The sequence below is a fragment of the Pelmatolapia mariae genome, linkage group LG5 (assembly GCF_036321145.2).
Source record: "Pelmatolapia mariae isolate MD_Pm_ZW linkage group LG5, Pm_UMD_F_2, whole genome shotgun sequence".
Lineage (NCBI taxonomy): Eukaryota > Metazoa > Chordata > Actinopteri > Cichliformes > Cichlidae > Pelmatolapia > Pelmatolapia mariae.
The window spans coordinates 31,880,504-32,127,141 of record NC_086231.1 but is presented as its reverse complement, the minus strand read 5'-3'; the positions used below and the strand labels follow the sequence as shown (position 1 = coordinate 32,127,141).

Sequence of the window (246,638 nt, the reverse complement as noted above, 5' to 3'; positions counted from 1 at the left end):
GGTCCCCAGTGACCGCAAGACAATACATGCCGCCATGCCGCAAAAAAACTGCTAAGGAGCACAACAAAGAGACTAAGGTGTTAACCCAGCCTCCAAACTCCCCAGGTCCCAATCCAATCAAGCATCTACAGGATGCAGCATAACAAGGTTGATCCAACCTAGAGGAGCCAAACGCCCCCATCCCAGATAACAGATGACACCAACACAGATCCTGTTGATGGTCCAATGGGGAGGGGGGGGATGTTGTAATGCAACTTTTCTTTATAAACATGGCACTTTCTTAAGTTTTTCAGGCCTCTGTTCAGAAACAAATCTTCTGGCTACCCATTTATTTCGTTATTTTCAGGCACAGCATTGCACTTCTGCTCTCTTCCCCTCCTACCCTCTTCTTCCAAATGTTGTCCCTTAAACCCAATAAGAAATTATATCTTTAATATATAAATAACTTGTGGATTTAGATGTCCACTCAGTGGTTAAAATTGGGAGGGCTTGGGAGCGGGAAGGAACCTAAGTCTGCTTGGACCCTTTTTTAGCTATTTTTGGGCTTCCAGGTAATACTGGTCTAACTAACCCTACACACTTGAAGATATTAGCCTTTACATCACTTTTGGCTAGATGTTGTATTTTACTCCTTTGGAAATCTTCAAAGCCACCTTCAGTTTCTTTTTGGTTTTGAGATGTGAAGTCATTTCTTAAATTGCAAAAAATAGGCCTAGCGGCAAAGGCCAAATATGGAGGGTTTTATCGTATCTGGGGCTCTTTTGTAAACTATTGCAAGTCATTAAACATTTTACCAGCTGATTAACTTTATCTCTCCCCCTCTTTTTTTGTTTTGGTTTTGTTTTGCTTTGGTTAATTTGGGTTTCTTTTTTTTGTTTGTTTTTTAATTGTATTTAAGCATGTGTGTGGGTGTGTGTACTATTGTATTGTATTTAAAAAAACAAACAAATATGTGAGGGGAACAGATTGTATTATAAATGTAAATGACTAATGTATATTTCTCTCTCTCAATAAAAATATATATAAAAAAATAAATGCAATTATACTTTATAGTTGAAACATGAATTCTGTTAGCAAAATTCATTGTTTAAAAGAAATTGTCCAGTAACTCAAAATCCAGCATAAAACATGGACACAGGAGTTTTTGATTACTGTCACATCACCCATAAGTTTTGGATGCTGCACTTTGAAACCTCGGTGTTATCAAACATGCTTTTTGTTGGATTCAGAAGTAGCCATAGTTGGATGAAATGTATCTGCCAGTTAGCGATAAGGTAACAGACTAATCGAATGCTAGCATTTCATTCACCCCAACTTAGCCGCAAACCTCTTGGTTAGTCTGTTTCTCACAGCAAACAATGAAGTGGCTCACAAGGCACCAGCAGCACACTCAGAGTGAAGAGCTCCAGCAGCAAGGGTGAGGCCTAGCACATGCTGATCAGATCTAACAGCCTGTGTCAGGACATTTGCCAATCAAAGCAGCCATGCCCCATGCATTTGGGCACTACCCGTAACTCCGGTGCCCAGATAGATGAGCTATAAAAGAATTCACCCCACTGTTGTTATATGAAGTGGGAAACTTTCCACACATGTCAAAATGTGTAAACATGTATATTAATGCTGTATAGTTGTTTATTTTAACACGGTACTCTGTGGTGATTGGCTACCTTTTGTGAGCAGTCTGAAGTTTTACCCAGAGGATCATCAGTTTTGGCAATCTTGAATTGCTTGTTTGTTTTTTTGGCTTTAATATGATTAGATAAGTAAGTCAGTTTATTTTCTTTTAGACCATTGGTTTTAATATTTTAGCTACTTTTAACAAACTGCTTCAGACATCATTCTAAGTAATAAAGTGAGTTTGCGATACAGATATGTGATAAAAGCAAGGCAGACAATCCTAAACACTGTACACTATCTTAGATAGAGGTTACAAATAAAAAGTAAAGCATGACTTCATGTAATCAGGATTCTAATAGACGTGGATCCTAACTGAAATAACACAGTTGATGATGATAATTTAATTTCACATGCCAAAATTATCCAATAATTTTGTCTTTTGTCTTGAAAATGATTATTACATCACACTACTTTCTTAAATACACTAAACCACATTTTCCTACTCTCCAAAATGTTGAACTGATGTCTGTGGCTTTTGATTTAAAATCATCCCCTTTGCACAAAGCATGCATTTTATTTATTTATTTTTGTATTTCTTTTATTGTCTCGGAAATCTCTTTTTCTCCACATATGTTAACAAGAATATATTTTCTCTCCTGCTTTGTAAATGCAATGTAAAATTTTGAAATGTAGCAGAACAAAGCATCCAAACATGCCACACTTACATTTCATGAAAGTAACGGTACAGCAAATAGTAGTGACGCTTTGTTTTTACTTGAATATGCTTATTCATAAGACACAAACTCTCTAGATCACTGGATCCCTATTTTAAATATAACACGAGTGTCTGCTAAAGATGATGAGTGACTGTTATCATGGTCCATTAAGCACAAGCCAGAAACCCACATTCTGTTGCTCAAGAGCAAATGGAATTGACCTGAGCTCTTGCCACATCCCAATCAATTTATTGAAGTGCATAATATGGAAATGTATAGAGGAAAAGGAAAGAGGAAGAAGAGACAATAAAATAGACCCGTAAATGGCTGGATTGGCAAGGCTTGAACAAACAGCGCTGCCTCATTAGCCAGTGTTTGCAGAGGCCTTTGTTTACTAAACCAATATTAAGCTAGCCCATTTGGTTAGGTGTACTACTAATCATTTGCATATCACAGAATGTTCTCCTACTGTACCCTCACTTTGATCACAATGATGGAAACAGGAAAGCAGCCACTTTTGATTTGATGTGTTTTATAATGGAGAAGTGGGGACAGACATTTGAAGCAGCTCAGAAATAATACCTAAATATAACACCTGTAGTTTGCATTTCTGTCAGCATTTATTCATTGACAGTCATGATTCAAATAAAATAATATTAACAAGGATGATTTAAAGCAATCAAAACAACATTCATAGTCATTAGATGCTCGAACATCAGCACGGATTCAAGCTGTCTCTATATATCAAGAGGACTTTCAGAGCAGCAGGAAAAAAATATGAGTCTGCCCAAAAGTACTCAATAATATAGAAATTCCAGGTCAATAACTTCCAAATCAAAAATTCATGTCTCTCTAGCCAAGAGCTATACCACAAGACTGTCTGAGACTGTCTTTGTGTAGGAAAGAATGTTTTGTCAAACTCCAGCACAAGCTGAAACTTGTATTTTCATATAAAGATTTTGTGAGTGTATGCCTTTGCCCTTTATGTCCCAGTTAACCTTTACACGGCCAGGCTGTGGGTCTCAGTGCTAACAGTGATGATCTTAGTGGCCACACGGGGTTTATAAACAGTCTGACAGGCGTTTATAGCTCCATATTTCCTCTCTATGTAGACTATTAAATCCCAGCAGAGATCTTAGCTTTCTACAAGAGCACTCGCTGGTCAGCAGCGCGACTTTACGGCCAAATTAAATGTATAAAACTGTGAGCGATATTGCCAGATTTGGCCTGACTGAAAAACTGTTTGCGGTCGATCGTCAGCATAGGGTTATCGACACACATCCGAGTTTGAAAAAAGGTACACGCACATCTTCCTCCCAATGGTATTGTCTTCAGCTCAAGAATATAATTACACTGACTACATGACCAAACTCAAATGATATGTAACACAAACAAACACAAAAATCAATTTGAGAAAATGATATGGCCACATAGAAACTTGTGCACACCGTGTCACACATTGATACTAATTACAGGAATAAATACTGTTTTAAGTTGCACATTAGCTGTTTTTTGTTGTGATAAATCAAACTATCCTTCTCACAGCATCAGCAGTAATGCTAGTATTGTTACTGTACAATAATGTACTGTTATAGAGAGGCTAGTCATCTTCTATACCCTCCACTTAGCTGGTTGGGAAAGGTGCTTTTCTGATTGACTGGCAACTAAAACAGTACTGACTCTGATCTGACCCATCTATGAAATACAGTCTGCCTCAGTTAGTGTCGAAATCAGAATATTTCTGCCTGTAATTAACATTTACAGTGTAATTAACAATTTCATTGTCCTGTAGAGGCCATTTTTGGACCCTTATAAATGATCGAAAATGTGGCTACGAGGCTGCCTACTAGGTCCTCTAAATAGTCATGAGCGGTGATGGGAATAACGGCGTTAAAAATAACAGTGTTACTTTTTTTCAGTAACAAGTAATTTAACTAATTACTATTTCTATCGTTACAACGTAGTTACCGTTACTAACAAGAAAAGGCCGTGTTACAATTTTTCAACACACATACGACTGAAGCTGACTTAGTGACAATCGCACAAGCGCTGCTGATTGGCTGAGGAAGAATAAAGTAGTCGTGTGCCGTTTTGTGTGTCAAAGCAATGAGGCGACTGCTGAATGTCACTGGTGCTGCCAAAAAGCCACCAAAGGCAGACTGCAGTGTAAACACTGTCTCCAGGTGGAAAACAGGAGGAGTGATACACCTCCTGATGTCAGGCCTGCAGGTATCAGGCTTGTGATGTTCTCGTTTATCTTATGCTGAACAGAAATTATGTTTTGGTGTGGCACAAATAATTTGTGTGGCATCTTATTTGATTGTTCTGTAAATAGTTTAAGGTGGGGTAGTATAAAAAACCCCACCTTGGCTGTATTTTTAGGTAAAAAGCTGCATATAACTTGTTGTTTGCAAAACTTGTGCATAGGTTTTTAAAATTTGCAATTTCTATTTAAATTTCAAGTTAAGAAAATGATTTGTTAAACATGTTTGTGGTTGTTACAGTAAAAAAAATAAAACTTTTTTCTACTCAGATTTTATGTTTTTTGTCTGTTTTGAGATCAATTGTGTTAATACAGTATGTCAAAATGAAAAAATAACAGTAAATTCAGACATGTGAAGTTGTGCTGAAAAGAATTATACTAAACAAGGCAAGATTACTTACTCAGTTACTTTTTGAAGAAGCAACTAGTAACTATAGCTATTTACTTTTTCAAAGTAACTTGCCCAGCACTGCTCATAAGTTCCCTTTTTTCCAACATCTTGGTGATAACTTTCAGAGCTCTGCATTGTCAAATGCCTACTCAGATTACAGCCATATATAACATGCGGGTCGTTAAGGTACCCGAACCAAAACCTGTGCGTGGTTCTTTGTTCTAGATTAAAATGTGTGTTTGAGGTTGGTGAAGATAAAAATGATGTGAACCATCCTCAAACAACATATACCTGTGCACTCTCCATTGCCATCATCAAAACACAAAACAAGGAAACATATTTTGCAAGAATGCCGTCCTGTCACTTAAAGACACATCCATGTTCCACTGAGACGCTTTGTTTTCTTTCCTTGAACCTGTGATTCTATCTGTAGGTCACTTATCACTTATCATTGCCAGAGCTGGGAGTCTCTTCTGAGGGTGTGATGATGGATTCAGAAATGCATTTATCCAATCCCATAATGGTGGGCTACTAAAACATGCTTTGGCATTGTCAAGGCAACATGACATGTCGCAAAGTGCTTTCCCATTCTTATTTATACAATTTCAAGTCCCTGCAGCCTTTTTACACTCAGTCACTTACCAGACGAATCCGGTTCGGCTCATTTATTTATGTTGTGTTCTTTGGAACATGTGAAAAAAAGGGACAAATTTTGCTTAGGCGGTGATGGAAAATATAGTAAAATTGAATTTAGTCATGCAAGAATTTTTGTGTTATTAAACCACCGTCTGTTTATTACCTGCACTCTGCTGTTGTGTCAACAGTTTCGCACATCTCTGAAAGGACCAGTTCACCTACATCCCTTTTTAATATTTATTCACTTTGCTTTTCTCTGGTTCACACACTCTCTCTCTCTCACACACACACATACACACAGTCCCATCACTTGTTTTATTATTATCATTATTTTTTTTTTATCATGTTTTCTGTATCCCAATCATCCTGTATGCGGAACAGTGCACATTCAGGGCAGCACATACTGCATGTGTGCTGTGTCTTTCTTGTGGGTTGGCTGTATTTAGTTTATGTGGTGTTTTATAAATAATTTTTTAAAACCAAAGTTCTATTAGTATTTGTACAAAAAAAACAATATTTTCTGAAAGAGTAACTATATGCCAGTGTTGGCAGATGGCCGCCCCTCCCTGAGTCTGGTTCTGCTGGAGGTTTCTTCTTGTTAAAAGGGAGTTTTTCCTTCCCACTGTCACCAAAGTGCTCACTCATAAGGGGTCATATGATTGTTGGGTTTTTCTCTGTATGTATCATTGTAGGGTCTACCTTACAATGTAAAGCGCTTTGAGGCGACTGTTGTTGTTATTTGGTGCTATATAAACAAAACTGAATTGAATTGAATTGCATTGAATTATTCAAAAGTTGTGCACAAAAGCAGATTCTCAAATATTTCGTCCCAGAGGAGCTTTATGCTTGAGGATTGAGCTGAGCATTTGGGAAAATGAAAAACCTTTCAAAAAAGTTATTTTATTAGACAGCCTGCAATTATTAGACAATTCAAGTGAAAACCAAACATATGGAGTAAAGGGTTCAGTATATGTGAGCTGTGTTTTTTGCACGTGATATGCAGTTATCAGGGACACAGTCAGTAATTTTGGCAGAAGTCAAAAGCTTAACAATCATCACGCACCATGTAACTCAATTATCAAAGAACATTCAAAAGGACAAAAAAAACCCCAACTTCAACATGAATGATGCAATAAAAAAGCACATTCTGCACAAACGATAATAATTTCCTGGATTTCATGAAGGACAGAGCCATCAACAAACAGAAAATTAAACTTCACTGATGCTAAAATAAAAATACTAAAACACGCACAGGCTTTAAAACAGTTTGCAGAGAGAACAATTGCATACAATAAAAGCACTGCACAAATGAAGATGAAAAGATAATAAAAATGTGATAAAAACATGTTTGTCATTTACTCCAAACAGCAGCAACTTAACAACAAAGCATCAAGGATGCATCCTCAACCATTTGATGTCTAAATACAGACACCACCAGCGACTGAGTTTTAATAAACACGAGTAGATTGCAGACAAATGGTGGAGTGGAAATAACCAAATATGCACAGCGAGGAGATGAGTGAAAGATTGCAACGATCACTGAATAAGCTGCACGTTATTTGAGATAAAAATCAATTTCTGTTAGATTTCTGGCTTTGTGTACGCACTAAAGCAGCTGCTGTTTATGGAAAGCTGTTAAAGCCATAATTCAGCTCCTTCTCCCTGATGGCATTTTAACATTGCCGCATGTGATGTGCATGTCACAGTGATAGCAGTTATCATGTTTCTGTTTAGGGGATCGAAAAAAAAAAAAATGATGGCGCTTCCACACACATGTGGACAGATGTGCACCTTCCTGTACCCCTGTGACAAAAATGTCTCTTTTATTTTATGTGATTGTTGTGGTCTAAAATCTGCACATGAGCTATGGTTTCCTTTCTGTTTTTCCAGAAAGTAAAGAAGTGAAAACAAAAGGGTCCAGCCACATAGTTAAAACAAAAAATAGCTTAATGTGATGCATCTTTCTTTAGGATTTATTTCTTTAGCATTTATTATGCTCAGGAGATATGTATGAATTTAGGGTAACCCTCCCAACCTGCCGATTCATCAGAAACAATCAGTCAAAAGTGTATTCTTTTGTTATTTTCAGTTCTGAGGGTGAGAAGGTCAAGCAGCTTGCCTTCATAATTATTTAGACAAGTTTAAGGAAACCTTGCGGCATGCTCGAAACATTCAGAATACAAAACAATCACGTCTATCCCTGTGATTACAGTGTACTTGTCTTCTCATGGCTACTTCCAGCAGGATAGAGCACATTAGAGCAGCGTTGGGATGTGGTGGAATGGGAGATTTGCATCATGCATGTGCAGCAGTTGTGTGATGCTGTCATGTCAGTATGGACTGAAATCTCGGAGTGTTTCGAGATTTCAGCGTTTCCAGCACCTTTTTGAATCTGTGCAGGCAGAAAAAGGGAATGCAACTCGATACTATTAATCCTTAAACGTTCTGCAGGAGAAATCTGGTGATAAAAGTTATGATTACTTTAGCCAGGATAGCATGAAAATAGTCACACTTAAACATGTCCACACATTGTAGTGCAACTTAATTTCACTGCCAGATTTAACTTTCAGAAATAAATATTGCAATGTGCGGAAGCTCGGTGACTCTAGGTTACTATGGTAACTTCCTCTCTGAACTTAACTTGAAGGCAAATGGAAAGCTTTATAAAAATAAGTGATGAGGCACAGACTGTAAAGTAAATGTTTACCAGGATCTTTCGCTGAAATGTTTCTTGAATGTTGGTAACACAGTGCAAATGACCACAGAATTAAATCTAGACATGAATGTCTACTCCGTTTATTAGTCACCCCCCCCAAAGTTTTCAGTTTGGTTGCAGGGATAAAGTCTCCACAAACAGTAGTTTCTGCAGGTAAACTAGAGCAGGCCGATATACTGAAACGGCATTATAGAAGCTGAATCTCAACCATCAGCTTATTACAGGCCTTGCAGTGCTGAATGACTGTAGCTCAAGGAAGCTGTAACTTGAATTGTTCTATACATTGCTGCAATTAAAGCGATGACACTGTGATTAACATTAACCTTCATATGATTTAACATCTCCACCCTGCTGATCACCAAGGCCCTTACCTCCCTGCAGCCATTTGCTTCTGGTGGTATGTAGTGGGTTTTATCTTTCTTTTTAAATATAGAAAACTACAAGCAACCTAATTTGTTTTCAACCTGTTTATCTGCTTTTAATGCAAATATTTAATGATATAAAAATATGATTTAAGTTACTCTGAACATGGCATCTGTGCTAGATGGACTGGTCTGAATTTTTGAGAAACTGCTGGGATTTTCAGGCACAACCATCTCTGGGGTTTACAGAGAATGGCCTGAAAAAGAGAGAGTATCCAGTGACAGCAGTTCTTTGGGCAAAAGTGTTCTGCTGATGCCAGAGGTCAGAGGAGAATGGTCAGACTGCATTGATCTAATTGGAGGGAAACAGTATCCCCATAAACCTGTTACAAACACGTTAAGCAGAAGAGTATCTCTTACTGCACAACACGCTCAACCTTGAAGCAGATGGACTACAGCAGAAGACCACACTGGCTGCCACTGCTGCTGGTAAAGAACAGGAAAGACACAGGCGCACTAAAACTGGACAACTGAAGGCTGATAGTCACTCAGATTACAGGGCCAGAACATGCCATAAACAATATGAGAGGATGGATCCATCCTATGTTGCAGCAACGGGTCTGGCTGCTGCTGGTGATGGAATAGTGTAGGGGATAGTTTCTGATTATGTCCATCCCTTTATTATGATAATGTGCCCATCTACTGATGAGGTGCCATGTCACAAAGCTCAGACCAACTGATTTCTTGAACATTTGCTACACTCATCAAGCCTTCACAATTATTATACTTCAGCCCAATAAAGCCTCTTTGGGATGTGGTGAAATGGGAGATTTGCATCATGCATGTGCAGCCAACAGAATCTGCGAGGAATGTTTTCAACACCTTACTGAATCTATGACACGAAGAACTAACACAGCTCTAAATTCAAGTCCAACTTAGTACTGACAAGGTGCGTCTAACTAAGTGTGCGGTGAGTGTATATAATATGTTGATATTAAGTGGACCACAGTGAAGAAACAAAGTATGCTAAAATTGTGATTTGAAGTAAAGCTCAATTAAAAAACAAGCAAAAAATGTGGCGGGGGGCCTGGAGCCTATCCTGGAGCCTATTAAGGGCGACCTGTCCACGGTTACCAGTCTGTCACAGGGCTAACACATAGAGACAGACAATCATTCAACTATGGACAATTTAGAGTTACCAATTAACCTGACCCCACTAAGTGCACGTCTTTGGACTGTGGGAGGAAGCCGGAGTACCTGGGGAGAACCCACGTAAACACAGAAAGAAGTGGAATTGAACTTAGAACCTTCTCGCTGTGAGGCAACAGTGCTAACCACCTATTGATTTTTTCTGGTGACTTTCTTTTGGACATGTGATGATCACACAGATGGCACGCAAGCTAGTAAAAAAGCCTATGTTACAAACCAGTGACGAGTAAAGCTGGGCATACACTGTGCGATTTTTGGCCCATTTTGAGCCGATTTTTTCAGTCGTGCGACCGTTTTGGGGATCGGCCCGAGTTTTGCCTTAATTGTGTGTCGTGCATTGTGTAGTATACATGGGGTAATGAGAAGCGATTAACACCTCACGACCAGCTCCCGATCAGCAATCGTATGGTCGCAAGAAAATCAAACCTGTTTGAAATCCTGTCGGCCGTCGTGAGGGTGTCAACACAGCCTCTCACACTGTGCACGCGCAAACAGAAATGGAAGCGGAAAGATGGAGCAGCACAGCAGTGCAGCGAGTGATCTGGACACAAGCGATGAATGCCCAACTTGTAGAACTTTGGCAAGCTCATCCGAGCCTTTTCGATGTGGCCTCACAAAATTATCACAACTGTGAAAAGAGTTGGCTCTACATTGCTGCTCAATTGCAGCCGCCTGGTCAGTGTTTTTCATTAGCAATTTAGCAAAGTTGTTGTTGGTGGTGTGTGTGTGTGTCTGTGAGAGTGAAAGACAGAGAGGGAGAGCGAGAGACAGATTTTGTGTTATAAGCTTCATGTTATGGACCCACAGTGTGAGCACTCAGGTCGCATCAGAGCATCGGGACGTATAGCGTGAGACCCTGCATCGTGACCTACGAACTTCTCACCCCTGCGATTCAATCGTACAGTTTGAGCAGGAGCTGAATAATGCGACTGAGAAAAATGGCACAGTGTATGCACAACTTGTCCAAAGACCATTTCAGTCTGAGAATTATGCAGAAAAGACAAAATCCCTGTTTATGACTTTTTCCAGTCATTCCTTAGCCAGGCCTACCAGAAATAAAAAAAACAAGACATTCCACGGTGGTTATGGATAGATAAAGCAGGCAGTATGTTCCTGTACAAAGGTCAGTGTGTTTCAGCTGCCCAAAGCAAAAAAGACACAAGGTTACTTTTTATAAACTGGAGCAAGTTCTTTACTTTTTCAGTGTTTACTGATTGAGATATCAAGTAATATTATTTTGTAGGCTTGCTCAGGAAATTCAGTTAATGTTTACATCACACATGAGAATGGGACCTCAGTGGCTTTGACCTGATATGATTGCTGATGCCCTACGTGTAGTTCCTGCACCCCTGATCTCCACTGCTGTCACCTAAATACATTTCCCTCTCCCTAATGGTTCAGTCACACTGTTGTAAAGGTAGGGTATGTAGGGGTAGGGTAGGATGGCGACCTCTTCGTGACCGGAATCATCGGTGGTTGCTTAGTGAATGCAGAGTATTTTTTCACATTTGCTGACTCTGGGTTGACCATCCGGTCTTTTGTCATGCTCTTGGTCATTATTGCTTTCTGGAACAAAAATTGCACTGACCAAATTAATCATGATATCCTCTCTGAATGTGAAAATAGGGAAAATTATTGTCCACCTTGGAATTCAAACAAACTTAACATCCAGTTTTAACTTTTACCTACCATACTGTTTTCATGTTCATGTATGCTAATGTGTTAATATCTGCACAGTGAGGTATTTCAAATGATGTGAGCTCAGTTTTACCTTGGAATAAAGTACTGCTTTTTTTTTTTTACTTTTGAGAGTAGACTTTTTCTCCTAACCCAAAGAAAATATGTCAAAGCTTATACCAATGACAAATTCATGACAGACCAGAATTATTGTCAATATGTTTCTATGGTATTTAGTGTTTGTGATTTGCTGTGATTTTTGCCCAAGTTTACTTCCTCACACTCAGGCTTTGGCATGATGTTCCTGTATATTTACTCAGTAATACTTTAAAAATGCTGAAAGTGTGATATCAAACAAACTACAATCAGACAGAGGCTGCACTGATGTTAAGCTTACAGAGCCAAACAATGGGTTCAGTTGAACCCTGCGTGGTTTTTACTAGCTTTTTCATTTGCACTTCCCTCAAAGCATTGTAATACTAAAAGCAGTGAGTCAGTGCTGAGTAAATGCATATCTTAAGGTCAAGCTGTGACAGTGTTGGACAAGTTCCACTAATAGATGCTTTGAATGTGTGGAGATATTTGAAAACATGCAGAATATGCCTAAATTGAAAGGAGGAATAAACACACAGTCAACATTTTTTCCACTTCAATGAGCCAGTAAACAAGAAACCCCTCTTAGATTCCTCCTTGTAGGCTAAATTACCCGTGTATCTGTTGTAAAAAGATAGGCTGTTATCATATATTGAATATGTTGACAGGGAGTAGGATGGTCTGTAACCTGGATTCGATGGGATGGCATATATGCTAGCTAGATATAGCATGTGTGCAGTGCTGTTTTGTTGTTTGTCAGTGTCACCTTACTTTTTCAGTTTGTCTCTGCTCAAATACAACTCAGATGTGAAAATAAAATGATAATGATATCACAGACGCCTGAATCAATCATTTTACTTTAGCAAATAATTGCTACAATTTATTTTAAGTGTGTGCACTGAGACACAATTTCACACACTAGCTAGTGCAGCTAAATGCTGCAAAAATGTGTAAAATAGAAATTTTCTATTTTTGTGAAAATAGAAAGTATGTAACTTACCTTTGACAAACAATGCAAAGAGCCATCATTCTGAATGATTAAACGCTGTTTTGTCATGATTCTGAGTAGCAGAGATGCTAACTAATTAGATAAACACAACTAAAACTTAGCCTTGATTTCATATTAGTGTTCTGTAATTAGTCCAATGTTCTGTCTAAGGCTACGTTCACACTGCAGGCGCATCAAATCCGATTTTTTTGACCCTATGCGACCCATATCCGATCATGGTATGACATCCAGTGTAGATGTTAGTGAAACTGTTGGGAAGACAACATTGGAGAAACGTGAACATTTTATTTGTACTGTATAATCTGCAGATTCTGACAGAAATCTGCAACTATCCTTTGAAGCACCGCTCCTCTCTAAAACAGCAATAAGGATAATTGTTACATTATTATGTAAATAACAAAATAACTTAAAGCAAAAATTGGGAAACGTAAAGTCCGAAGTCTTTACATTAAGGGCCATCAGTCAAACAATATTGTTTGGTCTGGGTCTAAACTGAGCGCGTTGTGTGTGACGTCTTCTTTTGCGCATGCGGGCCGCTTTGAGGGTTCACACTAGAGCGCGTTTGCTGTCGCATTTTATTTGTAGTGTGAACAAGCAGACAAAAAAATCGGATTTGATCAAAAAATCAGAATTGAGCATTAAGACCTGCAGTGTGAACGTAGCCTAAGATCTCCCACTTGCATTCAGACACATAACATCTCAGACACACTTCTAAACTTGTTGAAGTCATTTTTGAAAAAGACTATGCAGTGGTGATAGGTTTCTCTAAATTACATAAGAGGACAAAAATGGTTGGATGGATGGACAATGTAGGGTCACTGGCTTAATCTGTGTTGTTTAAGTCTTTCAGGATTCACTGGGAAAAATCGTCATGAAACAAACATACCTTGAGATTGTCATGTTGAAAAATTAAGTTGCCATCATGGTGGGGTTGCAGGGAAGACGAGAATCTTAATGATTAATTACAAATAATTCCATTAATATTAACATAATCTACGACACCACAAGCTGAAATCCAACCCCAAGGCATGACAGAGCCTCCTCCATGTTTTACAGACGGCTGTAGACAGTAGCAAGGTTTAAAAAATCGATTTCACGATTCAAATGCATTTAAATTTGAATAAATTTGAAAAATTCACATTTTGTTCACCCGGCCTGTTGGGTGCTGAAAGCTGGCATCTCACAGATTTTGAAACTGCAGGTTTCGTCACTCTCTGATCAACATTCACCGAACCTACAGCCAGTGTTGCCAGCTGCTCAGTAAGGAAAATCGCTATTGGCTGTCCTAAAAGTTGCTGGAAGTCGCTAAATGACGTCATCCCCTAATTTGCATAATTGGTCATGCTAATGTAATTGTAACCTGCGTTGTTGGAGAGAGAAATAACATCGTGGAAGAGACATAAAGTGAGTAAAAAATGTCCTAAATGCATTTAGAATTTATTTAGAACTACAAATTAAATTTCTTTTAGCAATTATTGTTTTTTAATGTCACAATTCCAACCCTGTTCCTTTATCCGGGCTTGGACCGGCAAAAGTGACCCGAAATTGGTACTCTGGGGGAGTTACTTTGTGTGTGTGTGTTTATAAGTAGTTTTAAACCTTGTGATCCACAAAACAGCATAACAGTAAAAGAAGAACTGACTGCGTTACAGTCAGTGCAGGAGCAGCGGCTTCGCTCATGCGCGATTCATTTGCAGTTTGGACGCATAGGTGTGAACATCTCCTGCCCTGATAGCAGCGGGGGGAGGACTATCCTCCGCCTGTGAGCGCTTTGGCATGGTAAGGTGCCCACGGCAGCACCGCTGCTTGTTGAGAGTAAGAGCGATAAGCGTTTTCACGTCAAAAAGTCGTCAAAAAGAATTCTCCAATAACACCAGAAAAAGTCGCCAGATTTGTCGCTAGTCGCTTTTTAGAAAAAAAGTCGCTAAGGGGGTCTGAAAACTCGCTAAATATAGCGACAAAGTCGCTAAGTTGGCTGCACTGCCTGCAGCTAAAGAAGATCAAAACTGTGCTCTCTTACTTCCTGCACTTCCTGCACAGCTCAAACTCCGTGTACTTCAAGACCAGTTTCCCATCAAAAATCTCTATTTTCTGCATTATTCGCTTGCTTATTACACACCACTCTACTGTTGTTTATAGCGGTGTTGGCCTAATTTCTGCTGTTCAATAGACCAGACCAAGAGTCAATAGTCAAATAATTAGGAATTAAATATTTACAAGGTTTCAAGGGTTCTTTGACAGTACATAACCAAGATAAATGATCATAATTATAATATCTCTGACTGAGTCAAAATTGAATTGAATCAAATTCAATTGGGACCTTGTGAATCCATTGTAGAAATCAGTGACGATGCTGAGCCCTAGTAGCTAAGCTATGGTGGAGGTTGTTGTCCCTCTCTCCTTCCCCCCTTTCCTGTGTATCTTCACTATTCAGCTATCTAATAATGGCATAAAAATGCCCAAAAAGTGACTGTTAAAAAAAAAGAAGAAGAAGAAGAACCACTCCAAGAGTGCAAACCAAGGCAGCTTACGCCATAGGCAGTGTTTACTTTTAAAGGAATAGCACTGTATTTTCTAGATATTCATTTTGTTTTCTTTGTTCTTTTCAAATGTAGTTAAAGAAGTTAGTAAAGGTACCGTGACAGATGTTTACTTTGATTACGTGAACATCATCTAGGAATAATTAGTACTGACTTATAAATAAGCGATATATAGTGGTCTCTTGCTATAATGCGGCTCACCTTTCATGATCTCACTGTTTCACTGATTTTTTTGCATGTCTTTTTTTCCCTTTTTTTCCTGATTGGCTGTAGACCATTGTCAATCAATGTCGTGCCGTGTCTCCTGTGCAGTACAGAATGCGTCCACCTTGTCAAATTTACATAAATCTTCGATCGCTAGCAGTGTGACTCTGAAGTGCTGTACTGTATGTTTGTAAGTTTTCTCCCCAACAAACACAACAATGTCAACAAAACGTTTTGCACCATCAAAAAGACATCTGCGGTAGCACCCAAAAGGCAGAGGAAGATGCTAACCATCGCACAAAAAGTTGGACTTCTGGACATGCAAAAGGACGGTAGAAGTTACCATATTTTTCAGATTATAAGGCTCATTAAGTGAAAAAAAAACAGTCAGATAAGTCAAACTTTACTCAACTCATTCTTCCTGCTTCCTCTACTTCTGTACTATTGATTCATTAATGTTGAATTCTCTGGCAGCTGCTCTATTCCCATGTTCCGGACCTGAAAACAGGGTTTGATCTTTGGTTTCATTCTATAATACTGGACTTATTTTTCTACGAAGGTTTGAACTTTGAGAGTGTTTAAAAAGAGAGAAAAGTGTGAAAATGTTCATGCCTGTCTGAGAAAAGTGTATAAAATGTAGTGAGGGGTTTTACAGCCTTAAAACATCTATAATAATTGTAAAAAATAAAGCTGGCTACTTCGCAGATTTCACCTATCAGGGGTTATTTTTAGAACGTAACTCCCACGATAAACGTGGGACCACTGTATTTCTAACTAACTAGGCAGATGCAAACATATAACACATTTTGGGGTCAACTTCAAGGAAAGATGAGATGATAAAGATGAAGTAAGAAGTCAAATGTGATATGATATTTGAATGCATTAGTTTATGTATTTTCCTAAATAATGCCAGAAATAAACAGTTATAAATAGCTTCATGTAATATTATTATCACTTAATTTTTAAATCAATCTACCAAGGTCATGTATTATAATATTATATATATATATATATATATATATATATATATATATATATATATATATTTACAGTACTTTCTGTATCACGACAATATATACTACACTTGCAGGACTCATAGTTTTTAAGTTATAAGGCTTTTTGTCAATTTTCCATCAATAATTCATGAAGTTGACCTTGAAGACTTTGGTGGATGTAAGCCAAAATCTAATGGATTGTTAACATGACCACACTCTACATCCCTACAAGGGTTCAGTCAAAACTTTTCCAGTATCATGTTTACAAACAGAATGATGACATGAACAGATGCTAAACTTTTATTAGCATCTCCATCACCACCTTTGTAAATACAGCGGGATCAGTTTTGCATGTTTTAATGTCACGTTTAAAGCTTTACCAATACTCCATTACCAAAAGCATGCTTATCTATTAAATTCCAACTACAAACATTAATTTGATTTTCGCCTGAGCTTGCTAACTGAACAGAAACTGAACAGAAATTCAAACGTTTCAAGTTTGAAATGATTAATTTATCATAGGAGCAGAATTCTGTTAGAGTTTGGCATGTAGGCTACAAGATCATCACTCCCTACAAATATGCTACACATAAAATTAACACATCCGCGTGGAGCATCCAGAGGTAGATACACTGTCATGGAGCGGCTGAAACAGCAAGCAGTGATGCAGGGCAGCATTGGCGCTGACATGTCAGGGGGAGAAATGCGAGTTTTTGCTACTTAATGACGCTATCAAATTGGGTGGGTATGTTTGGTATATGATGTGAGAAGAGCGAGGCATGCTACATGTGTGTGACTCAGTATAACTCAAGCTGAAAGCCAGTGCCTAATCGGAGGCTGGAAGCGGCTACATTTTTGTCCAATTAGCACAAATGTATTTGCAGCACGAATAGATCAGTTGGTAGTCATAACAAAACTAATCCACTACTGTCTGCAAGCAACCTCCACATTCAGTCTGTTATAGAAGAAAGATTTGATTTGACTGGTGTGTAGGTTGCAAGAATAAGAATCCATAACAAAAGAGAAAACGAGGAATCACTCACATTACTCTACGTCTATAATATTTAATGTTTATAGTTTGAACTTGAAAAGATTTGTATTTGTTCGAGTGTATCCAGCGTATTAATTTACACTGGCCTGGTGCTGACACTGCTACACATCTGTAAAAAAACAAGATTATTTTCACAGTTGGAAGACAAGTGTGAATGTGAATGCATCGGCTCGGATCTCTGTGTTAAAGTCCCAGAGTGACAGCTATATAAGACACTGTGTGTCTGCTCATAGGAACATGATCTGACAATTCATTTGCAGTTCTTCATCACCCTCGCAGCATAACAGAGGGGTTGATTATTTAAGTTCTTCCTTTAGAAAAATATATTTCTCTCCATTTCCTTTGCAGGATAAGTGCAATAACACCCTCTTTGAGGCAGCCAGGCTATAGATCATGCTGCTCTGACCTGCCAGCAAGCCCAACAAATGTACAGTAAGAGACTCAGGAAATCACTGCTGCCCCCTCGCTCTTTTTTGTAGCTTGTTAAAAGATGAAATAACTTCATCCGTGTGCAGCTTCATATCTCAAGTCCATGCTTTAGAGCTTTTAATGCATTTACTCCCAGATGATACAGCTTTACATCATAAGTGTATTTTTAAAGTCAGTATAATCCTCTTGTTCAAAATCCAGAAGCAGCCACATATAATTGTGTTTTTGTATTCAGCGGGGGAGAAAAAACCCTCCATCAAGTTGTCATATTTTTAGAGAGCCTTCCCTCATTCTGTACATGCGGTATATGTGTAGAAAAGCCATTAACAGGTCAAAGCTGCACTGCGACACAGACTAGAAAGTCAACTGGATTGGAGATTGGCCTCAGGTGACAGGGCCAGGTACTTCCCAGCAGCAGGGGGTTGCAATCCATAATGGAGGACTTGTCAGGACTCAAAAGGGGATTCATAATGATATCTTTGACAACAGAATTCCAGACTGCCAATGAGCCCCTGCCTGACAGTGAGCTGAGCCAAATAAGAAGCCACAGAAGTGCACAAAGTGCCTCCCTGCAAGGAAATGATGTTTTCTCACATTTTTATGGACTCTCAAAACAGGGTCCACGTGATTATTTAAAGATAACGTTGAAAACAAGAGGAAAAACTGCAGCTTTTGAAACAGCTTTCTGGGCAGTTAGAAAAATTCTTTCATCTTTTAACTCATTCTTTTCTTTTCTGTTCTTTTTTTTTGCTCCAGAGATGTGTAATAACCCTGTGCTGCTTTCCTTGTGATAACACAGCCCAAGTTCATGGCTCTTTCCTGACATTATTATTACGCAGTGCCAAATTGGATGTGTCTCAGGAGGGAGAGATGACATTCAAATATCCCGTCCAGCTCTATTCATTATGGCCAGTGTAAGTTTTCCTCCAACTGGGAACCAGGTGAGCGACTCTTCTCTCAACTCTCACCTAATCACCTCCCCGGAGAGATCGGGTTTCTGCGGAGATGACGCTGTTGTGCGCATGACATTCAGATTTTTATTATTTTCAGTCATTAAGGTCAAATCCATTACAAAAAAAAAAGTGACTTTAATGTTCAGTAGAAGCTTTTGATTTGTAACAGGCAGGCAGTTTTGGACAATATCTTCAGGGTATTTTGATGTTTTTTTAATGCGCTTTCCATTATACTTTCAATGGAAATAGGAGCTGGCGACAGCTATTCAATAAATATCCACTTATGTTTTTTCAGGTGGTGTGATATTACCCTAAGGTGCCATAGCAGTTGTGCAAGTTATTGACTCTGTTTAACTGAAGTGCTTTCTTCCGCCGTTACGTCCCCTAAAACTATATTCTCAAACTTGCAAACATGGATGGAATTTCATTTTTCCTGAAAGACTACACTGCATACGTCGCTGTTTCGTGTCAATCAAATAAATGACCCAAAGTCGCCCACGCATTTTTAGGTTTTCAATTGCCTTGAAGTGTAATCCCAAAGTGGATGCACTTAGCTCGCATTTCTAAATTAGTGTGTCCCTTTTTTTTTTTTTTTAAACACAGAAAGGCTCGCTAAAAAAGCAAAGCAGAGGTGGCTGGAATGCACAAGATTCACCCATTTCCTACTGAAAAATTATTGGAGCATGTCCCTCTGGCTACAAGTATGTTAAGTGGGCTGAGACACTATGTACCAATCATTTGGTGGTAACAAAAGGAAAAAAAGGCGAAGAAAAATTTAAATGGAAGACTGTTTTGACCTCTGGTTTCCGAGGAGAACAAGTGGGATGTAGGTCTGAGAGTAATACTGAAGTGTCTTCAACAGAGAGAATGAACACCATTGCTATTGCCTGGCTGGATTTCTAAGCCTCCTTCCTCCTCTGCGTTCTGGAAGTGAGAAATGAAAGAGTTTTGCATGTCAGGTCAGTTTTGGATGTTGCTCTCAAATCCCTGATAATTAAATAAAATGTCACAGTACAGATTTGTATAAACACAGAGTGCTGGTATTAACAATCAAATCTTTAATGTGTTTTCATTTATATATGTTATATTAATTAATATCTTCAGAGAATAATATGTACGTGTTTGAAGTTGCTGCTCTTGAACTAATTATTTTTAGAAGTAATTATAAGTGTCCTGTATTAACCTAATAAGCAGCGGCTCGACTGAGAATTTATTTCACTTGTTCAGTTATTTTCATTTTAATTATCCTGATTTTTTTTTCAGTGATGCAAAAATTTTTATTTAATCATAGTCGACAAACTGGGGGATGCCTCTCAATGTAAAGCTTTTATTTCTGCTGTGGGTTTGGAATCTACGGTGCTTTGCCTCTAATAGCAATAGTACATAATGTCAACTTTTTTCCCCAGGGTATCAATGTACACATCCTGCAATGTTAACATCATCCGTTCATCAGTTCTTTATTTGATATCAATCACAGTAAAGGGGATTAATGTTCCTTCCAACTGCTCGGCAAACTTTCTTCTCTGCCTGTCCATCTATCACCATCCAGACGATGAAGATCTGAATGAATCAAACTGTGCTCATCAGAAACTTCGTCAGTTATTACCTTATAGCACAAAAGCTAACTTAACTTATCGGCTATATGCAGAGGAATGCATATAGCTGATAAGTTAGCCCCCTCAGGATTAATGCAAAAAAAATGTATTTCTGACTTTTTCTTCTTTTTGTTTCTTTGCTGTTTTGTTTACAGCTATTATTCACAGCTATACTTGAACATTCTTGGAAGATAAGACGGCAGTTTGCAACATGCAAACGTAGGCTCTTTTATTTTCCTCACTTTGGGATCTGTGTACTTTTACTTTACTGCATTCGAGAGATAAATATTCTACATTTTGCTCGGACACAAGCTCTGTACATTGTTTCTTTAAAGAGTGAAATCTGACGCACTTTACTTCACATAATATGATGTTATCATTCAAGATGTAAAAACCCAGGGGGATTTTCCATGGAAATTAGCCTGCTCCAGTGTACCATTCTCTCACACTGGGATATGTGCGAAACAGTATATATACCCTCCTAGGACCTGGCGTCCACATATGTGGACATCACATTTTGGGTTATTTAGACCAAAATACTCAATTTTTGCCTTACAAGGGCCTCATATCCACTTACAAGGACATTATACTGCTACTGTTCTATCAAAATTTTAAACGAATATCCTCATATGTGGCTCTTATTTTTCTTAAAAACAAAAATAAGGTAAAAAAAAAAATCTGGTAATTCTTTGTTTTTACATTCATCAGACCCCAATGTGTCCAAATATCCAAGAGAAATTAAAAATGCATGCTCTGGAAGAGTTCAGGTCTTAGGAGGATACAGAGTATAATACACTCTGTATCAATAATCCCATTTTCTTCTGTTTAAGGTCACGGGGAAGGTGGGTAAGGTGTGCAACATCTGTGGTTGGGGGTGTGGGATAGTGAGAGACAACCATTCACACATATGGCCAATTAAGAATCACCCATTAACCAAAGATGCATATCTCTGCACAGGGTGAGAACGCCACACAGATACAAGGGAACAAAGGCCTCAGCCGACCAGCAGATTTGTACCAAGGACCTTTTTTGTTGTGACATGGCCGTGTTAATCACTGCACTATTTTTGTGTATGCATATATAAGCTTGTACTACATTCTTATGATTCTATAGAAACATAAGAATGTAGTACAAGCTTTGAGAATTTCAAGACATTGTAGATTAAGACTGGAAAAACCATATACAACACTGATTTGGAGTGGTATAAGAGAAGCGTTACTTTGCAATAAATACTTTTAAAGTTGACAATAGTAATTTTTTCTTGATGTGAAATGTAATTATACTATTCCCAAAATCAATAAAGTGAATTAATAGACCAGGATCTAGTATCTGTTATGTATTACACCTACTCTACAATTTCCCCAACTGCAATCATATCTAAGCACCTAACGCTAAGCCGTCTCCGGAGAGGAACATTCCTCTGCAGGAGATTTTATTGCTTTGCAGGTGTCACAGCCTGGCAGAAGCACACGTGTTCGACATAAAAACGACCCTGGAAATTCTCGCCATAATTCTAAAAAATCTGTGGTTATAAGATGGTCCCCCAGCCACGCTCACCTGGTGACCTCGGGCGTTGTTGGTGATGAAAAGAAGCGGCCCAGTCTGTCATCTCCAAAATAAATCCCTGTGTTCAAATGTGCCCCAGCAGCAGACTCACGCCGCCTTTTAATAAAACACACGCGCACGTCCTCACAAACATTGCACACGGGGTCTCGAGGTGATAACAGGATTTTATAAGTATTGATTTACACGAGTAATTTGAGGCCATCCTACATACTGTGCATCAAAAGTCTCTGACATCGGTGCTATCTGTTTGAAATAAGGCGATCTATCACGGCACAGAAGAAAAAATGAAAGCTGAAAAGACTGGAGAAAACGCTGCAGCTGAGGATTCATTAAGCTTTGATTTTTTTATGCAATTTCCTCCTTTTTTTCAGTCACAGCAGCCACTACTCTCCTGGGAGCCTCTCCGCTGACGCTCTGTTTGTCATTTAAGCTAATGAAATTAATCTCAAAGTCATCATATCTTCTGCAGTTTGTTTACCTTCAAATGTACACAACCTTTTTCCTTCAGCACCCACTGCACCTTTGGCACAAACTACAGCAACATCACGTAATTCCACAGAGTTCCCTTTCAAAGGGACCAGCCTATTTCATATTTATACCTAGTGAAGAGCGAGGTGTACTTTGCTGCGCTTTTGAGCGAGAGATTTCCCTAGCCTCTCACAAAAATGCTGCCACTTTTTAAACATTCAAGTCATGGTTCGCTAAGGTGCCTGCTGTCAATTTTATTTATAAACCTCCCTGGCTTGTTCTTTCATTCAGGCAGAGGCTCTACCACACCCTCCATCCACCACTCGTCTATTGGCATGAGAGATGCAGACACCACCTACGAGGCGTTCTCAAAGGCAAAGGGTAAACACGGCTCACGACGGCACTTAATGCAATCACTGGGCAAAGAAACACATGCCTCAGCAACATAGAGCTTCGATGCTCTGCAAGGTGTTAAGGTGAATGAAAATGTCTCGCTACATCCTGTGATTTTAGAAGTGTGTAATTCTTCCCAGATCCACATTCCAGAGATTACCCCCCGCTCCCTCTGCCCAGTATTTGCCTCTCATACTGCACGAGGCAAGGCTGGGAGGGCGTGATGGCTCCCTGGCTGTACGTCAGACAATAGACTATGTAACTCACAAACCACGGTGATGGTTCCCTGTGCAGGAAGGCAAGATAGAGAGAAGCCCCCATAAAACAGATAGATGCCCTGGAGAATGCCAGAGGAACACTCAGAGTGTGGGATTTTAATGACATAATGAGGGCAGTTGCATGCATTTCCTATTAATTTGCTGTTTCACTTTATGCGAGAAGAATAACAGCAACCATGCGAGTGTGTGAGACTGAAGTAAAGATGTATTGCACAGAGGTGGTCGTCACAGAGGATCTTGTTAGGCTAATATGAATTGTACTTTTATGAACCCTGCTATTCTCAGTGGCGCTTTTTTTATACCTTTGCAACCAAAGTTGTTTTGCTGCTTCTTTCTGTGTCTAATAATAATGTTTCCACAGGCCTCGATGAAAAATGGACAGGCGGAGGATGGCCATCTCTCTCTCTTTTTTTGGTAAGCCTTTAAGATTTATGCTGCTTTAAGAACTTAGGATAAATCGGTCTACATCTTATACTATAACAACATGCATGATAACAGCAGCAGCAGAGTATAGTGGACTCTGCAGTTCTATAAAAAGCAAAGTGCACCCTTTGATTCAGTAGCTTGTAGAAGAACCTGTAGCAGCAATAATCTGAAGCAATAGTTTTCTATATGACTGTATCAGTCTCTCACATAGTCTTGGAGGGATTTTGCCCCACACTGCTTTACAATGTTGTTCCAGTTTATTGAGATTTTTTTTATACACACCTCTTTTGAGGTGCCAACACACTAGAAAGGCCTTTGACTGGCTCATTGCAATACCACGATTTTGCTGTTTTTCTTCAGATCTTTGTCCTGTTGCATGACGCAGTTTCTGCCCAGATTTAGCTCTCGGACAAATGGCCTCAGGTTTGACTGTAGTATACTTTGGTATACAGAGAAGTTCCTGGTTTATTCAGTCACTGCAAGGTCTCCAAGTCCTGTAGCTGCAAAATAAGCCCAGATCAACAGTCTTCCATCCAATATGTGTTGATATTGTGCTGATACACTTTGGCTTTCACTAAGTGTGATGCTGTGAATTATGGACAAACTTTTCTGTCTGTTCCAACGCTGACGTCTTTTAGTTTGTTTGGCATATCTGTTCAGTCTTCTTCGAACTGAACTTTCCTGAACTTTTTAACACTGAACTTGCTTACTGAGACCTGTAGAGTCTGACATGAAACTCTTGGGGTTTTCTTGCAGGTTCCCTGAGCATTACACAGTCTGATCTTGGGGTGAATTTTGTGGTATCATGTTAACACACAACTGAATCACTGAACACTCCAGACTTGCAAACTATCAAAACTTGTGTGCTTTTATAGCCACGTTTGCTGATGATCAGTTAATCAATCGCCCTTGATCAGAAGCACCAACCTTAGGCTGGGCATACACTGTACGATTTTTTCAGTCGCGTTATTCAGCTCCTGCTCAAACTGTACGATTGATTCGCAGGGGTTAGAAGTTCGTAGGTCACGATGCAGGGTCTCACACTATACGGCCCGATGCTCTGATGCGACCTGAGCGCTCACACTGTGCGTACATGCACAACACGTCGTGTTGTTGTTTCCGGAAGAAGAACCCGGAAGTCAACCGCCAATAAACAATATGAAGAAGAAGAAGAATCGGGAACTGGGGAGACTGTAATCTGAGAATTTGAAAATGCTCACCAAAGAGAAACGCGCTGCCTTAGCAATGTGTGCCACTCTGTGTGTAGAAAGATCTACACACTGCGTGTATGGACAAGGAAATGGCTGGGCAAACGTGGGCAGCACGGTCTGTCAATTCTACAACGAGAACTGGAGGTAAGCAGCAACAGCTAAATTGCACTACAGTACTTTATCTGCACGATGATGGGTAAATGTTTGAAGACATCTGACGCTTCTACTTTCATTAGGCAACATTTAATTTTAGCCTATTTGTATTTTATTTAATTGGATTACTGGCCATTAACTACAGTACTTTTTACATTTTACTTGAGTAGCATTCTAGTGAATGACTTGAACATCTACTAAAGTGATTTTTGGGACATCTTTCTGCTTTATACAACATTGGTTAAATATCAGTCCGACTCTTTAATTACCAATAACATTCAGCATCTATTATGTCGCTTTGTTATTGGTGTGTTCTTGACTTTGACTTTGTTCTGTGTAAACAGGTAGATGATATGAGGGGTTTTCGAGACCTTCTCAGAATGTCTGTGGAGGACTTTAACTATCTCCTGGAGAGGGTTAGTCCTGTTATCATCAAGAAGGATACACACCTCAGGAAGGCCATCAGCCCCAGGGAAAGGCTTTCAGTTACCCTACGATTTTTGGCAACAGGCAAGTGTGTGGACATGAAAATTCTGCAATGCTCCCTATAAACTCCCTTAAACTATAGAATGCTGGGCATGAGGCAAGGTGATCTATCTATATCACATTAAGAAATCAGTTCACCCATGCAAGTACATACATATTTTTGCTTTTCTACACCAGTTACACTGGTCCTATAAATGCAAGTCTATCTATTCACCTACACACTACGAATATGTTCATACTACATAAGCTACTACTACTGCATTCTATTCTACATCCGTCACCTAAAATCTGTCACTCTACGAAGCTCCATCCATGTCCATGTCCACTATCCACCTGACACTATTTAAGACACTTTGTTCTATTTGACAGGTGAAACCTTCAACTCATTAGGTTTCCAGTATAGGATTGGAAGCACCACACTGAGCAGGATTGTCATGGAAACATGCACAGCTCTTACCTGTGTACTGCATGAAGATTACTTGAAGGTAATTTTGACTGGAAATACATTACACATGCTCACACTATTGAAAGATTGACTTGCACATTGTCAAAAACGTCCCATCAGTTAATACTGCGAGTTTTCACCAAAAACAATTCTGAGTCACAGATGTAGTTCTTCAGTCTTTGTTACATGTGTATATAAAAAAGTAAAGTGAACTCCTAGTGTGACAGTGATTTTTAATGTATGGTTAAGAAGGGAAATCATTAATTCACCAGAGATTCTTTTGATGCTTCACTTTCTACTTGTCTTTCACAGACACCATCAACTGATTCTGAGTGGAAGGCCATTGCCAGAGACTTTGCAAACAAGTGGCAATTTCCACACTGCTTGGGGGCTATAGATGGTAAACACATCTTCATCCAACCCCCTCCCAAGAGTGGCAGCATGTATTTTAACTACAAGTCCAGGTTTTCCATCATCCTTATGGCTGTTGTTGATGCCAATTACAAGTTTGCGTATGCAAGTGCAGGGACACAAGGTAGGGTGTCTGATGTGGGAGTGTTTGCCCATTCAGACCTGAGAGAAGCAATGGACACAGGCACGCTGAACTTTCCCCCTGCTGATGCCCTGCCAGGCACTGATGCTATGATGCCACACATGCTAATTGGAGATGATGCTTATCCCCTCCGACCAGATCTCATGAAACCATATCCATTTCGAAACCTTAACACCAATCAGAGAATATACAACTACCGTCTGTCCAGAGCACGTCACGTTGTGGAGAACACTTTCAGAATTTTGGCGAATCGCTTCAGAGTTTTCAGAACAACAGTTTGCCTGGACCCAGACAAGGCTGTCACCGTTATCTTTGCGTGTCTTTGTCTGCACAACTATCTCCGGGACCACAGCTCTGACGCCTATGTACCACCTGGCTATGTGGATTCTGAGGATGCCAACCATCAGCTGGTCGAAGGTGCATGGAGAAGACAGGGAGAGCTTCAGTCCGTTACAATGGGCCTTGCACGGAACCCCTCAGTGGAAGCAAAGAAACAACGAGATGTCCTTTGCGAGTACTTTGTCTCACCTGCAGGGAGTGTTTCATGGCAATAAGACATGGTGTAGGTAGACCAAAGGGTTTTTGTTTGTTTATTTGTTTAAATTTCCTTGTTTACTTTCTAAAATTTACTAAAATAAAAAAATTCCCTTTGTAAGAATTAACAACAATAAATCTACCTCTGGGAAATTGCAAAAATGGTTTGCTTTATTACATAAATACAAAAATATCTAGCATCAAATTGTGCAAATAGACCTGATGAGGTTGGGTGGGATACCAAGGTGGCCTAACCTGCAAACCTGCACATTGAGAATGGTGGCTGCCCTGCTCTGCCTCCTGCGTATCTTAAATCATGTTCATTATGTTTCTCTTGAGCCGCAGCTGTAGAGCTCTGTCCTTTAGGTTTCTCAACTATGAGGCTACTTGTTGGCCAAACAGCTCCTCAGAATCTGCATTAGATGCGATAGTGTTTTCTGGACCTGCTGAAGCAGGGAAGGTTTGGCCATCTCAATGCTGTGCTCTGTTGATTTTGGTGTATGTTTTTGCACTCTAGGTCTTTTAACAAGCCGACCTGTGGACTCTGATATTGGTGGACTGTTTGAGGTGTTTTCCTCTTCCTGGCTCACTGAAACTGGGCTAGTGGTGTTTAAAGAAATAAGGACATCTGCTTCAATTCCCATAGTGGACTGATCCTCATCTCCCTCCTCTGTTGCGCCTATGTCCTCTGACTCTGTTCCAAGCTGTAGGAAACCGTACCAAAAGCAGACAAAGGGAAAGTGATTTACACAGAAATAAAGATCTAAACAGTATTAGTTACGTCAGATACTAATTTTACACTGTATACTTTGTGGCATTTATTTTACTAAAAACATTTCAACTGAGAATGACCTTTGACATCATTCCCCACAAATATCCCTTCATAAGGTGTGTGTATGTGTGTATGCTTTTAAACTGCTTGGTTATGAACTTACTCTCAGAGTGGACTCCGTCTGTCTATGGGCAACATGTGCCTTCAAGAAATCCAAATTTTTTAAGATCCAGGTCTGTTTGGGAGTTGGTGGTTTCTGGCCACTGCCACTGGGTTTCGGTTTGAGCAGTTTGCCATACTGCGTCCGAAGTGATGCAACCCGGGTTTTCACCTCATTCACTGAAAAATTAACATTACCATGTACTTTTTATTTAAATAGTTCATATTCAAAACTCTACTCATACTAAAGTTCAAACTGCAGTTTGAGAGAGTGTTTACTTGGAAATTAATTATAAAAATAAATATTTCTGAAAGTCGATTTATAGGGTTTTACATCTGAACTCTTCATTTCATGGTTTCATCAAAAACAAAATCTGTCTCTTTCTCTCCCTCTCTTTCACTCAGTCACAAACACCACTACCACCATCAACTTTGCTAAATTGCTAATGACAAAAAATTACCAGGCAGCTGCAATTGGGCAGCAATCTCCATCCAACTCCTGTCACGTTTGTTGCGGTCATGGTAATTTTGTGAAGCCACATCAAAAAGGCTCGGATGAGCTTGCCAAAGTTCAACCAGTTGGGCCACCATCGCTTGTGTCCAGACAATATGTTGCACTGCCATGCTACTCCGTCTTTTTCGCCGACATTTATGTGTTTGCGCATGCGCAGTGTGAGAAGCTGCGGTGACACCCTCATGACAGTCGTAAGGTTTGAAATCCTCACGACCAAGCGACTGATGATCGGGAGCTGGTCGTGAGGTGTTAATCACTTCTTCTTACACTATGTGGGGCGATCGTGGCTCAAAGAGTTGGCAGTTCGTCTTCTAATCAGAAGGTTGCCGGTTCCAGCCCCGGCTCGGACAGTCTCGGTCGTTCACGATGCAGGGTCTCACACTATACGGCCCAATGCTCTGATGCGACCTGAGCGCTCACACTGCTCACGCCTACTGGTGATGGCCAGAGGGGCCGATGGCGCGATATGGCAGCCTCGCTTCTGTCAGTCTGCCCCAGGGCAGCTGTGGCTACAACTGTAGCTTGCATTGAATGTGAGAGTGAATGAATAGTGGAACTGTACAGTGCTTTGAGGGCCCCGAAAAGCGCTATATAAATGCAATCCATTATTATTATGTATACTACACGATGAAGGTGAAACTCGGGCCGATCACCAAAACGGTCGCACGACTGAAAAATCGTCTCAAAATGGGCCACAAATCGCACAGTATGCCCAGCTTTACCCTCTGAATTCCTATATTAGGAGTAAGGGTGTACACAGTAGATTGTATAAATGAAGTATATTTTAATCTCATATTAACGTCAATACACCCAACCGTAACGTGATCCATTGTGTTTTGTCCGAATTAAAGTTGGTTGGTCTGTCATGACATTAATGTGGAAGCAAGCATGAGCCTCAGTTGCCCTAACTAGGTCACCAGCAAGACCGTACCAGAATAATAACAAAAGTAGAGCAAAGTGAGTTCAATTAGTACAAAGTTAGTTCCCTTTCTTTTCTCGTGCTTAACCTTCACACTGTTTGCTTCTGCATAGGATATATGCTGTGCAATAAATAAGACGTCACTGAACGAATACATTAAAAGTGAGTAGCTGATTAGATGGCTTACATCTTAAGAATGGTTGCTTTGATATATTGCAAGCTTAAGTATTGCTATTGAAGAAAAAGCTCTTGTGGAATTATAACTACTGCACTTTATCTCTCCTTGGCTCAAGATTGTGAAATTGCAACTATGTCAAACATATTAGTCGTAAGTGTTCCTGAGTCAGTGTCGGGAAACACTACATAACCCACCAGCCCAGACTCTAAACTATATTACTGCATTATTGTTGGTGGGAAGATATTAATTATGTAAGACATATCACTTTCAAAGTTCAAACAACATGGCTTTCTCTTGTTGGATCCATTCTGGACTAATTCAATCAGATTTCCAAGTAACTATTAGAGGTGTATTTTTTCTTTATGTAGTGCTCTATGTACAGTGTATATACCATATACAGTAATATGGTTATAATAGTTAAGGTTTAAGGTTATGGATTTAGGTAAATTAATTAAACAATATAGTTTCCAAGAAATGTGACTAAAAGCCTGTCCAGTATCAGTTAAAGCTGGGCTGAGTGACACCGTTCTGGCTTGACTGATTACATAAAATGTAAATTTAACAACTTTTCAGAATATTATTATGAAATCAGAATATTTGATCAGAATTAACTACAGCGTAGAAAATTTGCATAGACAGCACAAATTTTGGGTTCATCTGCCGCCACATGATAAATCTGAACATGTTTCTATTCCGAGAAACTGTTTTGCAAAGCAGTGAAACGCCTGTTTGACTATTTTGACCTATCCATCCATTCGCTTCCACTTACCCTTTTCAGGGTTGCGGGGGGCGCTGGAGCCTATCCCAGCTGTCATAGGGCGAGAGGCGGGGTACACCCTGGACGGGTCGCCAGTCTGTTGCAGGGCTTTATTTAATGTAACTAAAGTAAGGTTTCACGTTAGGATCCTATTATTGGATCATATTTATTGATTCATTAATGTGTATATCACTGCAATGTTGCAGGTGGGGATGGTTGCTTATTACATCAATGAAATACATTAGGGTTTCTGTCTTTATCTACGAGGGTGATCCCAAAAGTAAGGTCTCCAAATCTATGGTGACGTAGGGAAACTGTTCTTACGGCTGTTGGCCACATTTTTGTGATTGGTGCTTCCTCCACTCCCAAACAAGTATGTGCAGCTTCACTGGGATGCTCAATCTTGGCTTGGCAGCCCTATGAAAATTGAGCTCTTGTTGAACACTACCGCCAAGTGCGAAGCTTGCGCAGTTACTCGATTTTTGAACGCAAAAGGCATTAAACCGTTTTAAATGGAAATCAATTCAGTCAAAAACATTTGCAAGTGGAGAATTTTCAGCTTCGTACTGAAAATCATGATGAACAAAGGAGCAATTCTGCTCCGACGAAGAGGTGAAAGATGAGGTTCAACGCTTCCTGACGGACATGGCGGCGACGAGCTGGTATGACATGGGCACTCTAAAACTGCCACAGCATCTACAAAAATGCATCGATCGAAATGGCGATTATGTAAGAAAATAAATAATTCTTCAACCTTTAAAATGATGTAAATACTGTAGAAAATAAACGGTTGTTTGTATTTCTAAACATATAGGAGGCCTTACTTTTGGGATTGCTGTCATATAATGACATCATTTAATATTAGATTTAGATTCAAAAATATGCAAAGTAAGCAAAACCTTTGAAATAAATGACGCTGAATACAAAGTGTAATATCTTCATCATAAATTTTATCGGGTAGAAATGGAAAGTAGCATAACATAGTAATATTTAAATAACTTTAAGCATGGGGGTACCAGGCTTGTTATTCATATAGAAAGGACCTTTGGACCCTGATTGTTCAGTGGATTCAAATGGAGTTCCACTCCTGCACCTCCTCAAAGAAGACAAGGCAGGAGCCTAATCTGCTTCCAAAGGAAACGTTGGCCAATCATGTGTTTTGTCATACCAGGTGTATGGCATGTTCAGTCAGAAATCTGCTTTAAGGAGGTTTTGCTATGAGTTCCAGGTTGAGCAACAGGTTTTCATGAAATGGTGTAAAACACTGTGGGCAACGGGGTTTTCAGGGTCACACTTCAGGCGCAACCATGAATCAGCAGTAAACCCTGCTGTATGTAAAACAACTACCTTTGGTGCAATACTTGTGTAAAATAACAGAGTGGTTGACACACTGCCATTCATATTTCCAAATTCATTTTTTTCAGTTGCTCTTTACTTGAGGTATTTTTGTGCACCTTTTTCTTTGAAATAGGCTCAAATTATTTTATTAGATTCAAGTCAGGTGACACTTTTCCAGGTCATAGTTATTGTTCTTTCTTTTTTTTTCTTTTTTCTTTCTTTTTTTTTTTTTTTTAGAAAATATTAAATAATCTTCACCAGTGTGCTATGGAATGTAATCATAGAATATATGGTGCCATCTATAACTGTCATCTCCCCAACTCCTTTTGCAATCACACAGCCCTTTATGATCACACTCCCACCTGTGTGCTTCAGTGTGGGGTCTATGAATTCACTGTGGTCAAGCTGGACAGGCTCACATAACTCTGCTGGACCCCATCTGGACAGAACACATTTAACTTGGTCTTATCTGGCCAAAGAGTGTATCCTGATATTCATGTTCGTAAGAAAGTTTTATGTTACAGTTATGTATGCGTGAGGAAAATAAAGGTAAAAAATCCTTACTTTTTACTTTTATTTGTTTATTTATTTTATAGAGGCCTTTGCACTTGTTTGAGTGGTCACAGAAATTAAAGCACTTGTCACTAATCTGATTGGTTTTGTTTTTACAAGTAGAGCACTCACATTAGTGCAGCCTCCATGGCCCCGATTAATAGAACTTTATTCGTCCCATACTATTTCATAGTTTTACAGCCAAGTTTTATCCGTCAGAATCGTCTGGCTTTTCCACCATGCAGATGGACAACGGTCATATTGAAGAGTGTACTCAGTTAAATATCAGTTATCATAGATTTTCTAAACTCTGTCAGAAAGTAGAAACCGTGAATGCACCTCTAGATGATATAAGCAAAAAAACAAAACACAATATCAAACATGGATAACACTTATTTTTTTACATATTAAAAAAAATCAGTTGTTAGTACTGTTGGCACACACCAACACCAAAAAGGTCCTGGGTTCAGATCTACTGGAACCTGTTTGTGTGTCTTCCTCCCACAGTCCAAAGACATTGATGTTAGGTTCACTGCAGACTGTAAGTTGACCGTAGGTGTGGATGCAAGTATAAATGGCTGACTGACTCTGTGTGACATATTGGTGTCCCATCCTGGGTTAACTCCAGCTCGCACCCTATGACAGCTGAGATAAGTTCCAACCCAACCATGACCCTAAACTGGAAGAATAAAAAAGATGGAAATTGTTATTTATTGTCAGTTTCAGTCAATAAAATTTGCTTTTGGGACTTCAAACTTAACAGTTTATGGACTTTTAATATTTGTAACCTTGACTGACTATTGCAGTTGTTTTAATCTTACAGCCTTCGTTACACACGCACTAACACACACGAACCCAAATACACACATCACAGCCAAAAAAATTAAAAACCATAAACATGAAAACAACTATGAAAGAGACTAAAACAATCTGTGCTTAAGCTTCACAGAGTTAAAAGGTTAATACCTATACACATTCACAGTATGTATTTTGTATTTAGAGAACCTTATATTACATAAGTTCAACTTTACAACAATTGAGTATTCCAGCCTGTTAAAATAAAACTGCTGTATAAGCAGTTTTGAGAAAATAGACAATCAGGATATGATATAGGCAGATCCCATTGCAGCTTGAGTGTTCTTGTACTGAAGGGCCATCTATAAATTGTTTTGGCCTCAACTGCCAGACATGTTTTTGAGTCTCTGAAAATATACTGAAGTTAAGCATGGCAAGTCATTTGAAGAACATAAACCTTGACAGGGAAGTTGGTGCATTTTGTACATGATTAACGATCAAAATTGGATAAATGAATAAATAAACAAGCGTATAAATGCATTGAAATATCATGCAAATAGATATTAACTCAGCTTGGTAGGACATTTAACACACTCCAGGTGTCCCAACAGACAGAGATGGTTAAAGGTAAGGCTGATGTAGTTATTGTCCAATATTCTAAAGTTTGAAATGTTCCGAATATCACCAGAGTTAAGCTTCATCAGTTTCTGCTGCTGGATGTGCAGGAACACTGAAGCATCCTTCTGCAATGAGAACCTTTTCTATCAGAGTCTGTGCTCAAAAGTTACATTTGGGGTGATGTGAGTAAACTAGGGGATTTCAATCAGCAGGCAAGAGATGTTTCTCAGTGTTACAGCTTCAATTGTTGTGTGCTAACCAAGTCTGAACGGGACAGAGAGCTAATTAAAGAGAAGGCTTTAAAGTAAATATGCTGCCTTACACGTGTGAAAAATGTTGATGACAATATAAAAGAGTCTTATGATTAAGCGGCACTGCGGTGTAAAGTTTTGTGTAACAAGGTGGTGACATTCACCGACACATTCAGATTGCATTTACACTAAAGCATTAGCATTTCCAACATTTAATTTTTTAAGACAATGCTATTCACAGAGAAATACTGAACAGGAAAAGATAAAATTCCTACTTCTTTGCCTTTATTTGATTTGGAAATCAAATTTCTATCAAAGCCAAACTCAGTTAAGGAGTAAAACATACAAACAAAGTAGACAAATCAATAAGAATCTACAATCACGATAACTTCTCAATTCACTTTTATTTATATAGCACCAAATCACGACAACAGTTGCATCAAGACGCTTTATATTGTAAGGTAATCAATCAATGGGAAAATTGGTTTTTACAGGATTGATAGTGTCTTTAACAATCATTGCTAATACCATCATAATCTCAAGCTTTATTTACACTTTACACAACAAATCCGCATTTTCACAATTTTCATATTTATATTCTCGGAAGAATCAAAGACTTTACTTTCTGGATGTGGAAAGAATGGAAGTGAGAAAAATAAATTTAAAGTGAAAAAACCTCCTCATACATACAAAACATTGTGGCGTGTTGGGAGCAGCTAGTTATCTCCCATCATGCCTCGGGAACATGTGTTGCCAATTAAGATGATTAAACTGTGTATTTGCATTTGTTTTGGCTACGTAACTCTTATGACCTGTTAATACTGTTAATGTCCTGTTAATATTCTGGTGTAAATTCACTGATAGTTGTTGTTTAGAAAGAGACATTACACCACGAGTGAGTCCATGTGTGGAGTTATTGAGCCTTTGAAGCACAGTGCAGCATGATGGACTTTTTGCTAAAGGGCTCCCCCCTTCTACTTGGGGTGGAATAGCAGTTCAACCTCTGTGTGAGTTCTGTGTTGCAAGCTTGTGGTTCATCATCTCACTTTTGCTTTAACCAGCTTTGTTTACCATTGTTTCAGCTTCAGGTCAGGCACATAGCTATCATGGAGCTGTCACACACAACACAACGTAAATGTCTTCATCATGTTTCTTTAGGATAATATTGGTAACATTATTCTAAATAGCCACAGGCTCACTAAATTATCAGTGAAGTAAGACATTTTATGTACTAGTAAGACAAATGTTATAAGTAAAGCATTATAACTGCCATTTTCAAGGTACAGAAGAAGTTGGTGGTTGGAGTAATTTAAGTTGTATGAGTTGCTGCACTTCTGTCCCATTGACCTGTTTGTTCAAACTCAACTGGACAATGGAGGGTGCAGCCCTGTTATGCTCACCAATGACCAAAGCTGGTCGTACTGAAAGGCAAGCAAGCACCTGATCAGCGAAAGTAGAGCCCCAATACCAAAAAATGTTGGGAAACTGTTGATGGATGGATGGATGGAAACTGTATAGAATTTAAAAACAGAATCCAATAATATGCAAATATGACAAACCCATATTATATCCACCATAGAACATAGAGAACACTTGTTTAAACTGAGAAGAAAAATATAGCAACAAGAAATCTCAAAAAAATGTTGGGATAGGCTCTTGTTTACCACCCTGAGCATCTCCTCTATTTTTAACAACAGGCCATAAACATCTAAGGAACTGAGGAGAGCACCTGCTGGACTTTTGGGAGAGGAATGTCTCCCTGTTCTCACCTGATAGTGGATTCTAGCTGCTCAACAATGTCTGCTTTGTTGTATTTTTTAATCTCATGATGCTCCAAATGTTTTAACTGGTGAAATGTTGGTACTGGAGAAGTTCAGCACCTGGACTTTTCCCCACAATGCTGTTGTAGTAGATACAATATGTGGTTTAACACTGTCTTGTTGAAATATGCAAGGCCTTCCCTGAAAATGACAGTATCTGGATGGGAGCACATGTTGCTCTAAAACCTGTATATACCTTTCAGCATTGATACTGCCTTTTCTAGTTGTGCACGTTCTAGTTGTGGCACAGATGCACTCCCATATCATACTGTATTTCTGTGTTTAATGCTCATTTATTGCTGCTTCTTTGCATGATAGAACTTCATCCTGTGTTTGTGGATGGCACAGTGAGCTGTGCTCAGAGACACTGCTCCTGAGACCACGCAGTGATTTCCATGACAGAATCATGCCTGTTTTCATTGCAGTGCTGCCCGAGGGCAAGAAGATCACAGCTACCTAGTATATATAGTATATAACATAATCATGACTTGCCCCCTCCTACATCTCTCAGATCTCCTTCATGCTCTGTGCATGCTCTCCTGACTGCTCCTTGTTTCAGACTTGGTGCCACGGGTGTCACACTTTCAGCTGCTCTCTACCTCATCTCTGGATCTCATTACCAGTTCACCTCTGTCAACCAGACTCTAATACATGGTTTAAATCACAGCTCAAAACCCACCTGATTATATCAGACTGGTTTTATAAGCCTCATGTTTTCTATTTTTATCCTGTATTTTAAATTTTCTACCTGTTGTACTATTAATCCTGGTCTTGTTATTAATTTTGTGTTATACAGCAACCTTGTGTGTTTTGAAAGGCACCACTGTTATTATAACCAAGTCTAACAGAAATGTCACAGATCTGAAAGAGTTGACTAAAATTTCAGAGTAAACACACAGAACAGCATGAACAAAGCACACTTCATTGTTACTTTATCTGGTTTTGCTTTCACAAATCCACCATGTATATCGGTGGATAGTCGGTGGAGCACGGACTCTATTTCCTTGAATAAAATAGCCCCGACATGGATGTATTTGCTCAGTGGTGCTTCAATAGCATTTACTACCCTCGCAGATGGCTGCTCTCCTATAGCCTGAAGGAATACAGTCAAGTCTGAGCTGCTTCTAACTGTAAACCAGTGAGCTGGCTTCAGTTGTGTTAGTATTACAAATATCTTGGGGAGAGGAGCATATTTATTTCACCAACCCTGGCAAATATGAACAAGATAGGACTCAGAACGCTGAAATTTTAAGCTAAAAATGATAGCCTGTGGACGCTCTCCTCAGGTTAATAAGACACGAGGAGTTATTTCCAGCCTTTTTGCATCCCAGATCTTTGCCTTGCTATTTTCTGTGAAGTTGCCGAGCTCGGTCATGTAGAAATTCTCAGGCCTTCTCCCCGTGAGAGAGATGATGAGACTAATCCAGGACCATTCGATCAAATGAAACTTTTCAGTCAGGCTATTTTTCAATGTCACATTTCTTTATGTTTGATCCATGAGGTGGGCGTGTCCCACTGGCATCATCTATCATCATCAAGTCAAGCTACTGAGCAGCAGCACTCGGGAGACAGATGCCTCGGAGGAACATCTGTCAATCAGGAGCTCGTGGAAGCTGGGCTGCGTTTCCATCTTCAATCAACCAAACGAAACTCATGAATCTGATACAGTGGACTCTAAGGCTTGTCCTGATGCTTGTGCAGGCATGAGAGCATACTGGAGATGGGTGCATGCATGCTTGGAAAACAGTGCTCACTCACGGTTAGTCACTACTGTGCAATTACTTCTGTGTGTGAGAGGTCTATCTCTGACATTCCGGTTATCCAAATAAAGATTTTCACATGCCGGTTACAGATGTGATTCTGGTGTGAACCTTGTTAAAAACACAGCTCTGAGCCAATGTGGGAAAACAATTCTCCTAGAGGAGCAAAGAGTGTTAACATTAATTCTAGATACAGGCACCTGTGTGTGTGTGTGTCTGTGTATGTCTCCTGAAAAGAGTGGGGGAGTCTAAAAGGCAAAAAACAAACAAACAAACAAAAAAACATCTTGTGTATTCAAAAGACACATAGGATGGAGTGACAGCTCAAAGATGGCAGGCTTCCTCAGAGTGTTAGAGGAGCAGCAGTTTATTCTACCACCATTTTTTCTGAGCGCTTTTCAAGGCTAATCAATGGCAGCCTGATCTAAAAACAAAGAACTGTGAGTTAAGCAGTCTATTTAGCAGAAAATATCTAAACGTGTCTGGGCTGCTCACCTTGATGGTCCTAGATGAGTCCTTGAAATATCAATGCAACGAACAGCTGACAGAAGCGCTGACAGAAAGACCGTAGCAGGTAAATCAGTGACAGTCCCTTGAAGGAAGAAAGAACATCAGACGCGGCAGATTTTGGGACGTGTGTGGTCACAGAAGGTCGAGCACTCTTCAGACACAGATGATGACAACGTTAATTGGGGTCACTTCTGTGGGACAGCCTCCCTTATCAATGTAATTTTCTTAGGATGATTAGCCCACAGGATAAGCGAGAAACTGTTACAAACGAGCCAATTTTTCTCCAGAGACTGAGCGGTGAAGTGGGAAAACTGGGATCATTTCATCAAATCATATCTGTGTTTACACACAATATGTAGCAGCCCTCCTTTGCCAATAATAATAAGTACTGGATGCCAAGTTGCAAACACCATGTCATTAATCTGTTGTGAGCTACACTCAATTACTCCATTTTCTCCAAGGAGAGAGGAACAGACTGTGGCCTTAACTGTGGTTTCACAACGTCTATAATTAGAGAAACAATTATTCAATTCTGTAATAATCACGAATGCAACAATGCAACGCACAAATTGCACCTTCTCTTTGTGTCTTCCTCGCTGTTCCAATTCACCTTCAGGGGTCGTGCGGGGCTAATGAACGTAGCTCGGATGAGCTGCATGCTCCCCAATGATTACAAAAGATATTTCGCTTGTTTATGTTCACCATATGGTTGGTGCAACTTTTCATTGGGGACCTGGGAATGAGGTTACCTTCAACAGAGCTCCCAAATAGCCAGTCTAAACTTTCAGTAAGTCTTATTTAGGTGACTTTGTGGGCATTGTGAGCATGTCTGTTTTTGAATTAATGAAGTGTGTCTTTTAAACATTTTGTCTAAAAAAGCTGGGATACTGCAACATGCAAGTAAAACTCATTTACAGTAGCACAAAGAGATCATATCAAATATTAAATATTAAAACTGGAAAACATGGAAACCCATGCCACGAAGCTCCTGCTGTACAGTTTTTGTACTGATGTTAATGCCAGAAGAGGTTTGTCTGCAATTATTGAGTCAACTTCAACTCAGCATGTGCCTCAGCACTCGCTGACCCTCACTCTGTAACTGTAGGTGTTCTGCCACTTGGATGATTCCACTCTGCAATGATACAGCTGATTTATCTAGGAGAAAAGGAATTTTATAAAATAACTTGTTGTAACAATGACATCCTGTAACTGGACCTGGAATTCAGTGAACTCTTTAGAAGACCCGTTTTTTAAAAAACAAATATTCATAAAGGCAGACTGCATGGCTCTTTTTTATTTGGTTTGACTTTATACATCTTTTTCAATAAGACTGAAAACAGACAAATTCAAAGAGTAACTGGTGTAGACAAATACACTTTTGAATATATTGTAAATAAAGGTTTTGGAGCAATATATGTGGCCATGCAGACAGCTTCTTTTTCAGGGAAAGCCTTGCTCTTTTCAGCAAGAAAATGCCAAGTTCTTTTCTGCACATATGACAGCCACATGTTTCCACAGTAAAAGAGTCTGGCTGCTAATCTGGCTGACTGGCCAGACATTCAAAACATTGCTGAGCTTCTGAAATCCAACATCAGGCATAAATGAGAAAACATTTTTACTTGCAAAACTGCCGAAAGTGGTGCCCTCAGCTCGAAAACACTGTGTTTTTAAAAGAAAAGGTGATGCAACATAGTCGTAAACATGTGAAATGTGCTTCTGATTTGAATTACAAAAAAAGGGATGCTGTTTTTCCACAAAATTTCCAAGCTTCAATATGTTAATGTCGTGCAGTTAGTATTTTCAACTAAGTTTAACATTTAAATGTCTTTGTTTACATTTTCCACAGCCTCGCAGCAGTTTTTTGGAAAATGCTGCAAAATGGATGTAATGCCAGTAATTTGTGACAATGTACACTCAGTCTCCAGCGAAATGCAGCAAAGAGACATATTGTCTGTGGTCTCCTGCAAACACAGAGAGTGCTGAGTGTCCAGATGTCAGCACAGTTTTCAGACTGATCGCTTGAGACAAAGTCGGCAATGAAAATAAATCCCTCCACAAGCTCACATCAGAGCTGAAGAAGAACAGGAGAAACGAGACAGATACTGAGGACGTTAAGTTTCAGGAAAACTGCACAATTCCTCTTTAGGAAAAAAAAAGAAAAAGTTTCAGCTACTTTCGTTTGAACTGTTGACAAGTTTGCTAACCAGCATTTCAAAGTTCATTTCATGTCTATAATGTTAACAAATGGGAGTCTGGTGATAGAGCTAACAAGCTTAGTTGTCTCCGCAGCATCTATGCATCTTAATGATGTTGAAGAAGCTGGTTGTCTCAGTAATTGCATCTTTGAAGACAACTGCTTCACAGAAAGCGCCAATGCCAATCCTCAGATTGGTAATTAAAAGTGTGCAGTCGAAGCTGGGACGGGATGATTAAGGCAGTATAGCCTCTCCGCTGACAGATGAAGGAATGAAAGCTGTATTGATAGCAGTGCAGAAGAGGTATCAGTGTAGCCTTGTCACAGTCAGGGAAGAATATTTTATCCATCCCTGTGCAGCACATTCAAAACAAGCTGAACACACACACATCTAATATAATACAGCCTCTTAACCAATTCAGCAGCGGTCTAAATGTTAGCCACAATTTAAGAAACGTTCATGAACCAAATTACAAACACGACTGTCTGCCATGTTCTATGTAAATTACTTTTCACGCAGGTGGTTAATTTAGTTGCAGAGGTGTCATTATAGACCTGTTTTGTGACCCTGTACCGGACTCTGGGCCACAGCGACTGGAAGGAAACCAGAAAGAGGATGAATTAAATTTTAACATGAAAAACTTCAGGTTCAAGAGGATAGCAAATATTATATATATATAAAAAAAGATGCAATTACCCTTGTGCTGAAAGAACTCAGTGTTCAACACTTGCTTGTTATTTGAACTCTTTCAGCTGTCTGTGGAGGAGCTGAAGAAATACGGCAAACAAAGAAGAAGAAAGGAGTTGCATTTCTTTCCGCATTAGAAGTATATCAGTTTCTTTACAAATTGGTTGCTTGCTTTTTTGATCTGTAAAGAAAGCATTACAACTGCTGCTCAGTAGTGTTCCAGTATCTGATTTATATTTGTTGCTGTGGGAAACGGCAACAAATTACGGGCAAAACAGGGACACAGTCCTAAATTGCCTCAAGCTGAAGTTGTTTTTTTTTGCTATCATTATCAGGACAATGTAACTTTTGAAAGAAGGAACAACGCTTTCTTTCTTTGTGTATGAAAAGTTGAATTTATAAGCAGTAGAACAAACAGTTCAGTAAACTCAGGGGTTTTACTGCTGCAGCGTTACTCTGCCTGATACGACCAATATAGATAATGAGATTTAGATAATACTGCCTAAGTGACACTAAGCCAGTTCACAGATTTTGCAAAAGATTGGCTGTCAGGGGTAAAAACATTGTAGCTCTGTGGTAAAAGAGTGGTCAAACACCAAGGTTTGCTTTCCAGTTTAGAAGATCTTAGGGATCAGTCGCCATGCTTGAAAGCTACTTTTCATTCTTTATATTTTCAGGTTTTTTAGTTTTAAGTCTATATCTTACCTTTAAGTGTCACTTATACAATTAATACTTTGAATACAGTGTTGACTTTGACCTAGACTCATGTGCAAAAGTTGGTTGTGCTCATGAAAACTCCCTCGCTAATATAAGAAACAGGTGGCAGTAGAGGTTTGCTGAAGTGAGGCGAGAAGCTCGTTAGTTTAAGTTTAGTACATGTTGAGCAGCTGTTCCATAATATCTACATACAGCATGTAGGCTGCAATCTTATAAGGCAGCTGTTTGGGTTTTTTGTTGTTGTTTAACAAAAGTAAAGAATTCAGTAAGAAAATGTAATAAAATAATACAATTCAATAATAAAATGTGGCCGTGTGTGTGTGTGTGTGTGTGTGTGTGTGTTTGTGCGTGCGTGTACTCCACTCTCAAATTGCTGGTTTACTGTCTCTAATCTCTTGCTCTCTTTTGTCCTGTCTTCCTCCCATCACCTCTAACTGGTCTGTCGGAGGTTTCTTATATATAATACAGAGATATGTAAAGTGCCTTGGGGCAACTGTTGTTGTGAGTTGGTGCTATATAAATAAAACTGAATTGAATTGAACTGAATTGAATAACAGTGTACAGGCCCTGCATGTGGCTCAGTCTTTGTGATTTTCCACTGTGTTCAGGACTGGTGTGCTCGAAAAAGGTAAATATATATAAAACTTGTCATAAATATAAAAGTCTGAATCATTTAAAAGAACTTATGACCTCCAATATGAAAAAATATTTCAGGATATGTTTTTTTGGTTTAGCAACCAACCCAAAGCAAATCTGATAATTGACTATATTTGCTACTTCGTGCAAAGTCTGGCTTTCTTGAGTAGTACCCCTTTAGTTGCAGCAGCATTACGATAACAGCCAGGCGAATTGTTACTACTTATCAGAGGCTTGTTTCAAGTAAATCAACTTGAACCCATTGGCCACCTGTGCCTCTGATTTCCAACAGAACATTGCTTTCTAAGGAGCACTGTGATAGCAGGAAACCTGGCATCAGAACTAAGTGGAAGTGTCAGAAGTCAGATTGTTATTTTAAGCAAAATAGGGGTTTTCACAGAATCTAGACTGAAGGTTTTCAAAGTGGGTAGTGCATGGCACTCTAAAACTCTTTGTTTAAGCTTTATCAGTTGTATCCAAAACACAATCAGGCAGACCGAAAGTGAGGACAACATCGGAAGATTTGTTCACTGAGAGAAGAGAGGGATGGGGGAGCGGGAGAGAGCGAGAGAGCTTTATCACAAATACAAAATTGTCTAAATAAAGAACCAAAAGCTCTAATCAGCAAACATACGTGTCAGAGGAGGCTGTCTCAGAGGATCTGTGATGCTCTTTAAGCCTCAGGAAAACAAGTTAAAATCCTTTGCATAGATAAATACGTCCAATTATGTGCAGAGAACAGGACAGAGAGAATCAGATGACATCAAATGACTCCACCCTGACCAAGAAAATGTTGAAATCCCCTCTTAAGAGACACTGTCCGATTTACAAAAAGATTTATGCAGCAAATCTCAAACCTTAACCAGAAGAAGAACTTAAAGACCAAAGGAGATCAAGCAGTCGTGGCACAGTTACTATTATTATTACACACAGTATTTTAAAATTTGCATAACACAGGATACATCTCTCAATTTCTAATATTCACATTTTCCTATTATTGTGTATTAGCTTCTCATTAGCTGCTGAGGTTTACTCAGCAGACTAGCATATGGGTTCCCAGGTTGCCTTTGGAGAACACAATAATAATGGATTGCATTTATATAGCGCTTTTCTAGGCACCCAAAGTGCTTCACAATTCCACTATTCATTCACTCTCACATTCACACACTGGTGCAGGCAAGCCACAGTTGTAGCCACGGCTGCCCTGGGGCAGACTGACAGAAGTGAGGCTGCCATATCGTGCCATCGGCCCCTCGGGCCAACACCAGTAGGCGGTAGGGTAAAGTGTCTTGCCCAGGCACACAACGACCAGGACAGAGAGAGCTGGGGGAATGAACTGGCAACTTTCCGGTTACAGATGAGCTTCCCAACCCCCTGAACCACGGTCGTCCCACAATACTGCCAAAACCTGTGTAGACTTGCGACAAAATTAAGAAGGTTTTAGATTAAAAGGTAGGTCGACATGCAGAAATATAGTATCAGCATATTCCTCTCTGAAGTAGCTTTTTGGGGTTTTTTCAGTTGAATGATCAAAGTAAAAGTTTTGAATCCATAGATGGGGAGCTCAAAGTTACCTTAATCAGTGGTCACGAGATGAGAAATATACCCAGTTCAAGGCTATATCTGTTTAAATAATTAACACAAAATGAAACTTCTCTAGAACAGGCCCATTTGAAATCATTTCATGACAAATTTTGCCCATCTCCATATCTGTAAGACTCTCAGTGAGAGTAGGGGATGACAGCAGCATGGGGCTGAGGCGAATGCTGCAGTAAAGCTGAAAAGTTTCCAGCAGCTTTCAGTGGCAGACATTTTCAGACGTGGCTTCCTTCTCTCTGCCGGGAATACTGTCAATTAAAACCAATTTACCCAAGTGTCAAGTTTTGAGAATGACTTTTTGTAAATCATTTATACTCATCATTTCTGATAATCATGCTGTTACTGAGATTTTACACATGCATTAGCAAAACTAAAATATTTCAAAAGCTTGTCGAGTCCTGTTTCGAATGCCATGCATTGCGCTGCATCAGTACAGTGCAGTGTTATCTTGCCAAATATATCATCAGTCTCATATTTACACAGATCAAATGTGCTGTATGTTTGTGTTTATCACCCCCGAGACCACAGAAGACAGGGAAAGGTATTTACATATTTCAAAGACATACAGTAGGACTAGAATCAATTTGCATAACTATAGAGAGTATCCACACATCTACTGTGTTGTCAAAACTACAATAAAGAAGATAATAGGAAGAATTATCAATGATAAATATGAACCACTGTGCATTTAGAGGTCCTGTACAAGCGAGATGACGTGCAGGCAGCACATAATGAGAGACAAACTCACGTGTCACTGATCAATAATTTACAAAGGAATGATCAGCACGCTAGCATACACATCCCAGGGTATTTGAAAGATCAATGGCATACATGCAGTAATGCCCTGAAATGCTGCAGGTCTTTGGTAGTGTATAAGAGACAAGATCTCATTGTTCTGTAGTGAATGACAGAGCAAGCATAGCATTGTGCAAAACAAGTCCAACCTGCTGTTTTGATGGTGGATTTATGGGATGACGCCTACAGTAGGTAATCAATAATGAAAGGCTCACCAGCCTATAGAGACCACATCCTGTAGCTTTTGACTGCAGATTAGATGTAGACGCAAACACTGAGAGGTAAAGAATTATAATCGCATCAGTGTTGTTAGTAACATCATTTTTGCGGTGTAAAATGGGCCTCTTCAGTGTTTAGCTGTCAATTGCTCCTTATATCTGATTTTCTTTTTCTATTACATTTTTCTTTATATCTATTTCTGGCTCCAACCAATATCTGACACCAATATGAACTGACAGACACATTGAAAAGATCTGTGTGAAGAGTGACAGTAACAAAAGATGTCACATTTCTGCAGCTGGTTTTGAACACATTCTGGTTTTGGTCTCTGCCCTCCACTGCTGATGTGATTTGAGGTTTCTTCACAGATATCAGTCAATATATCCACTTTAATCCTCAGTGTTGCTGTCCTTCAGGATGGAGTAAATCCTTGCACAACCAAATATTAACAGAGTTAAAACACTGGCCTCAGTCTAAGACTTTGTGACACTTTATAATGCAGTCATGTGAAAAGGAAAGTGTTCTTAGGACAATACAGAGAAAACCTTTTTGATTGTCACTGCATACACACAGTGCTAAATAAATTTACAAGACCACCTGTCATTGTATAAATTGACGAATGCAATTCAGGAGTAAATAACTGTCATTTTGCATCCTAATGAAAAATTTATAATGATAACTTGTTTTTTAGATTTTAATTTGAAACAACAGTAATTTTATTTTAGCAAAAAAAAAAATATATATATATAACTTCAGTTAAAAAGCTTAATTAATGGGGATCATCCATTATGAGACCAATGCTGTTACTTTAGCACAGCTGTGGGATAAACCTTACATTCATTTGTTAAGCACAATACTCCATTTATACAGTATTGTATATAATTCTGTGCAATATAATACTGTATTGATTCATACATACTGCATACATACATTAGTGGCTGCCAACACCACTATTCTGTGTCAGTTTAATTAAGTTTTATTAAATTTTATTCATATAATCCAAATTACAACAACAGCTGCCTCAAGGTGCTTTATTTTGTAAGGTAACGACCCTACGATAATGTTGACACACTATGTCATTAACTTTTTGTTTAATCTCTCATCTAGTTGGTTTTGTTGTCCTGTAATTAGCTGTCTCCCTGTGCTCTTCTTTACTGTCTTGCTGTTCTCTCCACTCCCCAACTGGTCACAGCAGTTGGTTGCCCTTCTCTGAGCCTGTGTCTGGTGGAGGTGTCTTCCTTTTAATTGGGACTTCTCCCCCACCTTTGCCAAGTGCTCGCTCACATGAGGATGATGGATTGTCTGGGGCTTTCTAATAATACTGGTTATTTAACCTACAATATGAATCCCTTTGAGATCACCGTTGTTAAACTGTAAATAAAAATAATGAAATATAGTTTAAATGAAATGATACACCCAGCAACTATGGTTGAAAGACTGCCATTATTTTCCCCAGTCTTAAAACTGGTTGGATGGAAAGCTGATAAAGGTTTTCATTGACAATAGTGGTTCATTCAGATACGCAGCATGATATATATTAATCCCATTTGTGCAAAGAGGAAACCAAATGCATGACTTTTTTTTTTTGTTGCATACAGAGACAATTGATTGAGAACTTGTGTAGTTTTTACATGGTTGGAGCCACACAATGTACACTAACATGCTCTGATTGGCACAAGTTTTTTTATTTATTGAAGAAAAACAACATATTTATGTAACTGACTGACTCTTCGTTAACGCATAAATTGTTTGTTTCCTGGTACTTACTTTTTTTGGTGATCAAAGCCATAATTTCTCAGCTGTTCAGTGTCAACATTGTTTGGAAGACCTTTCTTTCATTTTCATTCCCTCCCCTCACCCTCACCCTTTCTCAGTTCTCATGCCTGTTCTCATTAGTACCTGTGGATCTACCTGTCTAGTGAAACTCTGTGGGGCACCCTAAATAGCACCCTTATGGTGACCATTTCTGAGTTTCTTATTCTTATGAAGTACATCTAATTTTAAATTTCTTTTTATTTTGTAATGTTTGATAAAGCAAACAAATAAAAATATTACACAACCTTTCCATCGCCACTAAGTCCAAGAAGGACATCCAACAGATAAGGAGTTAATATGGAGAAATACCATTCTGTCTGTTAAGATGTTTGGCAAGAAAGTCCAAAGCTTTGGTTAATATTAACATTTGTATCTATTTGGTGGTGGGAACCACTAAATAGATGTGTCGGGTAGACATGCAGATCATGTCTATACTGGGTCTGTTTGTCCATGACCAACTCTGGACATCTATACGACGTCCAAACTAGTTCCACAATTTGGACGTCCAATCATGACCGAACTTGGACGTCATTATTTTACATTTTCTTGTTTTCTTTAACTGGCTTATTTATTTTAGTTAATTGATTTAGTTAATTTATTTTAGTTAATTGACTAATTGAGTTATCCCCTAAGACTGAAGAGGTCACTTGGATGAGTGATGAAACGTTTCTCCCACAAAACGTTACGTCCAGATGAACAGATTCAACTTTTGGAGATTAATTGACTTATTTGTTTGTAACCAGGTCATGGTCATGTCATTTATTAAAATGTGTTGAAATGTTAAAAACATTGAAATCCATGTTAACATGTAAAACAATAATGGTTAAAGTGTTTAGAAAAAAATGTGAAATTCCTTAAAAAAGCATTTGCATTATATATGGTTCATTTTTACAAGTATCCTGTTTTATTGTGAAAAGCTTTGTAAGAGGAAGTGAATGGTGTTGTCATCAGTAGCCTGCTCTGAGAAGGTACAGGAGATGTCCACTGATCACTCTGCATTCTTGCACATAGGGTTGCCAACTCCCTGAAAAATAAATAAGGGACACCTCATGGCCAGGGCCGGGCAACCCAGTTGTCTTCACCCTTCCCAGTGTGGTGAATTTTGCAGCTCTTTTTTTTGTGTGTGAAATTATTTTTTTAACCATTTGACTTGAATTTGATTTAAGTAGATGCATATTCTTTGTGATATGACCATAAAGCGTTAATTCCATTAACATTTATAGACTACTTTTGATTCTCACTGTATTATGGGACAAAGTGCGTCCCTTATTAGCTCAATACGGGACGTGTACTTTTGTTTCTAAATATGGGACGATTCCGTTTTTTAAGGGACGGTTGGCAACCCTACTTGCACACTGTGAAGGCTGTAGCTCAGGAGGTAAAGCAGGTCAGCTGCTGATTGGAAGGTTGGTGGTTTGATCCCCCAGTTTGAATGCCAAACATCCTTGGGCAAGATACTAACCCCAACTTGCTCTCCGATGTATGAATGATAGTTAGAAAGCACTGAAAGTATAGATAAACAGTGCTTGTGTGTATGGATGAATGCGGTGTGTTGTATAGAGCGCTTTGAGTACTCCACAAGAGTAGAAAAGCGCTATATAAGAATCAGTCTATTACACATAACTGTTTCTGTACATGTAGAAGCATTATAAAGAAGATCTCTAAGTATGACTTTTAAAAGACATCCACATGACCACATTTGGACTATAAATAGCCCGTACACAGAGGTGCTACCGAAGACAACACTAAACGTTTAGCAGACGTTGAAAAAGATGTTGCCTGGAGTTACAAAACAACCAATTCAGTGGACCAAAAGTGGAGGTCCAAAAATGACTTATAAAAGTGACTCCAACGTCACTGTCATAGTCATGGGTCAGCCACCCAGTGTTTTGACTTATATTATTATTATTATTATTAATCTGTGGTTTGATCTTGGTTAATGTCTACTAGTGTTTTGGTTTCTGTTTTGTATTTCTAGTTCCTGTACTCCTCCTGTCACTCTTGCCCCTGTGCCGGGTGTATTTCCTGTTGTACTTTGATGGTCCAGGTCTTGTCTGTGTAACTGGTGTCAGCTGTGTCTCCCAGATGTTTCCTCTTTGCCCTGTTCACCTCTTCTTGTATTTAGTGTCTTAGTCTCCCCCTGCTCGGTGTACCCTCATTTTGCTGTGTGTCTCTCGTCGTGTCCCAGTTGGTTTTCCCTAGCATAAGTGTCTTAGTTTCTAGGTTCCTGTTCCCAGTTTCGGTTGTAGTTCTGCATTTGAGGTTTTGGTTCGTTTTTGTAAAGTTCATTGCTTTGAAGAGTTCTCCAGCAATAAAGCTGCACCCCGAGGTAACTCCCTGTTTCTGAGTGCTGCATTTTGGGTCTTTTATCTTGCCTGCCGCGCAGCACTAGACATGACAGTCACTTTATGCAGTGGGATGGTGGTTTGTTGGTGATCTGCTGCCTCACAGGTTTGAACCCACCAGCCAGCTGGAACCGTTCTGTGTGGACCATGCTTGCTTTCAGGGTTCAGGAACTCACTTCCTCACACAGTCCACAGACATGCATGGGTATGATTAACTAGCAATTCTAATTTGGCTGTAGGCCATTTAGCTTTTGGCCATTGTGAAAGACAAATGATTGTCTGTCTCAATGTGTTAGCCCTGCGATAGACTGTTTGTCATTAAGTTTTTTCAGCTCAGTATGCCCTGTGCCAAAAGCTTATCATTAGAAGTCGTATTGGCTGTGAGCCCGAAGTTAAAGAATGCTAGCTGGGTTAACTATCAAAGCAGGGATGCCACACTGTGTAATGGAACCAAGAGTCAAAAGTCTGCACTCAGACACAGACTCTCTTAAACAATAGAGTAAATTTATTTGTGAAAATTGCAACAATTGTCCAACAATTGTCCAACACAAAGTCTACAGTAGTGACAATCCCGCTCCCAAAGTGCTCACGATTGTCCTTGCTAGTTTCTCCACAGAAACACTCTCAGCAACACTTTGCTCACTGCTCCCATGGAAAGATTTCCGCATAGGTTAAGAACAAAGACAACGAGCATTGGAGCTTGGGTTACCCTGACTGTTAGTAGCTTAACGATGCAGCGAAGACTGAAGCTCAGCCACGCCCTTAAGTAGTGGCTTCAAGGAGGTATCAGGTAATGGTGTGTGATCATCAGGAGGTGCACAAAGTCCAAAAGGCAGGAACCTGGCCTGAATCCCTCTATTGCACAAAAACTGGCAAAAAGGTATACACCCACATGCACACACACTGGAATAGTGGAAAGGCAAAGTAGAGAGCGAGGAGAGGAGAGACAGACAGGGATTTTTTGCCAATCTCAGCTTCACTGTTTGGTTAGGTTTGGCCACCATGGAGGCTTGTTAGTTTTAGCCACTGAATATTCCCCTTCACAGCAGTTGCTTTTAAGTTGTTACCCAGTGACCTGAACAGGTCTGCATTAGCAGTGAGTTGGGAGTGAGTTGTTCTACTATTGCTATAACCTTTGGCCCTGACACTGCAGGTACTGCTGCTCTGGGAATGAAAAAACTTCTAGTGAAGGCTGTGACAACAAGCAGTACTTATTATGGTATCATGTTGTTTTTCTGTAACACAGTAATGTAACACATTTCAGTACTAAATTCCACCCTCACATTGTAGTTACAATTATGTTGTTACCTGCGTTACAGAGATTCTCCAATTATCTGTTTGATAGGAGGATGGCAAGCAAAGCAAAACATAAAAAATGTATTTTCCTTTCTATATACTTACAAAGCAATCAGCTGATTTCAGTTCATGTGCAGGGAGGAGGAGCATGCTGGTGCAGTCTACAGCTTTTGAGAAGTGAAGATATGAGCAGTGCTTTTGTCTTAATTGCACAAAGGGAGAAATATATAATGGTAAAGTGCAAGCGGCATCCTGGACAGAAACAACTGTTAATACAACATTAGGTTTTTAGAAATATCTGCACAGGTAGCATGCAAACACAAAGCTGTCCAAAAATGCAGAATAATGTTAATGCTGAGTGTATGCTCACTCCAACCCAGCAGCCAGAGCCTGAACATCAACAGCTAAAAAGGCAGTGGTGAGCAATCAGGTTTGTAGGACTGTAGCCTCCATTTCAACCTCCATTTCTACAATGTAATAGCAGGGGAGACTGCTTTGAAGGCTCTTTGGGTTGTTTTTCAACTTTCCTCTGTGTTTTTGACCTTGTGTTCAACCTTAAACACTTAAAGAAAGATCATATGCAGTTTCCTCAGCCGGATAGGGATTTGTGTCAGTGTGTGGGACTGTAACATAAAATTTATTTTGTTAACTTGTGAGACTGTGGTTGTGCATTTCAGGTCATGTTAAGTAACATAAAAAACAAACAAACAAACAAATAATAGTAATATATTACTAGTAATGACCCCAACACTGACAACAAATCAGTCCAATAGATTTTTAAAACAAGGCAGCCGTTCTCTCAAATCTGATAAAAAGGGAAATAGCTTGTGCAGATTTTAACTGATTTAGCTGCTGTTAATGGCTTAGTTATGAATACGCTGGACGTTTTTAGTTTGTATCATCAGAGTGGTTTAACTGTTATGGTGAGAACTATGTGTGTTATGAACCTGAATATTGTCATTCTTTGGAAGTAAATTAAAAAATGAAACTTTATAATTATGTTTATAGTACAAGCCCCATATGTACATAAACTATACACAAACCCTTACTCCAAAAAGATTAGCCTGAGCTTTAATCTTACCCTAAAAGCAGTCAAGCTTTGAATGTATTCTATGACATATCTCAACAACTATTATACATATTGTTTAAAGCTGCAAAAACGTTATTTTAATGCTCTTAAAATTGTGTTCTCTGTGAATAAAGATGCCAATATGCTAATAATGCCTGATCTTATAACCAAATTACCTGGGACTGTAGCTGAACGAAAACGTGTCATGACAGCATGGTCATAGTTAACACATTCATTTCAAAAGCTGTACCTGCACAGCGCAGTGCAGCAAAAGAGTCATCTCAGAAAATCCCCCCGTGTAATGCTCAGAAAAACTACAAAAAAAGTGTCAAAGTTCATGAAAGTGCAATAAAAAAATCAGTTCCAATTCAATTTGATTTCTTTATGTTTTGCTAAAAAGACCAAGAAGATGGTTTGTTGGGGACACTACAATCTTCTAAAAATGATCTACAAACACCATATGTAAAAAAAAATTTTTTTTTACACTATCCTTTCCTACCGTGCTGTTTCAGCAGGCCCTGGATAACTCAACAAAAATTATCTCTTCATTACAAATATGAAAAGAAACTGTTCTGAAAATGGTTCATCACCTTTTTAGGCCAATCATATTTTCCCTTGCAGCTGAAGAGATGATTCAGTTTAACCCTTCATTATTTAAGGTTTCAGAATCTATGACTAAAGTCAGATTAATAAATCACCCTCGTTAAGACTGGCAGCACAGCAACTGGCTTTTGTTGTGCTGCCAGTCTTTATAAGTGTATGACTGAGTCAATAGGGCAGTTTGCAGCCGAGTGTGAAGCAGCTGAGAGGAGAATCAGCACCTCCAAATATGAGACCATGGGCCAAAAAGGTGCAGTTCACATTCCAGATTAGGGACCAGTTGTTGACCAAAGTGAGTTTAAGTGTCTCATGGTCTTGTTCACGAGTGAGGGGAATGTGGATCAGGTGATTGATAGACAGACAACAGTCTTGTTGGCATGGTGTCTGAATCTCTCCAACTAGCCTGTTGTGCAGAGGGAGCTGAGCGTGAAAGCAAAGCTGCCAGTTTACTGGTCAATCTATGTTCCTACCATCACCTATGCCCATATGACCTTTGACCTCTTGGCATGGCATGCAGACTGCTTTTACAAACATTTGTGAAAGAATGGGTTTCTCTCAGGAGCTCAGTGAATTCCTGTGTGGTACTGTGATTGGATGTCACATGTGCACAGACCAGTTGTGAAATTTCATCTCTACTAAATATTCAATAGTCGGCTGTTAGTGGTATTATAAAAGTGAAAGCCACTAACTAGTAGACCACGTAAAATCACAGAGCTGGATCAGCGGATGCTGATGCACATAGTGCAGAGAGGATGCCAGCTTTCTGCAGAGTCAGTCGCTGCAGACCTCCAAACTTCTCCACCTGGCAATACGATGAATGGGTCTGGGTTTGGCGGTTGCCACGAGAACAGTTCTATAATGATAAGGATTTTTTTCGTCAGGAGTTGGGCTCAGCTGCTTAGTTCCAGTGCGAGGAAGTCTTGATGCTTCAACATACCAAGACATTTTGGACAATTTTATGTTCCCAACTTTGTGGAATCAGTTTCGGGATGGCTCCATCCTGTTCCAACACCACTGTGCACTAGTGGAGTAAGGTCCATAAAGGTATGAATGAGCGAGTTTGATATGGAAAAACTTGACTGGCCTACACAGAGCCCTGACCTCAATGGGATGAATTAGAGCGGAAACGGCAAATCAGGCCTTCTTGTCCAACATCAGTGACTGACTTCTGGAATAATCTTCAAAAAGTCCCATAAACACTTAAATGCAATCCTATACCTTGTAGAAAGCCTTTCTAGAAGATTTGAAGCTGTTATAGCTGCAAAGGCTGTGCCAGGATCATATTAATAACTATGAATTAAGAATGGGATGTCACTCAGGATCATATGCATGTGAAGGCAGACAAGCAAATATAGTCTATGTCCTACTGAGGGAAGGCCTCAGGGCAGACCTAGATGATGTTAGAGAGATTAACGCCTTGATCCCCTTCGGACAAGCTGAAGGAGGTTGTTGGGCAGAGGAAAGTCTGGGTGTATAAATGCAGAGAAACAAAAGAACCTGGGTGGACACATGAACAGCAACAGATTTGCAACGGCAGGTTTATTTATGACAGTCAGTTTCTGTTTTATCTCTAACAGATTATATGTAATAGCCAGCTCGACTAATTCATTCCCATCTCTGATAGCAGGCTGACTCCATCTTATTGCTGTTTTGTTGACATTTTAATGTCACTTTGAACACGGCAACTGACTGTGACTGGTTGCAGTCCTGTTTCCTGCAACCAATTTTGGACAAACTCTCAAACCACTCTTTTGCTTAATGTGACTGTACTATAATGCAAACTGAGTTATACTGCATCATTAACATCAAATTATTATTTTTTATTAACATAACATAACTAACAGCTTTAATATTTATTATTTTACTTTTAAAGCTCTTTTCTAAACCCATGGTAAAAGGTGCTTCACACAAGGTATTAACTTCATAAGTAACATTCGCCATGGCAGCATTACATCCACAGTGGGTTTGAGCTCTTACTGAAAGTTATGCAGTAGTTGCATATATAGAAAATGCCCTGCTATGAATGGCTGGGTTGCGTGTTACTTTTAATTATGGGACAGCATTATCTCCTTTCCTTTTCATAAACAATGGTCCAGTGTGTTGAAATTTAAAGAAAAAGAGAACGGGCCAAGATACATTTTGTTAACATTTACAATTGGTCCGGCTCTCATTATGTCTTCCACTTAGATAGTTTCAGGTAATTTTGCTCAGAAGGCAAAACAGCAACAAATGGTTAAATTAGAAATGATCATATATTCTTCAAAGTTCTGTTGGGGACATCAGCTTCCCTGCATACACTTCAACATTTTTGCAGTGTTCATTCTTAATAATTGAAACAGTGACTAAAATACATATCTGACAATTAAAATTAAATTACATTTTTGGGTACGGTAGCTAAAAATGATTAATTCACCGGTCCGATATTCTCTTCTTATTTGGAAGTAACACAGTTCCTGCATTTGATACTGGCACACAGGAGAGTGGGCTTCAATAAAGGTTTTGAGCAGAAGGTTAACAGCAGAGATCAGACCTTGCTATAATTTGTGACATAATATTCATCATAAGCCTGCTCTTTAACACCTGTAAATGTATTCCAATGGAAATCCTAAAACCATCGGAACACATTTACTCCCTGACAAATTAAGCCCCTGGTTATAAAAACACCCCCCGGGTCCATTGCTATAATAAATTATGGACAGAGGTACCAAAAATAACACTTCATAAGACTTTGTAACAGTGTAACAATCCCTGGAAATGTCTTCTTTCCATGGTGCTCTTAACAAAAGCCACAGCAAAATAACAATGTAACAGTGAAGTTCTGTGAAGAAACTTTGGCATTCAAAGACCCCCGATGAATAAAAGTGATGAGTGTGGTGTTTGTCAGCATTCAGCAGTGGTCTTCCACACAGAGCCTTTTCCCTGTGAACCTGGAAGAGAGCTCTACTGGCTGCCTGTCAGCTGTCCCATGGTGCTTGGAGAGGGCTCATGGTCTTTTTAATTCCCAGCCAATCTTCTGTCCATCACACCACTTTATCCCTACTTTAGAGCGCAGCTCAGGTCCACACACTGTCACTTTTCTGACATATCTCGCAGCCTACACCTCGACAATACCAGAAAATATTGTCAGCTCCTCCACACCCCCAACTCACTTTCAATATGAACAACAAATCATATTTTCAAACTGGATGTAGAAACAGAGCCTCCTACCTACTTTCCAACACCAATCCCCTCCGCATTTGACTTTTTTACTTGGCAGCATGTGTGTGTGATGAGATTGAAACCATCTGTATAATAAAATAAGTTCTCTGGGTTTAGCTCATGACAGATCACCCGGTGCTTATCAGTTGACCCAAGCAGTTTCTTCGGATTGTCCCGTAGGAGGCGTGAGATGTTGATAATAATGAGAGGTGGTGGATTCAAAGCAGCACAATGTGCACAGCCCAGCAAAGGTAAAGAAGCCACTCTTCGAACGCTGCCATTCTCAGGAGATTTCCATGAATAAAGGATTAACCACAAGCTGTGAGTCAAGCTCTGGTTCTTCCACTTGCTTTACATATTTAAGGCAGAATTTTGCACCAGCAGAACAGGCGGCTTAAAGTCAAAGGAGATTGTGCAGCAGTTTTGCAAAGTAGAAACAGTTTTGAAATAGTCTGTGGATGTAAGTTGCTGAAACTGTCAACGTGCATGGCTTATCATACCTTAATTTTTAATTATGTGTCAAAAAAGGTAGTTAAATGTGCACCCGCTCAGTTTATCTCATTTTTGTCTTACTCCTCAGTGCATTTGGAGCATAAATTTTAGTTTCCTCCTCTGAATTTCCAAATGAAAAGCTTCTCTTTTAGGCCTTGAAAATGCAGCCCCTGTCAGTAGACATATTTACACTAAATCAATGTCACAGCAGCACAGAGATTATGAGCCAAGATCAGAAAGCTTTGAGGAAAGTCATATCGGTGCTGATTTTATCTCCTGAGACTAATGATTAAGGGATAACCTGCAGAATCCATCATACATTTAATTGGTTCAACTGGTATCTGTATGGCTGATATCAGGTTTATGAGTGTAAACACACAACTTTAACTGAAAAGTCTGCCTCTCTGAGCACCAGTCAAAACTGAGACATGCAGTACTTTGAAATAACTGCTCTTTGTTTGGTAACATGCTGTTTTCTTTGATGGGCTGGTTTTAATAGAACAAAATAGCGACTGGAGAGGGTACTTTATATAGACAACAGTGTTCCAGCTCCTGTATCATAGTTACCTGTAGGGCATGTTTATTCTGGTTAGACGTTGTTTGGTTTTTCTTTGATTTAACCCTGAAATAACTGCCTCTGGGTAATTTTACAGTTGGCTGCATTTCTGCATGATACAACTGTTTAACCGCCTCATTAAATGATCACTGATCTGGCAACTGGACATCTGGATGGACGTCTGGCCTGGCTGAAAAATTGCTTGGTTGTCTTGCAGTTTGACCAGGTCAAAAATCTGATTTCCCACTTGGCCTCTTTCAGATCACTTTGTGCTTGTAAGTATTATTGGAGTAATATTGACATGCTGGCTTACGATAGATCTGGATGTCTCTGCAGAATAGACCCTATCGGCCATCTGCACATCTATTACGGTTTTTCCAGACAGTATTGTTACATTTTTCTCGAGATTTTTGATAACACATCACTGTCAGGTGGTAAAACCGATTATTCCACATAACGTTATTACAGTTTGTAAAGTGTAAAACTGTAGTTTAACAACTATTTGACCAGCCACACAATGCAATATACAGTTTCTAAACAGTGACAGCACTGTTACATGTTTATAACAATTTAACAACTGTTGTCAGACAGGCTGCTCAGGAGGACATTTATTATTGTGTAACAAGGTGTTCATTCAAAATTATTATACATAAATTATATGTCACTAAATCAGACAACACAGCACCATTATTCTTCTGTTATTCTTCTGTAAAAAAAAAGATTTTATAACTCAATAGCAAAGATCGCCACTAAGAAGATAAAGAACTGCAGCATATAGTAATGCAATACAAACTTGTCTTTTTAATTGGATATCTGTGATAACTGACTAATATGAGGTTTTATTAGCTTCAAGATGTACAGCAGACTGCATTGTCCAATAATAAGGACCAAGTGTTGTGTTGTTTCTCTTTGCTATTTTCTCTTTCTGCATTCTCTTTACCCAAATATTTCGAGGCAGATGGCTGCACTCTACCACCATGTACCAGTGTGAAGGGCTCTAATATAAGTTTTTGGTGATGCTTAAGCAAAATACATAAATAAATAAATAAATTAATTCCACCGATTCATTTTGTTGTCTGGGTCTGGATGACAAGTTTAACAGTCTAAGACATCCACACATCCCTCACCACTTCCTCCAGGTCTTCTTGGGGTGAGTGGTTCCCAAGACATGATCGTGCCTGGGTCTGCCCCGGGGTCAGTTAGACATGCCTGAAATAGCTCATCTAGGTGGTATCACGGTCAGGTATCCAAACTATCACGGATTACTCTTGTTGACGTGGAGGTACAGTGACTCTATTTCGAGCACCTGGAAAATGAGTGAGCACCTCAATCTATCCCTAAAGTTAACCTTAGAGATAAGAGATTTGATTTTTTTTTTTAAAGATTTTTATGGCGAAGGTTTTCACAGATTTCACAAATCTGTGAAAACCACAAATCTTTTGCTGTCTGTTGCAAATCTGTTGCAGTCTACATAAACAAAAATTCACATGAACTATTTACGTTCACAATCCAGTCTCATAGGTTTGAAAGGAAAAAAGAAAAAATTCTTTCACAAATAGTAAAGTAGTTACTGCAGCAACTACTTGTAACTGTAACTGTATTGACAATGTAACTGCAGAATGACATAGATGCTTTGGAACCTTGCTTTTATATAAAAATATAATCAGACTACCAGTTCAGTCGAGTAATTTTTGACTGCAAGATTGCAGCATGCTCGCCAACTCTCTGCACTTACAAGTCGGATAACAGTTATCTGCAAACCTTTGCCAATCTGACTGAGCCATTGTTTGCAGACAGGTTGCCTCTCATCAGGTGACCTGCAATTGCCTTGCAGAAGATGGCCACTGAAACTACCTCCAGTCCGTTGCAGAATGCAAAAAAAGTTGAATGCAATCATCAGTTTTTCCTACTCTCATCATTGGTGTTTTACTCTAGAGTGACTGAGCCATTAATGAACCAAAAGGAATCTGCAATAAAGAAGACAACAAGCAAAAAAACATCAAACTTCATATAATTTTTTTGTGCCTGTTTCATAAACCTTTCATCCCACTGTGCAGTGGAAAGAAAGTTCTAGTCATCTGATGGAGATATAGCATGAAAATGTCAAGTACAAAATTCAAGTCTTTATGAAGGCCTCCTCTCGAGAGTCTTTAGGTAATTTTTCCTTGGTCCCAGGGGAACACTCTAGCTACATCTCTTTACCTTTATTTCTCTGCAGCCCTACAACATAAGCAGCTTGCACTTAACTTACTTAATTGCTGTGATTCTCCACTGTACTCTCTGTAGTACAGCCAGAATCTCCTGAGACCAGTTTTGTAAAGAATAATAATAAAAAAAAGTCTCTTAGTAAGGTGCATGACTCAAACAAGAGAGAAAACACTTCAGATGATTAAAGGGTTTCAATGTGAAACTTTTATTGAGCCTTTTTGTCATCTCACAGAGATAATAATATATTAATACAATGGTATTACATTACTGAATGACGAAATCATAGATTCAGTTAAAGACAAAGTACGATCATAAATTTAAGAGCAGGGATTTTGTTTCTTAAATATCATTTTGGGACATCATAATGGGATATTCCAGCAACAATAGTGAGAATAAATAAAGGGAGTCTTGTGTAAGATGCACTTATTTTAAATTATATCCAGAAAAATTGTGAATACATAGAGAAAAAAAATGTGATGTTATATAGTGAATAATCCTAAATAAAAAGAATAGTGTTCACAAATAAACATGGGAGACGCACCATTTTACACTCTTACCTAAACTTTACAGCACACCATACACAAGCTAGCCATATATCATACATAATATAGGAGTTTATGAAAGACATTAAAACATGTGTAATAGTAAATAAAAGTGAAACTTAAAACATGACAAACAAACTCAATTTTCTACTATTTTCAGCTATTTAGTATCATCAAAATGGAAATATTTCTCCCAAGTATTCAATAGAATCTTTTTTTTTTTCAAATTATTATTTTTTATCTGTATTTAAAAAAGCTCTAGTCCAGATGTAATGCAATTATGTCAAATGTTCTTTTTTTCAGTGTTTATAATTTCAATTTGGGATGTATAACAGATGTTTATGTGACCGCTCTTCCTTTTTAATAAACTCCACATACAATCACATCAAGTGCAAAATACATTTCATGAAATGCATTTGACACAAATAAAACTTTACAAATCTAATAAATGACATTCTACATTGTATCTTCAATACGTCTGCCCTTTTACAAAATAATTACAATCAACGTGTTTTAGACCGGTTCACAATAAGTTTAAAGAGCATTAATTTAATAAGGCAAAGCAGATCTTACAACCTACACACCAGGTTAACTGGGTTTGCATCTTTTTTTCCACTACACAACCTCTTTAAGCAGCAAATCCAAGTATTTCTTTACATATATTTAAAAAGAATCATGTGCATTTTGTCGCTTAACATCAACACAGGAAACATTTATGGTCAGTTCAAGCTGAAACATGGACCGGGGAGGCAGCAGTATGACACATGTTTAACTGAAGAATCTGTACAGTTACAACCCCCCCAAAAACCAACACGATCAAAAGCAATGACCGGTACAGAGTGCAACAGGAATTATCTTCATCAGTCCAACTGTTGTACAGATGAGCAAATAACTGGCCTCTCTTTTCTGCTAAATACCCCCTTTTTGGGTCACATTAGCTATTATCTGGTGTAATGTAATTATGTCTGTGTGTGTGTCTAACAGTCAGGCAGAGCTTCTGCTTACAGAGCCGCGTTTCTCACAGTGGACACTTTGATTTGTTATAGTGGGAAAAAGCACAGCTGGTAATTATTAACAGTAACAATGACTCTGTTCCACTCAGGTGTGTGAGCAAACAATGCCGCTGAGGCGCTGTTGCACAATAGCAAGCCTAACTTGAACTAGAACACGGCCAGTGGATGAAATGCAGTTGTTATAAAAGTGAGCTGTTACATTTATCAAACGTGCCCAGGTGTAGTGATTAATTTCCCAAAGCAGGGGAATAAAAACAAAAAGAAAAAAACTGCTAGATTTTTATGACTTTTATTAGAGAATCCAAACTGGTAGATTTCAAGAATATATATATATACATGTATATATATATATATATATATATATATATATATATATATATATATATATATATTTTTTTTTTTTTTTTTTTTACATATGTGAAAACAGGTGCACAAAGCCTTTTGTGGCTCCAGAGCAAACTGTACTAAATCTTATAAACAGTTTCAAGTGAAGCTGGGTATCGAGCTAGAAAGAATTGAGTCTACTCGATCTCTGGAGCCTGCTTCTCGTCCGCGTGCGCCTAGCAACTCAAGGCTACGACAGCATAACCCACAAGAATCACTCAGAGAATGTTTGGTGTTCAAAGTGCATTGTGGGTAATGCACTCAGCAGCTGAGTGGGGGGAAAAAAAGGACGCTGGGCCTCATTCACTTATGTGTGTAGAAACATTTTTGCCCATCCCACAAAATAAATGCAAGTGCCAAATAACTGTCAGATTCAACATCAGTAAATCAGAATCTAAATCAAAAGATCTTGTTTGCTGTTTGCTGTGCACATGTTTACCTTGGGGTGGTTCACGCAGAAAGAGGAGACACCTGCACCATTAAAGCAAACAAGCAGGAGAAATTCTAACTGAAGAATCTGAAAGAATATATAACAATATAGAATAGTATATTAAAAAAAAGGTTAATATTGGTGTTAATTTTGATGCACTTTCTTTAAATTTCCTTACCACCAGGTATTTAAATGCATAGGCATTTTTATTTGGAGATTTACTGAAAATGCTGATTAGTGAATGAATGAAACACACATACCAATGACTTGTATCATTGTTGCTTGTTACTTTGACTTACTGATGTGGACACCGACACCGTGTACCTGTAGCTGACTTTTTGGATAAACCTATAGCACTACTATATTTGTGCATGCTTAAAAACAACACTTAACAAAGTAAATAAAGGAATGTGAAAGTCCGTTTTAAAGCTGCATGTTAAGAAGGTGACACTCGTGCCTTTTATCTGTTCTTAGAAGCTAGGGCAAAAAAAAAGTGGAAATGTAGAGTCGAATGGGGAAACTGGGACACGGACCTGCGCTGTTCAATTCTCAGTGCACGATAAGAAACTCATCTTCCCATGTTTATCAAATGCATGCATCCTGGAGGGTTGCAGTGGTCCTGAAAATTGCCAGATGAAAATGTTTTGTAATTGTGCTGTTGCCTGTGAGTAGCGGTCCGGCCACAGATTCTGTGGGGCATTTGACAACCTGTCAGAATGGTTTCATCATTCAGCTTTGGAAAATTTCTACTTCCTGCTGCTTATTCCATAAATCTGATGGAATAAGATAAAAGACAATCGTACACTGTTTTCATTATTTTGTTTAGAGCTGATTATAAAGGCATTAGAAGCTATAAAATGAACATAGAAAATATCACAAGGGAGGGAAAATGAATTGAAACTGGAAACACAAATCCTTTTGAGTTGAGACCTATAAAGAAAAGAACACAAAGTATAATGTTAGCAAAGAGATTCAAGACATAACTTCTGTGTCTTTTTTGAGTTTTGGAGTTTAGACATGGAAATATTACAGCACTGAATAGAGGAGAAGTCCTTACATTATGGTGTATGTTTAGCTTCTTAACACATTCGTTGTTTGGTTCACAGTGTTTCTAACGTGTCCTGATCACTCAAAGTGACGTTTTTTGTTTCCTAAAATTTCAGTACTTCTAACATGCAAAAAGCTGATGTTGTTTATCTCTCTTAATCTTTCGACTTAAAGATGTCAAACTGTGTCTGTTCTTTGAATGACTGAGGTTTAGTAACAATGAAAATAGACAGTTGTGTCTAGAACATTTCTGCAAAAATGATTACCGTATTTTCACGACCATAAGGCGCACTTTAAAGTCTTAGATTTTCTTCAAAAAGTGCAGTGCGCCCTGTGTGTTGTAATGAGGACGTAGTAGAGAACACCATGAGAACGCTAAAGGGTGAAGTGTGGGCGTTGACTGTAGCGGTATATACGATCGCACATACCTGTATAAAAGAACAGGTATGCGCGTTATGCAGAACATCGTTGTTTTAACAACCCTGAAAATGGCAAAGAGACACGCTTACGAAGCACAGTTTAAACTGAAGGCCATCAGCTACGCGGAGGAACATGGAAATCGAGCAGCCGCGAGAGAATTTAAGATTAACGAATCGATGGTTCGCAAGTGGAGGAAGCTGAAAAACGAGCTGCAGCAGGTCAAGAAAACACAGCTGAGTTTCCGCGGACATAAGGCGAGGTGGCCCGAGTTGGAGGAAAGACTCGAGCGGTGGATCATCGAGCAAAGAACGAGCGGGAGAAGCGTTTCGACGGTCACCATTCGGCTAAAAGCAGTTTCACTAGCTGAAGAAATGAAAATTGAACATTTCCAAGGAGGCCCGTCTTGGTGCTTTCGTTTTATGAAACGGTGCCATTTTTCCATCCGGACCAGGACTACGGTAGCGCAGCAACTTCCAGCGGATTATAAGGAAAAGCTGGCCATCTTCCGCTCCTACTGCAGCAAACACATCGGCGACAAAAACATCCAGCCCAGCCACATCACAAACATGGACGAGGTGCCGCTCACTTTCGACATCCCGGTGAGTCACACTGTGGAGAAGAAGAGGACCAGCACGGTAGCGATACGCACAACGGGGTATGAAAAGTCTTCTTTTACTGTTGCGCTAGTAAAGTGAAACTAAAACTAGTGAAACAAATGAACTGTGAGCTTGCTGTCATTCCGGGAGGCCTGACAAAGGAACTCCAACCGCTGGACATCGGTGTGAACCGCCCGTTCAAAGTAAGGCTGCGAGCGGCGTGGGAGCGATGGATGACCGATGGAGACCACAGTTTCACCAAGAGTGGAAGGCAGCGCCGGGCGAGTTACGCCACAATTTGTGAATGGATTGTAGATGCTTGAGCTAACATGTCTGCTGGCACTGTTGTTCGAGCTTTCGCAAAAGCCGGCATCATTTCCGAGGAGCCGCACGGCACGGAAAGTGACTCTGACAGTGAAGAAAGTGAAAGTGAACCTGGAATGTTTGATGGAGATTTAGTGCAGCTGTTCAATTCAGACACAGAGGATGAGGACTTCGATGGGTTTGATGATAAAAATGTGAGTACCAAACTCGGTTTTGCTCCTGCTTTATTTTTAAATACGCACGCTTGTGTGTTGTTGATGACGACGATTACCGGTAATAGAAATGTGAGTACCAAACTCAGGTTTACTCCCGCTTTATTTTTAAGCGGGAGTAAACCTGAGCATACGGTACTTGTATGCGCCCTATAACCCAGTGCGCCTTATGTGTGTGTTAAATACAGTAATGGCACACATAACTGCGACTGCACCTTTTAGTACAGTGCGTCTTATGGTCGTGAAAATACGGTAAGCTTATTATAAAAGCTCTGCTACGTTTACATGAAACTGCTGATCGATCACAGTCCACAGTCGCCAGCATCACTACGGGGGCAAATTTCACTGGTTGACTGGCCAGGTTGCACCGCTAGGTGTGTGTGGCTGCACTTAGCGCAGGTTTTCCTTTCACAGCCGAGAGGTTCGCTAGATAAGGATTTGGGGCAAAATAGTGCATTGGTTGTTTTTTTTTTTTTGCAGTTTGTACATCAGAAACTAATCAATAAATTATAGTTTCCATACATAGCCTTGAGAGGTATTTGCAGACAGTGAAGTTAAGATAAACTGAGAATACTGGAAAGTCTAATTGGTGCAAAAGTTTTGCAAAACATCAAAGCTGTTGTAAAGTGCATGCATATAGAAATCTACACCAATGTGAACACTGGCATCCTCAAAAGAGTATTCTTTCTCCTTTAAATGCAGGTGTACGGCTGGATCTTGTGCTGCTCAGGTGGCTCTCCTATGCTGTACCAAGTGTTTGTGGAGTGGCTGTTTGGTTTCTCCTACGTCTGAGCACTCCTCACTGCATATGCTGTGTTGTTCAACCAGTGTTTGGTGTTTTGTCCTTGGAATGAACCTGTTTTTGGCAAGTTCAGTTGCCTTCTTTTCAACCTCTCAAGAGGATAACTTAAGAGGATCTTTCTCAACCAAAAAAATAATTTGTTAACTGTTTTAAAGTAACGATAATCATTTGCTTTATTTTTGAGAGTGAGATGAAATATGTGTATCATTACCTTTAGAGGGACTGGTTGGATTTTTGATCTTTGTACGGTAAGGCTACCTGTTTTTATTTCTCGTATTCACTGGGCTGATCTAAGCTAAATAACGTTTGACTCCAGCTCTGTAGACGCTGCACAGATAACACTCTGATATTGTGTTTCTCCAGCTTCTCTGGGGAAAAAAATGAATGAAGCACCTCTTCACTTTAGAATTTAAATGGCTATAGCTTTCCTGGCACAGGCTATCTCGTAGCTTCCTTTGCACTTATGCACTGCTGTACCTCTTTTAAACTGTACTCTTCATTTAGATATTTTGCACTTACCGTATTAAATTCCATGAAACCTTATCCATATAATGTTAAATATGCCAATGGATGTTTTTTAGAGCTATATTTTAACCTTGAATTTTATTGTGAGTCGCTTTGTTTTTAGGAAAACGGACAAAGACAAAGTCTGCTTTAGTTGAGAAATTGTCATAACAGAATAGTTTTTTAATTAGGTTTCCAGCTGATGATTTACACAGAAAGAAGCAGAGACACGAGTGAGAGTGACTGACAACTGAAGATCAGAAGCTGCAGATACGACCGACAGATAAGATGTTTAATTTCAGATTTTCATTTTACCTACCTAGCTTACCTACTCTGATAACACATTTAGTTTTTTTTCCTTATCCCATCTCTTTAGATTTACACAGAAAACATTAGATTTTTATTTAAAGAACACCCATTTAGTTGAATCAGACATCTACAAATGTAAAAAGGTCAACATATATGTGTGTGTGTGTGTGTGTGTGTACACATTTGCTGAACTATATAATAAATAAAAGGTTAAATAAAGTCATAATTATTTCTGGCAAAGTCAGCTTGTTTACATTTCTCCTCATCTGTTTCCCAGGTAACGCCAATGCTTAGCCCAATGATCAGATGTTGAACTGATCTGACCCATCAGCTATACCTAAACAGCGACTGTGCTTTATGTTTTCATGATTCATCTGAAAAAGATGAAAACATGCTTCATATTTTCTCTTGTTGGCATTGATTGAGAGACAGCTGTGTTTTAAAAGATGGCTTTTATAGTTTACAGTTTGTCTTACATTTATGTTTCCACTCACTCTAAAGACAGAAATGTGAAACTGAAAGAGGATATGTTTGATCTACATGTCTTTGCTAATTGCAGGTAATATTCCAAATTGCAAAATTAGTTAGAACAAAACAGATTACATGATTATAATCACTACTAACACATTTATTTTGACCATTAAACAGATCTAAGCTTCAGCCTTTTAAACTCTTTATTTTGTCTGAAGCAGGAAATCAAAGCAGTACGTCAGCTTTACCTGATTACATTCTGGGGTCTTAATCGTGCCAGAGTCTACTAGTTCATATTTTCATTGAGACTACATAATACAGTGTGATTGTACATCAGCTCCAGCGCTCCAGAAACTGGCAGATAAAGTTGAATTGTTTAACAATGTGATCACACCACAGCTGCCAACAGTTTTTAGACTTAATGAGATGTTTAATATCACAAATAAAGTGCTGTTTACCCTATCAATGGAGATCTATCACACCATCAACTACTCATCATTGTCAGTATATTTGCCAAAATGTTGAGCTACGGTAAGTAGCTCTGAAAAAACAAAACAAAAAAAGCCCCAAGAGCTAAAAAGCCCAACGTTCTTGGGTGAGATATCTGTGTATATTTTGTGTCTCTTCCTCTTGGTTGCATGGCACAGTCTAATTACAATTTATATGTGTATTCTGAAAGCCTTGTTCAAGCTACAGTAAAGCTGATAAACAACATCGGTCACACAGGGGATTAGTTACACACGGTGCGCCCATCCCACTGCTTCTCTGCCTAATTCCAACTCCAATCATTTGCATGCTGTGGAGTGTATGGAACTTACTGGACATCTTTGGTATGCGGATGGGACCGCTGCTGGTGCCATCGCCCCCTTCGGTCAGAGCTTTGATCTCAATGAGGTAGTCCTCTCCAGAGGGGATTTGCAGTTCCAAACTGGTCTTATTGGTTTCCAGTACAGTGGTCCTGTCATGCCAGTTCTGGCGATACACAACCTGGAGGACAAAATGCAATTCTTTAGTCATAGCAGTGAGATATTAAACTTTTTTTACTCCTCAACAGAAAAATTTGTAACTTCATTCAACGTATCAAAGTAGTGTGTAAAAAAAACACATTGCAAATCCAAGAGTGGGGCACGATACTGTTGCTTCATCTTGGTTATACAATCCCATCTCTAGGAGGTAATGAATTCAAAATGCCACACGGCATGACAGGGATGATTTGGCTCGATGACTCAGGGATTTGAGAACAGCACCTCAGACATCATTTTTGCACATTTACTCGTGTAGCTTCACCATCATTAAAACGCAGCAGAAAGTTTTATTTAGTCCTCCGAAAGAAACACGCAGTGTAGAGAGCCAAACTGCAAATTTAGTTAAAAAAAGAAAAATATGCAAGAAATATTGACAGTATTGTCTTTGTGAAATCTTTACTCGAGTCGTGTCTGCAAAAGAGCCAGCTAAAGACTTATGTACTATGTATGTGCACCGGGTAAAATAAGTATTGAACAAGTCACCAGTTTTCTAAGTAAAAACATTTCTGAAGGTGCTACTGACATGACAAGCTCATTAGATGACGATGATAACCCATTCAATCCACACATGCAAACTCCTCTGTCTGAAATCATGCGAGGAGCATCTGGTCATGACTGCTATATGGTGAAATGATGTTCTTTCTACTTCCACATTAATACCCCGACAGTGCTCACTGCAACCTTCAGTAGCTTAGAAGTCTTCTGTAACCAATGCCCTCAATACGTTTTGCAACAATAAGGCTGCATAGGTCTGAGAGAGTTCATCATCATGAGGACGGTAAGCACAGGACCCACTGGATATCAGGCCCTCAACCCACTTTCATAAAGTCTCTGATTGTTTGGAGGTCATTGTGTAGGCCACCCTTGTAAAAGGAGGAGATACCAATGATAGTGATGGGTTAAGGACCTTCTATGGCCCTGCTCTAACTGCCTGTCTCCTTGAGACTGTGCCAAGAGAACTAGCAATAGCACATAATGATGTACCATCCTAGAGGTAGAGGAGTTGGACTGCCTGTGTGTGTGTCTTGTATGTATATATATATATAAATCACAAGCAGTGTGCTTTTCCACACAAAGTATGCAAAATGGATCAAATATGATTCATCGTTTTACTGCTTGGAAAAACGTAATTCCTTTTGTGGCATGACGCCTTTCATTTTATCACCTGGAACAGATCTTTTAATTTTGAAAGGCCAGACAGGGCCAATCCATAATGTAACACTGGAGTGCTGAGGTCTATCTTTCCGCTGCAATGAGAAAGCCATTTATTGGGATGACAGCTGCTGAGGCTCTATTTGTTTCCCCAGTTCTGGACTTTCTGCTGTTATTCTGACAAACTCACCTTGTATCCTGTCACCTCGGACTCATTCTCCATCGCTTTGACATGTTCCCAATTTAGAAAGATCTTAGAGTTGGTCAGGTTCCATTCAATACTCCCTGGAGGCTGACTTGGTGCTGCAAGACATGTAATTACACAGACAGAAGATTTACAAATGAATGCTTTAAACTCGTGTCAGTGATCGTATTCTCTAAGCTAGTCTGCACGTTGCCCTTTATGCATTTTACATCATATAGTCGTCAACCTTCAAGAGCACACCGGAGAAAAATGAAGGTCAAGAAAAATAGAAGGTGCATGATCTTTGACTATCCACAGGAAGTCAAACTATTTGATTAGAAATAAACACAGTGTAGGAAATCATTTGCAGTCTCATGTGCAGCCCTGTGTCCTATATAGATGGCAATCTGTATAAGGATATTTGTACAAGTCCTACTCAAGCAACAGCAAAAGTACTGATTATGCAGATTGGCTCTTTTCAGAATCTTATATGCAATGTAGCTGGATTATAATTAGTGATAATTACTGATTTATGAAGGCAGAAATGGTGCAGAGTGCAAAGTACAATTTCATTTGTTTCCTATGTTCGGTTTTGCATTGTGAGTTTTGAAATATTTCTCTTTCCTATCTATTATGTTAATAGTTACTATTGTTACTTAGATTTACAGTTATTTTATTTTATTGGGTTTATTTTGGTTTCATTTTATTTTATTTTTTTAATATTTTGCTCACCTCATTTAAACAATTTATATGTCATATATAGGGATGGGTATCGTTTAGGTTTTATCCGATACCGGTGCCAAATCGGTACTTTTGAAACGGTGCCGGTGCTTAAACGGTGCTCGAACCGGTGCTTAAAGAATGGAGAACACAAACTTCGTCCAAAAACCTCTTATGTTTTTATTTTTAGCAGTCTCTTTTTTTCTGCAAAATGATAAGAACCGTAACAACATATAAACATCATCTGTGCAAAGATTTATGTTTTTAAAGTGAAACAGTGAAAAATTACAGCGCTGTCAATACATGAATATCCAGACGTTGTACAAAAATGTCCAATTCTGGCACACAATTGGACACCATGCCAGTTGTTTTTTTTTAGGTATTTAAGAGCAGACATTAATTAATTTTATTAACATGCCTAAAAATGCTTTTTTAAAAAATACGTTTTTGAAGAATTAACCACACATTTACATGGTAATGGGCCTTTTTTGCCATGGAGCGCTTAATTGGCCTCTGGCCCTTTAAACTCTGAGGGGCTGTAACTTTGGTTTCTTTTGGTCAATTTGCATGATTGACACCTCTTTTTAATTGTTTGAGCCAATAGAGTCACAGTAACGATGCCACGTTCACGTTAATTCAACCAATCAGATGTTCCAAGGCCAAAACCCACGTGGGCCCAAATTTACTGCATGTGATGTCTGTCCAGTCACGTGTCTATAGGTGGGTCTAAAATGGAGGTTGTTGACGGAAAGCGGCTCTGATGCGGCTAGGTAGGCGTGGTAACTGCTGATAATCACATGGCTACCGGCTACCGGCGAAAATAACGGAGGAAATCTGGACGGTAAGCCAATTTCTGTCTTAGCGCATTTGCGCCGCTGTGTGTTTTTGTGGTCTTCTTTTGCGGCTCATTCAGTGAATTTTGGTCAGAGTATGGTGAAACTTGGTGTGTGGAATTGGTGATAGCTCTGGAAGATAACCAGCTTTTCTTTAGCCGGTTACATGAAGTCTGGAGAATTTCTGGTTCGCCTTGTTTGTTTAGCGGACTTGTGCGCATTTACATAACTGCTCGTTTAATCATGGCTTGTTTTCGTTGAGTTTGGTGGTTGTAGAAATGGTTTATATGACATTTTAGCTGAGATTCAGAGGTTTCTGTGGATACCACACATGTCTGGACTTATATTTCTCACCCCGTGTTATAACCGATTAAACGTGATCTCCTCGCGGTACCGGGGACGTGGGGCTTAAAGCACTTGTTGCAGGCTGCTGAGTTTGCATCTTTTGCTGTGAAGTACAGCCAGACTTTTGACCGCTTCGCCTTGGGCATTTTTAATCTGTAGCTCTGCTCTAAAAGAACGTACGTACCTGGGCCCGCCTACTATCCTTGTAAAGGTAAAATGATTGGCTAGAATCCAAAGTGTATGACATCTCAAGAAAAAAAAAGCACCGAAATAAAGCACCGAAATGTGCTCTGCTTTTCGGTCTGGTTACTACCGTTTATGTCAGAACCAGAACCGGTGCCATAATGGCACCGGATACCGGTACCCATTCCTAGTCATATATCATATTTGTTGTGTTTAATCCTAAACCTGTGGCTGCTGTATTTTGACTGTCACCTAAGCATAGTGAAATAAATCTAAGGACCCACAGTCACAAAAAAAAAAAAAAAAAAGTTGAAGTGGTGCGTTGCCTTCACACCTAAACAGAAAAACTGATGTAGTCAGGGGTTAAAGTGGGATTTGGCAGGTAGAGGAACTCTAAAATCAGTTGTAGTGGCTCAGCATGGGGAAAAGAAGAAGAAGAACTAGTTTCTATTGAGAGCTCCAGTAGATTTTCTTTGTATACCAGCTGTGATCAGCTGACCTGCTACTGCTGCTCTGAGGTTTACTGGTCTTTGTGGATTTACACAGCTGAATTGAACAGGATGTAGCCCAGTATTTCACAGCTATCTTGGCTGATTTCAGTTCTCTACACTGACAGTATACTGCATATAATGTTTTTATACTAGACAGTGGAAAGTTTGTGTAAAGGTGGAATACACTGCAGTAATATAGGCATTATCAGATTAAATTCTGATTCATCTCTGCTACACTTTATGCAACCTAACAGTGACCATGAACACCACAGCTTTATTATACATTCACCGCAGTACAGAAAGCTAACCTGTTTTCATGCAACCTCTAAACACAAAGTTTGTATTAACCTCATTGTTCTTCAAGACGTTTCACAACAAAATAAATAAAAAAAAACTTCACATCATACAGATCCAATATCTGATGTAATAAACAAGGACATTAAATGTAAGCTTTAAATCTGCAGTTTATCAAATGCCTCTGAGTAGTCCTCTGAGGTTGCATTTTTCAACCTCTCTTCTTCCTTTCTTTCCTCATCTCTCAGTAAAGTCACCGTACAGTCTTTTCCCTCCCTGTGAAATATAGCTGCTGTACCTTTAGCTAGCAGAAACTGTGCGGCAGACTGCACAGAACCAGTTTGTGTGTTTGCTGATATTTGTTGAGCTGATAGGAACGTTGCATTTGAAATTACCTGCCACATTAAAAAACATTGTTCCCCTCAGGATTATCTTTTGTATCATTGTTCTCTTTATTTAGGCTCAAATTGATTCGATGTTTGAAGGCGCACAGAGCTGGGAAATAAGAACCTTATTTAAATGCGTTAAAGCTAAAGTAACGAGGCTCTTTAGAAAATGTAAGCAGTAGAAAGTACAGATGTTTGTGTAAATATGTTCAAAGATAAAGTAAAAAGTTGTCAGTAACCTTACTTTGTTACTTCTCACCTCTGACCAAGGCTATTTTTAGCAAAGACTTAGCTTTTCACCTTTTCTGTCAGCACACACTTGTTTAATCAGTATGTCCTTCACACTATTCTTACCAACATGGTCTCATTCTGGGGCATCACATGATGCCATTCTGTCAGATGCCACCTGCGTCACCCTTGATATACGCCATGAGATAACAGCCTTACAAATCCCTGAAAAGTCAGTATAAGAAGATAGAAGAGATGCTGATAGTTAAGAGCCCAATGTGTCCAAACTGTTACATGTTTGAAGTTAAAACTGGTGTGACTGTAAAGGAGCTGAAAGATCCACTCTGAATGTGCTTTTAATAAAAGCAGTCATGGAGAAAATGTACAATTTCCCTGTGGTACAAAAGTGTATTATAAACTGTGAAGGATGCAATAGATTAAAGCTTCAGTTGTTCCATAATAAATGAAGTTTTTACGACTGATAAACATATTCCATGTTTGTCTATATTTAAGGGATAATAAGAAAGGATGGGCTTTTGAAATTAAGAGGCTCGAACCTGAAGATACTTTGAAGCTGAGCCTTTTATTGTCTTCAAAGAAATGTTTGAATAGAAACCTGCACCGAATAGGGACCTGCTCATCAGGTTATCCTTTAATGAACTACACTAACAGGAGGACTTGTGGACACATTGATATTGTATTATTGAAAGAATCGACCCAATCTTACAGCCTATAGTGATTTCTAGTTTACTAACAGCTCTCTTTTGTTTTCACACAGCTACCACACAGGAAACGAGTTTAGCAAAATTGTTAATTCTTTCATTTGGGTTTTTAGCTTAGTTTAATAGACAAAGGTACAAAACTTTTGACTTTATAATCAGAAAAAAAGTAACTTGTAAATTGGTGTTTGTGAAAAAGAAAATCAAAGAGTGTAAGAGAGGCAGCTGTGATGTAGGTGTATGTGTGAATGTTACCGTGAGGTGAGAAACAGCTGGAATAGCTGGAGGCTTCAGTAGTCTGGTAATTAACTGTAGGGGTGATACCATATAAATGTGACAGTATAGACGGCTTTCTTCCTGAAAAGATGGATTTGCTGCACAACTATTTGGGAGAATATGACTGGTTGGGTATGAGTGAGTAAAAAAGTACCACTTAAAATCAATATTATATGAAAATTAATCACTAGCTTTAGTAATATTCTGCAGAAATTAAATATTTAGGATAAATAACTATATGACATACTTCTTGACCCCCACATTAATTGGAATTTACTTTAAATCACAATAAAAGTTTAAATTCTTGAAAGGAATGCATCTACATTCATGCAATGCTTTAAATACATTTTGATTGTAGGGTTTAGGTTTATAAAAGAGGTATTCAAAAGCCCCTTATGGTAAAAAGCAGACATAATCAGTGTTGGTCAAGTTACTTAAAAAAAGTAATCAGTTACTAATTACTGATTACTTCCCCAAAAAAGTAATCCCGTTACTTTACTGATTAATTATTTTCATTAAGTAATTAAGTAATTAATTACTTAGTTACTTAGTTAATTTTTAAAAACACGATTTACAACCTGAGTAGGTAATAAAGTGATAGATCTTTCAGCCCAATTCTACTTTTTCTGCATAATCCATCATACAAAATGTAATCAAATGGAAAAGTCTCTTCTTAAAACTTGTTTTATTAGTTTTAATCTTTTAACTTTATGCATCAAGCAAAAATTAAATTATATGCAACATTCTGTGACTGGAAGAAATTTGTTTAACATTTAAACCTATTTTCTGCACATTCCAGCATATAAAATAAAATATTTTTTTGTGTTTACACTCACTCTTTCAAATAGATGCAAGTAAAACACAGCAGAAAATAAATAAAGTCAAAGACTAGTTGCTCTATTTTCACCTGTAAAGCAGGACTGGGGTAGGCGGAGGTTTACCCTGGTGCAGGTGTGCCGCAGCGGTCAGTTGAAGACTCCGCGAGTTTCTCTGTGAATTTCCCATTACAGTCGTAGCGCACTCGGTGCCTGCTTGGAAGTTTAGGGGGGTTTTTTCGCTGTAAAAAGAAGTTTTCTTCCCACGCACAACGGACACTAATGTTTTTGTCACTTTTTATGGAATCAAACTCAAAATAAGGTCAGTACTTCCACGCTTTAAACGCTGCATGCTCATACTCTCTCCCGCACTCGATATATTGTCCATTGTTGATCTGCAGACAGCTGTTGTCATAAACGTCGCACTCGCTTACGTCACTGTCATGAGACATTCTTGCAAAAAACTCACGGTTTTAGTAACGCAGTAACGCAGCGTTCCTACGGGAAAGTAACGGTAATCTAATTACCGTTTTTGCAATGGTAATCCCTTACATTACTCGTTACTTGAAAAAAGTAATCGGATTACAGTAACGCGTTACTGCCCATCTCTGGATATAATACATTAGACATAATATAATATTGGGAAGATCTCCAGCTGGTCTCAATGAAGCTGATAATATATTTTATGAATCTTAAAAAGTATTCAAAAAGATAAAAAAAAAGTGTGTACAAAAACGAATCACCCGATTTAAATAAATGGAGATGTATAAGAATACAATTATAGGAAAAAATATGGAGGATGTATTTGAAATCAACGGGAAAAGCGCTGTGTTAATGAATCTTGAAACAAATGATTGTAATGAACTGCTAAATAAGTTTTCCTTAATTTCTATGATGAACCACAAACCCTTAAATTTATATTCACAAATCTGACTGTGTATTTAATGATTATTAAGATTTTTTCCATATATTATTGCAAACTCTGATGGTAAATATTACAATTAATGATTGTAAAACATTGTGATTTGACATCAATCTGATGCACTCATCAGAATAATTTTTTTTGTTTCATGGAACAGGTAAAAAGCATGAAGTTTAAGTATAAATACAGTACTTGCTTATATTTAAACATATTTATTTCAATATGGCCCCCTAACAGCATGTTGAAATACTATCCTAATATGATCTCAGTTTTAATATTCCTGCTATTACAAGTATAATAATAGTGCTATTATTAGTGTGAGTAATTACCTCAGTCTCAGCTGTTACTGTGTAAGTATTATCGTCATTGGGCACATATCGAGTATGTCATATCTAAACTCCATTAAACAGACTCAAACGTATTTTTTTAAAAAAGAAAGACCCTCGAGTCAACATGAAAAAAGTGATTAAAGTAAATAGATCCCAGTTTTGTGTGTGGACTCACGTGGTTTCTTGGTGGTGATATTAAAAGGTGGGCTGCAGGGTCCAAGTCCAGCACTGTTCTGGGCTCTGACTGAGATCAGATAAAGTGTGCTGCCCTTCAAGCCGGAGAGCAGAGCTGTGCAGTTGATAACCCTCACTCTGTCTGCTTCACTCTGCTCCAATCCTTCCTCCCAGAAGAGAACCTGGACCAAAGAGACATGAGTTACCACAGACCTCTGAGCATAGTGCCTACCTTTTCATTTTTTCCTTTTAAACTGTTTTTATATCTGTGAAGCTATGGCAACTTAGTCAAGGTAGCCTGTTTCCACCCTGACTGGCCATTAAGATAGTCACATCATGATTATGAAGTACAATGTCATTTCAGAGTGCATATGCTGTAGATTCAAAGTACATATGTATAGTTTAAGCAGTGCCAGGTGACATATAGTACAAAGGAACAGACCTATGGATAAGATACAGATATCAGGTTTAAAGGAGCATCACTTTAGTGCTTCCACTTTATCGACTTAGCTATTGTAAGTCTCCGAGCAGTCCAACACGTATTTTTAAAGTACCAAATGATACTGTATCAGACAATCAGCAATATCACAAGCAGCAGTGAGAGTGAACAGTACCAGGATGAAGAGCTTGTCAGAATCTGTATTCACTGAGAGACTGTTTATGACCCAAACACAAGACAGGAAAACCAGACAGGGAAATGTCAAACAGATGGTCTGAATGTAGGTACTTATTTAACTGAGTACACACACGGTTTTTTTAGGATCTTGCTTGGGAGAGGCAGATTAGCAATAGGGCCTGGAGTTGCTGATAACAGATGCATCTAGGTTTTCTCCAACTGAATTTTAATTATAGAAGTCTTTTCAAACACTTGGGAAAAATCTCTGAAATACCTGAGCACAAGAAGTTCACAGTTCTTGTAGCACCTCTGCAAAGAATCTAAACACTCACTCAAAGAGGGATGAAAGAGAGGAATCGAAGAAGGCTTAAGCTGTCTTGCTGAATCTTAAGCTGTCTAATAGAGACAGTGACAATGAAATATGTCATACCTGCAACACAAATTGTGGTTGTGTGTGGTAAACATGAACAGTAAGTGCTGCTGATTTTACATTATATTATACATTCCAATAAGGCTGGGCCATATTATACCGTTCACGGTAATACCGGTATAATGTTAGGCAACGATAGGAAAATGAAATATCGCGATAGAATATGAGTAAAACGCGCATGCGCAGTGCCTTTGTTTTCATACGCACATGGCCGATTGTTGAGTGAAACAGATGAACCAGAATTGGTTTGTAAAAATGGTGCAACTTCAGTGATGTGGAACTGGTTTGGTGTTTGTCCGTCAGATACATGACAAAGCACATTTTTTTGCAGAACATGCAAGCCGGCTGTCGTTATTGCCGTATTTATCGAACTAAGATGCTCTTAAATCTGGGAGTAATCTGGGTCCTAAACTCCGTATGCTTCAGGTCAAACGAACACTACAGCATCACTGAGAGTTAAAAACTGTCTAAATTCTTTCATCTTTAATAAAACGATCAGCATTACTGCTTTACCAGGTGTAACTGTGAAGTTTAACTTCCAGGCATCCATGAAAACATAATTTATTACATTTAATGGAGTTAGAAGTTAGCGGGAAGCTAGCGGAAGTTAGCTCGCTAGTTTCGCTAGTTACCTAAGCATGATATAGCATGTTCTGACTGAGAGATTTCTGAAAAAATTCAAACATACAGCTCTGCTATCACTTCCAACATAAATGAAGACAGGAAACTAAACAGCAGTGACGTTTGTAGGGTTACTGAAGTTGGGCTACCTGGTATATAATGATGTGCTACGTGATCGCTAGCGACACAGCTATGTTAGCAAAACATAAACAGTGAAGCTGGAGGACGAACACTAACACTTTTCCACTTATAAAAGTTAACGTTAAGGTTCCTGATAGTTAGAGACAAATGCAATCACATGGCAGGATGCTGTAAACGGACAAAACTTCAGTCAGGAGAACAACTGAGATAATCCATCCACAATATGAGGTTAGTCATTAATATACTGCAACAACATGGGAATAGAGCAGCTGTGATAGAATACAGCATTAATGAATCAATGGTACAGAAGTGGAGGAAGCAAGAAGAATGAGTTTAATAAAGTTTGATTTATCTGACTGCTTTGTTTCGCTTAATGTGCCTTATAATCCCGTGCACCTTATGGTCCGAAAAATACGTACTGCACACTGCAGTTTAATGTTGCAAAGCACCTCTTTTTAACTTCAGTGGATGTTATACATGGTTATGCTCAGGATATGTCAGCCCATTTCTACTGGAAATGCCTTTTGGTTAAACTTTCAGCAAGGAATTTGCATTTGCACTGTTAAATTTTTATATAGCTTTAATGCACATAAAAACCAGCTTCTTGTTTAAGTGAAAATAAATGGAAGGTTGTCTTTTTGCGCTAGTAATGTTGTGGAGTTGTATTTTGTCTCGCATCAATTATATCGTCAGTTATATCGTTATTGCAAATTTTCAAATATATATCGTGATAAATATTTTTGGCCATATCGCCCTGCTCTACATTCCAATACTAGATAACCAAGCAGGACAGGTGCTGTTTGAAAAGGAAAGAGCTGTAACTACAAATTAGGACTCTGTACATCTTTCCTTTTCTTAGTATGAAGTTAATTAATAAAAAGTTTCACATTGCACACGTGTGGAAATATCCATCCATCCATCCACTGGAGCACTAGTAGTGACACAGCAAATTTTTGGGAGTGGGGTGGGGGGTGTCACTACATTGATGCAATGCATTTCTATTGATGGCCTCACAATATTCTACTGATTTTGCAAAAAAACCAAAAAAAACCCTAACAATGTGCCAAAATACAATGTCTACACTTTATATTATAAAGGTTTAAGATTAATGCAGGCTCAGGGTCTGAAAAGTGAAACCAATATGGAAGTGCCTGCATTCTTTCTATTGGCCTGTGGGGGGCGACTCCGCTGGTTGCAGAAGTAGATTGCTTGTATAAATATTTAGATCATCAAAAATCTTCCTGATGAATTTATGGTTTAAAATATCCAGATATATTACCATTATGGGTAATTCTACTAACTGTATATTAGTATACTGATATATTTAAGCTTTGTAAAAGTGTGCGGTTTGTCATTTGTGGGTTTTGTTTTTCTTTAACAAATAACAGATGGACTGTAAAACATTTTATGGTGCAACGCCGGGCAATTTGGCCTGTGGGATCATGCCTATCTGGACACAAAGAAATGTACTATGCCCATTACTTATTCATGCATACAGTCAGCATATAGGAGGTGCTGATCCTTCTGTCATGCTGATGCTGGCACACATTTAAAAGATCTCTTCCAGGTCAAGGTGATGGGAGCTTGGATATATCTTTGCCCTATACATCTCTCTTACAGACTGCTGACTTGTCTGTGAGACAGACTGCGTCCCATTGAACAAGAAACAAATATGTTTTCAAAGGTTTTGCTTGCACTTGACCACAACTTGAAGCAAATAAACATGCCAGTATCTAAAGCTGAGCGACCGCCATCCTCCTCTCAACCACGAGCTGCTTCAGAAGGAGCACTTCAGTGTGACAGGCTGAAGTTGTGCTACCTCTGCTGGAAATATATGTTCTTTGGCTTGCACACCAACAGTGCTTTGATAAGAATTTAGCTATTCCAATTCCGTTCCCAATGTCACTTATCGATTCTCGTTGGGTTCTGTTTCTGTATATTGGAGGTATTTCAGTGTTGGGGTCATTACTCCAAAAAAAGTAATTATTACACAGAAATCTTTTCTTAAAAGTAATCCAGTACGTTACTTAATTAAAGAAAGTAATTTGTTATACTAATTGTTACATTACTTTAATGTTACTCTGTAAAATGACCTGAAAGGCACTGTCTCATAATTATCATTAAACAGTATGGCTACAGTCCCACACACCCTGATGAGGACACATATATGATCTCTATGTTAGTATTACACCACGGCTCTCTTAGTAGAACAAAAAGCCGACGTCACAAAGCAAAAAGAAAACGAGCACAAACTGCTCAGCCTGACTGCTCATCAGTTTGTTACCTGCTGAAGTTCAGGTTCTGGCTGCTGGGCTGAGGTCGGCATTCACTCAATTTTAACGACACCCTGGGTTCTCGGCTAGCTTAGCATTAGCATGTTGTCTGTGCCGGGTTTTCTGGAAATCCATCCTACCTCACAACATCCTACCTGTTGTTTCTGCGTATGAGCACAACATGAAATTAAGCGCCAAACCGTTCTACCTTCGTGAATATGAGCTACAAGCATACTTTGACGGGTAAAGTTAAATGGCAAACCGTCCTACCTACTTAAAATTTATGCTGGAATTATTGTGTGACAGTAGAAATGTGCATAAACTATGTACGGTAGGACGGTTTGTCAAAGTAGAAGCGGTGCTTGCAAAGAGGCAAAGTTGTTACAGCATAATGTTGTTGTTTCGAATGAAGCTCTTAGGTTCTGTGATGATCAATAGCCCCTTATCACAGTTGGCATGTTGACCTTTCACAGTAGGAATGAGCAGGTGCTAATGAACTTAAAGATCTAATATTAAAGTGTAGACACGACAATATGACGGTGATTGAGCATACACAGAGCCCTTTAGCTGAAGCAGCTTCATGGGATTCTGCCATTTGTTCACCATGTATTCACTTTTTCATGTATTTACCTTTTCCTTTTGTATGCCATCATAGTTTGATTGATGATGACTATCATTATTAAAAGCATGTTTTGGCATTTTTCAACTTTTGATTGGCAATCATGGAGTTTGCTGAGTTTTTTATTTTTTTATTTTAGGCATTTAACATCTAGAGCTGTAATTTGGACTTGTGCACTCAGACGGAGAAGGCGTGACCAAGTGCTCCTGCTATTTTGGTTCACGCGGCTGAAGCAGGGCTGGACAATAGTTTGGGTGGAATGGAAGATAAATTGAAGGGTGTGATGATGACTCATTACCCTCTCAGTCAGTCACATTACTGCTCTCGTACCTTTCAAACTGCTGTTCCAATCAGAAAGGCATAGGAAGAAAATGTTGCTTGGGACTGACCTCAAGTGCAAAATGGTGTTGTGTAGAAGTGCAGTTAGGTAAGAAGTGATTGTTCTGAATTTTTGGCATACAAATTTAGAGGTACATTTCCTCATCTTATTTTAATGGTTTCTAAGTATTTCTTTAAAGGGGCACATAGAAACCACTCTTCTTTAGCAACAAGACTGACTTGAAGTGTAGTTGTCATCCTCTATGCAGACATATAAGATGACACTTCACTGAAATCAAAGACACTGCTAACATAAGTAGTATTTGTCACCTAACATACATGGAGGGCTCTTTATGTGTGACAGACTGACAGCTGGTTGTTCCGCTTCAAGACTTGGCCATAAAAACACTAGTTTTTAGTTCACTTCTATTGGGGTTTCTCCTTATTAACCTGACTCCTTAGTTCTCAACAGTTCCTTAGTTCCACATCAGTACAAACCTTTGATAAAATAACTCTGAGGAAAGTGCTGCATTTTGGCACCGTGTATGAAGAGGATAATATGAATGTGCAAAGCTCTCCAGCTTCACTCCCCCTCTTCCCTCTTTGGCTGTAAAGAGGAACTTGCTGTGGGAGGAACGGGTATCCTCTTCTGGGAGATTAAAGAGCAACTACAGATGGAGGTTATTTCTGGAATTCCTCCAGAGGACAACAGGTAAAAAGTTTTTAGGCCAATCCAACTATTTTCTGGGACTCTGGAAAAGTAGATGCTTCTCATAATGTCACTATGGTACTTGCAATAAAGACACTTTCTTTAAAGCCTGTGAATAAAAGACTACCATCATTTAGTTACTGCCTGATTTTCAAAGAGCAATGATATGACTTTTCTTTATATGTACCCAATTTAAAATTTATATTCACAGTGCTTAGTTAAGGTAGTGCATAATTGCCCTGGAGTTTACAGTAATATAGAAGTAAAGGAGCTCTGATGCTGCCCAGCAGGTGTAGGATTCACATAGTGTCTACACATTATAAAACCAGCACATTAGCAGAGAACAAGCTACAGCTTGCATTCAGTCTCTTGGGACACGTAACATTGAAATACAATGGAAGAAATTTGACTTGAAGTGTAAAAAATACTGAAAAAACACAGATGAAAGGCCTCCTGTGTAGCAACACAGCTAGACTCTGCCAGGCTTTGGATGATGCTTTCAAAGCCCGGAGAGTCGGTTACTGTAATAACACCGCAGACAGGGAGGCTGAAGACACACAAACCAAGCAGATCTCTGTCTGTGCCCCTGCACTGCTGATTTAAAGAAAGTGGCTCTAATTTTTGTTAGATAAACATTTTGTTAGGTTCACATAATGACTTGTATGTGATCAGCTAATAAATAGTTGTTATCATTTTGCACATCTCCTCACCTCTTTACAGCTTATTCTTGTCGTTTTACCCACTTTACTTACTGGTTTAACCACACCACCACCAAACGTGTTCACACCAGACGGCAGACACAAATACTCACTAACATGTAACAGTAGTCCAGCATGCAATGGAATGAATTACATGTTGGTGGTAAAGAACAAAACACAGCTAATAAAGAGTGAATCTAGTTAGCACACAACAGCTAATTTATTAGCTCCACCTAGCTAAACATAATGCAATCTATACTATCTAATGTAAATGTTACAATGTCTAGTTTTTGTCTAGTAAAAAAATATTTCAGAGACCTGTTGATATACTTTTGGCTGCTCACTTACTTCCCAAGGGGTCACTACAGCAGATGGCACAGTTTTTACACTGGTTGCCCTTCCTGACACAAACCCTACCATTTATCTTGCACTGGTGACCCCCTGAGTCTGGGTTTGTGTCTCCTCCTGTTGTCAAACTGGAGAATTTTCTCATATAAGGCAAAGGTATTAACATATATACCATGGGGTCACAAGACTTATTGATACAAATGTGCTAAACCCTAAACAATTTATTCATAGGTGTTTCTCTTATTTAGTCTAGCCTCACTGATTTAAACAGGATGGTTAACAGAATTTAAACAGAAATACCTTTTAGGTGTAACATAACTGATTTAAGCAGCACCACAAACTTTAAACAGATCACACGAAGCCCCTCACTGAATTATAAGAGCACCTGAATATTACGACCTTTATCCAGGGGTAATTTCTAGCAACTACAACTGTTGTTTTAGACCACATTAGCTTTAGCACAGTGCTCCTAATACACTGGCAACTGAGTGTGAGTGATAATAATGTGTCAAGTCCAAAAAGATTTCAATTGCAATGTGTGTAAGTGTTGTTGCCCTGAGCATTGAAAGGACGTGGCCGACCATGGTCTGACCAGCACCAACCAGTAACTAGGCAATGGGATGTATCAGTATAATAACAGTAATGTCACTATGACATTAATAGGCCCCTGGTGCAATCCCACTTTAATTCCCAGTAACCTTAAATAAGCAGAACAACCCACTGCCACTCCAAAGCCATAATAATTTAAACCATAAATTTTCCTCTGGAACGCTGTTGTAGCACAGCCAAAATTAGACTCCAGAGGGGTTTGTACCCAAATGTACAGAGTTTAGGTAAGCACTTGATGTTGAAAACAAAAGAAACTTTATCGTCCACATGAAGTCAAACCCTAGAAATGCAGGTGGGAAAAGTGCATGTAGTTTTCAGTCAAATGAATGCACATATTCTTCCACCATCAGCTGCTGTTTTTTTCTCAGTCTAATCAGAAGATTTCTGACCTCAACTGTTACTTCAACCAATCCATGAGTTCCAACTGAGCAGATTTCAGTTGTAACCTTTTATATAGTTCTGAAAGTAAATAACAACACAAACATAAAATAATTCAGTTCCTTAAAGGAAATTCCACTGTGTGATGATCCAAAGTATAAGAAGCTGTATTTACTGTATATTCTGCAAGCACTAAAGAAAAACAGCACTGACGGGTGTGATGCTGTAGCATCCCTAAACCGTATGCTTGCTGGAGTTTTGCCAAGCCTTTAAAATTCAAATGATCCTCTAAAACAGCTTTTGAGAGGCAATTTAAGCCCTAAATTAGATTAATTGGAATATATGTCACAAAATCCCAGTAGACCTCTTTAGGAATGGTTTGTCATTGCGAGACTTAAATATAAATATCTACCCACAGGCTGCTGTTCGGTTTTTCAGCTGACAAAAGCAATGCCAAAAAATGTAGATTTTTAAGATTGTTCTTTTTTATTTTCCTCCAGCTTGCATTCTGGCTTACGATGGAGCTTCTGTCCAAAGTAGAGGAATTTGAGTATTTTGGTATATTGGTATCACAGGTAAAGTAGTTTGTGAAAGCAATGCTGATCCAAGATCCTACCCTCACCTATGGCTAGGTACTCTGGGTAGTGACTGAAAGAAGGAGAGTGGTTACGAGGGATGGAAACGAGCTCTGATTAGGATGCCTTATAGGTGCCTCCTAAGTGAGGTGGTTTGGGCATGTCCTACCGGGAGGACGCTCGAGGGCAAACCCAGGACATGCTACAGAGATTACATATGTCAGCTCATTTGCAATTGCCTCAGTGTCCGTCCAAAAGGAGGCTGGGTATCTCTGCTAAGACTGCTTACCCCGCTGCCTGGACCAAGGTAAACGGTAGAAAATGGATGGATGGCGTTTTTTCTGTTGTCTGTGTGGTTTTTTTGGATTATATAATTTGCACATGATCAATAAAACCAGCAGGATTATATAAATTTTATAACCGAGCAGTAAATTTGTACTTGCATAGGCTTCAAATTATAATAAGTTGAATATTTTAAAACATTTCTACTCTTAGGAAGCTGAATATTTCATTGGATTTTCCCGTGTTAAACATGAATATTCTAAGCTGAGTTAAATACCTCTGTCTTGTTTCCAAACATGGAAACCTCTGTCTTATGACAATGTGTGTAGCAAACATTGGCAGTGACCTCAAAGCATCTCTGCAGAGGTTAGGCCACCTGGGTATACACTGCCATGTAAAATATCTGGGGTTTCGGAGACAGTGTTATTTTTATCTAGGTTTACCACAGCTAAATCCCAGGAGAGTGTTTGTTGTACAGGATAGTGATGTATGATGTTCACACATTCTCTTATTTATTTTCTCTCCCTTTTTTCCTAATAGCAGCTCTGAGACAGCCTTGGGTGCAGAGTTCTCTTAGAGATTGTAACAGCTGTCAACAGACCTCTGTGACTCCAGCACACGCAGTGTTTTAATGCCAGAATATTTCGACAGCGTCACCATTGGTGGTTATATTCAGATGAGATCAGGTTATTGTGCTGTCAGCCATCTGGGATTAATTTTATGTCTTTGTTTGAATGTTTCACTTTTTTTTGTTTTCCTACCTCATATGCAACGATCTTCTCACTGTTGGACCTCGGAGGAACTGGTTCCCAGAACACCTCGATCTCAGAGGCTGACACCGCACGGGCCCACGCTCTCGAAGGTGCTTCAGAGGGTTCTGTAAAGGATGGATTGTTATTAACAATGTTCCCTCTAAGCTGCGGCGCGTGCACAATTGCGCACTGCTGGCACAGTAGTGATGGGATTTCCGGCTCTTTTTAGAGAACCGGCTCTTACGGCTCGGCTCACTAAAAAGAGCCGGCTCTTTCGGCTCCGAACCGGCTCTTCAGGTTGTTTTGTTGCTTTAATTAATTTATTATTAACAATAATATAAAATTATACACAAAAGGAATTACTAATGTAAAAAAAACGTGGTTTTATTCATATATGTTTATATATAAATATATGTGGTGGCCCCTAGAGACAAAGCACATACAAACTCCAAAACACATTTCTAGCTTTAACTGAACTTCCAAAACAGAGCTACCTAGATCACTTAAATTACACAATTGAAAGCATATGTGTATGGTTTGTGTATTTATACACAAGCACTCATATATATTCAAATAATTTTTTTAAAAAAATGTTCATTTACCTGTTACTACCACACACCAAATCCGGTCGTTGGTACTTGCTGGCTTGTGTAGCCACTAGGTAACAAAAGCTCAACACTGCGCCTAGCATCCTGGAGCACTTCTGTTGTCTTTTGTACGTGCTTCTGAGTTTTTACGTGTTTTGGAGTTTGTACATGCTTCAGAGTTCGTACGTGTTTTGAAGTTTGTACGTGCTTTGTCTCTAGGGGCCACCGTAAATATACTTTTATTTATTCACTCCACATAAAATGTAATAAATAAATCATATAATACAAAAACCAACTAGTCACAGTTCAACTTTTAACTATTTAAATTTTCAGCTTTTTCCTTTAAAACAAATTTAAAATGAAACAACATAAAACACTGTAAACCACAACACAATTAAATATAAATTAAAATATGAGAAAAAAAGAAGATGCATATTCTCTGTCATATGGGCCTGCATGAATAAACTTTCTGAATCCTTTATCATCCGCAACTGAAAATAGTTGTGGATTATTACAATACCTTTCTAATGTGAAGTTGTTGTCCCTGGCTCTCTTTCTCTCTCTCTCTCTCTCTCCCTCCCGCTCTGTTCCTGTGCTACTGCCAGTGTAACTACCGCCCCTCCCCCCTCTGCCCAGCACAAAGCACAAGGCTCGCATGCGGAGTGAAGTGGAAAAAAAGTGCGAGAGAGAGGGTGAGAGAAAGAAAAAAACAAAAAAACCACGGCTGGCGATAAGGAGCCGGCTCGCGTCGTTCACGTCAAAGATCCGGCTCTAAGAGCCATTTCATTCGCGACCGACCCATCACTATGGCACAGTCTCTGCGCACAGAAAATCTGCGTTGCGCACAAAAAAAAATCTAACCTGAATTGAAATTAAAATAAATACTTTAACAATTCTGTTTTGCAGTGTTAGTCAGTAAGTGACTGGCGGCTCCCGTATGGGATTAGAACGATGCCACCTTATCCCATAGTCCAGCCAATGATGTGATTCACATTCGTATATATGCAGCTAATCAACGTGGTTGACAGGCTATGACAGCGTCCTTATGTGCCGACACGGGTGTTTTAGCTAGCAAAGCGGCGTGGCTGATGTGGAGTGAAGCCACGTTAATGACAACGTGTACAACCATTGGAGATGTGAGCAGGACAGACGGAACAATTGACGGAAAAAGTGTGGACTTTATACCAGTTTTTAAATTGTGTTGATAGGCCACGTAAAACCAGAGTTATGATAAAAATATGTGCAATGTTTGTTTTTTTTCCTGAATACTATCGTTGTTTATTTTTACTGCGGGAGAAACGGTAAAAACGGCGTTTTATAAGGAAAACGCTCGAAAGCACTCTCCGCAAAAACAAAAAACCCCACCCTTTCCTATTGGTCGAAAAATGTACCATGTCGACCAATCAAAAAATGATATGGCAACATGGCATTTAGTTGTTTAGGAAGAGGGAAGTTTTAGGAGTGACGGCGGTGTTTTGAGATGTGAGAGATTTGAGACGTTTAGCGCAAATCTTGTGTAGTTAGTGTGTAGTGTAGTCAATAGGTTTGTTGTGTGTGTCAGAACAATGAGGCGACTGCTGAATGTTACAGGTGTTACAGGAGTGATACATCTCCTGTTGTCAGGCCTGCAGGTATCAGGCTGTTGTTCTCCTTTATCTCACAGTGGACAGAAATTCTTTTTTGGAGTGGCACAAATAATTTGTGTGGCATCAAATTTGATGCAGAACAGCTGATTGTTCTGTAAATAGTTTGAAATGTTTATTTAAAAAACCACCTTGGCTGCATTTTTAGGTAAACAGCTGCAAAACTTCGTTGTTTGCAAAACTCAGTTACTTCTTCTAAAAAGTAACTATATAATTAATTGCCCAACATTGGTCATTATATACTGTATTTTGCAGACAGAGAGTTACAGGACTCTCTCCCAGACCACAGACTCATAATACAAGTCAGAGCTTTATAAAAAAAAAAAAAGAAAAAAGAAAGAAAGTTGTGTTTTCAAAATTGGAGTTCAAGTTATTTTTACTTCCAATAGTGTTAACATACTACACAGGTCATGAACAAGATTTTTTTTTAAATTTTCATTGTAAGTGGGCTAAAGCAGTTAATTAAAAGTAGTCTAACATAAATGTAAATGCTGTAATTTGATTATTTTAATAAACCATGTAACTTGGATGGATTCGATGCTGGCCTGACCACAGTGCACACGTCTGCTGTTGCTCACAGTGGTCCAAGGGACCGCTCAGGGAGTTTGTGTGTTCGCTCAGACACATGAAAAATTAGAGGGAACATTGGTTATTAATGCACATATTTTTACTTCTACACAATAAAAAATATATTTTTGTCAGATCTTTTGGGAAATCTAAAAAAATCTAAACACAGGTGTAATTCTCTAAGCTACATAAAACATGAGCGTCACTTGATTTTTACCTGTTAACTACAGAACAACAACTGCTGCCTGCTGAGCTACCTGCTCTGAGACTTATTTCTGTACTACTCCATCATCTGTGACTCCGGGCAGACTCTTTTTTTTTTCTCCTTCTTTTCTGTCCCTCTGTTGCAATGATCCTGGACTAGACTAGACAAGAGCATGTCCTCACACTAACGACACACACTCGAACTCACAACTCTCCTAACCTTTGCACCAGTTTGTCTTGTTCCTCGAAAAACCTTGATACCATATCTCATCCCATTTTTTGGTAAACTCAAAGTACAAGTTAATGGAGTCTATAATAATAAATGCGCAAAAGCTAAAAAACTAAAGACAACGACACAGTTATTTATGATATTGCCTTTTGTGTGTACCGTATTTTTCGGACTACAAGGCGCATTTAAAATCCTTTAATTTTCTCAAAAATCGACGGTGCGCCGAATGTATGAATTCTGGTTGTGCTTACTGACCTCAAACCGATTTTATGTGGTACACGGCGCTCAAAACTCTGTCAAAAATGTTTTAGTACGACTTTGGTAAGCTACGAACCCGCACCACTTGATGGATTGTCGGAGCATTATGGCTACCGTAGTCAGGAGCCTCACGGAGTAATTCGTACTGTGCTTCAGCATAATATTACCGTATTGTGTGTGTAGAAGGACCCCAAAATGTCAGCTGTTAAGAGACATGTTTACGAAGCAGATTTCCAACTCTATCAGTCACGCAGTAGAACACGGGAATAAGAGCAGCTGTGAAGATGAAGAATTTGATGGATTTGTGGAAGAGGAATGAACTGAAAAAGTGAGTGTATTGTTCTGTATTTTTTGTGTTATAACCGAACAATGTTGAGTTATTGTGAATGAGTTGAATAAAGTTTAACTTATTTGACTGTTTTGTTTCGCATTATTTGCCTTATGTATGAAAACAGACCCGTTCATCGACAGTGCGCCCTATAATCCGGTGTGCCTTATGGTCTGAAAAATTGACACAAAATGCGTATTTTACATTGTTATCATACAGTTATCATCAATACACTGTTGTCGTGAAAGCCCTATTTGCAGCTAAAAGTGAAAGGATACGTATTTATATTTGCAGGACGTGAAGACGCTCACCTTCCTCTGCAGAAAACACTCTAACAACGCGGCTGAACGGCCCCTCTCCCATATTGTTGTAGACTCCCACTGTCACCTCAAACAGGGACAGGGGTGCGATGCTGTCATTTCTGTAAATATATCTGGATGCGTCAGGTGATGCCAGCACTGTCTGGATCCAGGTGCTGCTGCCAAGTGGGCGGAAAGCTACAACATAGCCAAAGTCCTCTCCGCTCTGCTGTTCCTCTGGAACTGGCTGAGATGGGGACAGAAAAGTTACGCCTTTGACCCAAACAACTGTGAGCAGAAATTAAATTAGGCAGCTGTAAAAGAGTAAAGCAGTAACAGTGTTTTATGTCTAACAAAGTTTTGAGCAAATCAACGGATCCAGCACCTCTCCGTGCTTTGACACACATCCAAAAAATGTAAAGCTGTCACCTAATTCTGGATTTACACACGTGTAATTTGCACTGGCTCTGTATCTCCTTGTTGATTTACACAACAGGGGGAGTCAGCAGGCAGCAAATCAGAAAACCTCTGCCTTTTAATTAAAAGCCATTCCACTGAAGCCAGACTGCTGCAGACGCAGAAACCTGCCAGGATTCCATTCTCATCAAAAGAAGAATACTCTGTCACAATGAATGCCCACTCAGAAATGCCCATGATCCTCTTACCTCCCACATAATAACAAGTTCTCCTCGAGCTCCTCCGCCACCACTCACGTTAATCGGTGCAACCTTGGGAACTAAACAGACACAAAAGGAAACTTGCTCATCCCTCAATTCTGACTGTTATGTCTGACGCAGGTGCAAGAAGTAGTTCAAATAAGGGGATCACAGGCACTATGTGGAGCTTCTGTTTACACAAAATGGGTTAATCACACAGGAGAGGAATTAGGTTTTTGTTGACAGTGGCATTACCACCCGTGTGCGCCGCCGTTATTAGCCGAGTGCCATATGTCAGCCCCGTGTGTGAGGCTCAACAGGAAACTTGTTCCCTTGTGATTTAACCAGTGGGATAGAATTACTCAGCTAACCAGTCAAAAAAAGACTCGCTCACGGCCGTGTCTCATGGCATGTGCGAGTGGGAGATGCTTCTCTTGATGCAACCACTAATTAAACCCAACGCATGCTCCAGAGTGCACAAGAGCTTAGTGCTGATACTTTAAAAAGCGTTTTAAAAGTGTAACTCAATTTCCACTCTTCCCGCGTACGACTGAGTAATCAAAGTAGTGGCATGAAAACATAGAACAGATTTGAAACATCACAGGGAGCATGGACAAAAAGTGGAACTAATCAAACAGTTAAATTACATTTTCCAAGTGGGACTGATTAATTTGTTATGAAGAGAAACAACAAATCGAGAGGGTACCTGCTGCTTTGGTTCGAATCTGTTTTGATGGCGTGCTGGGTTCTCCAACACCAACACTGTTGATTGCCACCACCCTGAATTCATAATCCACCCAGGGGTTCAACTCTTTCACTGTGGCATGCATCATCTGTCCAGGCACAGAATCAGGAACTAGGATTAAAGAATTTAGAATTGACATGTGTTTTGTGTTTTTATGTTTCATGTGTCACATTCACATTTGGTTCCCAGCAAGTATAAGTAGTTCATATACCAATGAAATGCATGGAATGAAACTGTGAAATTTCCAGTTTTAATCAGCTCGTCAGCATCTCTACAAGCATCATAATTATTGTCGATCGCACAGGTGTATCAGCATCTTGCAATGCTATTTTAAACAGTAACACAACTAAATAACCACAATTAATAAGCTGTTGCAGGACTGAGGATTTTTAGGCTGTATTGCCAAAAGTGGCAAGAAATTCCTATGAATACCTGATATTTATTTACTTAATGATGGTAAATCAGCCCTCAGTACACGTGCATTTTGATTAGAAAAAATACATTTCAAAGTACAGTGAACAATAGCTCCCCTCCCCGTGGTTCTGAGGGGGACACAGAGGTGCAGCCTGTGTTATATTTTTGGACAATAAAGTTACAATGGAAAGGTGGTTAATTTTGAAACCAACTAAACATCAGGATATGTCACTTTTATAGATCAGTGAAAGGGCGGTACTACTTATATGCAAACAATACTAAGCTATGCTACGTATCTGCGTGGAGAAAAATACCAGGGAAATATGTAACTATAAAATTCTGTGAGTAAAAAGAATTTTATGCATTTCTACATCAAGACTTCTTGTTTATTGTGGAGCCATTCACAACTCAGTAAACAGTTTCATTCACTGAAAAAGCTGCAAAGCATTTCAGCTTTCCTCTGTTACATGTAATACATGTGAAATGTGTTATAAATGGTTTATATGCACAAACCTTTAACTTTTAATACATCAAAAAATTGTTTTTAAATATTGTATTTTGTATTTATATCATGCATTGCCTTAATTATGTTCATTTATAATCACCATAAAGAACACTGAATTTTGAACCTTGAATGATAAAAAACACATTCAATAAAAATATAACTGCCTGACGGTAGTGGTGCATTTGTACCTGTCCTCACAGTCTGCCAGCCTATAGAGAAGGGGGTCCTGGCCTGCACCATGTACTTAGTAACAGGGCTGTGGTTGTCAGGTCCAGAGCCCCAAGACAGTTGCACAGTAGTGTCAGTAATGTCAGTCACAACCAGGCCCTCGGGGGGCCCAGGAGGTCCTGCAACAAGAAAAGACACCTGCATCAGCCTCACTGTACGGCAGCAGCCTAAACAAATGAGAACACGTCAGCTTTGAGACTCCACTGCAGGTGTTATTCATAACTTAGCTAACAGGAGATATAACAGGCTGTGACACTACCATAATTAATACACCGAATATCACAGATCAGTGGGAACGCAGGTTACACTTCTTTTATCAGAGACTGGTTTTTTTTTTTAAATGCTTTAATTATTAAAAAAAAAAAAAACAAGTACAAGAAGAAAACAGTGAGTGAGCTGAATCATGAAATCTGACCTATTTAGTTTCTGGAGACATGTATGCCTCACACCAGCAAGAAAAACAACAAAGAAAGAGAAACAGGTCGCTGAATATTTTTCTTTTAGGAGGTTTGTTTAGCTTTAATGTGTAGATACATTTAAAAAATGCCTTTATTCTTTATCACTGGGCTTCACAGATTAGTTGTACAATAGGTTAAAGTAACCTTGTCTTTACATACTTATAAACTAGGACTAGATAATGTATCCATGTTAAGACTTTGCTTTTCTAAGGTCCAGAAAAAAAGAGGTAAAATTGTGCATAACATTGTATGTTGTCTAGCCTGCTGTAAGTAGGTGTACCTACATACAGTATGATTCCTTTTTATTTCTATGAAGATATGTATGTTGCATGGCCGAGACCCTTGGATGAGTTTTTCAGTAAAGATTTCATTTTACAAGTTTTGTGTAGTAGAATGAGCTTATTTTGCTCAATAGACATTTTCTGTCTGAGGGAGGTTCAGTGTTTTTTGCTAAGTGAAAGTAGAGTATAATAATAACAAAACACAACATTAATTACCAGGGATTTGGGAAAAAGGCAGATTTTTCAGTTGGTTTCTCACTAAAATCAGGGAACGCAGCAACACGGGATTTCCTGCTAAGCCCTGCAAATCTGCAAAAGTAGCGCTGTGCTCTAAATGCGACTAACTACTTCTGTGGGAAGATGATTGAGCATCAACAACACTGGTTTTGGATTATGCATATAAAAACACAATATGGAAAACCTGCATAATCTATATTGGTGGCAGACTCTTGATTCCCTGCATTGTTAATCTGAACGTCTCAGATTATCCCAGACCATTCTTTCTACGCCTAGTCTAACCTTTGCACTTTATTTTTTATCATGTATTTCCTTTGTGTAATAAGTCATGGTTGTGATGGAGTGTCTGTGAGGATATTTGCAAATTCAAATGGAATTTGAACTTGAGTCTGCACACTTGGTTTAAGGTTTTGACAGATTTAAACTCACGTGAAGCTCGAGAATAAATATGAGCAAGCTTGACACAGTCTGTCTCTCATCTCACAGTTCTCCCTGGCAAAGCCTATAAGGCGTATAACATATGCATAAGCTATGCTAACACATAATAAAAATGCAATAAAAAGAGACAAAGGAAGTGTCTGGAGCTGCGGACACCGTTATATCTCTGAAGGCTGTGTAGAAGCAAGCACCCTGAACTTAACGTTGTTGAATAAAGCCTATTGTGTGTGGGTCACAGACATATTTTGTCTCTACTTAAACTACTGGCACATCAACCTCAGAGACGGGTATGTAGGATATCTATAATCCTTGAGTTTAAACATCAAAAATGCTCTCCCCCATGTTTATGGCATGAAATCAGTTAAAAACATACTTTATAAAATGTTTTCTTGCATGAAGACTGTTTTTCTAGATACCCTTGAAGCTTTTGTGGCAACTTACTCTTTCCTTCAAGTTAACTGTGATATAAGAGCCAATGAGTTTAACTTCTTTTATTTTCTCAAAGACTTTGGAGTCATCAGCCTGAAAGTTGGAAACTGGGTAACACGTGTCAGGAGTATCTATTTAACAGGACTAATTTAACTGACACATATACTTAATTACCCATCTGTTTTTTTTTAACCACTTAGCCAACATCCAACAAGTCTGTCCAAGCAAGACGGTACGGCCAATTACAATCACAAGTTGACCTAACCTCCATGTCTTTGTGCTGTTAGAAGAAAGCAGAGTACGCAGAAAAGAAGAAAAAAAAAAAAACACATCACTGTGCCACTTATAGTTAAATCCAAATTATACTCACTAATCATAGAAACATCATTGGGATGTTTTTTTCACAAAAGATCTTATATGCAGAATACTGTTGCTTTGCATCTTTTCATGTGTAGAAATGCCTTCTTTTGGCATATTTCCAGCAAAGCCACTGGGACAAATTTGAGTGTAACACCATCAGGGGGGATGGCTTACAAAGCCCTGTCTTTATGTCTAGACGGGCTCCATTCGTTTGGCAGCATGCAGCATCATTCTCTTGGCTGAATTTGAACCGGCTCTCGTCTGCCAGTCAAATCGATCAATCAACAAACGGCACTATGAGCAACCTGAGTCTGCATTGCCTGCAACAAGCCAACCGCGCCAATACAGGCGGCCGTGCCGTATTAAAAGAACAACTTTCAGTGCTGAAAATCATCAATATTTTCCTTCTGAAATCAGAAAAGGGATCTAACATGTCTTTACAGAGTAAAGCTTGTTTATCAGCAGTGAAAATGCTGCTAACACTGAAATGCCCAATGTCAAATGTAGAGGACTTTTCTGCTTTATCGCCTGATTTAAAACTTTTGTTGGAAATTATATCAATAAGTAATGAAATTTATGCAACAAGTCCCCCTCTTTACACTGTCGGTGATACAGCTCTTATCATCATCTTAAGAAACACAGCCCCAAAATCAAGACATGCAGAGTACTACAAAATGACAAGCAGTGTAAGGAGGAAAAAGCATACCTCTGACAATTAAGTCTGCTGCTGCAGAAACTGTGTCGACTTCAGTGTGTACCATACACACATACTTCCCAGAATGCTTTAGCTGAATGTTCCTCACCATCAGGTCACCCGCAAATCCCTGATGACAGAGACATATACGACTGAAAGTCTCGGAGAAGAAAAAACCTCCACCAAAAGCAGCAAAGTCAAAGTGAAAAGAAAAGACGTATAGGAAATCCTCAGGAGCACATTCAGTTTCTTTCTCAGCCATGTGCTGTAAATCCTCCACAAAAGGAGCTTGGAATAATCAACCACAAGACTTTAGGAAAAAAAAAAAGGCAAAAGAAATTAATTTGGTTTTACGTTGTAAGAAAGGCTACACAAAATTGACTTGTTTTCAGTGTTTTCAGTATTTGTTGTATTTACACTTTAACCTTACAACTCGGCTGAGTGGCCCCAAGAATAATTTTCAGAGATGCTTTTTTCAATTTGTTGCTGCTTGTGCACACACACCACACACACGCTCGGTTTTTTTTCCAGAGAAATACAGAGACTCTTTGTTTGTTTGAATATTTTTAAAGGAAACTCAAACATCTGTTGTCATTACGCTCACTGTGAAATGTTAGTGTTTTACGGCAGCTTCAGTGGTCCTGCTATGATCAACCTGACAAAGCATAAATCTTGCAATCACAAAAATTTTGGCTCCTTTTTGAAGGCGCAAATTGATTGATTTGCACTAAGATCGCCTCTGGGCTAGAGAAGTCTCATCCATGCTTGTAGGCTCCCTCCTCACGACTCACAGTAACATCTGTTGGCGTCTGAATTAAATGTACACAGCTTTCACGTGGGTTTAAAATGGAGCTAGCCTACAAATACCAGTTCCCCTGGTGCCTTTATGTTCTCACAGAACCAGTTCAGTGTATACAACCTTAAGGAATAATTTGACAGGGTGAGAAATGTGCTTAATTAGCACAGAATCCAGAGAAAAGAGTGATACCACTCACTTGTCTCAGAGACGGGCTGGGAGGCATTTAGCCTAGTTTAGCACAAACACTGAAGGGAATTCAAAACCTTTTTTTTTTTTTTTTTAATCCAGGACCATAAAAGCTTAACAATTACAGAAAAAATACTATATGTGAATTTATTCATTGACTATAACGCTATAGGTACGAAGAGGTTAACTAAGTTTATCATACAGATTGCCTGAGCTCACCAATCCCTACATATTATTTTATTAACCCAATATAATTAGTGAGTTTTAGAAGCAAACGTATGTGTTTTTTGTCAGCCGGTCAGCCAGCTACCATTTGTTCTGAACCAGCTTCAATTTGCTGGCTTAAAATTTGAATGGAAGATTATCAACATATTTACATATTTAATCATGTTTGTCTAATTGGTGCGGAACAACAATTTACAGAGTTGCAGGCATGTACCTGATATAATTGTGCAGTATGATCATGAAATATATCCATTAGCTGACATTTTTATGGGTAAATAATATATTTTTTAAAAGTTAAATGGCAACACACTGCATCATGCAGTACTCTGTCATTTGATGGCTGTAACCTATACAGAAGTAGCCAAGGGAGCAACAGCTATTAAACTGCTGCTGTTATGATGAGTTGATGCATGTCAGTGCTAGAAAATAGGACAACAGCGTTTCCTGACTCACTGCAATAACATGTGTCAAGATGTGGGGCCTGTGTGGGCAGTGATGGGGATATTTTGACACATGTAGGTCCTCCTAAAACCACATGTTGCCATTTTTATATTTCCATTTGTTAAAACAAATTGATAGAGGTAAACAAAGAATTGATAGAGGTATATGAGCTGTGTGTGTGTGTATATATATATATATATATATATATATACATATTTATTTTTATTTATTTATTTTTTTTCCAGGTGGAAACCTCTGAGGTTGAATAATGAAGCCAGTGAGGTGCAGGTCTATAATCTTGTCCCTGACGTCCTCGCACCGCCGGTCTTGTCTGTGATGATAATGATGAAACTGACTCTGTGTACAGGTGTGCTTTATATACATAACAACTTGGGATCAGAAATATATGGGATTGACTGTGCCACATGGGCACACAGCCACTCTGTGGAAAACAGAATAATGACTAGCTTATTTCATTCAATGAATGCAAATCAGTTTATAGCTTTTATGGACTGTGCTTTTTCTGGATGTATGTCTGATACTCTGCCTCTGTTCATAAAAATGAGAGACTGTTCCCATCTTCAAAAGTCAGAAAACTTACAAATTCAGGGATCAAATAATTATTCCTTCCACTGTATGTTTGAAATTGATTTGGATTTTACTGGATCCACCATGTTTGTGACAGATACAAACGTGGTGTATTTTTATCAAACGTAAAGCAAAAAAGCTAATCATCGTACTGTATCACTCACACTTTGTATTCATTTCTTATGTATACATACTCCTCCAATCATCTCAAAGTGCTCCTGTCTGTTGAAGTCGATAGCTTTGCCGTTGAAAAACCACTTGAAGATGGGGCTCAGGGACGAATCACTGGACACCTCACAGGGCAACACGATGCTCTGTCCCACGCTGGCATCCAAGCTCAAGGGTGGAACTATGATCTTTGTGGGCTCTTGGGGAGAAAAACACATTGACTTGTTACTATATGCAGCACGGTGTCGCTAGCAGCCAAATGAATAAGGTAATGAAGCTTATTTTGCCCAGAATCACGAGACAGATTTTGGTCTAGCACTGTAATTAAGCGACCTTAAATAACTTCACTTAAAAAGCAAAAGCCGCCCATAACTCAGTAATGAATAATTAAAGTCGCTGCAATCACAGTGTCAACTAGAAAGAAATAAAATGACTCTCTCACTCTCGGTCTCCATAATAATCATCATTTAACAACCCCAAATCTGAAAATGCTACAGGAGCTCTTTTAAAATTAAATGAAAATATTCTTCACTCACAGCTATAGACGTCAGTGGTTTGCCCCACTCTGCTACATGAACAATAACTCAGAGCTGACAAAACCTCGGATGACTTATATGTCTGTCAAAGCGGCAGGAACATAAAACGGCTATATATTTCATTATCCATTTCATGCTTGAGCTACTATTTTTTTTCCCTCTAACAAAAGTTTAAACCCTTGGCTTAGAAGGTACAAAAAATAGAAAAGAATACCTTTTACCACCAGTGTCCCTGTGCTGCTGGAAGTACCAAAACGGTTTCTGGCCACACATGTGTACCTGCCTCCATCCGATTTGGAGATATTGGTGATACGAAGAGTTCCATCCTCCATGATGGTCCGTCTGAGGAGAGAGACAAAACTGAAAATAGCCCATTTCTTTATGACTTCTTCAGTAATTAACTGAATGAACAATGATGTCAGGAATCAAAGGGACTAGCTCTGGCTGTGATAAGATTTCATTTCTCAAACCATTTGAACTTTCTCTCTTTTTTCTTTCTCCATTTAATTCTTTTTGAATGAAGGCTTTAGAATCTATTCCAAAAATCTATTTGCACGCTTCAAAAGATAACAATTATCTTAGCTGAAGCAGAACAGATTTGCTGTAGGGTCAGCACAGTATTGACAGCACAATAGCTTAAATGCACATATTAATTGGACACACAACAGGCCACCGGGGCCGGGCGGGACGGTGATAGGGCGAGGGGAGCAGCGCTGTAGAGAGGGATCTTTACCTGCAGCCTTATCGCTCTACAACATGCGACGATTATATCAGCATGCTATAAGCATTTCTGAAATGCAATAATATGGTGATATACAAGAATCTCGCCTTGAAAAAAGCATTAGGCTGGCAGTCTGATTAGAGAGCTAGACAAAAACATGACTAACGGTTACACAGAGGAATGATGGCCTTGTTGTATGAGCGAAACAGCTGGTGACTTACTTTTGTGAACTACATTTTCCTTTGATACAGGAGCTCTCTGTGGTCAATAAAGGTGAGGAAGAGGGGCTTCTTTTGGGGGCTGTGATTGGGGAATTATTACATTAAAAAAAAAAAGAAAAACATATATATATTTAATATGTCATACAAAATCATATATAGTACTGTGCAGATGCCTTGAACTGACCCCAATTTTATTTTCATTTCACCAGGAAAATGGGAACTAGATGCATGAATTATTGGCATAAGCGTAGGCATAGTACACTGAAATACAATATATAAGGCAAAAACAGAGTTTGTTCAATTCTCATAAGGCTCAAAGTCAATATTTGGTATGAGACCCTTTATTATTTCACACAAGCTGAACTCTCTTAGGCAAGACTATTCCTTAAATAGTCTTCAGGAATAGCTCTCTAGGTTTCATTACTGCTTCAGTAATGTTCAGGACAGGGCTCTGGACTTTTTGTGTTTTTACTGCATTGGCAGTGTGTTTGGGATCATTGCCAATCAAAGTTTTCAAGATCAAGAAATATTCAAGGACTATTCGAGACAACGTGTCCAACACCGCTGGCTGAAATATGGCTCCAAACCATGACAGAGCCTCCACCATGTTTTACAGATGGCTGTAGGCACTCACTGTTCTCTGTCTCTCTTCTGGCCTCCTCTGTTTGAACCAACAGGGCAGGGATAGCTCAGAAGGTAGAGTGGTGCCCCCATGATCAGAAGGTTGGGGGTTTGAATCCACTGAACGGCTACCCCGAGGTACCCCTGAGCAAGGTACCATCCCTACACACTGCTCCCCGGGTGCTGGATTGGTGGTTGCCCACTGCTTCACTGAGTGAATGGGTTAAATGCAGAGAGGAATTTCCTCATGTGGATCAATAATGTATACATACGTACACATATGACAATTTCAAATTTGGATTCCTCCCTCCACAAGACCTGTTACTACTAATTTTGATGAACCTCAGCCTTTTTTCCCCATTCTTGACAGACACTGAGAACTTTGTCTGCCAGTGACAAAGTACCTGAATATACTACTATTTAAAACGGTCTCTTTGCTAAGTTATCTGTCATTTGCAGACACAACACCGGTCAGTCTATGAGTAGGATGTCCTTTTTATGTTTGAGTGATTCATGGGCTAGTGTTACAAGTGGCCTGACCAAAAAAAAGAGATTATATCGGCATGATGAGTTTTAGAGTCTGCAGGTATTTCTTCCTAAGAGCTGTCAATGACAAGGTAGGGTAACCTGTATTTTGCTTGAAAGGGGAAATCGAGGCCAAATAAGCTCATTGCGCTAATTGCTTCAAGAGTGCGTAATAGCTGAAGATGATTCAGCTGAGTATATAAACATTTTTATCTGCTCGATCTTCTCTGCTCACTCGTGGGGGAAAGACTCAGAAACATTTTAATAAGCAAATCAACCTTTAACGATAAAATGAGTGGATGAAAAAATAAATATTTTCAAGTTATTCAGGCTGACATTAATATACACCTTTGCTTATATTACTTTACATTACGCCCTGGAATTTTATTTTGCCACCTCGGCTGATAACAGAGAAGTCGGAAATCACAGAAACACACGCATAAACGAGGCAGATAATGCTCTCCTGTTGTGACCTTTGGATTCAGTAAATCAAACAGAAACACTGTGAGCAGCCAGCTCAAAAAAATCAAACAATTTCATATTGGCTTCCAAGAATAAATATGTATTCGCTCGGGCCAAGCTGAGACCCAGGGAGCATGTCTGACACAGGGTGCTTTGCGCTGATTTATTGACAAAAATATCAAACACTGAGTGATGGAGGCACACTGAGAACATGACCCGAGGAGCAATGAGCTGCAAAAACAAATAGAAACGTAAAGAACTATCTACTTTGTAGACAAACTGCGTTCCGAGCTGTGAATTTCTATTCTTGTTCAAATGTGCTGCCTGGGTAATTTTCTTCCTTTCCAAGACCGGCCCATGGAAAATATGATAAATAATCAATCCCACTGGTCGCATGTTGAGGCAGGTCTGCAGAGCTAAGGAAAGCCTATGGAAATGTGGTTGTACATAATGATTGGAGCGGGAGCAGGGAGGAAAGAAAGAGGAAGCATGCGATAATCGGCGTGGAAATAAAATCTAAAAAATATAGTCACTCTGCGAAATAAACAGCACTTTGGTCAGATTTACTTTTTAGCATCTAGAATGTTCTTCTTGATAGAAACAGACAATTTGATACTCAAACCAGTGTACTTTGACTTTCAAGTATCTCGCACTTTGTTTTTGATGTGGTATAATATGAAGGAAATGTATTAAAAATCCATTGCTGGTTTCTTTGAATACAAATTTTCCAAGGAGAATGGACAGCTCTTCTAAGATACACTCTTTTTGTGCTTTCAGGGCTACAACAGCTTGTCACTGAAGAACTGCTGTTATGCCCTTGACAGGAGTTACTTGTAAGTATTGGCTTGTGGTTTGTACCTTACAGAGACCAGTCTATAACCTGAGGTGACAACTTTAGCACCTTAAACAGTACAAAAATGGACAATTAAAAAAAAGCTGCAAAACTGGTTCCAAGGGCACCCATTCATTTCTTTTCTATATTATTATTATTTGTAGTAGTGTTAGCAGTAGTAGTATCATAGGAGTGGACAAAGACTGAGGAGAATTTGAACCCAGGACTTTCCAAAGGCAACACAAGACAGATACATACACAACGTACAACAGTAAAATGAGAAAAATACAAGAGTAGACTTGATATCCTTTTTTATGTTTAACTGAACACTGCCTGAAAAGCTAGATCAGACTGAGGAAATGCACTAGAAGAAAATGCACCAGTATGTGTCTTTTTTGGGATCTACATTTTGGACTTACAAATAATCATGTCGAGGACCTTGATGTAATGTACAAGAAGGTTTCCAGTCAAGTAAGACAAGTTAAATGCGTTTTCATTTTCTATTTATAGCCATAGGAATGTATGACTTACATGTTTCTAATTTCTTATTTTATTTCTTTATTTATTTTTATTCAAAGTGTTTATTGTCATGTGTACAGAAGAAATAGCATTTCTCTGTGCAATGAAATTCTTCCTTTGCAGTCCATACACAAATGCCAAGTTAGGTAGGGTTGAAGGAAAAAGATAAATAAGGATAAAAATAAGACAACATATTAAGGTAAATAAGGTAAAAATAAGGGTAAAAAACAGTGAAAGAGAAATAAATAAGTACAAAATAAGTAAATGAAGACAAGTGAGGTATGCAGTTGTCAATGTAAAATGATGTACAAAGGAGCTTAATGTGCAAAATGAACTTAGTGTGCAAACCAAGTGAGACTTCTACTGCCACAAAAATCAGTTCAACAGTAAACACATGCATTGGGTTAAGACTATGAAAAGTTTTTTTTATTTTTAAGAACATATTTATGTGTTAATGGTTAAAGCCATCTTAAAGTTGATCCAGATAAGTATTAAATTTGCAGTGGTGAGCTGTTAAGTTGCTGATGTAAGGTTATTGAGTATTAAAAAGCATGAGCCCACTAACTAAGGAAGAATATTTTCAAGCATGTATAAATGGGAATCCTACAGTCTTGTGCCTGTAGGTGGGGTCTTTGGGGTTAGCTTACAACCTACCAATTAAAATTTCCGCAGATGAAGAGACCGCTTTTTGTGATGCCGTGTGCATGAGTGACATTAGCAATAACAAGGACAATAATAAAAAAGGAAATGACCTTTTGAGAAAGCCCTCCACCTGTGAAGCTTTCACTTGTAGCACATATGTCATTTCTAGTGAAAATGCAGGCAGAGCAGTCAGAATTCTCTGCAAATTCTAAAAGTCCTTGATTTAAAAAGGGGGGAGGGAAAAAATAGGCTCATGTTTTTTTTTTCCCCTCGGGGAAAAAGAACAATCTCGAGCTATATGAATCACAGACACATCTCACACTTTTGAAATACAACAAGTGTCCTTGTACCTATCACCATGCTGATTAAAATTCAACATCTTTATTTTTACATGACCAAAACTGTAAACTACAGGGTGAATAAAAAGTCTTATTACACTATGAGCGCTGCTGCTGTAAAACCAATTCAGCAACAGAAGGCAAATTATGCTGCATCCCTTTTAATCATAGCTGGTCTTTCAGAGATGGTGCCACACTTTGTAAAACTGTGACAGCTAGCATTTTAATAGCAGATGCAGTCTGGACCTGTTACATGAAAACACCAGCCATGATGAAACAGCCATAATTTATATTATAAGGGATGGTGGTGAAGCCCCTCATTGTATCAGCTGTTATGAAGAAAACTGTTTTAGTTCCATTCATATAAGCCAAATGTCTTCTGATTGGCTGTGTTTCACAAACAGAAGGTTTGAACTACAGGTGGGTGCTCTGTGCTCACAGACGGAGCCGTGTGCCCTACATGACCTTCTCAGGAATATTCCTAATATGTATGATTGACATCACAGAGAGTAATGAGCAGAGCACTCATTGGTCCGTTGGAATTACACATACGATAACCTCATTATTTAATATTTTAGGCCTGTTTTAATATGAGCATCTTTCATTGTAAAAGTATAAAGATGACAGAAAGTAAGGAAAAGCATAACAGGTCTCCTTTAATAACACCTGTAATAGTAAAAAAATACAGAACAAAATCCAATGTATATCGACCTGTAAGACAATCTAAACAAACCAAACAAGCATGAAAACTACTCAGACTGCTAGAATGACAATGAGATCAAATCAGAGTTCAAAACTCGAACCAACAACAATCAAAAAGTTCAAATGCTAGAATAACAGTAAAAGCTAAACAGGAACCCAAACTCAAATATATTTACAAAGAATTGCACAAATTACCACAACACATAGGACTATGATAGTAGGAGCTGGCTACTGAGATTTATTATATATTAAGTTATTCATATTTATAAAGGATAAATGTTAAATCATACTATTTCTCCATACATTATTCTATTTGGTTAAACTGCCAACTTACTTCAATTTTCAAATATCATCTTTCTTTTTTATAAAGAAATTCTAGGTAACAGCACTATAAACATTTTCCCTTTAATAAAGAGGCCGACTAACAGTTGGTAATGCAGCCTCATTGTGACATCAATACAAGAAAGCCTCTGTTCCTTTGATGGCAAATTTTAATGCGTTATTACCAAAATGACCTCAGAGCTCCAAGTTTAGAATACAATTAAAAATTCAACTTACTGCCAAACCTTTTCTTATTTCAAAGCCTCGCTTGATGCTAAGGTGTTGTAAGCCACTGAAGCAGTGGTAGCTTTAGGAGGCAAGGCACTAACACAAAATTGAAGCCATTAAGTTAATTATACAGCGTGAGACCGAGAAGCCTTTTGGACGGTGTTTTACAGAAAAGACATGCTTTCAGTTTCAAGTCGGATGATGTATGGGTATGCTGAACAATGGCCCAAAGACGGATACACCCAATGTGCCAATGCTGCTTTTTACTCCCATCAAAAAAAAAAAAGAAGGATCCAAAATACTCCAATATTATGTGATTAAGATAACATCATATTGTCAACAGTGGGAGCTGCACTTAGGCGCAGCTCAAAAGTGAGTAAGGAAAGTGATTTTCAGTCATTGTTGACAACTGTTAAACTGCTGTGAAGTTTCCTGGGAAATAATTTGTCTGCCCTTATTGTAGCCTGTCTACCAGTTATCTAGCCATCACTACATGACCTTTCATGTCCCTTTCTTTTACACCCAGCGTTTAATGAAAGCAGACCTCATACTGTGCTTGAACTCTTGCTTGGTTCATCCTGTGTGGATTAGCTTCTGCTGAGGCTGGGTGCAACAGCAAACGGGTTCTTTTAGCTCACATGTGTCGCCTCAGACCTTCAATCATGACACGGCGCGGCCTGTCATGTCGCCTGAGGTGGCGTTTCACTGAAAGATGGAGTCAGATTGTTTTTCTCTTTGGCTTTCACACGGAAAAACTCCCAACAGGATCTCTGTTCTACTTTTTTTCCCCGGCTTTGAAGAGCTGTAAAACTGCGGCGACACCGGACGCTTTGAAGTTTCAAACAGCTAAATCATACAGTGCTCTCCTTCCTGTGCATTGCAAAACTGATAAGGCTCGGTGTCATGGCCTCCTTGGTACAGGCAGCAAACAGCAGCAGTGTCAGCAGAAAACCAACATCCATATCCGAGGGAATAAGGTGTCTATCTAAAAAAAACACATTCTTTGACCAACGAGGAAGTTTTATGCAACACTGATTCCAAAGTCCCCTTGAGCCAAGGCATAAATAACAATCGGTACTGGAAATTAATGCCTTCAGTGGGTTGTGCAGCGGTGCTTATAATACCCTACCTCTCACTGTCCTTCAGGTGCATCCCCCCCTCTCTCCACCAGGAGACTGTGGCCCTGGGAGAAGCGTGGGGGCGACACTCTAACACCACCTCACCCCCCCTCTGGATCACCGTGGACTTCTTCACGGGGCGCCGGGTGAAGTCAGGCGGCGAGGCTGAGGAAGAGACCCGTGTTGATGCCATTTGTCTCGCTTTGTCGAGGTGCAACAGCTGTGCATCAGCCAAAATGTCAAGTGCATCACCAGCAATTACGGAAATTATATTTTACCACCAGACTGGCTCATTGTAGGAAATAATTATGGAAATAAACGTGCAACGCCGCGGCACAGTGAGGCGCTAGTTTAGCTGGTTTCTACTTATTTATTCACTTTCAAACAGGGAGCATTTTAATTCCAGTGACAGCACGATGTACAGACAGCATATCTTTTCCTTGCCTCTTGTAAATGAAACAGGGCAAACACGACTGCTTACCTACAACCTTGAGCTCAGCACTGGCATACACAGATCCATGCTCATTCTCTGCCACACACTGATACATCCCAGAGTCTGACAGACTAATCTTGGGTATGGTCAGTCTGCCAGCTTCCAAATGGATCCTCTCCTAAACAATAAAAAAAATTGAAAGAAAATGTCAATTATCCTTTTTAATGATTTTGAAACTTGCAGTACTCGTACTCACTCATACATCTTACCTCTGCTTTTAGTGACTGACCATTCTTCAACCATCTGTACGTAGGCCTAGGTTTGCCAATGGCTTTACATTCCCACTGCAGGTTAGCATCGATGGCCATATGGGCATCTTTCAGTGTCTGGACCCACTGTAGATGTTCAGCACCTACAGAAAGACAAATGGTTATGAATATATCCTATGAATTCAAAAATTAATTGCATATATTTGTAAAAGTGTCGTTCTACAAAAATCAATCCTGATGTGACAAATATGGTAATTTAATTAATTAATTAATTTTAGATGAAGAACTACTGCCAAAAAAGGTTTTTGGGAAGACAAAATCCAGTTTGATTACTCATTCTAAGTCATTCACGTGATTGTAGTGAAGGAGAAGGCACACTAGACCAGAGTTCACACTTCTGGTCTTTTCTGATCTCTCCTAGGCAGGAATTAGTGACTTGACTTCATTAGTGACTTGACATGTTGCTGCTGGCAACAGATAAGGAGTGGCAAGTAAAAGAAAAGGTAGTATTGCCTAAGCTGTCTTTGGGTGATTGTAGACTTGACATGCTGCCACAGGTTTGGACCATTTGCAGAGGTTTTACTGTGCCTACTGACAGCTCTGCCATTACAGCATTACGGTGAAAGATGACACCTCTGTACGAAGAGAGCAGCTCTCTCTGTCAGATAGGACCTAATCTTTCTTATGTTATATACTGTATGGCACTGATTCTCTTTGCCAACCAACAGTAAAGAGTTTCAAGTTATGTACAACATGGCCAATCAGTGGAATCATTAATGTAACCAATCTGAAAAACCCAGAAAGAGATCAACTTCAAAAAGCACCCAAAGAGATTCGTAATGACTGTATGAATGATTGTATACATTAGATTTTATAATCCAATTAGATATATAAGATGAGCTACATAAGGATAGGAAATGAATAAGAATTTGGTTCCTTTGTAGGCCGACTGGGAAATGGGCAACATTATTTTCCATGTGAATATGATGGCTTTCTTTGATTTCATGTTCATCTGTTTTGCTATTTGCATGAACACTTGTTGCCCATAAGTCCAAAATAATGATTTGATTGATTGATTGATATAAATATAAAACAATACTATTCTAACCTATACCAGAATAGGTATACCTACAGCAAGTGTGTGTTTTTATAATATACTTGTAGATTGGATAATTATGAACTGATCACTGCTTAGTTTAATTTGATTTGTGTCTTTTCACCTTCACTCTCAGTCTGGTTGTGATTTAGCACTAACACTACTTAGTAAGGGTTAGGCACTAAATTGCACTTTGGTTTTCAGAAAAGATTGTGGTTTAGTTTAGGATATCATATCTCTATTTACTACATTAACCCAGCACATTAAAAATGGCTCTTTAGCAGCATGTTTAAATATAATTCATTTACATTTGTAATGGGATGGAAACCTCTCTGTGCTGTTGCCATAACCTTGTGTATCTCTGAGACAGGTGATACCAGTATTTGGCATCATAGGAGTGAACCAGCTGTTCATGCAGGGCTTGTCTGAAAGTCATACTTTCAGCGTCAGATGTGCAGTATTTAGTTACTTTTAACTTTAAGAAGCTTTAAGCTCTTGCTCACTACTACTTTTAAGTACTGGTTAAAAACTTCCTTCTTTACACTTAACTTTAAGCTCTAGTTAGTTCTACTTTTGACCCTCTGATTTCTTTTAAATTAAAAAAAAACTCTATTGAATTTGTTCTTTTTATGTTTTAATGTGACAGTGTTTCAATGCCATCTCCATCTCCTTTTGAATTCATACTGTGAAGCACCTTGAACTGCATTCATGTGAAATGTGCTGCATAAACAAACCTGCCCGGCGTTACTGCCGCTTTGTGTCAACAGCCATTCACGGCTTAATCTTTAGCACTACTGATGTCAAAACCAGACACCTCAGAATCCACGCTGCATGTACACAAGGTCTACATAAAACAAAGGATCCTGAATCTAGTTCAGACACTGATATCCATCTTTCCTACTTTCTTATCTGCACGTATGGCAGACAGGAGCAGGTGAGACACTGACTCCTCTCTCTGCTTTTAGAAGTCGACTGTGAATATTCGCAGACGGCAGGGATTTCCTGTGATCTACAAATGACCCCTCTAAATATTTGAATTTGACAGTCATATTCAGAGATGGTAAATTTGTCCTGAGATACTGGGAATCATATTTTCTAATTTGAAAATATTTATTACACTGCAGGCAATTCACACTGCTTCCACTGCAATGATCCTAAAAAGCAGGTACAATAAGGACACATGACTTCAAATTATCACGCTTATTATCCTTCCATTAGAACAAACATTAGAAAAAATAATGCTTGAATAAAGGGCTGTTTTCCAATAATTATAGCTCTGACTGAAGGTCTAAATATTACTGAAAAAGAAAAAAAAGGTTATTAGTAGACTCGGATAAGCAAGAAGCAAAATGTTCTTCCTTCCTTACTGTGGAATATAAGTTGCCCTCTGGCAACATTTCGTCCTCTGCTGTTTTCGGCTACACACTCGTACATGCCGGCATCCTCTGGGCGAAAATATGGAATTTCCAGAACCCCGCTGGAGTGGTTGATTTTAATCTTGCCAGGGAGTGGATTTCCATCAGCTCTTCTCCATGAGATGGAAGGCACAGGGCTGCGGAGGTCAAACACAAAGAGGTCACGCAGGCCACATTCCCCTGCTCCACCACGACCAGAAAGACTGCTGCTGCCATGTTTGATAGTAATTGAGGACGCTGCTCTGCAAATATTCCAGTGGACTGTGTTGTGCCACTTACTTTCCTAAGGCAAAGCATTCCAGTTTCACTGACGATCCTTTGGAGACATGAAGGGTGTCAGGAAACTGAACCTCGATCTTTGGCTCGTATTCTCCCATCACCACTGCACAAGGCATAAAAGGAAAATCATATCATTTAAAACGCAAAAGAAGGGCAAGGGCTGTGGCGCAGGTGACAGGTAGTTCGGAGGTTTTGAGATGGTGAAAAAAAGATCACTTTGACATAAAAGCAAAACCACTATTGCACTCAAGACAAGTGATTTATCTCATAGACTGATAACCACAAGGCAGACTGGTGATGGTGATGCTCACCGTCCCTCCGCACCACCACTGGGGTTGGAGAGCTGAACACTGTTGAGTTGGTCATCATGTTTCTCACTGCGCATGTGTAGTTCCCCGCATCCGATGCTTCAACTTTGGCTATGTACAAGTTTCCCGTCTTCTGAGAAATGAAACGACGAGCATCCTGCTGCAGGAAGCTGCGCTGTCCATTGAAAACCCATGAATATTTGATCTCTGGAATAATGGGAACAGGACATGAAATGCAGATAGTGAGGCGCAAAAGAAATAAACTCTCCAGTCACATTTCCAAAATTCCCAGAACAGCAAGACCATAAATACATAACACATACATAGATAATTTAAGGACAAAAGTACAGGCCCACCCACACATTACACTTACAGTGTGGGAGCTGCTCGGCCATGGACACCCATGCTGCAAAGCTCCCGGCACACAGTTTTGGTGCTGATATTAATGCCACAGGAGATTTGGAGTTCTGCACTTATTGAGTCAGCATGGGATTGGCCACTTTTAAGCACTATAATAATTAATTATTAAAAGGTGTGGACCAACACGTTCACTCTATGTAGTTTATCAGGAAATGAGAAATCTATTTTATTTCTCTGTTGAACAAATACAAGATGACTTCAAAGCACATAAGAGTTCAAAGTGTTTTTAGTTAAGCCAAGTTAAGATCAGCTGACCTGCTAGGATGTTGACGCACAAACTTATGGTTGAGCATTTTTATAGTATATGTGGTGACAACAACAATAATAAGTCATCAAGAATGTTCTTTTTGAGAAAAAAATAGGAACTTTTTGGACATTTTTAATTTAATTTAATAAATAATTGAGCCATTTTTCTTCCTTTATTATCATAAATTTGGGCACTATCGTTTATTTTGAGTCGCTCCCCCAAACAACAAATTTGCAGCTGTCTGAAATACTCCAGCGCCCACCTGACTATTTTTCTGCTTTTTAACTGAAAGTTTACATTTGTGTGTTATTTTTTAAAGCTTTGTGCCTTCACTAGGCTTGAAGCGACATGGGACTGGGTGCTGCAGAAAGGTTAGGTAACATGGGAAGCACTGAGAGATGGGCTAAGGTTGCGCTGACACATACAGCAAAAGAATAGCCTCTCTGTTTTGACTCGGATCATTGGGTTGCTCAGCGAGGCTGTCATCACAGGGGACTCCAGCAGAAGAATGCAGGTTGGATAAAAGTTGAACCCAGCACTGGGACTTTTTTTGGCAATATTGGTCAACCCTCTAGCTATCAAAAATGTACAGAGTTGGTTAGAGTTCTATGTTATGTGTTATAAAAACACTGGAGGATCATATTTTATTATCTTGGAGCATTTTTTGATGTGAACGCAGAGTTTCGGGTTATTTTAGATGGCTTCATTGTTCCTGCCTTATCTGTTGAGCATGTGGAATATGGCAACAACACTTATGGTTATTAGTCTCTAACTTTATAAAAAATTATTCTACACTTCTGAAACAAATTTAAAAAACACAGAAAGGACTGATAAACAGGCCAATGTATGAGTGCAAAGTGCAAAGAAAAGCGAAAGAGAGCTAAGAAGAGTGAGAAGAGTCTGCAGGGAATGCCGAATGAACTTTGCTATTAGTGCAGCCCGCCCGTATCAGACACATGACATTCTGCAGTCAGCCCTTTTGACTGGGCAGATGGTAAAAAAAAAAAGAGAGAAAGAAAAAAGTCCCACTTGCTTTCCTTCAGGGAAAGCTGTGAATTAAAATCATTACAAGGAAAGTCAGGGCAGTAACTGACAGACCTTTCATGATTAGAGACTATCAGAGAGTGGGTCTGTTGAAGAGCTGCAGTCTCACAGCAACAGAGGACTTGCAGGCACATAATCTCATGTCCTCTGACAGAGTTTAACTCACAGAGCAGCTCCTTTTAGGCCACTTACCTATTGATTGCTCTGAAAAGCTTCAAATGTCTCCTTTTTTAATAAGGTGCATCAGTGTATTCCTCAAGTGGTGCATCAACAAGTATTAAAGAAGCTTTAACATTATCTAAAGGTGGAGGGGAAAAAACACTCTGTTTCCCAACATTTTTGTTCCATTTTAAAAACACCTCCAGCTACTGTGGCGTTATCACATCGTACAAATCCCATCAAATGTTTCACTATGCTTCATTTAAGAGGAAAAATAAAGAAATTGAGGGGTTTTTTGTTGTTATTTTTTTTTAAACAGGAAGGGAGGGAATGCTGGAGGGCAAATTGCTAAAGTGTGGATTCCCACGTGGCAGCAGGATTCAGTTGGAAACAGAGAGCGGAGAAAGGCTGGTATGCTGGCGTGAAATTGTGCTGGTGGGCATCGAATGGCTGCAGGAGTGTGGACCACTTTGAGGGTCTGCTAATCAGTAGCACACAGACACATGAGCCGACTCACTGCTGTGCCGCGGGATAAATGCTCCCGCGGCCGCACCAGCCACCGGCAGCCTTTATTACCCAACAGATAACCTGCCCACATCCAGGAAAAAAAAAAAATGACAGTCGGGGAAGTGGAGCACTGGAGACTTTATAGATGACAGCATGGTCACAGATCATATGGGCAAGAAAAGTGAGCTCAAGGTTAAGAAGTATGAGGCTATGAACTATAGATGAAGGCATGGGTCTAGGCAGGTAGAGCTGCAGCTGATCATAAAAAGTTCCCTGTCTGACAGATAAGGAGAAGTGAGTGGAAAACAGTATGTCACGGTTCTGAGGGAAGAGCTGCAGAAAGAGAAAGTGGGAAGGCATAAAAACAAAGAAGACGCCGCAGTGTTACAGCGAGATAATAAGCAGCAGAGTAAGGGAACAATAAAGATTGCTGAGGCAAGCAGGAGTGTGAAAGCACAGCAGACAAAGAGTCAGGAAGGTGCGCTGTACCTCCGTAATGGGGCGGGGGTCCACAGAGCAGAACCACGGCCTGACCCTCTCTCACCGACACCGTGTTCCTCGTCTTGCTGCTGAAGTTCTGCAGAACTGTTGAGCGCAAAACACATCAATAACTTTTCAGGGTCTGACAGCTGTAATAACTTCTTTTACGTGCGGGCGGCATCCGGGGGAAGGGCGTTTTAATCCTGCACAACATTTCCCAGTTTGTTCATATCGCTTACAAGTCAAACCCAACAGCCCCCTGTTCATATCATGGCATGCACTAGAGACCAGGCAGAGGGTACACCAAAATGCTCCTCTCCAATCGCGCTTTAGAGATTACTTTCACCTTTAATTAAATGCTGCTGTGCTGCGTGAGACAATAAGCAGTGGGGAGACATATCAATTCCACCGTCAGAGAAATACCATCAAGTCCCGGGAGGGGAGCAAGCAAATATCAGCGGTTGTCAAACCAGAAATCAACTGATTAAAAGTCCCTCCAAATCAAGACGTGCAGGCTTCATTCCTTCATGCATTCCATCAGAGCTGCAGACTAGTGTGCAGAGGTAACACACTTACTGTAACTGCTGTCATCCGTGTAACACTACTTTTTGTTTTTTGTTGCATTTACTTTTGACATGTGATTTTTTTTTCCAGGTTTCAAAAACAACAGAAAAAAAATTGATGCTGTGCATTAATTAGGTTTTAAAAACCACTAAAGAAGGCAAACAAGAAATGCACTGTTTGACCAAAACAGGAAGTGTTAGACAAAAACAAGACTGGCAATCTCAGTAGCTAAACAAGTAAACAGCTCTTTTTCTGGCAATACTTTACCCTATCCAGTGGAAATATAGTAAGGGCACCAAGTTGTTTCTTTTTTGGTTGCTTCTTTTATGCTCAGTCACACTACAGAAAAAAAATGATGGCAAAAATCTGTGCTTGCCTGGTGATTTTTCTGCATGTAGCTGCAGCGACCAACTGGTCAACCAGAAGTTGAGCTTACAACACCCTCAGCCTCTGGACAATCACTTTCAACCACAAGGGGACACAGGTTGCATGGTGTAAGGCAACCTGGCCTCTAACAATCACGGTCCGACTGCAGTGAAACAGAGTCAGTCTGCGCTGATGAGCTCAACTCGTCTGCTACACACCTCTTTGCAACAGTTGAATCAACTCAGTTATTTACCAACGGGCTTTAACAGCAAGGTTTTCGAGCAGCTATCAGTCCTGTAGCAACTACATCACTATTTGTTTCTAATATAAAAGGTAAGAGTTGCCATAAATCTGGTCGTAGGGGGGTTGCCAACCACAGTTTTAATTAGTGAGTGAATATGAGCCGCCTTCATCCAGTACTTTTGTTAAACTTCTTTGGGCATGACTTACCTCTACAACAAAGAGAAGCTCACACTCCACAATGTGGCGGGGCGTGGTCTGGACATAACTGCGGATGCCGTGCAGGTGCGTGCGCCTTCCCAGCACGGCATTCGCAATCATGTCCCGTCTTAAAATCTGTACTGGTTCCTGTTTTGAGTGTTGTTGTTGGAATGTTCGGCTGAGCTAGGAAACTGCAGCCGTGTGTGTCTGTGAACAGCAACCGAGTGTGTAAATAAAAGTTAATGCTGAAAAGCATGTATGTGTCGTCAGGTCTGCCGTGGGTTCTTTACACACAGTTTTTATCAGTGATTAATTATTAAAAAACAACTTTGCAAACAAAGGCCAGAACAATTACATCAGCAAACTTGAATTTGTTCATTTCACAGCTAATTCTTTTTTAATCTAACTCCGTTTCATTGCTTAGTTTTCCCCTGGTCGTCCACGCTGGACCTGCAGAGGCTACACACCTTGTTAGCAGTGCACCACAACAGTTGGCTTATGGCCATACTTAGGTGTTGGCAGATTAAACATGATGAACTTCTCATCAGAGAAGCTTCTGTGGGTCTGAAATAGCTGTTTAATGACCACAAAGCTTACAATATGCTATATTGATAATATTGTACTGGATGTAAATATATTTTATATGGAACACTTAGAGGGACATCACAACTGTCATCTAACAAGATTTACTAGCAAAGCATTAAGAGTAACATGAGTATAAAAACTGGGATCAGATTTCAATATTTCTGAATATCTTACCATTCAAATAAGGCAAAACAGCCAAAAACAACCATTATCTCTGTCCAGTATCATGGTCTTGCCCAGAACAGAATACAGAATACTTCTGGGGTTTAAACACCTGGCCTGACGAATAAAATATTGTGTTCTGGGATTTTTCACGATCTCCTGACATTTTAAAGACCAAATAAATCAAATGATTAACCAGGGAAATTATAATAGAGATAAATGGAATTAATCATCGGTCGCAGCCCCACTCTAACTGTTTTGCATTCCGTTGAGTCACACATAATATCACACCGAGTCAAAATGGGGTGGGAGAGTGGGATTTTTTTTCAGTGCTGTGACAGTATATGCATATTTTAAAAAAAATCAGAATCAACTCACATGCAAACTGGACTTTTGCCTCCCTGCTGACGACAGTCCCGAATGTGTTGGTGGCAATGCACTGATACACTCCCCCGTGATTGATGACATGAGGGTTACTGATCAGCAGGTTCCCCTCTACAAGGCTGTAGTTTAGATCTGAGTCCGTGTTTATGTCTCTTCCATCTACCTTCCACCTGTACAGACAGACTGATGAAGACTGAAGCATTGGCACCATCAATGAAAAGTGATGCTGGCCAAGAACATGTAGCTTTCCTACTTTTCCAGAAAGCATCGCACAAGGACACCAATGACTAAACACAAATACTTATAGTGAACGACTGCATTAAAATATAAATGGGTTCTGTAAATTTGATCCCACACGCTGTAGTCTCACTATGTAGATAAACAAAAAGCTGTCAAACCACTCACCTATAAAGCGGAGGTGGGTTCCCTTTTGCTTTGCAGTTAATAAACACCTGCTTATCATCAGTGCTCATTGGGAAAATACTGTCGCTAGGCTCCTGGGTGAAGACGGGACCATGGCGTGTAGTCTCTGCAGAGAGAGAAAAAAAATAAGAAAAATACAATGAAAAAAAAAGCACTCATTGCTCAGAAAACTGTGTGTGAACTTAACACCTATTGTAATTAGCTGCCAACATGGCTCCTTGAGCAGATCCTGCATTTAATAAACGCTCTTGTGCACATGTCATGAGGCAGATAATACATTATGATGAAAGAGCAATTAACCAAAGATAACCCTCAAGCATTTTGGCTAACTGACTGAGTTTTTCTTCCTCCTCTCCTGTCCTCATTCTTACACATCCACAGTTATGATCGTAAATCTGTGCAGCACATAAATACATTTGAGTAACACATGGCTGACAATCTTAAGCAATCTTTTACTACAACAATTCAAAGAAAACATTTCAACTAATTATTGCTGCAAAAAATAGCTCACCCACACACTAACACATGTGGGTCTTTCATACACTTAAATACTCATGCTAACAAATGTTTGGACTGTTCAAACTGTGATACAAACTCAACTTCTGACAAGCTGACCTGACTGGAAATAGAGTTTAGAAAGGCACACATCTGTGTTTATATGAGATCACGAGTCACGCTGAACGTGAAGATAAAGCCTGAGTCCAGAAAACCTCTCTCTCACACACACTTCTCTCTCTCTCTCTCTCCCTGATGAAAGTGTGGTAGGACTTAGATCATAGAAAGGGTGTAAATCTACTTCTAAAGCTTTGATTATTCCAAGGAAAGCAGTGTCCTCGGGAAAGATGGAGTCTTTGTAGACCTAGACCAGGAGAGATGGGTGTTGGCCAGAAAGGTGAATCCATGTATCTATATAAAAACATGTTTTACACACAGCACACCAGTGGCAAAGTCTGATGATGAAATGATGATGAGAAATACTTTATTTATCCCATATTTGAGATTTTATTTTGTTGTAGCAGCTGAAATAATGATGAAATGTTACTACTACCATTACTACTACTACTACTACTACTACTACTAATAATAATAATAAGAAGAAGAAGAACAAGAAGAAACAAAATGCATCATCATTAGTAATCATATCATTGGTCAACATGTTTTCAGTGGTTCTCAGCTTCAGGTATACAGGTATATATGATATGTATTTCGCTGGTGCTACTTCTATGTGTCACAATGCTTTCAACAGTGTACTGTGAAAGGAAATAAAATTTATTGAGGAGTATTTTCATATGCTTTAAAAAACATGTTACTTTACCTCGCAGCATTACAGATTTCCTTTCCTTTTGATTTGAAATTTGATACTTCAAAAATTCCAATTTGTTCTGATTTCATGAAAATTGGATGAATAGTTTAGTGCCGAAAATTTAGCCGACAAAATGTATTTTAGCCACTTCTGGTCTCAAGCTGACAAAGTAGCATATCATAAAAATCAGAGTCAAACAACAATTTTAAGCATCTTTTTCAGTTTAAGTGGCAGAAACTCTTTTCCTGGAAATCCCTGACTAGCTAACTTCCTCCTAATGATATCACACACATTGTGAAAGATGGCAAACATTTCCCAAGCACAGCTGAAACTATGACTTCTGGCAAAGCAGCTTCTACAAAGTATTGAATCAATAGTCCAAATATAAACGAGAGTGTTGAGCTTGTGATTATTGCAAACATTTCTAACATGTTTTTGCTCCGTCTTTGGAGGCCGTTGAGTGCACATTGATGGGAAAACATTTTTTTTATTAAAATGCCAAAAGACAACAAATACATGAAAGTACAGAAAAGCAAAACACAGAATCCAGTTTAAGCTGAATTACATGTCGAGAATAATTAGAAAGATGGACAAGTAACCCAGCTGGCTAATTGAATTATGTTTTATTTCATCTTTGTTTTAATGCAAGTAGGATGACTTGGTTAAGATGTTTACACGAGAGCCGCAGTAATCAAAGTAGTGTCCCATTCTGCTTATAATCTAATTAGAAGAGCGCATGCAAAGCTGTATACATGTTGTCTGAGCATGCATGTCTGCTCTGTCAAGCTTGTTGTTTTGGTTTCCTCCAGCCAAACTATCAATACACAGGAGTAATTAACTGATATTGCACTAATTAGTCCCGTGAAATCTATCGTTTCTTTAGCAGATGCACGCGGCCACACTGTGGCACTCGCCCTCCCTTTCCTCCGACCACGTGTGTCATACGCCCAAGCTGCACGGCAGCGCTGCTCCGGGGGAAAAAAATTGTCCATTTGTCTTTTGGTGCTCTTGAAAGGATGAGGTGCTTTTCTTTTATAATACAGTCTTTAACCTTGACTAGGACAAAAAGCGCTCCCTCCCACACCATCATCACCATCATCCTAATGAGAGTGGGAGTCTTTGCCTCTGGTAAGGGCCTTGTTTCCCCAACCTCTGAGGGAAGTGCTTCATTTTTTTACCCTGTTTGTGGTGTCCTTTAAATTAAACAAATTAATGAACCTTTAATAGCGGGGCTATTTCACCTGGGAAACGATTGGGTTGGTTTGAGTTTATGCTCGCGAACAGACCTGCCCTGAAAACACGCCAACTGGACTGACCACCAGCACACATGAACACACACATACAAATTAATCTTAATTAGATTTCCTGGGAATGCAAGTGAATGTGCGCTCCGTAGTGAGCGTATGTATGTAGAGTATAGCGTGCAATGACATGTGCATAACCCTCTATTCTCTGCTCTGTGACTGCAGACTACATTATGCGCCTCGGTGAAAATGCTGACTTGAGTCGAGGCTCTAAATCAATGGGAATGCAAGCATAAATAACAATACAATAGACCCCACTCCATATGCTGTATAAATTTAAATGTATTCCTTGATGCCTTGTAAACGGTTGGCTTGAGTTGAGTATACAGTATATTCTTCAAAAGTGACTGTCAACATTAAATCTCTACGCTTCGCAGGTTGCCATGTTCAGAGCTCTTAGCGAGATTTTAATGCCTTAGCTGTAACTCATGCAGGTATTAGGAAAATAAAGTCTAATGCTCATCTGCTTTTCTCAAAGAGCATCTCAGCACACTGCGAACCTGTGCTGCTGGGGAAGAGGCACAGAATAATTGAGTGTTGAGGAAAGAGTTAGTATGGATTTTTACAGTGCTCTGCCACAATTCATGGAAGTGGCAGCAGCTGGACATAAAGCAAGAAAATTGCATAATAAAACAGCGAGGCATAAAAAGACAAGAGACAGTGAGTCCTGCATCGGATGCAAGTCTCTTTTCAAATGTTACTCTTAACAATGATTCACATCATGAGTCTGAGGTGCTCTGAAAGGAAAATATGAACTCTGATTGTGGCTTAGCGCTATTATCAAAATGTCAATATGGTGATGCACAAAAGTTTTACTATTTCCTACTAAACAGTCTAAACACTGATTTTAATGAACAAAATGGATCAAGATTTTACCCACAAGCAAAACTAATATGTGATTTTTGAGGTTTCTATCTTTCGGTTTGATGTGCAATAGTAACATAAACATGCATTAAGAAAAGGGAAGCCCTTCCTTGCTCGAGATCCACTGTATTCATATTAGGTGTGTGTTATAAAAAGGCGACTTCAATTGGCATCTCACCAGCAAGGCACTCTTTGAGTGACAGAAGGATTAACAGTTCCCATGGCAACAACATCTTCATTTTCCAAGGTCAAAGATTCTCCTTCTTCCCATCCAGTTGCCAGAGAGTGCAGAATATTTCCTGGGCAAACGCTCCTCCGTTTGGCTCTGAAAGAGATGGAAGGTAAATGTGTTGGTGTGAAGATGAGGAGATGCAGTCTACATCGAGCCTGCTAGGGAAGAGAAAAAAATAAGAAAAAGATGGAACTTGTGGAAAACCGGTGAGCCATTAATAATTCATTCAACCAAATAAGCAGAGCCAAAATCCCATGCCGAAAGGCCAGCTAGCAGTCGATGGGGGAGTTGATATTTGGTGTACACACTGCTACACTATCTCCAAGAGAAACTCAAGCAGAAAAAAACCCCAAACTGTACAATATGTGTGGTAAGTTTATCACAATGATGAATGGAAACAGACATATTATTGGAGAAAAGCTTCAAACTTTTGACATTAACTTAGAATTAATAAGCAAATTTTTAATTGTTTGGGACTCTGTCGGGTCGGATTATATGTAATAAAGAGGTAATAACACATATAGCTGCTTTTGAGTAGCTCTATTGTTCAACATATTGTATCTAGACATAACATCTGCCATGTTTTTAAAATGATCGGTGGCTCAAATATCTAAGAGTCACACAGAAACACAAGCTGATTTTTGCAGCTCCAAAGAGCATTTTAGTTTATTATTATTTAGCTCCCACAACCTATTTTGTCACGCATACCTTATTCATTAGTGGCTTCTTCCAAACACAAGAGGAAGGAGTTCTTAGGTAGCAGCTATAGCGGGGGCACAAGCATTTTAGAGCTGATTAGCCAAATATTTACCTCAGGAGACGGTGGTCTTGAATTTGTCAAATGAAGCAAACTTGTAATGAATGCTAATGTTGCTTCATATGTAATTAGGCATGTGTTTGCTTACAAGTTAAACATAACAACTAAATGTTAATAATATGCCAGTTTTGTGTTTACAGCTTGTTTTTCCTTGCCCTGTAAGTGTGTGGACACGGTAGACTAATGATTTAAAGCTGTGTAAACAGAGCCTGACATCTTTGTGACATGCTATTAGCGCCTGTGTTGAAAGAAAAAGGAAAGATATAGTATAACTACTATAAGGGTACATGTGTTTATGCTATTTTGTTGCATTATTGTCTTTAGTTTAGTTTTACACACTTTATATGTATTTGAAAAGAGTTTTGTGGAATGCATGTGTGAAGCTTCTACGGTCTTAAGAGTTGCAATCTTTTTCTTTTATTTCATTTTATTCTATATTATATTTGGACAAAAGACGTGAAAGCTTCAGTGCTTCAGTCAAAAAGTAGTGCTTTGGGGTCATGTGACTAAAACAGTAAGGACAATGCTGTCATGTATGTAGGCTACTTTTCTTACATTTGAAACAAACACATAATACTCTTTTAAATACTGAAAAAAACTTAAAAAATGAAAACAGGGAAATGAATTCTTCTCTGATTTATAGAACAAATTTATAGATTGGCAGATTTATAGATCAAATATTCAGAGTGAACATCTGTGCAAACTATGTGCTTGGAAAGAGTTGGTCATGCTGAGTCTTAGCCTGTGTGTGCCATGACCACAGTACGTGTTTAAATCTGACTGAGTTATGACTTGGAAATGAAGTTCAACCACTGATGCAAATTGCGACACTCGGTTACCGAGCTTCTTAAAGTATTTGTCTGCATGAGCTGTGTGTCACACATGGCTGTGTTGATAATGATTCAAATCAGCAGGTCAAACTAAAATAACAAATGTGACGCTTTTGGATCACTGTCAGGAGGCTGCCTTTTCAACTTGCTAACTATATTTGACTCTCTGTTCATGGAAAGCAAAGCAGAATCCACAAAGCTGACACAGCATTTATGCAACACGTACCTAAAAATGTACCAAATCGAACTCTGACCCCAAACATTATTAGACCGCCTGCCATATTATAAGAGATATGGATATGTTGACCCCCCAAGATTTATTAAGTACATGTTTACCACACATTTTGCCTTCAATAAAGATAGGAAACAAACATTTCATTGCACTAGCTTTGTACTGACTAATGGTTAACACACTGTTTTAACTTATATAAGCTTAACTTGTATGTAAAATATAAAAACAAAAGTCAGAAAACCTGCCAAGTTCTTTTTTCCAGGTATAAATATTTGCTCATTTTGTACTCTGCAGTGAAGAATGGCCCCAAACTCCTCTTGAACCTGCAGTTTTGCTCTGCAGCTTTAAATGCTTGTTTGACGTTGCTGCCAAAGGATTTTTAACCAGTTATTAAAAGTGGGGTTTTTTTCAGCAGCAAAGGGAATGTTTAAATGCTCTGTAAAAATAAATAACTAAATGAAGAAGAAAAAGCCAAACAAAACCCCCAAAATATCAAATGAGCATATTTTAACACATTTTTGCGCTTTTCTGAACTTTTGACTGATTTACTAAGAATGGCACATTTGGACTAAAGTTCAGGCAACTTGATGTTTCCTGTTACGATGCAATCGACGTCAGATGAGATGTATTCCCGCCTTGAGTTGAGTAAAGTATAAACACTATACCCTCCTAGTTTCAAACAGATCTTTTCCTATAGAAGGGAAATGCCATAACCACTCGAATCAAGGTTCTTCATGTTGCTACAGCTGTATTTATAAAGCACTGTCAAATAAGAAAGTTCAATTACTGCGCTTCAACTGCTTCAAAAAACGAATTAAAATGAACTGTATTATTGTCAGACAACAAGTAAAATGAAAATGCATGACTGAGTGATCAAGCCTGTGGCAAAAAAACTCTTTTTTTTTTTACTTTCCCTCTAAATAATATAATATTGAGGTGTCAACAAACAGCAATCAAGGTATTAAATGTGGTTTTGGAGAATTATTACATCCCTAATATCCAGTGTTTGATACATTTCCAGTGATTGAACAAAATGTCAGTGTTGTACAACAATGCCACAAAGGCAAAGAGGGAACGCATACTGAAAGCTAAACTGTGTTTGTATGCGTACAACACTAACTACAGTGAACAAGAACAGTTAAAACTTGTACATTCACCTTAATTTTACTGACAATCAGATTGACTGAATGCTGCTCAGACAAGTGCAAACAAATTTCACTTACACTCATGAGGAGCACATGGATGATAGTGTTATCTGCAGGGTTTCCTCGAGGGTAACTTAGCCTCCTGCAGTCTTCTTCTTTAGTAGTCTTCTGTGTAACTCAAAAATCCCTGTTACACAGCTTTGAGAAAATTTATTAGGGTAACTACTGTAAGGTGAAGTTTGTTAGACTGGCAAGGTTGTTGTAAATTTTGGAGACAAATAAATTTGAAAACCTTACTTGAATGAACAATTGCTAGCTGCAGTTAATCAAGACAAAAAAACAAACAAACAAAAAAAAAAAACAGGTGCTAAAACAGATAATGTCCGCAACCACAACATTAAATATTCCTTTTTTTTTTTATTTCATCTCAGTTCTTTTAACAATTTGGCCCGGACAGATGAATGTAAGAAAAACGCAAATCAAAATCATGAATAGGAGAAGGGAGAATGGACGTGTAGGGAGGAAATGCGGTCAATTTTTTCTTCTCTCTATTATTTATTCTGAGAGAGCTCAGTAGTGTTCATCCAAGCTTCGTCTTGTCAGTCATCATCATTGATTTGGTTTCCACTTTTTTAACCTTCAGCCTTTTTGTTTGTCATCCTGCCCACAGCCTTGTCATGAGTCTCAATCAAATACAGAAGGACTGATCAATAAAAGTTGTGGTTGATGTCTTTCCTTATGAGACTCACTAGATTGATGCATTTCCTGTTGTGCAGAAATGCAATGAAGAAACTTTATCCATCTAACAACAGAAGCCAGTCTTTTGACCTACTTAGGCTTCTGAGGTGTGAAATGTTCCCTTCTTTCAATAAACTGCCTCGCGTTGTGCTATTCTCAGCCTACTTTAGAGTCTGAGGTAATTATATGTTGATTAAGGTGCTGGATGAAGAGATTCTAAATGAATGACACCAAGCTGCATATGGTAATTACAGTTAGATGCGAGGCTTTTATTTTGGCCCAGAAGACACTTTCAATCGATGTGAAATGTTTTCCAGACATTTTGTCAAAATGCCTATCTGTGATCAATGCTGTTATAGACCAGCACCTGTAAGTAATTCCTAATCAATATGTTTTAAAATTCAGACACACTTGCTAAGTGCCATGTGAGCAGAACTCAGAACAAGTCAAATTAGACTTGGATGAAAACACTGAAAAAGCAGATCTTTTGCTTCTTTGCTTTTCACTGACAGTTACTACCGTGCCTTTTAAAGAGTTTCAGAGAGTTGAAAGCTCGTATAAGAAGATAAGAAGATCTAGCTGCACTCTTTGAGGTATAACTTGTAGATAGGACTGCATTATCTATATTAATCCTCCCATCATTCATTTTTGCATGTGAGTCAAAGACAGGCCATTTGCCAATATGAAGATACCAGATTAGGAATTAGAGTCGTTGGTATTTCATGGATTGTGAGGATATGAAACCATTAAAGCCAATAGGAGAGGTTGCCTAACAAGCCCCTGCAGCCTAAAGCCATTAGTAGACTTGCTCTGCTCGCTGACAGATGTTAATTTATGTTCAGTCGTCCACTTTCACTTTTGGGATGATCAACTTTATTCTGTCCACTTGCAAACATCCTCGTTTGTTCATCATTCAAAGTCGGGTTCAAGGATTCTGGTCGCATTTAGCAATAGACAGTAGCTATTTATGCGTAGTGCAGAGGCCCCAATCCCATAAGGTATATAAGTGAGGGAGCGGGCACTGTTCCCGTGTCAGACAGCACAAGTCTCTTTTAATGATGCATAGGTCCTTGGCATCCTCAGGGAGGATGTGTTTCTTGGTCACAGTCCAGAAATTTAAAGCAGTTGCTTGTGATCCCCATGATTAATTTATATACCCTAGAAAAAATACAATGGTAATAATTCTTGTGCCCAGTGGATGGTGGTCGCAGGTGTTGGAAATACCAAATGGGATGAGGCCAAGCTAATGGTGCCTGGAAGGGAAACTATCTGTCAAGGATAATCCCTAATACTGTAACACCCAGCATAGATAATGTCCTTTCCCCCACCTCTCTCCCCCCACTGCCCATGATATTGAGATAACGGTGCTAAAATGATTACATGAGGAATGGGTACTGACACGGATAAATCTGTGTATCCAGAGTGAAGTTTTGCCTGGTTTAACATTTAGTGAAGATTACCTTTCCCACTATGAAACAGCCAAACTAAGCTAAGAATAAAAGGCGGGGTGGGGGATGTCCTGTGAACTCCAGTGAACTACGTTCCACTTCATTACACTCTGAGTAATTGGTTAAATATGTGACTACAGAAATTAACTTTGCCAGCCTTGCGAGAGGTAATTAAGGCATTTTTCCTCTTTTTTTGGAGCAGGGAGGACAACCAAGATAAACGCAACATTCAGCATCACACAGAGCCAGGTAAAGACTGCGTAATCATAGCACAAAGTACCAACAGCCTGAAAACACATCCTCACTCCCTGATTGTTCAGTAATTATATGGTATGCTAATGCTCATATCAACATATGCCTTCACTGTAGAGCTGTCACTTCAAAGTCTTTGTTTTATCTTATCCAAGCTGTAAATATCCACAAACCCACCTGATCTCAGATTACAGTCCATCTTAAATCCCATCAGCCACAAGGGAGCGTGAGCAGTGCTGCAGCTCAGGTGGCAGACTGTCACTCATTGCACAAGTGCATATTACAAACACTGAGTAGGAGAAGGAGAAGAATATTGAAAGCTAACACCCTGCCAATTCAATACAGACTTAGCAAACAGAACTGTACATGAAGTTAGGGCGTGGAAGGACCAGAAAGACCTCAGATGTGAGGTGAATACTTGAATAAATGCTCAAGGAAAGAAGATACAGAATTCTCAGCTGTCTTTTGTCAGCTTTTGCTTTTCATGCGGCAGGGTTAGGCCAGAATTTGTGATCAGTTGTATAGTTGTAAATGCTTCTACCAGTTTTCTGAAACTGAAGGTTATACTTTTTAATGGCTTACAAAGAAGGACAGAACCATCCTTTAAGCAGTCATGATTTCCTGAGTTGAATTTTTTTTTTTCCCCACAGGACCTGAGCCATTACTCAATGAGCTAGTCCATGTCTGCTAGCTCCATTTCACATTTTTAAGAAACATCCAGGTTACGTTAAGTGCAGCTCCTAAATGATGCTTGTAAGGCCGCTGAGGAGGTGAAAGATGCTAGAGCTCCAAAACTGCTGTAAAGTTAGCAAGCTAGTTGCAGCTAATGTGGTAAGGGGGAATGCTACCAATATCAAATTGCTATCCATTGAGGTAAAGTCAGTACATTTAGAGGTAAATCTACAGTAGGTTAAACACCTTCGGCACAATGTGATGAGTATGCACAACCTTAAAGTAAAGGGGTGTTTACTTTTAGTAACGTAAAAATACTGTGATTGGTTACTTTTCTCAGTAACACTGTAACATCAACGCTAACACTGTGGAACAAATATATACTGGCTTTAGCTTTCATTTCCTGCAATTTGTGTGAGAGATATAGTAAAACTTCAAAATAATATTGCTTTATATGTACTTTTTTCATGTCAGTCATGTTGTAATCTCTGGTGTAATCTCAGTTTCGCTCTACTGTAAGCATTGCTTGGGTGTGCATTTTATGTTGTAATAATTAATGTCAATTGTTTTTACTGGATGAATGAAAGTTAATATGATTTATCAATACTGTATGTCTGATAGACAGTTTGTATCTCACCTTGCTACAACAACTCAACAATATTAGAGTAAAACATATAATGGGGAACATGGAGGAAGAAAATGAGGTGTGAGGATGGGGAAACTGATTTAAACAATTTTATATTGGGTTTCTTTACTATTAACAAAATGTTTCTATCACAATTACTCATTGCTTTATATAATTTGTCATTATTGTGGCCTCTTATCCAAATAATTTAATATTATCCAGATATAGACATTTAAGGTACCAAGAAATTTCTGGGGATTATGTTGGTAAACAAGTTGTTTTACTGAAATACAACTAAACTAATATTTTTTTGGGAAATTGTATTTTAAATAGACTTACCTTCACATTTAATCTGCAAACTAGCTCATCAGGGAAGTAAAGTTCGAAAATAGCCCTTTTTGACTAGCATAGCAACAACAACATCAAAGTGTCTTTATTTATTGACTGCATGTTTTAGATGAATAGCTTTACCTCTGCAAACCTAAAAAGTGTAATACTTTAAATACTTGAAAAATAGTAAATTGAGAATTGCTAGAACAGGACATACATCTGCCTACCCACACATTCCTAGGAAGAGCAGATTATGCTACCACCGTTCCTTTACCTGGAAAAATGGTCATTTATAGTCATTCAGTCATTTATAGCATGCAATAAATCACAAAGGCCAAAGACAAGCATGTTTCACACTGATTGAGTACTCACAGGAAGTAGAGTCTGCTTGCTCTTTCCTTCACAGGTAAGACACAATCAGTCCTTTGGCCAGCTAAGAAAAAAACAGAGGAAATGTTGAGTGATTGTAATAATACTTTCACGACAAGAGAATTCAAACCGAGTTTAAATTCAACCATACAATCTGCGCAACCAAACAGGCTATTCCTTTAAAATCCCCTAGAGTGAAGGCACAAGGTGATACAAGATTAATAAGTGATATATTTCTAAAGAAAATGTACATCGGAGAGTTGCTACAAGTAATTATATGAGGGAAAAACCTTCAGATATATGGATCTGCAGGAATCAGAATAAATGCTTTATCCTGTCACAGTGTTGAATTGTTTTTATGATTATATTATATGAAAATTATAATTTTGCTGCTCGCAGTAGGATGGCTAAAACAACAATTCATCCTTCGGCCAAATATAATATTCGTTCATGGTGTTTTTTCAATCAGCATTTAAAAATCAAACAGTCCAACTGCTCCTTTGTTGTACAATAAGTTGTGAATACTGATAGATTGGATGCATTCCTATAGTGTCCTTGTTCAAGTGACTCATTCTCTAGCTCAAGTGAGCCACTTTAGAAATTAAATACAGTTTTCAGAGGGTGGAAATGTCAAAATAATTCTCATCTTTTCTTTGTTCATTATGTTTAATGTAAAGACTGTAAAGTTAAAGCTTTATATGTCAGACTGTTTACAATATGCGATATGTTTCTTTTTTTATTTAGACATGACTGTTTGTGTTTGCTCTAATAGTAGTCATGTGCAAATTTGTGTATTTTACAAAACACAATTAAGTTGATCAGTAAAATTACTGAAATTCTACTTTTTTGACTATTAAACAAAAGCAATCATGGAAAATGGAAAATATTCCAACATGTATGGAATTGGGTTTGTATTAAGTACGTATAGCTTTTCCAGTTGAAAGAAAAGCATTTGGAGATTTAATGAAAACGAAAATTGCAGAGAATTTTATTTTTGTTTTATTAGTACTTTTGGTGCTTTTAGTAGTTCTAATCTTAAAGTCTTATTGTCACATATATAGTTATTTCACAGATCGTCACATTAATTATTTGGTCTATTCATCTTTATTGACTCTAACATTTCCATAGCTGCTGTGTAATAATGAATAATGAAAAATAAATAAGACATACTGAAAAAAGGAATGAACAGAACTAGCTAATGTAAAATGGCAATGAATTCCACAATTTGGGAGATATTACTGTTGATTAGTTGATCTGAGCAACAAGGAAAGGGGGTGCAGTGCAAATACAGCAGCTCTAAGACATAAGATAGGGCAAGGCTATTTAAGGACTGAAAAACACACAAAATCATTTAAAAATAATCTAAAATGGACAGGCAGCCATCTGAATGACGATAAAACATCAGTAATATTCTTCCATATTCTAGTTAAAAGTTGGGCTGCAGCATTTTTGCACCACCTGAACCTGAGACCGGCAGGACTGGCTAACACCAACATAGAAATAGTTACAGTAATCCAACCAAGTTGTGATAAAAGCATGACAAGTGAAAAAGAAATTGGTCACAGAATCAAAATACTTTATTAATCCCTAAGGAAATTATGTGGGCTACAGTTAATCCAAGACAGTAACAGACTAAACTATTAAAATAATACAATTTGTTACAGATTTTACAAATTTAAGAAATAGCACTAATATATTAAAAATGCTCAATTATAAATATCAAGAATTAACAGAGGTGGTGATCAAGAATATTGACAAAGAATATTACAGAGGTGGAATATATATGATTGATATTGGACTCTAACCTGTGAACTTTGTCATTCGCTATTTTACTGTGGAGCATGTGCAAAAAGGATGTAACTATTGCAGTGTTTACAGTGTATTAGGAGTGGTACAGGGAGAATTGTATGCAGCCCCGTGATAAATCCTTACTTTTCACATGCTGCTGATAATAAAATGCACTTCATTTACTGATCATCGGCAAGTGTGATCACCACTACAAAAGAAGTTGTTTTAGCAGTTTGCAAGTCTGGAGCACTGCGGTATGTGTTGACACAATGCCACATTTTCCACAATTCCCAAGAAGTGGACATCCCAGCAAATTTAGAAAAAAGATCAGAAGATGCAGTTCTCAGGGAACCTGCAAAAAACCCCAAGATCTACATCTAACAAAACAGTCCTCAGTCAGCATGTTAAATGTTAAAGTTCATGGCAGTAGAATTACAAAAGACTGGATAAGTATGGCTCGTTGGTAAGAGATGCCGGGAGAAAACTTCTCTCTAAATAGAACATCGCAACACAGCTTTGGTTACAAAGTTGCATCTATACAAAAATGCAAATGTTCTGGAGCAGGCACGACCAAAGTGGAGATGTTTGGTAGTAATGCACAGAATCACATTTAGCAAAAACCAAACAGAGCATGTTTGCACAAATGGAGGAGATTTACACCATCACTACCAACAGAGGTGAGGATTTCGGTCCAGTCTGCAGTCATGAAATCCTGTAGTGGGATCTCCAGAGAGATGCATCAATGAATGAATGCCTGGAAACCTCTGTTAATTGGAGCAACACTACAAGGAAGAGTGGGCCAAAATTCCTCAACAATGGCTTTCTTCAAGTTATTGCTATTAAAGGTTGTTATAAGCTACTGAGTCATGGGCTGTACTTTCTTTTTCACAGGACTATAGGTTCACAAATATCAACTAAATTCCGTGGGCAGTAGCACCCATAGGCTTTATAATACTTTGTAGCACCTCATTTAGCTTCAAGCTTGTGTCAATGGCTGTGACCCATTTTAGCTCCTACCTTTGAGGAACAACAATTACAAAGGTGTAGTCATAGTATGAATGAGAGCTACTGTGCTGAGCAGCTGCCCCCTTCTCCATATATGACAGCACAGAGGATTAAGGGTAACATTAAATAGGACATGTTTTGCATTAACAAACACTGGTCCCACTTTCCTGAATGTGAAAATACATTTCTACAGGAGATAACATTTATTAGGAAGAAAAGTCAGATATCACAAACACGTGCTTCGAGACACTGCAGAACTAATCATAATGACCTGAATGTCTGCACAGGCACCACAGAGGCCATTTACTCAGTGTAATTTGGTTTCCAGCAAGACTCCTGCAGAGCCATCACAAAATGACTGATTGATTCTGCAGGTGGACAGAGTCTTGCTTGCCCTGGCCTTGATAATAATAATAATAATAATAATAATAATAATAATAATAATAATAATAATAATGATAATAATAATGATAATAATAATAATAATAATAATAATAATAATAATAATAATAATACGAGGAAGAGCAACCAAAAGGAAAAAAAAACTGCAAGCAGTACACTGCAAGCATCAGAGGTGTCTTGAAACATTTTTAATTTGAGAATGATTTTGTTTAGAGCTAACAGGTATTACACAAGAGATATACTTGAGGAAAACACAGAGAGAAACAGCTTCCGTTGGGAACTTGTTTAAAAGCGTGGAAACCTTTCAAGAAATGAAATGCATTGAAATTCAAGACTCAGCTCACTGTAATGAAACTTACTAGCCTATGCTCTAAAATTGTCTGCATAACCACTCAATTGTTGTTGCTTGCATCGTTTAAAATGGAATTTTCCTGGGATAGCATATGTTGGGAATATATTGATTGGATTTTTGATTAAATCATACCTACCTGCATCTTTTTCTTTAAAGATGCAAGAGATGTCTACACTATCCATATGTATCCGCTCAATCCTGTTTAAGTAGGAATAGTATTATCTGGGACTTCCAATATTTTTCTTACAGCTGTGGCTGTCATTAATATTATCTTAACCCAGTGCAAATCTACCATGTTCTTAATTTTTAAATTAAAGGTTTGACGGTAAATGACCAACCATTTCTTTTGCCAAACACAGAACTTCTCTTATTATATTAGTCCAGTGGGAATCACCATCTTTGTAGTTTTCCTCTTTTATGATGCCTCAAGTAGACTGTAAAAAATCCAGTCATATGGAAATGGCAGACGTGTCAAACCACAAAAACGATCCCCATGGCTACATTATGGATCAGTGAGTGTTGGTTTATTTAACCTTTCTTCCATGAGGTTCTTTTAGCGAGCAAGAAAGTCTTTAAGTGGTGATGGGGCTAGGGTCCTCCAAATCCCCCAGCTACAGGGCTGGTTTGATCTGACAGACTGGTCCATCTTTGAACAGCAGGATTTAGAGACTACACATTAATTAAGTGCTGTGTAGAGAATGTGACAGCGACCAAAACCATCCGGGTTTTTCCTAACTGAAAATCTATGTGGTCAGGAGAAGACTGAGAGCAGTTAACCCCAGGAGAGCTGCCAGCCCCAATGGCATCTATATCCCAGCATACTGCTGCAGGGATCCTCACCAGGCTGTTCAACCTCTTCCTGACTCATGCCACCTTTGTCACCTGTCTGAAGGCCTCCACTATCATTCCCATCCCCGAAGAGACTGGAATAGACAGTCTCACTGACTACAGACCTATAGCCCTCACGTCTGTAGTCATCAAGTGTTTTGAGTGCATAGTGTCTCAACACATTAAAGACCATCAACCCCCCTCCCTCGACCCCTACCTGTTTCCTTGCAGAGCAAATTGGTCCACGGCGGATGCCAACACCATTAACCTTCACAAAGTGAGCTAAGTGAGGATGCTCTTTGTGGACTCAGCCTTCAACACCATAATCCCAGACATCGTTACCACCAACTGAACCACCTTCAGATCCCCCTGCCACCTTCCCCTGGATCAAAGACGTCCTCACCAACTGGCCTCAATCAGTCCGACTCAGACCCAACCACCTTAATGTCAAGTACGTAGATGACACCACCATGGTTGGGCGCATGTCTGATGGAGATAAGACAGCGTGCACTGGTGCTCAGAAAATAACCTGAAGCTGAGGGACAGACAGGTCCACTTCTCATTCATTATGAATGGAGAACGGGTGGAATCTGTCTCGACCTTCAGGTTTCTGGGCACCCACATCTCCGCTGCTATCACCTGGACCCACAACACCAACTCCCTGGTAAAGAAGGCCCAGCAGCAGCTGCTCTTCCTCCTTGTCCTGAGGGAGAATAACCTGGACCAGAAGCTGCTGCTGGCCTTCTAACGTTCCTCGGTGGTTTCCTACTCCCTGGGTGTTTGGTAAGCAGGACTGAGAACAGGAAGGCTGTGCAGAGGGTTATTAACACTGCCCAAAAAAATCATTGGCTACCCTCTGACACCCCTGGAGGCCATCGCCAGATCCTCTCGTCTCAGGAAAACCAGGGCCATCCCAGGCGATCCCTGTGCTCACCACCTGTTTGACCCGCTGCCCTCTGATCGACTCCTCAGGTCAATTAGGTCCAACGCCTCCAGACTAACATACAGCTTCTTCACCTGGGCCATTCGAACTGTCAGCAAATACTACCCCCCACACCCGACCCCTCCCCACCCACTTCACCAATCTGAGCCATGGTCTGAGTAATCAATCAGGCAACTCACCCACACCAAGTCTTTTCTCACTGATTTCTAGAATCGATTTGATTCCGATTCACAAGGTCCCGAATCAATTCGATCCACGATTCGATTCAATTCGATTCGATTTGAATCGGGGAAATTTTGCCTCAGACAGTCAGAAATATTATAATTCAGATCATGCATCAGTACATTTCCATATTTTTATATCAATAAAAAGAAAGCTGACACTTGCGAGACTTTATCAAAGGTGTAAGCATCACAGCAGATGCCTTTGTGTCAAAGTAGCTGAGGATAAAACACAGAAAAACATGAAGGTGATTTTCCGGGGATTTTATTAAAATATTCTGCAGTAGATCAAAAACGAAAGAAAACCATTAATCAACATATGAACATTACCTGATGCTGCTGAAGTGAAGCAGAGCAAAGTTACAGAAGTTTTATTAGAGACACAGCTAAGCGTTTTGCAATTTTGCATAATTTTAGAAAGTTTACATTTGTTCAGTAGCCTAATGAACAACAGAAATGAGGCTTTCTTTTCGGAAGTAAGTAAAAGGAAAAAACAGCGGCCAACAGCGCTGTAAACAACGGTAGACTTGTGCGTAATAAGCAAGCGAATAATGCAGAAAACAGATTTTTAGACAGGAAACTGTTCTTGAAGTACAGAGAGAGAGAGAGAGAGAGAGAGAGAGAGAGAGAGAGAGAGAGCTGTGCATGAAGTGTGATTTCATCGTGGTGGAAGCAAAACAGCAAAAGTCAGAGGGAATTCATGACGATGTTTATGTGAAGCGTAGTTTGGATCTCCTTTTGCTGCTGGTTCAGTCAATATTGTTTGGAGAGAGATAAACCTGCAGCTTCAGAATCAGCGCAAAAAGGACGTAAACACAAAGCGCGGACCCGCCGAAACATCAGAATCAGTGAGCTGTCGGCTTTCAGCCCCGACCGTGTCCGTGCCGTCGGGTGAGAAAAGCGACATCTCACTGATTCTGATCCGTCGGCGGGTCCGCGCTTTGTGTTTATGTCTTTGTGCAGAATCCGTGTACCTGCTCTCATTTACTGTTTTAGCTGTTTGGTGGTTGTTGAAATTTTGTGAGGTTTAACCTGAGATTCTGGAATTTCGGGCAAAATAAATTTATATTAAAAAAATCGATTCAGGATTTTAATGAATCGATATCACGTATTACCAAGCTAGAATCGATTTTAATCGATAAATCGATAATCAAAACACACCCCTACTTTGGAACTATTTTGTTCTCTAATGTGTGCCTTTCTCTTATTTTTTGTGTATATTTCTCCTGTTTACTATTTATTCCTGCTGTCTACTATATATTTTATTCCAGCACAGTTGGTGTGAAGCACCTACAATTTTGTTGTACATGTACAATGACAACAAAGGTCTATTCTGTTCCATTTGATTCTATTCTATAATGAAACAAGGCCAGAAATAGAACATTTATTCATCATCAGTGAAAATTCATCCACATCAACACAGGGCACTGGCTAACTGAGACACCTATGCAAGCTAATTTATTTCTGTGATAGGCAGGAGAGACTAGTTAGTTTCAAAAATCTGGGGAAAAATTGTATAGCTCTCCCACACCTTTCATCCCAGCAGGAACAATTTTCTCTTCCTGCTCTCTGCCTGTCTCCAAGTAAGAAGTCAGTGGTGGCTATCTCCCAGAATCTTTGATATCTTCAACCCTATATCCTGCTCTCCCTCCAAACTTTCTGACTCATTTCCAGATTCAAACCAGTGCCTCAGAGGAACAGGCAGAGAGACTAAAAGAAACTATAGCTATAAAGAAAAAAACCTGTAGACACAACACAAACCTAACAACACACCAGTATTCTGTCTGAGTTTTATCCTAGGTGATATTTAGGGTATGATGTTTGCATGCATGAATTAAGTTGCTTAATCAGTTCCCTGGTGTTAAAATTACTCAGGTTCCTCAGGTGAAACTTAACATGATTTAATTAACACATCAAATTTATGCATCTCTGCAAAGTCACAAATCGGACTACATTTCTCTGACTGTAAATCTATCCAAGTGTAAAGTGTAGAAGTAAATTTAAAATCTAATTTGATATACAAAGAGGTGTTTACAAGGGTTATAGAGCTAGTTATGTAGCTATTTGGTGGTTACGTGTTTTGATATTTACATGTTTACACATTTGAATGTTTACACATGCATGTTCAAAGCAGTAATAAGTATGTGTTATATCTACCTAGTTGTTTTCCCTGCATTGAGCTGAGTATAAGACTTCCTGGCTTCTGAGAGGCCAGTGAAGTATTCATGAGGGCAGTACACAGGAAGTGTTGGTTGTTGTTGCTGTGTGCTGAGAGTAAAGAGGCTGCTAAAAAAGTTATCCGTCTCCATCTTGCTGTTCCTAATTATTCAGAGAGATTCCAAACCATCTAGTGAACCCTCACGTTACACAAGTAATGGTGGTTTCACACCTGAAACTGTCTGATAATGTCTAAAAACAATGCTCGAAATTGTGCACTTTAGCAGTTGTGTGACAACCAAGGATGCACAGCCCTTTCTTAATCCCAAGGTATCTACTACAGCTGGATAAAGCCCCTGAAGTCTCAAAGATACGTTTCCTTTGATATTACTGCAAGTAAGTAAGGAGCACTGCCTCTCAACCTTGAACTTTAAAATGGGGCATATTACCAGTTTCTGTGTTGGGAATTTTTTCAAATCCATTTTTCACTGAGAAATGCAAGAAAAAGATTTTGGTTCAAACACCAAGCAAGCATTTTCTGCCTAAGTGAGTATCTATTACCTTAACATGTTTTTGTTAACTTGCTTATCATCTCTTAAACCCAACACTTAGATGACTCACAGTTTTGGCCGCATGAGAGACCAAAGTGTGGTATTTACAGCCTTTTCATACCTTCTTGTTTCCTCATTCATCAAAGAAATAATAATATAAATGAAAGAAAAGCATACATGTAGACCAGTTGTGTTAGTAAACTAAATAGATATGATCCAGATAAATTTCAAACACAAAACCGTAATATTGCACACTTTTAAACTTAAAAGGATCATCAGTCACATGAAAATCTGTTCATTTGGTTTGGGACTTGTCTTCTGGCAGCTTGTGGCTTGCAAGCGGCAAATTCTGGGGTATAAAAGGAGGCCATTGCAGAAATACCAAAAACTGCAGTTCTTCTAGGTGCCACTTGAGGCTGGTCTCAAGGGGGACTCAGTTCCATCTTAAAAATGCTCAGCCTCAACCTTGGCATACTTTGACATATTAGCTGATATACAACACGTGGTTGGCCTCTAATTCTAACTGCCTCCTTTATTTCTATTTGGAAACACTTAATTATCTTAATAATCAGTGATGCGCAGTAACGCGTTACAAGTAACAAGTAACGTGTTACTGTAACCTGATTATTTTTTTCAAGTAACGAGTAATCTAAGGTTACCTATTGCAAAAAAAGTAATTAGATTACTGTTACTTTCCCGTAAGCACACTGCGTTACTGCGTTACTAAACTGTCGTGATTTTGTTTGTTTGTTTGTGTGTCTCATGACAATGACGTAAGCACATGCAACGCCCGTGGCAGCAACAGACGTGTGCAGATCAACAATGGATAATACGGAGTACGGGAGAGAGTACGACCATGCAACGTTTAAAGCGTGGAAGTACTCACATTACTTTAAGTTTTAGTCCGTAAAAAGTGACAAAAACATTAGCGTCTGCTGTACACTCTGCGTGGGCAAGCATTTAGCACGCTGCCACGGGAATGTGACATTCACAGAGAAACCCCAGGATCCCTCCAATGACACAACCGCTGCGAAGCTGGGCAAACCTCCGCCTGCTCCACTCCTGGTGACAATAGATTTAAGAGCGACAGGACTTAGTGCTGCTGAATCTTTGATTTTATTTATTTTTTGCTGTGTTTTACTTGCATCTATTTGAAAGAGTGAGTGTAAACACAAAAGACTTTTATTTTATTTTCTGGAATATGCAGAAAATAGGTTTAAATGTTAAATAAATTTCTTCAAGACAAAGACTGTTGCATGTAATCTAATTTTTGGTTTAATGCAATGTGCATAAAATTAAAACTCATAAAAGATTTTTTTTAAAAAGAGGCTTTCCATTTGGTTCAGTTTTAATATGATGGATTATGCATAAAAAATAGAATTGGGCTGAAAGGTCTGTTGCTTTATTACGTATTCAGGTTGTATATCATGTTTTTTAAAAAGTAACTAAGTAACTAATTACTTTTAAAAATAAGTAATCAGTAAATAACGGGATTACTTTTTTGGAGAAGTAATCAGTAATTAGTTACTAATTACTTTTTTCAAGTAACTTGACCAACACTGTTAATAATTGGGAATGCCTATGCCTATGACTGAGGTCTAAGTTGGATGTCTCTCTTATATTTGGTAAAATTATCTGAAAAATAATTTGGCTTGCTATGTGGTACAGCCAGGAAGATTTTGGTTTTGCTTTTTGGGCATTTAATAAATCTGTTTGTGTGTTTCATCTGCAGAATTTGTAGCTGCAGCTTGCTAACCAAGATTGCTTAGCTTTGGTTGAAATATGGTCAATTCTTGTTCCCAAATAACAACAAGAGGCTAATGTTTAAGGCTTCAAAACGTGGTGGGTAGAACCCAACATGTTATTATAGTTAACTAAAACTAAACTAGATCTGTGATTTAGTTATTTTAGAAAACTAATACAAAAATAAAATACAGTAAATATCCGTAGTTTCAGTACCTGTTGGTAAATAAATATTACAACTTGCCTGATGAAGCATTGATGGGCATGTTTATTGAGACCCTGTCAACTTATTGCAGAAGCTGAAGGAAGTTGCACCAGTATTAATTGGTTCAAGGACCCTGGAATGTACTTTATACCTTCCTTGCTCACTACTTAAACTTCTTGGTTTTAAATATATTATCCCCCCCCTGCTGGTAATGCAAATTCTGCATGCATGTTCATTTCATGCTTGCATGGGAGAGGCAAAACATGAAATGCACACGGTGGATTGGCCTGTCTGCACGCTTTGTCATCAACAAAGATGGCGCCGAGTATGGCAGCCTCGTCGCGAGCTCCCCCAAGCAACAGCTGTTTTTTGTGTTTAATTTTACTTTTTCTTTATTTTTTCACGAGTAGCACATGTCTCCTTGTGTACGACCGACAAACCTTACTGGACATAAAAGATGGACTTTCTCATCACTTTCCGGAGTTCAAGTTTTGCAACACGGACCCTCCGTTTGCAGACCCCCCATTCATCTCACCTGAGACGCCTTTGTTCTGGGCCCGTGGAGGCCGCAAACGCCGACGCAGAGGGAGAAGATCTGGCGTTCTGGTTCGACTGAGACGGCGCACTAACAGACCACCGTTACCCAGTTTATTACTGGCTAATGTGCAGTCTCTGGAGAACAAGCTGTGCGAGCTTCGGGCACGGATCTCATTCCAGCGAGAGATGCGGGACTGCTGCGTGATCTGCCTCACAGAAACCTGGCTATCGGACAAGGTACCGGACTCCGCAATACAACTACCGGGGTTCTCTGTGCACCGCGCGGACAGGTCACAGGAGCTTACTGGGAAAAGCAGAGGCGGTGGTGTATGTTTCATGATCAACAACAGCTGGTGTGATTATGCGAACGTGCACCCGGTCAAATCTTTCTGCTCACCGGACCTGGAGTACCTGATGATTAAGTGCCGGCCATTCTGGCTACCGAGGGAATTCACAGCAGTGATTATTACGGCGGTTTACATTCCCCCACAAGCCGACACTGACCGAGCACTCAGGGAACTGTACAGCGCGATCAGCAGTGAGGAAACCGCACACCCAGAGGCGGCGTTTATCACGACCGGGGACTTTAATAAGGGTAACCTGAAGAAAGTCTCACAAAAACTACACCAACACATCCATTTCAGCACTCGTGGAGACCGGCTTCTTGACCACTGCTACACCTCTTTCCGGGATGCATACAAAGCCCTCCCCCGCGCCCCATTCGGCCAATCAGATCACCGCTCCATCCTGCTCCTGCCCGCCTACAGGCAGAAGCTGAAACAGGAAGCTCCAACCCTGAGGGCGGTGCACCGTTGGTCGGACCAATCGGAGTCTACGCTGCGGGACTGTTTTGATCACGCGGACTGGGAAAGGTTTCACGTGGCTGCTAAAGACATTGATGAGTACACAGACTCAGTCTGCGGATTCATCAGAAAATGCGTGGAAGATGTCGTCCCATCCAGAACAGTTAAATCCTTCCCAAATCAAAAACCCTGGATTAACGGAGATGTTCGCACAGCACTGGCGGCACGGATCACCGCTTTTGCCTCCGCGAACACATCGGACTACAAACACGCACATTACCAACTCCGGAAGACGATCAAAGCAGCCAAACGTGAGTACAGGGACAAGGTGGAGCAACATTTTGACAACCCTCGGAGTATGTGGCAGGGACTAAACACGATCACAGACTTTAGAGGGAAAACCAGCACACCGCAGACCACGGCCTCTCTGTGTGAGGATCTAAACGTATTCTACGCTAGATTCGACACAGCGAACACCACGAGACCGGACAGTGTGCGCACCGCGGATGACGTCAGTGCGCACACTGTGTCTGAGGAGGATGTGCGGAAGTGCTTCAGGAGGGTGAACGCACGCAAAGCTACTGGTCCGGACGGGATTCCCGGCCGCGTCCTCAAGTCATGCGCGGCTCAGCTGGCTGGAGTGTTTACACACATCTTCAACCTTTCCCTCTCTCTGTCTGTAGTCCCAGCCTGCTTCAAAATGGCCACCATCGTCCCTGTACCCAAATCCTCCACCATCTCCTCATTGAACGACTGGCGACCCGTAGCCCTGACCCCCATCGTGAGCAAATGCTTCGAGAAGCTGGTCAGGGACTTCATCTGCTCTGCACTACCCGACTCACTGGACCCTCTACAGTTCGCATACCGCCACAACAGGTCCACTGATGATGCCATAGCCCTGACACTCCATGCTGCCCTGTCACACCTGGAGAAGAGAGACACGTATGTGAGAATGCTGTTTGTAGATTACAGCTCAGCATTCAACACCATCGTTCCCTCGAAGCTGGACAGGAAACTGCAGGATCTAGGACTGAGCAGCTCCCTCTGCAGCTGGATCCTTAACTTCCTGTCTGACAGACGCCAAGTGGTCAGACTGGGCAGCACCACCTCATCCCCCATCACACTGAACACTGGTGCTCCACAGGGGTGTGTACTGAGCCCTCTCCTGTACTCACTCTACACCTACGACTGCACGGCCACTAGAAACTCCAACATCATTGTGAAGTTTGCGGACGACACTACAGTGGTGGGTCTTATTACCAACGGTGATGAGACGGCCTACAGGGAGGAGGTCAGCGCCCTGACCCACTGGTGTCAAGACAACCATCTCACCCTCAACGTCGCAAAGACAAAGGAGTTGATAGTGGACTTCCGGAGGTGCAGAGGAGTACACACCCCCATCACCATCAACGGCGCCGCTGTGGAGAGAGTGAGCAGCTTCCGCTTCCTTGGTGTACATCTGGCTGAGGATCTTACGTGGTCAGTACACGTAAACAAAACAGTGAAGAAGGCGCAGCAGCGCCTCTTCTTTCTCAGGAGACTGAAGAGATTCGGCATGAGCCCCCGCATCCTCAGGACCTTCTATCGCTGTGCCATTGAGAGTATCCTCACTGGATGCATCACCACCTGGTACGGCAACAGCACCGCTCACAACCGCAAAGCTCTCCAGAGAGTGGTGCGGTGCTCTGAACGGATAATTGGAGGTGAGCTTCCCTCCCTCCAAGACATCTACAGGAAGCGGTGCCTGAGGAAAGCGGAGAGGATCATCAAGGACTCCAGTCACCCCAGCCATAAACTGTTCAGACTACTTCCATCAGGAAGGAGGTTCTGCAGCATCCGGTCCCGTACCAGCAGACTGAGAGACAGCTTTTTCCATCAGGCCATCAGACTGCTGAACACTTCATAGACACCTCACCCTCACTACTGGAACTTCAACATTATGCACTCCATACTGTATATAAATACCACTGTTTTGCACATACCAACCTCTGTATATTTTATATATCTTATTTTATTGTTTACTTTATTTCATTTGTAAAACATGTATATACATACTATATACACACTCAAACACACACACGTAGAAAAACATATTTAGTATACACATTCAGTAATGTATATACCTTTACATATTGTACATATATTTATTACTTTTTAGATTAGCCATTTTTATATTTTGCTTGTTTTACATTATTGTATTTTGCACAACTCTGTTGCTTGTGAAGCTCGCACACAAGAATTTCACTCACATGTACTGTACCAGTGTACCTGCACATGTGATGTGACAATAAAAGTGATTTGATTTGATACTGGGTTGGGTCATAACCATATTTTATACATAGTCTATGGAGCTCCCGGTGGATATGGATATGTTAAACCACACACCGTCATAGAGACTTGTGAGTGCTATTAGCAAGGGCACTTCATGTTCCCCATAAAATGCCATTGCTAACATAGATAAGAAAAACAATACCTGAAGAGGGCAAGTGAAGGACCCTTATTAATCAACACTTTTAGTTTGGAATTTCTTTGTTTCCTCTGAGACACTTGACTTTCCACAGAACTCAAGTTCTTCAGTTCAGCACTTTAGAGTCTGTTCCAGGTAACCATTTATAAAAGAGCCTCAAATGACTCAAGCACAACTGCTTAGGTAAGGTAGCAGAAGAGGAGCCTATACTAATACACCCGGCTATGTAAGTGTGAACGAAATGATATACACTCCAGATGGGTTGTCAATCCATCACAGAACACATATTTCAAAAGTGATCAGCACAACCAGATGTGTTTTCACCCAGCAAGATATTTAGAACTCTTAGTCTATAGACATTTTCAACTGACACAAGAAATCGCAAATGCCATTTGATAAATAATCAAAGAATTCTTGCAATTAGTCATAATGACAAAACGATCATTGTCTTACTGTCCTTGACTATAACAGTAATTCAGCATGCATAGGGAAGTCTGAAAAGAGACTTTGCATTCACTATTGCAACACAGCGTATGGTCGACCTGGATGAAAATAGACTCTCTAAGGAAGAGTGCATTTTATCATTCTGGCAGCAGCAACAGGGGTTTGTTTTGAATAAGTAGAGGAATACTTAACATGTATAACAAGGCACCCTGGCTATCCAGACAAGAAATACAGAGACTCTGACTTCATCACCGCAAATCCGATGGAACAGGAACCAACACATAAATAAATAAGCAAATCAAGGACAAATCAGGTTACTTTTCCAATGGATTGAGTGAAAATATTTTAGATTGTATCTGAGAGCACAAATTCAGAAAATGAGTCATGATCCATTATAGTGTCAGCATGCATCTGTGTTCCTTCGTACCTCCAGCTGGTAATTATTATTGTATGTGACGCTTTAAACATTACCTTCAAACAATCATACACTATATATAAGATGCCTCTGATCCTGAGCATCCAGATAGTGTGTTGCAGATTGTTTCTCTGAGGCCTGCTGCTACAGTATGTTGCACAGATTTTGGAAACACAAACTAGAGGCATTTCTAATGTTTTCAGTTGTAAATCATTAGTATTAGAGCTATTAGAAAAGTATATTTTACAGTATATTTGCTGTAAAACCAAAAATACATTAAAACAAAACAAAAAAACAGGCAGTTCCTTTATCTCTGCATGCACTGAACATTTATTTCAGTTCCTTCTTCCCATGCGTAGGTATCACATGGCCTGCTGGAAACCCCACTAAGTGCCTGCAGCAAGAGAGTCGCATTACAGCAGCTGTACAGATTATGAATGATAGGCAAACTCTTTTCTCATTCATTAAAGTGCCACAAATGAATAATTCATGGTTTCAAATTTCAGGCTTCTAAATATGCAGCCATATTGCATGAGGCCTTTCCTCTCCATTTGATTGTTCCCAGTACAGGTTTTCCAGTGGGTTGGGCTCAGTTGTCAATTTAATGCAAAATACAATGGAAAGTCTCATTTGTCAGGTGACACAAAGAAACAGATAAAGCAAGCTAAAGTCATCACCAGAGGGTCTATTAGTCTTTGGATAAATGAGACATTTTAGCAACAAAAAAATACAGTGAAGTAAACATATTTTGCTCTTGGCTCAAGCTATTATTTGTCTATGTTGTCAACCAGAACAGTAATGGTGTTGGTATAATCTTTTATAAAATGTTTTAGTCAAAGTAAATATCGCTCAAAGTAATAAAACACCCACAAGAATTTCACAGAGCTTCACAGAAGTGCTAATTCAAGGCAGTAACACTGCCATGCTCATATCTTCCTTTTGCCCTGCAGATATCTTACATATTAACCTTGACCTTTGCATTATCTGCATAAACATCAAACACCCTGAAGGGTCCGTGTATTCAAGTTTTGACTTTCTTATTAATGCAAGACATAAATCAACATTTTGGGGTGGCAATGCACGGTTGGTCAAGATTTAGATTTATGCTTTATTTATTTATTCATTTTGATGTTGTGATTGCAGAACACAACTAAAAGATAAGACGAGTACATTTATCACTGTGATGTAACACTTTTTGTATTTGTATTCATTTTTTTTAGCGAGCCAGATGTTTTGGTTTGAACTGTAGGCACAGTTAACATGAGCCAGGCTGTTAGAATATATGCTAAGTAACCTGTTCTGAAAAATGAATAAATAAAGTCATTTAAACACAGATCAGGCAGTAGTGTTCTTTGCATGGTCGGTTTTAAATAAAAAAGTGGTTTTTCAGCCCATGCAGCTACTTCCATGTAAGTGTCCTGCCTATTTTTATTGCAGTGCCACCTGAGTGCCTGGCTGTTCAGTTCTGGGTTTTGTCCTTGTCCCTTGCATACAGAGATCATGCAAGACACACAGATGCCACAGATAATGAAATCCCCAAGTTCTTTGCGGTTTTATAATGAGATATGTTTCTTTTTATAATGTGAAACATTTCTTTTCCACACATTCTTTCAAAGAACATTGAAACCCTGTCCATCTTTACCTCTGGGAGACTCAGCCTCTACGCGGTGCTCTTATTTTGTTATTAATTGTTTTACTGGCAACACTCAGTTTCAATATTTTATGCTTGTCCTTTGTACCATTTGTAAATAAACATATGGTGATTTGCAAATCACTGCTTTTTGTTTTTTAATTTTATACAGCATCACAACTTTTGGCGAAACAAAGTCGTACTTAGTTATTAACATTGTGGTGAGATCACTAAATGCAAGTTGAAATGGATCTGTCTTAATGAGGAACACCTAGAGAGTCATCCAAATACACATTTCCCTCCACACGGCCATTGTTGTTCTGGTTTGGCAGCTTTACTGCTTGTGTTCATTCTAACTTCTTTTATGAGTCTATTATAAACTTTATTTGTGGACAAAAGTTCAATAAAGTTACTTTACGGGGCGATCGTGGCTCAAGAGTTGAGAGTTCGCCTTGTAATCGGAAGGTTGCCGGTTCGAGCCCCGGCTTGGACAGTCTCGGTTGTTGTGTCCTTGGGCAAGACACTTCACCTGTTGCGGTGGTGGTCAGAGGGCCCGGTGGCGCCAGTGTCCGGCAGCCTCGCCTCTGTCAGTGCGCCCCAGGGCAGCTGCGGCTACGATGTAGCTTGCCATCACCAATGTGTGAATGACTGGATATGTAAAGCGCTTTGGGGTCCTTAGGGACTAGTAAAGCGCTATATAAATACAGGCCATTTACTGTATTTTACATTAATTGGAAACTAATAGATACAGAGAGACTTAACAATGTCTTAATAAACACACACACAAATGCATCTCTGACTGACTGATGTGGAATTTAAAAATCCAAGGATGTCTATGTAAATATTCTTCTTACTCTGACAATTACCTTGTAAGCCTGAATTACAGCACTTAAGAAGTCAGGTAATCAGAAGAAAATGGAATAACAATGTCGCCAAAACCAAAATCAGCCCATCTGTATTTCCTCAGTTAGGCACACAGAAATCTAAATGAAAGCGTTTCGGCGAGCACCTTGGAATATTTCACCCATGAAAGAAAAGCTGAGGCAGCCTTGGGAAGAAAAACTGTCCACTGAAAATTACAGTTTTCAGTGTGAGCGATGGCAGCTCTGTGTGTGACACCAAAACAAATTTTGCTGTAGAAAAAAAAGAGCCTCAATCATAAATTGCTGATGCTGTAACACCCACATCATCATGCCATACAGTATCATCACAGCTACTCAGGCTTCTGTCGACACTGCCTGCTTGTATAGCTGGCTGGGCAATTGCAGCTGTCAGTCACCTAAATAATGTGGGAGATAGTGGTGGTATTTCAGACAATGGAGAGGGATTTTATCATCCTTTCTCCAGTAGGTCATACAGAAAAAAAGAAAAAAAAATTAGTATAGGTGGGGTGCAAGCAGCAACTGCTGTTCTTGACAGGGCTTTGACTGAGTATTGTCATGAAAGAAATGAAGTTCATGGCTGTCTGATCACCCTTCCTGACATCATGGGAGTGAGCCTACAAGGAGCTTGCTCGAGCTAGGAGCCTCACAGCTGGGAACTGCAGCAGAAAATATGAAGAACCCCCCCACAATACAGTTACTACATAAAAAATTCATGCCATTTTGTTGCTTCCACGGTTGAATCTCTTCAATGGTTCCAGTGGCGGCTTGTTGGAAGAAGCTTGATAAAGAGAAAAGTCTGCTCTCACTTCTCAGGAGATTTGTAGAGTCAGTCTCAGTGAGAGCCTGCAGGAGGGATCTGCACGCCCCCACTTTGAGCTAGCATATAGATCATGCTGGGTTTTACGTCTGGTGTTCTTTAACTGGTGTCTGGTTCTTTCGTGTGCATTTCATATGTTTGCACCAGCGCTTAGATTAAATCGCAGCACATCTAATAAGTTGTTATGAGAGAAAGCGAGAGTGTCAGAAGGAAAGATTACTGCCTACAACCTGTGCAAAGGCTCAAGTCTAAATTTTAATTTGTAAGGATGATGAGGCCTTCAAAGCTTCTTAACACAACAAAGACCAATGGATTTAGGGTCTAACAGATAGTCAACATCAGCTGATAGCAGTCCTTCTGTTTAGCACACAAACACACACACATTTCTCCATTGTGCATGAATTCTCCTGTCCACAAAAGCTAAAACTTAATTTAAAAAATATATTGAAAGAAAAACACTTTTCACATTCACTAATCTGGAGACTGAGTCTGCAGTGTGTTCTTTTCTTTGAAAAACATTTTAAAAAATGAAGAAATGAGTTGAGTTAAGCAACTAACAGCAGAAAACAACATGACACCATTTCCAAGAAGAATGGAAATCTCTGAACTAAACTGACTGAACTAGTTTATGTGAAGTGGGGTGTCCACACAAAACTAATTTGACTAGCTGGGGGTCTTATTCTGGTTCACTGTTTTGCATAAAAGAATATTAAAGAGTTTCAGTTCTGACAACTGTAGGGTCGTTGTTTCTGACACGCGCTCAATGTGAAACACTATAAAATCACTGCTTCCTGCAAAGTAGCACAAACAATGTTTTGTTTATAAAACTGAAACAATGCTGTCAACTAATAGGGTTTAGAAGTGAGAGACTCAGTGAGCTAACTGTAACTTTAATCTATTCACTTACATTTCATAAATGTAGTTTAGTTGAAATGACTTTAAATGAGAAAACAATATTTCAATTAACCATATATAAAGATGGACATGGACATGGTCTGAAAACTAAAGTTAAGAAATGCCTTAGACCAGCATTCTTTCTAATGGCAGCAGCAAAGAGCAACTCCCTGGATTCATAAAGAAGTTTGTTTACATCTACGGGGAAAACAAGAAAGAATGGGTGACATCACAGTTGCTGTGTCCATCTTTTAATACAGTCTCTTGTTTTGACGTAAGAGAATGAGTGATTTAGCTTGTGCACCTGCCTACATTAGGCCAAAGCCACATATGCCTATAGACTGGTTGGCAACCCCTTGGCAACCTCCGTTACCTAGACAAAATGTGTATTTCTGGTCTGGTTGCTAGAGGCTGTTTGTTGAAATCAGTTCCAAAGAGAGTGCTGCACTGAAAATCTGCTTGTGATTTCTTTGGTGGCCCGCCAGGTAGCTGCCAACCAGTTTTTAGGCTTGTATGACTTCAGATGACTTGAGAAAGCTGACTGATGCACCAGGGGCCCACATCTAGCCTTTAAGCCCTTGTACAAACCAAAGGCACATGAACATACATTATCCATGATACCTCCTTTTCAAAAGATGTCAGAAATCATGTTGCTTTATTTTAGTGATGACATCATCAAGGTTTTCCAACTGTGAAAAAAGCTGGTCCAGATCCACAAATGATGAGGACTGTCTTCATGGGCGAGTACTACACATTTTCACAAGTAAACTAAACTTAATCTTTAAAAACTTGGAAAACCATCCTCTTCATGTAAATCCATTCATAATGTTGTGTAAACAAAACTTTCTTTCTAAGATTCATGGTGAGAAGTTAAGATGGATTACATCTAACTGTGATATTGATCTCTTTGGCAAATGAATTAATGGGCTACATTGTGCTAGCCATGCGACAAACTGATGACCTATACAGGATGTACCGTGCCTCTCGCCCTATGATAGCTGTGATAGGCTCAAGAACCCCAAGAACCCTGATAAGGATAAGTGAAAGAGAATGGATGGATGGCTGGATGGACACTGTTCTCAGCTTTCATGACTATGGTATATAGACTTGTGGAAGCAAATGTGTGGAAGCAATGGGGTCAGAGCCGACCCCATTGGTTTTCTAGGGAAACCATGGGGTCAAATTTGACCCCATGGGTTCTCCAGGGTTAAACAGAAGTTATGGTAATAGTACAGGAATGGTCAATAAAGTTTCTATCAATAATAAAACAGTAAAATCCAGAATAAGGCTGGTAACAGTGTTGAAATGAATGACATATAAGTTATTTTAAACTAATGAAAAAAAACTGTCAAATTTCACCTACCCTGGTCAAAGGCAGCCAGCAGAAATACGTAAATTGAAAATCTAACAACACTGACCTGCACACAAAGTAGCTGTACAAATAGTCAAAGAGAACACTATTGCACCTGCTTGAAAGCTGAGACATTTCAATTTCAGAATGCAAATGGTTTGAGACTTCTACTGCTAAAGGGTCATGCCCTGCAAAAATCAGGAATCACCTCGCTGAGAGCAAAACAATCTTTGCACACAGTTCAGTTTCAAAAACAGAGGATTAAAAAAAAGCAATTTCACCTGAGAATATGTTCAAAGAAAAATGTCAGACTTCGGAGAATTATTCCATTGTCTGTGTTAAAGAGTAAGCAAAAGGGGGAGATATTTAGTAAGTGGATTTGAACCATTTGAGGAATATGTGTAATTCTGATACAAAGCATGGGCAAAAGCCATCCTGTTTCTAAACCAACAGCTAAAATATGGTTATTGTGAGATTAACAACGGTTCTTCTTTCTTCAATCAGTCGGTGGGAAAAGCAAGTATGCTTCTAAGATAATCTGTCTAGCTTTTGTTGTTTATATCAACAAGAACAGAGTCCACGTCATTGTGCCAGTTATAATTATCTTAAATCAACCTTTAAATCAATTTCTGCCTACAATTTCAACTTTAGAATTAAAAGAAGCGATATTGCCTTTCTCTCTTTTTTTCTTCTTTTCAAACATTTTGTTTGAATAGGCTTTACTAGAATAGGCACTGGGCAGCTGGTGTTTATGATTAGTGTGAGCTCAGCATGATGGATAGTTGACTGAACCATAAAGAAATGCACCCATCCAACTTTTTCCAATTGCAACTCTATACCAATGCCTTGGCTTCAAATATCAGAAATCAGATCCAACACTGGTATTAAATGAATAAGCTGCGTTTTTGACTGTGAGGAAGCGACTGCAATGCTACACCCATGCTAGCATCTCCTTTTACTGCTCTCACTGTGAGTGCGCCTCCTCACACACACACACACACACACACACACACACACACACACACACACACACACACACACACACACACACACACACACACACACACACACACACACCTGAGATGGTACAGGTGAGAGACAGGTGAACTGAAATAATACTAAATGAGTTGAGGATGACATGTAATGTGATAATTCAATAAAAGCAACATAAGAGTGAACGGAGAGTGTGAGAGCTGGAGACGAGCTTTTTGTTGGACTTTTTCAGTTGTCATCTTAAGCAAAAACAAAACAAGTAAAGTGCTAAGACTTTTAATTTACAGCATTTTTAAAAATGTAATTTTAAGTTGTAGTTCATTAAGATCACAGAGCCGCAGCATCCATTGTTGACCAAAAAAATAGACACTTAAATTAACAAGACAACAGACCTAATGTCATTTTTTTGGTTATGAATCTGCTGATAGCATTAGTGTTAAGTACAGCTGCAAATGCTGTTCGAAGCCCGTGTTTTGACAGTGTTAATTATATAATAATTTAATTAAGTCGTAATTAAAATCACTGCTTTTGTGACTTGTTTTTTGAAATTCACACCCTTTCCAGTTGTTTCATAAACAAAAAGCAATTATTTATTTAGCTACATCCATAATTATTTAGAGATCTGGTAACGTTGCAACATTTCTTTTAAGTATAACAGTATGGCTGCATGACACACATAAGCAGTAGACATATAAAGACACATAAAATGACACTCAGTCAAGAATAGCATGCCAGAAATTTGTGCACATTCATTTTTTTCCCTTCTGAATTAAGGGTGGTTAAACTAGATTTTGTATTTCAGTACAATATTATATGCTTTTATGTTACAGACAATCACCGAAAACCAAAAATAAATATTTATAAAGGACCGAGTTGTGCAATCTTAAATCACTAGTCCAAAGCAAGGACACGCACAATGCCCATGTTGCCGAGCAACAGCCATTTGCCCTCTTTGGCTGAGTCGCTTCCAAAAAGGAAAGACAAGCGAATGCTGTTCTAGCTGCATAAATATGAGTAGGCCATGATGGCTAAAGGGCTACTAAATCAACATACCATCCAAACTTTTGTCGTTCTTACGTGAGAGAAAAGGACAGGGCATGAAGGACTCTGAGGAAATCTGAATTTTTGAGGAGAAATAGCTACAGTTGTGATGACCCTACAAAGACTGACTTTGTAGGTCATGTAACTCTGGGTGGAGTTGAAGAAGCCCAGCCAGCTGGCTGATTGTGATTGTGGCTTAGAGTGTATAAAGAGCTGGCCTGGCCACGTTTTCTTGCACTCTTCTCTCCTCCACATGACAGGCAGGCTCCTGGGCTGATGGACTCTTTATTCACACATCCAAGCATACACTACACCACTGATTTATAGACTTTTCTGCTTTCATCTCTCGTCAATAAAACGGTTAAGGATTAATATACTTGTGTGGACTCCCTCTTTTGTTGCAAGCTGGAGTTACTTGTAACACAATGTAAATTTGGTGAAAGAACACAACTGAGCACAAATTCCAGGCTTTTGTGCACCTTAACTATAAAGAGGTTCAAGAGATGATTGGAGGACAGTTTCCTACCTGTGCTAAGGTTTTCGACAACATGAAAGCAGTGGTTCACCAACTTTAGCATTTGTTTTTTACTTTTGTGTGTGTGTGTGTGTGTGTGTGGGTGGGGTGGCGGGTATAGGACTGAAATGATTAAAGCTCGTGAACCACCAAAGTTGCATACCACTTTAAAACAGTAGTAATGGCGCGGCCAACAATTTTTTTTATAGAAAATGCTGTAGATATTTTTTCTCTCATCAATTTAAAATGAAGGGCAACCACAAGGCTGTGAGGGACACACAAGACCGGTGCAAGTGGGGTGGTAATGACCGAGTGTGAGAGGGTTACTATAAAAAGGCACAGGCAATAACAGCTGGGTAGACACCGGTGAAGTGTCACATTTGTAATTTTCTATCACTTTAAACGTTGCTAAACTTTGAAGTCTTACTTTAAATAGTATATACAATATCAGCTTTTAATCAAGTGAAAGAGTTAAATACTCTGGTTTCACTTTTTCAGTGTCACAGCAGTTTTCCCTGCTTTACTTAGCTTTTTGTTGAAACTTTGTGATTGCTACAGGTACACAATCAAAGACAGATAAAAACAAACAAACAAACAAAAAAAAAACCCCGAGCCACATATTATAATAAAATGTGGGTAAAAAAACTGGGATTTTGAGTTGAACTTACTTCACTACCCTGTATTACTCACTTTTTTCTATCCCGCTATTGTTCTTGCTTATTTCTTTTTATTTTTTATATTAACTTCTCAAATCTTTTGATTTATTTATATACTTTAGTTTAATTTTCCCTTTTATTTATTTTTTCATTTTGCCAATTTTTGTTTTCCTTATCATACTAATTCACAAGGAGCTAGGTGTTGGTTTTTAAAGGAGTTCAGGTGTTTATTTCAAGCTCGGGGTTTGAAATTTGAGATATGGTGTTGCCTTTTTCTAGATTATAACCCCTCAAATGGCTATACCTGTCCCTGGTTGAAACAGCAGTATCCCCTACAGCCTCCTTTACGCTTGCCCTCTCATGCACCCCAGTGGTTTCAATTAATTTGTCTCTCCCTGAGCCTGGGCCTGAGAATATCAACCCAGGAGACAAGTCACCCATTACTGCTAGGTCTCGGGCTCCATTTAGGCTGTACGGCTGAGGAAAGAATGCCCTGACACTCTGAGGATAATGAAACAATCCTCTACATCTAGGATGAGAGCTGTACAGTCAGACATCTGTGTTCAAATTAGAGACAGTGGATACATAAAAACTAGGACAAGGAAACTTGATGGGTGTGTACACTATGAGCATGAATTTGTGCAGAAGGTTGCATCAGTGTGTCCTTATACTGGGTGATTGGTCTATATTTGGTTACCGAGCCACCTGGATCCTTCGTCAGACACTAACAAGCTAACTACCTGTCACACAAACAAGGGATATATATGTGCCGAGCACTGAGAAAGAAGGTGAGTCTCTGCCTTATTAAAAAAAAAACACTGATGCAAAGAATGACAGAGCAAAGACAAGAGCAGAAGAAAACTGGCAATGTGTTCATGAAAATTACGCAGTTATGCAGGTTAGACCTTCAGCACAAAGAAGCAGATTCGAGTGTGAACACTGGCTCTGGAACTCTACTGCAGCTTTGAATGAACTTTTCACAGTTTTAAAGACGAAAAAATTCTATTCTTCAGTTTCTGCTTCCACATTTATGGTTATTTTCGCAAACAGCTACAAAGTCATTCTAAAAACTTCAGTGTTGCAATAAAGAAGCGCAACAAGAACACGGCAATGTGACAAAAAAGAAGGTCATTTTTCATTCTACATTTTTTTTCTTTTACTGGCACCTAAGCAACACACACAGAATTCTAATTAGTTGTGTTTGCCAAAGAACTTACTGATACTCCAGGAAACACGCTGACATTTCCAACTTTAACTTTGGGGGAATACTGAATTGCATTTTAGGCTGACAGTGAGCATGTATTACAAGCTTTCTGGCACAAGTGATGGGGCTTGTGAACACTTGCTAAAATGTCACTTTAACACAAGTTCTCTATAAGCACAAACAGTGCTAACATCCTGGTCTCTAACATGCACAAAATAGCATCACTAATATGCTGATGTTAAGCAGGTGTAACAACTGCCATGTTCACCATTGTATTTTATATTTATTTGCTTCTCGATGCCTGTTTCTCAATAGAAAAATACGTGTGTTCTATGTAGTGTTGTATATAGCCAACAGGGTCAACTTTGGCTCATTTATGGAGATCAAAGAAGAACGGACAAAGAAAAGTAGATATAAGAAAAAGTCACAGCTGGTTTTCTAATTGTCACATGTTTCAGAATTAACAAGCCACAAACAGTAAGGCTTTTTTCAGAGTTAACAAGTGCTAATTAGAGCCAAACACACGCTACTGCTGGATCTGCTGTGACTGTACTTCTTTTTTCAGGTATTTGGTGATTAAACAAAGTATTGGGCACATTAATATTTTTACTCGATCAGAAATTTAGGGATCCCAAGACTTTTAAAAATTCACCATGTGAGGAATATGCAAAAATACATGGCAAATAAATTTGATAAATTTCCAAGTCAGTTCCCTTAGAGACCACAAATCAGCAAATCATAACCACCACAGTCACATTTCTTAAAGAGATTGAACAAATCCTTAATTTTGCTTTCCTTCACTTTTGAATATTATTGGTTAAATGCTAAAATGATCCCTTTTACCTGTAAGTAACGTAGAACTAGAGTGTTTCCAATAATTACTTTAAATGACTTTTTAATCATTTTAGACGACTTAGTTCATCACTTGAACTGCACATTTCAAGAAAAGCACACATCTTATTTGTACTATTTGGCCATTTTATCATTTTCAGATATTGAAGGTTGGTACTAGAAATATATCACTTACACGGTCTTCCTGCTACTGATTAAATTTAATTTGAATACAGTAAGTGAGCTTTGAAAATGTCGCCAAGGCTCTAGACTATTAAAGAACAAAGGTTACCTGAGTAATATAAAATAAAACTACATTTAAAAATTAATAGTGAAAATATCAGCAGCAGACCACGGGTGATCGTGGCTCAGGAGTTGGCAGTTCGTCTTGTAATCGGAATGTTGCCGGTTCGAGCCCCGGCTCCGACAGTCTCAGTCGTTGTGTCCTTGGGCAAGACACTTCATCCGTTGCCTACTGGTGGTGGTCAGAGGGCCCGGTGGCGCCAGTGTCCAGCAGCCTCGCCTCTGTCAGTGCGCCCCAGGGCAGCTGTGGCTACAATGTAGCTTGCCATCACGTGTGTGTGTGTGTGAATGGGTGGATGACTGAATGTAGTGTAAAGCGCTTTGGGGTCCTTAGAGACTAAGTAAAGCGCTATACAAATACAGGCCATTTACCAGATAAAAGAGACACGTTCGATCTTTAAATCATTGCATTTTTAACTGGTGAATCATTCTGATTCATGGGCTTGACTCTAAACCACAAAATTACATGTTTAAGTAGATGTGGTTTGATCTCAGCTGGAAAATTATCAGGTCAAAATGTCATCCTATCTAGCAGTTTTTAAGAATACAACATTTCATTTGTTCATCCGAGTCTTACCTGTAAATAAAAAAATAATTTAGATTTATTGTGCGAGTTCCATATATGAAGCGTTTATGAAAAAAACAAAACACAAATGCAATGACCTCATGAAGCTAGTGGACAACATCAGTATATTTCAGAGAACAACTATATGTACATAATTTTGTGCGAAAGTGACAAGTCGCCTGACAGATTAATTGAGTAACACACCGATTGAAGCCTTAACCTGACTCAATTTCCTGGTGCCAAGTCTACTAAGACTGCCATTTCTGTAGGCAGAGAGGGTGAGTAAATTCACATTTATTTACGCCAGCATGGACATACAATGTCCCAGTGGGCCTCAAAGATCTACAGCACTGGTTCTTGACCAAGCATGAGTTCTCTGGCAAAACACGGTCACTCTCCTTAAAAAATCTCCTGTGGCTGTTGAAAAAAAGAAAAAGAAAAAAGGAAGAGATGGTGAAAGAGGAAAAGCAGTTATCTGAGCCTCACATGAGAGCATACGGTGGTGTTACACTGTGATTGTCATCCAGCCATAATAAGAGCAAAGGTCGCTGAATTCATGCAAGACATTTCGTCATCCATTATACATGAGACTATGGCTAAATAACAGCGCAGCTCCTGGGTCTCTGGGCTATTGTGAATGGATATTACAAGGCAGTGTTTTTTGTGTGTAAGAGCCACATTCCAGTGTTACTCCCTTGAACTCTGCTAAATGACTGTGTCCTAATACATAAAAAAGTGGTAAAATGTACTGGCAAAAAGGATTTGTAGAGCCTTTGTTAATTCAAACTGCTGTCTTTATTAACATAAACACCCCCAAAAAGTATACAAAATTATTTAACAGGCTTTAATGTAATCCCTGTCATTGTAATCCATGTCTATCATTATCAGCTGGTTACGAGCCAATTTCTGTGTCTGTTCTGCCTTTTTTTTCCCTTTAAACCAATCAGCAAACTGATTACAGGCAGTACAACAGGACCATGACTGACAGATACGTCAAGAAAGCAAGAGTGCGCTTTCATTGGCTCAGCTAATTTAAACATATAAACAGGAAAATGTTGAAAGTAAAATATTATTTCTAAGAGAGAAAAGAGAGAAAATTTGAATCTTCATTTTAAAAATTGGGACAGCGGGCACAAGTAGCAATTTTACTAGTAGTGTTGAAAAGCACCTTAGGACTACCTCTGCTCTTTAAAATCAATTTTGAAATGCAGGTAGACTTCACATCTTCAACTAAAGTGTCAAAAGAAACTAAAATTTACTTTGAGTTGAGCATATAAATGAGCTGATCTCTACAAACACTCAATGTTTAACAGCATCATTTATCCCAGCAGAGAGTTTGAAAGAGGAGTTAACCTCATATTAACGGGACATCGTATAAAATGGAAAGACAAGAAATATTAAAAATAGTTGTTGAGAGACCAACATTGTTATAAGAGCATGAGACTAAATTAAAAGGATTGGGAATTTCACAGCAGTAAAGGAACTTAAAATCCAAGAGCTAACCACATGGGTAATGGGAGACTCAGATAACGGGACAAGTTACCAAGAATCGAACCATGATCAGAAAGAAGAATGTCTTTGGAACAAATAAAATCAATATTTAAACCCAAGGTAAAAACTCTGTCCAATGTGTGTCCTTTGTAATGTGTGGGGGAGGACACATGAAATGAATGAAAAGAATCCACGATACTGAAAAGACCTCTGTCAAAGATGATATCGTCAACATGAGTGTGTCACCAAATATTCCAGTCTGGATAGCTTCAAGGTGAAGGATAAAAAGTCACTCCTAAAGAGTAAAGAAAAACTATTTGGCCCATTGTCTGTCGATATTTTAAAATCTGGTCTGGAAAACCACTTTTTCAGTCTGGCTTTTAACCCGGTATAGAAATGTTGATTTTATTTGGATTTTATCGTCTTTTGATGTTGGTGTTCTATATTGTTTACGGTTATTGTATTTTTAGTTTTAGTATTTATATTAATATTTTTTTCTTATTTTATGTTCAGCACTTTGGTCAGTGCTAGCTGTTTTTAAAGTGCTTTATAAATAAAGTTGGCTTGGCCATGTGGACAACGCACTGCAGCAGGGTAAAAGGGATCCTCATTCTCGACTTTAACTGATGAAAACTGTCAAACATTCTCTGAAAGACACAGCAGTAAGACCTCCTCTTTGACCAGACATTCAAGGGTGGCATATGATAGAGCAACCACCTCGGGAAAGTTTGATAAGGGATGAATAATTCGAGTCACACTGTCAGGTTTAGACTGTAATTAATAAGAAATCCTTCAACTTCTAGAACTAGAAAAACCAACACGGTGGGAAGATAAAATGTTGACACTGAGGCTTTGAAATGTGGAGTTATAAACCACTGGGTCATGTCACAGTGGCTACATTTTACTGTCTTCACTATTTCATTCTCTTTCTGTCTCCTTAACAACAGCATCTCTCAAGGACTTGTGTCCTTTGACAGGTCAATATTAAGTTATACAGTAAATACATTGCATACTGCAAATATAATATAGATATTATATCTTTCCACACACATCAGACCGTGTTTGCTCCATGAAAGATGATCTTCACAGTGGCTGGTGGGTTGTTCCACTGGGTTGTTCAGTATAGACTTTTTCAGAAGAGAAGGCGGATAGTTTTGTTGCTGTGATTTCCTCAGAATTTGAGAAAAGCCCGTGACTGAAAACCATCATTTAAGACAATTTTCTTGAAGATCAGAGCCATGACAGCTGTGACTGGTGAACCTTTCACTCTGGTGACCTCCATGTATTCTTCATGTTGCTGCTCCATTACACAAGCTCAGCACTTAATTGCAGTGGCACAGCCTGGCACATGCAGCGAAACTGTGTTGCTGCAGTCAGCAGTCCACAAGGCTCATTTTCACATCTCCATCAATGCTTTACCGCCAAAAAGAGAGAGGCTTCCTGTGGAGATACCTTTTACCTTATCTTGTCATTATAATTGATGGGAAAATTGCTACTGGTGATCATTAACAACTTAGGCCACTTCTGACTGCAAGTGGCACTTTGTTGAGAGGTTTCAACTCGTTTATCATCCACTGAGCCTCTCGTTTTGGGCTAATCTTCTTACCTCAATTAATGATAATGAATTCAGGATTTTCTACAAATGTGTCATTAGTTTTGATATCAGTTAATGGTGCAAAAATAATAACAGCCAGACAAACAGTCATAACAAAGACGAGAAGAAAAAAATACAGTGTAATCATCCTCTTTAAAACAATAAACTAGCTATTTAACTTTTAAATTGGCAATGTTCTGAAAAAGCAAAAAATGTCACAGCTTTTCCTGACAATTTCGAGTGCATCACCCCGCATTCTTCACTGAATGGAAGTACAGGCCCTTAACGACATTGTAAACCCTGGCTCACCTTGGATGACAATATTTTTGAATATTTGTGCTTTTATTAACAACTGCATGGCTACATTTTTTCGAAAAGCTGAGATTTATAAAGAAGAAGTGAAATTTAATTGCAGTGCTGTAGGAGAGCAGAAAATGCAGCCTCTGGCATGAAAATTAAATATGCTATAATCCTGCCAACCACGATATCCTTTTCTGTCCTTAAATAGTGAGGTGAAGAAGTCAATTCAATCAGTATCAATCAATAGACCACAAAATGTGTCAAAACCCAGGAGTGAAGTTAAATTAAGTTAAAGCATAGCTTATTTTCCAAGAATAAATAGACAATTATTATGGTTGGTGCTTATATTACATGTGATCAGAGTTTCTAATAATGGGGTCAGCATATATGCAAGCAATCCCTGAGCGCTAGAAGCTGAGGCTTCAGGTTGTTCAAATATTAGGCAATTTTCACACATTAGACAGTTTTCTACCATGGATCCATATTATATCATAAAGCAGGGGTATAACATTTAATAGTGTCCATTAGTAAGTCTTTACTACTGTCATGTCTTGAGCTAAAAGCTTATTGTAATGTTTAGCAGTTTTTAATGTTCCAGCTCTTACTTTAGCATGTGAGGAGTTTAAATGTTACGTTGAACTCGGTGCACGTTGCATACATCAGCTGGGTAACTGGAAAATGTGAACGTGAAATGGGAAGTAGTCTTCAGGAGATCATCTGAGGAGCTTGGAAAGAAAGTAACTGAGTTTCTTCAAGTTTCTTGAAGACGTTTCAACTCTCATCCGAGAAGCTTCTTCAGTTCTAAAACCAAATGGTTCAGAGTCCCAGGTATTTAATGCCTAGTGGGAGTTGTTCCTTAAGAGGGCTGCTGACCCGCTATTGATCATGTGCCTCATCACTGAGCCAAGGTGTGAAAAAAGGTGTGGGTCATTGTCAGCAGTGGTTTTGGGTGAAACCATTGTGAGACCTTGCTACACCCTATCATGTGATCTACTGATATCATTTGATGCAAAATGTGAGTGGGGGTTGAGATGCAAACCTGCATTGCAGGTGGCAGACAGTTGGTGTTGTAAGCCATCCCCTCTGTTCAAAGATGTTCATTCACAGTGAACATAGATGGGCTCTTTCACTCCTCTTTCAAACCATCTGTCTCCTCAGTCCAAAATATAAGAGTGACTTTTATCACTCAGATGCAGATGGACAGCTGAGTCTTGTCCTGTCGTGGTGGCTCTTCCATGTTGTGGCATGCATTTATGGAGTGGCTGTTTGGTTTCTCCATCTGAGCACTCCTCGCTGCACTGCACAGCATACACTATGTTGTTTATCTTGTGTTTGGGAGTTTTGTCCTTGGGATGAACCAGTTTTTGTCTGAGTGTGTGGCTGGGTCTCAAGTGAACCGGGATGTCATGTTTGGAGAAAATTCTCGCGAGTTTCTCTAATAAACCTGCTACACAAGGGATGACACTGTTGTCCCGTTTGTCATTCTGTTTCTCCTAGTTGGTGTCTGACCTTGTTTACTGTTCATCTTTGCTGATTTGATGAAAGCCCAGTTGGAATAACCACCTGTTTTAAGCACACTGTGTGTGTTCCTTTTCTTTCCTTTCTGGCTTAAAGGAACATTTTCCACTCGGTGTTGCAGGGTCCTGATTACTCCAAGTCTGTGTTCCAGAGGTGGTGGGAGTCAAAGAGTATGTACTGGTCTGTGTGTGTAGTTCTCCTCAAAGTGCACAGGCGCAACAATGAAGGCAGCATAGGTCATGCAAGTGAGAGGCAAAAAATGTATTATTTCCATGAGGAGTGAGAAACTGACTTTTTTTCACAAATGTGAACAACAAGTGTGTGTGTTTGATCTATGGCGCGAGTTGGGAAAAAATGCAACATGGAGTCACAGTTCACCAAAGTTCACAGCAACTTTTCCCAGGACTTTCCTGCGGGAAGCAACCTCTGCAAAGAAAAGGTAAAAGAGCTGAAAACTATCCTTCAAAAACAACAACATCTGTTCACTTAACAGATGAAGAAGGCTAGCGCATCAACCGAGGCATCATTTAAAGTGGCGCACCTCCTGCCCAAGCACCTTTCACTGATGGTGGGATCATTAAAAAAGCAATGACCTCTGTGGCAGAATCATTGTTCCGGGAGCATAAAAATAAAACTGAGATTCTTTCTGCCATAGCTAATGTCCAGCTTGTCTCGAACACTGTAGCACGAAAGGTTTGCGCACTGTCAGCGGATGCAGACAAAGGACTGGATTTGGACCTGAACAGATGCTCCTGGTATTCACTTCAGTGTGATGAGTTTGTGGACTACAGTGATACGGCACAGCTAGCTGTTTTCACACGCACTGTGTTCGATGAATTTTCTACAAAAGAGGAGTTTTGACATTACTGCCACTGAAAACCACCACCAAGGGAGTTGACATTTACAATGCAGTGGAGCGGTACTTGTTGGAAAAAAAGATTCCCATTGAAAAACTGGTTTCTGTTAAAACTGATGGAGCACCAGCCATGACAGGACGTCACTCGGGATTTATTGCACATTGCAAAGTGGACCCAGACTTTCCTAAATTTTTGAACTATCACTGCATCATCCATCAGCAGGCTATTTGTGCAAAAGTCATGGGGTTTGATCATGTTGTGACACCTGCTGTTAAAATCATTAACTCCATTCGTGCAAAGGCCAAGCAACACCGGGGCTTCAGGCTTTTCCCAGAGGAATGTTCTGCAGAATATGGAGATTTCCTTGGGTGGCTGAGCAGAGGTAAGATACCGGAATGCTTTTTTCCTTGCTGCGTGAGATCAAGGCATTCATGGAAATGAGAGGAGAGGATACCACAATACTAACTTATGCTGAGTGGCTCTTGGATCTGGCTTTCCTAGTGGATGTGATTGAAAAAAATTAACCAGTAGTTGCAGGGTAGAGACAAAACAGTGTGTGAAATGATCAGTGCTCTGAAGGCGTTCACAGCTAAGCTCTCATTTTATATCCAGCAGACACAAAATAAAAGACTTTCAGCGCTGCACCTAAGTTGCAAAGATGCTAGAGTCCCATTCAGGGGCAGAAAAGGTGTTTAGCGGACACAAGGTCTGTGACCTGCTGTCCAAGCTGGGACAGAAGTTATCAGACTGATTCTGTGAATTTGAGAAACCGGAGCCCTCTGTGACAGCATTGTTAACCCCTTCCTAGATGTTGACATCAGTGAGTCGTCAGGACAGATGGCTGAGCTTTTCAGTGTTGATCCTGTGGAGACGGAGATGGAGATAATAAATCTCCAAAATGATGTCCAGCTTAAATCTGAGCAACATTCCCAGCATTTCTGGAGTTTGGTAGACCCAGACAACTATACAATTCTTCATCAGGCTGGTCTAAAAGTAGCGGCTTTGTTTGGGTCGACATATCTGTGTGAATCTGCCTTTTTTGACATGAATGTTATAAATCAAAGTACAGAAACAGACTGACAGATGAACATTTAAATGACTCCATCAGAGTGAACCTCAGTGGCTGCATACAGCTCTCTGGTTGAATCTATGCAGTGCCAGTCTTCTCACTGACAGAAACTGTGCAACTCATGAATGCTATAAAAAGATGGTGAATTTATGAGCTCAGAAATTTGTACTTTTTGTTCTTTATTTCTTTGACAAACTGTGAATTTAGAGAAGCTCAAGTCCTTCAGATATACTGGATCACATGCTGTTGAATTTTTTTTCAACAGCATGTTTTTTGAGGTGTTCTTCAGGAGTACAGCATATCTATGCTATTTAATTTTTTTGTGCATGATCTCTATATGTTCATGTTCATTTCCACCATTTTGAAGTACAACAAATACAACAGTCAGATACTTGTGAATGAAACTTCTTATACACAATATGTGCTCTTGGTACTCTTGAAATTGGCTATATAAATAATATTTTGTTAAGCATGAGTAGGTCTGATACTTATTTACTGTGTAAAAGTAGCTCACAGACGAAAAAAGGTTGGCGACCCCTGTTCTGAACGAGGCTAAGAAGCGATTTTATTCACATGATTTGACGATGCTCAGGCAATATTTTATTAAAGTTTAATACTATGATTTTGAATCCTTCTGCTCTACAGACCTGTTTGACTGTGAGTCCACTTGGACTCAACCTTGCTGAGTGGGGTGGGTGTGGGGATTCAGACTCTTTTAGCTGGCACAGTGAAACATGTGAGTTCCAGGGTTTCGGTGCTGTCTTCTGCTTTTACAGCCAGCGCAACACACAGGGCGATGTCAGGTCACGGAGGCCACACACTTCTCCGAGGCATTGAGTGGCTTCAAAGCAACACTGAATGAGCAGCTGAACATCACCCAGCCAAGTCCCCCTCTGTGTCAGAGTGGAAGTAAATAAAATATGCAGTCCGGATTTCTATTTCCCACTAGCAACAGGAGTATTAATCTTATTTGTTGATGTATAAACTATTGTTGTTTCAGATAACAGCTGTGTTGGGTTTGTTTTGGTGGGAGGCTTCTACAATCCTCTGAGGTCTAAGTATGTAAGAAAAAATCCTAGACTATGTACCAGAAAGTAAAAGTATCCGCCCCCCTGTTTCAAGTTTCATTGTTTCATTCCACCTAAAGAGACACTGGGGGTATAAAACTGTGAAGTATGGACCAGATTTAAAGAATTTCCATAACTTTTGACATAAAAGGCATATCACATCCCAAACACCCAGCATTCTAACACATGCACTCATGTCTTTTAATAGACACAGTTATGATGGTGCCCCACAAACATTACATGCTCCTGTTAAAAGCTATCGCTAAATTAGCTTAACCAAGATAACACTAACCTATGTGAGCTTTGTGTGGAGGGAGCTGCACTGACTGCAGTCACCAAAGAAGACAAACACTTTGACTTTTTCACTTTGAATTCTGTGTACTGATCCAGATGTCTGTGTCTAAGCTGGCTAGATAAGTTTGATGCATTTCCTAGTTGAGTTTGACAACATTTGTGTGCAACCTGTTGGTCAATGGACTTTTATATAAAATATACAGTGCATGTACAATTGCTACCACCACTATCTCTCACCACTGCATCTATGGTACCTGTAGTAACTACAGCAATACAGAAAAACGAGTACTTTGAAATTTTTCATAACATCCATTAACATAACAGAGAACATTATTCCACCTGAAATTAATTAAGGCAATTATATGATTATTGTTGAATTTTTTTCTGTGCTGCAGAAGCAGAACCAGTGTTGTAATCATTCCAGTAAGAGGAAATACATTATTATTATTATTATTATTGTTAACCCACTTTTAGAATATTGTTTGATAAATGATTTAGTATTTCAAAATAACCTTTTTTTTTTTCTATGGTAATAAAATTATATTTAGAATATTATCTAACCCAGTCAAACTCAAACCTGTCGTCATGACTCTGGCTAAGTCGTTCCTTCTGTGAGCCAATCAGCATCTTTTATGTGTAATTATCTTCTATCTATCTCTGCAGCTCCACCTCAGCCTGGTCTCTCAGAGCCCTCCATCTTTATCTTCACCACCACTGGTGTCTGAACTCTGGGGCATCCTGTCAAAATCCATAGTATTGCTGGGTTCACCATCTGGCTTTTTTGTGTGGAGTTTGCATGTTCTACCCATGTTTGCGTGGGTTGTCTCCAGGTACTCTGGCTTTCCCCACAGTCCAGATACATGCAAGTTGGTGGGGTTAGGTCGATTGGTGATTCATTGCCCAAAGGTGTGAAAATGAGTGTGAATGGCTGTCTGTCTCTATGTGTCAGTCCTGTGACAGACTGGTAACCTGTCCAGGATGTACCCTGCCTCTTGCCCTATGACAGCTGGGATAAGCGGAAGAGGATGGATGGATGGATGGATGGATGGGACTCTATTCTGCTATGATGGATCAACAAAGTCTAATTGCCAAATAGCTTATTAATTGAGTTCTATAGCTTCTATAGCTGAAGTACAAGTCTTCCAAATGATGTCTCCTTAGTGAGGAAAAAGCAGAAAACTCTGCTCTTTGAAGAAGCTCTCAAAAACCTCATACTTGTCACAATTAGATAGTTACACGAACGCGCTTGCATGTTCCTAGTCACCTGATTGCCAATTAGCTGGTGAATGATCAAGTAACTGTGAAGCATGAAGGAAGTAGCTGATACCAACACAACCTGAGTTTTCTATTTAACGCTATGCTCCATTTAAACCTGAATATTCGCTATTAAGATTGGCAAAGATATCCAAAGTAGTACGAATTGTGCACAAAATAACTCAAAAATCATTTGAAAAACATTCCAAAAAGGTAATTTAAAGTGCACTACAAACTTCTTCAAAATACCACAAAGGCTATTTTGCATTTCAGAGGCAAATGTTCTGAGAGGCAGAGGGCTGCTGAGCTCACAAGCCAAAGCTTGAGCGCATGCAGGGTTTCCAACAACACAGCAGGAACTCCAGCTGTGGGAACAAAAACGAACCTTGCAAGCGGACAGACAGACTTCAGCAGGCATAACCTGAACCAGAGCAAAGTCAATTGTAGAGAGCAGTTAAATCTATTTTGAGGAGATGAGTTTTAGTACATGTGATTGTAAGCTAGTTTCCTCTGAAAGCAACACCTCTCACTGCTTGGAGTCATGGGCCGACCCCGCAAGTCTTCTCACAGAGGGATAAAGTTTGCTTTCCAGCTTTGTCTTATTTTCTTTATTTTACAGCGGATCATTTATAAGAGAATAATCACATGGGCCAAACTGCTTATATCATAGACTGACTTCCTTGGTAGTTTTTTAATCCATAATTCATAGAAAATTTAAAAGCAGGATGCCCAAAATATTTTCCACTGCACACTTGTTGGTAGTACGTGTGAAAAAACATCAAACATCATTATTAGTCCAGCAGGATTCCTTCAGCCTGAAGACTTTTTTTGGTCACTGGCTGCAAAGTAGTTGGCCTGATTCTGTCTGTATTCTTAATGAACCTCCTAGCAGATCACCTGGAGCATGGCATGTGAGATTTAGTGCCATGTTAAGTCAAATAGCATTGTTCTCATGCGGGCAAATAAATCAAATGGAATAAAAAATACCCAGACTTCAGACATGTAATGTGCAAACACTGTAAACCCCCTGCTGTGAGTGATTTGTTGTCAAGATTACAAATCATCACAGTTCCTCCTTACAAGAGCAGCTAAGAGAATGAGGCATATGAGCAGAAACCTTTGCATCGCTCCAGCATAAGCCAGGATATCACTGACAATGAGCGCACAAATCTGTTTAAGTTTCATCATGACTCTGTCAAATCTTAGTGGCAGCTCATAAGGATCCACTAGATACTTGTTCGGAGGTGCGCCATCAAGCAGATACAAAAGTAATTCAATTGGCCAATCACGTAGCAGCGGTTGGATGCATAAAATTGGGAGCTTCAGTTTATTTTCCTATCAATATCTAAATGGTGACTTTCTCCGTGGCATAACTGACGAGACAGGCTGGTCTGTGTATTTCAGGAAATGCATGTGTCCTGGGATTTTCAGTTTCCTCAGAATTGCGAAAAAACAAGCAATTCATCAGTGTGTGAGCGTCAGTTCTAGAGAACAGATTTTGCTGATGAGAAAGGTCATGGGAGAGAAGCCGGATGATTCCAGCATGATGGTTCACCATGTCACAAAGCAAAAGTTTTCTCAAACTGATTTCGTGAACACGACAATGAGTTCAGTGGCCTCCGTAGTCACCACATGCTAATCCATCTGAGCACCTCTGACTGTGCAGCTGACAAATCTGCAGAAATTTTGTGATACAAACCCTTTAGAATGAACCATAGTGTCACAGTAATGTTTTTAACATCATGTTGAATCCATGGCTCCTGGGTCTATGTGGGATTGGGGGTATTTTAAGCCCCACATTCATTAGTATCAGCACCTGCAAAGACGCTTTACGTTTCTTAAGAACATTTATCCATCCACACATGTGGCATTCTCTGCACCAATGTTCTTACCCCGGTCACCACCTGCACCACCTGAACGGACCTTGCTTTTAGTGCTGAAGTCCTTGAGTAGGAGCTGAGGGCTCTGAGAAGGTTAGATACTCTGTTCGCCATAGAAGCGTAAACAATAGCCAGCACCCATTCCACAACATGAAGGCAAGGAAGCACCCTCCTCATATGAGATGCAAGCACAATCATCCTTGCTCTTCTCCTCTCACCGTGAGGCATTCCAAGTGGAATAGAAACCTTGGAGGATTCTTTCAGAATCGTTGTCATGTGTGAAGATGAACCTGACTATGTCTAGCCAGTGTCTTTCAAACTTTTCAAACAAAGTTTTGGCAGCGGTCAAGGCCTGCGTCTTTAGCTGCAATTCAGTGCTGGAACTCAGTGGCTCCTCCTGCAGGTGCTGGACCCACAGTACGATGGTAAATCGACTGGTTCTTTTATAGCACTTTTCTACTCTAACTGAACACTCAAAGCACTTTTTACCCATCTTGCCTCATTCACCCATTCACACCCATTCATACAAACACTTTTTTCTGTTCTTTCCTGTGTAAATGCTTTCTATCAAACATTCACAAACATTCATACTTCGATGGATGCAGAGACTTGAGGTTAGTATCTTGCCCAAGGATATTTAGCATGCACACTGGAGTGGACAGGGATCGATTAGTAGGTGACCTGCTCTACCTCCATGGATGATGGCTCTATGTGGCTCATACAAGATGGGTGAAAGTACCTGATGGCCAGTGTTTTCCTTTATATGATTAACACAGTTCATTCATCATATTTAGACAGCTCTGGCTCATGATATAGTCACCTGCATATCAAAATGTGTTGCTAGCAAATTAGATTTTTAAGTGCAGCATTTTACACTGATTTCAGAGGTTCTGATAATGACTTAATTTGCTTATATTTCACAAGACCTATAATTCAGTAGATAATTACTCTCTGAGATGGCAGAAGTAAAATTTCACAGAGCAATTTGACCCTTTGGTGCTCAAATCCAAACAAACAGCAAATAAACAAGCACTAATGGATACCTTACCATCTAGTATGGTAAAGTAGTATGATGCACTATTTCCACTGGCAAAAGTAGACTCTACACCAAACAGGAAAACCAAAACCTTTTTCCTTCCCTTTGTTCAATATTAGAGTAAATTAAAATAGGATTGCTTATGTTTATTTCCTAGTACACAGACAGCTGGATCCTTGCTGTCAGTAACACTGGACTAGGAGGTAATCACTGAAATCTTGGTGACAAAGTTACAAAGAGGCTGACAGGAGCGAGGCCAGTGGAAATGGTGAAACCAAAGGCAACAGTACCATCATGACTGTCCAATGCAAACAATCGTAATAGTTTATAGACTGGCCACTTATTTTTAACCCACTTTATTTCCCTCTGCAGTATGAGATTAATAGTCACAGTTTGAGAACAATGACTCTTCACTTTTGGTTTTTGCCTCCAAATGTTAGCTTGCTAATCTCCCGTTGTTTCGAGATCTCAGCAAATACCTCAGTGAACACAATAACTAACTAAAAGTGTGGGGGGAAACAAAACAGGATCCAAGCTGTGATAAACTGTAATTTTGCGCAATTAAATGTGCAAAACTTTTCTTTCCCCCTCCCTCCTCACAAAAACACCTCCCTGGCAATTTGGTGCGCAATCCTGACAGGAGCAGATCACAAGCGCTCTGCCAACCCCCCGCTCATGCGCTTTAATACAAGCTGTCCTGATCGATCATAGTAGCCAATTAAATGCTGCGCTTCATCTCCGCGTGAGGACAAACATTTAGCATTTGATAATAGGGAGCAGCAGCAAGCGGAGGAGTGACTGGGGGGATAGCTTGTTAAAAGTCTCTTCAGGACATGACCACACCTGGCTGCTGCTGCTACTGCTGCTGCTTGAAACATTTAAACAGGCTGAAATTAGTATGCAAAGCCTTTGTCCACTGAACATGGTGTTTGCAGCCTGTGACAAACAGCAATGAACTGAGCAGGGTCTTATCAACCGCACAGAAACTAGGAATGATCGCAACACTCTGCTGTGATGGAAAGTGAAGCGAAACTACTGCAAAAGGGAGAGAGGCTTAGAGCTGCCAGGCATTGTTTTGTGCGCGTGCAGTTCGTGTCCTCACACATTTTCTGTTCTTGGATTATTCTCAAAATGAATGTAAAGCATCCACCCTAGTTATATAGCAAGCGATATTCTAATTTAACATATTTAAGACTGCAGCTGCAGAAATTAGACAGGAGATGCTGCCTCTGTGCTACACACAATCTTGGTTGCTCCCTTTAGGAAGAGGCTGTAATCTTAGAGAGCATGACATATACAATACATACCTCTGATGCATACCTTCAATAAAAGACAATTGAAATGACAATAAGATTTACTTCATTCCTTCTAATAGGTACAGAGATTGATGTAAGTCTCAAAGAGAGAAGCAATCTTTTGAAATCCAATTATGTAAAGCTGGCAGGTTTCCCTTCACAGTCTAAGATCAATTGCACGGCAGAGAAAACGAGATATGATCCACAATATGAAGACAGTGAACAGGTTGAAGGAGTCTGTTGTATACAGCCAAGCAGAGCAGCAACAAGGAATAGATCAAGCGGTTATCAAATGAGTGCAAAAATACAGTATTGAATAATGCTAATATATCTTTGGAGTGTAAATGGCAGGTGTAATACGGTACCTACCTATTGTTAGCCTGTGAGCTAAAACGGTACAGTCAGTGACCTTGCGGTTGTCAAAGAAGAAAGAAAACGTTTGGAAGAAGAAAACACTTAAACCTGTCATTTCCTGCTTGTCTAAAACAGAGCAGCAAAGAGTCTTTTTCCCCCCATTCTTTTTGACACTCCACACAGGTTTTTTATTAAAGCACATGCAACTGTAGCAGTCACTGTTTTCTCTCGCCTGTCAAAGCCTGTTGAACAATTTGAGGTTTCACACCAGGCCCAATTAGTTTGGTGGCAGGACTTAGTGGAATGGAACAGCCGTGATGCAGAACAAGAACCAAAGTATTTTCTGGTTAAAAAGGAAAGTCAATCAAACGCATGTCGCATGGTGTCAGGAAAGAAGTGAAAAAAGGTTGATTCACACTGCTGCCTCACAATAGTGTTACTCCCAGCACTTTATTGCTAAATGCTCTCTCTCTTTGTAGCACACCAGTGATGCTGAGAGGTAATATGACAATAAAAACATGTTTGTTATTTAATATGAAGCGAGCACAGTGACATCAGCACACAGTGACATTAGCGCTGTTTCTGTTTGTAACCAGGGTTACTGATACTGCTACCATATTACAATTTTTTGTTAACGTCAGTAGGCATGTAAATGCATAAATGATTGCTGGTGTGTCGTTATAACACATAATAGAATAATGTCAAAACAGAAGCATGGATTCCACCAGGAAAGTTGTTAGCCCTGGAAGCCAGGCACTCAAATACTGTGGTGCTACCAGCCTGCTGTAACACTAATTGTGAGGCACAGACATGTGTTGGCCCAGGTGCATCTCTGCACACATAGTGGTGACAGGGAAGAAAGAGCGATAGCAGTGTATTCTGACAGCTAAGAGCAGTGAAGGAGCACAGAATCACAGTTAATGTCATTCACATATGGTGAAACAAATGATCCAGCCTACAACCATCCACCAACAACCAAGGCTGAACAAGTAAAACAGCTTTAAATCACAATTTCTACCTGGTTCTTTATGCCCCCCCCCTTTTTTTTTTTGCTGTTATATATAAAGCAGCTACCTGCAGCAGTTGTCTAATATGACAAAGTAAAAAAAAAACAGTGATTCAGCAGCAATGCATCTTTGGCCATGAGTCTGCTGGTTTTTTAATATACTACAAGAAACCATGTGGGCGCACTGCATTCTCAAGAAGATCAAAATCAAGAGCAGATAATTACAAAGAAAAGGTCAAGGTGTTTATCAATCCCTATTATAATTGAGAGAATACGTAAGACTTTGATACCTGATTTAATCTAGCAATTATGACCTTATAGCTCATTTATACTAGAGCATGCCCACAGTACAGTATTGCTTGATTTTGTCATGCTGTTGGCCATGAAATGAAAATGATTTGATGCTTTTACATGGTTTTGTAGGTGCATAAATGCTTATAAAATAGGCCATTTTAGCCCATTGCTAGGTGGCTGCTGGGGAACATGACAACATTATAACATATTATGTATATTTCAGCTTTTGTGGATATAAATGAGATGTTATTTTAATGAAACTAAAACAGCATGATGCTTTGATAAAAACAGGCCATTTAGGCAGAAGATAGTATCTGTTGCTAGTTGGCTGCTAGGCAACCTGGCACCATCGTATTATGCCATGCATAATTGCGGTTGGTATACAAAACTTAGATGTTGTTGTTGTGAAATAAGAATTATGAAACGCTATTATACAACGTGAGTCGTTGCCAGGCAACATGATGACATCATAGTACCTGCTATAGGTAAAAACCCTTAGGGGCCCAGGATCTACTAGTGTGCTTGGAAGTGCCATTTTTTTCTGCAGCATGTTTTAATTGCAACAGAGATTCTCTGCTGTGCCAAAACTGTATGTTTTATAAGTGCAGCTTGTTAAGCTGTTCTGTACTAATATAAATAATGAAGCTGGACCATGAAATTACACCAGCACAAACTGTGCATTGCATTCTCACTGGAATGTGTATGTTAATTAGTTCATGTATTTATTTGGTGAAAAATGTATGAATGTTTTTATACTTGATTCTAATGTGCGGCTAAGTCTCTTTTGCATTCTGGAATTGCAGCTACGAGAACACAGAACACATAGAATACATACATACACAGATACATAGCATACAAATACTAAGAATACTTATTCAATCAGTAAAAGTTTTGATCGGCCAAAGTGACTAAGTAACCTTCTATGTCTCCCCTATCATGATTTGGGACAGTAACTTTTAATGTTTAAATATATGCAATTTAAAGATTCAGAACTGTAATATGCAGCTGTCACCTTAGAAATAAACAGCAGCACCAAGAATGCACTCAGTGTTAAATTTTTTTTACTTGAATTGAAATGTTTATTTTACTGCTCTGTGTGCATAATCCCAAGATTAAAAATGTTCTATTGTCTTACTTACAACAGCTTTGCTGTACACGTAGGGTACATTTTGGTGGGAAGAGTCACATAAGACATGAAAAGCCCTGTTTTATGTGGGCGTGCACAGTGTCTGAAGTAGAAAGTCAGGCTGAACAGAGAAAGTTAAGAACCACTGTGATACCTGTGATTTTTGACGGGGGTTGAGTCTTGTTGAGCAAACTAATGCAAAGAAAGGAAGCGTTGAGCTTGCTTTGTATTACACCACTCTGGTATAATCTCCTTGTATCGTGAGTTACCATTAGCTGGGCATTGGGCATAATGTTTTTTAGACTGCATTTGTTTACATTTTGAAAATCTTTTTACACCAATTAAGTTAGGAACAATCTGGGATTACTTTAAACCAAAGGACGTTCTAAAGAATTAGACGTAGGGTAGAGCTCAGAAGCAATTATTTTCTTGGTTTTACCTCAGGATAGAGACTTATTATTGTTAGCTATTACTATCTGTTTTATTCACTTTTTAACTTATGATTACTTTTAAACTTAAAGAAGTTTAAAGAAAATTAAATAATATGAAAGTATTGCAAAGAATTGAAATCTCTCATATTTAAGCAGTGGTAATCATGAAAAACTACAACTCGCTTATGGTGGAGTCTTCATAATTTTAATTAATTCGGATTGATAAAATCCACATTACAATCTCTTTAGTTGAAACATTTGTTGTATAAAAACTCTCCACAGAGATCTGTTGTTGTTGTTTTTTTTTATCATGTGAGGCGACTCGTACCACTGAGAAATGGTCTGTGTGGCATTATTTTATTTTTTTTTTCTTGTCATATTTGCCTCATTAGCACATCAGCACAAATATGAAAAAAATTAAAATTCTCCCACTGGCATCGATCCTGAATATAATTTGATAATCTGGGAACACAAATTGTCCCTGTGCAAGCTAATCTAAGACACTGCAGACCAACCTTTTTTTTACTTTTATTGTCTCAGGCTCGTACTTGTTTGATCACGTTATGATGTGCACCAAGAATTTTGTTTTGCTTTCAAGCTGTCATTGTTTTGTTTGTTTTTTAATAAAATAGAGTATGCAGTTTATGAGGTGAAATCACAGATATACAAAGTCTACAATAAAAAAAAGCAAATACTGTTTAGGGACTATTTTTCTTCTTTAATAGTGCTTTCAGCATTGCACACTAATGTCACTGGAGGACTTCAAAACTTTACTACCCTGAAAAAAAGCTATATGGAGTTAATCCCAGCATGCACTGGGTAGGTCTGTCTTCACTTGTTCTTCACTTGGAAGTTTGAAAAACAAGCTTTCTGTAGATATAATATATATATATATAACATAATTTTAGACAATATGTTAAAGAAGATATACAGAGATTAAAAAAACAAAGAAACTTTTTTTTGAGCAATCAGTGGATATAGCCTCCCCTGGCAATTATCCTGTTCTTTCAACACAGCGTGTGAGGGTTTTTAAAAAGAGACACAGATTGTTTATAAGTCCATTGCTAGTCCAGACCTGTAATTTGATTTGATAGCACTGAAATGTCAGTGACCTTTTCTCTGAGCCAGCTTGTTTAAACAAACGACCTTGTAACCCTTGACATCTTTAAGTTGTCACGTAAGATGAAAGCCAAGGTAACAGCTCCTTTGAGCTGATCTGTAATTTGTACACCAAATAATTGACTACGCGGTTTTATGACAGAACCTTCGAGATTTAAAACTCACAATAACCACGCAATACTAATCAATACCACAATCACAGTTCAAGATATTTTGTTTACTCTTTGTTGCACTTCAAATCAAAGCTTAATTTGTTGTGCAGGATTGTGAATTTATGGAGTAAATTAGATTTGTGTTCAGAGGTTTCTCATTTCAAACTGAATATGCATTGAGGGATTTCTGGGGCTATTCTGAAAATTAATTATTAAAGGCTGTCCAGCGGCTACAAATAGTCTCAGATACCCTCTCTCAGCTCAGGAGTATTTAACATGCATCACAGTTAATGGCCACCACATGAATGTTTAAATGTTTCAAAAGGTTATGTACCCTGTAGCCTTTTGAAAAGGTTACCCACCCTGCAGTGTTAGACCCATCACCTAGTGGATGTCCTAAAGTGACACAGCTGCTCTGCATTGTGTGTCTGGCAAAACAACACAGAGGTGTTATAGGAATCGGTCGCTGTTTGACAGTGATCTGGGGCGATTAGTGAGGCAGGCTTTCTTATCTTGCTGATTTAATCATAGGTAATAAAATGCAAGCAAAATCTAGGTCTCGTCTAAAACATTAGTAGCATAATGAAGGTAAAAAGTTTTAAAAAGAAGTATAGATTAAATAAGATTTAAATACGAAGCAAAAAGTATTATTATTAGTAGTAGTCAAAAACACCATGCAAACCACTTTACAATCCCACTTCTGATCCCATATTCACTGACAACAGTTCCGTTGTGTGCCGAGTTCTGGCTGCTGCTCTCATCCCAGAATAATCCATCACCAAACATAAATGACTGCAAATGAAATAACAGTCCTATTTTAACTATAGTGATAGGATATGCAGTTATGCTTGTTTTCCTCCACTTTACCTTGTTACAGAGTTAGCTGAAACCAAAAACAGAGCTGAGTGGAAGTTTGGGTTTGTGTCAAATATTTGCTCCATAATTACTGGATCGCTCTGTAAAAGCATCTGTTTGCTATATTAACTTAAAAGGGGATGACATGTCAACACTATATCACAGATGTTGGTGTTTCTTGTTAAGGGACACCTCAGCATGCAGACTGAAGGAGCTGGGGTTCAAACCACCAACCTTGTTCAAACATGTTTTATTTATTTCCCATTGAGTCACCTTCCTCTGCAAGTGTTCTTCAGGTTTTAGATCTGCCCCAAAGCTACATCACATAACCGTAGGACCCATGATTATAGTAAGACTTGGAATTAGATTTGAATGATACCAGAGAAGAAATCATGTGCAAGGATAGGCCCTGTCTAATTAAAAATACTTTTGGAGAGCCCTTTTGAATATGCACTTGAGATGCACAGATCTTCACCTAATATCTTCAACATCTGTGACAAATTCCAATCTTATAAATATGTACTATGCCTGCTGTGACAGGTGACCAGAGAGTCGGAATAATACTCTTATGTTTCCAACCCTGCAAAAAAAAAAAAAATTTTAACCCAGGTTTCTGTAAATGTTGATATTTAATGTGTGGTTAAAAGCATGTGGAAAAAATCCTTCATTTTAAAATGCTACACTGTACTGTATTTTTAGACTTTTTTTCTATGTTGCTTGCAGGAGGGGACTGTTTACTGGTAAGTTACGAACTCGTCCTCCATTCTGCTCCTAGTTGTGTAATGGCAATCCTGGAGTTAGTGTTTAACTGAGGATCTCCTTCATTCAGATTGTTTTCACTGGAAACCCACAATTTTCTTTCACAAACATGTGTCACCTGACAAATCCTTCAACATTCTGCTTTGTCAATCAGAGCAAGGTAGACGGTGGAAGGAGAGGAGGGGCAAGATGCTGAAAAAGATATAGAATGGCTATACGTGGTAGAGCAACTCACGCACAGCTTTACCTTGTTCACAGAGCGCAAGCACATTCTTCCCCCAAAGGAATAGTAAGTGAAAACTTGCCATAGAAACAACACTGCACGCTAGCAGCACCCGTGTTCTGGAGTAACACTTTGTCCAGAGAAAGCCGGACTCATTAATATCTTTTGCTTCTCTTTGCTGTAAGGCATCGCAGAGCAGCCTGAGAAAATAAGTGTGCCGTGTGCAGTTTTCTGACAACATCTTATAGGATTTCAGCTTCCTGAAATTTGCATTTTATTCCCTTTTGCTGTTTGTCGGGGCTGCTTAAGAAACATGGGAGGGTGGAGTTGCTTGGTGCGGCTTAAAGAGTGGTGAAATAGCCACAATCCAAGGGCCTACTCATTAAAGGTCTCCGAATTCATCAAATTTGCCCGGTGGACATTTAGCGCATTGCCAAATTCTGCAGAGTAATCTACTTTTAACACACAGTCTGACTTGTAACAATAACATCAAAAGGCGGGAGTGAAATTGCAAAAGCACAGTGTCAGAAGACGGTTTACAGACCGCTCTTCGAGCATGCAAGGTGAGAAAGAGTTCACGTGTTCTGTCAGTAATTACGGCATGATGCATTGCATGAAAATGGGAATATTATACCAATTAGAATTTCTGCAACAAACATAAACAGCTTAACCAAATGACATTGATACACAGAGGGAAAGAAAAAACTGTAATTCTATTATTGCTTGCATACGAACATAATTGAGTATGAAGCAATACGACTGCATCATATTCACGCACAATAAAAGGATATAATGCATCTTATTGTACATTATCCAAAATAAATAAATAAATAAAAGTGCAGACGATTCTGTGAACTAACAACAGACAGATTTATCAGCAAACAGTGGCGGATTATAGCCGCTAATGGGTTCAGACTTGACTTCGTCATGCTCCATTAAGACTATAGATTACATGCATGCAAACAAAGTTGCTTTGTTAGAGCTATCTGTCTGTACAGGATTTGTTCTTCAAAGCAGTGAAGGTTGAATATCATCTGCAGTGGTGTTCTGAATATTATTTTTCATTCAGAACAATTGTTGGAACGGACGCAGGAGGAAAACACCTCTTTTAAATCTCTGTGTTGTCCTGAATATCATTAAGATGCAGACAGAGACAAACCGTTGGAGACAAATTCCCGTTCGACATTTATGGTCCTTGAGAGTATAATGAAATTCTTATCTTTCTAAACATGCATAGATCTCACTAAGCTCTCACCAGAAATAAGAGTCCTTTGGCCAGCTGTACATTTGAGATAGATCTACAGCACTGCATCCAGATCAGCGTGTGAGGAAAACCTGACAGCAAAGCTTCACTTGGACTTGTTAGTAAACTAAAGCCTCTCATTCCTTTTTATTAATTTAGATAATTTGACAGTACAAATGACTCAGAATAAGAAACAACAATTATAGTCCCACATTTAAAAGTCACGTTTGTGCCTGTTACGTTTGATGAACTGCTTGTAAACAAACTGACGACACGTCTTCAGGCCATCGAGAATTTTGACATCAGCAATAATGAGTGATGGAAGTATGATTACAATGACTATAAAAATGACAAACAAGGCTGTGGCTTCATCTGTCCATATTAAGATAAGCTTGAGTGAGAAGTGAGAGGCTTAGGGGAGGCATTCAGTGGGATGCTGATTTGAATATGATTAATGGAGGGCCAGGTCTTCAAATCCCATCCAGCTCCTGCAGTCAGCCTCTCCCTGATAGGCTACCACTCAAAGTTGCTTCTGCTATCACGGCTCAAACTCGCTGTCTGTTTGTGCCCAGAGCTCAGGAGGGGGAGACGTCTGGGTGCTGTCTAAGCCTAGATCACAACAGAAAGAGTTACAGGCGGTCTGCCTGGCCAACTGGACTGGAGTTCAGCATCATGACATCTCAGCCAAGAAGAAAGAATTTTGATCTAAAACATTCTGCTGTTTTTGGAAGGCTTTAATTGTTTTACAGAAAAAACAAAACAACATGATAAGAACAGGAGATGTTGCCTAAAAGCATAAAATTATATTGGAAGTATGAGCGGACTTAAGACCACCAATCACATCACATAACAAGGAGAGAAAAACACTCTGAATTATACCAGTTCTTTATCCTGACACACGGAGAATACACCATAGTCATGCGGTCTTAAATGTGAACCAAGTGGTAGGTGGTCAGGAAGTATTCCAGTCATGTCTCCTGATGGGTTTTTAAGGAAAAACATACTGAACCTCATGTGTCCATGTCAGTTTTAATATCACATCACAATCACCAGAATTCTGGAGAACTCTTAAATGATGAACCAATTAGTAGATAAACATGTTTTTTCTGGGAAATCCCTCTAAACTCTTTCTTCTCTGGTGTAAAAAGAAGAGTCTTTTGGTTATTGATTGTTTTTTTTTTTTTGGGGGGGGGGGGGGGGGGGGGTTTACACACACACAAATGGAAGGAGTAAAACTAATGGTTACATGATATTCACAGTACTATCTCTACTATCTGTCAATGAAAACTAAAGATTTTTAGTCTAGGTTTCAACCATGATATTTTGGGTTCTCTCTGTTTGCTAATTCTTATATATTTCAACTGTTTTGATGTTGTAGATAGTCTCTGTTTCTGGCTACAGGTGTTATTCTAGTCCATCACAAGTTTATTGGAAAAGGCTAAAGTGATACAACAGATGGAGATGCAGCCGCTCTCGCTTTCACTATATGTTGTTGTTCTGCTGGCATGTTTGTTTCAGCTTTTTTGTTGCACTTTCCATGCTGATTGGTCACACCACCATGAGTAAAATGAAAAACTGAGCAAAAGGAAAAACCTTGGACTGAAATACTCAGAATAAAACAAAACATGGGATTGTACTGTGTCTAGAGCCACATTTGTATGGTAACTTTCATGAAGATGTATGAACACAACCCAACTTCTAGCAACTTTAACCCCCAAACTATCCATAAGAAGTTAAGTTATATTGGTAAATTTACAGCATTGCACCTTTGCCAAGAAAGCTCTAAATTAATTCTGCTGTGCAGCTTTCTGGTGAAGTGTGGTTAACATGTATGAGAAGACCTCGAACTACAATACACTGCTCAAAAAACTTAAACCAACACTTTGAAAACACATCAAATTTCAATGAGAAAAATCATGCATGGGTAATGTGTTAGGAGCAAAAGAATGCATCATTGTTTGATGGAAATTATACTCCAAGAATGAAAGTGAAAAATGGTGCAGCAGGCTAGTCCATTTCAGTGAAACTTCAGTGCAGCAACTCAAAATGACACTCAGTGGTTTGTATGGCCCTCACATGCTTGTATTCATGCCTGACAACATTGGGCTATGGTCCTAATGAGACAATAGATGGTGTCCTTCATGGTGTCCTGGGGAATTTCCTCCCAGATCTGGACCAGGTCATCACTAAGCTCCTGTAGAGCCTGAGGTGCAACATGGTGGCATCGGATACACTGAAACATAATGTCCCAGAGGAGTTCTATTGGATTGGTGAGGTGAGGTGAGCGTGGGGGCCAGTCAGTGATATCAAGTCCTTCATCCTTCCTTCATCAAGCTGCGAAGAACCCAGGACCCACTGCATCAGAGTAGGGTCTGACACTGGGTTCAAGGATTTCATCCTGATATCTAATGGCAGTCAGGGTGCTGTTGTCTAGATGTAAAGGTTTGTGCAGCCCTCCACAGTTTCTCCAAATCCTTTTACATCTGTCACATGTGTTCAGAGTGAAACTGCTCTAATCTGTGAAAAGCACAAGACAGCCAGTGGTGGTCTTGCCAATTCTGATATTTTATGGCAAATGCCAGTCAGGGACCAGGGTGGGCCCATTGAAGGACGTCAGGCCCTCAGCCTGAGGGTTGTCTCATTCTTGCCGCTCTAGTGCACTTCATTTTTTTCAGCAGTGTATTAAATCTATGGGAAATCTCTAACAGTCCATTCAGTCAACAGAGTCTTTGAATGATGATATCAGTATGGTTGATGTTACACTGCAGTTATTACAGCCGGCAAAGCAGCCAAATGATCATTTTTCTTTGACAAATGTTTGGTTGATTGCTCCTGATTTCACATTTTGAATAATTTCTTGGAATTGAACCATAATAGTCTATTTGATAACAGTGAGGGGAAAGCATCAGTATGTAGAAATTACATGACCAGGAGCTACCAGATTTACGGGAACCTCGGGGCAATTCTAAATGAAGCTTTGACACTTTTGAGATAATGTGAAACTATATTGTGGTCTCTCCTGGAAACATGCATAAAGGGAGGCACATTGAAAACACTGGGATGATCAACTTCATCGGCTTGGCTTTCTAACATGTTTGGTAGATTTATTTTTAATCTCAATATGCTGTACTGATAGCAGCTTACGGAAATGTGGTCACATCGTGGGAGAGCTTAGCCAGTTCAACAATTTCTCATTTGATATCATCCCATCTCGTGCCATCTGGCATATAAAGTTCAGCATGTGCATATTCAAATCTGAAGTGGACTTCTGCAATTTCATCTGTGCTTTCTATATTTCCTCAACAGATATACTCTCTTGAGGAAAAACAGAATATATCAATATATCAGAATTTGTTTTGTCCAAACTAGAAGAACAGGATGACCTACAATCGATGCATACGCAAAAATACTCATTTTCATATATGACAGATGTTCGCTGCTGAGTGACTTTATTGGTTTAGCACTGGACAAACTTCAGACTGTGAGCAGCACAAGCACAAAACAAAGAAACAACGTGCTACAGTATGACAGGTAGCATTATAAGCATTGCAACCTCTGCCAATTCCAGCGCTCAGATGAAAAGGATTTCACCAGACTAAATACAAATGCATTCAACTGAAACCAGCATATGTTGTCCTCAGTCTGCAAGTTTAAGACTGCAAATACGAACCAATTTAGAACACGTAGCTGAGCAAACATGACTGTCAATATAATAAGCAGCTTTTACCGTCTCTGCAGGTTGATAAGACGAGCCAATGTCAATCAGAAAATATTTTATAATTGTGAAAGACTTCTGTCCTCCTTACTTACAAGCTTCCTCAAACCTTCATAAGTACAGAATCACATTCACAACAACAGGAATCCAATAAATAAATAATCTGTCGTAGACAAGCTTGTGGGAGTATGCTGCAATCCTTTGAGCCACCTTTAGTGGCCATTTAATTAAGCACATGTAAAATATTTGCATGTGTTCTCACTTTTTTAATTGTTCAGATTTTGGCTGAATCCTGGAAACCTGAAATCCTGTTTTTCAAAACTCTACAGATAAAAAACGTAAGAGCACTGTGAAAAATATGGAGAAAATATGTGGATAATTTTTGTCAAGGTAACAAATAAGTTTGTGTTTGGTGGGATTCCACTTGAAAGTTCATGTTTGTCTTCTATTTTGCTTTTAGTGTTTTTAGTCCTTTTGATATTTTTCTTATACTCAATATGAATCTTAAATCTTGTCCTTTTTGTATTTTATCTAAGCCATGTGTCCTGTGGTTAAAAGGTACAACAGAAACACGCTTGTCATACCAATGCCTTACGTTGAAGCAGGTGTAACTATGAACAACACTTTTCATTAGAGTTCATTAGAATTTGCCAGCGGGTCTTTTCATCATAACTGCTATGTCCACGTGTGCTTTTGTCATGACACGTGAGGGTATTCACTGATAAACCTTGATAATCCCACCAGAAGACCAAGGACACAACACAGTAAAGTGTTCCTTTAAGGAAGCACAGGCTTACCTAAACACAATCAGCACAGCAGCTGCTGAGTCTTACCTTCTAGTTCATGCCACTTTAAAGACATCAAAGGTGATGTCAGCAGAGAGCATGTCATCCCTATCAAACCTTACATGCATTAAGGTCAATTTTGACAAAGTCAACATCCTTCAGCTACTCAACTGCTCCAACCCCCCAACAAGAGCTGACTGAGACTTTCTGGCTCTGCTCAGTTTGCTCCCTCTGCACTACACAAAGCACAATGCAAATAAATTTATGAAATGGGACAGCAGTTATGGAATAACACGCAGTAACGATGAGTTTTTCAGTGTCAAGGATGTTTATTAAATGCATAAAAGATGCATAGCTGTCTTCAATGTGAGAGTCTTGTACAGATGACACTTGTTTTTATAACATGACATTTTCATTACGCTCTTACTGAGTGCAGTGCATGTTTATATCATGAATTCAAATTTGCTGTCTTTTCACACATTATTCCTGTGTCAGAGTACACACTGCGCCATGTGGCTGAGGTCAAAAAATGTTCTGACCCGGTGTATTTTGTTTCACTTCACCATCTGCCTGGTCTAATCTACAAGGTCATTTAAATCCCTATTCTCGCTTGACCTCAGATCAAATTGTAATAATCACTCAGGCTTGGCATATAATGCTAAAAAATATGAAGCTGTGTCACAAAGGCAAAAAACCCCGTCACTTTCATAACTGTTTGATGCCTCAGATCAAATCAGCAGAATATACCTTGTAAACGTTTTAAGACTTTCTCTTATTCACAGAAATCTCCAACTTTGCACTAATGCCACAGTGATGCACGCCAAAAACAAACCTTTCATTTGCTAACTCAATTTAAAGTGTTATATTACGCAAAGTCTTTTTTTCAGATGCATGTACGTGTCAACACACTGCAAACTCAAATGCTCATTTGACTCATTTATTTAGATTGGCTTTTAACTAGATTTGTGCCGTATGTTTGATTGTGCTGTTTTATGTTTATCTGTTTTTATAATTGTGAATCACTTTGTGGTTTTTATCCTCAATAAAGCACTTAAATTAAGTAATGTAAACTTAATTTTTTTTAAAACAGCCCTACTAATTCAAATAGCTTAAGTTTATCTATCATTTTCTGTCATTTAAGTTAGTTTAACTTATCATGTTTGATCAACTTTAGCTATTTTTGCATATTAAGTATCTGCTACTATAATAATACTAATATTATGTCGTTTTACTAATTTATCTAAATTAAATGGCAGTCATTTGATTCCTTGGGTCAATTTGACATCAAACATAAACGATATTAGTCTTTAGTCTCATATAACAGCTGGATTGATTTAGATTCTGAGAGAAGACAAAGTAAAACTAACTAACAACTAATATGAACCAGCTTTCTGATGAAGATGATTATGATGATGAACTGAAGAGGAGATTTTTCATTAAATCATCCTGTGAATTAGTGGATTAGTTTACGATCACCCTCTCTCATTAATTCAGGACGAGTCTATTGAACCAGATCAGAGATGTTGCAGCGACCCCAAGAATTTTTTAGGGCTTACAGTCCAGGAATGTATGTGGTGAGTTTTACATAAGTAAAACAACACTATACAAGAACAGGCACAATGTACAGTAAGTGCACAGTGACAACTAAACCTATGAAATGCAATGTATTCAAAAATAGGAGAATGTATGGTAAACAGCCAAAAGCTGAACAATGTTAAATTAGCAAATTAATATTCAACACAACTAAAGCTTCACGGTACGACCGTGCAGCAGCAGGAAACACAATAAAGCCAGTGCACTAACGCTGCACACAAAACTCCAGAAAGAGGTATTTCTGTTCCTGAAGCAGAAAAAAGGAGTGGTCAGGTTTCAGCTTATGAGACTCATCACTTAGCTGACTGGCATCTGTTCTTTGGGATTTCACAGTAAAACCAAAACTAATGAGGAAATTTGATCTTGTTAGTGCTGGCCACACTTATCACATGCATTCTGCTAAAAGTCATTCCAGGTAGTGTGTAGACTGTAATATTAACTTAATGTGCCTTGGCTGTAGAAGTAGGCTGAATTTGTATTGAATTTGTTACCTAGAAGTTATTTATAAAAATGAATGCCTCTAATTACTGATTTTTCTAACGTCTTCCCACCCTTTCCATCGTGCTGAGTTCTGAGCACTGCCAAAACATGTGTGTCCTGCACGCAATACTGCACCTAAACCCATATCGTGAAGACACACAGGTGCTGAAACACCATTATCTCTATGTGAGAAATGCGTTAAATTAGGGGAGAAGACGTTTATAAGACTGGGAACTGAAGGCTGCTGGAGGCAGTCCTAAGTGCTGCTATTGGGCGCTTGGTAGATGTGATATACAGCAATAATAATTTTGACCAAAAATTGTAGCCTTTTATTTAAACAAATATGTCTGGAGTTTATTCGAAATTACGTACTGAAAAATGAAACCATCAAAAAAAATGTCTGCAACTGAAGATCCTTCACTGACCACTTGGGTCATTCAGTCCTCAGAGAGGTGGTACTGCAGACAATAAACACACAATTTTCCTTTCTTCATGATAACCCTATCATCTCTGCTGATTTAACGTCCCTGAACTTGACCTCTCAACTGTGTTTTAAGTGTTGGTTCCTCTGGATAAATTTGCTAATCAATGTTACCGTTAATTAGCCGTATCTGTGTAACACACACAAATAATCTAGACACCAAAATAGCTATTGGTAGGCTCCTAACCAATGCAGTAACTGTTTAGTGTTCTGCTCTAAACAAACAGATGAAAAAAGTATGTCTGGTTCCTTATCAAATGATTCTTTTTGTAACTACTTGCAGTTAGGTACGTACTATTTTCTGTCCACAGTTCACAATAGTTTAAAAGGAAAGAGTGCAGCCTACTTTCCATCAGTGCTTTTAACACAGTTATTTTTGACAGCTATTATGACTCAGCAAAGAAAAAATGGAGAAAAAATGAACATGTTGCAAAATATTATCCACTGTTATGACGTAACCTGCCCTAATATGACAGCAGATATATATATACACACATATATATATATATATATATATATATATATATATATATATATATATATATATATATATATAATATTTTAACTGAATGTACGACTTATTGTCACGGGCTGGGTCTCTTCAGCGTTTTGAGTTTCTTCGGTATCTTTGACTCTCTTTTGTTAGTATTTTAGGTCTGTCAAGCTGGTGTTATCATGTCTATGTTTCCATGTTTTCCGGGTTTTTTTTTTTTTAAAGAGTCTTGTGTTCTTTTGTCATTGTTTTTAGTTTCACTTCCCTGTGATGTCATTATGTTTAATTTCAGTCAGCTATTTCTCAATGTGTTCTCACTTCCCCTGATCATCTCCTGTGTATTTAAGTCCTCTGTTTTCTGTGTTTCATTGTCAGGTCGTCTGTTATACTTACCAGAGTCTTCATAGACTTTGTCATAGTTTCACAGTGTGTTTCGTGGTTGTCATAGTTGTTCATAATTTTCCTTAGTTTCATGTTCACTGCTGACTTCCAGCCAAATAAAGGTTTGCCTTTTGTTCTACCTGCAACTCCTTTCTCCGCATTTGCTTCTGGGTCTTGTTCACAACACATCGGCGTACCCCACCGTGTCACTTATATTGAAGTGTGGGCCAATGACTTTACTAGTGTGGACTACCCTGATGACTCATTTTAGCATCTTTATGCACAAACAATATTCTGATAGACAGTCTCCATGCTCTTATTTTGAAAAAACAGTCGCTGCTAACCAGCATCCTTTTCTGTGTGTCCCAGCTGGCTTGGCTTGCTGGCTGGCTGTCTGGTTGTTGTGGTGGTCTTTGATATCATTCAGCTGCTTCAGTCTGCTGGCTCCAACGTCTTAGCCTGCTGCTGCCAACAGCAGTCCTGGTTCTGTTTTGTGAGCTGGACAGTCGCTGTGACCAGAACCCACAGCAGGTTCAGAACTGGTTCGTGTGCCACTACACTGCACTCAACGAGTCTGCGGAGCAGAACAAAGACTACTTGCTGCAGTTGGAGTCCATCCACGATATCAAGACTGGTTCAGAGGTAGCTGACTAGAGCTCCACAATAACACGCACAAAAAGAAGACTATAAATCTGCAGGAAACACTGATGATAGCATACTTCAGTTCTGCTTTTTCCTCACCTAACTCGGCATCCTCCCCGAACTGCGATTTCCTTTCAGACTACAGTGTCTGTGCTTATCATTAAACTTCTACACAACATGTGTTTAATCTTACGCTTTATCAAAGCTCAGTGAGATCTGTGCTACACCGCATGCCACTAAAGCACGAGGAGCTCCGCTGTGCCGCTCAGACGTGAAGTTGTGCTTCATTTTAATTAGTGCACCAAGAAGGTGTGATAAGCTACTTCTTATCCACGTTCAAAGCCTCGAGAACTGATGGCTCCAAATTTGCTGATTGGTATTTAATCTGCAATTTATATAATTACTAACAACATATGTTGTCTCCTCTTGTAATAACTGTGAAGGAGGAAAAAAACGCTGAGGTCAAACCGACAATCATCTCTATCTTGTATTGTTGATCAAAATAACGTATTAAGCACCTATTAAATATGCATGTAAACAATATGAGTAATAAATAATAAGCTCTCTGAAAACAAACGGCAGCGGCAGCTGTCACCACTGTCTGCAATACAATTGAAATTCCCGAGCAAGCACAGGTGTGTCTCAGTGAACAGATTGTGAATAGCGTCTCTTTTATATTTATGAAACTGGTTATGAGTAATCCCAGCAAAAGTGCACTTGGAAAAAAAAGAGAGATAAAATGCAAAGTTATTAAATATTTTTTGATTCTGGAGCAGGAAAACTATCAAAAGTATCCTGTTTAGTCTGCACAAAATCATCTGAAGGAGCAACATGAATAAATCTGTGGTCACTTTATCCTCCCATTGCATTTTATAATCAATATCCAAACAGCACCAGAGTGCTGTGCAACGCCTGATACGACACGCCTCTCAGCGTGGAGACTCTGTGGAGTTCTCATCGCTGGGAATGTCCACTCACACAAAGTAATGAGATCATCCTGGGTGAAGTGATGCTGAAAATGAATCATCTCCTCCCTATCCCCTAACGGCACAGTGGGTACATTTCTCCTGAACCTTGCACTTTGAGGCCATCCATCCTCCACCACCACGGAGGGCTCCGGCTTCACTCATCAAAGACACAGCGCACCGTCATCCGACCTCACCGACGACAGCACCTGGCAGGGAGCTCGCGCTTAATCCAATCACAGCCAAACAGGTCGAACCCAGCAAGCGCATACCTATTAGAGGTATTATGATCTTTCCATTTTGGGTGCTTATTCACTTGAGCATTAAATACAACCGCAAACTGTACAAGCCGAGGTCCAGTTATTGTTTGGCCTGGTGAAGATCTATATTTGTTGATAAAGGTATGTCAGCACTGTAGATACAGAGTAATACCCCTGTATCCTCAGGACATGTTTTCTATTAAGAGAAAGTGGCTATTTAGGGTAACACAATTTTACTCAGAGACAAAAGTCTATGAACATTCCTGTGGGTTATGAAATCACAATGCGCAATGAGAGGTGGGGTTGAAGGATGGCCACGGACTTTATCCATTAGACCTCGCAGCCTAGTTTTTATGCTGCCCCGATATTAGGACAAAGTGCATTGATGAATTCCTGCTAGTGGAGGCTTTCTTTTTTCAGGGCACAAACATAAACAATAAGAAAAAAAGGAGGTTGCAAGCTGGCCACGAAGATAAAGCTTAATCTATCACACCTCAGTAAGTGTCACAGAAAAAGAGTTTAGAATAATCACAGATGTCAGAAGCTATTTTTCACTGCACATGGGATATGAGTTGTCTTGGAAATATGTCTGGAGGAGCCACGCTGAGAGCAAAGCTGGGGCTGGGACTGCTGCCCGGGTAACTCAGGGGGGAAATGGAGCAGGTCACAGGGCCAGATGAGTGACAGAGCCGCAGGAGACAAAAATCAACACAGCCAGGCTGCCGGGACAGACACCCAACAGCGAGCAAACAGGCCTTTGACCAGGTGACCTGCTGCAGAAGGGAGGGGAAGGGGGAGTGTACACCAAATGTTCTAAAAGCTGAGACCTCTATTTGTGTTGTGCGACTCATCCCGGTCACGTCACGTGAATGAGCCCGTGGTGGCTATTTGACATGCAAATTCTCCCATAAAAGACCAGGAAGAGCCACACGGCTGTCAAGGTACCGGTTTATTGAAAGTGTAAGCGGCTCATCACATGATCAGTTCATTGCAAATCCATTTAGTGCGCAGTGCATTAATCACGCTGCAGGCTGCCAAGGTTCAACATTTATGCTACTCTGTAGATTACAAGAGAGGGGTGTTGGAAATTCTGCTTAATCGCAAGAAAGCTCTCGTTAGGTTCTCTCTGCTTTCATTCATTTTTCCCAGTGCTCCGTGTGGTCTTATATACGTGCTCAAACAGGCATGATAGAGAAGCATGGAAGTGATAGAGCATGTGCAACACATCTGCAAAGAGGTTTTGGCTTCTCTCTGAAGCTAGGCTTTGCATTCACTGCCTTTAAAGGCGTATTACTGTACCATTTGTGGGGGAAAAAAAGCTTGCTGTACAGTAGATATAGATATCATTATGAGATTCTCAATCTTCCCATCAAACTCCCAGTGGGCTCTCTCAATTACATTCTTCTCGTAGAGCTGTGCTGAGTGGGGTTCTGACATTATATTTGGCGCTAATGTAATGTTACCACTGCACAAGACTGCATTACCTAAAGGTTATATGAATTAACCCAGTTGCAAAAATAGCACGCAAATGCACAGAGAGCAGCCACTCTGTGCATGCCACCCATATCTACTTCGACGCATGCTTACTTATTAGATTAATAACTCTCCATCACGAGCGGTGCACAAAGAAAAGCTGATTGTCAAAAGCGATCACAATCATTTAGCGGTTGTCAAACTTGATCAGAAGCAGCCTTATCCATTGAAGCATTGGCTGAGCGCTGAATACATGTATATTAATAAAAAAGGAGTTTGCATCAAGCATCAAGAAGCATATGGATTCATAGAACATCACACACACACACGCACACACACATATAGTTCGTCAATATCAGATAAGGCTCCAGACAGGATTTGATGGATGGAGGTGCCAGGAGGAAAATCATTTCTGCTAACTTATCCTAGCTGATGTGAATAAGAAGGAGCGATGGGAAGTTCACAGGATGCAACATAGCAGGTAGTGACACAGGATACAATGTACTGTACTTTAGATACATACAGCACAAGGACAAGAGGACTGTCCTCCAGTTTTGCAAGTGCACAGCAAAGGTGGATACTGGAAAACACCAACCAGCATGATTCTGCAGCCTACGCGACTGATAATAAAGTACCTCGTTGTACCTTTAGGGGCACAGCGGCTTCTCAGAGGGGCAGTAACTTCCAAGGGACAAAGACTGTACTTCTAATAATATGTACTTTATACCCTTGTGGTTTGTACTTCACAGCAACAGGTCTTGAATTTCCGGTGGTAATTTTGTATCTCAATAAAATGTTATAAAAATAAACTTTTGAATTATCCTAAAAAGTAAGTAGCCATTCATTTATTTTATGTGTTTTTATTCAATTTTATTTATACAGCGCCAAATCACAACAACAGTCACCTCAAGGTGCTTTATATTGTAAGGTAGACCCTACAATAATACATACAGAGAAAAACCCAACAATCAGATGACCCCCTATGAGCAAGCACTTTGGCGACAGTGGGAAGGAAAAATTCCCTTTTAATAGGAAGAAACCTCCGACAGAACCAGGCTCAGGGCAGGGCGGCCATCTGCCGCGACCGGTGTTTGTTTATACAGTTGAAGCAGGCTAATTGTGCCAATGTCCACTTGAAAATCTATCTATCTCACATCTACACCTACAGCCTGCTTAGATTAACCACTTAACCAACGTTTATGTTTTTGTGGGAAACAGAGAAAAATCCACCAGACACAAGGAGAACAAAGGCTATAGAAAAAGGCCCCAAAATCTTCTAGGTGACAGTGTCAACCAGAAGACAAGCACAGGTGTGATTTTTATTTAAAAAACTATGAAAACAGCAAAAAAGGAGGAAAATTTATAGTTTGTCTGTTATATTTTTTTTTTGTATTTGCATGAATACAGACTGTCTCCTGATACTCCACAGTTCAACTGTGCTTTTGCTGCTCGGGAACATTCTGCATATATACCATTTCGGTGCTTGAAAAGGTACACATAATTACCTTGAAGTCCAGTAATTAGCTCTATGGGGGTGCATTTGTTTAGATGGTACCTGCAGGCACAGAAAATTACTTCTGCTAAATCCCCTTTTCTGAGAGTTAAAAAAAGTGTAGCGCTTGTGGCTGCAGTTAGGGTGGACTGTGAAGGGAAGTGACACCGCTGCTTAATGCAGTGGGCTTCTCAGTGCTCACATACGTGGGGTAAAAAAGTAAAATATAATATCGAGCTTCTTTGAGGTAAACACTAAACTTTATATGACAGATGTATGTGAATTAGTTCACTTTGCATTACAGATCAGTGATATTTAAGCAAAATAAGACATGAAGTGTTTGCTTCTGCATACATGACTAAAATCACATTCTGCATGGGTAACTATTAGCTGCATACATTGGGAGGAAAAGTGCTGTAAGGGCGAGGGATAAAACACAGACTCCTATCACAGAAGTTTCCTATTACAGATAGTAAGATCCATACACTGCTCAAAGACACAAAGCTGCTCTAAAGACAGAACAGCATTTCCTGAAAGTCTAATGTGTTCTTAGTCAGGATAAACTAGCACTTTATGCAAGTCAATGTTTCATCTGACCAACCGGCTGCCAATCTCACAAAAATCCTCACTTAGAAAACATGCATTTGGAAGAAAAATTTTGTGTGGTCTAAAAAAACCACAAGCTTTAGGTTTCCCATTTCAATGATGAGCTGATATTCCACCTGAATATCATCTATATAAGAGTTTGCAGTTTGCTATTCAACTGTCTGTGTGATGGGTTCATCTTACATCTTACAGCCTTTCTATCGGCGCAGTGCAGCTTTCGCTCGACTTCAAGCGAAGTCTGTTTTTTGAAAACATGCACTGCCGTTAATGCGTTCGTGACACCAGCACAACAGAGGATTTGTTGGAGGAAACTGAGCTCGGCTCCCGCCTTCCTTCCGTGGTATTATCCTCAATCATCTTTCAGCCACACCACAGAGTCCGACTGAGAAGCCTGTTTGCAAATTTCCAAACTTCACTGAGGTATACTGGCGGTTTGTGCAGATATTGAGTACGTGTTACTTTAAACTGTGAATAGCATTTGTTTTGTGAGCGCTTAGCTGTTCTCTTTTTATATTGCCTTGGTCACGCTGGGATGGCGTACATCTTCTGACTCAGATATCATTATAAAACTCAAATCTGCATGAGCTAGCACTTATAGAGATGTCCGAAAAATATCTAAACAGGCACAATATGAATTTGACAAATATCAGTAAGAAAACGATCAATGATAAAATGAAGATAAGGGTTAATTCGTGGGTTGGCCATTTTCCATAGGAGACAAGCAATTAAAGTGTGTGTGCAAAATCCTGATACAATTACTGATGAGTGCAGAGCCAGGCCTAAATGAATAATTGATTGTAAAAGCTATTGTCGTGGAAATCAACAACAGAAGCAGGAATTATTTATGACATTGTATTTAAGTTCGTAGATGCACCATATAGACTTTCCTGCACTTGGGCTATTTTTAGCGGGAGAGGATGCAAAAGAAAAAGATAAAAGTAGCTCCCAGTTCTGTACAGTACATCCATACAGTACATGGTAATTTCACTCGCTATCTTTCAAAGCAGTGAAAGTGAGGTCTCTGATTTATTCATAAGCCATGCTTCTTCTGCCAGGGAGCATTAGACAAAGGCAGATCACACAAAGGTAACGATTCTGCTGAGAAAAGCGAACTACAAATCAAACCAAGGTGAGAGCGGTTTACTGTGATGCTCCAGCAAAGCGCAGGCTAGCCAAACACTGCAGCTTGTGGGCTCAACAATTGGAAAGTAAAACTCTGGTATCGAGCAACTGAAGGCAGGATTGTTTGGACAGCTGTTGGTGGGGTTTCTTTCATTAATTCTAATGCTACAACACACAGTGCACCTCAGTGGCTTTAAGGCTTCTTGCAGGTTCATGTCAGGAATAATTCAACATGATTCCAGCTGCACAGGCTCCATCAAGCTTCTGTCAGTTTCTATCAGAGAGTGAAGGTCATCACTCTGTCCTGCTTACCTGGTCTCCTACAGCCCCCGCCACGTGTCCTCCTCCTCTTCTCTCAATCCCTTCTGACTGCTGTGGTTGATGACCACAAACACTAAGCCTATTTCAGTCCCTGAACTGGTTAAGCAGTTAAGAAATTAGATGAACGGGTAAAATGCTTCCTCAAAGCATCTCAAAAGTTGGACTTGAATATTACATATTTTAAATTTAGAACATGTTACTGTCTGCAAGAACTAAAATTAGCCATGTAAAAAAAAAAGAAAGAAAGAGCACTCTGAATTTTAAACTATCTGATCTTCTGACCAACCAGTTCATTTCCCTTCTGCATTATTAAATGGCTTTCCCATTCACTGCTTGCTTCTGACGTTTTAATTCTAAGCTTTTAAACTGGTTGATTCCTTTAAAATGATTCATTAGGTGCATGACGAGCACAATCCGCTCCTGATAGACACCAGCCAATCAATAATCACAATAATCAACTGACAACAATCAAATTAAAAGGCAACACTGTGTCAGGCATTTATTTTCTTTTTATTAGCAGTGTTATCTTGACCAAAAGGTTACTTTTAATGAAGAAAAATGACTTCTAATCCAGAGCTCGTGGCTTATATGCCCCACAGGTATGATCCATATTTGTCTGTGCACTCCTCCCTTCTATAGTAACGCAAATCAAACCAGCGTTGCTACAAACACCCAACTCAGGGAGACATGATATGCATAAAGATATAGATTTTTCAACATATTAGCACATAACCTGTTCATAAAAGAGTACAATCAATACATTAGCAGAGTCTACCGATTTATATTTAAGGTAACATTCCAATTTTAACTATCAATAAATAATGCTGCATATAGTTTCTACATTACTGATGAGTGTCAGGAGACATATAGATAACCTATAATTTAGTTCCACATATTAAAAAAACGGTGTGCTTTAGAGATTTCAACATTATTGTTCATTGACTGTTGGGGTCATAATATATTATTATGACCACATCATAATATTCACGAGGGACACATATATAATTTTAATATTATAGTATTAAAAATATAGTGTTATTATTAATGATTTGTTATATCATTATTAATTGTGAGTGGTTTCAAACTTGTAAGGAGTTTTGTAGTAGAACATTGCGGTAAACATTAGATTGACTGTTTTAAATTGTATTTAACATACATTTGCCACACTGACACATACATTGTATCAAAAACATACTCTTTCATGATAGGAAGCCAACTTAAACGCAACATGTACATTTCTTCACTTCCTGGATATTGATGACACTAACCTGCGAGCTAAGAGAGCAGTTAGCATTATAGAGACGCTCAAGCTAGCATTAGCATCTTTCACAATTATTATTGCTCTCCTCTAGCTCTGTTTTGGTCTCCACCAGCTACTGCAACTACCTACATGCTAAAAAGCGCTTTCATTTCATTCATGAAACAGTTTTATCAGACATATTTAAGGACAATGGCTCAACAACAGCAGTGAGATAGAGAATCCGTTCACTAACTGTTAATTTGACCTGTTAAAATGTATGCTAGCAACATTCTGTAGAGCTGTAGGGAATGAAATGTTGGCTGATTATTTTTCTACAAGAAAAAAATTTTCATATTCTGCTTTGCTATTTTACAAATGGTAGATATAAAAATATTGATGAGGGCACCTTTGAAATCATGATATTCAATAACCACTGCCCTTGCCTGAGTGAATTTAAATGCCTGCGCTGTGCAGAAGCATTTAATATACATGCAAGATCATAAATTTTATATTTACAAGGTGGTCACGTTGTTACTTCACACTCAAAAAACAGTTGAGTTGTGGTTGTTTGAGGGTGTAGTTTCTCCTCTAGGAATAAGCCATCACCTTTAAGTGTGAAATTCAACAGTAAAACGCAACATAACCATGTCACAGTATGCACTGGATGCCTGTCTGGCTTGTGGCCAAGGAAGCAGTTGACTTGGAGAGCAGAAGCGACTGACAGATGCCTGAGCAGCAACACAGCATTCATCAAGGCATCTGCAGGCTGTGAATACCGAAGCCGCCTCTGCTTGCATCCACCTGCAACTATTAAGACTGCCAAATCCCAGGCACGAGAGGAGCTGAAGCAGTATTCCAGTATCACAGACCTGACCCTGCTAGACAACAGTCAGCTCTGGGTGTTAAACCACCCCATCCGCTCCATACATCACTGTTATCTCTATCACCCCTGTGAAGATTAGCCTTCAGCCAGCACTGCCTACCTCTTCATACTGCTGCTGTTGAGCAAAAACCCAGAGAGCCCAGACAACACGAGGTGATAACCCCCAAAAAACAAGGTTTATACTTTGAAATGTGAGGATGCGCCACAGTGTGTACAAGATGCCTTTCCTTTCTCCTCCACTTAAATGCACTGTGCAACAATCTCTAATCAGTCTTTATGTAAAATCGCATTATTAAAACTTTCTAAATCTAATATTTTCACATTATTTATTACTGTGTCCATGCCTGTTGAGTAAATTAATGGGAGGTTAAAAGATTCATTGTCTTGTTTGGATTTCCCACAACAACAGAAAAACATACCTCGAGCTACCTAGACCCTAAAATGGAAAACTGAACTTTATGTCCAGTTCCCAAAATGTTGATTCTGTTTAGCTGGACGTAGCCTTTCAGGGGGAGAAACGTTTCGTCACTCATCCAAGTGACTTCTTCAGTCGAGACAGATAATGAACAGAATCAACTTTTTGGGATTTTCTTACCTGGATGATGGAGCGTGCATCAAGACTTTTATGTCCAGTTGTATTTCATGCAGACTACCTCTGTATTCAGGGCAAAACAATTTTGTTTTTTTATGTATTGCAGTCAGTGTTTTGGATGAGGGTAGCCTGGTGGCCAAACTATGCCTGCCTCTGTCATTATGTGGTGATGAGGACATGAAGGGGCCATATGTACTCTCCTGATGACCCTCCTGAGAGTAATCGGTAGGGCTACAGGAACGTAGCAGGTTTATTAAGTCAGTGCTTAGAAATTAAGCTGCAAAGTGGCTTATTAATCATCATTTTCACTGGACTAAGTGACAGAGGAGTGTGATCACTGAATACAATTTGGGAGGGCTGCATTTGAATGAAAATGGCTAATGGCATTTTTATTATGCCTTAGCGCCCTTCCTGGGGAGGAGAGGGGTGAATAAGTGTGTGTGTGTGTGTGTGTGGGGGGGGTCTGCATCCTTGTATGACAGCACAACTGCCAGCATTAATGGCTTTACACGCCTAAAGACAGAGGTGAGGTAAATAGTAGTTACAGCTCTTCCAAACTGAGGGCACTGCAGGACGAGCACATACTGACTGTAGGTGCGCACCATTATTTCACGGTAAGGCTAGACTTTAGGAGCATTCATTAACAAGTTGTTTGCAAAAAACTAATTTTCAAGCATTGCTTCCACTACTACAGTTGGGCTATATTCAGTCGTTTTCAGTGAGGAAAACGGTATTTCTCGGAGAAAGCCCCGGTTTCCAATCTGACACCTCGCTGGCAGGTGCATTTTGCGCTCGAACCTGGTGATCTAAATAGTTGGAATTTGCAAGCACGCTTTGCTTCTGTCTCTGCCACCAATCCTGCATGCATGCATCCACTGCTCTTGAGCATCTTGATGCCCACGAGGAGCGGGGAACCTGTCTTCCTCACACGGCGTTCTGCTGAAACCGCTCTCATTTTAACAGTGAGCTGCACCCGCACTGGAATGCGCAGAGATCCACGGAACGCACTGTTAACTGTTAACTTTCCTTACAAAAAATATTTTAAGAGGATATAGCAAAGCACACCTTCTCCTCACCTACCGTTACACGGTAACTGCGCAAACGCACGGTAAAGGAAAGGCAGAGGATTTTGTCAACGTGCAGGTGGAATGCACAGGGAACAGCACAAAGATCGCACACTGCTGAGTGGCATAATAACTTTGACAGATCCCTTACCTGTTCAGGAGCGGAGACACGAGCGTGAGCAGAGGAGAGAGGACGGAGAGGGTATCGGGCAGAGCGCCGAGCCACACAGCCTGTACTGTGGATGAAAGAACTGCCAGACGTCCCAGCAGTGAACTCCAAAGTGTGTCTGTCTTTTTTACCACGCCAATAACGGACAGTGAGATTCAGACCACTCCCCCGTTGTATCAAATTATGTCCAACTGTTTCCTCCTGATCACAAGCTTCTCATTTAAGGCTCATTTTAGGAGCAGGTCTAACAAAATGACAGCGTGCTTCTGTTGTGCAGTGTGTGCCTTTAACAATAATGGGAAAGTAAATCAGAGGAAATGTGCAAGTTGACTATGTGATATTATCGCCTGCCTGGCTCTGTCAACACGTGGATCAGGCGGGTGATTATCAGTCATTATCATTATTATTCATTCTATTTTCTTAGTAGATGTAGATGGTTAAAACCAACCATAATAATAATAATATGCATATTTAGGCTGCCGAAACAAACGATACATATCCTCACGTTGTGAACCTATTTAAACATCCAGCAGTTACCAAGCAACGCTGGCATTTTTTTTATTATTTATTTATTTATTTATTTATTTGAGGGCATGTTTCTGGTCAGCAGGTGAACCTAAGTCCAGTACTGCTTTTCCTTTAGGCAGTGTCAGCAGGGCAATGTGGCCTCCCCCCTTCAATGATCCAGAGCAGAGCAGATCACACAGTAAGTGGGTGAGAGGGTCTTCATTATAAAAAAAATGGCACACCATCGTCCCACAATGGGACATGTTTACATTCATTACTTTGCCAAAGTAAATGCAGGGGCGTCACACCTGCTTGGGATGCAGAGGTGCCACGCTGACCCACTGGATGGTTTTGGGAACTGTGACTGTTTTGTCGTTTTTAGCTTCCTCTTATTGGCAAATCCAACATCCATGGCTTATCATAAATAATTAATAGACTAGGGTTTTGTTTTGTTTGTTTTTTGTTTTGTTTGTTTGTTTTTTAGTGTTCAGTTCATTAACAGGAAAGTTGCAGTTTGTTTTTACTTGTTTTTAGTTCTGTTTTGTTTTATTTTGTTGTTGTTTTTTTCATTTACATGACAATTTTTAGTCTTTTATATTTAATCTGGAGTTTTTTAAAAAAGGGGTACTTTCTGCCAATTAACAAATAAAATCAGATTTTTTTAAATTACAGACAACATCTGGTTAATGAGCTGCTAGACTGCAGTGTTATGTATTTATTTCTTAAAGTATTGGTCCAGGGAGCTCTGCTAACATTGTTCCCCTTTAATTTACTACTGCAACATTGCTTTATAATGTAGAAAACTGCAACTTACAAGTGAAGCTGCACCAATTTTTTTTAAAGATATCTCATAAGTTAAATGCAGTTAAACGTCTTTACACTGAAATAAAAGACAACATTTTTGCTAGTTATGCACAGTTGAAATCAAATTGGTCTTTATGTGTCTCATGATGTAAAATAAGTTTGTCACCACCACTCTGGAGGGTTTGCACTCAGAAATTTGAGCAAGTAATCCATATCGTCTTGGTAGATCCTATCAAGCCTATCGGTTTGAGAATAAAGCATGTGTGAACTGCTGTAGTCAGGTCTGTCCACAGCTCTGTTAGTTTGCAGCAAAGTCAGAGTTTTGTCTGGGTTGCACAGGAATATTCAGTGTCTTGTCTTGTAGCCAGTTTGGTTTACTGTTGTGGATTGTAAGGCTGGAGCAGTTTGTGTTTTTTCCACGGATTTCTGTCTGCATCCATTCTCTTTTTAACTCTAATCATTCTCCCTGTGCCTGCTGCTGACAAGAAAGCCTAGAGCGTGATGCTATTGATACCATGCTTCTCTGTTTGTTTGTTAGCAAAAGATCCAAGGCACATGCTCTGAAATTGTTATTTATTTATTTATTTAGAAACAGAATCATTCAGAAACAAGCTCAAAAATATTTCATTCAGGGGTCAGAGTCACTCTTCCACAGGATTAATCTGCAAAGATCCACAGACAGATTTTTAATTTTCAGGTTCTTGTAGCTCAAACCAGCCAAAGCTCAGCCAGACTTACAAACAGACTCACTTCCTGTCCCAGGTTATTTACTTCAAAGCTCCTCACAAAATCCAAATCTCTTTTTAACTTGACTCTCAGATGATCAGTTGGAGCCTCTGCTCTCCAGCTGATCACTCTGCTCACTGGTCCTGCTGATGGGTTTAGGGCTGGCTTCCTCTAGGCAAAACTAGCTGACACTCCAAGAATGTACTTGAGGCAAGAAGTGAGTAAAGTTGAGATTTTAGCAGTTAAGTAATCAAACATAAGTAAGGTGGTCTGAGCAACACTCACAACAGTGTAGTGCAGCAATCTGGTGTTAAATGACAAGCAGAGGTGGGTTTAAATGCTGCAGATAAGCGTAATGAAAGACAGATGCATCAGCTGGAGTTTAAATGGCCATGCCCACTTCTGAGGAGACTTAAGCAGAGTTTTTATGCTCATACACACCCATACAATAAAAGGAGAGGTAGACAGAAAAGGAGAAGAAAGACAGAGAGAAAAGAGAACCAGCACCTGGAGGACAACAGGGACATTAACAGCTTTGCCTTGACTGTCGTGGTGCAGGTATAAACAGGTATGTCTGGTTCTTTGACTGACGTAGTGCTTGGTTTGGTTTTTGACTCTTCAGATCAGAGAATAATTTTCTGTGCCCTCGAATTCTTTAATTTCCAGTTGTGGAGGATGTAGTAGCATCTTAAAGGAAGAGTGTAGATTCCAATCAAATGAACCACCCCTATCTAATCTATCCCTTTCCAAGCATACAGAAGAACCTGTGGTAGCTGTCACTTTAACATAAAAAGCATAATCAATTCTGCAGTTTGGATGTTCTAAGCTACTATAATATCATAATGTAAAAACTGGTCCATAGCATGGTAAGACAGCAGGGTTTTAATAGTTTTGCAATTTTCATTAGTTTTTATTTTTATTTAGTTTAGATTTCAGATTTTAAATTTTATATCAGTTTTAATTAGTTTTTACCATTTGTTTGCTAGTTTAGTTCAGTTTTAATTTTTTTGAAAATCTGTTTAGTTTAGTTTTGATTAGTTTCAGTTATAGTTTTAGTCTTGTTTGCAATAACTAAGTGTAACAAAATCCCAGTTTCATCATATCAGTCATGCTCTTCTGCTTATCCTTGGGTATGTTGCTATTCCAGCTACCATACCCTGCACCCTGGACAGGTCGCCAGTCTGTCACAGGGCTGACACACAGAGACAGACAACTCACATTCCCACCTATGGGGAACCTATGGGTTCTTTAAAGAAAGAAAAAAAAATTAGGGCAGATGAACAACCATTGATACCAGGCAACTATAAAAGATATATCTTGGCCCCAGTGAGACTATTAACTCTTGCAGCACCGGGTGTTTGTAATTTTGGTTCAAGTGAATTGCTAAACATTTTGAAGGCAACTGATTCACACAGTTGTGTAGATATCCCAGTGTCAATAAACATATTCACCAACGCTTCCTCTCACTTGTGATGTTCCTGCGAATCGACCAACCAGCAGCCATCGGGTCGCTGTTGGAAGCACTGGATGAATGTTTTTTGTAGAGTTGTCTTGGGATGCATCACGCTGCCTTGCCTGGGGTTAGCTTCTGTTTCTGGGGATGAGGGTTGGGCGTGCTCCCGTACCTTCTCAAGGTAAGCTAGGTTAACCTTCTTGTGCGAGCTTTTCAAGTGCACTTTAAGGTTTGTGGGATTTTTTTCCCTTTTGAAATGTCCCGCATAATTTGTCTCTTTCCACTCAAGACACTTGCTTTATCTAAAAGACAATCATATTCAAAGTAATCCGAAATTGGACTCTAGCGATTTCTCCCGACTTTTGCTGATGTGATTCTGCGTGGCACGGAGCAGCAACACAGACGACTCGACTAACGTACTGCCACCTGCTGGCATAATGAGACACAGCAAGAACAAAAACCTGGAAACTACACTTCATTTTCACCCTAGACTATTGTATGACACACACACATCAATGAAAACTAAACACATTTTCGCTATAAATTCAGTTAATTTTAGTTAGTTTTGTGAACACTCATTACAGTTTTAGTTAGTTTTCCTTTTTTGCAAAGTCTTGTTTTTATTTTTATTTCTGTTAACGAAAATGTTTTTTCACTTCTAGTTTTCGTTATTTCGTTAGTTTTCGTTAACGATAATAACCTTGTAAGACAGCGTGCTCTCTTTGAAAGAATGAAGACCTCCTTTGTATGATAATATACTAAAAAAAAAGAAAACATAATTTTGTCTACTATATTGCATTGCTTTACTGGTTGAGTCATCTACATCGGGTCCTTTATTAGTCATTTGACAAAGTTCACACTCAGCATTGCTTCGCTGTAGCCACTCTGTTACAGGTTTTGTCATCTCTTCAGAGAACTTATGAGGCTCCATTAGAGCAATTTCTTGATCACCTCAGTTCAAGGCCTTGCTTGTTTGGTTGCTCAGTTTTGCCAATCAACTCTAGATAGAGTCTAGATAGGTTTTTAACTTCTTTCATTTTATTGAGGCCTTTCTCTGTTCTCCTGGGAACACTCAAAGCTTTAGAAATTGTTTTACACCCTTGCACTGATCTACATCTTTACATTTTTATTGCAGAGGTCTGCAGAAAGTTTAATGTACTTCATAGCTTTTTAAAAAAACAAATTGAATATAAACAGGTTAAACATACAGGCGAGTGTCTTAATGGACACCAATCAAGATCTAGACACATCTGACCTCAATCATTTTTTGGCTTCACTTTCCATAAAAGAAAAGGTAGGAATATTTGCAATATGTGAAACTGAAATATTTTGTCCTAGCATTACAGTCTAAAAATACTGGTTATCTTTAACATCAAAACAAAACACGAGAATAAATTAATTACTACAACAACAAAAGAAGATTCTGCCTAAAATCCATCGTTTGTTTCCTTCTGTGTCCTTTTAATACAAATTAAAATAAGGTCATCCACACTTCATCCACTGGTCTCACCAGCTTGAGAGTTTTCTGCCCTCTGCACAAATTCAATTAAATTATTTGTACTTTGCCTCTATTTAAGGATAGTAGTGACTTTGAGGTTCACCTATCTTTAATTGAGTTCTGGTCAAGAAAACGTTTTGTGACAAAAAGCAACTTGACTTAGAAACAAAGATAAAAGGAAGAAAATTAAAAGTGCTCACAATAATTAAAAAACGTATAAAGCTAAAAAAGAAAAAGATGCCCTTAAAACCTTGGGTTATGAGTTTTGAATAGTAAACAGCGACAATGGCTGATCTAAGGCATTACAAGAAAACTGTATAGTCTAAATAATGTTTCTGGATGCTGGTTAAACCAAAATGAGGCTATTCTCTTAATGAGTGTTTTTGAATTCTATGCTTAAAAGAAAAAATAGAAAGGTCAAGTTAGTAACAACCTGTTAGGCTAAAGAATAAAATAGTGATAAAACCATGAGATATGACACATTTTTGCAAGAGCTTTGTCTTGTCCGGTACAGAGGAGTCTACTGGGACACTCGCTTTGTGGCCTCATTCTGAGCACCTGGGCCAGTAAAGAAGCAGAAAGAGAAAGAAGTCATTATCATTACAGACAATAACTCCAGGGGCCGTTCATGTAAGGAAAATTCCCACAGGAAAGTCCGCCTGCAGTATGCACATCATTATCAGTATAATCAACTCCCTTGTGAAATTCCACCCCTCTCCCCCCAAAATAGAAAGGAAGTGGTTAGGGTAGATTTCAGTTTCATGATCTGTGGAGAATGTGCTCAGGATCCAGGAATACAAACTACACCAAGGGCAAATATGCACTTATCAGAAGCGTCTACATAATTAAAGTATTCATTTCATGTAATTACTGCTTAATCCGATGGGACACAAGCGTTACATTATGAACTTCCTGATATTGAACAACCTGGGCAAGTGTACCAGAACTTGGTAATATTAGAGGGCTTCCATCAACATGGTGACACGTCATGGTGAGTTTTTAACCCCGAGATTGTCAGTGCTCATCAGCTGCTGTTTTCTGATTAAACAGATTTTGATTCCTTGGTAGAAAAGAAGAGCTCCCAGTACTACAGATTTTCCTTGGTTAGAATTTTCTTTGTTTTAGATTCATCAGGTGAAAAGGCAAACCGTGCCTTGCAAGAGAATTTGGATTTGGAAGGTATTCGTGCGCAAAAACTTCTGCTTTTAGATTTTAATAAAGCAAAAAAGATACATAAAGATAAAAGCCAATATGAGTTACAGTTTATCTCTGTCATCAAACACCATCATCTGCCTAATACCAACAAAGTCACAAATTTAAGGGTACTACTTTTTGGCCTTAAGTGGAACCTTGTAGTCGCAGTGAGGTTGCTAGGCAACCAGCATAGATTTCAGTGAGCATATAATCTCCCCAAAACCATAACTTGTCAGTTTTACACTTTGGGTTTTTATGGATTAAATAAACAAAATATAATAATCTGTGAGGTTTTTTTCTCTTTTATTTTAATTTGAGGTAAGCTAAAAAAAAAAAATTAAAAAACAAAACAAAACAAAAAAAAAACATTATGCATGTTTCACCTATTTTTGACATTCCATTTATGCAACAAGTAAAAAATCATGTTTTTTTTTTTGTTTGTTTTTTTTGTTTGTTTTTTTTGTTTGTTTGTTTGTTTTGTAGTTTTCAGTAGTTTTGATTGTTATTTGCTGATTTGAAGTTTTATTTATGACTATCACCCTCTATTTCTGTTTTTAAGAAGGTGGATATGGAGAGTGACACCAGAAATCTTACTAAAATAACATACTTCTCTTTGAGGCCAAAAATGTATTTCATAATAAAATTACTTTCAAAAGTAGAAGGAGCCATTTACACGTATGAAATCGTAATGGGATACATTTACCTTGGCAAGTAAATGTATAAACTACAGTAAAATTATTCCATTGGAGAAGTTGACCTTTTTTTGAATGGGAGCCAGTTGGAGACAAAGATTAATTGGGAGCTGGCAGCTAATCACCATAAAGGAGCTGACATACAGAAGGTGACTACCAGCCACAGAACAACCAGAGACCATAAACATCAATACATCTGAGTAACGTACAAAAGTCTTGATCTTCCCTTCAGTTCTTTACACAAGCCTCCACCATGTTTTACAGATAGCTGTACTCTCCTGACTTCCTCCATACATGCTACTAATTTTCACACCAGTTTGTTTGCAATTTGGCATACCTCAGCATACCTCATAGCTTTCTGACAGCCACCCTTCCATTGACACCATTTCTGATGAGGCTTTTTTTCTGATTAGCATTTTTCATGTTGAGTATCAGCCTTTGTTGGATTCCTCCCCCCCCACCCCCCTTATTTCTTAAGGACAACTTTCAGATCTGTTCTGGTGCAGGTAGTTTTTTTAGGCATGCACCTTCTTCTTTGGGACACACTACATACTATGCTGCAATATCCAAAGTTTCAAGCCAATACCTTTAGGAATCACCTTTTATTGCAGAGTTTATCTATACCAAACAGTTTTGTTTGGTATTTTTTGTAGATTTAATTGAAATCCAATTCAAATACTTTTCTTTGTATATTAATCATTTGAAATATGTATATTTTGGATCTAATATTCAAATATATGCTGAAAATACTGCTGTATACATGTATGGTAATGGTGTAATTCAAAATTATAAATCAATGTTACCACATAGTTGTATCATTCTTATTTTCAGTAAAATGTATCTAAACCACCTTGTACTTTTTGCACCAAAGCAGACAGTTCAGCTGTAGGACCCAACATATACATTTCATTGCAGGTTTTCAGTGAGTACAATTACTTGAACACTTCAACTTAAAATCCTCATCTAAGTCTAATACATATATATATATATATATATATATATATATATATATATATATATATATATATATATATATATATATATATATATATATATATATATATATATATATATATATATATATATATATATATATATATATATATATATATATATATATATATATATGTATATTTATATATATATGTATGTATGTATGTATGTATACTTCAAAACCATTACTGTGTCTTTATGACAGCAGAATTTTGAAAATCCTTTGATAAAAGGTCTTATCTTTCTTACTCATAAAATTTTTCATAATATGCCTCCTCCACCATTTAGTCAGTTTATTGCTGCTAGAGCAAATAAAAATGAAATTACAAGAAGACACGAGACATGACTTATAATCAGTTTTGTAAGTTATCTTTATAATATTGAGATTGTGATTCATTTTTGTTTTTAGGTTACCTTCAGAGGCTAGACATGGACTACAGATGAAAATTAGCCTATGGTTAACACACTGATATATTTAAAATAATATTTATTAATGTTTGTTTGCCTTTGATGTACAATGTGTGATCCACAAATAGTTTTACTTTGGATGTGGCTCATACCCTATTGAGCTTTTCTTTTTCGTATCCATTTTTATAGACAGATTCTAACCATACTGAAAGCGAGGGCCAGGCGTTATTTGCAGTCGTATTAACATGTTGTTTAAACTGAGATGCTGGGAAGCTAATTATAAGTGCAACCTCCACTGCCCCATCCCCAGTGAAAGTTTGTGTGGTGGCTAGTTCAAAAAGCTAAGATGCAGGACAAGACATTTGTAAGTTGAGATATTTTGATGATTTTATTGTCTAGAAGGTGGACTCATTCTGAACATCTGCCCTGCCTTTGATAAGGTGCTAATGTTACAACCATTAGCAAAATGTAATGTTTTGTCTGTATTATAGTATGCTCTCCATCTTAAAGGAAAAAACCAGTCAAGTGCTTCACTGAGCAGATATATTTTAAACAGTAGATAAAAGAAATGTAAGTTGTTTTCACTGTTATGTAAAAGGAGTAAACACTTGAAGCCTGTGAACCTAACTAAACTAAACAAACACAGTACCAAATCCCTGTTTCGTGTTCTGAAGCGGGGAGCAAAGTAACTGTTATGCTGGCTTCAAATTCTATAGGGAAAAAGCATTTATCACTATACATGCAATTTTAGCCGACAGGGTTGTTGTCTAGTTAGACTGATTAAGTTCCCACACATAACAAACTGCACCTGCAGCTCTTTTGGAGGATGGCTCATTGTCTCATTGTCTTTATATGCTGCTGCATCATCTCAAACGTAGCTGTTACCATCCATCAGTCGAATGGAGCAAACAGACTCTGAAGAATTCGCTCCTCCTTACAGTCACACCAAATATGTTTTATCACTGAGCAAAACAGGGAAAGCTCCTGAGACTCAAGTGCTGCCTGCTCTCACATCTGAAGCAATTTTGATGCAAACCAACATATTTCAAGAATATTTGCATGGAAGTGTACATGCAGTCCGAGCCGTATGTGTGTAAGCCAGAAAAAAGTCAAAGTCAGCTTTTCTTTGAGCACAGTCGAAGACTTGTTATATTCCAAACAAAGACCTAGCTTGTGAGTTGGCTGCTGTTATGATAGAGGACAGTTTAGTCCTGAATTCCAACTGCATCTCATGACTGACTATGAAGAAAAAACGAGACAGCTGTCTTTTGATGTCCTATTGTCATTTACATAATCACATTCATTAAACAAGGGTTAAATTGAAAACATGAAGGGCACAGACCTGTGTATTCACCCACTTTAATGTTAGAACCACGTTTTTTCCTCCACACTGTTTTATTACAAAGAAGCACGCTAGTGTGTAACATGCAATTTATTTGATTACTGTGTGCTGAAAGCAGAATCTGTGCAGTGTAGATTCACCTGCCACCCTCAGTGAGGACACTTCAGGGTAGATTTGCAACTATAATTTATGGGTTTTTAATTATAAAGGTCTAATGCTTTGTGTCATGTTTATGGTTATTTGCTGAACATCTTTTGTACTTCTTGTGTTTATTTGCAATTTGCAAAAAGTGTCTGCTATTTATAATTTTTACTTACGATTTTATTTTAAAATGGAGTCCCAGATTTAAGCCCTATGGGAGTGTCCTCCAAGAGAAACATGGACGCCCTAATGATCCTCTACCTAATCACACGAGCCAAGGTGTGTAAAGGGTGTAAAGTCACAATCAGCCAAGGTTTCAGGTGAACCCATTGTGAGACCTTGCCCCACCCTATCATGTGATTTCCTGAGGTCAAAAGGTTGTGAGTGGGCGTTAAGGCGTCTGGGAAGGGTTCTTAAAACTGGATTATAGATGGCAGAGTTGGTGTCGTAAGCCACCGCCTCTGTTTAAAGATGGTCGTTCACAGTGGGCATAAATGGCTTCTTTCACTCCTCTTTCAAACCATCTGTCTTCTCTGTCCGAAATGTGAACACAGCCGAGTCTTGTCCTGTGGAGGTGGCTCTTCTATGTTGTGCCATGCACTTGTGAAGTGGCTGTTTGGTCTCTCCAATGTAGAGGTCTGGGCATTCCTCGCTACACTGTACAGCATACACTACGATGTTAAGTTTGGGTTTTGGAGTTTTGTCTTTAGGATGAACCAGTTTTTGTCTGAGTGTGTGGCTGGGTCTGAAGTACACGGGGATGTCGTGTTTGGAGAAGACTCTCCTGAGTTTCTCTGATAAACCTGCTACATAGGGGATGACAATGTTGTTGCGTTTGTCTTTCTGATCTTCGCTAGTTGGTGTCGAGATGCTTTTCTTTCCAAACTCTTTGGACTACGATGACCTGGATGACTGAGAACCTTCACAGACATATCCCCATACAATGCACAGCTTCAAGAACTATTTTTATTCAAATTCTAACACTAACCTTGAACATCCTTGAACTGGAAAGATATCAATTAAATTAAATATAAATATAAATTAAAGCCACATAGTTTTAAAAACTTGAATTTTCCAACTGAAACCAGAAGTGAAAATGAAAAATAATGCAAATTATTTGTCACTACAGGTGGAAAAAACCCCATGTAAAAAGTCAAGCTCAGAAGGAGGATCACTCAGTGTAATTCATCGAGCGTATCACTGGCAAAACATCAGTTCATTATAAGGTTACTTTTTAGCCAAGTTAGAGTATTCTTTGTTGCTTGCTGTTGGCACTGCTGTCATTCATTAAAATACCAAAAATGAGGCGCCAAAGTCAGGCATTTCCCTGTATTTGAAATGGCCAGAAGAAGAGATGCATCTCAGCAACTGACTCCAAACTGTAAGCCAGATGGACAGTTATGTATGTTGTGTTTTCAATTTTTTGCATGTAAAAAAATAAGACGGGGCAAAGGAACTGAAAAAGATGTAGCAAGGAATTAATTTTTGCAGCACTGTGATTCATCTATCACTGGAAAAAACACAGTCAGCTGACTGTGTTGGACCATAAGTCACCAATCCCCTAAATCTCAAAGTGGCATTTGCCTATAGGACTATTCCCGGTTTTAATTTGTGGATGACCTACTACTACAGCATTGCTGTTGTGAAGTCACCGTTGAGGCGCACCCTGAGAGTTCTTCGTGCTGCAGCTGTTAATAATGATTCATAGCACTTCCTCCTCCTCAGTGTGTGAGTAGGATTTCAGAGGGAAGAGACAAATCAGAGCTGCTTTTTATATCCCGACCTTTCAATCAGGAATTGACCTGTCTATAATAAGTGACACCAAACCCTGGATGTGTAATGTATGTGTGCTGCCTCAACAAATTGCTTCACAGGGGACCAGAGGAGAGCCTTTCTTTTCCTGGCAGATGAAACCCGCAGAGAAAGAGCCTTCGAATGCTGCATTCAAACTTCAAGCTGTGCCCAGCTTCAAAATTAAAAAAATAGAAGAAGCTGCATTTAAACACTATTACACGAGTGCCTTTTCTATAAACAGCTGCGCAGAAGAACATAATGGCTCCGATCGTATGAAAACCTGCAGCCATTTGTCATATTATTATGTCTGCTGCAGCTTTAATCAGGAAACCGCTTGGTAAGGTGTCAGAAGTGGCTTCTGCTATTGCCTCAAGTCACACTTCTGTCTTATTACATCTCTGAAATTTTATTTGCTTACTGAGCCAACACGGGTTTCTCACTCTAATTGTCTCTTCTGGGAGAGAGGTCTTAATGTGTGATGGGAGGAAACATGAGTTTTTGACCCACATTCATCTGACCACAGATGAGACTGGGTGACTGAAAAGAAGCGGTCAGCTCAGTGACAGTAAATGTTCAAATCATTCACAAATTCAACAAAATATTTAATCTGTTCAGGTAGACCTGTGAGAATACAGTGAAATATCTCAACAAGAGAAAATTGTAAGCATTGTGGGAGTAAAGAATTTTGAAGGTTAATAGAAGCAGCAGAAGCATAAATAATTCACCTTTAGTGTGGCCAAATGGAAAAATAACTCGTGATTATTCAAACTGTTTAGAAAAAAGCTTTCATTACGGGTTGTAGTTATGAGGGCTGATTCTGCAAAAGAAATAGCAGAAGCACTATAAATTCAATTATCGACTAGAAATACTTGTACTTGACACTCGTTTTAAAGCATGTGCAGTACAGTCCATTCAGAAAGTTTTCATGCAGGTTTTGTGCAGCTTGTTGCGTTTCACTTTTCTTATCACTCTTACAGACAATAACAAGCAAAAACTGGTTTTTCAGGCATTTTTTAATTAATAAATAATTTGCATAAGTCCTCACGCCCTTCTCTTAACAGTAGGTTAAATCAGCATCAGAATACTTTAATTGTCCCTAAGGAAATTATGTAAAGCGTTCATGCTCTGCCCTGATCACATGTTTAAGTAAAACAGAGAAACACACAATGTCTGCGGATTGTGTCTTTGCCAACAATGATAGCTACAATGGTAAGAAATAAACCTACAAGCTTGGCACGCCTTTCTTTTCTCACCGTCTGCTGTTCAAACCAGAATTGTCTAAACTCTACTTGCGAATGGCATAAATGAGATGATGGTGTATCAGCATATAACACATATGTTTCACAGTGACGATTGTTCAATGAACCATTTGTGTGTGTGGTGTGTGACATTCGATTGCCTCTGCTGGATAGAAAGCTGGTTTGGCAACAAAAAGCTCAGATAAACAGACCCTGCCTTTCTAATATGTCAAGAAAGAAAGTCCAGCTAATCTTCGTGAAGTATATCCAACAGACAGCCAGCTCAGGGAAAATGGAACAACAATCATTTTGGAACAATCTTGAACCATGAAACAGTGAAACAGCAATCAAAACATTTACTGGTCAGTCGCTGGTTTCTTTTTCACATCATTGAGAACTGTGGCTAAACAGGTTCAGTCTTTATTTTATCTCAGCACAGGATTTTGCTTCTCATGATCTGGGTCATTCAGGTTCCTTTCAGCACACTCACATTGGGCTGCCATATTGAGCAATAGCTTTGGTCTGGCCATTCCACCATAACGGCATCCGATATATGCCTTGCTACAGTCTTGGAAAACACCGTTAATAAAGACCCCGAACACTTGTGTTAGACTTGTGACAGTGAAGGATTGTGTATACAGTGATGGGTAAAAATACTGAATCCGTTTTAAGATGACCTGAAACATAAGGAAGCACAGAAGAGGAAATGAGTGTACTGAACATTTATATTCACGTCTTGTTTCGTGGGAATTCAGCCACAGGAGGCAGTGTCAAGTGGGATACAATATGCAGTCCCCATCCTTGTGGGAGTGTGCAGTATGTTCTGTTCCAGATCCAAAGGAGATGGATAATGCACCGTCTTTTTTTCCTCCTCCAGAAAAGCTTTCCGTGTGACAGTATCTTGTCTGACTTGCCACCCCTGGAGCATCAGTGAGGCATCTCTGGGCATCGAAAAAAAGCACACTGGGAGAGGGAGATGTACTATATGTGTTGCTCCTGAAGTACTGGAGCAGATCCTTGGGCTGATTTCCTCTCATGATTTCCTAGACACAACAGGTGCCTGTTTACTTGTGATCAGGCCTTTAGACAATCGACCGCAGAGTGGAAAAAACCAGCTGAATGAGCAATGAAACAATTTTATGTGACCTTGAACGGCGTTGACAGAATGATGTGTTGTTCAAAATCTGAAAAAAAAACAAAAAACAGTTATACTGATGGATTTTAATTTTCACTGAGAGGGCTGCTGCTTGTCAGCAGTATTCTCTTTTGGTTTGCACTTGAGGGTATCCTTAGCAGTCACTCCCAAGTACTGTTAAGAGCACTTTTAAGCCTGTGATGAATTTATTTCTATGCAAATTTTCTTTGTAATGATAATAACTATGTTAATAGGTCCCACAGCATATTGGGCAATTTAGTTTCTAACATCTACTTTGGCATCTTTGTCTGACAAAAGGGCTGAAAAGATTTCAGTTCCTCACTACAGGCCAGCACACTGAAATTAGCATATACTCTCTTGCCCAGTCTTTCCTAGGAGGCTCTGTTTGTGCAAAGACAAGGAAACCCTACCATGGCACACATGACAGAAGAATTTATGACCATGGAAAACATGGAAATTCTTACACATTCAAACGAATGTTCCCACTAGGTCTCCAGTACCTCACTAGCCTGGAGAGGGGAGGCATGTAAAGTCATCTGTGTGCTGCACTGTGAGGTCCAGCTCTTTTCCTAAAGTGGTACAAGCCTGTTCAGCATCTTTGCTGTATATATGTAAAGACCAGCTTGTAGCTGAAGGAGGAAAAACTTGTGTAAAATTTAAACATTCATCCAGCAACGCAACAGCTCGTAATGAACAATGACTGAGTCGTTAGTGCTACTGTTTAGATTTTTATTGTTGCAGCACTGTGAACAATAAGCAGCACTGATCAATAATTTTATTTATTTTATTATTTCTTAATAAGGACAAATGCCATGACGGTGCAATGTGAAAGCGGTCACTTACACTGATGAACCCAGAGCAAATGATCAATTCTTTGGTTTTCCTTTGCTCTGCAAAGCATTTAGTGTCTTTTAGCTCATCGTTTTGCTTTTGTGGTGCTTAATTTTAGTCCTGGTTCAGCCTTACTACATGTGATTGCTGGAAAACATCTGATAAAGCCACCTGCCCAGCAAAAATATCAAACAAATGGCAGAATGGCACCATTGTGTAATATACGATTTGTTCGGCGGTTTATATGGCTGACCAAATGCTAATTTTTTGTCATATCTGTTAGCAAACAACTGTTTTCTAAACCAAATCAAATCTAAAAGCTTGTAATATGTCAAATGTGCTTTCTTCATATTCTAGTGTTCCTGAGTGGACAAAAAAAGCTTTGTTTTTCACTTGCTGTTTACATTCAAACAACATGAGGGAGTCATTTGCCACTGAAAAACAAAGATAAGGGTAGATAAGAACATAAAAACTGAGATTTTTAGACAATCTGAGTGATGAAATTTCAAACCGCTCAACTAGACTCTGCAGCGTGCTAGCCCCAGGGCCCCAGAAATACAGCCCCTTAGTTTAAAGTGCATAGGATCCACAGTTGAGGGCAATAAAACAGATGGATGAACTTTCTTCAAAATATTTGTGAGATAAACGAAAGAAAACAAGCCACACTTCCAACATTACTGCCAACAGTTGATGGAGGATGAAATAGCATCATGCCAATAAAACAAACAATATAAATAAATAAATAAAATAAAGGAGAAAAAAAAGATGAGCAAGAAGAAGAAAATTATATTACATGATAGACAGAAAGGAAACTCCATCATCATTAGGCGAACTTGGTTAGAAGGAATCAAAGGTAGCAGTTTTCAGTCTTTGTTCAATCTGTCTAATGAAAATCGTGCTGAGTATAGACATAACTGGGTTAGCATGTCAGCTTTCTCTACAGCACGCATGGACAGACTGATGCTGCTGCTGCCTTCACATTGCCAACCTGCTTCCCAATTTCCCCTCTGATCCCACGCAGAAACACGGGCAGATAAAACAGAAGCGAGGTATACGGCAAGCCAGAAACCCCCAGCATGACAGAGAAGGGAACACCGAGGCTCATTAACAGCAGCCGCCTGGACCAATCCCAGTGCTCAGTGTAGGGAGTAAGAGCCAACTCGCTCCATTACAGGGACGAGAGAGACTTCTAAAGGGCAAGACCATCTGGAGCAAGCCTCACTCATTTTTTCTTAACTGCATATGGGCGGGAGGCAGAGCCCAGATTCATCAGGCAAGCTGATAATCAGATGCCACCGACACTCATTCATGTGGCTCCGTGTCGGGTCAATTGTGGCCGCTGGTGAAATGTAGCAACTGAACTGAAGTTAGATTAAAAAGCGATGATTGTTATGCGCTGTGGGTGTTTCAAAGACACTCAGCATGGATAAAATATTTTTGTGAACTTAAAGCAGTCAAGTTTTTGAAAGAAACGGGGCTTTATCAGACAGAAGTAGGACGTGTCTTTAAGTAACAATAAGTACAACCATGTCGTCTCCCTCAGTGTCCAGGAAGTGTCAGAGGAATGCCACAGGGACAGGTGAAAACTCAGACTCCAGTGTGAAGATGACATCCATCCCCCTGAGGACAAATAGCTGCTATATGAAAAATTGATACAGGGCAGAAAATAGACTCCCAGTCTGAGAGAGAGTAAGGGTGACCATGAGGCTACTGCAGAAGGAGTCTAAATTATAGCAGCACAATTTACCCAAATTAATTATTCACTGGGCAGGAGGCTGCTATCAGTAACTAGACACACAATTACAAAGACACAAGGTTGGGCTTGTTTAAGGGTACATCCAGAAGAAAACTAATGAGGGCTGACACACTGATTGATGGCACAGTCCAGAAGCTATTTGTCTGCCCTCTGCGTGAAGCTCTTTGCTGAGAATGCGTCTGGAAAAGCCTCTTCCAGGATTAGGAGCACAAGGAGAACGGATGAGAGTAACAAGTAGTCATAATATTTTCCTGTGAAATTAAAGAATAAGATTCCAGTGATGGTGGCATACAGCGGTGCTTGGAGCAAATCCTCAGAGCCTTAGAAAAATAATGACCTCTTCAGAATTACATTGCAATATATATATACATGAAGCGTCCTGGAAAATGCTGTTGCAGTAACCCCATTGCTTCTCAACTCAAGGGAGCTGTTCAACATGCTCACAAGTGACAGCAAGCCTTAATAAGTAAGCCAGCAGCCAGGCTGCACGGAACACTGCTTCCGTGCTCTGGGCAGATACATAGATAATCAAAGCATGACAGTAGGTTTTACATTTCAAATAACCCACGGTGCATTACCAGCAGTTATTTACAGTGTAAGCACTACACATTAATTTTTAAACAGGCCCTTAAGGTCTGGTTGACAGACAAAGCTGGCAAGCAGGAGCAGCCGAATGCACTGTTGTTGTTTTTTCAATTCACAATATGAAACATAGTAATGGCACCAAGCAAAGTGCTGGAGAATGCATTATTAATGTGCTGATGATGTAATACGTAAAGGTCATAACCATTGTCTCTGCACACAGTCATTCATCATTTATTGTGTCTCCATGTACAGAGATGCAGTATTACTGTACAACCAAATTAAAATATAGATTTTTCTTTTGCAGATATATTCAGGGAGTCAGTTTTAAACACACGTGTGATTATCCGGCTACAAATCAGGATGATATCATTTATTTCTTGGATACTGTCTTTTGAGCGAAAGCCCACAGGATATAAAGCGACAGCTTGGCAGATGTCTTTTCTTACTGGGAGTAGTGGGAGTCCCAGACGCCACAAATGAGACTGCACAGCTGCCACGTCTCCATCTGCACCAGTGTTGCGTATGTCAGCCGGCTTTCGTGTACAGGTGTGTCCCCCTGGCTCTGCTCGCTGGAAACAAGGCGGTGAGAGCTCGTGTTCGGTAATCCTCCTTTCTGGCTTTCGCTGCCGCAGTTTTGTGATCTCATTTTCCATGTGTCTCTCATTAATCCCCGTCACGGCCAAGTGGCCCGGCGCTCCTGCTGTCATCACCTCGTAGGGTCCTCAAGCCACCGCACGCCAACCCAAGGCCTCGGAACAAAGCGGACAGGCGAGGAGGGGGGAGAGCGCCGCCTGTGCACCGGGCCACAAATCATCGATGAGGGTCGGACTGTCGCAGACAGTGAGAACTCACCTTGGCTTGGCTTCTTGCAGCCCTATAAATGAAGACTGTGTGCTCTCTGATGGATGACGTGCATCAAAATAGAAAACCACAGGGTTGTTTGGCCATGATAAGTGTCACTTAGAGCTGCCACACAGACACAGACACACATTTTATATGGGAAGATATTTGTTCAAGTTAATGTCACATTCAGTAGATTTTTAGTTATCACTTGCAAGTACTGTATATGCGTAATGAGTTCAATCATACTTATTAAACTAGATGGAGCTGTGGCTTGAGTATGCTATGTGTTGTGTAATGAGGGCGCTAATGATGCTTTAAAATTGTTTACTGGAAAGCTCACCACTTAGCGCTTAGTTCAGTCTTTTATCACACGGCTTCACGACTAACTTCAATATCTTCAAATGACGGCATTTGTCATTGCACTGCGAAGATGGGAGTCAATCGACTGCTACCGAATATGCAAAGTGGAGCACAGAGGACCGTGGAGAAGATGAGACTGCTTTCTTCTTCCAAACAAATATGAGTGTAGCCTATTGTTTTGTGATAGTATAATCTCAAAGTGTAAAGATTCAAATAAAAGTAGAGCTAATTGTGTCATGTGTATGTGTGGATGGTGGTGTTCTTCCTCTTCTTTTGGCAGCTGTCGCCCCCATCGCACCTTTTTCCTAGCATCCTTGCCTATCACCTAAACCCTCTGCATGTCCTCCTTCACTACATCCACGAATTTTCTTTCTGGTCTTTCTCTTTAGGTCCTGCCTGGCAGCTCCACTATCCCTCCCCTGCACATACAAGGTCTTAAATAATCAGGCCCCATCTTATCTTAATGACCTTGTAGTACCATATCACCCTATTAGAGCACTTCGCTCTCGCTCTGCAGGCTTACTTGTTGTTCCTAGAGTATTTAAAAGTAGAATGGGAGGGAGAGCCTTCAGTTTTCAGGCCCCTCTTCTGTGGAACCAGCTTCCAGTTTGGATTCAGGAGACAGACACTATCTCTACTTTCAAGGTTAGGCTTAAAACTTTCCTTTTTGCTAAAGCATATAGTTAGGGCTGGACCAGGTGACCCTGAATCCTCCCTTAGTTATGCTGCAATAGACGTAGGCTGCCGGGGATTCCCATGATGCATTGAGTTTTTCCTTTCCAGTCACCTTCTCACTCACTATGTGTTAATAGACCTCTCTGCATCGAATCATATCTGTTATTAATCTCTGTCTCTCTTCCACAGCATGTCTTTCATCCTGTTTTCCTTCTTTCACCCCAACCGGTCGCAGCAGATGGCCGCCCCTCCCTGAGCCTGGTTCTGCCGGAGGTTTCTTCCTGTTAAAAGGGAGTTTTTCCTTCCCACTGTCGCCAAAGTGCTTGCTCATAGGGGGTCATATGATATGATTGTTGGGTTTTTCTCTGTATTTATTATTGTGCTATCTACTGTACAATATAAAGCGCCTTGAGGCGACTTTTGTTGTGATTTGGCGCTATATAAATAAAATTGAATTGAATTGAATTGAATTGAATGTCCAAACCATCTCCATTCCAAGCCATCCTGGTCTCTCTTACTTTGTCTCCAAAACACTCAGCCTGAGCTGTCCCTCTGATGTAATCACTTCAAATCCTGTCCCTTCTGAAAATTTTGGCACCTCCAGCTCAGCCTCCTTTTTTGCCACCATCTTCAAACCATACATCATAGCAGGTCTCACTATCACCTTGTAGACTTTTCTGTCACAAATAACCCTCATACATGCCCTCAACCATTCTCACATACTTCTCTGTCACCCCTGACTTCCTCCTGCACTACCACAGCTCCTCTCTTGGCACCCTATCATATGCTTTCTACAGATCCACAAAAACACACTGCAACTTCTGACCTTCTCTATATTTCTCCAGTATAGAGAAGGTCATTGCATCTGTAGTGCTTTTCTTACCATGAAGCTATACTGCTGCTCACTGACCATCACCCCTGTTATCAACCTGGCTTCATCAGCTTTCACCCTCTGTAGTTACTACAGCTCTGCTCATTACCCATCAGGTACCAGTATGTCCTTATTGGAAACTATTGCTAAGCATTAGCAGAAGGAAGACCATACAGATTTTAAACAAACCCCCGGTTGTCTGTACTTACTCATAATAGTAACAATAATAGTATTATTAGCCATGCAAAACTTTCATGTTATAAATAGCCTAAGCATCAAACACCGCTACTCTAAGTAGCCCCGTGTTGTTGTCAGATCTAGCTATAAGCAGGGGCCCATCTTATCCATCAAATCAAAGTTCCAGAAAATAATTTTTGTTTTCTTTCAGCCAGTGTAAAAGGTAGCAAAGGAAATCTGCTGTTGTGTGCAGCCTCTGAACTCTCCCACTGCACACCCTGTTAAAAAGTGATCAGAGCTACAAATATGCCGAGGTCAGAAGAAACCGACTGCTGGAACTCTCGGAGCATGCAGGTTTAACTATAACCTCAGAGCAAAAAGTAACACATATACACACATACTCCAACAGATAACCTGTTCTAACTCATGTAGTTTTGATATTTTTCTGTGTAACCTGAGCAGTTCTGCTTCATCTGTTGGTTGTTTGCTGATTACATGTGTCATGATGGCCTCTGTCCCTAGGTTAAGCTAACAGCCAGCTCACTGCTGATATGTAAAAACTGCTGTTGTACAATCATTCAGAAGTTTTGGCACATTTGCATCCTGATGACTTGAATGCAGAGAAAACCTGCCAGAGTTTGTAAGTATTAACTTAAAGCATACTTATGTGGTAGACCGCTATTGAACAAGCAACTTAATGTCATGTAAAGATAAAGTAACTCTTCATCTAATGCCCCGGTCACACAGACCGAGACTCTGGTCGATGACCCCCTGGCAACCATCAGTTGCTAGAGTGGTTGGCAAGGTCTTGCTACATGTTGCTAGTAGCTGTAATGGTAAAGTTACTGTAGTTGTTGTTAAAATATCATTCTTAAAGTGTTAAGCAGTTGTGTTGTACTTTAGAATTTCCAGGGAAAATACTAACTCGGCTACTTTTACACTTACATTTGACTCCTGCTGTGTCACTTCCATTGTACTAGTACTATTGTAATGCTGCTGCACCTTGATTCAGAAGATCCACACTGCAAATTTGAAAGTCTGTTATCACTGACAGTTGCTCTTTGGAAAAGGAGGATGGAAAATACCCTTCTTTTACTTACACTTACACATGCTGCTTCCTGCAAGCTGCATCATATTATTGTTTTCAAATTATGTCAGGGTGGCTGTAGCTCAGGTGGTAGAGCAGGTCAACTACTAACCGGAAGGTTGGTGGTTTGATCCCAAAATGTAAATAAATAAATAAATAAATGTGACCGCACATCACAGTGTGTCAGATGTGTATGATGCTTATTTTTGGATCATACAAATTTCCCACATGTGGGACTAATAAAGGTTATCTTATCTTATCTTATCTTACATAAAATTAAAATATGCCGGCATCTGAACAGGGACCAACCTGCCAGCTACTAGATGGCTGCTCTAACTTCTGGTCACTTATTATTTCAGCTGCACAACCTAACACTGCAGGCTAGAACAAGACTGAGAGAGTCAGGGCTAACTGATGAACAGCAACTTTGTGGAGAGGTGAAGCAAGGTTATGTTTTGTTATCAAGTGAAATATTAGAGGGTTTTTTTTTTACATTAAATCACAACTGAGTTTCTACATAAAAGTTCATTCTACTATTTTCAGCTCTTTCACTTTTCATGATGCAATGGCAGCGTATTCAAAACCTTGTTTTATGCATCTCTTATAGTTCTTGTTCTGTAGAAAATCTGTTTTTCATGCCATCTGCAAGAGTTCAGTCTACACGAGGTGATAGCAAGTGTTTTTTGACAGCTTTTCCCTCTACACACTCCAAAAGCTTAAGTTGTTTTTGTGCAATTCCAAAACCATATCCCGAGTGAGTAAAGTGTTGCCACAACTGGTGAAAGTGGGGATTTGACAGTTTTAACAACCATCTTTCCATCCATCCATTTCTGCTCTCATCAAAGGTGGGTCAAAGTGGCAGCAGGCCAAGACAGAACATGAATTCCTGAAAGAAATACAACCTACGTAAAATACCCTAATGGCATCTACCAATTTAGTATTTGAAATGATGTCAGGCACAACAAGGTATTGTTACAACTGAATGAAAAAGAAATACAGATATAAAAATATATATAATGAAAGTAGGACTTTAAATGGCTTCTTCTTCTTCAAAATAAACCAATAAAAATGTGACTGGACTCAAGCAAAAGTACTCTTTCACTGAGGACAGACGCTGAGTCTACTTGATGTCAAGTATTATGAGACCTGTGATTCTCGCCTGCTTTGCTTATTTTAAAGAAAAAGAGCAAATACAAAATTCCCAGAACAGTAAACTGGATGATCATAAACAGTCGCTAGTAGTACATATTTTAACACCTTAATAGCATTCCTGGATTATGGGTGAACAATGGGTGGCTGAACTCAACCAATCATCAGAGGAGTCTCTGTACTGGAGTTTTATTCCTTTTTTTTTTTTTTTTTTTTACAGGGCCCTACATGGAGCAGACACCAATCACAATAGACTTTGTATATGAATCTGCAGAAATATACACAATTTACCAGTGGGGTAGAGGATCAACAGGATTTAGAGAGATAATGGGACACGTTGAATAAAATATAATATTTAACTGTCCTTCTCTTGCCACTTTTATGATTCTGCAAAGCCATCAAACCAGCAAAATAAGACTTGTCAAGTGGTTGAACAATAAATATAAAGTAAATGATGCTTTGTAATGGCTAAAAATGAATTTCGTGACAATCTGGCTGCAGCCACTACTTCCAGTCATGGGGTCATGGCCAGATTAGCCTCTGCTCCAGTAGCTTTGGAAACTATTAGAGTTTTTCTACCAGTGGTTTTTCCACCAGTGGTCAAAGAGCAGTGCTTGTTTCTTGTTTTTATCACCCATAGTGTATGTGGAGACAATTCAAAATCCACTGCAGTGGTGGCTGCTTCATGATTTTGACGAAGAAAACAACAAAACTTCCCGAGAGCCAATAAAGCCTGTGGTTCCTATGAGCAATATAAGTGCAGCAGTGCGAGAAGGCTATTAACATCATTATAACACATGATGTTTATAGCCATACTCAATAACATGTTTCATAAATTTGGCTTTGTACACCACCATGACAGATTATCACAGACATGTCTCAGCTCAGCTTCCTTTCCCCTGAAGCTGGCAAACACCTACTGCTCTCAGATGAACAAAGACTTAATAGGCTTTTAATAAAGGCTTGATTTTAAGTTATTAACATTTATAGTTATAAATGTCATTCATCTGGTGAGTAATGTGTTCTTTCTTCTGGAATAGAAACAAAATCCTTTCAACAATACTGAGTTCACTGTGTGGCAACAATAACACCCAGTCAAAACTGATAAATCATGCTTTTTAGAGTTGCGTTATGGAAATGGGAAGTTATGGTAATATTTAAAAAATAGCAAACACATGCCTGCTACATCTACACATACCTCCAAGAGATATGGATGCACATTAGCATTGATCAGGAGCTGTGTTTCTGTCCACTGGATTCATGCTGTCAGGGGCTCGGTCTGTGACCCAGCACTTTGAGTGCATTGTTTTATTTGTTATTTCTTAGGTATGTGGAAAAGATGTTAAGTTCTTGTATTATTATCAGGTTGCCTTGAGTTTTGAGTCTAGTTTAGGTTATTCTTTGTATTCTTAGTTATGAGTCTGTTCCTATTCTCTTTATTATATGGTCTGTCTTGTCCTCAGTGTTTTACCTTCTGTATGCCGGTGTTTAAGTCTCCATTGTCAGTGTGTCGTGTGGAGTCTGTGTGCATTAGTCTGTCATGTTTCATGTCCGTGTTCCCTATTCCATCATGCTTGTGTCATGTCTGTGTCCTGTTAGGCTTCCTGTTTTATTTTGAAGGGGTCTTTGTGTTCTGTGTTCATTGTTTTAGTTTCAATTTCTCCTGTGGTGTCATCATATTAATTTTTGTCAGCTGTTTCCCCATGTGTTTCCCTTCCCCTCATCACCTCCTGTGTATTTAGTGTGTGTGTTTCCATTCGTTCCTCGTCACGTCGTCTGTGTTTCTTCCCGTCACGTCACGTCAGCTTCTTGTAATTTTCATGTCCATGTTCACATTTCATGTTAGCCTGTTAGCCTCTTGCTTTATTTTGTATGCTTGAGTATCAGCCCCAAATAAAGGCTGGTTTTTTGTTCGTGTTTATTCCGTCTCCTCACCTGTGTCCGCAATTGGGTTCTCCTCACACACTCCACATGGTCAGACCGAGACACATGCAACTCCAGTGTTTACTGTCTTTTAGCTCTCTTTTGGCTTCCACCCAACGGCGTTCTGTCAGGGCAAGCAAGCCAAGCAGTGCTTGTCCAGAGAAACCTAGACATTAGACATCAATCTCTCACTTGTCATTTCAAACAGCTTCTTACTTGTTTGCATCAGTTCTTTAATTACTGCAATCTTGTGGCTACAGCTGGTTATTGCCTCTGGTACACATGTGAGCTAATAGAACTCTTACACTGAGCTCAGCTTTAAACATCTGCAGCGGTAATGTTGATCCATGTACTGACCATGGATAATATTTCGATCCTGTGTGTGTCCTGCATGTATGGCAGCACTGACAATAAAGTTGACTTTGACTTTCACACTGATGGACTTTTATCTGCAGAGTAAGTACATTTACTTATGATGCTTTGAGTAAAATGTATTAATAATATAATCAGTAATGAGGTGTTTCTGTAGTGTGGTGTTTCTACTTTTACTAAAGGAATGCTTTAAAAAAAGTAGTATTAATATTTTGCAATTCTTCAGGCAGAAAGAAGTGTGCCCAGGAAGAATGCAGAAGGTCCATGAGGTTGGCAACATATATAAAAGAATAAAAGACAGGAAGCAGAAAATCATGAAAAGGTACGTTTCATCTTGTCTGTCTGCCTTTCTGTGAAAGTCACTGCATGTCACTTTTTCTTCTATTCCCTTTAGGGGTCTCCACTGTGGATCATCTGCCTTCAGCTCACCATATCCCAGCATGCCAACTCTTTGTCCTCTCTCACTTTATCATAAACTTCCTCTGTGATTTTTCTCTTTTCATCATTTCTTCTGTTTACTGTTCTTTTCCCAGTATGTCCACATTCCAACCATCTTAACCCAGCCATGAAAGAACCACAAGCCTGGCGCCGATCCCGAACCCGGATAAATCGGGAGGGTTGCATCAGGAAACTGTCATGAAGTGTTTGCTAAATCGCCCATGGATCAGCAGTAACATCATTTTACTGGATAGGTGCTAACTTTATCTCAGATCTTTGGCAATAGTCTCTTTTAGCTCACCTGATAACATTGGTTCATTAAAACAAGAAACACCTTTCATATTATATATAGTGATTATATCCATTAAAAATAAACTGTATTTAGTTTAGCTTTAAAATGGCCTGTCCCCTGATGTCAGCACAAAGTGAATCTAAATTTATTGCATTATTAGTAACCAACACTGCTGTTTCTGGGCTGGTTTTTGTTTTTTTCTTCTAAATGTGAGTGACAGCAGCACTGGGCCACGCTGCCAAATGTTTTACACTACAAGGGAGTCCGTCAAGAGATGTTTCTGATGGACATAATGAGGGAATAGTAACATTTTTCAGAACAGGATGAAGTCAGGGATTTTCAAGTTTTGTGCATAGTTAAAGAAAAGCCTGACACATGTGCCCCGGGGCCACTGAGTGCTTGGTTAATTTAGCTGTGGCTCTTATTGCTCTTTTCACCGCTCGATGACAAATCAGTGATTCAGCACTGACGCAAATATATGTGCATATTTCTTCTTTTTTAAACTTGCAGAAAAGAAAAAAATCTCTCATGGAGAAAAGGAAAAAAAAGAAACTTGCATCACATATCGTGTGGAATGAAGTTCTCAAACCTAAATGTCAAATAGGTCATTGGATATGACGATTCCAACAAAGCCGCCCAGTCTTCTTTAAAGAAACGGGTTTCTCAAAAGGTCTGACAATGTCTTTCACTCTTTGTGTGTCCTTTCTTATGAAAGACAAGTTAAAAATAGATTTCCTACACACTGGAAAGAGTGTACTCAGTGTGAATGCAGGGTAAATGTCTTTGATCCTCTGTCTGCTGTCCTTTAGCCTCTGCTATCTGAAAGAGGGTCAGAGATGAAACATTCAACACACCAAGCTGAAACATAAAAGCTGTATTGTACATCCATTTTTACAGAAACTGCCAGGAGATGATCTGCAATAAAACAAACAGCGTTTACAGGATAAAGTCATGTTGGTGTATGGAGTACATAATGCTGTGTTGTTAGACAATAAGTTAACTACAGCGAATAAGAAAATGCTGCTTATACGTCTAGATATATATCTCACTCTCTCTATATATAATCCGGTTTTGCAGATAAGAGCAGCATAAGCTTTTTCTGCTTTTATCAAGTGGTTCAGGCTTACTTAGATGCGCAAAACCCAAAACTGTGAAAATTGTCAGCAAAAGCAAAATCCCACCCCACAGCAAATAAGGCGTTCCCCATTTCCCCAGTGTCAGCTGCATAAAACAGTGAACAGCCCTGACAAATCTTTTTCTTTTTCATGCGTTTTTTTTTCCTACTTCCTTAAATCGACTGTCAACAGATTCCTGGAGAATTTCAATTTCATGACATTTGTGGGCAAGCCATTCAAAGCCCAGACGGCGTCTGGAAGAAAAGTATTGATATCCACAGAGATACTAGGAACATTTCCCCACAACCGAAAAACTCACAATTGGAAATTTCAGAGAGCAGGCAATGGCCTCAGACACAGCTCAAAGACATGGTTACTGGACTGTTCAATACTAAACGAAGACTTTTTCTCTGGAGACCAGTGAAGCCTTCCTGGAGCGCTGCTATGCAGACTTCTCCTCTGTGGCAGCCTTCAAGGTGCAGAAGATAAGAAAAATGAAAAATGACACTGTGGGGAAGCTGAGCACTCTTGTTGTGGAAAAGTCAACATACCCTCTGTAAAGCATTGTTTATTTAGACTCTTTGTCCTTGGGAATGGCGTCTTTTATACGCTTGAAGATACCTTACAGGGCTTTTCACACCTACTTCTCTAGGTCCTATATATACACACACAAATAGTTTTATAGGAATACCTTTTGGAGCGCCATCATTTGTCACTGCTAAATACTAAAATGCTACACCTAATACTTTTGAATGACGTGCTAATGAACGGTGCAATAGCTGCACTGTGGACCTATAAGTAGATTGCGTTAAAATATTGGTATTAACTTCAACTATGTTGTTAGTTTTCAAAAAAGAAAAATTAAAAAGTCCTTGCAATTACCAACATTATATACTTACAGGCAACTTTGTTAGGTACACCTGTTCACCTGCTTATTAATGCAAAAGCCAGTGAAATCCCAGTGATAGTCTCAAGCCCGGGTAAATGGAGAGAGCTGCATCAAGAAGGGCTTCTGGTGTCAAATCACACATGTGGCTCATTAGGAATAATATTTCCATACAGATCGGTCAGAGGCCAGGTTAACAACTACTGTCTGTAGTTCTTCTTATACATATACATTCTTATATACATAATTTACAAACACATAAATGTAATGTAAATGTTGCCATTCATTTCAAGATCAGCTTCTTTACAGAATATATTTATATAAATTATAAAGATTTGAGTGTAAAAATAATTTCCCATAGCTTTACTTTGGGGAATTATCAACTTTCTTGATAATCACAGTATCCCAAGTGGACTGTGGGTGAAAACCCATGGAGGCACATGGAGAACAAGCTAACTTCACACAGAAACGCACAAGCCAAAAGATTTGTCCCAAGAACACTCTTGCTGTGAGGAGACGGTGCTAACCACTGCAACACCATGCCGCACCACACTGAGGTAAAACATGCTGTGAATCAAGCGTTCAGTCGCTACTCACGTAAAGGAGGTGGAGGTCTGAGCATACAGAGCACAAGAAATGTTATGATGCATTTATAGTGACAAAGCTGATGTTGCTAGGAGATGTGATAAGATCACATCAGTTACATACTAGGCACACCTAAAAATGCTTTTTTACAAGTGTTCACTAGGTGTGGACATGTTTACAGATTAAGCATTTCCAAAGTTGTGGAGTACCTGAAATATTAAACCAAAGCTTTTATTAGAACTATAGGATAAAAACTACTCTCAAAAACAGGTTTTTTAGGTGTTTGGAACAGCGCACCAGAAGAGGAAATAACCAAATAACCGGCTGTCACTGAGAAACAAGTTTTTTTTATTTAAATAAAAAAGTTCAGGCTGATATTCAAGCCCAACTGAGCAGTTTAAAAGTTGAAAAGAAAAGGTTTGGTTGAAAGGAAAAAGCAAATATCCTTTTAAGACACAACCATGGTTTCCTAGTTCACAGACTTGTGATTTACCACCCTTCTATCTTCAGTGCTTCTAATTGTGAGTCTTTGTGAAGTACATATTTTCCTTGACACAATGGCCATGACAAACCAACACATTCTCATTCTTGAGCAATGAATAATGGTGTTTTGTCAAATGAGGCTTGAGTGCAACATTGGCATTATCAAATATTGTCATGAGCTCTAAGAGTTTGTTTCCACATGCTTTTACATGCACTTTCACTTGTTGGTTAGGTTTATGCATGAAAGTCTGCTTTGTTAGGTGTAGGATATGATTGTGGTTTGGGCTAAAATATGTACATTCAAAAAAGTAACTCTACACATAGAAAAAAATAATGAGTTAAAGGCCCCATAACCCAGCGTCACACACTGCTGCCAAACGACCCTTCTGTGTAAATGAGACAGAGCTTTAGCTTTGACAAAACGGCATTAATTAATACCCTGGGAATTTGATAATATGGGAGTTTGTCATGCCCAGGGAATCAGTAAGAGGTGGATATTCATCACTTTGCTGCGAAGAAAAAGTTTAACCCAGGATTTACAGTGGGGGAAATAGTTCTTTGATCCCCTGATGAATTTATAAGTTTGCTCACTAATGTTCATGGTAGTTTCATTTTACCTGAGAAAGATAGAATATGAACCAAAAGTCCAGAAAAAACAACATTACATAAAAGTCTTAAAAACTGATTTTCACTGAGTGAATTTGATCCCCTGGGAAAACATGATGTAGCACTTCAATGGAGAATCCCTTGTTGGCTAGCACAGTGGTACGATGTTTCTTGCAGTTGGACACCAGGAGGGAGTTTGGCAAACTCCTAAAAACCTTCTAAATCCTTTTGGTTTCTTGCTGTTTGGCAACTCCATACTCCAGCTCCTCCACAGAGTTTTTAAATAGGACTGAGGTCTGAAGACTGCCCAGGCCACTAGTCTTCTTTAGGCGCTCCTTTGTAGCCTCAGCAGTATGTTTTTGGTCACTCTCATGATGCATCCATGACCCTTCTTCATCAGGTTTCATCTGACCACAGTATTTATCTCAGGCCTTCTCTAAATCATTCAGATGTTCACTGGCAAACTTATGATAGGCCTATACAGATGTGTACTTGAGCAGGGGGGACCTTTATTTCATCTCATTATGCCATAGTGCATTACCAGTGATGTTGTTAATGACTGGTCCCAGTTGCCTTCAGCTTCAGTTTCAAACTCCCCCCATGTGATCCAACACGTTTCTCATGATCATCCTCACCCCATGAGGCAAGATCTTGCATGGAGCTGAGTGAGGAGCTGAATAATTGCATCAGCACCTTCTCACCAAAACGTCTTGCTGATGATTTTGTAGCTCATTCCAGCCTTGCGTAGGTCTACAGTCTTATCCCTGACCTCCTTTGACAGCGCTTAGCTCTTACCTGTGGTGATGGAGAGGTTGGAATGGAAGAAACTGGTGGACAGGTGTGCTTTTGTTGCCCCCCCGGTGTGACAGGTGCCTGAGAGGGGTGCAATCCTAGATCCCGCAGCTGTATATTGAAATAAAGAGGCACAGATCATTAACTTGTTTACAATTCAACTGCAGGATTTATTCTGCACATCAACAGGGGAACAAGTCATTAATCGCCTCTGATAAGAACCAGCAATTCTTTGTAACGTGTGGCATAACAGCTGTCAGCGCATTGTCAAAAGTACAGAAATAACCTTGGCGAATATACATTAACCATCATACATATAGATAACATTGGCTCGCAGTGACCAGGTTGCCTCAGCCTTTGCTCCGGTTACACATACATATCACTTGCATCAAGAAATACAATGTACTGTAACTCACAGCCCATGAATAGCAAATAACTATTCATATACAGCACATGAGTGGCTATGCAAGGATCAGTTACAGCCTTTGCATCCTGTCTTACTTCAACAAGACATATAGAGAACACACAACTGAGAACGTGCATTAGCATCGCTACGGTACTTGAAACTCACTTTCCCCACTAGTTAGTCCCTTAGCCTAGCATGATCACGTTCACATCACGATCTCATTCAAAACACAACAGTACTTAACTTATAATGGTATACTTTCATTCACGACTTCACAACAGTCTTATTGCTTCTACTGTGTTACCTATTAGTTATTTTGAGGACTAGTAACCCACCTGTATATTGAAATAAAGAGGCACAGATCATTAACTTGTTTACAATTCAACTGCAGGATTTATTCTGCAGATTTGCCTCCCAGGGGGGTTTACGCTTCTCCTGGCCGCTATGCGCCACCTAGTGGTATTTGTAAGTAATGCCATGGAAGATGTAAAGTATAATTAGAAAATACTGAATCAACACTGAAAGATATAACCAGTGTTGGGGAGTAACGGAATACATGTACCGCCGTTACGTATTTAGAATACAAAATATGAGTAACTGTATTCCGTTACAGTTACCGTTTAAAAAGGTGGTATTCAGAATACAGTTACTTTGTTGAAACAAATGGATTACACGGCGGTACTTTCCTGTTTCATATTGTCGCGGGTCAGGACTGTTTGGGTTTGTTTGACAGCTACGCTCTGTTGTTCCAGGCGGCAGCGTTACGGTTGCCATGGTTACAGGGTGACGCTCTCTCTCTCTGCGTGTTTCCTGGGTGAGAGAGCGCTTTTTTGTTGTTGTTGTTGTTGTGCTAAGCTAAAAGGCAGAATGCTACAGGCATGGCCCTAAAGAATGTAGCCTCATGGGCAGTGTAGTCCGTGCTGCAGCGAGAATGGACTACCATACACGTTATGTGTCTGTGAGCGAGGGAGGGAGAGAAAGGAAAAGTCCGAGCTGTCACGGAGCAAAAACGGGAGCTGGAAGCATGTAAATATAATAATAACCACTGCAGCCAAGAAGAGTGCCTGACGAGCCCATTTGTAAGTAAGCTATTAAGACTCGACTGTACACTGTGTTCGTGTTTTCCTCCGGAAAAAATAAGTTCCGTTGGAGCAGCCTTTCAACGCCTCTCTCTGTCTCTCGCTAGCAAACTTGACCCAGACAACAAAGTAAAGCTAGTTTTCGGCTACGAGCCCAACACGGAACCCACCGTATTAGTCAGAGGTCCCTTTACTACGGTTCGGAGCCGCGGACCTTCAGTAACAGTAATAAATCACAGCAATAGTACATTCACGTAGTTGTAAACAGCATGATAATATATTAAGTAATCCAAAGTATTCAGAATACGTTACCCTCATTGAGTAACGTAACGGAATACGTTACAGAATACATTTTGGGGCATGTATTCGGTATTCTGTAATGGAATACATTTTAAAAGTAACCTTCCCAACACTGGATATAACAAAGACCAAAATATAACTGGGGTGTTCCATTTTTTTCTTTGTTTGAAGACATAAACTGAACTAACATCCCCATAAGTCTTTTTATCTCTTAACCTTTTAACTATTGGTGTAATCCAGATTTACCAGCCACACATTTCAACTTAAACACATATGTCAACCTATTACACTTTACACATACAACCAGTTGAAATCAGAAGTATCCATAACTGAATGATTGATTGTAATTTGGATGCTACATGGGCACACAGCTTGTCTGTGGGTTGAAGGGGCTCAAATACTTATTTCATCCAAATGAATTTATAACTTTTATGTAATGTGTTTTTCCTGGACTTTCCTGGACTTCTGGTTTATAATCTGTCTCTCGCCACATAAAAACTGACTTTTCTATTCTTTGTAAGTAACCAAACTTACAAATTCAGCAGGGGATCAAATAATTATTTCCCCCCCACTGTAGTTTCATGATCATCATGCTCATCCAGCTAATGGGAGTTGACAGAACATGACTATTTCTGTAGCTAAAAGGTCAAATGGCTGTATTTATCCTTCATTAATGCGGAGTTTCTGAAAACTGGAAAACTGTTACGTTGCCAAATAGTTACTCTGCACTTATTTTGCATAATATTAGATAATATTTTGTGTCATTCCTTTTGAATCTGCCAGATTTTTTAATTCCTTGCTCGCCCTAAGTTTGTCAACTTTCAATTATCCCCAACTTGCCAAACACACTTCATGACTTGTCTCAAGTTCAGTTATTTTATTATATTCTCAGCCTCCAGTGGCCTTCTAATTAACCTCATTTCATTCAACCTAGAGGCAGCGATTATCTGGTGAATACACCCGTTTAATAGCGTTTTATATAAGTATTATTTTTTATGGCTCTTCTTGAGGCAACAATGCAATTATGCCCATAATTATGTGTTATTCTCACAGAGATATTCCACGTGTCGTTAGATTGGATGAATTTTGTTTTCCATATTGTACGCTAAGCAGCTCTGTCCCACTTTAAAGCGTGGAGAGACTGGAGGAAAAGTTGCCAAATGAATATGATGACACCTTTGTTTCTAACATATGGGTTCTGTTCTGTTTGTGAAGGGCAATAATCATGACGTCTCACCCATCAAGCAGGGACCTGAGCTGGAATCACAGCTCTCCATTTTGAAATTGGCTTCACAGAGGGTTTGGTGCGAACTGCGCTGGCAACTGCATTGAAGGGAATGGACGGCATCTGTGCTACCAGCTGAGATGACTTAAGCCTCCTGGCAAGCGCTTCATTTGGAGAGAGCTGCGCTGGAAAACACAACACTTCCCCACATTTCTCCGTTTGTTTTTGTATCACAGGGTTTGTTTCAGTCAAATGTCTGTCTTTCTGTTTGTCTCTTTTGGGCAAGAGGAATAATGGTGGAGGTCTTTGGAAACCTGTTACTTAGCAACAACGGCTGTGGTCAGATTTATTTAGAAAACATGTTTGTCAAAGTTTGTCAGACTGTTTTCTAGAGCAAACAAAGGAAGGAAAACAAGAACAAGAGAGAACAGTATTAGAGAGCAAAAATGTTGGCATCCACTTTTTTTCTGAAGCATTTTTAAAATATGGTTTCTTCATGACATTAATTTCCTTTCTTTTTAGCTTTTTAACACTAATGGCAGCACAAACCACATGTGTGGCAGTGCACACAGAAAGTGCACAAAGTGAAAAAGAGATGCAATTACAACTGGCAAAACAGGCCACCAGTGTTAAATCACAGTGGCGATCAAGTTCTGTAACTTCCACCTGAAAAAAAAAACAACCAAAAACAAAATATTAGATTTGGTCCTCCTGTCAGGATAGTCTGCTTTAGCTTTGTGCTTCCTATTATATATGTGTGTTACATACATGACCTGGATCTCCTCTCATTTGGCACAACATCAAATGAAGTTTTCTGGCCATATTAAGGTGATCTTTGCTCACCATCAGCTCTACTCACCAGGTTTAGATTCTTGGAGCTTCTGTTTTTTTTAGTTATTTGTGCTGGTGGACAGTGGCACATGCTACAGTAGGAAATTGCAATGGGAATCCTTCTGGTCATGCCCGTGACCTGATACCGTGCTTTATTTTCTCTGTAAAGTGCTGTTGGTCTATGGGTCATAACTGCAGACCCAACTCTGTGATTGTCAGCATGAATGTTTGATCAGTTTGACACAAGATTTAATATCTGATCTCTCTGTGAAATTACAGCTGCATCATGCTACAGTCAATGGAGACAGTGGCTGGAAACCAGTGCTTGACCAAAATTATTTGGTCAAGCACTGGTGATGTCACTGCCTTTGAAATGCTTCAAAGATAGGAACCAGGTTGTATAATCAGAATGCAACCAGTTGGCAATCTTTTGAGTTGAGCTCCTTAATACAAAGAGACACGTTGCAGACGAGTTGCACTCATCAACTCACAGACTGATTCACACTGATCTGCCTGTTTCATAATTGCACAGCATTATTTGCAGACCTTCTCTAATCTGTCTGAAAGGCCTGTTTCTTCTTCTGCGAGTCTTTCTTTTGTTAAAAATATTTCTCAGACTATTTTTAGTGCAGCCCTTCACACAGACTGAACTCTGCTGAACAAATTTGCAGCCTTTATTTTTTCAAACCAAGCTCAATTTTTTGGATTTTTCAGATCCAGATGTACAGATTTGACCAATCATGTCACTGCATTTGGCAACAAGTGCAGTCGTAGCTCAAATCGACACAGTTACTCAGTACACAAAGAGTAAAATAGTATTGTTTTACCTCAGATACATGGCTAGACGGTGCTCCAAATCAGTCAGCTCTCTGAAATTATTTCTCCGTCGCCTCAGATGTGGTCCCATCTCTAACACAAAAAGCTCAAACTGCCTCACCGACATCCTGAAATATATATAAAAGTGGCCGTAATAGAGCTTCAACTCCTGGATAAAACCATGAACTTATTCCTGCTGCTGCCATCTTATGAAGAATCTCAATTTATTCCCTTTCTTGCTTCGGACCAGCTCCTCTTTGCTTGGTGTCAGTGTAAATCTTTCCACAGTGCATTATTTGAGGACAGATTTTTCACAAAAACCCAACACTTTAGGCTTGTATATACATCATCTGGCAATGTCAGATCCAGAAAATTTGGAATTGCATGTCACTTTTTTGCACCACAATTAAGAATGACACCTGGAATATATTTAAATAATTACTCCTTTTGTATGGGCCTTCCATATTTATCTAAGGCAAGAAAATGGCCATATTTCAGACATAAGGCAAAGAGCTGTATCTTCCACTGTACAGTATGAACTATTACACCATCCTCATTGTGAGTTCTCTACAGTTTCATCAAGTCATGAAGGAGATGAATGATGTGTGAGGCTCCCTGTGGAAAGCTGGGCTGTGTGAAGCGATGGCAGCGCCGTCTCTGTTTACAGTGTTTGTAGTCACCAGGCCCAGAGCCATTTGTCACCCTATTGGCGCATCGTCATACAGTAAAGCACACAGCCCAATCTGCTCTCTCATTCATCAAATTGAAAGTTGATCAAAGAGTTTTGAGTTGAATTAGACAAAAGCGAACAGAGCCATTCTGTAGTCTCAGCGTGAGTATCCTTTGTCATTTAAATGTATAATTTCAAATGGTCCACATGGTTCTCCCAGCTCTATGCATGCACAAAAAGTACACAATGACATAAAATTATCATTTAAATGAGATGTAGTTGAGCTATTTGCAACAATACCATTATCTTCAAATACGTCAGGCATAAAATTGCAACATGATCATTTTCCTTAGCATCACAATGACTTTAAGCAAGCTCCAGTTTTACTTGAGGCTGGAGCTTCAGTAAGTAGCTTGAGAAAATATGTTACAACACAAAGACAAACAGTATTACTCTAACTAATGCTGGGAATACAATGAGCACAAATGTGCATGTTAGAAAATGATTAGAGGTTCAGCCCTGCAGCTACAATTATCTGTGTTTAAAGAGTTGGTTTCTTTCTCCGCAACAAATGTACTTTACCCACCATTTGTCCTCTATTTAAAATGACACACAGTTACATTACTGTAGTTCTTTTTTTTTTTTTTTTTTTAATCAAAATGCAGAAAACTCACGGCAGGTAAAGTTACAGAGAACAGCAGCAGAAGGGTGACCAATTTAAGATACGGAAATATAAACAATGATATACTTAAACAGTTCAAAATATGGCTGTAATCACAGAAAACACACACACACATATAAAAGATAAGAATAAGAATACTATTAATGACATTAATATTACATCTAATGCAACTTATTGAGCCTGAAGACATTTTACAATTACAGTCTAATTCAAAGCAAATTAGATAAAACACCAGTTATTATTCAACTTAATTTTAACTATCGTGCAAACTATCATAAAAGTATGAAAATGGCATTTTTTTTACCGTCAACAAACAGCAGTTACAACCTGAACACTACCTGCACTGACTGAAAGAAAGCATGTGGGATCATAGGCCAGGCACATAATGGACCATGATGGCAAGGCTAGTAGTACACTAATAACCAGTGATGGGAATAACGGCGTTACAAGTAACGGCGTTACTTTGTTCAATAACAAGTAATCTAACTAATTACTATTTCTATCGTTACAACGCCGTTACCGTTACTAACAAGAAAATGCGGTGCGCATGCGTTACTATTTTTCAACAAACAGATGGTTGAAGCTGTGTTCAGCTTACCGCATCTTATATCAGTTGCACGGAAGTAGTTGTAAGTAATCTGGACCCTACAGCTTTAAGCAGCTGAGCGCGCAGACGATCACTTTTTGGCACAACACCTGGAGCTAGGGGGCAAAACAATCGCATGAGTGCTGCTGTTTGACTGAGGAAGAATAAAGTAGTCGTTTTAAGCCAATCACATGACCACTTTAAGATGACAAAGCAACATGGTGATATATACCAGTTTTTAAATTGTGTTGATAGGCCACGTAAAACCAGAGTCAACAATATATACGCGGCGTTTTTTCCTCAATAGTTTCGTCACGTTTACTGTCTAAGGACAGCGCTAGCAAGCACTCTCAGCTTATGACCAAAGTGAAAAAACAAAACAAAATAAAAAACAGCCCGTTCGTGTTGGTGGAAAAATGCACCATGCCGACCAATCAAAAAATGATATGGCAACATGAGATTTGGTTGTTTAGGAAGAGGGGGGAGTTTTAGGAGTGACGGCGAGAGAGAGAGAGAGAGAGCAGAAAAGAGAGAGAGCGAGTTTTGAGATGTGAGAGATTTGTGATGTTTAGCGTGTTTGGAGTGTGTAGTTAATGTGTTGTCTTGTGTAGTTAGTGTGTAGTGTTGTGGATAGTTTTGTGTTGTGTGTCAGAACAATGAGGTGACTGCTGTCTCCAGGTAGAGAACAGGAGTGATCTGTCAGACCTGCAGGTATCAGGCTGTGATGTTCTCCTTTATAGTGGACAGAAATTATTTTTTTGGAGTGGCACAAATAATTTGTGTGGCATCTTACTGAATGCAGAACAGCTGATTGTTCTGTAAATAGTTTGAAATGGTTATTGTTTTTTGTTTTTTGTTTTTTTTAAAAAAAAGGTAAAATGGCTGAAAATAACTTTGTTTGCAAAACTTGTGCATATGATTTTAAAATTAACAACTTATATTTGTATTTAAAGTTATGAAATATGATTCAATAAACATGTTTGTGGTTGTTACAGTAAAAAATATAACTTTTTCTACTCTGATTTTATGTTTTGTGTCTGATTTTAGATCAATTGTGTTAATACAGTATGTCAAAATGAAAACATGACTGTAAATTCAGACGAGTGAGGTTGTGCTGAAAAGGATGATACCAAACAAGGCAAAGTAAATAGTTTTTAAAGGTGAAATGTGGAGGAAACATCAAAAGTAGTCAAAAATGGCCAATTATAACCTGGACCCCAGAGGGTTAAACATTTTCTTTAAACTAACGCAATAGTTACTTTTTAAGTAATTAATTACTTTTAGTATATTGTAACCAGTGTTGGGAAGCTTACTTTTAAAATGTATTCCATTACAGATTACAGAATACATGCCCCAAAATGTATTCTGTAATGTATTCCGTTACGTTACTCAATGAGAGTAATGTATTCTGAATACTTTGGATTACTTAATACATTATCATGCTTTTTACAACTACATAAATGTACTATTGCTGTGATTTATTACTGTTACTGAAGGTCCGCGGCTCCGAACCGTAGTAAAGGGACCTCTGGCTAATACGTCGGGTTCCGTGTCGGGCTCGTAGCCGAAAAATAGCTTTACTTTGTTGTCTGGGTCAACTTTGCTTGCGAGAGACAAAAAGAGGCATTGAAAGGCTGCTCCAACAGGACTTATTGTTTCGGAGGAAAACACGAACACAGCGTACAGTCGAGTCTTAATAGCTTACTTACAACTGGGCTCGTCAGGCACTCTTCTTGGCTGCAGTGGTTATTATTATATTTACATGCTTCCAGCTCCCGTTTTTGCTCGATGACAACTCGTACTTTTCCACTCGCCTTTTTCTCCCTCCTCGCACTCACAGACACACAACGAGTATGGCAGTCCATTCTCCCTGCAGCACGGACTACACTGCCCATGATGCTACATTCTTTAGAATGTACAGAATGGTACAGAAATGCTACATTTCTGTACCATTCTGCCTATTAGCTTAGCACAACAACAATAACAAAAAGGCGCTCTCTCACCCAGGAAACACACAGGGAGAGAGCGTCACCCTGTAACCATGGCAACCGCAACGCTGCCGCCTGGAACAACAGAACATAGCTGTCAAACAAAACCCAAACAGTCCTGACCCGCGACAATATGAAACAGGAAAGTACCGCCGTGTAATCCATTTATTTCAACAAAGTAACTGTATTCTAAATACCACCTTTTTAAACGGTAGCTGTAACGGAATACAGTTACTCATATTTTGTATTTTAAATACGTAACGGCGGTACATGTATTCCGTTACTCCCCAACACTGCTTGTAACTCAGTTACTAACTCAGTTACTTTTTTGAAGAAGTAACTAGTAACTATAATTATTTACTTTTTCAAAGTAACTTGCCCAACACTGCTAATAACATTCATAACTCGATGCCAACTCTAAGAAATAACAAGTCGTCATCAAGTACGGAGAATACCAAAGTGAAATTATGTTTGTTGGTGGTGTCTTGCATCAGCCTACATCCAACTCAAGTACACTAGGATTATTTGATTGACTGATGCAAGGTCCAAAATTAAATGCTAAACAACCAGCAAAACACACCGAGGACGAGGCGCACTAGTCTAACCAGGTGAACACAGGGAGGGCAAAGAGATCAGCTGATCACAAGATCAAAAAGGAGGGAAAAGAACAGAAAGTAAATCTATAAAGAGAAACTAAGAGAAACGGGAAATGATTAACGGACACTCAACTGTATTACAAAAAGGAGCTCTACAAATCTGTAGACAGTACAAGCAATGGATGTAGCCACCATATCACTCACCATATCATTGCCCGTTTGTTGGTGATGTGTCCATTATGAAGCCAGGAGCTGTGCTTCATAAGCTTCACCATCTTGGTGATATTAAACCAGATGTGACAAGCACATCTGACTCTAAAACCAAGGACATTGCACGCTGATGATTCAGTAAGCATGCCTCTTTTCTCACCCTTAGAATAACCATAAATTATAGATTACTTAATGTTTTAATCAATATTGTCTGAAACTAGAAACAATAAACCAACCCATAACCTCATCGAGAAACAGGTTACTAGGGTCACAGATTACGTGAGATGGTTTTCTGTAGATTTTGATACAATGAGAAGACTCACCTTCTCCTGGTCATTAAAAATAAGATGGATTAAGGCACTTTCATGCATGATTTACTTTTCAGATTCAGATGATACTGTCCATGAATAATTTGTAACAGATCTAATAAAGACAATCGAAAAACACAGGACAAGGACAGAGTTTCTATTGGCCACTCGCAGGTAAAACTAGAGAACTAACTAAGAAAGACTTAACAGACCAGTACCACTGGATATTGATGAAAATTTTCTTGTTGTTTGTTTTGTTTTATTTTGTTAGTCTTGTCAGATGCTCCACGCTTATCCAACACTTGGTGCCCATGGGATTATTTTATTCAAAAGCAGCTTAATCCAAAACAACAGGCAGAAAGATTTGAAAAATAATAGAAACATTTAAAATATTCAGATAACACAGAAAATGTTGTATCCTGCAGAATTAAACAGTACAATCTCAAGTACAGTCAAAAAAAAGGGGAAAAAAGCAAAGTTTATAATTCAGCATAGTACTCTGTTGTACCTTTGAATGAAGAATTCATCACAGGCTCATTTCCACTGCAGCAAATATTTCTGCTGCTGCATTTTCATTTTTAGCTGTAATGATATCCAAATGTAAAAATTCATGCCTAGCCACTAATTCTTTCATGTAAGAGAACACTCCTGTCTTTGCCCAAGCAGATTTTTGGTTTCAAATGATGGCAGTCATCTAATCATATCTCCATGTAATATCTTCTGCTACTTCTGTTGCTGTTAATAAAAGAAGAATAGGCCTCTATACTGTATCTAAACCTCGGGTTCAACAATGAAGATAACAGATTACAAGGCTGCACACCAGAAGAGCTCTCTGTACAAAGGACTACAAAGCTACTGTAGGATCACACACAATATCATAATAAGCCCAAACAATGATGTTGATGCATTAGAGTGGGATACAAGGGTGTTAATCAATAATAGACATTACAGTACTAAAATAATAAAAAAGAATGAAAGACACAATACAACAGTCCCAAAGCGGTGTGCGAATGGCTGTCTTTATCCTGTTTATTGAAAAAGTAAGAGTAGTTTTAAGATTCAAGCTATTTTCATCCTTCATCACTGTTGCAAAGTTTAATGTTTTACATAAAACTGAACTAAAAACAGAAATAAGTGGAAACTATGTGGGGAAATAATGCTCTACATCTTTTAGGCATCTATACCTGGGACAGACCTTGGCATTATGCTCCACAGCACGCCTCATTATTGTGTTTTGGAAGATTCATGACTTGGTAGCGCTTAATGGGCAGACTTCCTGCAAGTCTTTTGAAAGATCTTCTAACTTTGGCTCCTGCTGTTTAGCCTCCGGATCAGACTTTGAATCATGCGTTTCTCATTTTCCGCAGCTCTTCTAATGTTAGTGGGGTGAGGTTGGAATGAGGCATCATTTTGGGGGTTTAATATTGTAGCTAAAATCCAATCACAATACTACACACGGAGATCTCCACAGGGAAATTCTAGCCATGGACACAAAATCTGTAGCAAAGACAATAGGAGCATATTTATTACACTTGAGTTTCTACTACTCAGATGAAAGACTGGATCCAAAAATGATGCCTTTTATATACTATAACTTGTTTGGACCAGCCTCTTACCCCCAAACATAGAGACAAGTACCATGAAGCTTTTTTCAAAACTCATTTCTTGTAGGTTATTTTCAGTGACCTATTACAAAAACACATAAACAGAGGTACCAGTGCTTAGCTCGGTTACTCTAATAAATCATGAATACACTATATGGACAAATGTACTGGACAATGGCAAAGGGAATTTTAGTTATAGAGCACATTTTTGAATTTGTAAACTGGTTAACACAGTATTAAAGCAGTGAAAAGAGCAAAATAAAACACTAAAAAAACACGTTACACCAGCTGCTCGGCCATGGCTTGAAGCTCCCGGCACACAGTTTTTTTGCTGATGTTACCAGAGCAGGTTTGGAACGGAGCATTAGCCACTTTTACGCACTATGCCCCTCAGCACTACATGTGGCCTGCCACTTTGTGGCTCAGTTGCTGTGGCTCATAAACTTCCAGTTTGCCATAATATCACAATCCTACAGCTGATCGGAGAATATCTACGAGGGAAGAAACTTTACAAGCATACTGGTTGCTCATGCTCAAATTCAGTGAGCTGTTCACGATCTATTCTTTCTCTGCTATTGGTAACAGCAGACTGCATGGCTAGGCGCTTAATGTTATACACATATGATAATGGGACTGAAAACAGCGGAACTCAAAGGTTTAGAGGTGTGGACCAATACCTTTGCCCATATAGTGTATGTACATTGGGCGTTTTAATCTCCAACAGGACAAATGTGAAGATGCATTTGTCATGGCATCAAAAAATATGTTAAAATTATTATACAAAAGTTGTTTTCAAATTTAGGTGATATTAATTGGAATGAATGGTACACAAATAAGGTCCTGTAAGTTCTGTGCGATGCAGATGGTGGGACTTTCATCGATTGTTTTTCTGTCTGATGTATGCTCAGAGAGCTGGAAAATGTGGCGATAGCAGCTTTAACTCTTTGTCATGTTCCTGAACTATTTGTAGCAGTCATTCGGTGTATTTATGTAGTGCAACTGCTTTCATTGTTGCATATATTGTGCATACCATTCCCCTGATGAACTCACATGTGCATAATTATGGTGATGATATGATATTATATGCCTTGTATCTCCAGTAAGACTTATATCTCACACTACAATTAATGAAACATAAGTGCATATGTTTGCATTTTCTCATGCAGCATAACTAAATATTTGAATTTATGTCGGCGAGCAGTTAGTAATTCATAGTATGTGTTGTGTATCTGTAACATAAAGTTCTTTTTTATTTTGCTAGACGAAGGCAGTCGAAAAGCCACAGATTACCCAACAAGTACACTCTGCATTACTAGACTTTGTTTTTTATTGTTGCCATGGTGCTGTGCCTGGGCTTACATCTCTGTTTTAGATGCTAGTAAGCCTTTAATATGACTTGGCATCTCATTTATGATGTGGTCCTGTGTAAACCAGAGGACAAAGAAAACACACATTTCTTTAAATAAGAATTCTTTATCTCACAGCAGCAGTCATTGTTGGAGACTTTTGCACTTTTGTCAGTGCAGGCGCCATGTGGGTAAATAGGGCTCCGGCTGCCCATCTGTCTTCTCTTATTTAATTTTTGTTAATTTTAAAAACAATCACAGTGCTTAGAACTTGACAGGTGGGTAAGATGTGAAGCTGGCAGAGAGCCACAACATCACAGCAGGACGCAGAAGACCAGTTGCTTCTTTGTGTGATCCCCTGTAGTATGTTCCTGCTGATGGAAGTCTCTGGACAATAATGACAACCAACATGATTGGTGTCGTAGGTGAGAGCATTGTGAAACTTCACAATGTGTCAGATTAGAGCCTGGTTTAGAAACAACTGTGTTTTTACAAAATCTGTAAGGAAAACTGTGGATTTCATTGAATGTACTCAACAAGATTTACAGAAGCAGGAAGTCTTATGTGAGACTGACTTTGTACGCTAAAATAGCTTTATTACAGGGACAGAGTATGCCACATGGCACAGAAGTGTGGGTGCAAAGTCACATATCACAAGAGTTTAAGAAAATGAGCTGATTGTGTTTTTTTCTTTCTCACATCCATGCAGTCCCCAGTTACCGCCACTGTCAGCACTAAATGCATTATGAGTACTGCCATAGAATCACAGACAGATTTCCTTTAAAATGCAAGATAAACCATTTTGAATGATTGTATGCACTATATAAAGTTGTATAATGCTGGGGGGAAAACCCCAAAGAGATCAGTCTCAAAACTTAATATAGTGCTTTAGAAGCTTTTGTCAAATTTTCAGACCTAGTGGGTACAATGCATTAAAAAAATCCTGTTAGACTCTGCACAGATCTGCTCATAAAACCTCTCAAATGTCCATATGGTCTGTCTTCTGCACTTGTAGCTGCATTGCCTGAATTGCCATTAGCACAAGCTGTGCCAAAAAGCTGCCTTGTTGTTTACAGTGTATCATGTGCAACATCATGTTTTTTTATCTGCAGATTTCCTTGCTCACTTAACTGAAAACATTTTCATGCACGTTCATGCACAACTCTGATATGGAAAAGAGTAGGTTCTTTGATTTAATGGCGCACAATTGGCAATAAACACTGTCGATGCAGTCGTGAAAAAGAAAGTACAGCCCCTCTCAATTCAGAAGTTTTATATATTGGGAGATAAAATCTCATCTGGTCCTTAGTAGGTCATAAAATGTGGTAAATACAACTTTAGCTGAACATCAACACATGAAGTATTGCAATGTGTTGCATTTATTTAAGAAAATCTAAGCCGAAATACAGAAACGCTGTGTGAAAACTGAGTATAAAAGCAGATCTGGCAGTTTGCTGATCTGGAGCCTTCAGATGTGCATTAACACAATGCCAAGGAGGAGCGACATCGGGAATAATCTTAGAGAAGTAATTGCTGCTGATCTGGAAAGGGTTAGAAAAGCTACTTTTAAACAAGTTCATCATTCTACAGTGACAAAGATTATTTATAAGTGAAATATGTTCAAGACAGTTGCTAATTTTCACAGGAGTGCATGTGCTAACAAATTCACCCCAAAGTCACACTCAGAGAGCTTTATCTTGGATTCTACAAGCTTCAGTCAGCATGTTAAATGTTAACGTTCAGGACAGTAAACTTAAAAAAAAAGGGAAAAAAACCCAAATATGGCTTGTTTGGAATGGTGGTAAGTAAAACGCCTCTTCACTCTGGAAAGAACATGGCAGTACATCTGGAGAAAAGACCAAACAAGATTTCTGGAACAAAACTGTGGTGCTTGACCGTACTGCACAGCGCCAAAACATATACACAGTGGTCCGGCTTGTTGTGCAGCCACAGGACCTGAACACGGCTTGGGCCATACAACAGTGATGATCCCAAGGACACTGGAACATCTACATCAGAATGACTGAAATGTTTTAGTAAATTGTAAATCGATTTATTTATCCTTTATTGGCTTCCCTTCATTGGCTCCCTGTTAAATCCAGAGTTGAATTCAAAATCCTTAACACTAGGTTTACTATCCTGCGCAAATTTGCGTAACTTCCCTAAACCCAACACCCCCTAGAATTACTGGCTTTTTTATTTTCTGGTGCAAGTCCCGAGGTGTTAAGCACCCCTGCTGAGATTTTTACAGGTCGTCAGCTTGTTTCTCCTACAGCTTTTGTTGTGCAAACCACCCATTATCCTTGAGGCCTGGCACATTTGCATTTGCTCACTCAGAGTTGCTCAGATCCAAGGCAGGCCAAACCTCTGTGTTACAACTTTCAGAAATGCCTGGTAGAAATGCTTCAACTTACTCATGAGATTTTGACCACATTTCTTGCGGAAGTCACAGCTATACTGAATGCACGACCGTTGTTGCCAGCTGCAAGAAATGCTTGGTAGGGATCAGCTGTTCCCTACCAAGGTTCGTTGTCCATTCACACAGTATATTGCAACCAAGCCAGACAAATTTGGGATCAAGTTCTAGATGGCCACGGATTTGGACACCAAATATGTCTGCAGTGCATCTCCTTACTTGGGAAAGGACCCCAGTCGTCAGAAGGAAGAGAGGCTGGCAGAGAAAATGGTCATGAAACTGATGGAGCCGTTTTTGGATGATGGGAGAAATGTCACAACGGACAATTTCTTTACTTCACTGTCACTGTCGCACAGACTGCTGCAGCGCAAAACAACGTTACTGGGCACGGTGAATAAAGTCCAGCGTGAACTTCCTCAACTTGCAAAAGATACTGCAAAGCGAGAGGTATTCTCCACTTCAGTGCTTAGAAGTGGCAGTGCCTCCTTGACAATTTATGCACCTAAAAAAAACAAGACTGTGTGTGTTCTAAGTTCCATGCACCAAGACGTGACGATCGGTGACGGCAGAAGGAGGAAACCCAACACGATAACAGACTATAACCACATGAAGGTATGTGAATGTGTGTACAATTTTACACCAGTGCTACAATGTTTTCTGATGTGTGCTATACAGGCCTATAGAAAAAAAACATATACTCATGACTCTCTCTCTCTGCTTTTGCAGTGTGGTGTAGATGTGCTGGACCAAATGGCATGGATGTATTCCGTAAGATCAGCAACACGCAGGTGGCCAGTAGCGGTTTTCTACAATATGCTGGACCTGGCGGCATTGCCTGTACATGCCTTGTACAAAATGTAGGCATGGACAGGCAAAAGAAGATTGTTTCTGAGTCTTCTAGCTCAGCAACTTCGTTGCCGATTCATGCAGCACAAGGAAATATTAGCACAGAGGCAGGCTACTGCAGCTGCTGTGCCGGGGACTGTAAAGACAACGCAGTGCCAGGTGCAAGAGAGCTGCAACAGGAATCGCAGCAGGTTTACCTGTGCAACATGTCAGAAGTTCATCTGTGCCAAATGCAGGGATGATGGACACTGGGTCTGCAAACGCTGTAAAGTTTGAAACACTTTGAAATAGAACAGACTTGTGTACCCATATATTGTGAATGTGTGTCTTTTGTATGTAGGTTGTAACACAGAGGTTTGGCCTGCCTTGGATCTGAGTAAACAAATGCCAATGTTTGTCCCACAAGTGGAAAATCTGCATTGTCATTGCAAAGAAGTGGACAGAGCACGGTACAGAAAGTGCACTATACAAACAATCTGGAAACATATATATGGACACGAGTATTCAAAAATATTGGTGTATGTATACACACACACACCTCTATCTATCTATCTATCTATCTATCTATCTATCTATCTATCTATCTATCTATCTATCTATCTATCTATCTATCTATCTCTGTGTGTGTGTGTGTGTGTATATATATATATATATATATATATATATATATATATATATATATATATATATGATATAGATGTGTCTCTGTGTATAACTAGACTTTATGCATATTATATAAGGTGTGGCTATATAAATATATGTACAACTCTGTGTATATATGTTTATGACCAGGCATCCAATGTAGTGACAGGGATTGACAAGAACTAATATTGCATATGAGAAATATTGCATATAGAAACTACCATGGTGTATAGTACGCTGCAGGTAAGGAAGGAAAGTAGCCTTGCAGGGAAGGAAAGACCTGAATCTCTCATGGTTAGGGGTTGGGGGAGGGTGTGTTTGCACAACAAAAGCAGGAGAACAATGGAGCTGAAGACCTGTGAAAATCTCAGCGGGGTGCCAAGAGGTGTTAAGGTCGGAGGGAATTTACGCAAATTTGCGCAGGCTAGTAAATCTAGTAGTAGGGACTTGCACCAGGGAAAAAAGGCTCAGTAATTCTAGTGTTAAATAATCAGGCCCCATCTTATCTTAATGACCTTGTAGTACCATATCACCCCATTAGATCACTTCACTCTCACACTGCAGGCTTATTTGTTGTTCCTAGAGTATTTAAAAGTAGAATGGGAGGGAGAGCCTTCAGTTTTCAGGCCCCTCTTCTCTGGAACCAGCTTCCAGTTTGGATTCGGGAGACAGACACTATCTCTACTTCTAAGATTAGGTTTAAAACTTTTCTTTTTGCTAAAGCATATAGTTAGGGCTGGTCCAGGTGACCCTGAATCCTCCCTTAGTTATGCCTCAATATGTGTAGACTGCTTGGGGGTTCCCATGATGCACTGGGTGTTTCTTCTTCACGCACTATGTGTTAACAGACCTCTCTGCATTGAATCACATTTGTTATTAACCTCTGTCTCTCTTCCACAGCATGTCCTTCATCCTGTCTTCCTTCTCTCTCCCCAACCGGTCGCAGCAGATGGCCCTGCCCCTCCCTGAGCCTGGTTTTGCTGGAGGTTTCTTCCTGTTAAAAGGGAGTTTTTCCTTCCCACTGTCATATAAGTGCTTGCTCATAGGGGGTCATATGATTGTTGGGTTTTTCTCTGTATGTATTATTGTAGGGTCTACCTTACAATATAAAGCGCCTTGAGGCGACTGTTGTTGTGATTTGGTGCTGTATGAATAAAATAAAATTGAATTGAATAATATTAGGGGTGGTTGTAGCTCAGGAGGAAGAGCAGGTCATCAACTAATTGGAGGGTTGGTGATTCATTCCTTGGCTGCTCCAGTCTGCATGCCAAATATCCTCGGGAACCTTCATGTTAACTTTTATTGAGTGGAAAAAAAGTTAGCATTCGCTGTGTTTATATTATGCTAATCATAGCTTTGTAGCTAGCCATCATTATATACCAGCTAGTCCAACTTCAGTAACCCTACAAACGTCACTGCTATTTAGTTTTCTGTCTTCATTTATGTCTTTGAAAAAAAAGTACAACATTTTAATTAAAGTATATTGCAGTAATTCCCAGATTTTCAGCCATACAGTGTACACATACACTGTAGGGCTGCATTTAAATGATCTTAAGTTTGCATTTTTGTCTTTGAGCTCCTCATCATCTGGGACAGGAGCAACTGTTTGCTGCTTGTCTGGTTATACAGACCTCTGTCTGTTTCTGCTGTAAAAATGTTGGAAATTATTTCCTCCATGACAAGAAAATCCATTTTACAATTTGTCACAAATTGCTGCAGATGGAAATGAACAAACTTAACCATTGATGGGGCTGATTAACTCTGAAGGACACGGTATAATATGAAGAATATAATACACCATAGCGCAAAACTATCTATAGGAGACGCTTATTTAATGGTTTAAATAGGTCATGATTTCTCAAACTGAGCACCGATAACAAGTTGGATGGTTCCTTATTTCCTTAATCCTGAGGATGAGGCTTCCATGTTTTCCAGAAAACAAAAAAAATTCATATTTTAATTTCTCTGACCACAGAAGAGTTTTCACTTTTCCATTTTCACTGAGCTTTGGCCTGAAGAAAGCAGCATTTCTGTACTGTGTTCACATTCGGCTTGGTCTTTGTTTGATAGAGCAGAATAACCTGCATTTGTGGATAGAACGGTGACTTGTGTTGACAGTGATTTGAAAACAGGACGTGTTGCTGAGTCCATGCAGTGATCTCCACGACAGAATCATGCCTGTTTTTAATGCTGTGCAGCCTGAGGGCACGATGGTCACGAGAATACAATATTGATTTTTTGCCTTGTGCACAGAAATCTCTCCACATTCTCTGAATGTTTTAATGATATTATATACTGTAGAATATAATACATGCATACAGAATACATACAGAACTCTTTCTGCTCTTGCTCTTGACGAAGGCGGTCGCACTTTTCTCCTCTCCTCCTCTTCCTCTCCCTTAGCTTCCCTGCTTAGCCTCTTGTGTCCTTGTCTAGTCTCGTGTTTTTTGTATTACTTTTCCCTGGAACACTCTCTCACAGTCTGTTCTCTAAATCCTAAAAGAGAATTATGGATTTGATCAACTGGTCCCTGAATGCAATTGACACCCCTTTCTCAACGAGAAGTTTGGGCTTCGGTGAGCCTGAGTGCTGAAGATTTCTACCTATTCGGAACCATGATAACAGGGTTCTTGCTGATCGGAGCTGGCTTGGCCCTGGCTTATCGAAGAATTAAGGAAGCGGAACCGGCTGTTCAAACCCCCACAAGGCTGCCCGCTGGGATTGAAACAATGGGACGAGGCGTGAGTTTCTCAAAATGGGCTCATTGAGTGCAGCACAGATGAGATCTTGGAGAAGCTTACGGCTGCCGTGAATACTCAGAATAAGACCTCTGAGTGCAAACTGGATTACATCTGGAGGGGCTCGCTCGGAATAACACCTTTGAGCGCAAATTGGATCACATCTTGGAGAAGCTCACTGCGGTCGTGAGTTCTCAGAATTGGCTCTTTGAGCACAAGAATGACAACATCACGGAGAGTAAGTTTGATAACATCATGGAGAAGCTCATGGCTCTCCAACGGGAGATTGAGAGACCAGTGTCGGACTGTTAGAACAGCTTTGAAATTCATATGAGTTGTTGATAACGACTGTGTTGAGACTGTTCTTCCCATTCTATGCAAGGCCACCTGGGTTGGCTGGAAGACTGTTTACTTAGCCTTGCAGGGCGAAGGACACTGTCTCAGCTGAACTCTGGACACATACACACACACACGCACACAGAGATATATATACACATGCAGACATACACTCATCCCCCCTCCCCCCTCCAAACGCCTTCGACGCTTATTCCCTTCCGATGCTGATGGTGGATCAAGGAGACCAGCGCATAGGCTGCAGGCCCGGATGTACTGTCTACATCGGCTGTCTCTCACCCTTTACCCACCCCTGTTGCTTGTCATGTGTTTCTTTGGTGTATGAAGAGTTTTTTCATGTGCTATGTGCAGAGGTGTTTTTTTTTTTCTGTTCTCAAACTGATCTCCCTATTGGAGCTCAGTCTGGGGGGAGTTATTTTTTTTTCTCCTTATCTTTCCTCATGTGGTGCATTTTCCATTGTTATACCTCTCTGACCTGTCTTCCCCATGTGATGTTTTTGTGTAATGTATGTATGGTCGGAGGGTAAGATGGCGCCGCCATTGCGTGCAATAGGTCGGCAGCCTTAACATGAAATTTCCCCTTGTGGGAGTAATAAAGGTATATCAATCAATCAATCAATCAATACATCAAATATTAACTCTTTGCTATTTTGTATTGTATTTAACACTATTCTGAAAATTCAAAGTTTATAGACGCATTTTACTGTGACAAATCCTGCCTCTCTAAGATGCTCCTTTTATATCCAGTCATCTTAGTAACCTGTTGCCAATGAACATAATTATTTGCAAAACTATCCATCCATCCATCTTCTTCCGCTTATCCGGGGCCGGGTTGTGGGGACAGCAGCCCAAGCAGAGAAGCCCAGACCTCCCTCTCCCCAGCCACCTCCTCCAGCTTGTCCAGGGGAACACCAAGGTGTTCCCACGCCAGCCGAGCGATATAATCTGTCCAGCGTGTTCCCATTTCAACTTTTTTGCATCACACATATCTGATAGTTTACTGATTACTGAAATACTAAGATTTCATTCACCAAACCGGAAGAACAAACCTCTTGAACAGGCTGCACCACACAGCAAGTCACGCTATTTTACAGGCAATTCCTTTTGAAAAGCCCCCACATAACAAACATTGGTAAAAGTCTCACTAAAGACCCAATCAGTTTGTTGTTTTTGTTTTTCATTTTAAACCCAGGCTGTATTATTTAGAGCTGTGTAGTAAGTAAGTAAGTAAGTAAAATGCTATTAGTATGGCACCTTTCAAGTCAAAAATCACAAAGTGCTTCACAGAAAAGCTAAAACATAAAAACAGAAATCAACCAAAAGCAAGTTTAAAAAGATGGTTTTTTAGCTGTTTTTAAATGAAACCGCTGAGTCCACAGATCTCAGGCTCAAAGGAAGGGAGTTCCAGAGTCTGGGGGCCACAGTTACAAACGCTCTATCACCTTTTGTTTTCAGCCTCGTATGTTGGACGACCAGCAAGCCCTGATCACATGACCTCAGGGACCTGCTGGGGATGTACTGATGTAAAAGATCTCTGATATAGGTTGGTACTTATCCATGCAGAGCCCTGAATGTCAAAGTCAAAATCTTGAAGTGGATTCTGAATTTTATGGGGAGCCAGTGCAACTGGATCAGCAGGGTCTAGTAGGACTGGTAGGGCATTTTAACATAAGAGTCTATGGGGACTGACTCTCTTCTACTCCAAAAACTGTAGTTTCTGACTTTCCACTGATGACTGTAGAAAACTTACCGATAAAGTGCAGCGGGGCCTCGTGTCCTTCAGCCAGGTAGTCCAGTTTACTGAAGAGCACCTCAGTCTGTCAGGTTAAAACAGTCGGTCGTCGTTTTGTAACGTAAACGCTAGCCATCCTCTCAGAGCCTACGCTCTAACTGCTATTCCCGAACAGAGATACGCAAGTTTCTCCGTGACTGCAGCTGCCAGTCAAAGCTGTTATGATGACGTTGCACCCCAATTTAACATCACTGTGGTAATAATTAGAATCAAACTTATGGAAAAGGAAGGATCAAAAAATCAGCGTGATGAGAACTATTGATAAAAGAAAGAATCTTTGGAAAAAATTTATCTAAGGAGAATTTATTTATTTTAGTCTGACCCAGGTTCCATCCGCTAACATGGAGGAGGCATGGTTTATGACCTATACTGCAGCCAGACACCAGGGGGCGATAGAGACATTTTGGCTTTATTTTTGGGGAGCTGTCGCGTCGTCCATGTTTTCTACAGTCACTGCTTTCCACACTGTCTTCATTTGCCAATCACAACTTGTTACACAACATCCAGTCAGTTCAAGTCGCGTATAAGACGTCTTTCTTTCATGCTTCCTTTTTACTTTTATTTACTTTATTTTATTTCAAAGTTCATTCAGGCTTAGGTGCTGAATATATAGTTCAAAAGCAAACCTCTCCCACCTGCAACTAGCACCTCAGACATTTCCTTGCTTGCCTGTCCTGTAACATTTAACACTAGCACAGCACTTCTGCTTGTATATCTATGGCTAAAGTTTTTACAAAAAGAAGTACCAATGGCATCACAATGTGACAGTACTAACCAGTTGAGGTTACACATAGACTACACAGTTTGGGATTAGATGGTCCAGTCACAGTATCTGTTACAGAAATCATAGGTGAGGTGATGAATGAGAGCACTCTTTTTTCATCCATCATCCTTCAGTCCACAGCCTTGTAAAGAGTATGTAGAGTGCATGCTGAGGCTCAGTAAAGATGAGCACCGGTCAAAAAGCCAGTAGTGTATGGAGGCCTCACTCTGAAAAAAGACTTAGATATAAAGCGTTTGTATTGGGATGTAATGAAATACTTTTTGCCGTGGCAATAAACTGGCCCTTGCTGGCTCAGCAAACATGAGATGATAAAAGCATGGCTGATGCACATTTGATTGTGAAGTCTCTGCTAGAAAAGAGGGGATAAAGTGCCTGTAAATCAGCCATAAAATTGCAGATGGTAATCCAGTAAATATGTTAAATGACTAGCATCATTATCGCCACTCTCTGTCTGACCCATGGCATACATCATTACCTTATCAATGAGATGGAACTTCATCTTTCTTGGAGGAAAGTCTTTTATTTGATTCCCACAACAAAGCAGTCATTGTGATATTATTTTCTCTGCACAACTTTCTCTCTCTCTCGCCTATTTTCTCATACCCACTTTGCCAATACTGTTGGACAAAGAGCTCGTAAGTAATAATTTAGTGATGAGGCTTTAACATTGTAACTACTCTGTCATCAGTGAAGTTCGGACAGTATTTTAATGGATTGACAATTTAGCTTTTCTTTAACAATCATAAGAAAAATAAACAGACAGCCTCGAATTGATTTATAGACAGAGATCGACTTAGGATGTGTGAGCTCTGCAGAGGCAAAACAGCAGCAGCCAGATTCCGGTCAGTTAGACAATGAAATCAGATAATCTGTTCCAACATCAGATAAGCCTCACCTGTTAGCTTCTCTCATCTCCTCTCATGCAGAGAAGATCAATGTCAACAAGGTCATCATCCCTAAAAGTAATCTCTCCTCTTACTCTGCAGATGCATTATTACTTCTTTTTAAATGTTATTAAGACTAAGGCTGTCCACAGCAGTGCAAAGTCGCACTGCGGCCCATCCCCTTTCAGCTGATCTGCAGCTGGAAGGGGAGACAATAGGAGAGAGAGACAAAATCCAAAGTGCAAAGTACACAGATGGATTTTCATGTGGCTCATGTTGTGTTTAGAATTCCTTTACTGTTTCCTTCTATGTATAAGATACATCCTAGAATTTTACTAATTATGGTTTTTGATCATTTTTATGCAAAGAAAGGCATTCAAATAAAGGATAGTGTGAACATAATTACATTTTGGCAATCAATGTTACTTCTTACAAAACAAATTATTGAAATAATACTAGAAAACAGACAAGGGGTTCTGTCAAAGTATGTTTGACAGAATTATGTTCCCTAAAATGTAGGTCAGCTGGTGACTATGTAATAGTTTGATCATCATAGTCAGGGTGATTTTTCATCCTGCACTTTTTCATATTTTATATATGTTCATCCTTCAAGCCTCTACCAGAGGCCTGGGAGCTTGAGGTTCCTGCATAATACCTTTGCTATTCTTAGGACTGCGCTCATCTGGGCAGCGGATCTCATTCCTGGGATTTACTGGAGCCACTCACCCAGTTTGGGGTCCATTGCTCTGAGTGCGCTGATTACCACTGGGACCACTGTTGCCTTGCACATCTTCTAGAGTTCTTCTCGGCCCTTGGTATTTCTCCAGCATCTTATGTTCCTTCTTCCTGATGTTATTATCACTTGGTATAGCTACCTCTGTAGTCTGTGTACCCAGTGGGCAGCCAATCTTGTTAATGATCTGGTTGAAGCGGTTCATGCCTATGCAGAACAGCAGAGGCAGAGCATCTCCTTGGTAAATCCTACACTTAATGCCGACTTGTGCTATTGGATTGAAGTTAGTATCTAGTGTAGTTCACCACATCCCCACTGAATTCCTGATGAAGGCTCTTAGGGTCCTGTTGATCTTGTACAGTTCTAGACATTCCAGGATCCAGGTGTGAGCCCATAAGCTTTTTTGTTGTCAACCCAGGCAGTGAACAGGTTGGCCTCTCTGGTCTTACAGTCTCAAGCAACTGCTCTGTCTACCAGGAGCTGATGTTTTGCTCCTCTGGTGTTCCTGCTAGTTCTTTTCTGTGCCCCACTCACAACTCATTGAGCCGTATGCCTGCTCATCCTAGCTGCCATGATGCCTTACAGGGACTTGCATGTTGTTCTGAGGCAGGTTTTTGGCTGGTAGCTTTTTGGGGATCCTTGGGGATCAGGACTGTCTGGCCTTCGGTTAGCCAGTGTCAGACACTCTGGAATGTCATCACTCTATCGGGAGAGCCGGTGCTAAGCTTCTTTAGGCAGAAGATGTGGGCCATGTCAGTGCCTGGTTCTATCCAACTTTTCCTGCTTAAGACCTTTCTTGGATGCCTCCCACTGTGATGGTTACTGGATCCTGTTCAGGGAGGTTGCTGTGGTCTGCTCTTAGCTCCTCTAGCCACTGAGCATTGTTGTTATGTGTTGCATCCTTCTCCCATATACTCTTCCAGCACTGCTCCGTCTCCAGCCTTGATGGGGTTGTTTTCATATTGTTCTCTTCCTCTAGTGGTCCATTAAGGAGACTTTATAAAAACTTTAAGGAAACCCATTCTTGTTTATTTTCTTTACAGCAGTAGATTTGCGATAACAATTTATTTAATTGTTTTAATATTGTTTTTTATTGTTTTATTTTATTTATTTATTTAACCTTGTTGGTTTTTTACCAATTGATCAATACAGTGGAAGTCCAACAGTCACTCTCCTTTGTAGTTCTTTTTTGGTATCCCATCTGATATTTGTACTATTAAATCCTACATTGTGTCACAACCTTGTTCCATTTTGTTTTGTCTGTCTGGGCTGTACTGGAGCAGACAACCGATACTGAATTTCACATTAAAAACATTTAGGTGCTTCAACAAATCATATTGAATTGCCCTAGATTCCTTATGCTTATATTATTGCACACTTCCCAGCATGATATACCTAGTGTCCCAATAAAACCTTAGCATTTTGTCTAGAATCTTTAATAAAGCTTTTTTTAAAGTTAAAACAATTCTCAGTATGTATTTATAATCATGAACATGCTCTCTGGTTTGACAGGAAGAAAGAAGATATCGGGAGAGCCGGTGCCACGCATGATAAATTTTTGGTGAGAGGATGAGAAATAGGACTTTAATGTGAATGCCAGAGATGAACTCTAAAGGTAGACCAGCATGCTAATGTCAGACTGAGAGGTGCAGTGCCTGTGGACATTTTACTCTAAAACAGACTGTAAAGGACAGATAGTGAGTTTTGACAACCCTGAAAAATAAATACATCTTTAAAAATCTCACCTCCGGAGGTGAATTTGTAGGCTGCGCATCAAATTCCCCACCTTCTCAGCTCTCTGGAGACTTATTACGGCCGGTTTGCACTATGTGTCAGCACAAATAAAATCTTACTTATTATTTCTTTACTTACTATTTTATCCGCTCTTTTTCCCCTCTGAAGGTCAGAGGCATCAGATCCTAAATTGCTGTAACTGTAGCGTGCTGAGGCTGATCCTCTCAAAGTAGGAGGGCGTTTTAGAGTGCCATGTTAGGAGCTCGGCTCAGAGCTTATCCTGTGGTAACCGATGTGAAAAATGCGGACCGAATCTCTGAAAGACCTGCTCCTGCCTCTGCCCCTAGGCGAGGAGGCCCATGCAGGTGTTTGGCGGTGCAGGTTAACTCGCAGCAGATAACACGAGTCCTCTTTTGAATGGATCAGAGTAGCCTTTCTAACAAT

At 39.4% G+C, this 246,638-nt stretch overlaps 1 protein-coding gene across 1 annotated transcript; it reads right to left on the bottom strand.

The window, feature by feature from the left end:
* Positions 1 to 60,724: 60,724 nt before the first annotated feature.
* Positions 60,725 to 190,925, bottom strand: LOC134627251 (contactin-4). Its single transcript, XM_063473207.1, has 24 exons — positions 190,835 to 190,925; positions 124,338 to 124,398; positions 116,823 to 116,969; positions 113,156 to 113,279; positions 112,745 to 112,920; positions 110,258 to 110,353; positions 107,395 to 107,598; positions 107,084 to 107,186; positions 106,757 to 106,941; positions 104,294 to 104,436; positions 104,073 to 104,202; positions 103,603 to 103,756; positions 96,556 to 96,683; positions 95,832 to 96,004; positions 93,411 to 93,528; positions 90,462 to 90,620; positions 89,316 to 89,465; positions 88,619 to 88,689; positions 87,966 to 88,200; positions 83,848 to 83,963; positions 74,471 to 74,651; positions 67,761 to 67,873; positions 66,212 to 66,380; positions 60,725 to 61,638 (listed from the first exon to the last, which is right to left on the bottom strand). The coding sequence occupies exons 3-24, from the start codon at positions 116,881 to 116,883 to the stop codon at positions 61,559 to 61,561; spliced, it is 3,069 nt and encodes a 1,022-aa protein (XP_063329277.1). The 5' UTR covers positions 116,884 to 116,969; positions 124,338 to 124,398; positions 190,835 to 190,925; the 3' UTR covers positions 60,725 to 61,558.
* Between the last annotated feature and the right edge of the window lie 55,713 nt (positions 190,926 to 246,638).

Bases quoted from the DNA above. Each gene is read 5' to 3' on its own strand.
- LOC134627251 (XM_063473207.1), bottom strand. From the start codon at position 116,883: ATGAAGATGTTGTTGCCATGGGAACTGTTAATCCTTCTGTCACTCAAA. The intron at 93,529-95,831 runs GTATGTATACAT...CTCTGTCATCAG, and splicing joins ACTTTGAGATGATTGGAGGA to GGATTTGCGGGTGACCTGAT. The intron at 89,466-90,461 runs GTACAAATGCAC...CTTTAATCCTAG, and splicing joins CTGGCAGACTGTGAGGACAG to TTCCTGATTCTGTGCCTGGA.